The sequence below is a fragment of the Bacillus rossius genome, chromosome 1 (assembly GCF_032445375.1).
Source record: "Bacillus rossius redtenbacheri isolate Brsri chromosome 1, Brsri_v3, whole genome shotgun sequence".
In the NCBI taxonomy this organism is placed as follows: domain Eukaryota; kingdom Metazoa; phylum Arthropoda; class Insecta; order Phasmatodea; family Bacillidae; genus Bacillus; species Bacillus rossius.
Genome location: NC_086330.1, coordinates 279,786,466 through 280,010,197, shown reverse-complemented (window position 1 = coordinate 280,010,197; position 223,732 = coordinate 279,786,466). Strand labels below are relative to the sequence as shown.

Genomic DNA, 223,732 nt, shown 5'->3' with positions numbered 1-223,732 from the left:
TTAATGGTTTGTATTAAACAGAACCTTTCAAATGTTTTTTTTGAGGTTTGTATAACACCGAAATATGTATGCTATATTCTCCCCTAATATCATGCTTACTAACCAACGTTAGTTTTCTCTAGTTGCTGGGACAGTATTGTAGCCTCACTTCAATGTAAGAAATTTTTTAATACAACATTAACGTAACTTTCATTTGTAAATGTAAGTTTTTAGATTTTCAGTGTCCACAAGCAGCCATGGCGCTATGTTGATACCGATAATTCAAAGCAGATTAACGAACAATTTTTTTTTTCAAACCTTTTTCCTTTAAAACCAATTTTATTTATTATTTATTATTATTAACCATTTTTAGTCAACTTACTCTATACGAGGCCTGCTGTTTTTACAGATTTTATCCGTTTTCACAGATATTTGAAGCTTAAAACGGACTATCAGATAAATGGCGACATTCACGGATATTTACAACGCTTCACCGATATTTTCATATTTGAATTTCGTTCGTGTAAATATTTACATTCAACTAGCTATTTGAAGTTGTCAAACCATACAAGCATCCAACAGTAAAGCAAACACTCACATTAGGTGTAGCGCCATTGCACTTCCAATCGTTAAACCACAAACCAAAAACATACACTCCCACATTTGGTTTCATGAAGTACAATATCTATGGTTTCGGGGGAAATGATTTTTGTTTGTTGAATTAAATGCTAAGAAGTGTCATGGCGTCAGTAAACATTGGAATTTTTTCATTTTTTGCCATTTCAATGTTTTAGGTGCGGCATTTGTTTACAAACTTCTTACGTGTTTTAAGTAGTATTTTTGGGCTTAGCTCATTGTGATTGAGAAAAAACGAAAGGCTTTGCTGGACAGGTCACTTTATAAACAGCGTTATCGTAAAGAATGGGAGCCAGAATTGAAATGGCTGAGGCGTGGCAAAACGGAATTTTCTGCCGTTTGTTCGACTTGCAACTCGGAACTGAACATGACAAAGGGCAGCTTGAAGGATCTTCGGCGGCACGAAAATACAAAAGTTCATGCGAAAAACCAAAGAGCTGCTGATCAGAGTTGTTCTTTGACGAGTTTTGTAACCAAACCAAACAAAATAATTGATGCGGAACTGTTATGAGCGTATTTCGTGTGTGAAAACAATTTTTCTGTGAAACTCAGTGATGATTTCACGAAACTTGTCCTGCAAATATTTTTGGATAGTGAAATTGCAAGAAACTTTCATTGTTCTCGCACTAAAACTAGCCAGATAATAATTCAATCTTTGGGTAAATCAGCTGCAGATTATGTTTCCTATGCAATGAAAATACAATTTTTCACACTGATGATTGATGAATCAAAGGATGTTACAGTCACTAGGCAGGTTGTAGTGTTAGCAAGGTTCTTTCCATCAGAGATTGTTGAAACTCATCTGTACAAAGTAATGGCTTTGAGTGATGCTGCAACTGGAGCAAATCTCTTTGCTTTGGTGAGTTCCTCAATTGAAGAGGATGTTATTCCCTGGAAAAATTATTTAAGTATGTCAGCTGATGGAGCAAAGGCGATGGTTGGAGAATTCAATTCAATGCTATCTAGGGTGAAACAACAAGGCAATGTATGGTTCTTACATTGCACATGCCATGTGGCTCACCTAGCAGCATCTCATGCCTGCAGTGAGCTGCTAGACGTGAGTGAACAGTTATCTAAAGATGTCTATGTGCACTTCAAAACCTCAGGAAAGCGGAAAGATGAATTCAAGGATATTCAGGAAATGTTTGAAATGGAGACCCACAGCATTCTTCGACCTTGTTTCACAAGATGGCTGGCTCTCTTAACAGTCTAAGCGCTTGTTAGAGCAGTGGCCTGCACTGATAAAGTATTTTGATAATTTGGATGGGAAAGAAAGCAAATCATATTCTGTTTATCGCATTGTCAGTACTTTACACTCAGATTTCGATAAACTTTACTTTTTCTTTATCCTGAAATGTGTGTGCTGCTCAAGCAATTTGTTGCAAGCTACGTGAAATTTCCAATAATTCAGGAATGTGGTATCACTAAAGTAGATGATAAGTGTGAAAACCAACATCCAGATGAAGGCATTTTTATTGGTCACAAAACCAGAGATTTCTTGGAAACCTGTAATCAACCCACCGAACAGAAAAAAAGATTTTTTTTGGGAATATCAGTTAATTTTATCAGACAGGAACTAAAGAGCTGTATCGTCTCCTGCCTCTTAAGGATGATGTTCATTATGGGAACCTGTACCAGCCTTACCAAAACAGGAAATAGATTCCTACTGGCATAGTGTCTCTCAGCACAGGCAAAATGATGTGGTGGTTTACCCTGTGCTCTCAAAATTTGCAAAAACCATGTTAATTCTTCCCCACAGCAATGCTGCTGTGGAAAGGGTTTCCAGCGATCTCAAGATGGTTAAAACTGCTCACAGGTCAGCAATGGAATCACCAATGTTAAATGCGCTGTTGCATTGCAGAATGATAACATCTGCAGGTACTTGTAAATAACTTCAATTGTATGGATGCATTTATAGTTTGTAAATAAGAAAAGCACCAAACCTATACTGAACAGAAACTTTTAAAATTACTTTTCATTTTATGGTGATACCAACTATTAGTTTTGTAACGTAAGTGGCAAATCTTAACAATTTTTTACATTCATTTAATTTTTTTAAATTATGTTTTGGAATGCAAAGTATATTTAAAATTACCGCGAAAATTAAATTATGTCAATTAAGGCTATAAATTTTACAAGATTTTACAGGATTTTTAAATGCTGTAAGGAGGATTTAGGTACCTAATTTAGTGGCAGGCCTTCTCTATACCACTTATTGAAACAAACTAATTAGATGCTATCAAATTTTTAATTCAAAATTCTAATGTGGGTGGCCAACTTAAGTACTGGATCTCATCTGGAAAACAGTTGATTTTTTTTTTTTAACTGAAATAGGTCCCCACCAAAAGTTTTATTTCATTAGTAGAATTAAGACACCAATATTTTGGTTGTAAACTTCTGGTTGAACTGTTTCAAAAATTACTGGCAATCCTGAAATTTTTTGTTGATGAAATGTCTAAAAGCAAGGAAGTTTTATTCTAGCATTCAGTAGCAATTATTGAAGGAGGGCTTAAAGCTGCATTATTGATGAAGTAGGTAGAGCCAGTTACAGAGGCGGTCACACAGGAGTAGCGATGGGAAAGATGTGTATTCCAGTTCGCACTTGACTTTCAAAGGTGGTATGGTATTTTTTTTTTGTAAAATTAGTATTGTTTTACATTTTTAGTGCTACAGTAATGTGTAATATTTTTTAAACTTTAGTAATGTAAAAACAATCAGAAAAACCGAAATTTCCATGACTGGATAATGCTAGAAATTCATTTAAATGGCTAATAAAGAAATATTTTTCAGAATCACGGTCACCTCATTAACCGTACCATCCAAAACCCTTTAATTACACAGGCCAATAATAGTTTGGTGCCGGGGTATGTAGACCTGATTTCATATGAATTTGGTGCCCTGAATTTAAATATGGCATTAGTTTTTGCCTAGGTCAAATTTCTAATATATAACGTTTTAGTTATATGTACGTTTTACATTATTTTAGGTTAAATCCATGAATCAAATCTAAAAATTAAACATGAAATTCTCATTATTAAATTACACAAATATTATTATACATAAACACAGTACTAAGTCATCGATGGAACCAACTAGTTACTCAACACTTTGGAAGGATTTTTTTTTTCGTGAACTCCTTGAATATGTCTTGGAATAGTCCCTTTTTAAACTGCAGCAATAATTTGCCATCATGTGTGTATCCCATCTTCCTTGACAGCTGTCCATAATTGTAATGTCTTGATGAAATCTGTCACCTTGCTCATCACTGCTATCTCCTAAATTTTCAGGAAAATGGTCCAGGTGGTTGTGTTAATAGTGCAGCTTAATAATCATGTTGCACCCATAGCCCCCACATTCGATTACGGGCCCTGGACCCAGTATCGGAGACGGGGCCCCCCAATTTTACAGTTACGTGCTACGTTATAATTGCATGGTTATTTCTTACCTACACTCTTTTTAGTATTTTATTTAACCTGAAAATACAGGGTATAATTATGGTTACTATTTTATAAGTCCAAACTAAGCTTTGTTTATAAAAATTTTATACTTTAAATTTACCACAGCAAGTATTTATATTTATTTCACACACTAAGATAAAAATGAAAATAGTTACAGAAAAATAAAATTAGCTGTAGGTGTGTAAAATCTTATAAAATTTCATTGGATAATAAAATATTCAATTTTATTTTAGTTTGTAAAAAATTATAATAGTTAAACCTTTAAAAATAAACAGGGCTGGGTCCGGGCCTGGAGGGGGTCCACCCAGCCTCACCCTTATGGTTGCACCATATCGTTTACCATTTCAACATGGTTTTCTGCTTTTCGTTGGCCCAGAAAATTTCTGACAACTGCAACAAATAAAGTCCAGGATTTTGCTCAGCCTCATTCATGGAATTTACAAGGGCTTGGTCCATAATTAATTTCCTTATTTCTAGGCTGTTAAATATTCCTGCTTTAATTTTTTCCTTACTCAAGTAAGGCATTTTTTTACCCCTGTAAATTTAAAGTATGATCCGTCCGTATCAAGAGCCTTTACAAACTGCTTCATAAGGCCCAGCTTGATATGCAATGGAGGAAAGATGATTTTCTCTTGTTCGACTAGGGTTCGTTAAAATTTTTTACTCCAATGACCATGTCTTCTCTCTTAGGCCACTCTTGTCTAACCCAGTGGTGTGTTTTGTCTTTGCTATCCCAGAGGCACAAGAATCAAGGATATTTAGTGTGGCCACTTTGCTGTCTGAGGAGAGTTTACCATTTTTAAGTCCACACAAATCACCCATAGATGTTCACGATACCTTATCTTCTCAAAGACTAAAGCTATGGTGCTATATGTTTCTTTCATTTTTATTGAGTGACCAATTGGTATTGAACCATATTTGTTCCCATTGTGTAGAACACATTTCAAGCTTTGCTTTGAGCTATCAATAAATAGGTGCCAATCATCAGAAAATATTCAGAAAGACTCATTTTTTCCAGTAGTGTTCTAATATCATGACAAAGTGGCTTATCTTTTTTTCACAGACATCCACACATAAACTCAGTGGCGGCACTCCACAGTCTTGGAACTCTTCGCGGGCCCTTGGTTCGATGCTCGGGAGTCAAGCAGGAGGTTTTATATCTTTTTTCATACTTAACTCAAAAAGTAGAGCTGATAGAAAATAACTATGTATTTTATATTTATATTCAGCACCAAAATATAGATAAAATCAGTTCCAAAATCCTAGGCACCAAATTATTTTTTTTCATGTTGGCCTGTGCCAACTAATACGCTTCCCTCCCATTCACACAATAAAAACTGAAGCTGAGTGGGGCTACTTTTTCAAGACGAGAGGGTGATGCAGATTTGTCAAATTTAAAACAATTTTTTTTAGGGATTCAGAGTCTACTTGAAGTTGTTATCAGAAGAGGACGTCTCAATAATCTGCAGTTGACAAGAACTTACAAATTCTGAGGTTTAGCTCTTGTTAGAGCTATCCAGCCTGCAAGACAGTGTATTAAGGTCCAGTGTCAACCTACACCTCTGTGATAAAGTAAGCAACTAAAACGCACGAAAGCACTCCTTGTTCAGTGGATGGGTCGTGTGTTTTCAGGAGTGAGATAGCCAATATAACTCGTCAACAATGGCGCCAATGCAGAGCTTGCCGACCTTGAGGAGCAGGAAGTTAATGTTAGAAAGTGGAAAATTGAAACGTGAATGTGAACTATAAATGTGAACACATCAACATCTGCCCCAGTGGTTGCATCTGCTCTATTGGTCATGCCTAAAAATACTCAGAAAAAGCAGCCACTGTAGGTCTTCACAGACCAGGGCCACTGTTTAACCCGATGTGCAGGCAATGGCGGATACAGAAAAATTCAAGGGGGGGGGGTTGATAAAAGACATCATGAACTATGGATGTTATAACAATTCATCAAGTAATTTTGAGCAAAATGTTTAGTTTTTAACAATAACAATGAAGTCGTTCTGGGTAAGTGAACGCGTTTGAATGTGCATTGTATAACATGGGCGGTGGGGGAGCACCCTTCCCTTGCAGTGAACTGCGCTTGGTGCTGGGCCACCCGTGTCAATGGGGGAGGGGTGGTGGAGAATCCCCCCCCCCCCCTCTGTATGTATTCGCCACTGGCTGCAGGTAACCAGTGCCCCGTCAGTGGTGTACCATGGCAAAAAAAAACTCGTGATGTATTGAGTTCACCACAGTACAAAAGATGGTTGTCTCTTGCAGAAATTAAAAAGTATACTGCTGCCAGTTCAAAACTTAAGGTTCCAGGCCAGCAGGTAAAAAAGAAACGAAAAACTGAACTAGTCATTGTGCACCATAAGGTTGACTCAGACCGTGTGTATGCGCTGCACTCATGTGCAGGTGTATACATTTACGGAGCGTTTGCGTGAGTCTGGCCCCAAAATGGACTACCTGTGCGAGACCGCGGCCCGCGCCGAGCCCAACACCTGCCTGGTCAGGCTACCGCAAGGGAAAACAGCTAAGGTACTCTCAGCCTCGCAGCCCGACATCCCAACCCCCCTGCGCCGGACCGTCGCCTTCAGCTGGTCCCGAAACACCCAGATGTCGGACCCGAGGATGCCTGAGGGGGACGACCCCTAAACAGCCCGGGCTCCTTTCTGGGACCCTGACCAGGGGCTCTCGGGTTGGACCCCACACGCGCGGGGCAAACCCTTCGCGAGCTAGAACAAGTCATAGACAGGCTGTGCCCCAGGGGCCAATTACCCGAGCCGACGAATCGGACGGTCCAACCCCCCCCCCCCCCTCGAGGTCAGTCTACCCCTCAGAACACTCGTAGACCGAAGCCCCGGAAATCGACGAGCCCGAACCAAACATGGTCGAGTCACCACACAAACAACGCCCCCGCAGGTAACATCGTGCGCCAGCGCGGCAGTGTTGCCAGGACGTCCGGGGACAGCGGGGATACGAGTGCACGCCCCACAGGTCAACCCGAGAACCCTGACCTTCGGCCCACACCCACGGCCCCCGGTGCAGTTCAGGGACCTTGAGTGGCAACACCCACGCCCAGAGGTGGACAACCGTCACCCCAAACAGCCAGCCAGACCCCCCCCCCCCCCCCCAAACCCTTCTAGGCGTACAATCATTGTCACGCACACTGCACTGCAACGTCATGCGGCTCCTCCCCTACTCCGCCCAACCCCTTGTCCACTCTGAGGACTGCACACCCAGGATCCGTCAGTGCACAAGCGGTACGATCCAACTGTGTGTGACATGAGCATCAATGGGCATAATGGCCTCGGGAAAGTGGATTGGAGGAGGGTGGATTTGACGTCACGTCGGTGCTCCCTCGGCTCGCTCAGTCTGTTATGTCCCATTGCAGTTCCTCCCGGGGCGTGTGCGGAGTGTAGTGCGGTGCAGTTAGTTAGTGCGACGTCTCGAACGAGCGCCGCCACTGGCGTTTCGATAGTCGTCCTGCATGACTATCAATCAGGGCTATGTGCTTTTACTATGCTTAAATACAATGGAACTAATATAGGACACTTTATATCCACTTATAGTTATAAATAATTTAATAAAATTGATCAATGTGTGATTAGTTTTCAAACATGGCCTAGCTTGACTTCCATTCTGTACATACTCTGCATGCGAAGACGACCCCTATAGAGGTCCGTGGCCAATAATGGCTGGACCAGTTGATCATCACCCTGCACCGGGGCCGGACGCATTCGCGCTCTGCGGAGTCTTCATCTTTGTCTTCACTGAAGTAGCTGCGATAGTGTAAGTTTTCCTGAATCGTTTTGCATCTCTGTGTGACTGACCCCAATCAAACCTAGCTTAATTTTCAACAAATAAACATAAATTTACAAATAAACATAAATTTAATTATTAAAAATAATTAATTCATAACAATATTCTTAAAAAAAATTTTGCGGTCCGCAAAACTAATCAAAAACTAATGGTTAAAAGCAGCGTCCTTTTATAATAAAAAAAATTAATAGATTTTAAAAATTATTATTAAACTATTTTTTTTTAATTAATTGAAACCTATATGTTAATTTGTTAAAGGAAATAAATTTATTTTAAGAATTTATTATTTTTAATTAATTTAAATCTATGTTGATTTGTTGATTTATTATCAAAAACTTATGGTTATACGTGGATTCATTTTATAGTAAAAATTAATATATTTATTTAACATTATTTTAATGTTTTATCTCACATTATTTCACTACCATCGGCCGACAAATACTACGTTTTTTTTTTTGTTTTCATCGTTTACTTTGAGATTTTTTTTCCTTTAGGGTTCTTTATAAAAGATGTTGTAAAATATTGCCGCCGCTACGTAATGATTTTCCAGAGTTGACACACAGAATTGAAGAGCGAATTGCTTCCATTACTCTAAAAACGTTTTTAACCAATGTGTTTGCTCGCGTTAGCACTATTGTTCTATATTTAGATCACTTGTTATTGTGTTTAAGCGGAGGTATTTGCCTTTTGCTCGGGGTTCGTATCCCATCCGGTGGGTACGAGTGGTTAGTTCTGTGTGTAAATGTGGCGGACGTTGCTGTGAGCCTGCGAGTGTTCTCGAGTTGCTCTCGTTTCCCTCTCAAAAGCGGAATGTAGTTGACGTTACAATGCATCGGTGTGGGGGTTATCTCTAAGTTAATTGTATCAATCGTGGAATTTCGCAACCAGTATATAGAGCGAATAAGAGAGATAAAGAGAGAGAGAGAAAGAGAGAGAGATATGAAGAGAGAGGTTTTGTAGGTTTTTCATTAATGGTTTTACAATTGTGAGTTAGCGCACATACTTTTTAATAGTTGTAATTAGATTTCTTTTTTAAATACATTGTAATTTTATCCTCCTAATTTTGCTACACAACGATTATACACTAAAAGATTCCTGTGAGGTTAATAAAAGTATATATATATATATATATATATATATATATATTTTTTCTTAATGCATGTGGCTGTAGAGATGAAATTGATGGTACTATCTTCTTTCCACCCAATGGTGCTATGATGAATATTTGTCTGTGTGTTCGCTAGCTTTTTTTTATATTTATTTTTTCTAGTTCAATTGTGATATGTGCTTACTTTCATATACAATGCTTGGGGTGTAATAGAATTTTCTGTTTCATTGGGGTTAGTATTGAAAGGGTACTTTGATAAATATGTTTTGAAATTTGGGGGGGGGGGGGGTTGTATAGTACTTATATATCATTCATGCATATATTCGTGTGTCATTGTATCTCGGTGAACTTATGTTTTGTGGAATATGAGTGTTAAGTTGGCTGGTGCGATTTCTTACATTGTATGAATTTAAGGTTTAGCAATAGCTAATATTATGTTACCATGTTGTGTTCCGGCCTGTTTTCACTTAAACTATGAGACTGCTAGCCTGGTTTAACGTACATGTTTGATTTTTTTTTAGATGCGTCTTTTACAATAATTACATATTGGTTGCGCACTGGCAACCCCTTCCGTCTGTGAAGGACACGTCTGGCAACTCATGCTGGGTTGCGGTGGATGGCAGAGTTTAAGGTCTTTATATCGATACTTTTTTTCTTGGCTGCTTCATTTTTTATTTCACGGATGGGTTTGTGAAAGTGATGGAGAATATTCTATTAAGTGTGCTTGTGTTTAGCTACTATCAGTGTTATTGTTTATATATTACAGTTCTCGTTGTTAATCCATGTAAATTTACATTTAAAATAATTATAAAGGTTCCAAACATGATGGTGGAAACATCCTGGAAGTCGTGTGTGTGTTACGATCTAACCTTGTGTTTCGATATATATGTGGGACAATGTGTGCTACTGCAATGATTATCATCCTTTATCCGCGAGGGAACTGGTCTTTGAAGCTTCATCTTACTGATCTATTTGCGTTTTTTCACCTTTCTGTGTTTGTAATGTCTGAACTTTGTTTACTTTTTTGAAGTGATTCCATATTATTGGTACTTTCGTTTGCTTTTTAATTGTATATTTATAACTATATGCTTCTGGATAACATATGTCATTGTTAAGTGCATATTTTTGTAATATTTCTGTTTGTAACCACTGGATGTTTTATTATTACTTCATTATGTGTACAGGCAACTAGTGGTGACAGTATGCTTCTAGATATACGACATACCCGAGGATTTTTTTAAAATATGTTTCGTATTTAAATTGTTATAATTGTATGGTTGGTATCTAAATATACATAGGCCTAATTCCGTAATTATCGTTTCTTGTCACTACATAGCACTTGAGCAAACATCAAATTTCTTACACTAATCCATTTTTTCTCGACTTGTGTGCGAACATATATAATTAAAATGATTTGTGCGAAGACCATGGGTCTCTAGAGTTCGCAATTCCTTTCAATATACTTAATTATAATGCGGAATCTCTCTTCCATATGTGTTTTTGAACTTAGGTTTCGTTTAGGTGAACAAAAAACCTTTTTCTTTTAGATGATGAATTTAATTTATTTGGGATGTGATATGTAGTATAGGAAACGTGTTTTGTCGCAAACGTATATGTGGCTTCATTATATTCATTTAGCTTAGTCCTTTAACTTTAACGCGTCTTTAACGAATGGTTGTCTCTTTAAAGTCGGTGTCTAACTCTTTCTATTTCACATGTATGTTATTAGGGATTGTGACTATTGCCATTGAACATTTTTGCGAGGGGAAGCGATGTCTGGTCTTTCTGAATGCGTTTTTCTTACGCTAGGTAATGTAATTTTTTTTAATATATATTTCTACTTAATTGTACTCGCATGTGTATACGTCAATATTAACCTAATTTTCTGTTTAGTTTAGGCTTTTGACATTGCTCTTTTAGTTCATTCTCCTGTTTTTTTTTTTTTTTTTGAGGCTGTGTTATTAATGTATTGTTTCTTTTATATAATACTTTCAGTTATGGCGGTTACACCTGTTCTCGTTGGCATATTCGTGTCTTTTTAGTACAGCATCTGTAGTATGTGGAATGTAATTTCTCCTAGCCATCTCTGTGGGTTTATGAAGTGTCCGGGTTTGCGTCTTGTGCTCGTTTCGATGTAGGTTGCAATATGCCTGTAGGCGTTGTTTGGTTTTTTCGAGTTGACTTGTTATTTCTGGTAACTATATTATGATAATATTAAAGAATTATATATGTTGGGGTACAAATTCAAGGAATGTTTATGATGAGAAATATGCAGAAAACGCTTCAGTTACTTCAATACTTATTCTTAGTATTATCCTGATACTATATTTAATTTAATGTAATGTTATTTTATATATAAAAAAATGGTTATTTTATGTCTGGCAATAACTGGATTAGCACTAGTAGGTAGTACATAGTTGGTGGGCAAATGAGTGTTCGTGCACCACATGTATATATTATTTCCTTCTTTACTCCTTGTCACTATAAAGTCGTTGTCGGGCTTCGTCGTTCACGATATATGTTTTAAAGGCATGAGTGGCGTAATTACTCGTTTGTAAGGCGTCCTTGTTGTTTTACATATTTTAATATATTATTTATCCTGCTGGAGGCTTGTGTTTGGAGGGCGCTGCGTGTTTGTTCTTACCGTCTGCCCTCCAGGCAAGTGAATGTTACTAGTGGTTCGCCGAGGCGACTGACCATCGTCGAAGCGGTGTTTGCTATGTCTGTAAACGAATTTTGGCTAAGTGGTTATTAATATGAATATCATCGTGTGTTCTTTCACAAACATTACTGGTGTGTTCTATTCAGGTTTCGTCGGAATGGGATTATAGTGCTTCCTATGCTTAATGGAATGTATAGTAGTAGTAGAATATAGATTCTTAACTGAACCAGTCAACTTTTATTTTACGTCTTGTTATTAACGCCAGAGCTTCCTATGCTTATTGGGTGTAGTTATATAGGTTCTTATATGTACCCCGATATGTCCTTAATTATTATTTACTAGTATGAAGTTTATAGTTGGTCTCTGATTATTCATCTACCATATATAGAGATTGTTTTTTATCTAGCCTTGATGGGAAGTGAACAATAATCTTATAAGCATTTACAACATGACTCATATAATATTCTTTCACTCCATATTTAGAACACCACACACTATGGCATGAGCGAAAGGGAAGGATGGGTAGCTGTTAATGTTTGTTTGTATGATTATTTAGTAATGATGGTATGACTATTTCAAATTAGTTAGCGGTATATTGGGGTATTTATACTTGCAATGATACATAGTTTATTAGAATAACATGCTATGTTTACTTATATGAAAGATAAATTAGTCAGAGCTGATGATAAGCATATGTATTACAAAGACCGTTAAAACGACTTATCTTTATATTCCTACAAAGTTTGACTGTATAAACCTGCAGGTATTTAGTTTAGGGTATAACGCGCATATATTCCATTATATATATTATTTAATGGCTATACATACACTTTATTACTATATTTAATTTCGTCTTGTGGCTATATCGCTTTGTACTTCCTATTTATTGCCTACACAAATACTATAACCGATTTTATTTATTCATTAATGTATACTAGCTGGGCTAGCACTAAAGACTAGTATGTGCGTCTTTTTAACAAATGGGAATAGCATGTTTTGTCTCTGGTGTTGTGCCGTTCGTTCGCGAGGTCTTATGTGGGCTGTGGTGTATTTTTCGGTTGCTTAATAACATATTTTGATTATGTAGGTATTTATGGTTATTGATATTTATTTGTGTTGTCATTTATCTGGCCATGCCATTTGGTGTGTTGGAGAGTGTGGTATTTTTTATGATATTGTTCTCGTAGATAGATTTTTTTAAATTCTGGTTTTGGTTTATTGTGATTTAATTATGGGTTGTGTTTAGCCTAGTGGTATTTGGGGGTCCGTCCTTATTTATTTCCTCAATGTGTAACTGAATTAGTATTTTTATAACCTTTCTTGCTGTCGATTGTTTATTTTATTATGTCATATCTTTGTTTTCGCGTTTGTTTTATTTTACGTATAGGGATTTTTACTCTTTGCATCATGCTGTCTCAATAGTTTTTGTTATGTTTTAAATGTTTTTTTTGTTATTTATGGTAATTTTTTTGTCACATGCATTCGGCGGTTTCATGTATTACTGGGCTGTACGTTTTTTAATTGTGTTCCACGCTTAGGTGTGTTCCGTGAACTCTGCTGCAAGCTACTATAGCACACAGCGGGCCAGGGTCGACAAACAAAACTTTCCCCCTTCTCGCTGGCTTTCGTCGCACCGGGAATCGTCATCAGTTTTCAGAGTGCTTGTACGGAGTACAGACGTGTGGTCCCGCTTTGTAATATATTTTATATATTTACTTATCGTTAAACGCTGTCGGTTGTGCGGGTTGCTTTCCACACGGCGTACATAGGTGTTACTATTTTTAATATATCTTTTCGTCTGCGTTTTTATTTTTAATTACACGTCGCCGTGTTGGAGTGGGTGCATTCCGGTGAGTTTTTCCTTTATGTATGCTTATTTGCGGTGCGCGAACAGGCTTACAGCTCCCCTACACGGTCGTTTGTACAATGTTTATTTATATTTATTTGTTACATATCGGCGGGGTGGGCGGGATGCGTTCCGGTGAGTTTTTTTATGTATGCTTATTTGCTATTTTTTTTATTACCTAGGTAACATACGTAATTTGTTTCTGACGATCGTGCCGCAGCTACATTTTATTTTTAATTACTTAACGCTACGTGTTGACTGTAGGGGTCCTAACTATGCTTATTCATGCTATCGCTATGGCATATGTTATCTGGTCCAGTACTATTAAATGGTGATCTATGGTTTTTTTTAACTATGCTTATTTTTATGTATTTACAATATTATAACTTTAACTATGCTTATTACTTCAAGCATATTTTACGTTACGTTTCTCGCTCTCCTCTGTGACATTAAAGATGGCGGTGTGTATATGTGGCACTCCATTTAGTCTTAGCCAGTATGGCGGGGGTTTTTAAGCATGGCTGCAAATGGTTTAGGCATAGCTAGTATGGTGGGGGTTTCTTATAGGCATACTTGGGGGTGGGTGTTTTAAGCATACTAGGAGTGTGGGTGGCACCTATAGTTTATTTTTTTATTACCTCGGTAACATACGTCATTTGTTTCTGACGATATTGCCGCAGCTACATTTTATTTTTTAATTACTGAACGCTTCGTGTTAACTGCAGGGGTCCTAACTATGCTTATTTTCTGTTTTCCTAATATTATAAAATTTAATTATGCTTATTACTTAAAGCATTTTTTTAAAGACATTATTATGCTTATAATATGATGTGTGGGGTTATAATTGCGCAGTTTATGAGTGACGCTCCAGCGGACAACATCTCGCTCTCTCTGCGCGGGATTTTTGAGGTTATGTTTCTTTAGTCATAGCTGGTATGGCGGGGCTTTACGCATACTGGTGGTGGGAGTGGGGTAGACATAGTTAGTATGGTGCCATTTTTGAGGTTATGTTGCTCCAGGTATTTAGTCATAGCTAGTATTGTGGTGTTTGTTTTAAGCATACTGGTGGTGGGGGTGTGGTAGACGTAGCTAGTATGGCGCCTTTTTGAGGTTATGTTTCTCTCAGGTATGACTAGACAGTGTTTGAGAAGGCTTTCAAACCGAGGTGGTCGCACGAAGTTTTCAGAGTGGTCAGGGTTATGAATGTTTTTCCACGTGTGTTTCATTTGAGTGATTTGGATGGTAATGAAATTAAAGGCGGATTTTATGGTCCTGAGATTCAAGTAACTGCGTACCCCGATACTTATTTAGTGAATAAAATTCATAAAAAGTGTGGCGAACGTTTCCTAGTGTCGTGGAAAGGTTTTCCCGTTTCCGTAAAGACTTGGATTAATTACCGTGATGTTATCCGGTAGGTTTCCCCCTCCGGCTTTGTTTTTCGGCCTCGCCACCGGTGTCCGGCATAACACCTTGCCCCCTGGGGCGTTCGCGGGCGAGATCTGTGGTGGAGATTTCATTTCCCCCCTCCGGCCATGCGCCTCATCGGTCAACACTTTTTTGTCAACAAGTCATCTGCAGTCACCTTCCCCCTCCGGCCACGCGCCTCATCGGTCAACACTTTTTTGTCAACAAGTCATCTGCAGTCACCTTCCCCCCTCCGGCCACGCGCCGCATCGGTAAACATTTTCCCTAGCGGCGTTTTGTCAACAAGTCATCAGCAGACGCATCGCGGTCACCGGTGAGAGGATGTGCTTCCCTACACGACATTTATTTTGTTACATGTCGCCGGGGTAGGCGGGGTGCGTTCCGGTGTTGTTTTTTCTGGGTCTTCGCCCCTTATTTTAAGTATGTTTATTACTTAACGCTAAGGCGCTAACTCATTGGCCTGTAAAAATATTATTAAATTTAAATATGCTTAACACATTGTTTACGCAATATTATATATTTTACTCGACGTAATAGTAACTATGCTTATTACTTGGCGTGTTGCACACACACTGTTGTTTTTAAAGACATTATTATGCTTATAATTGCGCAGTTTACGAGTGACGCTCCAGCAGGCAACATCTCGCTCTCTCTGCGCGGGATTTTTGAGGTTATGTTTGTTTTAGTCATAGCTAATATGGTGGGGTCTTTAAGCATGGCGGCTTGTTTTCGAAAGTTAACTGTTTAGGCATAGCTAGTATGGCGGTATTTTTTTTTAAATATATCAGTATTTTATTTGTTTTCATAATTTAAATATGGCGATTAAGCATACTCGGAGTGGAGGGTTTTAGTCATAGCTAATATGGCGGTAATTGATTTTAGCATAATTTTTTTGTAATTTGAAAAACCTTGTTCCTTTGGACATAGCTAGTATGGGGTTGGTTTTTTTTTCTTCGATATTTAACTGTTTAGGCATAGCTGGTATGGCGGGGCCTTTAAGCATTTTTTAAAGACATGACGGTTGTGGAGTGGTTTAGTCATAGCTAATATGGCGGTGGTTGCTTTTTGTAATTTAAACATGGCGGCGATTGTGGAGTGGTGGGGTCTATAGGCATAGCTAGTATGGTTGCATTTTTTAAGGCATGGCGGTTTGGCATAATGGCGGTTAGGCATACTTGGGGTTATAGACGTATATTTTTTTTCGGATTTTAAAGACATAGCTTCTTTTAAGCATAGCTTCTTTAAAGCATATGTTCGTTATTTAATTCCCCATACTTCATATGGTCCCGTGGTCTAGTGGTCAAGGCGTCCGTCTCCTAACCACGATGTTGGTGCGTCCCCGGGATCGAATCCACCCAGCACCCAGGTTTTTTTGTATACAATTCCCACATTCGGAGCGACGGTGGCGCGCTCTGGTAACTAAAGGCTGAACTAAGATGGCGGCCTACCGGCGCGCCCTGGTAACCTCTGTCAACAACAATGGCGGCCTCCACGTGACAAGATGGCGGCGCCCATGAAACAAGATGGCGGCGCCCATGGGGGTACTGGCACTGTGTTTACATTTCTATGTTTACATTGAGCCAGTACTCCTTCGATACTCCTACTATCTTCCTGTATGTGGAGTGTCTCGTCCATCCAATTGTGTAGATCCATGCCCAGTGGCTTTGTTTGACACTTCACACAAAGCGTGTTGAAGCGTTTTTTTTAGGTGTATACAAGTTCATATTAACAGGTTGATATGGCGGTGTTTTTTGTGTAAGTAGCTGTATATAGGCAGTCTTTTAACCGCGCGGCACGAACGTACTCACGTACCTATGTCGAAACGTACTCAAACTCACAGGTGTACACACGTCCGCGCACCTCGAACTGTGTCTGAAGTAAAGACATTTTTTTCCAGAATTAAGTCCAATATAACATTTAATTTGTAATAAATGTGTTAATTTACTGAAAATAATAAAAGGATACGCCTATGTGTATTAAACAACCTACATGTTATCTTAAGCTTAGGCTGATGAATATAGACTCACTATTTTAATTTTGTGTTAATCTAATATATTGTCTGAACCTACATGTTATCTTGAGCTTAGGCTGATGAATATAAATTCACTATTTTAATTTTGTGTTAATCTAATATATTGTAGTCATGAAGAAATGCAAAAATATGTAGCTAACATAGAGTTTTTACATTTGATATGTGGGTGTTTTATTGAATTATAATGTAAAATGTACATCAAGCACAAATATAAAAAGCCATTCATATCCCAAGGCACCGGAGGGATTCGAACCCTCGATCTCCTGTTTACTAGACAGGCGCTTTAACCAACTAAGCCACGGCGCCGATGGATGCCTCGTCACTCAAATTTTGTATCTATAGTTTCATACGATGGTAAAAAATGTTTAATATAATAATTATTTAGTTCTTTAATATCTTAATTCCAAAAGTTTTTAAAGCAATTTTTAATAACAAAAATTTTCCTATTATAAACAATATTCTCTGTTGCTTTTAGGGAAAGTTAACGTCATTGTCAACATTGCTTTCAATACTCATAGTGATGGCTGGTAGTGTACGTACAGTACAATCAAAGATAATTGTTTTCTAACCTAACTTAAAATTAAAGTGTTATATGCTTAGGGGGTTCGGGTTAGAGAGGGACCTAAGCCCATCCCAAGTCTACCTATAGGTACTTACCTGCCTATCAAATTTTCATCTCCAACTGTATCTGGCAATAGAATTGGAGGGTTGGAGGGGTAAGATATATATATATATATATATATATATAGAGAGAGAGAGAGAGAGAGAGAGAGAGAAAGGGAAAGAATATGGCAATAGCGTATAAATGTTTTTTTCCGAGCCCAGGATTCTGGGTTGAGTTGTGAGGTGGGGTCAATGACCGACTGCCATCTGATGTCACGGCTGCCAACTTTGACCTAGACCTTTTGACTGTGACATTTGTTTTTGACCTTTGACTTTGACCTGTACATTAAACCTCAGTTGCCATCTTGTTTTCCGCCATTTTAAATACCGCCTTCTTGAGATCGAGTACCTCATTCCACTAATGTTCTTTATGGTAGAACCTTGAGACATTTGGATTGTGTTGACATGTCCGCCATCTTGGATCTGACATCACAGACACGTATTTAGATTCTGACATAATGCCAGCCATCTTGTTTTCGTCTGCTAGAGGCCGCCAAATTGGATGATGTCATGGCCACCACCATGTTTTGTTGTTCTGCTGGAGGTTATAATCTTGGATACTGCCATCTTTGTTTCTGCGTTTTGTTCTTAGAGAGTACTAGAATCGCTCTGTCTCATTAACGTAAGATCGATTTTCCATTATGTACTAATGTTGTTATGGCCCTTACCAACACATCAAATAAATTTTTTCATGCAAAATGCATTGGAAGAGAGATGATTCGAACCATTACAGCTCGAACCTCTGGGTTGGAAAGCATACATCTTTGACTGCATGGCCCTCAAGCTGTTTACCAGACAGAGAATTAAATAAAGTATGTATATAAAATAATAACACACATTCAAACTTGTACAGTCAATAAAGAAGGCTTGTCCAGTCAATGGATACGCAAAACCAATTTTTTGCCATGCATGTCCAGTTGGTGGCCAGGTATGTCTAATCAGTGGTCAGTCATGTAATCGGTGGCCGAGCTCAATCATTTTGTGGCCAGACATGTTCAAATTTTGGCCATGCACGTCCAATCGGCTGGTCAGGCTCGTGCAGTCGGTTGGCCAGGCGATTTATATATTGGTATAATGAATAATACATCACCAATATGCTTAGCAGACAAATATCTGTTACAAGTATGTATATAAACTTTAGAGTTGATTGTTTTGGGTTTTATGGACCATAAAACAAAAACAAAAAACTATATAAAAATTTTTCTGAAGTTGCACCATAGAAACGGCTACAATAGATAGTATTTCCTTGAAATATACCTAAAACGTTCCCGTCCCCATATTACATATGCACTATACATACCTCAGTCATCAATGTTTAATTTTTTTCTTTAAAGCGACCTTAGTAGTATAGGATAGCCGGAACTAGATCAGGATGCAGGTAGTGGAGCCGGAGCCGGTGTCCGCCATCTTGGATTTGTGACGTCACGGCGGCAAAAATTCCTCAAAATTCCTCAAAATTGACTCAAAATGACTCAAAATTTCCCATTTTAAGAAAAAAATTCCCGTTTTCGAGGGAAAAATTCCCGTTTCGAGGGGAAATTTCCCATTTTATTCCTCAAAAATCCCAGCGGCTAGAAATGTCCTGATAGAGGCTTAAGCATCCTTAACTCAAGCCTCAGTTAAGCCTCTATCAGGACTTGACCTTGACCTTTGACCTTGACCTTGACCCCAACAGCCATTTTGAATCCGCCATTTTGGATGACGTCATTATGTTCTCGAACATTCCGGCGTTGTTTTATCCGCCATTTTGAATGATGACGTCACCGCTGCAATTTTCGTTACGTCCGCCATCTTGTAAATCCGCAATTTTTGTTAGAAAATCGGGAAAAATTTTAAAAATCATTAAAAAAAATTATTTAATCGAATAAATAATAAAAATCTTAAAAACCACTGTTGCAGTTATCGTTACGGTCGCCATCTTGGATTATATAAATGTTGCATATTTCGTTACACCCACCATCTTGGTTGAGTACTATACCATCGTTACACTTTATGTTACGACCACCATATTGGATCCTATTAATGTTCCAATTATCGTTATGGTCGCCATCTTAAAAAATTTAGACGCCATCTTGAAAATCCATAATTTCAATGCTAGAGATTCGGGAAAAAATTTAAAAATCATTAAAAAAATTAACTAATCGAATTAAATAATAAAAAATCCCTAAAACCACCGTTGCACTTTTTCGTGATGGCCGCCATCTTGAAATCACCCGCTGGAGGTCACCATCTTGATTTCGTCCACTAGAGTGTGCTGATACCATGTTGGTATAATTATCTGGTCACCATACCTTTGTCCTCAACTGTTGACCTTGAAATTTGACCTTGACCTTGAAATTTGACCTTGACCTTGAAATTTGACCTTGACCTTGAACTTTTACCTTGACCTTAAACTTTGACCTTGACCTTGAAATTTGACCTTGACCTTGACCTTGAACTTTAGCATTGACCTTGAACTTTGACCTTGACCTTGAACTTTGACCTCGACCTTGAAATTAGACCTTGACTTTGAAATTTGACCTTGACCTTGAAATTTGACCTTGACTTTGAAATTTGACTTTGTCCTTGTCGACCATCATGGATCCGTCATTTTATGTTTAGTACAGGCTACCAGGAGCGACCACCTGCTGGAGTACACCATCTTGTGTGTGTACTTGTATTATAGAGTACATTTACATCTGGATAATTTTATTCTAACCCGCTACAGTGCAGTAATCATTTATTACCGAGGTGCCCCCCGCCATCTTGAAATTCGGCCGCCATCTTGAAATCATGTAATAATGTAGCTAGAAAAGCGAGAAAAAATCCAAAATTCATTAAATAAATCACTCATTAACTTACATATTGATTCGACCCGCTCCAGTCCTTGGTTCGATCCCTGAATGATGCAAAACATTTAATTTTATATAAAAAATAATAATTTCAATAAACCATGTTCAACATTCTTAAAGAGACTTTAAATCATCTACTACCATCATCCTATCAGACATCAAGACCACCATATTGGAAATTCGTAATTGTAATGCTAGAGATTCGGGAAAAAGTTCAAAATTCATTAAATAAATTTGTAATCTATATACTGATTGATTAGATCGACTAAGGTCCTTGGTTCGATCCCTGGCCGATACAAATCAACTTTAATTTTAAAAAAGTACCAGAAAAGTGTAAGGTTCGAGAAATAAAACACCTCAAAGTCTTTTACAAACATAATATTTATTACACAATTTCTATCCTACTACAGAATCACTTGCGAAAGCCAGCAATCTTATAAACATTTAGCCCTGCATAGACGTGCAACGACTACTTCTTAGCTCCAAATGGCTCCAAATGCTCCAAACGGCCTTCAAATGGCTCCAACAGCTCCAACAACCTCCAAATGCTTGACAGCTCCAAATGGCTTCAAATGCTCCAACAGCTCAAAAAAAAAGGCTCCAAATGCTCCAACAGCTCCAAAAAAGGCTCCAAATGCTTAACACAGCTCCAAATGGCTCCAAATGCTCCAAACGAGCTCCAAATGGCTCCAACTGCCTCCAAATTCTTAACACAGCTCCAAATGGCTCCAAATGCTCCAAACGGCCTCCAAATTCTTGACAGCCTCCAAATGCTTGACAGCTCCAAATGGCTCCAAATGGCTCCAAATGCTCCAAACGGCTCCAAATGTCTCCAAAAGGCTCCAAATGCTCCAAACGGCCTCCAAATGGCTCCAACAGCCTCCAAATGCTTAACACAGCCTCCAAATGCTTGACAGCTCCAAATGGCTCCAAATGCTTAAAGGACTCCAAATGCTCCAAATGTCTCCAAAAGGCTCCAAATGCTTGACAGCTACAAATGCTTCAAAGGGTTCCATCAGCCTTTTGGCTCCAACAGTCTTTTGGCTCCGATAGTCATTGGCTCCAATAGTCATTGGCTACAATATTCATTGGCTCCAATAATCATTGACTGCAATATTCATTGGTTCCAATATTCATTGGCTCCAATATTCATTGGCTCCAATATTCAATGGCTCCAATATTCATTGACTCCAATATTCATTGGCTCCATCAGTCATTGACAACTACAGTCTTTTGGTCCCAAAAGTCTTTTGGCTCCAAATATATTAGGCTAGAATTCTTCGAGTCTAAGAGACTATGAGACCACATGGCTACGAGTCTAAAATAATCTAGCTGGTTACGAGTTATACATGGCTTGCAAGGCTACAGAGCTACGAAGTTTCTAGTACACAGGTTTACATGACTGCGAGGATACAGGACTACAAGTCTGCAAGAGTACTTGACTACGAAGGTACTCGTCTACACGACTCCAGTTACCGCATCTGTCTTCGACAGAATTTTCTCTTTTGCTCCAACTGCTCCATCAACATTATGTTATAAGATTACAAGGCCTCTTGCTTACGTAGCTTCAAGTCTACTGCTAGCTTGTGAACTTCTCATTGTTTAACAAAGATATAGTTCTAGTACAAGCTAGCAGAATCTGTTTATGTATATATTTATTTTATTTTTTTTAAATTTTTTATTAATTTATTTTTACTTTTTATTATTATTTTTTCCTGAAATTTTATGATATCAAAGAAAACTTGTGGCGGTTTTCTCCGTGTGCTTCCGATTATTCTTGTCAATATTATGGTGGTTTTCTCCGTGTGCTCCTGATTATTCTTATCAATATTTTGATGGTTAATCCGTGTGCTTGCGATCATTCCTGCGGTTTCGGTCAAAGGTCAAAGTCACACCCATCCAAGATGACAGCCGTGACGTCGCAATACAAGATGGCGGACCGTGAGAAATCTGAGAAGCACTAGCAGGAAGGACGAACTTCCTTCTCCTTGAAGACTATTGATGCCATTCTTCTTATGCGATCGATAGTGAACAACCCGCATCCCGCATAAAATAAATATTATTTTACCTGCAAGCAAAACGTGATGTCATCTGATGTTGAAAAGCGGAACTGCTTGCAGCAAGTACCTTTGCATGAAATAAATTAACTCTCACCACTGAATAGTGCTATTGTAGTCAGTTAGAGACATAAAGTTTCGTAGCCATGCGGCCAATTAGTCATGCATTCTCGTAACCATGCGTTCTGGAAGCTTCGTAGTCCTATAGCCTCGCGACGACGTAACCTTGAAGACTTGCAATCGCATAGTCTCGTAACCTCATGGCTCGTAGTCTCGTAGTCATGATGTATTGGAGCCTCGTAGACTTGAAGCTATGTAAGCAAGTAGCTTTGTAATCTTATAACATAATGCTGATGGTGTATATGTAGCAAAAGAGAAAATTCCATCGAAGACAGATGTGTCAATTGGAGCCTTGTAGACGAGTAGCTTCGTAGTCAAGAACTCATGCAGACTTGTATTCCTGTATCCATGCAGTCACGTAAACTCGTTTTCTAGAGGCTTCGTAGCTCTGTAGCCTCGCAGTCTCGTAAACATGAAGATTCGTAGTCACGTAATCTCGTAACCTCATGGCTCGAAGTCGCGTAGTCATGAAGTCTTAGGACCTCGTAGAATTGAAGCTACGTATCCAAGTATCCTCGTAGACTTGAAGCTACGTAAGCAAGCGGCCTTGTAATCTTATAACATAATGCTGGTGGTGCAGTTGGAGCAAAAGAGAAAATTCTGACGAAAACAGATGCTGTAATTGTAGCCTTGTAGACGAGTAGCTTCGTAGTCAAGTACTCATGCAGACTGGTAGTCCTGTATCCTCGCAGTCACGTAAACCTGTGTACTAGAGGCTTCGTAGCTCTGTAGCCTCGCAGTCTCGTAAACTTGAAGATTCGTAGTCACGTAGTCTCGTAACCTCATGGCTCGTAGTCGCGTAGCCAGGATGTCTTGGGACCTCGTAGAATTGTAGCCTCGCAGTCTCGTAACCATGCGTTCTGGAAGCTTCGTAGTCCTATAGCCTCGCGATCACGTAACCTAGAAGACTCGCAATCGCATAGACTCGTAACCTCATGGCTCGTAGTCTCGTAGTCATGATGCATTGGAGGCTCGTAGACTTGAAGCTACGTGAGCAAGAGCTCTTGGAATCTTATAACATAATGCAGATGGAGCAGTTGGAGCAAAAGAGAAAATTCCGTCGAAGACAGATGCGGTAACTGGAGTCATGTAGACGAGTACCTTCGTAGTCAAGTACTCTTGCAGACTTGTAGTCCTGTATCCTCGCAGTCATGTAAACCTGTGTACTAGAAACTTCGTAGCTCTGTAGCCTTGCAAGCCATGTATAACTCGTAACCAGCTAGATCATTTTAGACTCGTAGCCATGTGGTCTCATAGTCTCTTAGACTCGAAGAATTCTAGCCTAGTATATTTGTAGCCAAAAGACTTTTGGGACCAAAAGACTGTAGTTGTCAATGACTGATGGAGCCAATGAATATTGGAGTCAATGAATATTGGAGCCATTGAATATTGGAGCCAATGAATATTGGAGCCAATGAATATTGCAGTCAATGATTATTGGAGCCAATGAATATTGTAGCCAATGACTATTGGAGCCAATGACTATCGGAGCCAAAAGACTGTTGGAGCCAAAAGGCTGATGGAACCTTTTGAAGCATTTGTAGCTGTCAAGCATTTGGAGCCTTTTGGAGACATTTGGAGCATTTGGAATCCTTTAAGCATTTGGAGCCATTTGGAGCTGTCAAGTATTTGGAGGCTGTGTTAAGCATTTGGAGGCTGTTGGAGCCATTTGGAGGCCGTTTGGAGCATTTGGAGCCGTTTGGAGCATTTGGAGCCATTTTGAGCTGTCAAGCATTTGGAGCCTTTTTTTGGAGCTGTTGGAGCATTTGGAGCCTTTTGGAGACATTTGGAGCCGTTTGGAGCATTTGGAGCCATTTGGAGCCATTTGGAGCTGTCAAGCATTTGGAGGCTGTCAAGAATTTGGAGGCCGTTTGGAGCATTTGGAGCCATTTGGAGCTGTGTTAAGAATTTGGAGGCAGTTGGAGCCATTTGGAGCTCGTTTGGAGCATTTGGAGCCATTTGGAGCTGTGTTAAGCATTTGGAGCCTTTTTTTGGAGCTGTTGGAGCATTTGGAGCCTTTTTTTTGAGCTGTTGGAGCATTTGAAGCCATTTGGAGCTGTCAAGCATTTGGAGGTTGTTGGAGCTGTTGGAGCCATTTGAAGGCCGTTTGGAGCATTTGGAGCCATTTGGAGCTAAGAAGTAGTCGTTGCACGTCTATGCAGGGCTAAATGTTTATAAGATTGCTGGCTTTCGCAAGTGATTCTGTAGTAGGATAGAAATTGTGTAATAAATATTATGTTTGTAAAAGACTTTGAGGTGTTTTATTTCTCGAACCTTACACTTTTCTGGTACTTTTTTAAAATTAAAGTTGATTTGTATCGGCCAGGGATCGAACCAAGGACCTTAGTCGATCTAATCAATCAGTATATAGATTACAAATTTATTTAATGAATTTTGAACTTTTTCCCGAATCTCTAGCATTACAATTACGAATTTCCAATATGGTGGTCTTGATGTCTGATAGGATGATGGTAGTAGATGATTTAAAGTCTCTTTAAGAATGTTGAACATGGTTTATTGAAATTATTATTTTTTATATAAAATTAAATGTTTTGCATCATTCAGGGATCGAACCAAGGACTGGAGCGGGTCGAATCAATATGTAAGTTAATGAGTGATTTATTTAATGAATTTTGGATTTTTTCTCGCTTTTCTAGCTACATTATTACATGATTTCAAGATGGCGGCCGAATTTCAAGATGGCGGGGGGCACCTCGGTAATAAATGATTACTGCACTGTAGCGGGTTAGAATAAAATTATCCAGATGTAAATGTACTCTATAATACAAGTACACACACAAGATGGTGTACTCCAGCAGGTGGTCGCTCCTGGTAGCCTGTACTAAACATAAAATGACGGATCCATGATGGTCGACAAGGACAAAGTCAAATTTCAAAGTCAAGGTCAAATTTCAAGGTCAAGGTCAAATTTCAAAGTCAAGGTCTAATTTCAAGGTCGAGGTCAAAGTTCAAGGTCAAGGTCAAAGTTCAAGGTCAAGGTCAAATTTCAAGGTCAAGGTCAAAGTTTAAGGTCAAGGTAAAAGTTCAAGGTCAAGGTCAAATTTCAAGGTCAAGGTCAAATTTCAAGGTCAAGGTCAAATTTCAACGTCAAGGTCAAAGTTCAAGGTCAACAGTTGAGGACAAAGGTATGGTGACCAGATAATTATACCAACATGGTATCAGCACACTCTAGTGGACGAAATCAAGATGGTGACCTCCAGCGGGTGATTTCAAGATGGCGGCCGTCACGAAAAAGTGCAACGGTGGTTTTAGGGATTTTTTATTATTTAATTCGATTAGTTAATTTTTTTAATGATTTTTAAATTTTTTCCCGAATCTCTAGCATTGAAATTATGGATTTTCAAGATGGCGTCTAAATTTTTTAAGATGGCGACCATAACGATAATTGGAACATTAATAGGATCCAATATGGTGGTCGTAACATAAAGTGTAACGATGGTATAGTACTCAACCAAGATGGCGGGTGTAACGAAATATGCAACATTTATATAATCCAAGATGGCGACCGTAACGATAACTGCAACAGTGGTTTTTAAGATTTTTATTATTTATTCGATTAAATAATTTTTTTTAATGATTTTTAAAATTTTTCCCGATTTTCTAACAAAAATTGCGGATTTACAAGATGGCGGACGTAACGAAAATTGCAGCGGTGACGTCATCATTCAAAATGGCGGATAAAACAACGCCGGAATGTTCGAGAACACAATGACGTCATCCAAAATGGCGGATTCAAAATGGCTGTTGGGGTCAAGGTCAAGGTCAAAGGTCAAGGTCAAGTCCTGATAGAGGCTTAACTGAGGCTTGAGTTAAGGATGCTTAAGCCTCTATCAGGACATTTCTAGCCGCTGGGATTTTTGAGGAATAAAATGGGAAATTTCCCCTCGAAACGGGAATTTTTCCCTCGAAAACGGGAATTTTTTTCTTAAAACGGGAAATTTTGAGTCATTTTGAGTCAATTTTGAGGAATTTTTGCCGCCGTGACGTCACAAATCCAAGATGGCGGACACCGGCTCCGGCTCCACTACCTGCATCCTGATCTAGTTCCGGCTATCCTATACTACTGACCTTGTTTGAGACAGGTGTGGTTCCAGAGGGGTTGCGGTAGGAACGACAGCATCTCCCAAGCCAGAATTTGTGCATCAAGTATAGTAAAGTATTTCCTAACCCTGGTTCCTGTGCGAGGATCGAGGATCCGGTCCGCTATCTTTGATGTGACGTCACGGCGGCCATATTGGATGACCTTGACCTTGATATATGACCTAGACCTTCAAAATAAGCTAAAAAAAAAAGGGGGGGGGGCAAACAATGACTCAACATTTCCAAAACATTTCGCCAAAATTAGCCAAAATTTTCAGTTTTGAGGAAAAATTTCGCTAAAAAATCTAGAATAATATGAAATTAAAAATGTAATTTTTGGGGAAAAAACAAAAAAAAAATAATCAGAAATTCGAAATGTTTCAAAATAGTTTTGTCTTTACAGCAGTGAAAATGCCCCAAAGCAGCTTAAATTCCCCGTCTTCTAGCCACCATAAGCCAACGAGGTCATGTCCACCATCTTGTCGTCTGCTAGAGACCACCATTTTGAATTGTGATGACATAGTTGCAGTTTTCGTTAGGCCATCATCTTGAAAATCTGTAATTATTATCGGGGAAAATAAGAAAATAAATTAAAATAAGTAAATAAAATTTTGATAAAAAAGTTTTTCCCTTTTTAAATTATGACATCACGTAGACCATCTTGAAAATCCGTAATTAATAAAAAAATTAATTTAATAAAAAACATTCAAAATATAATTTTAATAACATTTTAATTTTAAAAACGCACTTACGTCACGGAGTCCACATTCGAACTCGGCGAGAGCAAAAACAAATGGCGACGAACCTTTCTCCATGGAAGCCACGGACAGACTGACCTCTCATCACTTATACCAAGGTATATATATATATATATATATACAAATTACAAAACAACTTCCGTCAGCTTGTGAACTTCTCCTTTGTTCAGCAAGGATAGAGTTCTAGCACAAGCCAGATTATTTTTTTTATTTGTTGAGTTTGATTCAGGAAACGTGCTTTAGTTTTATCCGTGTGCTCCTAATTATTCCTGCCAATATATTTTTTTCTCTGTGTGCTTCTGATTATTCCTGTCAATATTTTGTTAGTTTTCTCCATGTGCCTCTGGCGAGACTTCTGCTGATATTCTCCCTGCATGTAAATTTTTTTCGTTATGAGACCAGCAATTTTATTCAGAGTTTTGTTTACTTAGAGAGTTCCTGTTACCAAATCAGCCCTTACAATAATTTTTTTAAAGTAGACTTCAGACAAAAAAAGAATTACTCAGACGATTACTATGCCTTGAGACAGCTGACAAACGCTGTCATGCAAGACTAACTTCCTTCTCCTTGAAGTCTAGCGAAGCACTCCTTCTCTTGCGCTCGTGAGTGAGCATCCCGCATCCCACATGAAAGAGAGGCCACTTCAGCAAGTGGCGACAACTGTTGGCTAGATTCGGAATTACTTGCTACCAGTTTTTTTTTTTTCGTGAGAAATTAACTCTCGTTGCTGAATTGTACCTAGTTGGAGCCTGGTTGACTCGTAGCCTTGTAGCCTCGTAGCCATATAGCTTCGTAGCAGAGTAGCCGTGTAGTCATGCCGCCCCGTAGCCATGTAGACTCGAAGCCAGTTGGATCCTTGAAGACTCGTAGCTTTGTAGACATGTAGTCTCGTAATCTCGTAACCATGTTGGCTCGTAGCCTCGTAGTCTTGTAGTCCTGTAGCCTCGCAGTCTATTAGCCTTGTAACATTGTAAGCTTGTAGCCTCGTAGCCTCGTAGCCTCGTAGCTACGTAACCTTGTAGTCTCGTAGTCCTGTAGCCTCGTAGTCTCGTAGTAATGTTGACCCGTAGCCAATTGGAGCCTTGTAGCCTTGTAGCCATGTAGTCAAGTATCGTTGGAGCAGTTGGAGTCAAAGACTGTTGGAGCAGTTGAGGCCTACCGTAAATTGGCGATCGTATCCTACTGATGAAATCTTATCATAGTGAGTTGAATGCCTGTGTAAATGTACGCCCTTTACGTTAAATACGCGTAGACAAGACTGTAGTATCGTATCCCACTGATGGGATCGTATTACACTGATGAGATCGTATCCGTCTGATGAGAACGTATCCTACTGAGTTGAATGTTCGTACAAAATATGCTTCCTTTTTGTGAGTGTGCTACCAGATGTTCTTCCTTCTTTGAGTGTGCTTCGAAATATACTTCCTTTTTGGCGAGGGTGTGTGTGTCCAATTGTGTGTCCTTTTTTACGAGTGTGTGTACAGTGTGTTTTTTTATGTGTGTGTGTCCATTGTGTGTCTTTTTGACGAGTGTGTGTCCAGTGTGAGTCATTTTAGTCGCATGTGTGTCTAGTGTGTGTCCTTTTTGATAGAGTATGTCCAATTTTGTGTCCATTTTAACAAACGTGTGTCCTTTTCGTTGATGATGCATCGTTAAGTCTGTAGTCAGGTCATGATTGGCCTCGTGGTTAGGAGAAGCCTGGTATATATGCCTGACATTTTATATGAGATGTTTAAAATGTTTGCCGAATATCGAAAAATTAGACCTCTTGGCTACTGACGGTATGTGCCGAACCACCAAATGAACATGTCTAACCAATCTACTTGTTGTGCCTGGCCAACTTGCTAGATGTGTCTGTTCAACCAATCTGACGTGCCTGGCCACCGACTGGATGTGCCTGGAACAGACTGGATGTGCCTGGCCAACAACTGGATGTGTCTGACCACCAACTGGTCGTGTTAGCCTGACCAAACTGGAATACCTAACTACCAACTGTACATGCCTGGTGAAACGACTGTCATGTGGAAATGCGCTGAAGACACTTGTCAAGGCATGCACAGGGGACTCGCTTCGCCTTTTAAGAAGACTGTAGGTATTGATAACCGCTTGTAATTTGCTGTTTTTTTTGTACCTGTAGTATTTATGTAATAATTTTTATTTGTAAATTTCTTTTTTTTCTCGAATCTATACTTTTTTGGCAAATTGATGTGATATTTAATAAAATTACTTTTTTGTATTGTATGAGGATCGAACTAAGCACTGCAATCGATAGAATTAATTATTGTTTTAATAAGCGATTTTTTTTGTTGAATATTGTATTTTTCCCGAATTTCTAGCTTTTCAAGATGGAGGTCAAGACGGATGACAATATAGTAGCTGGTGAACGAGGAATTTAAACTGTTTTTAGATTTTCACCATTTTTATTAAATAAGTGATTTTAACCTAAAATTACCTTTTTTGTATCGAGTAAGGATCGAATGAAGAACAGGAGTCAAGCGAATCAATCAAATAATTTATTAGCGTTTTTTGATTAATTTTAGAATTTTTTAAATTTCTAGCTAAATAATAACGAATTTCCAAGATGGCGACCAAGACGACCGACAAGATGGCGGGCGCCTCGGCAATACATATTGATGCACTCTAGCGGGTAAAACTTAAACCAATATTGTGGTGGTGCACTCTCGCAGACGACATGACACTAGCAAGTATTGAAAATAAAGATAGTAGCCTCAAGAAGACGAAAACAAGATGGCTGCTGTGATATCATAATCCAAGATGTCATCTTCCAGCAGACGAAAACAAGATATCGGACGTGACATACCAGCTCGCGATATATCTACCTAAGCATTAATGGTGGAGGTCAGTCTCTGGGTGGCTCCTGTGGAGGAAGGTTCCATCGCCATTTTTTTTTTTGCTCTCGCAGAGCTTGAACGAGAATTCCATGACATAAGTGCGTTTTTAATCAAAAATCTATTAAAATTGTATTTAAATAATTTTTTATTAAATTAATTATTTCCTAAATATTTTAGATAATAATTACGGATATTCAAGATGGTCGACGTGACATAATTTTTAAATTTCAAAACATTTTTTATTAAAATTTTATTGATTAATTTTTTTATTTAAAATTTTTTTCCCCCATTTTTCCCGATAGTAATTACATATTATCAAGACGGCGGCAGTAACGAAAATTGCCACGATGTTCTCACAATTCAAAATTGTGTTCACCAGTAGACGAAAAGTTGGCGGACATGACCTCGGCGGCTTAGGACGCTAGACGACTGGGAATTTAAGCCGCTTTGGGGGATTTTCGCTATTTTAAAGATAAAACTATTTTGAGGCATTAAGAATTTTAAATTTTTTATTTTTTTTTACCTTGAAAATCAAATTTTTATTCTTCATATAATTTTAGGTTTTTTTTGGCGGAATTTTCTCTAAAAAATGGAAAATCTTGGTTAATTTTAGCGAATGTTTTGGAAATTTTGAATCATTGTTTGGCAGTTTTAGCAAATTTTAAGGTGTAGGTCATGTTAAAGTTTAAGGTAATCCAAGATGGACGCTGAGATGTCACAATTCAAGATGGCGGACCATCACTTCGCTCCTCGCACCGGAACTAGGGCTCGGAAAAACTTTACTATAATACTTTCTATTTTATTTGCGAGGGTAATTTTATGTCTACTTAAATACTTGCATTCATGTGTAAAACGTTTAGGCCACTATCTGACTTATTTAATGTCATGTTTTAACATGACATTAAATAAGTCAGATATTGTACATCTTTGTGCGGTAGGCTCTCCCAAAAAGTATTCCTGGAGCCGCCCCTGGTTTGAGAGAAATATGTTTAATCCATTTTTAATTTTCATTCGGTAAAATAACTAACTGTGATGAACACATTTAAAAGATTTCAAAGATCAATCCATAAAAAAAAAACTTTAAACGTAGGTCCTATAAAAACTATCAAAATTAATCAATGCTACAAGTTAACTTCATTAGAAAACAAAATGTTGCACTCATTTCAGTTACAGTTGGGGACACAAGAGCGTACGGGACGTAACTCAAAAATGGTGGACCAGGGGAAGGGGAGGGTGATACTAATGTATGCAGCGGAGAAACGACTTTGCTGCATAGTAGACTCGGGAAAAGTATGCTTGTTGGAGTTCTAGATTTTGCTTTGTGAAAATGAGTCCTCGATTCAAGCTCCTAACCTTAGGTCCCTGCAAATGTGAGCGTAAAAACTCTTTACTGCTAACCTGTAAGTGCACCTTGGTTGTAGGTTGCAATATCCATATCAGCAATTTGTTACAACATTAGAGCGACCACCCGTGATGGCGATAACGCTGTTATCGCTGAAGTGGAACGATATTGATTTAAGTTTCCTCTGATTCAATTTGGAGCTGTTGGAGCTGTTGGAGCTATGAACCTTTGGAGCATTTGGAGCATTTGGAGCTGTTGGAGCTTTTGAAGCTTTGGAGATATGGAGCTTTGGAGCATTTGGAGCCTCGTAGACTTGTAGCTACGTAACCAAGTAGTCTTGTAATCTTATAATAAAATGCTGTGGGAGCATTGAAGCTTTTTGGAGCATTTGGAGTTGTTGGAGCTTTGGAGTTCTTGGAGCCTAGTGTATATTGGTGAGATCGAATTAATGAGACGAGAAAGTATCTCTCTGCATCTAATTTTTTTCGATCATATGTGCTTATTTTTTAAATGTTGTTTTGACTCGTGAATTATAGTAAATGGTTCTTGATTTGACTAGCATATTATTCTATCGGGTGCATCTATATAAGTGAGTCCTAGACAGCAGGTCGCTCAGTTCGTTACTGACGTTGACGGACCATCAAAATATTGTCAAGAATAATAAGGAGCCCACGGAGAAAACCACCATAACTTTGACAAGAATAATTCGAAAGCACACGGAGAAACCACCAAAAGTTTTCTTAGATATCATAAAATTACAAAAAAAAATATTAAAATAAAAAACTAAAAATACAAAAACAAAATCGGCTAGCTTGTGAACATCTCATTGTAGTGCAAAGTTAGAGTTCCAGTACAAGCCAAATTTTGTTTTTGTATTTTTAGTTTTTTATTTTAAATTTTTTATTATTTTTTTTTGTAATTTTATGATATCTAAGAAAACTTTTGGTGGTTTCTCGGTGTGCTTTCGAATTATTCTTGTCAAAGTTATGGTGGTTTTCTCCGTGTGCTCCTTATTATTCTTGACAATATTTTGATGGTTTTCTGCGAGTGCTTCTGATTATTCCTGACTAGACATCTGATGGTTTTCTCCGAGTGCTTCTGATTATTCCTGACTCGACATCTTATGGTTTTCTCCGAGTGCTTCTGGTTACAGATGAGAAATTGATCTCTGCATGAAGGATTTTTTTACTTAATGAGGCATGTCATTTTATTCAAGGTTACATGTAATTAGTGAATTTCTGCTACTTAATCAACACTTGTAATATTTTTATCATGTGGAAATTAAAAAAAATATATCATTACTCAGTCAAATAATAATAATCTCTCAGAAATCTAAGAAGCACTAACAGGAAGGACGAACTTCCTTCTCCTTGGAGTCTAGCGAAGCCATCCTTCTTTTGCGATCGTTAGTGAGCATCCCGCATCCCGCATATAAGAACTAAATATTATTTACCTGCAAGTAACATGTGGTGACATCTGTTGTTGAAAAGCAGAACTACTTGCAACAAGTGCCTTTGAATGAGATAAAATAATTCTCGCTGATGAAATATGAAAAAAATTCTATTTAAGTAATATATCTAATTTAAAACTCTTAGTTTGCAACTGACATTAGTCTCAGTAACTAATATGAATCCTGATTCGGGATTTGTTGCTGTATCAAAACGTCATCACTGTAAATACTGTAGCAAGGTGTTTACCTTGAGAAAGAATGCTAAACGACATGAGAGAAGCGAGTGTAATTTGGGTCCTTGTCAAAAACCATTTCATTGCAGTCAGTGTCAGAAATCTTTTGATAGAAGATATTACAAGACCTGTACAATTAAGATGAATAAAGATAACGAAGACTGGGCTACAACATCGCGGAAGAGGAACGAAGGCGAAAAACCTAAATCTAAAATTACTGATCTAGATCAAGATAATAATTTAAAATTTAAAACAAACGAAGGAAGTTGTAACCACATTAGAAATGAAAATATATTTACTCCAATATCTAGTCGTCTCCATGAAAATGTGAAAGATGGATAACCACCTGAAGCTTACAAGGTCGAAGACTTTGATGAATCATCTGAAGCTGGCATGATTGAAGATTGTGGTGACACATCTGAGGCTGACATTATTGAGTACTGTACTGAAGCACCTAAAGCAGGCAAGATCGAAGACTGTGATGGCGGTCTGAGACCAAAACGATGGAAACAACGTAATAAAATAAATTATCCTGATCAAGTTTGTGATGCTGACATGACTGAAGACTGTGGTGACATATCAGAAGCTGGCATGAACGAAGACTGTGCTGACACATCTAAGGCTGACATGATTGAGTACTGTGCTGAAGCACCAAAAGCATGCAAGAACGAAGACTGTGATGGTGGCTTGAGACCAAAACGATGGAAACGTCGTAATAAAATAAATTATCCTGATCAAGCTTGTGATAATCACTGGCAAGATGACGAAAGTGACCTTGTGGTTGGTGTTAAAACGATATATTTATTATAAACATGCAAGGATGATGAACGCAGCAGAAGAGATTGATTATACCTCATGGGAAGATCCTAACATATTGGTTGACAGGCTACGACTACTACATGGATCGCTTTGTGCAGGAAACTATTCGAACATTAAAGAAATATCCTTCATACTCAAAGAACTGAGGGAAGCTGGCTACATACAATAATGGCTTAAATTAAATGTATGTGTATAAACTTGAAGATAAATTAATATATTTTCTTTCCAGATGGTATCTACCATTTATCGAAATCTGATTTCTAAATAAAACTTATAACTTAAAGGTGTAAAAAACGTTACCACTGCCAGTCAAAATGTATACTAATAAAGTCATGTCAGTAATCATGCCAAGTTCGATAAGAAAAGTAATTGGAATCAGTTGGAACCAATTGAAGATGGAGCATTTGGAGCCATTTGGAGCTGTTGGAGCCATTTGGAGCATTTGGAGCTGTGTTAAGCATTTGGAGGCTGTTGGAGCATTTGGAGCCTTTTTGGAGCTGTTGGAGCCATTTGGAGCTGTTGGAGCATTTGGAGCCTTTTGAAGCATTTGGAGCCTTTTGGAACATTTGGAGGCTGTTGTAGCATTTGGAGCCTTTTGGAGCATTTGGAGCTGTTGGAGCCATTTGGAGCATTTGTAGCTGTCTTAAGCATTTGGAGGCCGTTTGGAGCATTTGGAGGCTGTTGGAGCTGTTGGAACCATTTGGAACATTTGGACCTGTTGGAGCATTTGGAGTCGATTGATCATTTGGAGCTAAAGACATTTTTATTTTTCTTGAGGATATCAGGTAGAACATAATCAATCAGCTTACTTATGAAGTAACAACGTACGGAAATTAAATTATAACTTGTGACTGAACTGTTTATATGGTAAATCGTATCCATTCCGAAGACCTAGAGAAGAAATTCTCTCAAGACATCGGCTGTTACAATTTACAGTTCTGACGATGAGAAGCAAACTGTTAAACACGGTGTCCAGAAACTCTGTCAACAAGAGGAGGACTATGTTAGTAACGGTTCTGGTTGGTCTCTGTCTAGTATAAACCGATTGGAGCTAAGAATTAGTCATTTCACTTCTATGCAGGGCTGAATGATTATAAGATTGCTGGCTTTCGCAAGTGATCCTGTAGTAGAATAGAAATTATTTAATAAATATTATGTTTGTAAAAGAACTTGTGTTTTATTTTCGAACCTGTCATTTTTGAGGCATTTTTACCTAAAAATTAAGATTATTTTTAACTTCTTCCAGGATCGTTCCAAGGACCTTAGTCGATCTAATTAATTAATCAGTATATTGTTTGCAAATTTATTTAATGAATTTTGACCTTTTTCCTGAATTTCTAGGTTAATTATTACGAGTTTCCAAGATTACGGATTTAATGGATTATAGAATGATGATATTAGAGGATTTAAAGTCTCTATAAGAATTGTGAACATGGTTTATTAAAATTATTATTTTTTATATAAAATTAAATGTTTTGCATAATCCAGGGATCTAACCACGGACATGAATCGATCGATTCATTATGTGAATTAATAAGTTAATTTTTAAATTAATTTTGGAATTTTTCCCGCATTTCTAGCATTAAAATTACGAATTTCCAAGATGGCGCCCAAATTTCAAGATGGCGGATGTCACGGTAATAAATGATTACTGCACTCTAGCGGGTAAGAATTAAACTAACATGGCATCAGCGCACTCTAGCAGACGATACAATGATGATGGCTTCCAGCAAACGAAGACAAGATGGCGGACATGACGTCATACTAGGTGACGATATATACTTTGACATAAGTGGTGGGGGCCAGTCTGCCAGCACCCACTGTGAGGGAAGGATCGGTCGCCATTTTTTTTGCCCTTGTCGGGTTCGAACCGAGGACTCCAAGCTCCGTGCCGTAAATGATTGTTTTTTAAATATTTTTTATTTAAATTTTATTAATTGATTTTTTTTATAATTTTTAATTTTTTTCCCATTAAAATCGGATAATAAATAAAGTTAAAGGTTGCAGGCGTAACGGAAATTGCAACGGTGACGCCATAATCCAAGATGACATATTCCATGATGACGTCAGAGGCTTATCGGAGGCTGTAGGCATGGATGCTTAAGCCTCTATATGGACATTTCTAGCCGCTGGGATTTTTAAGGACTAAAAACTGGAAATTTTCCCTCGAAACGGGAATTTTTCCCTCGAAAAGTGAAATTTTTGAATTGTGGAATTTATTGAGAATTTTTGGCGGAATTTTTTTCCATAAAAAAATGAAATTTTGGCGATTTTTGAGGAATTTTGGGCAAATTTTTCCCAATTTTGGCAACTTTTGGAGGTCAAATTCAAGGTCAAGGTCACGACCATCCAAGATGGCCGCCGTGACGTCACAATCCAAGATGGCGGTCGGCTCCTCTGGCTCCTCAGCCTTAAAGCCTGCGCTCGGAGCACCTATTTCATACTACTTTACTGCGACAAGATTTTCTCAAACAACAGCAATGCTCGTCGACACGAGAAGAGAGAATGTGCTAAGAACCCTCCTCGCAAAATGTTTGTCTGTGAGAAATGTCACAAGCAATTTGCAAGACTAGATAATATGAAAACGCAAATGAAGATATTAAAGGTCCTGCTGTTCGGCAGAAAGTAAAGGTTTCTATACAATAAAGATGCATTGATGTTCATAAGAGTATGCCTGGAGATGGTACAACTGCGGCAACGTCAGTATCTGGATCGGGTCTGAAAGGCTCGTCTTCATCATCCCGGTATCCTTGCAGCTACTGTGATATGTCGTTCGCATTTGCTCATGATGTACGGAGACATGAGAGGAGTAAATGTACGAAGAATCCTTCTCGCATGAAGTTTCACTGTGATGAGTGTCTGAATGGTTTACTCGAATTGATAATTTGCGTCGACATATGAAAAACTGTAAAGGTGAAGACCGTGCGCCTACTGCTGAACTACCTACACAAATTTCGACTCCCCGCTTTAGATCGGAGACTCGAAAGCGTAAGTACAAGAAAAAAAACAGATGCGCAGAAACCGATTGCTATGGCATCTGGACATGGAACTAAACCAAAGACTGATCTGTGCTATACATGTGAATGATAATGGCTTCTACTTGGCGCAGTCTGCATTTCGTGGAACATTGAAAGACTACTATTATCTAAATACGCTTAGTGAGTCGAAAGACATTTGTAATTTTCTTGACGATATCAGACAGAACATAATCAATCAGCTTACTGATGATGTAACAACAAACGGACCTTTGAAATATAATTTGTGGTTGGAATGTATATATGGAATGCCATATCCGTTCGATGACAAAGTGAAGAAGTGTGCATTCAAGACATCGGCTGCAGTAATTTACAGTTCTAACGATGTGAAGCAAACTGTTAAACACGGTATCCAGAAACTATGTCAAGAAGAGGAGGACTATGTCAGTAAAGGTTCTGGTTAGTTTCTGTCTAGTATAAACCGATTGGAGCTAAGAATTAGTAATTTCGCGCCTATGCAGGGCTAAATGTTTATAAGATCGCTGGCTTTCGCAAGTGATCCGGTAGTAGAATATAAATTATGTAATAAATATTATGTTTGTAAAAGAACTTGCGGTGTTTTATTTCTCGAACCTGACACTTTTCTTGTATTTAAATTAAATTTATTTTTAGCTTCTTCCATAGAGCGAACCAAGTATCGATTCAATATGTAAAGTAATGTGTAATTTTTTCGGTCAATTTTGGAATCTTTCCCGAATTTCTAGGTCAATAAATACAAATATCCAATATGGTGGTCGTAATGGCTTATAGGATGATGGTTGATTTGGAAACTATGTTTCTTTTAGGACACTCATCATTATTTATTGAAATTGATATTTTTTACATAAAATTAAGATGTTTTGCATCGTCCAGGGATCGAACCAAGGACGGGAATCGATCGAATCAATCAGTATATTTTTTGCCAATTGATTTGATGAACTTTGGATTTTTTTCCCGAATCCCTAGCTAAATAATTACACAATTTCAAGATGGTGTCCAAATTTAAAGATGGCGGGCGCCTCAGTAATAATAATTGATTATTGAACTCTAGCATGTAAAAATTACTCTAATATGATGGTGGCACACTCTTAGTAGCTGAAAACAAGATGGTGGCATCCAGCAGACTAAAACAATATGGCGGACATGACGCCATACCAGTTGACGATATATACCTTGGTACTGGTGGAGAGAGGTCAGTCTGTAGGTTGCTTCCGTGGAGGAAGGATCTGTTGTTGTTTTTTTATTTTTTGGCTCTTACCGGTTTCGGACCAAGGACGAGAATCGATCTAATCAATCAGTATTCTGATAAGTTAATTTTTTGATGAATTTTGAACTTTTTTCATTAAAATCGTATTTTTATTCGAGGGCCCGATATCATTTCTAAAAATAATCTGAGGGTGAGACGTAATTATTTATAAGATTGCAATTTTACAAAAATAAATAAATAACGCGAGCGATTCTTTCAGTACTCTAATCTCGGTATCGAACAAATTCATGTGTTCTCATGTTGCAAATACACTTATGATACGAAACTGAGGCACGAAATTTAAGGTATAATTCCTTAAAATAATAGTGCAGAATACATAGTATGTATGTCCTGCACCAGTTTGGTGGAGCCTGGAGTCAACCGCCATCTTGTATTGTGACATCACGACGGCCATCTTGGACTCAAAACTAACTTAAAAATGACTCAAAATGACTTGACATTTCTAAAAATATCCCTATTTCGAGGGAAGAATTCCCGTTTTGAGGGAAAATTTCCCGTTTTAGACCACAAAAATGCCAACGGCTTCAAAATTCCTAAAAATGGCTTAGACTCCTTAGCGACAAGCCGCTCTAAGCCGCACCTTGACAATTAGGATACCAAGGACGCCATCTTGTATTAAGACGTAACTTTTGCAATAATTTTCGTTACGCCAGCCATATTTTGGATAACATTAAAAGTAACGGATTATTGTAACAACATCAAAAAGATACTATCGTAGAAATCTTAAAAAAATATATTGTCTCTTAATGCTTGGGAAAGTGATCATGGTGGATAATCTTGCATTTAACTATGGATCAAGTTCATTACACGAAACGGGATTCCTATTGGTTGGAAATAAATTAGGAGAAAAGTATGACTTCGTGGAAATTGCAATGCGAGTTAATTGCGGAATGAAGAAAAATATACTATGCAATATTGGCTACAGTGTAAGTCAAAACAGCGCAGTGGAAATAAAAAAAAGACGATTGATAGTGTGCTTTAACTACCTTGGAGAGAGTGAGTTTTGGAGCGATCATGGTACAGGAGTACTGAAATAAGTAAGCAAGTAAGTTAGTACCCAAATAAATTCTATTTTAGGAATTTTTTTTAATGAGCAATGCCTTTTACCATTTACCCTCTTACTGCTCCATAAAAAAAACTAAGCCAATCAAATGAGCTCATTCACTGAGACTTTCCATATTTTGGACTGGATTGTGCATGACAGAGTCACTGCAAAAAATTATAGCAATGTATTATGGTAGCTAGTCAGATTGAAATACATAAAATAAACTGTTATGTAAAATACAATTCTGTAGCAGTAAAATGCTAATACTGATGGGTCCGGAGCCTTAAAATTATTATATTAAGTTTACTCACCTCTATAATTTAGGTCTGGCAAAAATTACTTTTAAATATTCTCGCTTGAATGCAGTCAACTGGTACAAAACCAGGAAAAACGTGTGCACGCTCTTGAAAATATTTGAATCCCCACGAACAACCTGAAACAGAATAACCCTCATTATTAATAGGTAGTAATTTTTACAGACAATGAAGTTACATAACTAGAGTTGAAACATAAGCATGTTTGACAATGTGTAATGGACTAACATAGTATTGTAACCAATCAACATAAATTTGACCAGAAATATCTAATTCTCTTACCTGTAAGTTGCGTAAAATTTTAGGAAAAACAAAATCTTCCAACATTTTGTGAGTATTCTAACGTACTGTATAGAATACAAACCCTCCACGTGAGTTCAGGCTTGAAGTGTATTTAACTATTTACTGTTTATATTCCAATGTGATTTTTTTTTAGAATATAAAAAATTCCGTAAATTCACGAACATGCCCGAACGGGAGTGTCGATCATGTCCTGTGAATCTCAGGCTACCCCAGTATTTTAACTGCAAGTAGTGGGTGCGCCGTGCTGTTTCACGGTAAGCATCCCGCAACACATTATTATATTCCGTTTATGTGGGTTGCCCTCTTCACCAGACGCTCGAAATGTATACAAATAGAACACTTTTTTTAAAAGTATTAACAATTTTAAAATTGCTTTTAACTTCTCTAAATCGGGCTTTCAGTTTCTCCAGAAAATAAAATTTGACGTTCAAACAGATTTTAAACCCTGCACATTATCAAAGTTTATTTTTGGACTGAGGTAAATCAACTATTTTAGTCTTTATCTTAGTTTACAAATAAAATAATGCACCATGAAAGGATTATTTATCTTTTAAGAATTTTGTTCATTTGTTAACTTTTAAAATTCTGTCATTTTAAATCACATTCATACTCGTTGCATTATAACATAAATGTTCTTCAATCTTTCAAAGTCGTAGGCACAATATTTATTTTTTACAAATAAATTAATTTATACATGAGTAGTATACGAATGGGGCTCCGGGCACAGGCTTTAAGGCTGAGGAGCCCGAGGAGCCGACCGCCATCTTGAATCGTGACGTCACGGCGGCCATCTTGGATGACCGTGACCTTGACATTTGACCTTGACCTTGAATTTGGTCCTCAAAATGTGCCAAAATCGTCCAAAATTGGGCAAAATTTGCCCAAAATTCCTCAAAATCCGCCAAAATATCAATTTTTTTTAGAAAAAAATTCCGCCATAAAATCTCAAAAAATTCCACAATTCGTATACTACTTACATGATATTAATGCTTACTTTAATTTAGTTATTTCATCTACATATAATTTTAAATCTCCAACGTGTATTTCACCATTTTATAGATTCGTTGAGGCTACGTATTTCCGTTTCCGCTGTGCACGATTCTGATTGGTTGATTTCGTCAAACATCCAACGAAATAAACGATATTTACTATTAAGCAACTTAGTTAAGAACTATAAATACATCAAAATATTTAATGGCAACCACGGCTTCACTTGTGCCGTTTTCGGTGTCGTCATAAGAACCTCAACCTTATCTGACAAACTTTATTGGTAGGCGTTGGAAATGAGGGTGTTAAAAATAAAAGTGGAAAAGGGGGTATTTAGGTAATACGTCTCATTTAAAAGGACCTCAAACATTCAATCCATAACTTCAGAATGCGTCAATGTATGCAATAAGAGGATTCCACCCCCTAATATTTTGATGAAGGCGAGGGTGTATTTTAAAAGTTTGATGGCGCAAATAAATTCATCCCATAAACCACCATACCCAGAATCATAGTTTCGATAGTATTGAAATACCTATATATATATAAATAAATATATATATATATATATATATATATATATATATACATATAATTTTAAGGTTGAAAACCACAGGAAATAGTTTAAGACCAAGCCATATTTACAACTTTTTCTCTAAATATGTTATTAAACTAGTTGTAAACTTGCTTTTTTATTTTTCAAAAAAACTACTGGCATTTAAGCAACGAATCAGCGAATAATGGTTTTTACAACTGGTTCTTACACCTTAACTTGGCCGAGAATCTTTAAGAATATGGAGTGGTTTGGAGCTATAAAATTACATACAAAATAAAGTTTGGCCAGCCGTATTTTATTAATGAAGGGGAATCACGTTCACCACCGTGTTTTCACAGGTGTGAGATCTCTATTGTAAGAAACATTATGCGCTTATTTGTTACTTGGATGCTTATGATTTTGATATTTAATCAAAAATAAGTTTTAGGATTATATTTGTAGTGGCGCATAGTTCCCTTCATAATAATTTTAAGGGAAAAGTTGTAAATATGTTTCAATCTTATTTTATTATAAGGAATCACATGCCGGGCTTTTTTTACCTTCGGAAACATATTGTATATACTTATTGTAGATGAATTTCCACAAGTAATCATCTTTCGAAATATTTCCCAATAACCTGTTATTGCTTTAAGTAATTTGTCAATTATCTGAATTATTTTGAAATAAACCTTTAAAAATTATGTCTGTAACCTGGGAATGAAATAATGTCTTACAATGACACGGGAGCAATGACGGATCACGTACACGGCGTCGAAGCTCACGGAACGCAGTATCTACAATGGCACGCATGCGGTCACGACCTGTACCGGTATCATTTATATTCAAGCCCACGTGGATTAGCTCGGCAACGCTCAACTCTTCCGTTTACGTCACTCCGTGCGCCCAACATTAGCCGAGTGTTTGGCCGCGGTAGAGGCCATGTTTGTTTACGTAAGAATATTTAGCGTTCTAACATATGTGAGTAGTATGTAAATGGGCGTCCTGCGCCAGGCGCTGGCGCGTGGATTGTGATTGTCGGTCCACCAGATTGTGACGTCACGGCGGCCATCTTGGACTCAAAAATTCCTCAAAATTCCTCAAAAATGACTCAAAATGACTAAAAAATTCCTGTTTTGAGGAAAAATTTCTCGTTTTCTTCCACAAAAATTCGAAAATTAGGATTTCAAAAAAACTCAAAATTCGTTTTGCCTTAGAAACCACGAAAATTCCTAAAAGAGGCTTAAGCATCCATGTCTACAGCCTCCGATAAGCCATTTATAGGAATAAGGATACCATGACCGCCATTTTGGACTATGACATCATCGTTGCAATTTCCGTTACGCCCGCCATCTTGAAAATCTTTATTTATTATCTGATTTTAATAAAAAAATTTTTAAAATTTATAAAAAAATTCAATTAATAAAATTTTAATAAAGATTTATAAAAATTGTATACTTACGTCATGGAGCTCGAAGTACTCGGTTCGAACCCGGTGAGGGCAAAATAAATGGCGAACGATCCTTCTTCCAAGGAAGCCGCAGGCAGACTGACCCCCACCACTTTTTTGAAAATATATATTTTGTCACCTAGTATGATGTCATTTCCGAAATTTTGTAAATCCGTAATTTTTATGTTAGAAAATCGGGAAAAATTAAAAAAATCATTAAAATTTTTTTAATCAATATACTGATTGATTAGATGGATTCATGTGTTTGGTTAAAAACTGGTAAGAGCAAAAAAATAAAAAATACAACAGATCCTTCCTCCACGGAAGCTACCTAGAAAGACCTCACACCACCAATACCAAGATATATATATCGTCAGCTGGTATGACGTCATGTCCGCCACCTTGTATTCGTCCAATGGAGGCCGCCATGTTCTTTTCGTCTGCTAGAGTGTGCTGGCAACATGTTAGTATAATGTTCTATTAACCATACCTTTGTCCTCAACTGTTGGCATTGACCTTTTACCTTTACCTTTGACCTTAACCTTTGACCTTGACCTATGACCTTGAACTTTGACCTTGACCTTGAAATTTGACTTTCTGATTTGACCTTGACCTTTATCTTTGACTTTAACCTTGACGAGCATCATGGATCCGACATTTTATGTTCTGTACATGCTACCAGGAGATACCGCCTGCTAGTGGTCATTGCCACCATCTTGTTTTCGTCTGCTGGAGGACACCATCTTGTGTGTGTACTCGTCTTACTATCATTACCATCATGCTAGTTTTATGCTAACATGCTAGAGTATAGTAATCATTTATTATTACTGAGGTGCCCCGCCATCTCGAAATTTGGGTGCCATCTTGAAATCATGTAATTATTTCGCTAGAAATGCGGAAAAAAAATCCAAAATTCATTAAATAAATCGATTATTAAATTGAACAGCTGAGTGGAAAAAGGTTAATATTCCATATATACATGTTTTGAGAAAAATAGTAAAAACTGATTTGTACGAAAACTACAGTTTGGATCAAAAACTTCACAATTGAGCAACTGTAGGTGTAGTAGTATACAGCAAAAGTACACAATTTCCGAGTCCATAGTCAAAGTAATTAAAGAAATACGAATAATTGAAAGTGCCGGAATGTTATCCTTTTTCCACTAATCAGCAAACAGTAAAAAAAAGTAATAATAAATAATGTTTGCAACCCAAAAGCATAATAATTAATGCATTAAAGACAAGATATTAATGCATTAAACATAATAAATTTATTTTTGCACACATTTGAGGCAATTAATAGTCATATATAATATTTTGACAGCTGTGATGCATCAAGAAAAACTTTCTTCAAGGCAAAATAATATTTTATTATAATGTATTACAATTAACAAAATACTGGCACACATAATAAAGAGAAATGAACACTATTTGACAAAGATAATGCACCTGGAAACTATTTAAGGCAAAATAGCATTGCACGAAACGATATACTTTGATATTTTGTACACACTATGGCTGAAAAGTAATACTTTTAAAACAAACATGCACACTTCTTTATTACATTCAAAAAGGTATTGCACTGAACAGAACTTACGTATACACACTTTAGCCAAAAAGTAATAATAATATTAAACAGAACACAATATGAAACAGCATACTATACGTATTAAACAGCACACATGCAAAACTCTAACAGAAAGTATTACTGCACAGAACAAAAAGGTTTGGAATTTGTACACAGTCTTCCAATAACCAGTTTGCAACTGTATCACTCATCATCACTATTTCCTGAGTTTGAAGTCGGCCACTGAAGAATCTCATCATAAAACTGCCTATAGGTGTCAGGTACATAATGCGTGACTTTGGAGATATCCTGCAGCTTCTTCAGATTGATAGGAAGTTTCCCAACATAGGCTTTTTCATTGGGCAGTAGCACATTGTCTTGTTTCTTCAGTTTGAATGTGTTCTAAACCAGTCCATCAATGTATTCAGAAGCTGTCACATGGCCATTTAACTCGCTTTTGTACACAATATGTCTGCATGTACTTATGTTGAAGGTAAGACCATGCTTGTGGATGTCCTTTGGAGTTTTCTTAAAGTACTGTGGCCACCAGTCTTTGAAGTTCAGTATGTGGTTTCTTTCAACAGTTTTCACTAAAAAAGGAGGATTACGCTTTCTTGCACCTAGACTAATCTGTTCATACTGGTTTGGTGAATAAATACGATCCTCTTTGCGAACAGCTCGTTTGATGACTGAAAAGTTTCTGTCACATGGCAAGAAACTATGTCCTCGAATAGGATAGTACTGGTTGATGACTTTGAATCTTCCAGTCATGGCCAGTACCAATAACAGCCGGGTTAGTGTGTGATTACGATTTTGTCCGGCGCATGCATCACTAAATATGTGAAGTTCTTTCACTTCCTCAGGAATTCCGTCTACGAAGTCGAGGACACAGCTGCATACCTCATTAGGGCCTCTTTTTTGCTACCCCTTCTGTGTATGTGTAGAATACTGATGATTCATTTCCGATATCATGAACATTGAAGACAAAGAACCACAGTTTGCGCAAATAAAACATTTCCTGAACAGGCATAAAAGGAAGCGGAAGATTCTGCATAAAGTCGAAAACAATACCCATGACATAATTTCTGTTTTTACAGATCTTGGTGACATCCTGAAGTTTCTTGTAAAACTTACTAGAACGTCGTTTGTGAATAAGTAGCTCAGCGACTGCAACTCGTTTTGCTACTTCGTTGAGAGTTGAAGATTTAATCTTTGAATTTAAATCTTCACAGGTCGAGCATACATCAACTTGAGGCGTACCAAACCTAAAACCATAGTTTTCTTTGAAATGTTTTAAATAATACTCATATTTTACAGTTCCTTTTAGTGAAGGATGATGCTCTATGAAAATATCATGCATTTTTTGAACAGTCAAACCCGATTACAAACATGTGACAGGAACGGAAGTGTAGTGAGACTCATGTTTAGGAAAAGAGGAAATATGCTCATCTATCATGACTATAGTGGTTGTTTCCAGTGTATTACCACGGTTTTGGTGCTGTCCTCTTAAGTCAATAGGTAGCTGATTTCTCTCGAGAAGCTTGTTTAGACGTTGTACGACCTTATTTGAGACGACATGCAAACTTAGGTAGGCCTTACGACAAACGTCAACCCATGTAGTTCCTTTCATTGCAAAGTACTTAAAGGATGATGTGTTTTGTTTAGAGTTTTCTGACAATGGACGATGTCTACCAACATCGTATCTCTTCATCAATCCTAAAAGGTACGTGTCTTGTTCATTTTTGGGATGTCCGCTATAAACAGTCGCTATTATGTTGTTTTTTTCTTCAACACTGAAGCCAACCATACATTGCTTACGGCAACCACAGTCTGGGCCTGTCATTTTAGCCTCCACTAACAAACCTTCACTCGTTACAAACTCTTCACCCTTTCTTCTTGCTATTTTCTGTTTTTCTTTTGAATGCATTTCTTTGTTTACCTTACCTCGTTTTCTTTTAGGCTCGAGACATTCTTCCTCTGAATCTGACATTTCGCACAGTATCCACAAAATATTACTGTATTAACTTACGAACTGTATCAAAGCTGGCAATAAAGGTCACAACACTAACCTAACCTCTAAACAAAACAACATACCTCCATGTACACAACACACAAAACAATAGAATAACCGATGTAGTTACAGACATAGAGGTCATAAAATTCATGGATGAAATGTATACAGCAGCATTGCAAGTAGCATAAAGCAGTGCAATTAATTTTTTACAAATTGTTAAAACCTTTTATATTGTAACATTGTTTTCTGTACACAATCAAACACAACCTGTATTTTGAAAGCAGATTGCCATATTTTACCAGTTTATCATTAAACATGCACTGAAGTTGCATATATGTATATTCTAATTTCCAGCACAATATTGGGTGGAAGAAAGATAACATTCATATTGGGTGGAAGAAGGATAACATTCCTGGAATTTTATCCTTCTTCCTCTCAATGAAATATTCAACATCATTTTCAACAATGGCCTACCACTTCAATATTATCCTTCTTACACTAAATGGATAGAGTATAAGAAATACTACAAAATGGCTATCTCAGGTTCATTTCGCTATTTTGTGGAATGTTATCCTTTTTCCACTCAGCTGTTCAATTACATATTGAAACGATGAATTCCTGTCCTCAGTTCGATTCTAGACCAGTGACAGGTGTAACTAAATATTAAATATATTTAATTTTATGTTTTCCATTACCTTTCGTGGAATTTATTAATCAATCACTCTACGAAAAACAACTCAAGACAATATACCTGACCAACGAATTAAATACAGTGCCGCTATGCCTTACATGAAAGTCTAATTTTTCGATAATCTGAATAACCTATAAATCGTTCATGTAGGTACAAAGCCACACATACAGGCCAAGTGTCTCCAGACCATGAGACCGAGTCATGACAATATCAGACGTATAGGCTAGTCATTTCAGGACCGCAGGACCTTCTTCGTCTTAAGCTAATTACAGTCAATTTGACCATCGTGAAATTTGTATACACACTAAAGGACCAAGTGACTTTGAAAAATATTTTAGTAACACCAAGAGGTTTTGAACTAGTAAATATTTTGTCACTACATATTTTACTACGCGCAAACAACAAAAAGGAAACACCATCAACGAAAAGGCAGCACAGTTTGGAAGCACATTCAAAAAAGGCAGCACATTTTTGAAGCACCATCAACAAAAAGGAAGCACATTTGGAAGCACCATCAACAAAAAGGCAGCACATTTGGAAGCACAATAAAAAAAGGCAGCACATTTGGAAGCACCATAAAAAAGGCAGCACATTTGGAAGCACAATCAACAAATAGGCAGCACATTTGGAAGCACCATCAACAAAAAGTCAGCACATTTGGAAGCACCATAAAAAACAGCAGCACATTTGGAACACAATCAAAAAAGGCAGCACATCTGGAAGCACCATCACCCAAAAGGGCGCACATTTGGAAGCACAAGTCACGAGAACCAAGTCTTAGTTAGAAATCAGAATACAAGAAATAAAAACATTACATTTTTACTTTCAATATTTAATTTATTTCTCATCATTATACAAATGCAAGTAAAAGAAGCCATTATTGTATGTAGCCAGCTTTCCTCAGTTCTTTGAGTATGAAGGATATTTCTTTGATGCACGAATAGTTTCCTGCACAAAGCGAGCCATGTAGAAGTCTTAGCCGGTCAACCAATCCACCATCTTACTTGCTTGTTTATTATAAATATTTTTAATATCACAATCGTCCCAGTGATCAGAATAAGCTTTATCTGATTTATTTATTATAACACGTCGTTTCCATCGTTTCGGTCTCAGGACACCACCACATTCTTCGATCTTGTCAGCTTTAGGTGCTTCATCACAGTCTTTGCCTTTGTCATTAGCCTCAGAGTTACTGTAGCAATCACCGTAGAAGGCATCGTCTTCACCCAGATTACCGTAAGAATTCGATATCGATGATGTCGAAGTGTCTTCAGCATCTTCATGCTTCCTTTTTAGGAGTCCATCATTTTTACAAAGTAGGAAAGATCTACTTGAATTTTGCTGGAATGTATTCTCACTTTTCACGTTAAGGATTCTTCCATTGTCTTCATTCTTCCATAAATCATCAACGTCCTTCAATTGAAGTTCTTTGTCGAGATCGGAAGAGCCACGAATATTATAAACTTCTGGCTTGTACTAGAACTCTATCTTTGCTCAACAATGAGAAGTTCACAAGCTAGCAGAATCGGTTTATGTATTTTTTGTAATTTTTTTTTTCATTTTAAATATTTTATTAATATATTTTTATTTATTAAATAATTTTTCTGTATTTATCTATCAAAGAAAAGTGTAAAGGTTTTATCCGTGTGCTCCCGATTATTTTTGTCAATACATTTGCTCATGATTATTCTTGTCATTATGTTGATGGTTTTCTCCGTGTGCTCCTGATTATTCCTGTGGTTTCTTCAATTGTTTCTGTCTATTCTGAGAAACAGCTCTCTGCATGAAGGATTTTTTTACCTAATATGTCATGACATTTTGTTTGGAGTTACATTTAATTCGTTAGTTTCAGCGAATAAATACGCACTTGCAATTTTTATTTACCAGGTGGAATTAAAAAAAAACAACCATTACTCAGTAAAATAATATACCATGAGACATCTGTGAAGCTTTAACGTACTAGACGAACTTCCTTATCCTTGGTGTCTAGCGAAGCCACCCTTATTTTGCGATCGTTAGTGAGAATCCCGCATCCCACATAAAAGAACTTAGGCCCCTAATAAATTATGACTCAATACAACACGTGGCGACATCTCGTGCTAATAATCGTGTTACGTGTGCTCCCGCACTACGTACATGATGACGTCTACGCGGCCTAAGAGCGCGCCCGATGCTACCCGGTGAACAGGGATTGCCGCGCGCTGTGCATCAAACATCGTAGCCGCTCGGAAGTGCTCGGCGGACTTCGTGTGGCGGGCTTTGAACCGGACATCGCCAAATACCAAAATGTGAATAGGTCTTTACTTAATTCACCTGTAACTTTATACGCCGGCAGTTCCTCTATATTTAACTAGTAGTATAGTAGTAGATATTAGAGATTTGTAAATTAGTAATAAGTCCTAGCTACTAAGTAATAGCCATCAAAAATATATATTTCTAAAATAATAATAAAAAATAAAAACAAAATCAAAACAAAATAAAAAAAATAATATTTATAGTTATTATTTTAGTTTTATCTTAAGCACTGCACGTCCATCCCTGAGTTGGGTGTTTGCATATTTCGTAACGAAATGCCAAGTTTGTAAGTCATTTATCTTTTTTCTGTCTTAGTCTCTTAGTTTTTTAGGTGCTGACTGGCGGTGGAGTGAGTGGTCAGTGTAACCACTCACCACCAGGGGCGCTTGCGTCCCTGGTCACTAAATCCAGTCCTGTATAAAAAGCAAAGCGGACCACGAGTTCAAGTGCCCAACCCCCACATGGTAGATTCTTTTCTACTCTGACCAACACTTCATTCCAGACCATCCTCTGTCTCCTGTAAATTCCTACACGTAATGCATGCCAAATTGCATCCCGCATGGATGTGCCCAGGGTTTTCCCTGTGTCTATGCAGGTTTTACCTGGGCCCAACCTATCTCTAGTTATAGTCTATATTTAAGAGTGAGGGGAGTTAGTCATGACGCCAATCGTTGCCATGGCTGGCCAATCCCTTCCTAGCACATGATGCATGCGACTCTCTTCCTGCATGGCTAATCCCAGCATGGCTAATCCCAGCATGACTAGGCGTATAGGCTTCGGCAGACGCACCTAGGTCCCTCCCTCCCTCCCTAACCCGGACCCCTCCAAAATACACTTAGTTTTAGTTAGGTTAAGAAAATTTTAAAAAGAAAACCGGACATCGCCTGTGCGGCGTTTCCGGTTATGTAGGCCCAGAACAGTCTCCTATGTTTTATTCCTCAAGTTTCAGCGTATATAAGGTCCCCAATTTGCCGAGGGGAAGAGAGACAGCTCCGAGTCGACCACCGAGGCGGGGACAGACAACTCCGAGTCGAGCACCGTGGCGGGGAGTTGCTGCCGCCCGAAGCTACACCGTCAGAACCTCGCCTGCCTGCCGTCACGCTGCCCGAAGAAACTCCGACTAGCTTGGTAAGACGCTTCATCATAAAACACAGCTAAGGAAGCTTTACCAGTCGGAGTAAGAAGAGGGGCTAGCGGTGACGGAGGCAGGTTTGTAGCTGACGGTGTTTGAACATTAAAAACCCACCGAGAGGAGACTTTTTTTTTTTTTATATTGCTTCGACAGTAAATCCCAACAGCATTTTGAAGAAACATGTAAAGTTCAAAATTGCCAATAAGATCAATACTTGGTTAAGTTGTTCCTGTTCTCAAACCAAGATTTATAGACACTCTTTCTTGCCAAACAAAGACTTAACATCAATAGTCACGCCACTACAGCATCTGAACTACGTGTTTTGAATTACGTGTTAAGACGTAACTTGAACTTGAAACATAAACGAAACCTATGCCAATTGAGGGGATTAACTGATTGTTAACGTATATATTACTAGTTTAGGTGTTGAATAATTTGTAATAATTAAGTTGTTAAGAGTAAATGGATTAATGTAATGTTCATATGTGTGAGTCTTAACCGAATCGCAAGTCAGACAACGTATGTAATTTTTTTTTTGTGAAATAGCATTACAGCTAATATCTTTGCAGTATACGTATGTTCTTAATATATTCTAAAGTGCTGCTTGGAGCATTTCAGTATGATTTATTTTTGCTTTGACAGTGTAACTCGACACTTGTTCGTCGCGGTAGTTGGCGAGCCGCAAGGCCAGTGCTTTTTGTTCAGGCAGTGTCACTAAACCAAAGGTATCTGCTAATAATTTGTTTTGTCTGTTCGCAGTTTACTGTCCAATTCTGTTAAGAGCGAAGGCTCCGAAAACGAATGTACCTCGATATATTGTCCTATGTTGAATATTTGTATGCCATTAAGGGTACGAGTTTGTTATGAATAAAAGTGTAACACATTGCACACCTCTGTATTACATTTCACCTCTTGTGTCCCTCGTGTTTAACATGAAAGGTTACAATCGGAAACAAGTACTTTTATATGAGGTAACTTAATTCTCGCTAATGAAATATGGAAAAAAAATCTATTTAAGTAATGGATCTAATTTAATCCAGTCAGTTTTGCATCTGGCATTCGTCTCAGTAAGTAATATGAATCCTGATTCGGTGTCTGACGTTGTATCGAAAGGACACAGGTGTAAGTTTTGCAGCAAAGAATTCATCTTGAGAAAGAATGGAAGACAACACGAGAAGATTGACTGTGTTAAAAATCCACTACGCAATATGATAAGTTGTGTTCGATGTAGCAAGTATTTACGCGGAGAGAGAGCTTAAAAAGACATAACAGAACTTGTAACGCCAAGCCTGCGTACAAGCTAGAGGGCGACGATGGATATACTAGACTAAGGAAGAGTGATCTGCATTACGACAATATTTCTCCTTGTCTTGGGAGAGATTATGTTCGTGGCTCTTCCGATCTCGACAAAGAACTTCAATTAAAGGACGTTGATGATTTATGGAAGAATGAAGACAATGGAAGAATCCTTAACGTGTAAAATGAGAATATATTCCAGCCGAATTCAAGTAGATCTTTCCTACTTTGTAAAAATGATGGACTCCTAAAAAGGAAGCATGAAGATTATGAAGACACTTCGACATCATCGATATCGAATTCTTACGGTAATCTGGGTGAAGACGATGCCTTCTACGGTGATTGCTACAGTATCTCTGAGGCTGATGACAAAGGCAAAGACTGTGATGATGCACCTAAAGCTGACAAGATCGAAGAATGTGGTGGTGTCCTGAGACCGAAACGAAAGAAACGACATGTTATAATAAATAAATAAGATAAAGCTTATTCTGATCACTGGGACGATTGTGATATTAAAAGTATTTATAATAAACAAGCAAGTAAGATGGTGGTAGAAGTGATTGATTAAACCTCATGGAAAGATCCAAACATATTGGTTGACCGGCTAAGTCTTCTACATGGCTCGCTTTGTGCAGGAAACTATTCGTGCATCAAAGAAATATCCTTCATACTCAAAGAACTGAGGAAAGCTGGCTACATACAATAATGGCTTCTTTTACTTGCATTTGTATAATGATGAGAAATAAATTAAATATTGAAAGTAAAAATGTAATGTTTTTATTTCTTGTATTCTGATTTCTAACTAAGACTTGGTTCTCGTGACTTGTGCTTCCAAATGTGCGCCCTTTTGGGTGATGGTGCTTCCAAATGTGCTGCCTTTTTTGATTGTGTTCCAAATGTGCTGCTGTTTTGTTTATGGTGCTTCCAAATGTGCTGACTTTTTGTTAATGGTGCTTCCAAATGTGCTGCCTATTTGTTGATTGTGCTTCCAAATGTGCTGCCTTTTTTATGGTGCTTCCAAATGTGCTGCCTTTTTTATGGTGCTTCCAAATGTGCTGCCTATTTTAATTGTGCTTCCAAATGTGCTGCCTTTTTGTTGATGATGCTTCCAAATGTGCTTCCTTTTTGTTGATGGTGCTTCAAAAATGTGCTGCCTTTTTTGAATGTGCTTCCAAAATGTGCTGCCTTTTCGTTGATGGTGCTTCCTTTTTGTTGTTTGCGCGTAGTCAAATATGTAGTGACAAAATATTTACTAGTTCAAAACCTCTTGGTGTTACTAAAATATTTTTCAAGGTCACTTGGTCCTATAGTATGTATACAAATTTCACGATGGTCAAATTGACTGTAATTAGCTTAAGACGAAGAAGGTCACGCGATCCTGAAATGACTAGCCTATACGTCTGATATTGTCATGACTCGGTCTCGTGGTCCGGAGACACTTGGCTTGTATGTGTGGCTTTGTACATGAACGATTTGTAGGTTATTCAGATTATCGAAAAATTAGACTTTCATGTAAGGCATAGCGGCACTGTATTTAATTCGTTGGTCAGGTATATTGTCTTGAGTTGTTTTTCGTAGAGTGATTGATTAATAAATTCCACGAAAGGTAATGGAAAACATAAAATTAATTATATTTAATATTTAGTTACACCTGTCACTGGTCTAGAATCGAACCGAGGACAGGAATTCATCGTTTCAATATGTAATTTAATAATTGATTTATTTAATGAATTTTGGATTTTTTTCCGCATTTCTAGCGAAATAATTACATGATTTCAAGATGGCACCCAAATTTCGAGATGGCGGGGCACCTCAGTAATAATAAATGATTACTATACTCTAGCATGTTAGCATAAAACTAGCATGATGGTAATGATAGTAAGACGAGTACACACACAAGATGGTGTCCTCCAGCAGACGAAAACAAGATGGTGGCGATGACCACTAGCAGGCGGTATCTCCTGGTAGCATGTACAGAACATAAAATGTGGGATCAATGATGGTCGTCAAGGTCAAATTCAAAGATAAAGGCCAAGGTCAAATTTTAAGGTCAAGGTCAAAGTCAAATTTCAATGTCAAATCACAAAGTCAAATTTCAATGTCAAGGTCAAAGTTCAAGGTCATAGTTGAAGGTGGTTAAGGTCAAATTAAAGGTCAAAGTTCAATGCCAACGGTTGAGGACAAAGGTATGGTGAATAAAAAATTATACTAACATGTTGCCAGCACACTCTAGCAGACGAAAAGAACATGGCGGCCTCCATTGGACGAATACAAGGTGGCGGACATGACGTCATACCAGCTGACGATATATATATATCTTGGTATTGGTGGTGTGAGGTCTTCCTAGGTAGCTTCCGTGGAGGAAGGATCTGTTGTATTTTTTATTTTTCTGCTCTTACCAGTTTTTAACCAAACACATGAATCGATCTAATCAATCAGTATATTGATTACAATTTTTTTTAATTTTTTTTTTAAATTTTTCCCGATTTTCTAACATAAAAATTACGGATTTCCAAAATTGCGGACCTGACGTCATACTAGGTGACAAAATATATATTTTCAAAAAAGGGGTGGGGGTCAGTCTGCCTGCAGCTTCCTTGGAAGAAGGATCGTTCACCATTTTTATTTTTTTTTGCCCTTACCGGGTTCGAACCGAGGACCCCTAGCTCCATGACGTAAGTGTACATGTTTTATAAATCTTTATAAAAATTTTATTAATTGATTTTTTTATAAATTTTATAATTTTTTTCATTAAAATCAGATAATAAATAAAGATTTTCAAGATGGCGGGCGTAACGGAAATTGCAACAGTGACGTCATAATCCAAAATGGTGGTCATGGTATCCTTATTCCTATAAATGGCTTATCGGAGGCTGTAGACATGGATGCTTAAGCTTCTTTTAGGAATTTTCGTGGTTTCTATGGCAAAACGACTTTTGAGGTTTTTCGAAATCCTAATTTTCGAATTTTTGTGGAAGAAAACGAGAAATTTTTCCTCAAAACAGGTATTTTTGAGTCATTTTGAGTCATTTTTGAGGAATTTTGAGGAATTTTTGAGTCCAAGATGGCCGCCGTGAAGTCACAATCCAAGGTGGTGGACCGACAATTACAATCCACGCGCCAGCGCCTGGCGCAGGACGCCCATTTACATACTACATATGTGGTTTTATTTTGATGTCTAACACCTATTCTCTCAGTATACGGCTTTGGCGGGAGTAGTTTTGTGAATGCGATGGAAGTCAAGGAACTGTTACGTGTAACAGGAAATAAGGAGAAAGGAGCTAAAGGGGCACCATTCAATTTTTCTGTGCGGTCTACAGTTGGCGCTTGTGTTGCGTGTCAGCGAGAGATAACTTTTCTAGGGCGTTCGAAAAGAGAGAGAGAGAGAGAGAGAGAGAGAGAGAGAGAGAGAGAGAGAGAGAGAGAGAGAGAGAGAGAGAGAGAGAGAGAGAGAGGTGAGGGAAAGAAGAGACAGTTGTTTACCGTTTGTTCCGCTAACAGGAGTCTTGAACAGCGAGACCTGTTGCCATGTGGCTTTACTAATATGTTATTAATACGGTGTGAAATAATAAATTCAGTAATTTTATAAATGTATGAAAATACGTGTTGTGTTAATACATAGTTTGTGATACGATAAGTTAGATGTTACACATCAATGACGAGTACCTTTTTGTATTATTATAGATGTAAATCCTGTCCGTGTTACGTTCTCGGAGATACAATTTTTTTTCTTCAATAAATATTATATTTGTAACTGAGAAATTCAGTCTTATTTGTTATGATTTATTATGGTTCCATACATTGTGGAAGCGGCAGACGGATAGTGAAACGTAAATATCTTGCGGGTCCGTAATGCGTTTCCGTTCATACGTTTTCTCGTCATTGTGGAACGGACCTTTTAGGTGGACAAAACTTCAAGAAAAGTAGTTTCACGAAAAACAGTTTTTTTGTTGTTTGTTTGAGAATGGAGTATTATAATATGGGTTTTTAGGTAGATTTCAAATAAATATTACAAACTGTAGCCGTTAACCATGGTGCGACTGTCGGAACATTTTTACGTTTCATAATCCATAGATCTTAAAACCAGTGGCGTAGCCAGGATTTGTGTATGGGGGGTGTTAAGAAGCATCCCCCCCCCCCCCTGTATTAAAGCGGGGGGTCCGGGGCTCCTCCACCGGGAAAATTTGGATTTTAAGGTGTAAAATAGTGCTATTTTAGCAGTTTTCGGTACTTAAATTTAAATATTGTAATGGTAAAATTTTTATTAATTTTAATATGAAATTTGTTTGAGTGATGAATAAGAAATTAATTAAAGATTTGGTGCTAAGGAGGGGGAGGGTGTTGAACCCCTAACCACCCCCCCCCCCCCCTGGTTACACCACGCTTAAAACCATATATATCACAATATTGTGGACATGATAACTGTCGCAATTTTTCACAAATCACTTCCAAACGCATACATAAAATCCAGTAGTGGAAAATCTTGGACGAGTTCGTAAGAAATATATCCGAAAAAAGTTTGCTATAGGAATTTGAGAGTTTATTGCTGTAACTCCCATAATATCTATGGAAAATATCACATTCGTTTGAAAATATTATGACATGTAGGAGTAATACCAGAATCTTTTGTAGTTTTTGATACGACCAACCATAACTGCAAGGGGTTGAAAAAACAATGGTTGGAGAATAAAAAGTCATAATTTTCTTCGTAGGCACAACATCGAATTCATACAAAGTATGTTTTAATCTTATAATTTTTAAACTATGTTTGATAAGACGAACCAAATTTGCAGGGGGTTGAAAATATAAGAAGTATAATTTTAAAAAATTCATAATTTACGTATCGTGTACACAGTTAATCCGTTCTGTTGTAATGTAAAACAGAAGTATAGGATAGCCGGTCCGGAAACAGGCCTCAGGCGGTGGAGCCGAGAGCCGACTCCGCCATCTTGGATTTGTGACGTCACGGCGGCAAAAATTCCTCAAAAGTCCTCAAAAATGACTCAAAATGACTCAAAATTTCCCGTTTTAAGAAAAAATTTCCCGTTTTCGAGGGAAAAATTCCCGTTTCGAGGGAAAATTTCCCGTTTTAGTCCTTAAAAATCCCAGCGGCTAGAAATGTCCTGATAGAGGCTTAAGCATCCTTAACTCAAGCCTCAGTTAAGCCTCTATCAGGATGTGACATTGACCTTTGACCTTGATCCCGACGGCCATCTTGGATCCACCATCTTGGATGACATCAGTTCGTTTTCTCGAACATTCCGGCATTGTGTTATCCGCCATTTTGAATTATGACGTCACCGTTGCAATTTCCGTTACGGCCGCCATCTTTAAATTTACTATCCGATTTTAATGAAAAAAATTTAAAATTTATAAAAAAATTTAAATAAAAATTTTTTAGTAAATTATTAATAAAAATCATACATTTACGACACTGAGCTCGGAGTCCTCGGTTCGAACCCGACGAGTGCAAAAAAAATAAAAATGACGACCGATCCTTCCCCCGCGGTGGCTGCAGGCATACTGACTCCCTCCACTTTTTTTTTCAAAGCATATATATATCGTCAGGTAGTATGACGTCATGTCCGCCATCTTATTTTCATCTGCTGGATGCCACCATTTTAGTTTCGTCGGCGAGAGTGCGCTACCGTCATGTTAGTTTAATTCTTATCCGCTAGAGTGCAGTAATCATTTATTATTGCTGTGACACCCGACATATTGTCATTCGGCCGCCATCTTGAAAATCCATAATTATTTAGCTAGAAATTCGGGAAAAATTCCAAAATTCATTATATATTTGTAATCTATATACTGATCGATTAGGTCGACTAAGGTCCTTGGTACGATCTAGGACGATGCAAAAAAAAATTAAATATAACATCAATTTAACATAATAGTAACAGGTTCGAGGAATTAAACACCACAAGTTCTTTTACAAACATAATATTTATTACATAATTTCTATTCTACTACAGGATCATTTGCGAAAGCCAGCAATCTTATAATCATTTAGTTCCGCAGCGGTGTGAAATGACTAATTCTTAGCTCCAATCGGTTTATACTAGACAGAGTCCAGCCAGAACCTTTACAGACATAGTCCACCTCTTCTTGACAGAGTTTCTGGATACCGTTTTTAACAGTTTGCTTCACATCGTTAGAACTGTAAATTACTGCAGCCGATGTCTTGAATGCACACTTCTTCACTTTGTCATCGAACGGATATGGCTTTCCATATATACAGTCCAACCACAAGTTATATTTCAAAGGTCCGTTTGTTGCTACATCATCAGTAAGCTGATTGATTATGTACTCTCTAATATCATCAAGAAAATTACAAATGTCTTTCGACTCACCTAACGTATTTAAATAATAGTAGTCCTTCAATGTTCCACGAAATGCAGACTGCGCCAAGTAGAAGCCATTATCGTTCACTTGTAATGCGCCGAACACAGTCTTAGGTTTATTTTCCTGTTCAGACGTCATACCAATCGGTTGCTGCACATCGGTTTTCTTGCTTGTACGCTCACGAGCCTTCAACCTAAAGCGAGGAGTCGAAATTTCTGCAGGTAGTTCAGCAGTAGGCACACGGACTTCACCTTTACAGTTTTTCGCATGTCGTCGCAAATTATCAATTCGAGTAAACCATTCATGACACTCATCACATCGAAACTTCATGCAAGATGGATTCTTCGTGCATTTGCTCCGCTCATGTCTTCGTGCATCATGAGCAAATGCCAACGACGTATCACAGTAGCTGCAAGGATACCGTGGTGATGAAGACGAACCTTTCAGACCCGATCCAGATACTGACGTTGCCGCAGTTGCAACATCTCCAGGCATACTCTTATGAACATCAATGCATCGTTGTTGCGCTGAAACCTTTACTTTCTACCGAACAGAAGGACCTTTGCATACCTTCATGTGCGTTTTCATATTATATTTTCTGGCAAACTGCTTATGACATTTCTCACAATCAAACATTTTACGATATAGGTTCTTGGCACATTCTCTATTCTCATGTCGTCGAGCATTGCTGTTGTTTAAGAAAATCTTGTCGCAGTAACAGCACCGATGTTCGTTAGTTGTTGTCGATTCGGCATCCATTGAAGTCTCCATTGATGACGAACCAGCGTTCGTCGAGTTTCCCTGTGCAGCCAGCACTAGCAGCATTAAAGTCTCTTCTGCTGGCGGTACCACGTCTGTTGAAGTCTCCTCCAGTGTTGACATCGACGTTGCCAACGGAATCTGCTCCACCATTGTCAACGCTGACGTCATGGTTCCCGCAGTCGATGGTACAACCTCCATCGAGTTCGTCGTTAAAGTCGGTAAAGAGGCCATCGAGTTCGCAAGAACAGGTAATTACGTGATCAATGCACCAGATGAAACAAACTAGGTGATCCTTACACCGACGACGTCAGTAACAAACTGAGCGTCCTGTTGTCTAGGACTCGCTTATATACATGCACCGTATGGAATAATACGCTAGTCAAATCAAGAACCATTTACAATAATACTAGAGTCAAAACAACATTAAAAATAGAAGAACCATCAACGAAAAGACAGCACATTTGGAAGCACCAGCAACGAAAAGGCAGCACATTTGGAAGCACCGACAAAGAAAAGGCAGCACCGCCAACGAAAAGGAAGCACATTTGGAAGCACCGACAAAGAAAAGGCAGCACATTTGGAAGCACCGACAACGAAAAGGCAGCACATTTGGAAGCACCGACAACGAAACGGCAGCACATTTGGAAGCACCGACAACGAAAAGGCAGCACATTTGGAAGCACCGACAACGAAAAGGCAGCACATTTGGAAGCACCGACAACGTTAAGGCAGCACATTTGGAAGCACCGACAACGAAAAGGCAGCACATTTTGGACGCACCGACAACGAAAAGGCAGCACATTTGGAAGCACCGACAACAAAAAGGCAGCACATTTGGAAGCACCGACTACGAAAAGGCAGCACATTTGGAAGCACCGACAACGAAAAGGCAGCACATTTGGAAGCACCGACAACGAAAAGGCAGCACATTTGGCAGCACCGACTACGAAAAGGCAGCACATTTGGAAGCACGGACAACGAAACGGCAGCACATTTGGAAGCACCGACAACGAAAAGGCAGCACATTTGGAAGCACCGACTACGAAAAGGCAGCACATTTGGAAGCACCGACAACGAAAAGGCAGCACATTTGGAAGCACCGACAACGAAAAGGCAGCACATTTGGCAGCACCGACTACGAAGGCAGCACATTTGGAAGCACCGACAACGAAACGGCAGCACATTTGGAAGCACCGACAACGAAAAGGCAGCACATTTGGAAGCACCGACAACGAAAAGGCAGCACATTTGGAAGCACCGACAACGAAAAGGCAGCACATTTTGGACGCACCGACAACGAAAAGGCAGCACATTTGGAAGCACCGACAACGAAAAGGCAGCACATTTGGAAGCACCGACTACGAAAAGGCAGCACATTTGGAAGCACCGACAACGAAAAGGCAGCACATTTGGAAGCACCGACAACGAAAAGGCAGCACATTTGGCAGCACCGACTACGAAAAGGCAGCACATTTGGCAGCACCGACTACGAAAAGGCAGCACATTTGGAAGCACCGACAACGAAAAGGCAGCACATTTGGAAGCACCGACAACGAAAAGGCAGCACATTTGGAAGCACCGACAACGAAAAGGCAGCACATTTGGAAGCACCATCATCGAAAAGGCAGCACATTTGGAAGCTCCATCAACAAAAAAAGGCTAAAAGGAAGCACAAGTTACGAGATTTAAGTCTTAGTTAGAAATCAGAATACAAAAATAAAAACATTAAATTCTTATAATTTAAATTATTTATTTTATTGCTTTACATTATACAAATGCAAGTAAAAAAAGCCATTATTGTATGTAGCCAGCATTCCTCAGTTCCTTGAGTATGAAGGATATTTCTTTGATGCACGAATAGTTTCCTGCACAAAGCGAACCATGTAGAAGTCTTAGCCGGTCAACCAATATGTTTGGATCTTTCCATGAAGTGTTATCATTCTCTTCTACCACCATCTTCCTTGCACCTTTATAATAAATATTATGATCTCTGGTGTCTTCCGTTTTACCACCAACCTCAGGGTAACTTTCATGTTTGAGATGGTGATCATCACAAGCTTGATCAGATTTATTTAATATATCACGTCGTTTCCATTGTTTCGGTCTCAGGACACCGCCACATTCTTTGATCTTGGCAGCTTTAGGTGCTTCATCATAGTCTATGTCTTTGTCAACAGCCTCAGAGTCACTGTAACAATCACCGTAGAAGGAATCGTCTTCACCCAATTTACCGTAATAATTCGATGTTGATGATGTTGAAGTGTCTTCATCGTCTTCATGCTTCCTTTTTAGGAGTCCATCAATTTTTACAAAGTAGGAAAGATCTACTAGAATTCGGCTGGAATATATTCTCACTTTTCACGTTAAGGATTCTTCCATTGTCTTCATTCTTCCGTAAATCATCAACCTTCTTCAATTTAAGTTCTTTGTCGACATCGGAAGAGCCAAGAAAATTATTGTCGTAATGTAGATCACTCTTCCTTAGGCTAGTAGATTCATCGTTGTCCTCTAGCTTGTACGCAGGCTTGACGCTACAAGTTCTGCCATGTCTTTTTAGGCTCTCTCTCCGCGTAAACGACTTGCTACATCGAACACAACTTATCATATTGCGCAGTGGATTTTTAACACAGTCATTCTTCTCGTGTTGTCTTTTATTCTTTCTCAAGATAAACTCTTTACTGCAAAACTTACACCTATGTTCTTTCGATACAGCGTCAGATTCTAAATCGGAATTTATATTAGTTACTGAGACTAATGCCAGATACCAATTGAGTGTTTTAAATTAGATTCAATACTTAAATAGAAATTTTTTCATATTTCATCAGCGAGAATTAATATATCTCATGCAAAAGTACTTTATGCATATAGTTCTGCTTTTCAACAACAGATGTCGCCACATGTTGCTTGCAGGTAAATAATATTTATTTCTTTTATGCGGGATGCGGGATGCTCACTAACGATCGCAAAAGAAGGATGGCTTCGCTAGACTCCAAGGAAAAGGAAGTTCGTCTTGCATGTTGGTGCTCCACAGATGTCTGATGGCGTAATATTAATTTGACTGAGTAATGATATTTGTTAATTCCACCTGATAAAAATATTGCAAGTTTTGATTTAGTAGCAGAAATTATCGAATTAAATGTAACTCCAAATAAAATGACATGTCTCATTAGACCAAAAAAAATCCATGCAGAGAGCGGTTTCTCAGAATAGTCAGAAACACTTGAAGAAACCACAGGAATGATTGCAAGAACACGGGAAAAACCATCAAAATATTGTCAAGAATAATCAGGAGCACACTGAGAAAACCACCATAATATTAACAATAATAATCGGAAGCACACGGAGAAAACCATCATAATATTGACCAGATTAATCGGAAGCACACAAAGAAAACCACCACATGTTTTCTTTGATATCATAAAATTACAAGAAAAAATATTTAAAAATAAAAATAAATTAATAAAAAAATAAAAAAAATGCATAAATAGTTTCTGCTAGCTTGTAAACTTATCATTGTTGAGCAAAGATAGAGTTCTTGTACAAGCCAGAAATTTATGCATTATTTTATTTTTTTATTTTTTTATTAATTTATTTTTATTTTTAAATATTTTTTCTTGTAATTTTATGATATCAAAGAAAACATGTGGTGGTTTTCTCTGTGTGCTTCCGATTAATCTGGTCAATATTATGATGGTTTTCTCCGTGTGCTTCCGATTATTATTGTTAATATTATGGTGGTTTTCTCAGTGTGCTTCTGATTATTCTTGACAATATTTTGATGGTTTTTTCCGTGTTCTTGCAATCATTCCTGTGGTTTCTTCAAGTGTTTCTGACTATTCTGAGAAACCGCTCTCTGCATGGATTTTTTTTTTGGTCTAATGAGACATGTCATTTTATTTGGAGTTACATTTAATTCGATAATTTCTGCTACTAAATCAAAACTTGCAATATTTTTATCAGGTGGAATTAACAAATATCATTACTCAGTCAAATTAATATTACGCCATGAGACATCTGTGGAGCACCAACATGCAAGACGAACTTCCTTTTCCTTAAAGTCTAGCGAAGCCATCCTTCTTTTGCGATCGTTAGTGAGCATCCCGCATCCCGCATAAAAGAAATAAATATTATTTACCTGCAAGCAACATGTGGCGACATCTGTTGTTGAAAAGCAGAACTATATGCATAAAGTACTTTTGCATGAGATATATTAATTCTCGCTGATGAAATATGAAAAAATTTCTATTTAAGTATTGAATCTAATTTAAAACACTCAATTGGTATCTGGCATTAGTCTCAGTAACTAATATAAATTCCGATTTAGAATCTGACGCTGTATCGAAAGAACATAGGTGTAAGTTTTGCAGTAAAGAGTTTATCTTGAGAAAGAATAAAAGACAACACGAGAAGAATGACTGTGTTAAAAATCCACTGCGCAATATGATAAGTTGTGTTCGATGTAGCAAGTCGTTTACGCGGAGAGAGAGCCTAAAAAGACATGGCAGAACTTGTAGCGTCAAGCCTGCGTACAAGCTAGAGGACAACGATGAATCTACTAGCCTAAGGAAGAGTGATCTGCATTACGACAATAATTTTCTTGGCTCTTCCGATGTCGACAAAGAACTTAAATTGAAGAAGGTTGATGATTTACGGAAGAATGAAGACAATGGAAGAATCCTTAACGTGAAAAGTGAGAATATATTCCAGCCGAATTCAAGTAGATCTTTCCTACTTTGTAAAAATGATGGACTCCTAAAAAGGAAGCATGAAGACGATGAAGACACTTCAACATCATCAACATCGAATTATTACGGTAAATTGGGTGAAGACGATTCCTTCTACGGTGATTGTTACAGTGACTCTGAGGCTGTTGACAAAGACATAGACTATGATGAAGCACCTAAAGCTGCCAAGATCAAAGAATGTGGCGGTGTCCTGAGACCGAAACAATGGAAACGACGTGATATATTAAATAAATCTGATCAAGCTTGTGATGATCACCATCTCAAACATGAAAGTTACCCTGAGGTTGGTGGTAAAACGGAAGACACCAGAGATCATAATATTTATTATAAAGGTGCAAGGAAGATGGTGGTAGAAGAGAATGATAACACTTCATGGAAAGATCCAAACATATTGGTTGACCGGCTAAGACTTCTACATGGTTCGCTTTGTGCAGGAAACTATTCGTGCATCAAAGAAATATCCTTCATACTCAAGGAACTGAGGAATGCTGGCTACATACAATAATGGCTTTTTTTACTTGCATTTGTATAATGTAAAGCAATAAAATAAATAATTTAAATTATAAGAATTTAATGTTTTTATTTTTGTATTCTGATTTCTAACTAAGACTTAAATCTCGTAACTTGTGCTTCCTTTTAGCCTTTTTTTGTTGATGGAGCTTCCAAATGTGCTGCCTTTTCGATGATGGTGCTTCCAAATGTGCTGCCTTTTCGTTGTCGGTGCTTCCAAATGTGCTGCCTTTTCGTTGTCGGTGCTTCCAAATGTGCTGCCTTTTCGTTGTCGGTGCTTCCAAATGTGCTGCCTTTTCGTAGTCGGTGCTGCCAAATGTGCTGCCTTTTCGTAGTCGGTGCTGCCAAATGTGCTGCCTTTTCGCTGTCGGTGCTTCCAAATGTGCTGCCTTTTCGTTGTCGGTGCTTCCAAATGTGCTGCCTTTTCGTAGTCGGTGCTTCCAAATGTGCTGCCTTTTCGTTGTCGGTGCTTCCAAATGTGCTGCCTTTTCGTTGTCGGTGCGTCCAAAATGTGCTGCCTTTTCGTTGTCGGTGCTTCCAAATGTGCTGCCTTTTCGTTGTCGGTGCTTCCAAATGTGCTGCCTTTTCGTTGTCGGTGCTTCCAAATGTGCTGCCTTTTCGTTGTCGGTGCTTCCAAATGTGCTGCCGTTTCGTTGTCGGTGCTTCCAAATGTGCTGCCTTCGTAGTCGGTGCTGCCAAATGTGCTGCCTTTTCGTTGTCGGTGCTTCCAAATGTGCTGCCTTTTCGTTGTCGGTGCTTCCAAATGTGCTGCCTTTTCGTAGTCGGTGCTTCCAAATGTGCTGCCTTTTCGTTGTCGGTGCTTCCAAATGTGCTGCCTTTTCGTTGTCGGTGCGTCCAAAATGTGCTGCCTTTTCGTTGTCGGTGCTTCCAAATGTGCTGCCTTTTCGTTGTCGGTGCTTCCAAATGTGCTGCCTTTTCGTTGTCGGTGCTTCCAAATGTGCTGCCTTTTCGTTGTCGGTGCTTCCAAATGTGCTGCCGTTTCGTTGTCGGTGCTTCCAAATGTGCTGCCTTCGTAGTCGGTGCTGCCAAATGTGCTGCCTTTTCGTTGTCGGTGCTTCCAAATGTGCTGCCTTTTCGTTGTCGGTGCTTCCAAATGTGCTGCCTTTTCGTAGTCGGTGCTTCCAAATGTGCTGCCTTTTCGTTGTCGGTGCTTCCAAATGTGCTGCCGTTTCGTTGTCCGTGCTTCCAAATGTGCTGCCTTTTCGTAGTCGGTGCTGCCAAATGTGCTGCCTTTTCGTTGTCGGTGCTTCCAAATGTGCTGCCTTTTCGTTGTCGGTGCTTCCAAATGTGCTGCCTTTTCGTAGTCGGTGCTTCCAAATGTGCTGCCTTTTTGTTGTCGGTGCTTCCAAATGTGCTGCCTTTTCGTTGTCGGTGCGTCCAAAATGTGCTGCCTTTTCGTTGTCGGTGCTTCCAAATGTGCTGCCTTAACGTTGTCGGTGCTTCCAAATGTGCTGCCTTTTCGTTGTCGGTGCTTCCAAATGTGCTGCCTTTTCGTTGTCGGTGCTTCCAAATGTGCTGCCGTTTCGTTGTCGGTGCTTCCAAATGTGCTGCCTTTTCGTTGTCGGTGCTTCCAAATGTGCTGCCTTTTCTTTGTCGGTGCTTCCAAATGTGCTTCCTTTTCGTTGGCGGTGCTGCCTTTTCTTTGTCGGTGCTTCCAAATGTGCTGCCTTTTCGTTGCTGGTGCTTCCAAATGTGCTGTCTTTTCGTTGATGGTTCTTCTATTTTTAATGTTGTTTTGACTCTAGTATTATTGCAAATGGTTCTTGATTTGACTAGCGTATTATTCCATACGGTGCATGTATATAAGCGAGTCCTAGACAACAGGACGCTCAGTTTGTTACTGACGTCGTCGGTGTAAGGATCACCTAGTTTGTTTCATCTGGTGCATTGATCACGTAATTACCTGTTCTTGCGAACTCGATGGCCTCTTTACCGACTTTAACGACGAACTCGATGGAGGTTGTACCATCGACTGCGGGAACCATGACGTCAGCGTCGACAATGGTGGAGCAGATTCCGTTGGCAACGTCGATGTCAACACTGGAGGAGACTTCAACAGACGTGGTACCGCCAGCAGAAGAGACTTTAATGCTGCTAGTGCTGGCTGCACAGGGAAACTCGACGAACGCTGGTTCGTCATCAATGGAGACTTCAATGGATGCCGAATCGACAACAACTAACGAACATTGGTGCTGTTACTGCGACAAGATTTTCTCAAAAAACAGCAATGCTCGACGACATGAGAATAGAGAATGTGCCAAGAACCTATATCGTAAAATGTTTGATTATGTGAAATGTCATAAGCAGTTTGCCAGAAAATATAATATGAAAACGCACATGAAGGTATGCAAAGGTCCTTCTGTTCGGTAGAAAGTAAAGGTTTCAGCGCAACAACGATGCATTGATGTTCATAAGAGTATGCCTGGAGATGTTGCAACTGCGGCAACGTCAGTATCTGGATCGGGTCTGAAAGGTTCGTCTTCATCACCACGGTATCCTTGCAGCTACTGTGATACGTCGTTGGCATTTGCTCATGATGCACGAAGACATGAGCGGAGCAAATGCACGAAGAATCCATCTTGCATGAAGTTTCGATGTGATGAGTGTCATGAATGGTTTACTCGAATTGATAATTTGCGACGACATGCGAAAAACTGTAAAGGTGAAGTCCGTGTGCCTACTGCTGAACTACCTGCAGAAATTTCGACTCCTCGCTTTAGGTTGAAGGCTCGTGAGCGTACAAGCAAGAAAACCGATGTGCAGCAACCGATTGGTATGACGTCTGAACAGGAAAATAAACCTAAGACTGTGTTCGGCGCATTACAAGTGAACGATAATGGCTTCTACTTGGCGCAGTCTGCATTTCGTGGAACATTGAAGGACTACTATTATTTAAATACGTTAGGTGAGTCGAAAGACATTTGTAATTTTCTTGATGATATTAGAGAGTACATAATCAATCAGCTTACTGATGATGTAGCAACAAACGGACCTTTGAAATATAACTTGTGGTTGGACTGTATATATGGAAAGCCATATCCGTTCGATGACAAAGTGAAGAAGTGTGCATTCAAGACATCGGCTGCAGTAATTTACAGTTCTAACGATGTGAAGCAAACTGTTAAAAACGGTATCCAGAAACTCTGTCAAGAAGAGGTGGACTATGTCTGTAAAGGTTCTGGCTGGACTCTGTCTAGTATAAACCGATTGGAGCTAAGAATTAGTCATTTCACACCGCTGCGGAACTAAATGATTATAAGATTGCTGGCTTTCGCAAATGATCCTGTAGTAGAATAGAAATTATGTAATAAATATTATGTTTGTAAAAGAACTTGTGGTGTTTAATTCCTCGAACCTGTTACTATTATGTTAAATTGATGTTATATTTAATTTTTTTTTGCATCGTCCTAGATCGTACCAAGGACCTTAGTCGACCTAATCGATCAGTATATAGATTACAAATATATAATGAATTTTGGAATTTTTCCCGAATTTCTAGCTAAATAATTATGGATTTTCAAGATGGCGGCCGAATGACAATATGTCGGGTGTCACAGCAATAATAAATGATTACTGCACTCTAGCGGATAAGAATTAAACTAACATGACGGTAGCGCACTCTCGCCGACGAAACTAAAATGGTGGCATCCAGCAGATGAAAATAAGATGGCGGACATGACGTCATACTACCTGACGATATATATATGCTTTGAAAAAAAAAGTGGAGGGAGTCAGTATGCCTGCAGCCATCGCGGGGGAAGGATCGGTCGTCATTTTTATTTTTTTTGCACTCGTCGGTTTCGAACCGAGGACTCCGAGCTCCGTGTCGTAAATGTATGATTTTTATTAATAATTTACTAAAAATTTTTTATTTAAATTTTTTTATAAATTTTAAATTTTTTTCATTAAAATCGGATAATAAATTTAAAGATGGCGGCCGTAACGGAAATTGCAACGGTGACGTCATAATTCAAAATGGCGGATAACACAATGCCGGAATGTTCGAGAAAACGAAATGATGTCATCCAAGATGGTGGATCCAAGATGGCCGTCGGGATCAAGGTCAAAGGTCAATGTCACATCCTGATAGAGGCTTAACTGAGGCTTGAGTTAAGGATGCTTAAGCCTCTATCAGGACATTTCTAGCCGCTGGGATTTTTAAGGACTAAAACGGGAAATTTTCCCTCGAAACGGGAATTTTTCCCTCGAAAACGGGAAATTTTTTCTTAAAACGGGAAATTTTGAGTCATTTTGAGTCATTTTTGAGGACTTTTGAGGAATTTTTGCCACCGTGACGTCACAAATCCAAGATGGCGGAGTCGGCTCTCGGCTCCACCGCCTGAGGCCTGTTTCCGGACCGGCTATCCTATACTACTTAAAACATTAAATTATTATCTATAACTTTTGTCTGAATGTTTTATACGACTAACCATTCCGTTATGGGGTTGGAGAAAAAAAATATCATAACTCCCTTCGTAGGCACAAACATCGAAATCGTTCGATAAATTTGTAAACCTTATAATTTTTATCCAAAACTTTTGCTTGAAACAGTTTTTGATTAGGCGACCATTGCTGCAAGAGGCTGAATAAAACTAGAGTAGAATTTTAACAAAATTCATAACTTCTTTAATATGCACATTATCAAATTCGTTATAATTTATTGTAAAACCTTTAATTATTATCTAAAACTTTTGTCTGAATTTATTTTTATACGACCTATAATGACTACAAGGGGTGGAATAAACAGAAGTTGAATAGCAAAAAAAATTATTCATTCTCTTAGGAAGCCCACTATCAAATACGTTCAATTTGTTTGTAAATCTTATAATTATTTTTATCTAAAACGTTTGTCTGATACAATTTTATATAATGCAAACCATTATTGCAAGGGGTTGAAAAATTTAGGGTTGGAATGAGAAAATATATAAAACTTCCTTATCCGGTACACTATCGAATTCATTCTTGTGTTTGTTTAACTGTCTAAATATTGATTAAAACTATTGTTAAAGTATTTTTTGTTTACCCAACCATTGCTGCAAGGGGTGGAAATAACACGGTTTGAAAATAAAAAAATAACCATTACATTTTTTTTTAAATAGCTATACTATCATATCATTTATAATTTATTGTATGAATCCTAAACTTTATCTAAAAATTTTGCCAAAAAAATTCAAATATTTCCTAATATCAAATACGTTTTAATTTATTTTAAACCATCTTAATATTATATTAAACCTTGGTGCAGAACAAATTTTCATACGACCACATTATTAGTGCAAAGGGACGAAAAATTATGTTTGAAGGTCAAAAAATTAAACAATTACCTTAGTTCGCATATAATATGAAATTCGTTCTAAGCTATTAAATGCTACGTTCCAAACTATTCAATGCTGCGTACTTAACTATTCAATGCTGGATACACTGAGTTAAAAATATTCGTAATATTTTTGCTGCGTGGAAAATGAGCAAATATTTACCATTCATTTTGTAATATTGGATAAAATAAATATGTTATGTATATTAATTTATTAAAATATTACAGACGTTTATAGATTTTCCAAAATATTTCCAGGATAAATTGGTACTTCTAAATATACATACGCCTGTAGGCTGTGCCGAAAGGGATTTATTTGACGTATATTCGTAAATTGGATTAAGACTTTGCGCAAATGCAACAGCTGATAGTTCCAACAAAGTACAAATGTTGCCTCTCATGACACATGCCTATGAAGGCCGGGCTACATTTGCAACAGCACGCGCATTGTATAGACGCACGGAAGTTGAATGCACACAAACATATAAGTAGCAGCTGCTGCATTGAAAAATAGCTTGCGCACAGAAAAACAGCACACAACGGCGCTCAGAAATTTATCGAACTATTAACTTTTGTCCACACTCAGTAGCGGATCCAGAGGGGGGGCTAAGGGGCTCAAGCCCCCTCCAAAAGCATCTGGGTCCACTATTGTTTTAGTGTTTGCCTTGATAAAGCCTAGCCTCAGCTGGGTCAAGCCCCTCCCAAACCAAAATCCTGTGCGCTGAAATTCTGTGCGCGACCAATCAGCATACAATATGTGATAGATAAAAACTACATCAGCGGCATATAGTAGCTAGCAATTGTTTTAATATGTACATTTCAAAGATAACTGGTGAAATTAATTTAAGGGCGCCGTCTGCCCGGGCGCAGAGCTTCAGGAAAAAAACGCGATTTGTAAAATACTCATGATATCCAAGTGGGATGTGTTTACAAAAATCATTTAAGAATTCGCTGAAGGTTGAAAAGTACTTTTGATTTTGGATTAATTTTTAAACTGTATTTTTAGAAGAGTGAAAATGGCTAAAAGACGTGTTTTCGGAGTAATTTTTTGGCGTAAAACAACCGGTATAGATTCTTAAAAGTACTTAAGGGACTTGCATTACACCTTTATCTTCATTTCTCTGCTATATAATGTTACGTTCACTGCCCAAATTTCACAGTTGTCCTATGGACGACGAGAAGACTGCGCACCAGTTCAGAGCCTTGCGCTTAGAGGCTATACCACGCTAGAAATACCAGCGAGCGTCGCGCTTATCATCCCGCCTCACTAACACACATGTACCCCAACCAGCAATGCATTATAGTTAATCATTACTAGTCGTTCAAACACTATCGTATCCTTGTCCCGGTTGAGGGGGGGGGGGGGGGGACATAGCGGCATGGCCCTCCCAGAACCCTGAATAATTTTCGTATTTTCTCCTAATTCCTAATCATAGTTTTTTCAAACATACTAACGAATTATTTATGTGCAGTGTTATAGATAATAAGACGTTTTCGAGCCACAAATAAAATGCACTAATTATTTCTATTCTAAATTAATGTAGTAATATTTGAATTAGAATATTAAATTTGGTCCTCCTCTGACCGTCATTCTGGATCCGCCCTTGCGTTCAAAACTAGATGGCAAATTCAAATGCTTGAATTGACGTAATCAACTACTCTATATAATAAATGCAAAATGCAAACATTTGAAAATAAAAATTCCACATAAATAAAAGAGTGAAAGAACGTTGAAATTTTTCGAACCGCTGTGTTATGTGCTAAAGTAGCTTCGAATGGCTTCGAATTCTGTGCTGCGCGTGTGTGACCGTGCAATTTTCATGCTGTTTGCGTGCTATCGCGAATGTAGCCTAAGCTCGTAAAAATGTTGTGGCGGAAGGATACTGCAAGTCAATTTTGTACAGGGTAATATTTTTGCTATGATCCGTCGCGTCCGTCCGCCAACCGTTCATATTCTTGCGTGAAAGGATTTGAGTCCAGATCGTCCCTAATGCAAATTCATTGTGCACTGAGAAATTAAAATGTATCCTAAAATGCCTACTATATCACACACATGCATGTAGCTATATTGTGTTCAGTGCAGGTTGATAAAATGAATACCTACATTATTTATTCGCTTAGTGGCGGCGGTGCAAACCGAACTGAATGTTTAGGGTTTTTAAATTACACCAAGATAAATTATGTAAGTTACATAAATTCGTGAACCACCTAATATACTGGAACCTACCTCTCCAGTAGGAAAAACAAGTTGCGTTACTATTTATTTTCTCTTTATCCTCTAATTGAAGACTGTTATACGAGTAAAATAGTTTTAACTTTTAGTATAAAATGGTTTTCAAAATTATATATATTTATAAATTAATAATAACAGTTAATAATGTATTATTAGTATATAAATATGTATAACCATTGCGACATTCATCTGACGAGGTGGCCGAGTGGTTAAGGCGTTGGACTGCTAATCCAATGTGCTCTGCACGCGTGGGTTCGAATCCCATCCTCGTCGAATTTATTTTTATAAGACAAAATTTGTGACTACAACAAGAGTGTGATTAATTTATTTTTCGATTGCTTCCTAACTTTTATGACAAAAAAGTGGATTAATAATTAATGAAAATAACTAACTTAGAACTTGAGGCCACATGATTTGACCTCCATGTTTACGAACTTATTGATTCACAGCTACCAACGAACGAGTTGGTGAGGAAAGAGGTCGTGCGCATAGGAGGGAAATTAATATATGTCATTTATATTACGGACACATTGAATAACAACCAATAAGACCAGAGTAGGGCAGCATTTTAGCGGGAGTTGGGAAATTTTTATATTTATCTATCATATGGTGGTAAAGATAGATTACTTTGGTAATAACTGTTTTAAAATAACTCATGGCAAATATCTGCCAAATTTAACTAAAAAAAATAATAATAATGGGTGCGTGTACTTTTTGTACGTGCGTTAGAAGTTATACTTACGTAATATAAAAACTATTTTTTCATGCAAATAATTCATAGAAGTTAAATAATTAAAGGACTGGTGTGATATTTAAATATATACAATTAAATTAAAAAAATATCAATATTCAATACTAATACAATAACATGTGTAAAATGAATTAATTTAGTAAAATAATCAAGATGAGTTTTAATGAATAATGATGATTAGTAAATATTTTGAATCTTTTAGCTGATATATTAATTTTAATTAAGTTTTAAATAATAGTGTAATAATATATAATGCAAATAAATTATACGTACGGGAACATAAACTAACTTATATAAATACACTTGAAGATACACTTGAAAAAGTTTATTGACATATTTCTATCACTAATATTCACACAATTTATATCACTAATATTCATACAATTTATATCACTAATATTAACATTAAATATGGACCGGTGTTCAATATATATTCCTTAAATATAATATACGCATATAATTTAAATTTGTATGTAACCTTTTTTCATCTTATGAAAGTTTAGTTTAATGGTGCGAGCGTACACTAAAAATTCATTAACATAATTTTTTCATAACTAAAAAAAAATTCTTTGAGATTAAAATTATTTAATAAAAATTTTAAGTATCCTATATTATATGTTGAAAAACCTTTTATCAGGCTGTTTGTCAGCTGTCACTGAATAATTCAAACCACGTGATGAAAATATTTATTTACGAACACTACAACAAATATTGGAAAATAACGAAATTTTATTGGCCAGAATAAATTACACATAGGAACTCAATTGTTAACCTTTTTTTTATATTTTATAATTGTAAATCCAGCTTAACTTCATGGTGTAAACATTAAAACCAAAATAATATAATTGGCACCATTTAGCCAGCTAATGATGTGTTAATTATGTTCTCAAATTACTATATGGCACCCTACAGCGACGTTTGGTGCAAATAATTGGCTGACCATGTAACGGGTGGATAATCATTACACGTAGTAACTCAATATAATAACACGAGCGGCTTTTTTTTTTAAATTTAAATTTTGGTTAACAGGGAGGAAGGGGGTTGTGTCTCTTTCGGGATCCCCGTCCAAAAACGTCAATTTAATATAAAATTACACAAGGTGAACACGCATGGATATACACTGGTTACAACGGCACAAGGCCGAAATGTTGACAGTGAGTGGCAAATGTTGATGAAACGGAGACCCTCCGACGTTACCGTCCTAGAAGTCCATCTGCTTATTGGGCGGCGTCTTCTTGGGGCTGCTGGGGGCGGCTCTGGGCACTGATATTGTCGTGCTGCTGATGTGGTCAGCACGGAAGAGCGGTGAAGATGGTCTCGATGAGGAGCGTGAGGATGATGATGATGATGATGATGATGATGATGATGATGATGATGATGATGATGATGGATCCCACATTGGGGTCCCGGAGACTCATCGATGTGGGGGCCACCAAGGTCATCCGTCTGGCCCACTGGCCGCAGGGACTTCGTCTTCGTGCTCGTGATCGTTGTTGCGTAGGTCTTCGGTGGTCGTGGGTGGGTCGTGTCTGGCATTGACTCTGCGAGTTGTTGGCTGAGGGTGTTGTCACTGCGTCGACACTGTCGTAAGAACTTCGCAGTCGTATTGCCAGTGGCCGTTCATGTTATCGCTGTCACACGCCTCCAGTCGAGCATATGAAGAAACGGCGGAGGCGGATAAATTGGTTGTTAAAATTCAGTTGAATTGAATTAACTATTACGCTTGCAAGTGGGCTCTCACCCAGTGGCAAGGAGTCCTCCCCTTACAATTCCCCCCCCTGTCACCCTCCTCCTTTTCAGCGATCACCACCCTGATAAATTAACTTACCAGATAAAAGAGAATTAAAATTTAATACAGTTGTAAAAAAAAAAGGGGCAAATTCCAACTTTGAGATCATTTAGCCTATTTGTTTCGTAAATAATTTGATATGAAGTAATTTTAGTTATTCTTACACAGTGAGGACACGGCGGCGATTTGGTGGCGGAAGCTCTGAATGGACTTCCATTTATGATTATATTTGTGAAATTGTAAAAATTAAGATTCTTCATTTGAAAAGAAAATTAAAAAGCTTATTAATCATTATAAAATTACCAGGTCCCACCGAGATTTGAACTCGGATCGCTGGATTCAGAGTCCAGAGTGCTAACCATTACACCATGGGACCTTCATACTTAACAATGAAATTATATGAGTAATAAATTGATTCAATTGGATATATAATAAAAATCAGTTTTTAACGATATGGAATTGCAACATACAATGCCCATAAAATTTTTATCACAAATACACTTAAATAAATTACAAATTACATTGATTAGTGGCTGGTGTGTTTTAACATTTTTTAAATAGTGTATGGTTGGGTTGTTGAAGGTTAGAAGGCACGTTGATTGAATCAGAGGTCTTAAATATTTTATTTCACTGTAGAATATTAAACATAGTAATGCAAGTAGTAAGTTTTATATGTTTGGTCACTACTGAAATTTTTTTTGCATAAAAAAAATTTGTAGAAATTCGGTGGACGGCTGCGTGGAAGGGATGTGTGTGCTTTCTATTGCAATATTATTGCAACAACATAAGTAGTACTACATTGTACAAAATGTATTTTCTTTGGTAAAGTTTACTTTTTTATGCATAATAATTTTTTTCTCCTGTTTTACAGCGTTTGTCTACATTTTCGTCCCCAATTTAGTTGTGTTGAGGTTATGACAACAAGTTTACCCTAAGTACTGTGGGCTTCAGCCTGCGAAAATGTCGAATTCAGTGGAGATTCCGCTGAGAGATACAGACGAGGTAAGAACCAAACATGAAAATTAAAGCTAAAGTTTGTAGTTGAACTGAAATTAGTAAGCAAATCAATTTCAGTTTAGCTATCAATGCATGTGTGTTTGGAAACAGAAGCATTATTTTAATCTAATGTTATTCAGAGATAAACTTTCAGCATTGTTTTTAACATAGGCCTACTAGGTTCACCAATACTATGTTCATGTTAATAATAGTGTAAAATGGGTAGTGAATCACTTCAGTATCTTTTGTGAACTTTCCAGCTTGCTTCCCTTATAGAATATTGACTGAAACAGATTTTTTATAACAACCCCATTATCATGTTATTAGCCTGCTTAATCATAAAAGTTTTTAAATATCTCTTTCATGAGTAGAATCAAATCCATTTTACCTTCAATTATACTGCCCTTTTGCTTCCCGAAGTGTTAACAAAACCAGTAGGCTATATTAATGATTTGTTTGGTTACATTAGGCTAACAGTGGTTCATTTTAATTTACTGATCCTTGTTGAGTTAATTCAATGTGTGATAAAATGAAGCAGATATGCTGATGTGTCCTTTGCATTTGCGCTTGGTTCATGCTTTGGATGCTTCCCAGTTATTTCATTTTATCTTATCTGCCAATGGACCAAGTCGAAAATATATAACACATTAGAACTTTTACTGTTTACAATCAGGATAAATATTTTATATAAACTTAATGCCTATTAACTACAGAACACAACAATGTTATTTACATGAAACAAAAAACTATCAGTTATACATAGCATTCGAATACAAAACTAATTTAAACTAAAGCAATGCTGAAAATAGATATAATTTTATTACAATGAGACAAGAAATTGCTCTAGGCACAACTAGCATTACATGTTTATTTATAATGTACTAAGTATTCATCTACTGTCTAAAAACATTTACTAGAAGTAGTGTTCTTATATGTACCTATTTGAATGTAATTTTGTTTTCAATTTGTTTTATATAATTTTGAAAGCTATTATAATGTATTACTCCATTGCAGAAAACACTTGCTCTAGTAGTATTATCTTGTGGTGCTGTGCACATGTATTTTGTGGCTTAATCTAGTTTGAGAGCGATGGCAAACTGAATTTAAAGTTAATTTTGTTGGTTGTTTCTATGTCTAAATAAGATGATCTAAAAATAAAAATACAAGGAACAGGAAGAATCTTTAATGATTTAAACAGTTATAAATGGCATCTTGAATAACTATTTGCGATTGATACATAACCAATTATTTCAGTCGCTTTGATGACAAGGAGTTATCCCCTCTACTTACTCTCCCTTTTCCTCTTTTCCTGAAGTTTCTTCCATAAGTCCTTCCCTCCTCTCATACTCAATATCTCCCCCTCAAGCCGATTCAACTCCCGCCCCGTCTTCACCAGGAATAATTGCGTCCCTCTTTTTGTTTGTCTCCACTCCCTTTGGATCTCCCACTCATTATCTCTCCTCCCTCTATGTGTACCTCTGTGCAATATCTCTCCCAGAATCTCACAACCCCTCCCTTCATTGATCACTTTAAACAGTTTTACCAGTCTTTTCCCTTCCTCCTCCCCGGCAGTGTACCCCACCCCAGCTCCTTCATCATCACTGATTGTCTTCCCCTTCCGTTATTCTCTACATACTCATCCCTCATTTCATTGCCCTGAGTTGTACCTTTTCTAACTCTTTTCATATCTGTCACCAGGTATGGCTCCCAAATTGCTGCTGCATTCCTAATCATAGGCCTCACCAATGTGGAATACAATTTTTCCTTTACTTTCCTTCCTATCCTTCAGACCCAGTCCCCTCTTCCCCTTCCATACGACCTGCTGTACCTTCTTTTGGTCATGTTTATATTTGTGCCATCCCATTTGCTCTCGCCCAGCACTTCAACTTATCCACATCACCCTGCAGGTGTGCCCCTTCCCGCATGCAACACGCAGTCAACCGGGAACATTCTCAGTCTATTTCTCATTCCCTCCTTTATATCTGTCATCATGATAATGAATTGGTGTGGACCATAACACTCCCCGTTGGTACCCCTGATGTCACTTCCCTCTCTTCCGACCTTTCTTTTCCCATCCTCACCCGCTGTTTCATATTCCGAAGGAAGTTGCCTGTCCAGTTTACCACCCTGTTGTCCCTTACCAACCTATTCCACTTCTCTATCACCCTGACAAACTCATTTTCAAAATCAATAAACACTGCGTCCACCTGTTTACCATCATCCACTGCCTCCACCAGGTCCTCCGGCAGCCCAGCTGTCTGTCTCGCAGGAAAACCCCTCCTCAAACCACGTTGCCTCTCATTGTCCGACCCAACTCCTTTATCATGTCCACCATCTACCTGTCTGTCAGTCTTTCCATCACCTTCCCTGCACTAGTCATGCTGTCAGGCTGTGCCTTGTCCCCTCTTCCAGCGACTGCGAAATAGCAACTGTAAATGTAGCGTGTCCCATCCTTAGTTTGCAGTAGGCCTATGCATTTAAAATGGGCATTTAGGGTGATATTCCGAGACATTTGGATAAGGTAGTGAATAAGTACTACTTAACTTGTTGAGATACAACCGTAACCTAATTCATAGACTGTATTCCAGAACTTGTCCAAACCCAGTCCTTGTTTGGTAACGAAAAAGCAACCGTTATAATAAATTGTGCCCTGCACGAGGCAAGAATCTGATTTTAATGCATTTTGGTGGACGTTTGGCAACCATCGATACATCTGCTACACCAAATATCGTACAGATAGCAGTACTATTGTGCAAATTAATTGGTGTACTTTTAAAGTTGCGATTATTTGTTTTTATGACCATTAAAGTGTACAAAAAGTATTCCAGGATATTTTCACTATCTTAAAGTTTCATTTGGCACACCAACATGGTAGGTACGTCCCCCGATGATAACAAAATGCCTGTATACAAGTTAATGTGGTTCAGCCATCTGGATGAAATCAACCAAAAAATTGAGCTGTGCGCATGCGCGGAATTGGGGCAACAGAACAGATAGGAAATCAAAATCCGTTGCCTAAAAATAGACTGTCTGTGTCCTGTAGTGCACTAGGAATATGGTTACGGTCCAGGTGTAGCATATTCAACACCTAAATCCTTATTTCCGTGTCCTGGAATACCATCCTTACTCTCTCTTTCCACTGTATGATATCTGCCATTAGCGCCGTCCTTGTTTCAGTATGTTCTGTCATCTGTCAAAAGATATCCCCAAAGAGCACAAAAGTTTTAGACACAGCTTTATATTGTAAAAAAAATTTATCAAAATTTATTTAAAAAAATTATTTTGTAGTGTATAATCTGGAATAGGAATTTAGGATATTAATTTTATTGCTGTAGTTCACCAAGAGCATCATATGATAATATTCAATTCTTACTTGTAAGGATCTGTAAACTGAAAGCCACCATCTTGTTTTCAACCAGTTTCTGATAATATTTTTTTAAAAATCATTTACAAAAACTATTAAAATGTTTGGCTCTGTTTGACCATAGGACATAATTAATTGAATACCTTGTTATCAATATAGTGATACGACAGCTACAAATAATTTCCCCCAATGAAATAATGAATGGGTGTTTGGAATTGGTATTTTTTTTTCTTTCAGAATGTTTACAACTGAAATAATACTATCAAAAGACACTATCTTATGGTCCTAGAAAAATAAACACACAGTAAAATAAAAAAAAAATAATTAAACTTGTTATAATTATCAATAGTAATAAACAAACAGAATTTGAATGTTAACAAGATGGGTAGTTGCAATCTGGCAACAGTTGGTGCCATTTACTCTGACTTTGATCCGAGCATGACCTTGCCTCGTGCTTGGGCAGGCTACCCCTAGCTTGAGGTGGCAGTTCCCTATACCATCAGGCCCAGCCCCTTTCATCCCATCCAGCCTCCTCACCTCCAGTGTCGGATCCAGGATTTTGGTTTGGGAGGGGCTTGACCCAGCTGAGGCTAGGCTTTATCAAGGCAAACACTAAAACAATTGTGGACCCAGATGCTTTTTGGAGGGGGCTTGAGCCCCTTAGCCCCCCCTCTGGATCCGCTACTGCTCACCTCCATCCTTGTTTCCAGTGCTGGCCCTGCCTTTGGCTTCTCTCCTTCAGTCTCGTGCCACACTTTGCCAGCACTGCTCCTGCAGCAACTTTGCCTTCCCCAGGTCCCTCACACACTCCTGCCCCTCAGTTGTGATTGTCTCTCTTTCCCCTGCTCTCTGAGTTGGTATTTTCCTTATATACAGTTATTTTCTTGCTGGATAAAAATTGTGTTTATTAGGATTTGTTTATACTGGTGATGGGTCAGATCCCAATTTTCCCAAATCCAAATCCCAGAGAGTACCCCGAACATGTCCCTGGAATCAAAATTTAGGTGTATCGAACAGAAATAATGTACAATAAATGACAAATATAAACTCTGGTGTTGAAGCAGTCTTCCCTTTAAATGGTGGTTTCTCAAACTAAGTTAGTGGAATCAAAATATATTGTAATTTTATTTATATAATTACATGTTAAAAGTACAATAACTAGGAATGTAATAGTATAGCTATGAAAAAAAAATTGCATTTGTAAACTTAAGAGGTTATCAGTGCTGAATTTTTAAATTTACTTTATTTGTTTTAATATTTTTCCTCAAATAGTGAATCAGAATACTAAGGATTTGATGGTATTTGCAGATTTCATTGGCCCATCCCCAGTTTATGTCCAAAAAAATTATGCCACAACTAATAAAGTGAAATAAAAGTCAAACATGATGTTAGTAAATAATTGTAATTCCAAATTTTTTCTACCCTTCTAATAATGTAAATACTGGTATTAAAATTATTCTTTAGTTTTTTGATGTGAGGCTTCCATTAGTTGGCTGCCATAGTGGCACATAATGCCTGCTGTTGTGAGAAACTCATCATCAAGACTTAATTGAATGGTATCATTTTTGTTCTTTTTTTTCTAAATTTAGGCATTTAGTGTTAGTTTAAGATTTAATGTGAGCATATATAAGCCAAACCAATCTTCCAGCTATTTAGATTGTTTTAAGCAGAATTTCATACAATTGAGAAATTTTAAATTTGCAAAGCTAATGAAATCATCATTATTTTTTATTGCTTCTTCCAGTTCATTAACATAGGTTAGGGCCTAAAATGCTTTCTTTGGAAACCCCAGTAGGCTAATTACTTTTTGAATGTCAGAATTGACAGTGTGGACCCAGTCATTCAGGCTATGCTGAATGTAAACAGGTTGCTTCCTGTCACTAAGATAGGACTGCAACAATTTGTTTGCATTATGTACTATTCCCAGTTTAGTTAAATTATTCAACAATTTCTTGTGATTAACCATGTCAGGGAAGTTGAAATTGGTCAGGGAAAGTTAGGGAAATTACTTGAAATCCTGGAAAAGTCATGGGAGTATTCCAATGATAGTAATTAGAGAGAAAATATCATGCTCCTTTTTGCCATAACAAACTGTGGAAGGTTTTTTTTTTCCGATTGGTTTTTTAATGGCTAGTCATACACACAATTAAATGGTGTTTGCAAGGTTCTGTTTGAACTAGCCCAGCTATGGAGTTGGTAGAGGATTTCCTTTATCTTTCAGAAAATTGCAAAATATGTAAATTATTAAAAAATAGATTTATTAGTCAGGGTAGTTTTTAATTTTGGTTTATGGAAAATCATGATAATTTTATTAAAGATATGTGTGGACACTCTGAATATTGTTTAGATGGGTGAAAAATATTATGTGGGACAGGAGAAATAATATTTACTGTAAACAGAATGGGAATTATGTAAAACAAAAACATAATTAATGGAATATGCAATTTCATATTTGTGGATTGCCCTGTGTTGCAGGTGATAGAGTTGGACTTTGACCAACTTCCTGACGGCGGAGAAGTCCTCAGCATTCTGCGCCATGAGCACGCTGAGCTTCATTTCTGGGTCACCCTGGCCGTGAGTTGAAACTTAATTTTTGTTTTTTCTCCTGGGCAGTGTGAATAATGGCTGGTCCAGATACACTGGACACAAACCCTGGACCACTGTATGCTGTCAACACGAGCCGTAGTGAGGAAAACAACTCAGCTGCAAGAGGCATTTCTGCAATAATATTTTTTAAATAAACAGGGTATCTTCAAGTCACGAAAGTCCAAAAATTAACATTAACTGTGGTGGAAGTCTAAAATAATTGCTAACTTGCAATTTGTTTTTTGATGCCTCACTTTGTTCTGTAGCAACACTTTAAAAATAAGCCAAACACTTTAAAATACTTTAAAAATAAGTCAAACACTTTAAAATACTTTAAAAATAAGTCAAATACTTTAAAATACTAAAAAAATAAGTCAAACACTTTAAAACACTTTAAAAATAAGTCAAATACTTTAAAACACTTTAAAAATAAACTAGGAGACTTTCCACTTAAAACATGTGGAAATAAATTGTCTCTGAAAAAGTCTTAACTTTCTGACTTAAAATCTGCATGTTCCTGAAACAGTAGTTCTATCTCATTTTGTTATATTGCTTAATATAAGAATATAAATATTACTTTGATGTTAAAAAGCTGTAAGAAAAAAATTGGAAAATGTCCTTAAAAAGTCTTGCTCTCAAGTGCTTACAAGTTTTAATTTTTCCGGGGTGTGGGGATTGACCATGCCATTCGCCACATGAGTGTGATGCATTAGCAATCATGACTATCTAGGACCTTAAATAAATAAATAAACAAACAAACAAACTAACTAACAAATAAACAAAAAACTAATAAACAAATAAATTACAGAATGAATAATTGATGGAATGAATGATTGTTAGAATTAATGATTGACAGAATTAATAATTGAAATAATGAACTATGAAACATGGCCGCCACAAGGGTGGGGCTGGGTGGACCCCTGGGTCCAGGGCGCGGGCCCAGCCCTGTTTATTTGTTAATTTTTTAACTATTATAATTTTTTTACAAACTAGAAAAAAACATATGTAATATTTTATAAATAAAGCTTAGTTTGGACTTATAAAATAGTAACCATAATTATACCCTGTATTTTCAGGTTAAATAACATTCTTAAAAGAGTGTAGGTAAGAAATAACCATGCAATTATAATGTAGCACGGGAGGGGGGGGACCTTTTTTCCGATCCTGAGTCCAGGGCCCGTAATGGAATGTGGGGGGCCATGCTATGGAATGAATGATTGATAGAATTCATGATATAATGAATAATGAAATGGATGATTGAATGATAGGTTAAATGAATCAATATAGTTAAACTACAAACTGTGTTATATGGTGGCAAACATTTGTTATTTTTTACCTATCCTATATTAGAAAATTAGAATCACTGCAGTTTTTTTTTGCATAAATTGTATAGCGACAAATGCTTATAGTTTTCATAAGAGAAAATAGAGGTGTTGTCATTATCTTTATATTGGTATCATAAGTTTTAAACAAATAGTAAAGTGTAGATACTGGACCCAAATTCCGCCATCTATTGGAGTAGTATGGCAAGACCAGTTTTTTTTTTCACAAAAATCTTGGCTTGATCCTGTATTATTCCGCATTTACCCGTCACAGTTGAGAGTGCATCTGTACTTATGATGCTTCAAATATTGGCAATGTTTTAATCACATTGTACCTAGGGACCATTTCACACAATCAAATTTTGTTTCAATACATGTTCAATATTAATTGAATTCAGTCCCTTGAACTCAACATCTGAAAAAAAAATTTACTTGACATACATAACATGTACCTATACTAAAGTTCAAGTTCTTGACTAGTGTATAAAATCTTCAAAAGAAGCACTTTTCAAGTTTTATTGAATTGTATCTTTGAAGTTTATTCAAATATATTAATTATTTTAATTCCATGGCTGGAATGCAGTAGATATTTTACTGTGTGAAAAGGCCTTAATACAAGGCACAAAGATTGTACAAAACAAAAAAAAAAATAGTTGGTGATTTTGGTTTATGCCATTTTTTTCCCCGACCTCAGTGCAATGTAACACAAATGTGTTGCGAAGCTGCAGTAAGTGTGCTGCAAGATTTATGTTGATAAGAAAACTCTGTGATAAAAAGAGCACATTTAATAATTTATAAAATTATACTTACAGACAGTAAAATAAATTTAGTTTATTTATTTTATCATAAATGTTTGAAAAACATAAGGGCGCGGTCTGCCGGGCACTCACACGGTGCGCAGAGCTTCAGGAAAAACAACGGAATTTCAAAACTGCTCATTATATCCAGGCGGGGTCTGCTTAAGAAAAGCATTTAGGAATTCGCTGAGGGCCGAAAAGTACTTTTGATTTTGGATTAAGTTTTAAACTGTATTTTTAGAAGAGTTAAAATGGCTCAAAGGTGTGTTTTCAGAGTAATTTTTAGGTGTAAACCAACCAGTACAGATTCTTGAAAGCACTTAAGAGACCTGCATTATACCTTTATTGTTATTTCTATGCCGTTTGATGTTACTGTCACCGCTCAAATGTCACAGTTCTGTGCACGGCGAGAAGACTGTGCGCCAGTCAAGAACCTTGTGTTTAGAGGCGATACTGTGCTAGAAATCATCTGCCATACTCCTTTGGTTATGTTAAGATAACCTTACAAAGATATATATTGGGGAAGCCCGATGGACAAGTGGCTTAGTGGCAACCCATCTTGCAGTGAAGGATAAAACAAGGCAAGAGAAAAATGTATGTGCCGACTGGACTACTAAATCACTGATAAAAAAAATTCAATAATATACAAGTAGGTATTATTTGAGGTGCACAGAATTTAAATTGAGAAAACAGAACTTAAGTTTGCAAAGAAAACAAATATCAATACTGGGATTCTGAGTCAGAACATGTAATATTGAAAACAAACACAAAAAAAGGTATGTATGCTTATGTACGTGCATTAGAAGTTATAATTCTTTTAAGTATAAGACACTGATCTGTTTTGAAATGAATTGTAACAAAAATTAATTAAATAAATACTTAGTATTCAATATGTATATAAACATGTGTATAAAATCAATTATTTAATTTAGTAAAATAATCTATATAAATTTTAATTAATAATGAAAGTCAATAAATATCCAGAATGTTTATTATAATTTAATAATTTTTGTTATTTATTAAATAATAATGTAATAATGTATATTTAATAATGCAAATAAATTACACATATGGGAACATAACGCCACTTATATTAATACACTTGAAAATGTTTATAAACATAATTTCTGTCACTAATATTCACAATAATTAGATGTTTAATTATGTGGACCCGTATTCAATAAATTTCTGAATGCGACTCACATGTAGTTCCGCACCTGCTGCTAGAATTTGCTATCGGAGCTGCTACGTCAACTAACAAATCTTTTGATTTGCAGAGCAAAAACATCTCCAGTAAAAACGAAAAAGACTTGTAAATATACTAAACCTTGGCTTGGACCTTATTTTTGACAAGGAATTTAATTAAAATACTCCCTCATTAAATTCATTGAAGAGTTTACCTATATTATATAGTTTCGGCACACTATAATCGATTAAATATTAAAGGATAGCTGTACTAGCAGTATTATAAAGTTATATTTTTTATTACCTATGCAAATTCATGGAAATACATTACATAACAAATGTAATTAAGTTAATATTACTTTAAGTAAAAATTAAGTAAAGGCCTACCTAGTATGAAATAATCAATCCAATGGACTGAGCTATGTATTTAATAATATTATAGGAATACAATAAATAAATAAAATGTATTAATATATATATTTGCCTAGAGTATAATTTATATAATTCAGTAATCTTGAATTAAAAAAAAAGTTAAAACAATTTCAGCTGTCAAGTTTAGAACCACATACCTTTAGCTTATTAGCTGCGCTACGAAGACGAGAACGAGAATACATTGTTACGAATGTTAGCAAGGCCACGTCACGTGCAGGTGCAGAGCTAGCTGGGCTGCATCACATGCCGCCGTAACATGAGATGTGCCGTGCGCACCTGGGTCGCCGCTTTATCTCCCTCCAGCCCTCCGCTCCCCCCGTGCGGCACTGTTAGTTTTACTTCCGAAACCTGCCAGCTGCGGAGTTACGCGAGCCGCCGGCACGTGTTTTCGATAGATTTCTGCCGTCGGGACGGCTCGCGATGACGCGACTGGCCCCGGCCGCTCTCGTGAGTTCTGGAATTGTGCCGGGGCCTATATATATGCCCGAGGACGTCAGGGCAGACAGTCAGTTTGGAGTGTTTAGTCGGGAGTTCTCCCGCGGCGGAGTTTCCGGGCGATAGTGCCGCGGGTGCGGCAGAGTGGTGAAGTCCTTGGACGAAGGTTCCAGGGCAGGGAGTGAGTGAGTTCAGTGGAGTCAGGAGTTTTCCCGCGGCGGAGTTTCCGGGCAATAGAGTCGCGGGCGCGGCGCAGTCCCGAGCGAAGTTGTGAGCGAGGAGTTGAGCGGATCCTCGGTGAAGGGGAAGTGCATCGGCGGCGGCGGAGTGTGGCGACGGAGTCCCGCGGCGGGGACCCACGAGGGGCGCTGCAGCAAGAGTTGCGCGAGAGGTGCGGCCCAGCGAGGTGTGTGGAACGAGTGACTGGGGAATAGAACTTTCTTTAAGTGTAATTAATTATTTGCCATTTTAGAAGATTTTTGTAAGTGACATAAGTAGTGGCAGTAAATAAAACTGTGTAGTGTAATAAAATCTTTAATTGAGCTATCCTTTACGAACCCGCAGTAAATCGTAACAATATTTTATGATTGTTATACTACCAGTATCCTTCCTTTTTTTAAAACTTTACTAAATTAATCTATACCATGACTATTTTAGTTTTCCAAATATATTCCTGTATAGTTTCACTACCATAAAATTTCATTTGGCACACTATAAGGTTGGTATGTCCTCTTATTTTTATGAAAGTGTCTATGTACGGATTTATGTTCATACACCTGGGTCCATCATCTTATTGTGAAAATTTCATTACATGGTGTGCGTGCAACATAATTCACTCATCATTTTTCCATAACTCACCTAAAGAAGTATAACTTCAAAAATAAATTTATATGAAGTTGTTAACATTACATAACAGTAACATTATTACAAAATATTAAACAAGTAATGAAACTATATTATATGTAAATGTAAAAAATCATCCAGGAAAATGATTAACAGCACTGAAGACATTATGGTATCCAGTTTGCCTTAAAATAAATAAAAAAAACAAAAATTTCATTGAATGATGAATGCGCATCTTAAAAATTCACTCATCATTTTTCCATAATGCACCTAAGGAAGTTCAAATTTAGAAATAAATTTATATGAAGTAGATAACATTACATAATAGAAGATTATTAAAAAATATCAAACAATTAATGAAAATTGTTTATCTTAATTATTATTTCTCTAGCCTGTTTTTCTGTCGGTCCACGAGATTTTCCTTATTCCTTTATCAAATTCCATGATTTACCCTTCATTTTAAAACTTATTGTGCCAGCTAATGAAGAAAAATAGACCCACCGTCTAAAAATGTACCGCTTCTCTTAAATTTGAGATTTAAAATCATCTAAGAAGAGGTCCTTTAATGGATGTGTCAATTTTTCGATAGATGTAAAACCGGATTCGATAAATATCAAATCGGATATCCACTTGAAACATCAGCGTTTACGTATTTATTTTTTTAAACAGAACTATTGGCATGTTTGGATATAATACTTTGTAAAAAAATGTGAAACAGATATTTGTACTGATGTGTTCAATTACATGTCTTCTTTTGTACCAACACCCGTTTACTTTTTTCTATTCTTCTTCAAAATGTTGTTTTTCCCAAATTTTTTAAAAATGGAATGCCTCACAAAACGGTTTCGTGCGCACTGCATAATTCCGCAGGGGTTGACTAGTATGTATATATTGTTACGATTGATAATGTGGGGAGAACTGGCTTCGTAAGGGATAGCCCAATTAAGTTTTATTACAGTTTTATTGATTTCTAATATTTACACTAATAATAAATAATTGTACTTATAAATGTTTATCCTCAAGTCACTCAATGTCTGTCAAGTTCTGCAGTTCGCATTCCTCACAGGAGCTAGGCTCAACAATGGTTAACCCCTTACCTCGCGCCTGTCCACACACGCAGTCTCGTGCCACTCAGTCGCTGCACTCTCACAATTCAGTCGAACTCCGCGTCGCGCCACTCTCAAGGGGGTCTCTCGCCCTCTTTGTCGATGTCTCACTTCCCATCGCTCGGAATCTGCTCGTAACGTGGCACTCATGTGGCACTCCGCGAAACCCTCACCGCACTCTTCGCGGCACCTGTCATTGCACTCATTCGTGGGACTCACGCAGAACTCTCACCGCAGTCGCCGCACTCACGGCACTCACCGGGACTCTTGTCGCCAAAACTTCCTTGCAGAGGCCGGCGTCGCTGCTTAAGTAGTCTGTGGCGCCCTTCTCAAACCGACGAGAGCAGCCGTGACGAGTCGCGTCGTCCCTGGCCGGCCTGACGTTCGAACAGTTGAGAAGGGTGGCGTCCATTATCACCACTCTGCAGGGCGGCCCGCGGATTTTCCAAGGCTGCTCAGCGATAGATAACATCACTGAGGCAGGACGATGCACGGGAAGTGGAGGGGGGTAGTGACTACCCTTGTAATCCGACCAGGCACGTGTGGAATGCCTTACGTCAGTGGACCACATGTGACCGTGCAGGGCCGCCAGCCAGCTACCGAACCTGGTATCACGGTCTGGTCTCTCGCGTTCGTAACAATATAAAGAAACTACCCAGAAAATTTATGAACAGCACTGAAGACAGTATGGTGTCTAGTTTGCCATAAAAGAAATAAAAACAAAAATGTTGAAGCGAAATCAAGCACATGCTCAATAACAGCGCTGCACAGTGGAACAAATGGACTTGTGGTCCAAAAGACCTGGCTTCCAGCCTCGGACTGGCCAGCCCGTCCCAAGCCCCTACTCCCCTCCCCTTTACATCCGGTAAATGATGGAATGGTATCTTAAAATTCCTTCAAAAATATCTCTGTTCTGAGTAATTGTGCATGTTAACTAACATCTAGAATGACCTGGTCAAAAAGACATTTAAAAATCCCAGAAGAAAAAATTTAATACCACTGTAAAAACCAAATGTTCAGGTATTCCCTACTTCATATAACAAAGTTCTTGTATTGCTTGTGTGCTGATGAGTCCTCGATGCTTGTGTCAGATCACAAAGACCAAGGGGAACACCGCTGTGGTGGAAGCCGTGGCGCACCCGGAAGGGTTGTTCTGCATTGGTGTTCCATTACGTTCCACGGTATGGACGTGAAGGACAACAGAGCACCGGTCCGGGACCCAGCCGGGAGCTCTAGACATGGAGCCAGCAGGTTGCTCGGAGGCAAACAGTTGCGAGGGACCGTGGTTGTGTCGACAGCTGGAGTACTACAAGCAGGGAAAGGTGGACGACTTCATCCGGATCCTGGAGGCGTCGCGCTCCGACGCCAACGTGGACTACCGGGACTATGAGAAGGACCAGATGCGGGCCCTGGACATGCTGGCGGCGCACTACGTGCAGCAGGCGAACCGCGAGAAGAACAAGGACCGCAAGCGGGAGCTGTTCGCCAAGGCCACCCTGCTCTACACCACCGCAGACAAGATCATCATGTACGACCAGGTGAGAGCCTCTGAGTTCCGTTTCCAGTGGTGGGCCTGTGCGAAGCTTTCACTGAGCAAATCTATCAAAGATCTTTTTAGTATTAGATTTGACTTAACCAGGCAATTTGCTATACGTTGTATTTGAAGTTTCCCATTTGCTGCAAAGCCTTAAAACATTGGAAGCATTGGATTTGCTTATTAAAATAATTATTTTTTTTTGTTTGTATATGTTTTGTTTGATAAAGTTGTTAACTTAAAAAAATCAAAAGTTAGCAATTCCATTTGCTTTCATGAATGCTTAATATTAATAATATGCATGGTTATTTTGTATTTTTTATTGAACATAGAGCCAATTGGTTAATCACTAAATCAGTTCAAACATTACAAGTGTTAAAGTATTATTATTTTTTTACTTCGATCCTATATTTTATAAAATAAGTGGAATACAGCTTCATCTAGAACACATTTTGATTCAACTTTGTTGATATTTTAAACATTCAATTTGATTTTTGCTTTGCATAAAAAAACCAGTATTTGCACAGACTTATCCAGCGTTTGAGTAACCGTGGTTTCTCGCAAGTTGAAAAGCTTAATGAAATCATGTGAAACTTGGAAATGTCAAGACAACCGGTAAAGTTAGGGAAAACTATCACTTAAATTAGTAAATTTTTAAATGTAAAAAAAAGGATTTAATTATGAACTAATTTCCATAAATTATGAGTTTTTTAAATTGCAGTTATTATACCCATTATGACTTTAAAATAATTTAAAATTTAAGAGCAATTTGTATTAAATTAAATAAAATGAGTCATGAAAAATTTTAAAGCATTTTTAATTATTTTTATTTAAAACAGCTGGACATTTTGTATTTTTGTTGAAATGGTTGAAATAGCGACTATTTAGCTTTGAAATTTACTGTAAAGTTTTTTTTTTCCATCTGGGAAACCTGAAAGTTGTTTAAGTATAATACTGATATTCTGTGGCAACCATGCAGACGTTGCAGTGCATCGGTTTGCTTACTGTGGGTGCTACTGTTTACCCTTTTATTCATTTCATCAGTGCTTTACTCTCATCTCATCACCACATTATCTCTAATCATGTTGATGTCGATGAGGACGTTAAGTCCATTATGTATTCATTCCAAAATTAATTTTGTAAAATAACAAAGAAGTTTTTTATGTGATCATATAAATCAGGTGGAGTTTCTTAAGCATTATCTTAAGGAGAATGTAACGTGAAGGAGTCAGATTTGAACTTGATTCAATCCAAACGTTGAAATCAAAATGATTCAATGCAAACGTTGAGTTCAAAATTGGAATTGTCATGTTTTAGGAATCAACCTAAAACTCATTTCTAGATGAGATGACCAGGCTGGTAAAAGTGGTAGGCCAAGCGAAGCGTTGCACGCGTTCTCTGTCGCAGAACCACCTGCTGGGACGGGCGTACTTCTGCCTGCTGGAAGGGGACAAGATGGAGCAGGCGGATGCACAGTTCAACTTTGTGCTGAACCAGTCGCCCAGCAACATCCCCTCGCTGCTGGGCAAGGCCTGCATCGCCTTCAACAAGAAGGACTACCGTGGGGCGCTGGCGTTCTACAAGAAGGCGCTGCGCACCAGCCCCGGCTGTCCGGCCGCCGTGCGCCTCGGCATGGGACACTGCTTCATGAAGCTGGGCAACCAGGAGAAGGCCCGGTGGGTGCCTCCCTCGGGGGGAAGCGGTAGCGGTCAGGAAGATACTGTTCATGTCAGGGGTAAACCTAACATTATAGGTTCAACTAGAAAACATTAAGGAAAACCCAGATGATTCGGGAAAAAAACTCAGAAATGTCAGGGAAAACCGGAAGTTTCGTGTAAATTTCGGAAGTGACATGTAAAAGTCAAAAGGGAAAACTCCAGAAATGTCACGCAGAACACGGAACTGTGAGGGAAAACAAGGAAAGGTTAGGTTATACCCACAAATATAAAATAGATTAAATAAATTTTGCACTAAAGAAGTATAAATGTGTATCTGCTCGCATTTTGGTGTTTTAAAACATTTTTGCTGAAAAATAGCTGAACATTTTTTATTTTGGCATGCTTATTTGTTTGAAATGGTAAATCATAATGGTGAAATTTGGTGAATAAAATTGATTATTTTAGTGCAAAATTTTGGTGAAAAAATATTTTTTTTGTAAAAAAAAATATAAAATTTTTATTATAATTTTACACATTTATATTTATTTGTGGAAAATTATTGTTTTATTAGGTCAAAATTATCAATAACAATGGTTTTAAGTACAACTTAGACACCTACTATTAAATTTGGCATACCGAGTTTGCGTTGCTACAGATTAAAATTGTTAAGATTAAATACATTTATAACGCTAGTCAGAAACTGATCTGAAACACATGCTTATGTAGGTGAAGATTAGTAACTCAAGTTAATTTCAACCACTATCTCAGAAAATCAGTTTTTGTGTACCTGCTGCCAACTATTCCCCCCCAAAACACATTGCTAGCATTAACTACATGTTTTCCATCCCCAAATATGTGCATTTGGTCACTCATTATATTGCTGTAGTTGAGAAGGCATGTTCACTGTCAATGTTGGACACAGGCAGCCAGATACACGAGACTACACTGTTGGAGGATTCTGGAAAGTAATTCTTCAATGACAGCAAAACTCATAGCAAGTCAACTTTCCCAATCTCAGACTTCAGAACTGCTTGTTTTGTTGCTGTGTGCTCTCCAAAAACTGTTAAAAGTCAGATCTCAGAGTAAAGGCACAGCTTGGACTCTATTCTGTTATTTAACTGAATCAATTTCTAAACCTATTGAAATGATTTCTCGTTGATGGAACAAGAAGTCATTGTTTTCCAGGAATGATTTTCCAGGATCCCCTCCCATCAAATATGACGGTTTCAGAAAAGATTTCTAGCCAGTCACAGCAAGTTTCACTCCTTTGGAGCTTTTAGACATGCAGCAAAATTCCTGTCACTGACAAGGTTGAACCTGTGTCTTTAAATCAAATAGTTTTGCACACAATATGTGGGCGTAAGGATATGACGACTCTTCCACACATTCCAACAAATGAACAGTTTTTTTTGCAATAATCTTCCACAAATTTAACCTCGTATTGCAAAACTAAAACCTCGTAGTTGCTCAATTTGATAAAGTACTCTGTAGCATCACCACCATCAAAATCTTGCTGTCTAAAAAATTCAACAAGATGAACGAAGTTCTCAAGGTAGTACACTGAAGTGAACCACTAGTTCCATCAGGAACAGCTTTGGTTCTACAGAAGATTTTTTGAGGAAATCCAAATAGTGATGTTTCCTCTTCCCATCTTTGCCTTCACTACACATTTGTTTAGCATGGTTGGTTCGTTAGACCAGACATTCCCAAATAAATTTAGTTTGTGTGCCCAGCACTGAATGTACAATATGTTCTCACACACTATCACTTTCAACAATTCTGTGCACTTGTTCATATATTTTTCAGAATCTGATGCAAACTCGCAAACATTTTCATACTTTACGTCATATTTCATTAATGTCTCAACTATTGTTCGTGAACATTTTGTCGAATTAGCATTACTGATCACTTTCACTCCAGCAACCAGCAAATTGCGTCACCACTAGCCAAGAGAACTTTAAACAAAACAACAAAGACAAAATCTCCTCTTATATAAACAAAACAACAAAGACACTATTTCCTCTTTGATTAGTAGTCTCGTCAAACTACAACTACTTGTTAGTTCTTAACTGCCTGTTTTACTTTCTCTTCCTCTTCCATCTTCAAAGGCTGCAGGTAAGAAGTGCGTAATGTGTGTGCATGAGGAAGATCTTCCAAACTTGCAGTGAAATGTCACAATTCCATGTACTGGAATCCAAAACCATATATATCTATTCTAAACATGTTACATGTTTTTACAAACTTTTAGTTTCACCTAACTTTCACATATTCATTCAGCTTTTTCCTTATGGCTGAATGGTTAAGTTTTTGAAGTGGTATTTTTGCTTTGAAAAAAGCACGAACTGTGTCCTCAGCTAGTTTAGTTTTCTCATCCTTAGTTTTCTTGCGAAGAGAGATGTTTACTTTTAAAGTAACTTGATACTTAGTTCCAGAACCCTGTGTTTTGCACCTATCTTTGTTAACCTTATTCGATGCTTCAAATTTACAGTGTTTTTCACACGTGTCTTTTCTTTTCCAATCTACACACATTACAGAACTTGCACATCATAATGCCTTTTTCTTTACTGAACACGTAAAATCCTTCGTCTTCGTACTCTTTAGCTCTTTCGGAAACACAACTTTCGGCATTTTATACGCTTATTAACACGCCACAAAGCATTAACAGAAAACAATCATAGAATGCCAAAGAGATAAACATTACATCCACTTGGAAATGTTAAAGAACTTAATGTTGACAGATACACACTCGTCTAAATAAACTCGTAGAACATTTGGGTACCATTAATTTAATATTTGATATTTCATAACTACCACCACTATCTGCAATTTGTCCATGAGTGGTGGAGGTATGATGTTTATCGCCTCTCTTTACTCTATGGGTGTTGCAGAAAAACAAAATAGCCAAGGTAGTGTCCCACGTATAACCGGTTTGTATGGCAAACAACATTTCATGTATGTTTTAGAATGATTCAACCTATTTTTTTTCATAGAAAAAAGTTAATTTCGCACAATTATCACGATTCCGTCGTATTTCGTAAAAAAATTACAAAATTTCGTGCATCACAGCAAATTTTGTTAAAACAAATTGCAGTATATTAACTTCTTATCGCTACTAAGTAAGGTAATTTGTATTACACATCATTTGCAAGTGATTTTTTAAAATTTATTAATTTGTCATTAACAAAATTTGACCACCCCTAGCAATGCACATGAAGAGAGCCGAATTGAGCTTATATTACTAACTTGCAAAATACAAACCGTAGAGTGGATACTGGGCTTAGAAGTAGAGCACGAGCAATGTTATGCAGTACCAAAAATTCATGGCCAACATCTGCTGTGTCCACAAACTTGTTACACAGCTGTTGTCTTATCAGTGATCAAGATCAATTATTTCTGATGAAAAAGAAAATGGTGGGAAACTGACATTTTAATTTACACTTAAACTTATTAACAGCAACAAAAATCAATAAAACAAGCTGTATGAACCTAGGAAACACCCTAAACTCTCAAACTTTGACTCTGAATTCACCACACTTGTATGCGGGGGAAAAATATGTTTTGTAGTCACAAATGTTAAGATTTTCATGGTGTGGTACACAATAAAACAAATATTGTTCGTTATCTATTTTCACTCTATAGTACCACCTGGCACTGGCAAGTGTTTATTCCTTGTCGTGTTTGGCAGCCTGGCATTTGAGCGGGCCTTGCAGCTGGACCCCCAGTGCGTTGGTGCCCTCGTCGGGTTGGCGATCTTGAAGCTGAACCAGCACGAGCCAGACTCAATCCGCTCCGGGGTGCAGATGCTGTCCAAGGCGTACTCCATCGACTCCACCAACCCTATGGTCTTGAACCATCTCGCCAACCACTTCTTCTTCAAGAAGGTGACTTATTACTAGGGACAAGATTACCGTGTTTTCTCGTATAATCGTTGCACATTTTATTCTAAAATCAAGTTTGAAAAGAAGGGGTGCGACGATTATGCGTAAAAAAAATTTTTGTTAGGTAAAGTTATTCATAAAAACAAAACCCGTTCATGGAAAGTACGTTTATTTAAAAAAAAGGTGGAGTATACAAGAGCACGCCAAACAATCTATATTAATAATTCCTTAAACAAAAACCTTTCTTCAAATTTAAATAGAAAAACCAAAACTCTAACGCGAACGCAAGACACTTGAATCTGACGTGAACAAACGTGTCGTAGTACACACTTGCCACGAAAGAATGTGGGCTATCAAATGTAGTTAACTCGCCACCTGACAGAGAGTGCGCGTTGCATCCAATCGGCAAGATATCGATATTCGACTACGTGCGCGCGCTCTATACGGGAAGCTACATAACCAAACATGAATGATGCGCTGGCTACATTTTTATAAGCGGTACACCGACAATCAGATAAAGGTAATACCGTTTAAAAACGTCTTTAAAAGAAAATTTACACGTCAGACAACTTTGTATTTCCGTTAATTAAATAAATAAGTGGTAATGACCGAAATTAAATTTTAGATTATACCTACACTGCGGCGACGCAGACGATTAGATAAAGGAAAAAAAGTTTTTAAAACGTCTTTATAAGAAAATTTACACGTCAAACAACTTTGTATTTTTCCGTTAATTTATTAAGTGGTAATGACTGAATAAATATTTGATTTCTACTTTAAAATACATCGTTTTATATGGAAAATATACCTACACAAAGCGCTCGGCATCTAATAGCGAGACCAAAAACATCATGCGACGTTTACGCGAGAAGTATTTTTATCCCAATTTTGATAGCCTAAAATATGGTAGCGACGATTACGCGTATGCGACGATTATGCGATAAAACACGGTATATGGTGAATTGTGATTAAACCGAAATAACACCTAAAAGCATGTCAATGCACCATATAACACCAGAAGTAAAGTTACTACACCACAAAGCACTGAAACTCATTTAAAAACATGTAAATAATCAGCATTTTCAACCAAAACTTAAGTGTAATGACAAATATGTTATCTTTTAAATATTAAATTCAATGAAAGTAATTATATTTAGCATGAAAGTTGTACCACATTAAAAAAAAATTCAAAAAAGTTTACTTCTTTTTAATCTTGCAACTGTAATAGTTACTCTTTTTTACATTACAATATTAGTAAATTTTTCAAACACAAAAATACTTAACAAATTAATTTTATTTGTTTTGAAATGCTAGACATGCTTATGAGTTATGACTAGAGATGGTGATTTATAGCATTTAAAATAATAACATTTAGCATTTTGAATTTGAAATTTAGCATTTTGTAGCATTTTTAAAAACAAGATTTAGCCAATTCTCTCATTTTACATTACTGATAGGGGTGTGCGAATATTCGTAAACACGAATAGTTGCGAATAGTAACTGACGAACTATTCGCATTCGTATGTCGAATAGCAAAATTTAAAATTGCGAATACCGTATGCCCGAATATAAGGCGACCTGCAGTTTCAGGAGGCCAAACAAATGTAAAAATAATTTTGGTAGAAATCAATGTGAAAATTCATTAGACATACATTTTGTGTTGATAAATCCTTTTTGCATTTATGTATACCGCATTTAACTTTCCGTTTCACAGCTACGTATTACTAGTATTTAGTAGTGTGTTAAACGTAACAAAGCAAACAAAGAATGCAGCTTGCCGGAACTAAACAAGTGGCTAGCTGCCATGGTGAAGCATACGGCCATGAATAACTTCGGTGACGTGACCGCGAATATTTTTCCATATTACTCTCTGACAAAGAGTCTCTGTCCTATGAATTTTAAAGAATAATCTAAGATAATTATGTTGTTTGAGAGGTTTTTACATAAATAAAGAGTGGATTACTGTGAAATTATTAAAATAGCTTTTGAAGCAACGTACCAAATTCCTGTAAATATGACGTCTTCGTGCGTGTTCGGCAATGTTCGTTTTACAACAAAGAAATATTGTGGAAAGACAGTTGGCAGCCATGAATTTCCAAACATTACTTCCGAAATGTTTTGTAAACGTAAACAATCGTTCTGAAAATAGCTGTGATATTTTAGTACAAATTTTCCGTTAAAAATCTGAAATTAAATTAACGTAAATGTTAACACGCGATTGTACACAAAGTACAAATATGATATGTGTAATAAAATGTTTCCATTTTTAGATGCTTCAACATTCACATTTTTACTTAAGAACAAATATTTTAATTTTCAACGTTAAACAATTGTGAATTACTGCAATATTGGGTGGATTTATCGTTTTCCCCGTGTGAGCTAACGAAGTTTTTGTTAATATAAAAATCGTTAACAATTTGTTTAAAAATGTTTCTACTGTAGCTTTCAGCTTGGAACTAATGTTTGCGGTGCTGACGTCTTGTGGGCGAAAATAAGGCGACTTCCAATTTTCTCATTTCTAGTTTATGTAAAAATGGTCGCCTTATATTCGGACCAATATTTGCATCAAATATAAAATAGATAACAATTATTAAATATTATTATATATGAAATATAAATTCATGACCTCAATAACTCTTAAAAATACTAAGTGAACTTTTTTTTGTGGTTTCATTCACAGAAAATATCTTCTATAAACTAAATATATAAAAACCCGCCATTGTTCAGTGTAGTAACATTATATATATATATATTACAACTATTCGACTTCGAAACTATTCGCATTCTATTCGAAAATTTTACTATTCGATTCGAAATTATTCGACCATCAAAATCCACTATTCGCACACCCCTAATTACTGAAGAAAAGTATATTTTTAAAAAGCATTAAATAATACACATATTAATTATTAACAACCACAGAAATAAAGATCTAGCACAAATACAAAGATAGCATATCTTGGTAGGTTTCCAAACAACTTTTGAGCACTTATGAGTGCAATAAATTGAATACTTAAAATTACAATAAATATTTTTTAGCCGTGTTCATGGCCAAAGTTGATGTAGAGTGCACAAATAATGTTTTTGAAACTCGTTTCAATTTTTTTTCTTCGTTTTTTCAATTTTTGCCTTTTGGTTTTCGATTATGCCAGAAATCGTTGCTTGCCGTTTTACCGATTTTATTCCTTCATCCGATTTCTTGGTGAATCTTTTTTATTTGCAGCCTGATGTCCCTCAGATTTAATTTGCTTTTCAAGTACATCTTTTTTTTTCCACTCCAGACGGCGATTACATATATTGCACATTAAAATATTCGTATCACTTTCGTAGAACTGTTCACTTTATTATTCATTTATGCGATCGCGAATGGAAATTACGTTTCGTCCCATTTTTACCACGAGAAATAACAGTACACAACACATTCGCAAGTATACACGTATTTTTTAAACACACCACCTTCCACAGACTACACAAGAACGCGGCTTTCACGTGAAACACAGCCAGAAAATGGGCGCGGCGAAGCAGAGATGTCGCAATATGGTGGCCTAAAAACTTGTTCTCTGCAAGATGACGGACACTCTTCCAGCTAGTTGTTCTTTGCATTGTTTACAATCTTGAGGCACGGACGGCCATTCTTCATTCTATATTTACGAACAATAGTGTTGTGAATGACGTGACAATAAGATACTTGTGCTGAATACACCATAAAATGATGGTTTCTTTTGATACTGAACTGAAACGAAATACAATCGTTAAATAAATTGTGTAGAGTGAAGACTAATCTACGTTTTTTACCTTGATTTTGCATTTATCTCGGAATAGTCTAGATTTCACATTTTATAGCGGAAAAAATATAATTTAGCATATTTTCGCATCTATTTCGCGAAAACGAAAAATCACCATCCCTAGTTATGACATATCATTATATAGTAAAACTCTGTTAAGACATTTTTCAAGGGACTGGATGCTAAAATCTTCTTAACAGGGATACCTTATTAAAAGGGAAATACATAATTCAAATTCAGTTGCTACATAAAAACAAATTTTACTCAAATGAAGTACTGTATTAACTCAACAATTACACTTACCTATTATTATTGTCTGCGTGCTGGAAATACTATATAAGTATATCAGTAAATTGGATTATTTAAACTGTATTTAATTCAATAACCACAATAAAATTTTTTTTTATCAAAACAACACTAATAAAATTAGCATTTACTGTTTTGAAAAATACTGGGCCAGGTTGTTTGTTTTAACACATTTTCAGACTGACGCATAACAAAATTGTAAACTGTAGTTCCCACAAGCTCTTCCTCACACTAATTAGAACATTTTGTGTATATACTAACCTTCATAATTTTACACTTTGACGAAACACATGTAGCCAAAAGTTGGTCCCGCTTCGTATGATTCCGTTCAAAGTAAACGGCGGCATCCCAGTATTTTTTTTTGTTATACTCTTGGTATCAAAGGATTCGCATCAACTTCTGATTTTATCTTCAGTTTTTCTTCAAACGATAACAACTTCTGTTTAATGGGTCCTCCACTACTGGTAGATGCCATTGAGTACTGTTTTTCACAACACTAAAAAGATCACAAACTAAAACCTCTTATTTACAGGATATGAATTATTGTTTACTGAGCATGATACAAAGTGTGTGCACTGCTTGCAAAAATTTTAAAAAATGCAAAAAGGTCAACAAATATTGGCTGGTAGTAATCTGGTTTGCTGTGTATTCACTATGAGGTGTAACTCGAATAAGGAAAATTAAACAGTCTCAGTCTATACAAATGCAAGCAATTGATTGGTCGAAAAATTCACTTGTAACAGCGTGCGCCATGTGGTACAGGTTTCAAGGGTCTTGTGGGTTTATCATTCATCAGATGTTATGCCCTGAATGGGGGAAATGGCATGCAGATGAAAAGGACTTTAGTCAATATGAATACAAGCAGATGATTGGTCAACAACTTCACTTGTAACAGTGTGTGGCGTGTGGCACAGGTTTTGGCGGTCATGTATGTTTATCATTCGTCAGATTTATGGCTCGAATGGGGGAAATGGTGTGCAGATGAAACAGTCTCTCATTTAGCCAGATGCAAGCACATGATTGGTCAAAAAATACACTTGTAATAGCGTGTGTAATGCGGTAAAGGTTTCGACGGTCATGTAGAATACAAATTATTTCGGTATCGTTTGGAAAAATGTTATTTTTCAATAATTAACTATAAATAGAGTTTAAAAGTTAAAAGATAAACATTATTATTTTTATTTTCCCCACAAATGCTGAACGTTATATGTTTCTATATGGAAGAGGTCAAGGGAATAATTTTGTGAACTTAATAAGTGGAAAACATATTATGCGGGAAAATCTTAAGCGAGTTTTACTGTATTGTAAAAATGCATCTTGCATCAGTCAAAATTACAAGAAATTACATGGTATCATGGAACATAATTGTCGTATTTATTCAGTAATATGCTATATTATTGAAGTGAAAACTTCTTTAGCTTTATTTTTGGTAGGGGCAAAACTTACGGGTTCGCGCCACCGACATGCTAGTGACGTGTTGCGCCAGACTGGACTCTTGTGGAGGGTAGAAAAAATTTTCACTGTATCTTAAAATTTTATTAGAAAAGTATTTGATATTCGTGAATATTGTGATATTTAATTCAAATTAAAAAAGAAAACTGCATTCCCAGAAGCCTAGTTTCTAGTCCCACGAGAAGTTTTATAATGTAGTTTTTATTTATGTTGTACCATGTCCAAATGTTTGTGCGTCCGCAGGACTATCAAAAAGTGGGGCATCTCGCCCTGCATGCCTTCCACAACACGGAGAACGAGGCCATGCGCGCGGAGAGCTGCTACCAGCTGGCACGCTCCTATCACGTGCAGGTCAGTGCAACATTGCGCAAGTGTGCTTGCCCGTGTGAATAACTTCCAACATGATTGTGTGTGTATTTACAATATGTACAACTAGTTTTAACTTGTTTGCTTGGGGATAGGCCTGTTGCATTTAAGCTAATTTAAAAATGCCAACAACTGTGCAAAATTCATTACTTAAATTTAATCTTTCTCTTTCGTACCCTTTTTTCAACTGTCAACATGTTACAGTATGACTACTAGTCACATGAGTCATGAAAGTCACAAAATAGTAATGGAATTGAAGGATTGGTCACAAAACATCCCAAAATAAACAGTCACAGTGCTGGAAGTCCCAAATTTTTAGTTTACAGCAGTCTTTTCCTTTTGATAACTTGCATTTTACTTTTTGATGCCTCAGTTAAATTCTTAGTTGCATGTTAAATATAAATAGTAGGAGATTGGCCACTTAATTGTGTGGAAATCATTTTCTAAAAGGTGGCACAGTTTGTTATCCAACACAGTTTGAGCTGCTTGCATTCAGGTTTTCTGAGGGTAGATTTGGGTGTTTGTTGACCTTGACTGCCAGGCCTTTTTTAAGCAATAACACTTAGGTGTATTTTCTTTTTGCCATAGAATAGCTTATTACAATTTTTTTTTTAAATATAAATGAACTGTGTATTATTTTTCCTCAGTATTCCCAATTTTTCAGTTTAAATATATTTTACTGTACTTTGTTAGTAGGCCTGCAAGTGTAAGTTATTTTGGTCCAAATGGAATTTGAATACAAATATTAAAATTGTTTTCAAATATGATTATAAGATTTGATTAATAATGAGGATTTTTCTCATTTTATTTTTTATTTTTTCTTATATGTGGCAAAGTCTTCCACTTAACCACACTAACCTTTTACTAGGTACATGCAAATCTCTACATAGTATAAAATAAAGTTGCTTCCCGCTGTCTGTCTCTCCCTATGTATGCTTAGATCTTTAAAAATACGCAACGGATTTTGATGCGTTTTTTTTTTTATTGGATAGAGTGATTCAAGAGGAAGGTTTATATGTATAATACATGCATAATATAATAGAGAAATACTGATAATTTTAGAGGTTTCTAATGTGATGTAAATAAACACATTTTTTGCGCTTACATTGCAAACGCTGGCTGAACCCTATGAGATAGATCAAAATAATGTACTGCATTGTTGTACACCTTAAAAAGGTCTACAAAAAAGTCAGCGATGGTATATGTCTATCTCTTAGGGATAACCCACAATAACCATTTTTTTACTTTTTACGAGAAATAATGGCCTATTTACGAAGCTATTTTAAGCAATCAATACAGCATTAATCCTTATCCATTTAAGTACCTTAAATACACTATATATATATACTTTTATATACGTTGTATATAAAGACATTCTCTAGTATATTTAATATCAGCATTGCACCCGTGCTAAGTTGGGGCGGGTCGCTAGTTGATAATGAAACAAAATTACAAATTAAATTAACCTAAAGAAAAGCAAAAACCAAGAATTTAAATAGAAATTTACATATACAATACAAACTAAATAAAGAAATTACTTGCAAGTATAAATAATTATAAAAATTAAAACATTTATGAAATTAAAAGTTATTAAATGACAAACGTAGCTTTTAAGTCACTAAAAATTAAATTGAATTTTTACAGAATTTTTTACAGAAAGATTTATTAAGAAAAAATTGTAAGATTCTACCTAATTATATAATTTTAATTGTAGTTTACCATTTTTAAATGTTATAACATTTTATAAAACTATTGGAATTTAGAAACTATCCTTTAAATAATAAACCATTTTCAAATTACAATTCACACATATTCATACACATTCAACCACAGCCATTGCTGATACCACAGCTAAACCTGAGTATGTGAGTTTAGGAAATTTCTTAATAATATTTTCTTAAACATTGAAAGTGAATTTTGAAGTCTGATTGACTTTTAGTTTATTCCATTAATGTTATATTTTAACAAATGCTTGTAATTGCATTTCTCTTTACCCAATTGTCAAAATATTTAAACTCACTTATAAAAGATGTTTGTTTTGAATTTTGAGTTTTATTTTGCAGAGCAATTTCTTTTTTTACTGTTTAACTTGCTTTGTTTTCATCTTATCAAACAATTTCCATATTACAGATTGTCTCAGAGTTTGCTGATTGCTATGCTCTGAACAAAAATGGAGTAAGGAGTTGTTTTGAATTTGATGGTTTCGAGTTGAAATGGGTGGAAACCTTAAAGTATCTAGGAAGTGTATTGGTGGAGAAAATATTAAGGATAGGATGACAAGGAAATACATTCTACAGGTTTGTGAGGGATTTGGTATGGAAGAGGGAGGTACCATTAAAGTGCAAACAAGTGTTGTAAATACCTATTATGTGCCCGTAGTCACTTATGGAGCAGACTTGGGACTGTAGATAAGAGAGATGTTGGGAAGATCAGAGAAATAAGAATGAAGCTTATGAGGAGTATTTTGGCAGTTACGAGGTGAGACAGAATCAGGAATGAGATGCTGCAAGCAAGAGCAGGAGTACAGGACTTGAATGAGATCATGGAAATAGCAAGAATGAGATGGTATGGACATGAGGCTGCCTAGGAAAATGATTAGTTGAAGTACACTGGAATAAGTCCCCAAGGAAGACCAAGGAGGAGGTGGGAAGAGCAGATAGTAAAGGAGTGTAGGAGAGAGAAGAAGAATGGAACAGAGTGAAGAAGGGAATGGTGGAGTGGTAAAGGAAGATGGATTCATTTTACTTTGCTGACACATCCGTGTAGGCTGGAAGCAGTTGAAGATGATGATGACGATGATGATGAGGATGAGCTATATCTGGCACTTTAATATATTGAATCTGAGATGTACACATTTATATTGTACATTGTCTCATTACTTTAATGTTAGCTTTGCAAGATAATATGAAAAAAGTTTCTCTACACTTTAAATACGAACAAATATTCATTATTTTGAACTTTACGTTTTTGAAATTGAATTGAATGCAGATAATAAATTGTTTAATTTGTAATTTGAATTTTTAAATATTCGAATAAACCACTGTATTTTCATCTTTGTTCATTTGATTATTTCATTGGACAGTGCATGCAGTCCCGTAGCTGCATGGCGCTGGATACTAATTGATGAAATTGTTGTATTCTCTTGTTCAGGGAGACTACGACCAAGCGTTCCAGTACTACTACCAGGCGACGCAGTTCGCTCCGGCGTCGTTTGTACTTCCCCACTTCGGTCTGGGGCAGATGTACATCTACCGTGAGGACACGGAGAATGTGAGTCATTTTCGAGTCTGCCTACATCGTTGAGGACTTAAGACATATGCAGGATAGGATGTTTCAATTTTTGTGGTTAATACATTAGACATAAGAGAGTGGTAGAACACAACTAGACAAGCAGATGTCACTGTACAATGTATGTTGAGAACTCAACCAGTGAAGCTCTAGGGGTTGGTAAGTGCTGTGTTATGAAATGATGAGAAATAAGACAGAAATAGATGGAATGACAGAACTCAATCTTTGCACCCCGGCATTCTTCCTATATTTCACAGATGAGACCCTTTTGCACTTGTGTGTTGGTGTAATTGCTTAGGAAGTCTCACATTTGGCATGCATCTTGTTGAAACACTTTCCCGGTACAATCTTTATGCTTGCTGTCCGCAAACCAGTGTGTGTGATGCATGTCTACCTTCTCTTAATCCGCGTATGCATCTATCTTGTTGTAGATCTACTGCACAAATGATAATGCCTGAAGTGAACTGCATGTTTGTGTAGTTTGGAAAGTACCCTCTAGCGCTTCACCGGTTGAGCTCCAAGCATTCAATGTATGGTGACTTGTGCTTGTCTAGTTGCATTCTGTTACCCTCACAAGTTGAACCACAAAATTTTAAACATTCTATATATTATAGACACAACTTTCTCGATGTTCCCAACACTGTCGCTTGAGGTCAAGAAGGGACAGCTGTGAATGGTTTGTTCCCATAATAATTACATAATTATTTGTAGTAGATCTTGAAATATTATTCAATGATGTGTTTTGTGAAGCTGAGGTTCAATGGTAAAATAAATTTTTTTTTTTTTTATGTTTTCAGGAAGATAGTTTAACAATCATGGGCCATCAATTCTTCATTGCTGAGTAATGTAAAAATCAAACAGTTGTTTGAGGAATAGATTAAAAAGTGTTTAACTTTGGTCATGAGTGTTGCTGTAAAATATGTTTAGTCAAATAAAATTCATTGTCATTACCACGAGAATATTTTTATTTTATTTTTTGCAGATCTTTATGTAACTTAAAAACTTAAAAGTACTTAAAAGCTAATATTACCCTTGTTCATGTAGGCTGTACCTTTTGCAACAGCTGCACCCTGAGGTGCATCCCAAAGTGTAATAGGAGTATAAAGTACAAAGAGAGTAAATATTATATCCCAAACATTCAAGAACTAACAGCAATAAAAACCAATCAAAATGTAATATTGAAGCTGTTATTCATTTTATGTAAAAATTATAATTTTAAAATATGCATAATTATGTTTAATCTTTTTTTCAGTGCTGTTTGTTCTTAAAACTAAAAATTTGCTTTAAAGTGTATCATAGTTTTTTCTCCTCCCCCCCCCCCCCCCCCGCGTTTTTATATTTTTGTATTTAAATTTATCATGTATGTTGTATTCCCCTAAAAAGTTTATCATAATTCAATTATTTACACTCCATATTTTGTGATGCATAACGTAGTCAAAACGCTAGAGTACGTTACGCAGTACTCAAGATTCATAATTCCTGCCTGCCCGTGCCATCTGCACCAGTTATGCAGCCTCCCAGGTGGATGCATGAATGCAGACTGAGAGACTGGAAAACTGCATGTGTATCATGCACAGGAATTGTCCTATGAGTGTTAAAAGTAGATTGGGTCATTGATTTTCTCAAATAACATCAAATATTTAGTATTCTTAAGGGAAAAGTTTTTAAGAAAAATATTTGAGGAAGGAAAATTCATAAATTAAAACATTAGCACTTATATATGTAGTTAACAAGGACTACATTATTTATCTCTATAGAAGCTATCAAGCAATGTTTGTATCTGCCACCAGATACTATTTTTTAATCCTTCATGAAACATTTTTGACACAAAAATAAATTTTTTCATGTTCTTAACAGGTTAATGTGAAATTTTTATATTAAAAATTAAATTTGTTGAATGTTTTTCCAAAACTTAAAATTTCTGTCTTTTTTGCTCATGTATTATTTTATCCCGACTTGAGATTTAGATCTGGATTCAAAAACCTTTTTTTAAGAATTGGATATATAATTTGAATTTGAGAAAAAAAATGGATTTGACTCATTACTAGTCGAAACGAGTACTCGAGGGCCACAATTGCTAACACATCAGCCCGATACAAACATTTCAGCTTGAATCAAATTTGTGAGCAATGAGCGGATACCCAGTGCGATCCTGTGTGGCGTGAAACACTCTCAGATGTGAAGGCGAAGGGCGTGTGCCCCGCAGGCGGCCATATGCTTCGAGAAGGTCCTGAAGTCGCAGCCGGGCAACTATGAGACGATGAAAATCCTGGGGTCGCTGTACGCCAGCTCGTCCAGCCAGTCGAAGCGGGACATAGCCCGCAGCCACCTGCGCAAGGTGACGGAGCAGTTCCCGGACGACGTGGAGGCGTGGATCGAGCTGGCGCAGATCCTGGAGCAGTCGGACCCGGCGGCCGCTCTGGCCGCCTACGGCACGGCCACTCGCATCCTGCGCGACAAGGTGCGCGCCGACGTCCCCCCGGAGATCCTCAACAACGTGGGCGCCCTGCACTACCGGTGCGCACTCTCCGTCTGGGCCCTGGACCTTCCACGTGTGTGATCCCGGCAAGGATGAACCTGAATTATTTACCAGTGGGACACCGGGTGGATGTTCTCGTTGTACTTCCAGCAGACAAGGAAAATCTGGAAATTAGGATAAAATGCAGGGAATTTAAAAAAAAAAAAACATCTTTGAACGTGGAAAACACAGGGAAATTTTCAATATCTACGTACGAAACAGTATAACATCTTTTTCAGACTATGAAGTATCTCAATTTTTTAAAACTGAATGTATTTCAATCATAAATTAATTGGTTATAGTAGGGATGGTGATTTTTAGTTTTTGCTAAATAGATGCTAAAATATGCTAAATTATATTTTTTCCGCTATAAAATGCTAAATCTAGACTATTCCGAGATAAATGCAAAATCAAGGTAAAAAACGTAGATTCGTCTTCACTCTACACAATTTATTTACTGATTGTATTTTGTTTCAGTTCAGTATCAAAAGAAACCATCATTTTATGGCGTATTCAGCACAAGTATCTTATTGTCACGTTATTCACAACTACTATTGTTCGTAAATATTGAATGTAGAATGGCCATCCGTGCCTCGCGATTGTAAACAAAGCAAAGAACAACTCCGTCATCTTTCAGAGTACAAGTTTTTAGGCCACCATATTGCGACATGTCTGCTTCGTTGCGCTAACAATTGTAAGTCCCATTATCTGGCTGTGTTTCACGTGAAAGCCGCGTTCCTGTGTAGTCTGTGGAATGTTGCGTGTTTACAAATATGTACGTGCATACTCGTGAATGTGTTGTATACTGTTATTTCTCGTGGTAAAAATGGGACGAAACGTCATTTCCATTCGCAACCGCATAAATGAATACAAAAGTGAACAGTTATAGGAAAGTGATACAAATATTTTAATGCGCAATGTATGTAATCGCCATCTGGAATGGAAAAAAAAGATTTACTTGAAAAGCACATTAAATCTGAGGGACATCAGGCTGCAAAAAAAAAAAGATTCACCGAGAAGTCGGTAAAACGGCAAGCAACAGTTTCTTTTTTAAAAATATACTTTTCTTCAGTAATGTAAAATGAGAGAATTGGCTAAATTGTGTTTTTTAAATGCTACAAAATGCTAAATTTCAAATTCAAAATGCTAAATGTCATTATTTTAAATGCTATAAATCACCATCTCTAGTTATTAGTAATCTTTATCCACTTTTCATTAACATTAATTAAGTGTAAGGGATAAAAACGTCTTAGCGTGTATTAATTAGAAACATAATGAAGTATAAATACTAGTCTTTAGTTAAAACATAATTGATAATGTTTAATTTCAAAGTTTCATCAAAAAAATGTATTTTTATCTGTTTTAGACTCTCAATGTTGGTTACATAATTTTGATAAAAATTATAACATTGCAAACTGTATTTTCAACAGAAAAACTATAGTGCGTGTGTGTGTGTGTGCATGTGCGTGTGTGTGCATGTGCAAGTGCGTGTGCATTTGTATGTGTGTGCGTGCATGCATGCACGTGTGCGTGTATGTGATTTTTGTTTTGTATGAGACGGAAAATATTGACATGGGGCAGGGAAAACAGGGAACGCTCAAGGAAATGAGCTGAAGTAAGAGAGTGTGAAACTGGCCTGGCCCTCCCCCCAATTGCATTACATCAATTTTCTTAATTCTCATCACTATTATCATCTCCAATGAACTGTATGAATCCAGACGTAGAGCCTCCCTGGTGTGTCGTCGGAGCTGATGGGGATGGGGGCTGTGTGTTCCGCCAGGCTGGGCAACCTGGAGGAGGCGAAGCGCAGCATGGAGGCATCGCTGGCCCGCTGCAAGCTGGAGGCTGAGCACGACCCACAGTACTACAACTCCATCGCTGTGACGACCACTTACAACCTGGCGCGCCTAAACGAGTCACTGTGCCAGTTCGACCGTGCAGAGAAGCTCTACAAGGACATCCTGAAGGAGCACCCCAACTATGTTGACTGTAAGCCCGCCATCGCTATTCAGTAGGGGTGTGCCACAGTTGTTGCATGACACTATGTATACTGTTCTGTCTATGCACCTTATGCTCGTCAATTAATCAAAAATGTCTGCCTGCTGGGTTTGATGGGTTTGTGCACAGGCACCTGGCTCGGACTGAGGGGGATTCTTCCTACCCTGCCTCTGTATGTTTATAGTATCTGCCAATGTCTTTACTCACGGACGTCTGGGTACTGTGGAGGCTGCTGGGCTGCTGGTTCTTTCTGGAGAGTGTGCAGGCTGGGCTGAACAAAAGAGCTGTTGAGTCTTCCTCTTGGGTTCCCTTTTTTCCCAAAATATACACGTAAATCGGTATATCAGTTTATATGCGAAGGATACACAAGTGAGGGTGACAGCCTCCCCTTACAACCTGGCCTAGAACTGGTTGACTTACTCTACTCTGAGGCCTGTAGATAGGCAGGTCCTGGACTTTACTGTTGTTCCACTAAGATGTCTGCTACGCAACTCTCACCAATTCAACATGTGCAAGCGTGGGTCGGACACTCGGGTCACGACTCGGGGCGGGCGGCACTCTTGTCATCCGCACGACCAGCACATTAACTCTTAAGGGTGGAGAGAGAGTGAGAGAGAGAGCCGGGGGAGGGGCAGCGGCAGCGTGGTGAGCAAACTCGGCTGCTGAGGAGGTGCAGTGAGCTAGGCTTGGCTGCCAGGTAGTGCCTCTCGGGCACCGACTGGCCTTCTGGGCTAAGGGCTCGGGAGTGACGTAGGTAAGGGAGGGGATTCCGGGAATCGCCGGCCGTTTCCAGGATCTTCAGCCGGCAGTAGTGCCGTGCGCACTCGGCTGGCGTGGTGGGATAAGGGGCAGGCGGGGGGTAGTGGTCAGTCAGTGAGGGTCAGCCAGCTTCGCCGGTGCTGGGCATGGTTGTCTCAGGCAACTGGAGAGGTGGGAGTGGTCACGGTCGCCCTGGCAATGGGCGACGATAGAGTGGCTGGGCGGCAACAGCTATCTTGGCCGTCTGCTGTGACCCGCATGATGTTTTATCAAAAGAACGGAATATCTGTAATGAAATGGTATAGCAGACTTAACTATTTTAATATTTGTAAGGAGAAATATTTCCCTGGAATACCACAGGATGCACTCGGAAATCTTCTGGCGTGCCCTAGTGCACCATGGTGCACACATTCAGAACCACTGGGCTAGAGCATCAGGCTGGGTTTGATGTTCCCAGCCGAGTCTGGATTTTTGACTTGTAGTTGTAGGAAAATTGCGTCCGCAGGTTCAAGGCTGGATGTTGTGTTGTGCTTCACCTCCACACTGCTGCAAAAGGTAATTATAAACCACTGCAGAATCACCTGCGACATGAACCCTATGTGTACCGTGACTTCCACCACCGCGATGCTATCTGAGGTCAAAGTACTTGGACACAAGTTGTCATTGTCATTTGCAATCAGTAATTTTTTAATTTTATTTTGAATATAAGTTGAATACAAAAAAATAAAAATGTTTTGATAAACATTTTTATAGAGATTTGTGGAAATTAAATTTTTATTAATTTTTGAATGTAATCTCAAAACTAAACCGTATTATGACAAAGACTGCATACAAATGGCTACATTACTTCCCCATCACCAACATTGATGAAGGGTGACTTGTACAGTCATCTGAAAAGGATTTGGGCGAGGGGGGGAATGGGGGAGGGGATTAGACTGAAAACCATCACCCCGTTACTCTTAAATATTTTTGCTACCAATTCTATTCAACAAGAAAGTTGAAAGACATGTTAATCCTGTCACACTTACCAGTTTTTATTAGACCCATCCAGCACAAAATTTGCAATCTTAACTTTATGTTACAATAAATTTAATGCCTCTCGGTGGTGGAGGAAAAAATTTCAACATATAAGTAATGAGTTTATTTTTTTGCATTTCTCAACATTTAATACAACTGTAATTTAAAATAACATAAATATTGTATCATAAAATTAGTTATTTCCGAATATGGAAAGTTATTGATACATTATTCACTTTTTACAAATAATTAAATTACAGACAAATTTTTTTATGAACATTGTTTTGCCTTCATAACCTCTTTATCCTCTCATTTGCCCTTCACCATTTATTTATAATAGTTTTTTGAGAAGAAATGTCCACTATTTCTGTTTTTGCACGGCATTGTTCTGATTAGCTTTATTTGAGAACTTTACTATAAGGTATCGGTAGCACTAGTTTTAACAGTGTGGTTAAGTATGGGGTGTGCGTGTGGCAGGCTACCTGCGGCTGGGCTGCATGGCGCGCGACAAGGGCCAGATCTACGAGGCGTCCGACTGGTTCAAGGAGGCCATCAACATCAACAACGAGCACCCCGACGCGTGGTCCCTGCTGGGGAACCTCCACCTCGCCAAGATGGAGTGGGGGCCGGGCCAGAAGAAGTTTGAGCGCGTCCTCAAGAACCCAGTGACGTCGGCCGACGCCTACGCCCTGGTCGCCCTCGGCAACGTGTGGCTGCAGACGCTGCACCAGCCGACACGCGACCGCGAGCGCGAGAAGCGTCACCAGGACCGCGCGCTCGCGCTGTACAAGCAGGTGTTGCGCAATGACCCCCGCAACATCTGGGCTGCCAATGGCATAGGTCTGTGCACCCCCCTGACTATGGTCCTTACACTTTCCAATCTTTGCTATTTGTCTTTCTCTATTCAAAATATGTTATCAATCGGAAAACACGCAAGACAGACCATGATTAACACTTTTACCGAAACCCCGGTCTCACAGACCGCTAGGAAATTGTACATCTTAATGTTGGCAACACTAGTGGGACGTCTCGGGTCCACCTCCCTAGTACCTTTTCCCCACCCTCCCCTCCTACTGCTGACACATCCTTTGTTCAGTTTGAGTGCGGCACTTGACCATGACTGAGCCCTAATCGTAAACAAACCGGTCTCCCTGACCGACGGTTTCTGTAAGTGTAGTGGTGACGTGCGGTCACACAGACCGAGGGTTTCTGTTTATGTTTGAACTGATTTCTTTTTTTAGTTTTTAGTTACGTTGTAAGATTTAAAGTAGTGTGTATAACATTTTTAGGCTGAATCTGTGTGCAAGATATTGTTTTGTACTATGGATGAGGATCAGGGTAGTAGTAATCAAAACCGACCCCGAAGACGTTTGGACCTAGTGATCCACGGTTTGGTGATATTATACGAGATTTGTTGCATAATGCTGTCCCTGATGATGAAACAAGCAGTGTAAGTGAAGTGGACGACTCCGACGAAGATCCCGACTTCATTTTACCAGGGCGCGAAGGACAAGTTATAGATGCCAGTTCTGAGGAAGAAGATGAAATTATGTTAGAAGAGGATGCTTCGAACGAACCAATAGTGGATCAAGCTAATCAAGCTGTAAGAGAAGTCTTTTTCATTGAAAGAACTAAGAAGACTGAGCTGGTAGTGCCAAACGCAGGGACCAACAAGCCACCACCCCGAAACGTGAGAACACCCGCTAGGAACATTATTAGGGGCTTACCTGGATTACAAGCACGAGGTAGAACACTCGGAAACCAACCAAGCAAAAAAGAGGTATGGCAGCTATTGTTTGATGACGTAATTATGAACATGATCCTGGTAAACACCAACATAAAACTTGAAGCCGTGAGAGCTGGTTTGTCAGTTACGACTAAAAAAAACAACTATAGAGATACAGACATTGAGGAGCTCAATGCTCTAATTGGATTATTGCTGGCATCATCAGTTTTATCTTCAAATGAAGAGAAAATAACTTCTGTATTTACAAAAGATCCTTACTGTAGACCGATTTATTCAGCGACTATGTCCATCAAACTATTCGAGATACTTCTAATGTGTCTACGCTTCGATGATTTTAGAACACGTAATCAAAGAAGAGTAACAGACAAAGCTGCTCCTATATCTGAAATATTTGGAAATTTAATTGAAAACTGCAAAAGATCGTACTCAGTATCTTCTGAGGTAACAATTGATGAGATGCTCGTACCTTTTCGAGGGCGGTGCGGGTTTAAGGTGTTTATGCAAAAAAAACCTAAGAAATATGGAATCTAAGTCATGTGTCTATGTGATGCTAAAACCTCCTATCTTCTAAATGCTTACATCTACACTGGAAAGAGTTCTGATTCCGTGGGACTGAGTGAGACAGAAAAACCCTTGCCATACCAACTCAATCTGTAGTAAGACTTTGTAAACCGATCGTAAACAGTAACAAAAACGTTACTGCAGATAATTGGTTTAGCTCACTTGAAGTTGTAGATGAGTTACTGAAAAGAAAACTCACTTACGTCGGCACAGTACGAAAAAACAAGAAGGCTATCCCAGAAGTATTTCTACAAGATCCTGTACGTCCAGTTGGCTCATCATTGTATGGATTTAGAGACAGAATTACTTTACTGAGCTATGTGCCAAAGAAAAACCGAGCTGTTATCCTCATTTCATCGATGCATCATTCAACTGAAACAAACGAGAATAAACGCAAGCCTGAGATAATAGCACATTATAATGCAACTAAATGTGGAGTTGACATCATGGACATGAAGTGTGCTATCTATTCTTCGAGCCGGCGAACAAGAAGATGGCCAGTAGCAATGTTCTACAGAATGCTGAATATTGGTTCCGTGAATTCGTTCATCCTGTACATAAGCTACAAGAACTCTTCTCTTCTGACACGATTCGAGTTCATAAAACAGTTGAGTTTTGAGCTCATCAAACCCCATCTTCAAAAAAGGTTCTCTCTTCCAAGTCTTCAACGAACCCTGAAAGAAGACATCAGAAGAGTGCTTGGAAATGACGTGCCAGCCGAAGAACGTAGAGGCAAGGGAGAAGGAGACGAAGCTGACGCTGGACCGAGTGACAAAATGGAGAAGAGGAAAACCTGCAGTACGTGCCCAAGTGCAAAGAAAAGGAAGACAGCCTACAAGTGCATACTTTTTTCAAAGGCTATCTGTCTGGAGTGCAGTAGAAAACTTTGCTTGGAATGTGCAAAGGAAGTCATCTCCTAATCAGGTGATGTTTTTATTTTCTTTGAACATTTGAAAAACATTTGAAAATTCATTGAACATTCTAAAACATAATATTTTGATCTTATAATGATTTTTTTCATACGAAATAAATGTAGTTTTTGGCTCAATTGGTTTTATTCTTTCAATAAACACAATTTTTCATACTATATAGGGTAATTACCATTAAAACCTAATGGAATCATGGGTTATATTATATTGAGGTCTGACAGACCGGGGGTTTCGGTTAGTGGTGTGAGGCCTAGGGTTTCGGTAAAAGTGTTAAAGCTCGGTCTTACATACAATGTGATTTTTTTTTGCATTTACTTTTTTTAAGGGCTATTTCTAAAATGTTTACTCAATACCGCTTTTGCATTGGTAGTTCTGCCACAGATATTTTCAACACATAGTCTTTGTAATTGTCATCACTTTTGTGGCTTTGTAGTTTTTACACCCATTGTATTACACTTAGTAAATATCGGTTGTAAATATTTTTGGCAGAAGAAATGGAAGGGAAATATTGAGTTAAAATTTTAGAAATTGCCTTTAAATAAAAAATATGGTGGGGAAAAAAAAATTCTGGAATGTGATATCGAGCCTGTTGAATTTAATTGTCAGAAATGACTGCCAGAATGTTGAGACTAGATGGAACGCACTTTAGTTTCTTTTTTCTTTACTTGGGCTTATGTATGTCTTGTGGGCAGCTAGGTCATTGAAGATGGTTGACACTCAGCCTCACAATTAAAGTGAACTGATCAAAGAATTGGTCATAGCCATGGGTGATTGTTAGGGACAAGATTATATGGTTTATTGCGATTAAACTGAAATAACCCCATTGAAAGCATGTTAAAATGTATAACATCAAAATGCACGTAAATACACTATTTATTACCGAATTGCAAGTTAATAAACCATTTAGCTCTAAAATCATGTACTCAGTCAGCAATTTGACAAAACTTAACTCAAAATATAAAATTTTTATCTTTTATTATAATAAATTCATTCAATGTAATTTATTTAGCTTGAATTTGTACCAATATCTATCTATAAACAAAATACTTTGGAAAAAATAATATTTAAGTATTTGATCTTGTATCAACACATTTAACACAAGTAACAAATTCACATTTATGACTAGCCTGAATCTTTGTGTACCAGTTGTTGGCACATGTGCCTTATGCTCAACAATTGACAAAAGTTCTGCCTATTTGGTTCATTGTCCTGGCTCACCCTAGTGTAAGTTACTGGGTGGGGTGGGGGAGAATAGTCTGATAAGCTCGGGAGGGTTTCCCCAGTGGGGAATTCCCTGTAAATGGCTATCCCTGATTCCCAACAGATCTTGAGAGGATGAGAGTCCAGTAGCTGGTTCCCTCTTATTCCGACTTTGGTTGAAAGTACTGGGGTCGGCTGAAACCTGTTGGGCGCTGAGAAGAATACAGCGTATTGAACTCGAGAGTGTTTCGAATGAGGGAAGTGTGTAGGTTCCTGGCTTTGATTGAGGGGTCATCATGCCCCTGCCTTGATAGGAGAACGGCATCTGTTGATTTTGGCTATTTACAGCTTTTCCACTTGTTGTTGGTAGTGGCTGGGCTGTATCTTTGTCTTTTTTGTGATGCAGGCTGGGTCAGAAAACCGATAAGGTTTAACAGTTTATAAAATGTTGTTTGTCTGAAATTAGGAAGTTCAGGGTCGTCGTTAACACACCGTAGCACTTTGTTCAGCGTAGGTGGTTCATTTGCGAAGAAATAACTATGCACTTTACGCCTAATAGCCGTCTTCACAAAATCATCACAAGTTTTGATAACAGGATACTCACGTTTCCTTTTCTTCCCGGGAGTTTTTAATGTCCCAGTGTCCTGTAATTCTTTCCTTGCATGAAGCACACTGCTCTTCGAAACACCCGTAAATTCCGCAGTTAAACTCACAATATCGTTCACACGACAATCCGGATATTAGTCTGAAAATGTTTTAAAAACATTCAACACAATAGTTTTCTGTGCATTTTTCAAAGGCTTTCCCATTCTGTGCTTTTTAAAACTTGGTCCGGCGTCAGCCATAACAAACAGTGCGCGCGCGAATCTGAAATACAACTGTTGCGCTGGGCATCAACTGTACACTGTACACACGGCGTCTGCTAACATAATTGTAAGTAAATACTTGCTGACACATTAAACTGTATTGGATATTAATAGTGAAATGCTATAATGGTATATAACAACAATTGTTATAAAAAAGGCAGTGTAAAAATACTTACAAATGGTATGTAACCAAGGGACTATTTCTTGCGCACGAATAATATGCGCGGCGGCCAATAGCCAATGAAAATGTTTGTTTACAAGAGGCTTTGTTTTTTCCAAAACTCAGGTAATAGTGAACGGAGAATAGAATATCTTATATTTATATTTATTTGCAAAACTCATCAACATTTGTAACAAGTATGAATAGTGCTGGTTATTTACTAAGATGATAATCAGGATGTGTCACAAGAAACTGTCAGGGTAAGAAACATTTTAAGAATCGCAGGTGCACCACTGGTTAAGCAAGGCTCCAGTTTGTTCCACAAAGACACTGAGCACTTACATATAGGTATTTCAAAGAATTGTTTCTTTTTGTTTAGGGTTTAAGCAGGAAAAATGCAAGGTTGACCAGTACAGTCTATGCGCAAAATCTGCCAGGCACTGGTGTGGGTTTAGTAAACTATATAAATAAAGCTGCAGCATATTTAACATTCACCTTTTACAAAAAATTATGAAATTGAAATGTTCTTATATTTTTTGGTAAACATTAGGCTTAAGCGAATACTATTTTTTTCATGGAAATCATATTTGGAATTGAATATCACAATATTAACGAAGGTCTAATATATTTCTAAACAAATTTTAACATACAGGGAAATTTTTGTTTTCACACTTCACACAGGTGTCCAAGAAAAATTGATCCAAAATACAGTAAAATAGAAAAGAGAGGAATATGCATGGAACCATAAAAAAAGATATAAAATGTAGGAAAAGTACAAAAACCCTGCATACAGTAAAATTTGAATTTTGAAAGTAGTTTTGTTAATATTTATAATTTTAAATCACAGATTTGTTAAATATAAAAACAATGTATATGAATAATATTACAGAAAACAAATCTAATTTCCCAGTAAATCATCTTAGCCTCAAAAGTTATAATTTTTTTTTGTGATGAGTCCCACTTGGTGTAAGGATATCTAATGGTAACAAATAATTAAAAAAATATATATTTACTAGTTGCAGTACCCGGCGGGGCCCGGGCTGAACGTAGGGTAATATATTGTCCGTGAGTTAGAGCAAAATGGATAGCGCTGTATGACAGTGTGGTGGACATAGAGAAATGACACAAATGCTTGTTTGTATGTCTATGACCTATGATTTTCTGTTTAACCATGGGGTTCGGGTGGACGGTTTAGACGTTAATGCTCTGCAGCGCCACCTAGTGGCAAGTTATAACAAAATGGATATCGCAAAAATATTCTGTGTTCAAATATCTACGTATGCCAATATAATGGTGACCGGTTGAACGGTTCAGAAGTTGATGCACTGGAGCACCATCTAGCAGGGAGTTACCAAAAAAGGATAGCAATCTTAGAATCGAAAGGCATCTCAGGATCGTTGACATCTTATGTTCAATGGCATCTTTGATTCTAGTAAAAACTGTAAATTTTTGTGTTGTGTGTTTCATGAGTTTCATGAACCTGTTGTTGAGAACAGTGGTGACGACTCGTGGTATGTGTCTCTTCACGGCTGCATGCGTTGCTGCTGCGCAGGGGCCGTGCTCGCTCACAAGGGCTGTGTGAACGAGGCCCGGGACATCTTTGCTCAGGTGCGCGAGGCCACCGCAGAGTTTTGCGATGTGTGGCTCAACATTGCGCACATATACGTCGAGCAGAAGCAGTACGTCAGCGCAATACAGATGGTACGTCCTGTTTAGTTGATAGATATGCTGTTAACTTACGATGTGAATTCTGAGTTAAAACTACCGATAGCTCCAAATGAAATAGGTATGGTTATTGCTATTAAGGTAAACCAATTAATTAAAATTTTTGTTTGACCTTTGTGTTGGGAAAAGTTACTATTAATTGCTGAGTAACTGAGGTAAATTTAGTTTCTGAAAATATTTGGTGATAAAATGTAATTGACTAATGCAAGTATTTTCTGATTAAAATTTTGTTCAAGAAATATGAACATTTTATAGTTCTTTTATAGGAAGGCTATTCGGGTAGCCTATATTTGGTTGTGAATGGAATACAAACAAAATAATTATAAAAAAATATTAAGTATTTCTTTTTGTAATATTTAATTATTATTTAAATTTGAAACTTGCTATCCATCTTAAATATGTGATCAGTAAACATTCATTAAATAAAACTTCATTTTGAAATGTATAGGAAAATTTTTTCCAACAGCCTTTCCTTTCATTTGGGCTGTGCGGGGTCCTTAAATTGGGGCATATTTTCAGGCTAACTATGATTTTCTTCTCATCGAGTGATTTCCTATAAGTTTTGAGATTTTTTAGGGTTACTTACGTAAAGAGTTTTGAAGTGAAACTTCTTTGCTGAGGGGGCAACAGTTTTCTAGCGTTACAAAAATTCTGATTGCATGAGGGGTAATAGCTAGGTATGTGGTGGGGGAACCGGTAGAGGAGGGGAAAATTAGATACGTGGTGGGGGAACCAGTAGGGAAGATGACAGGAAAAGATATAAGTGACGCAGCATACTTGAACACTTGCACACTTGCACTCTTGCCATCTTACTCACTCGTGCACTTTCGCACTTGCCCACTCACGCTTTCAAGCATTCGCACCCTAGTCCACTCACACCCTCGTGCACTTGCATACTTGCATGTGCATGGTTGTTTCTGGGGCGTGGTGCGTCGAGCTATCCCCACTTCGGTGCTGTTGGTACAGTCGGTGATCACTGAAGCAGCCTTGGGTGGGCTTCATGTGGTGGCGTGCGGCTCAGGTTGAACCCTGCCATGCTGCAGGGATAGGCGGGTCACGGTGGTAGGCTCCCGCCAGAGCCTGATGCCACGCCGACTTGCTGCATCTAGTAAGGGAGTATTTGGGAATAGGACAACACAACGGGGTTTGAGCTTATTGTTGTGCACCGTGCCATGGGCCATATTCACAAGAAAATATTGTTGTTTCATGAACATTTTATTATTTTATTTACCTGTATAAATCAGTATTACTAAACAGTGTTATGTAAGTGTTGTTTTAGCTGTGTAACTAAATATTTTTGCTGGTATAGTGCTTCTTACACTTTAGTTAAACATGGGTAGTTATTTCTTACAAATTATTATTTGATTGACTAAATCACACACCGTATTATAGTTACGAGCCCATGCGCATGTAAATATGTTAAGTCCAACTAAGATGTATGAATATTTCTTGATCGGAATGCAGCTTTGGGTGACTGTGGCTCAACAAAGTATCATTGAGCTAGGTCGTATGCCATGCTGTCACTTTCACACGCCAGATACCTACCTCAGACTACACACGTCCATATGGACAATTATGTAGTTAAGTTCTATAAATTACTTATTATTGGCAAGCTTCTAGTTTCAGAATGATTTAAAATCAAATTTAATTGTACTTCGCACAAGTTGGTTTTAAAATTACTAGAAAGAACTTTTACTCCTTGTTTTATTTAAAGAATACACAATTTATTTGTGTGAGAAAGAATTATTTCAATTGAGATCATACTTGCATCCTTACTATTCTCAATTATTATCTCTTGTTCTATAAAAAAATACAAATAATTTTTCTCCATCTATACCTAATAAGAAAGAAGTTTCAGTACTGTCGCACGTGAAGTCCATGCACACATTTTTAAAATTTTTTTCTATACATTCAACATTGTAAATTTAAAGAAGTTAATACATAAAAAAACAGATATTAACACATATTTTCAGAGATATAACTAACAGTCACATGACTAGCTTACCATTTTTTCTCAAAAAGATAATCAGTTAAATAGTTACAACTATATTAGAACTGTCAACGAACTGATAAAAGCTCTATACTGTGGCCTAGACCAAGGCCACAACCTATTCTGGGTCATATTTTTTATAGTTTAGTTTATGTTACACTATGTATTTAGTCTGTAATTGGTTTTATTGTAAGTTTTAATATTTATTTATGGCAGAAGTCTTTTAAGATTGTAGATATTTAAATCTTTATTTTTTAAATTTTTTGTGGTTAGTAAGTTGCGATCAATCGAATTGCCGTGGTGAGCGCATGAGAAACTATTTGTGTGAGCTTGGGTCAGTGCCGATAGTGCTGCAATATTTTCAGAGGCCTGACATATGGCAATAGTGTGGCCGAAGATTAAAAAAAAAAAAAAAAAAAAAAGAAAAGGCATGTGACATGAACGAGGTGTCTGCTTGGAGCGGAGAGGGAGTTGAATTAGGGCCGGGGAGCTGTGAACATGCGGGCGAAAAGGCCTGTTCACGCGAGCAAGTAGTCGCCGGTAGTGTGCGGTGACGTCTTCAGCCATGGCAGTAGCGTAGATGGTTAAGGTGTTTGTTGCCTTTCAACATCTTGGCAATGCATGCTGGGGGCATATGCATTTTGGAAGAGAAACTGTAAGTTACAATATTTTAATTTTATATTGCTCTTTTTAACTTTACCCGGGAGCTGATGGACAGCAGTGCAACAGGTGGGATGTTTTAACTTTTCCCGATTGAAACTCATTGTCAAAAGCAGGAGAAACGCCACGATGAGAATCACATCAATGTTTCAATTTCAAATTGCTGTGGAATTTTAGGCAATTATGATTTATAACAGACTTGTGTCATTTTGGTACCTGCACGAGCCCCTTTTGATTGGAGAACTTTTAGCTCCCATTTTCTGCGTGTTTAAAAGTTTTGAAATGGGTTAAGCTGTCTGAAGATTTATTATTTAAAAAATAAAAACAAAAATTTTTTGTACCAAAGTCAATGCAATATACGTAGAACTGAAGGCAAATAGTTTGTATAAAACTTTTGATATTTTGCATTTAAGTATTATGTTGTTTGTATTTGCTTTTTATTTTGGTTATTGATATAGCTTTATTGTATATTTATTGTTATTATTGTATATGGTCTTATTTCTGTATATCTGTGTATATATTTGTGTTTTATGTTGTTATAAACTTTTTTGTTTGTTTCTGTATTTTGTATTTTAGTTTTTTTTCCGTGCCCTCCATAAAAGCGTCATAGCTGTTGGTAGGCATGTTATAAATGAAAATAAATAAATAAATTAATAAATAAATAAATAGATAAAAGATTTATACTGATAAGAGTTCTGGCTGATTTTTAGGAAATCAATTTTATATATGCAAAATATTTATTTATTGTTTTTATGAGGTGCTGCTTTCTTTTTGCCTTTTAGTATTAAAGAAAGTTTTGTAATATGTATGTATTTGTATTTCAGAGATACATAATTTAAAAAAAAAATATTATGAATCATCATTTTAATGACCTTGTTATTGACTTTTTTGCTATGTAGATGACTTATGGTAGCAGCCATTTGGAGTTTAGGTATTTGTATATCATCATGAGTTATTTTGAATAAACCTGTGCATGATATAAATGAACTGAAAATTGGTGTAATTGGTAAAAGTTTAGTGTGTACTTGGTACCTCGCAGTTATCTTTAATATTATTTATTTCAATCTTTGTATTTAGGACTGTCAGGGAAGTTGTGATGTTTTGGAATCGTACTTAGCTCGAGAGTTTAGCAACTTGTTTTATGTATGCGCAACTCCTGACAGAGAGCGACGAAGTTGTGCACCACTGCGGGTCAGCAGGTCAAAGGTAATTTGACCAGCAGCGAAAGCCACATACGTGACTGTAAATTAAGGCACAATGCTGTGCCTCCAACAAATTACCTGAAGGAAATTTGAATTGATCTAGTAGATAACTTTTGGATAAATTTAAGAAATATGGATTCTTGTTATTTTGACATGCTATGACATAAATTTAAGGTAGATAATACAAAGCTACAGTTTGATGCATTCACTAAACCCCCCTCCCCCCTTCTGCATTCCTGCTTCCCTTAGCAAAGTAACTGCCATTTGTGATGTTTCTTGACAGCTTAATCAATTATCTTCCCCCCTCCTTCCTGTGGTTTAAAAAGGAGGGGTAAGGAGGGAAGGGCCACTTCGCAGTGAAAGAAAACATTTCCCCTTTTACCCTAGCATGCATACAATGGATAGATAAAGAAAGTATCATGTTAAGCTTCTCATATTTTCCTACACCTTAGTTTAAAACAAACCAAAAAATAAAAGCCATAAGTGTTTGACAAAAAATAATATTTAAGAAAATAAATAAAATAAATTATCTCAATAATTAAACAAATAAAGAAGATTTGATAATCTTAGAAATACGTACATCTACTTAAACTACAGCTTCAAGTTTCTCATGGTATATTATTTACCAACCGACTATCCAAAAAATGTATGTTTCTGAAGTAACAGACAGTAATGAAATGCTGCCATCTGCTTATCTCTACATTATTTGCTTCACATATTCTGCCTCTAAAGTTTGACTTGAAGACATAGCCTTAATTTTCACATCAAAACTTGAACTTTGTTTAAAAAATTAGAATTTGACCTCAACAGTGTGAACTAACTTATCAATGTTAAGTAAATAATCCGGGAAATAACACTTTGGAAATATATGGGTCTTATTTTTACTTCTTTTAATTAGTCCACATTTCTATGGGGGGGAAGGGGGGGGGGGGGGCAAATAATAAAGGTTTTTAGCACCGTGTAGCGTGTACCTCTTACCCTTGCCACGCCATTGACGGGAGCCGATGTTTTGTCACAGTACGAGAACTGCTTCCGCAAGTTCTACAAGTACCACCACGTGGAGGTGCTGCAGTACCTGGCCCGGGCCTACTTCAAGGCCGGCAAGCTGAAGGAGGCCAAGATGACGCTGCTCAAGGTCAGTGCTGGCTGCCACAAGGTCCGCCCTCCTCCTCCTTCTCTGCCCGTCCCAGCACAACGCTTCATCTGCCCGGGGATGTAGTAGGCTCCTGCGAGTACTGGTTTTCTTTCTTTCCAATTTAATTTATAATCGAATATCACAGTATTCACAAATATAGAAAATTTTTCTGATAAAATTTATATGTACAGTGAAATTTTCTTTGACTTATTTCACAGGAGTCAAATAAAAATTAATCAAAAATACAGTAAAATAAAAAAAAACACAGCTCCATAATAAAGAGATGTAGAATGAAGGAAATAAAAAAAAATAAAACATGGCAATGCATTTTCTTAAACCAATAACTTTGAAATTTGAAAGTGATGTTTGTTAAATATAAAAACAGTGTAATGATATTGCTGCAGAAAATTTCTCAATTAATTTCTCAATAAATCATAACCTTATACATGTTATATGTATTTATTAAATAATTTTTTCTATGAATGAGTTTTAGATGGTTAAGGCCCATCTATTTTTAACAAATAATTATATATATAATATATAAAATTTTAAATGTCAAATCAAATATCAAACTATTAGGCCTGTGCGAATATCATTATTTTTTATTTCAAATCAAATATGAATATGAATATCAAATTATTCGTGAATACAAATATTGTACTCAAATAGTATGATAGAGAATTAGAATCCCATTAAAAATTTTATTTTCTTGTCACATAACAACTTCTGGAGAATTAGGCAAATAATACTAAAGTGAAAGGCTGTTTAAGTTAGTGAGATACAATAATTATATGCAAAATGTATGTTCAAATATTTAAATTATGAAATAATTGTTTTCATTTTAATTATGCAGTTAACCTAACCTACCTAACTTTCAGTTCTGTTCCTATTCACCTTATTTTCCACAAATTGCTACTCTACATATTGATCCAGAAAATTTTTGTTAACCACAAAGTACCGTGAAATCTATTGCAATATATTTTACAAAAAACTTCAATATTTTTTTAAATTGCTGTATTTCCAAATTAGTGATTGAATGAGCTCATATTTACACATTTAAGTCCTAGTTATTTACAAATTTTTGTTGTTAACGGCAGCCAGATAAATTGTATTTTAGTTCAGCAATATTATGAACAAAATTTTGCCAATTTCACCTGGAATCTTAAACCATTATTTACGTTTTTTAAATATTTTTTTGTCATAACATCTGATTTGTTAGATATATGTACAGCAAATAAGCTGCTACTGTATCACATGATGTTAAATTTAAATTTTTACTCCATGGTTGATGATGTTTGTTTATTTTTGCCTTTCTGGTGCGTGTGACAAAAATAATACAAATAATATATTGTTTTCAAGTTTGAAATGACAAATAATCCATGTTTTGAATTGTTTACACAATTTTTCCATTACTGTTTAGCGAGACAGTAGCGAAAAAAAACAAAAAAAACTTCCAATCCTTGTTACATGTTTAAAAAATTTCTTATTGTTTATGTTTTTGATTATGAAGTGCCATTAAATCAAAAAGGGGTACTTATATTGCACTAATGTCTTGATCTCAGCAGTGAACGTAAGCAAACAAATATTCGTTATTTCAAAGTGTGAATAGTCAAGATCGAATTGAATACAAGTAGTTTAGTATTAGTATTCAAAAATTCAAATATTTGCACATGCCTACAAATGATTCATGAATATTAAATATCAAATTATTCTCGAATATTGAATATTTTTTGAATACTCGCAGACTCCTAGATATTAGTTATAGCTTGGAATTTAGGGCAGTTCTGATGCCTTTTCCAATACAAATTCCTGAAACCCCGATACCTCTACCTATAGCCCTATGCTACCACCAGTACCTTATACTATAATCAACATTTGTAATTTCTGGACAACACACCATATGAATACATAAACATTAAACATAATTTTTATTAAATATGTTGGAGCATTTCATTTTTTTTTATAAATCTAAATGAAGCAAGTTCGTTGAAAATAGTGAATCTTTTATTTAGTTTGTAAACATAATCATTTCCTTTTAATTAAAGTTAATCAGTGCTTAAGTTGATAATTTTTAAGTTTTTCTTTTAAAAATGTAATTAAAATAATTCAGTTGAAATAAAAATAAATATTATGAAAACTATGATGAATAAATATAATCAGTATTTAATATAAAATCAAAGATTTGAAATTATTTTTCTCAATATCTCGTTACCTCTGCCATAGTACATTACCATAGCGTTTAATATCGGCCGATATTCAATACCATTATTGGGTATCAGAACAGCCCTATTGCTATTGGTAATATATTGTGTAAATATAACCTTAAAGAAGTTAAGGCCTATTACGTATTACAAATGTTAAAGAAAACGTATCACACAAACATATATCTTATATTTAGGGGCAAGTGTTGGATAGCAATGAAACCATAATAATATTGAAGTACACCACATAAAACCAAAATGCAAAGAAAAATATTATGTACAAAAATTATTTTTTCTATATATACTTGAAATAAAAAAAAATTTAATAAATCTTAACTATCAGAAAATAAAATAAAAGCACAAATGTCATTAAAGGCCACCAGAGAATCTTTACACAGAAATGTGTAAGGAACTTGGGTTTTTTAATATTTCATGTAGATATTTTTTTCCATATAAATAGTATTGTAATTATGAGACAGTTACAAATGTTAAAATTATAATTTGAAATTATGTCGGCACCAGAAAGAAATTAAAATGATGCAATCCATGAAATCATTTTTTTTGCTGCTAATAAAGTTATGTAGGTTTAGTAGTTCTAATAACATAGCCTCTTGTTTTGGTACAGAAATTGTGATATACACCACAAGTTCAGTAATTTGATACATGTTTGCGCAATATTAGTGACATGTTAACGTTCATAAAAATAAAAACAAAAATAACGAAACCTGAAATTTTACTCAATGAAATTGGTAAAAATATAGCATTCAATCAAAATATTATAATACGTACTTATATCATTGTTTCAAAAATATAATTTTCGAATTTATATGTGTCATCTTGTTTGATTTTAATATTTTTATCACTTTAGTACACAGTGATTTTTTTGTATGCTAGAAAGTTATTAAAGAATGCCCAAGTCTTGGCATGCCAATAATGGCCCACTGGCTGTGGGTGGGGGCCGGAAATATTAGAATCTTGCTATAGATGCTATTTTTTTGCTAATTTACATTTTAAATGCTACTTTTTTTTTCTGATTTCCAACATAATTTCTATTTTAGCTAATTTTCTAAATAAATGCTTTTTTTCAGCTAAATTAGTTTAAAATGTACAATGTTTGTAAAAAAAAATCCTATATAAAATGTCATGTAACTGCTATATATTTTAATTTTTAATATTAACTGGCTTTGTAATATGAACAATAAAATTAAGCAAAACCCTAAAAAACTTTGGAATTATGTTGAAATAATGAGAAAGGGTTATAGTCAGCATCCCTCATTTAAAATTAATGACTGAATTACGGATAATAATAATTTAATTGCAAATTGCTTTGCTGAATATTTTTCAAGTGTCTATGTAACTACAAAAAACATAAATAACCAATATATTTCCCCTTGTAGTTCATACAATATCCCTATGTCTAATATCTCTATTAGTCTAGTCCTATGGAGTATAAAAACCTTAAAATCTACATTGTCCACAGGACCTGATAACATACCAAATTTTATTATCAAAGGTTGCTCCTTAATACTTGCTCCTCTCTTACAGCATATATATAATTTCAGTATTGTAAATAGCATCTACCCCGACAAATGGAAAATTACCAAGGTTATTCCTGTACACAAAAAGGGCCTATATCCCTTTTAAATGGATTTGCCAAAATATTTGATAAAATAATATTTAAACACTTAGCGTTTAATGTAAATAATAGATTGTCCGATTCATAGCATGGGTTCAGAACAGGTAAATCAACCATGACAAACTTAGTCTCTTTTCTTAATCCCATTTATTCTGAAGTCATCACAGGTGGTCAAGTAGATGTTTGTTACTTTGATTTAGCTAAAGCATTCGACACGGTTAATCATCAAATACTACTAAGCAAATGTTCCAAAATTGGGCTAAGTGATAAATATATATCATGGTTAACAAGCTATTTAAATAACAGAAACTTTTATGTTTCAGTACAGAATATAAATTCAGATCTCCACCCAACTCCTTCTGGAGTCCCTCAAGGTGGCACACCATCTCCTTTACTGTTCAATATTTACATTGATGATATCTGGATTAAAGAACTCAGTTGGCACTCTTTTTGCTGATGACTTAAAGATATATAGAAAAATCACTTCATATCATGACAGATATCTACTACAATGTGATATTACAGAAATTGCTAAATGGTGCACAAATTATTTGGTCAATCTAAACATGGAAAAAACTGCTATCATTACCTTCTCTAGAAAAATCTACCAGTTGCAGTATGAATACAAACTTGATAACTCACCTATTACAAAATCTCAACATGTCAAAGACCTAGGAATTTTACTTGATCAAAAACTATTTTTTCATCTTCACATTGAAAACGTTATCTCGGTATCTAAAAAAATACTTGGTCTAATTAAATTTATCACCTTCAACACCTCAAATATCAACTCTATTCTCTCTCTCTATATAGCTGTAATACGATCGAAACTTGAATATGGTTCTATTATATGGAATATCATCAATAACACTGACATTGAAAAGCTTGATAGGATTTAATCTAAAGTATCTGACTATATTAACAAAAAATTAAATACCATCAACAACATAGATTTAAATTCCTTCCTTGGTTCATTATCAACGAGAAGAAAGATCTTAGATGCCATTTTTATTTTCAATTGTTATTATGGTAATCTTATAATGTCCTCATATATTTGATGTTACTGGCATTAAAATTCCTTCATTTAATAACCGTAACCCACCTTATTTGTGCACACTCTTAAATACAAATGATATTATATATAGACTTGTTAACAATTTCTATATGTATGTTAATCACTTACAACCTACCAGAGAGAAAAAACTTGTTAAAAAAATTATTTTTTCGGCATCCAAAGATTAATCATTTTTATGATCTAATATGTTGTATGTGTCAGTGTTTTAATTCATTTTGTTTTGTATTTGTTAATTGTCATTTTTTGTGTTTGTTTGTTTTTATGTATGGTGGCTACCATCCTGGCTCATCGCTGTTGGTAGTCATCTCACAATATTAATAAATAAAAATAAATAAAACAGTTTTCAAAATTGTTGTAAAACATAAATCTTTTCACACTTAGAAAGAACCCACCCATTGATGTAGACTTTGTGACCTGACTCACCTTATATTCGTACTTTGCAGTTTGTTTAGGACACATGTGCATGTATAATTAATTTAATTTATATCTGACACGTAAGACTTACCAGCACTCCAGTTAATACAAAAAAATAACACGTCCATCATCTTTGCTGTAGATTTTCTCATCTCGCAGATGAAAGGTGTATGTTTGGCAAATAAGATGAAAACAACCGGCTCCACTCTCTTGCATTTTGATTAAACAGGAGTGTGAAGTAGACCACAGCAGTACTTCATTTACTTGTGGATGATATTACAGTAGCCGAATGCTGGGATACAGCATAGTCTCAATTAATCTCGGATTTGTAAAATCACGGTTAACATGGGTGAAATAACACCATCTGATTTTCAGTTGGCCGAGTGGTAATGTTTTTTCAGCTCTTCTTCAGAGTAGATGCTTTCACATCACTCCATAATTTTCCCAGTCAGTAAGTGACATTTTTGATGTTAATTGTTAAAATTTTTTGCAAAGGATAGATTATTTCCTGTGTACTTTAGCAAATGTTTCAACAGTCTTTGCCAGTGATGACGATTTAGGTTGGCTCAGATAATATGGAACCTTGGTTAATTGAAGCTCGGTTAAACAAGACCTAATATATGTTCCTTTCCTTTATACCATACGTGTATTAAAGTCCCAATATCTCTGGTCATTGGCCACGGATGCGGGGGCAGGCATGGCTTGACGCTACACGTCTCTATCCATTGCAGGCACGCCGCGTTGCACCCCAGGACACAGTAATCCTGTACAACATCGCGCTGGTGCTGCAGCGGCTGGCCACACACATCCTGAAGGATGAGAAGTCTACGCTCTCGACCGTGCTTCAAGCAGTGCATGAGCTCGCCCTGTCCCAGAAGTGAGTATGTGGTAAATTTCCAGATCTAGATAATTTCCCATTGAACGATGTGCCTGCCGTCCAAGCACTTGGCAGAGTGGTACGGCGATGCTCTGCGATGACGCACGCCTGCTGCAGGTACTTCCAGTACCTGTCGGTGCACGGGGACCGCATGAAGTACGACACGACGCTGGCCGGGCTGGAGGCGCGGCAGTGCCAGGACCTGCTGTCCCAGGCCCAGTACCACGTGGCACGAGCACGGCGCGTTGACGAGGAGGAGAAGCTGCAGCGGCGCAAGCAAGAGGAGGAGCGCGAGGCTCTGCGTCTCAAGCAGAAGGAGGAGCAGGTGGGTCTCTTTCCTCTCTTGGCTCTCCTCGGTGGCACCTTTCCTTTTTGTGTCACCCTCCCTCCCCTCTCTGCTCATTTCTCCCCTCACTTCTTCTCTTTGGTCTCTTCCATCCATCTCCTTACCTCTAGTTCATGTTCCGTGTTTCTAACAGCTGGGGGGGGGGTGCATAAAATTTAAATTCAATGGTTTTAACTTTCAAAAAAACATTATTCTTCACGAATGCCTCCGCATTTAACAGAAAAATATAAATCGAGCATTGTGGTTATCAAGTATCAAGTTCGTGTTGCGTGTTGAAATCCTGGTTATCGTCCAAACTCTTACCATAAAATGTCAGTGGTGAGGCTGGTAGCAGGATTTCCATGACAACAGGGAACATTTGAAAAAATGGGAAAACTCAGGAAATTGAAGGAATCTTGGAATACCTAGAAAACACAGGAAAATTGCAAAAAAAAAAAATGTTATATACAGTGAAACCTCATTAATACAAACCTGAGGGGACAGAAATTTACCCACTTTGTAATAACGTGTGTAATAACCATACTTCCCCACATTGCACATACATAATTTGTACACAATGTCAAAAAAAAGAAATATATGTGCATTCTTATAGTACTATGTAGTACAAACCTGCACAAGAGCATTCTCTTACGTAACAACATGGTTGGCCTGCATAAAAGTTGATACAAAATTATTTAAAATTTTGAATTGTATGTTGCTACAACTTATTACATATCTAATAGATCACTGAGAATATTTAGGTAAAAAAAATTTATCTATTTGGTTTGCTTCTCATTTTTTTAAAACACACTTTGGACTAAGCACCACAACTGGTCAAAGGTTTTGATTGTTTCAGTGTCAGTATTGCAGGAAAATGTAAATTGAGGGAAAATTCTTAAACTCCTCTAATACATAAGTGCCTCATTTCCTATGTGTAGAGTCCCGATTTTATGGTGTTATTTTTTGATCAATTTTGTTTTAAAAATATGAGATTTCGGTGTTATCGGTTTTATTTTTAGTAAAAGTTAAAAACCATCGTTTATTTACAAAACTAAATAAAACCAGCATTTTATAACTTACAAGAAACAGCAATATACAACAATACTCAATACAAAAACAGCAACTCAAAAAGATGTATTTTAAAATGTGTGAAAACTCTATGGCTAGACGCTAGAGTACTGTTTCAGTGTCGCAAAGTACTAGCATTCTTATTGGAACATGCTCCGAGATTTTTTCCGCCTAATCTAGGTTTCACGTCTTTGCATTGTATGTATCTATGGACTCTATAAAGTGAAGAATCAAAACAAAGCAGGACATTGTACATATAACCTGTATTTCATTTTCTAGTGGTCTAGAATGGAATTCAAATCATGCCGAGTTGATTCCAGCCATAATTATGCTACGGAAACCAGAAGTTTATGTTAAATAAATAATAATAGCTACTGAAAGTTGCCTATTTTCGTGTTTTGTCGTGTGTTGACATGTTTTTCGGTGTTTTGTCGCACGTTAATGTGTTTTTCGATGTTATTTCGTTTTATCACGATTCACCATATAATCGGGACTCTACCTATGTGTATTATTTCTTCAATATATACTTTCACTTCGCATAAAAAAAAAATTTAATGTATAATATACCATCAGTACACAAGCCATGCCCAAAATACATAACATAAAAAAACCACAAAATGTTTAAATTTTTTCTTGATTAAATTAATTAACCTTATTTGTATTTTATGATTAAATAAGTATGTACAAAAAATTGAGGTGTTTAAAAAGTTTTTGAATGAGAATTTACACATCAAACAAATACTACTTTGCATTTAATCTCAATTTTAGTGAACCCTCTATAACTAGTAAATAAATAATACGAAACAAAAATATTATGTATCAACTTAAAACAAAATGACAACATAAAACTGTGACCCAAATGAGACACAGAACTAATGTAGCGTACCGATAACTATCGTTGTATTACACATTAACCACAAAAGAGTGCGGGCCTTTAAATTAGTCCACTTGGCAAGAGTTAGAGTCCGTGCATAGAATGCAATCGGCGAGCTATCAATATCAATACACAACTATGTGTGCTCACTCTATACAGGCATCAACCTAACCAAAAACGGTGCAGATAATTGAAAACATGTATGAAAGAGAATTTTCACACTAGACAGCTTCATATTCCTGTTATTAAATAAGTAAATGGTAATTTCCTAACGAATTATGTATTTCAACTAAAAAATAGTTTTATATGAGAAAAAACATTTTGGGCAACTTCAACATCAGGAATAATAATGTACATTGTACATCTTATGGAGAAAAAGGCGGTATTGAAGCATTTGATCATATTTGATGGGAAATTGTATTGTGTGAGAAAGTCTTAAATGAGTTTTACATGAATAAAAACCAGGTTTTTACATTGTAAACTAGATGTGAATAGCGGGAAGAAAGTAATTTTTGCGGTGTATTTTGAGGGAAAGTATTGCATTGTATTTAATGATACATAAATGAGACCTAAAATATTGTTAATTGCAGGAAACCTAAATACCAAGAATACAAATACGGGGTTTTACTTTAACGCTTCATATTATCAGATCTTAAATATATGGGAAACTAGTTTTGGGCCACAATGGAATTTAGAATTTAATATTATCTGGTATTTCGTAATATACAAACAAATTAATACTTAAAATTTTATCATATTGCCAGGGATTTAAACAGGTTTAAATAACTAGGATTTAGGATTAATTGATATCGTATTAACGAGGTTTCACTGTACCTAACTCAATTAGTAATGTTTAATACTAGTATATTTTTTTATGTATTAAAACCAATCTGTTTTAATCACAAATTCATGTTTAGTTAAAAACTCATCTATTTTCACAACTAATGAAACGTAAGAGAAACAAGGATTCAACTGTGAATTGATCAAATAGTTTGTAATACTATTAAAAATTTTAGTCATTCACCTAATATTATAAATTATGGTTTTTTTTTTCAAAACTGAATCAAATTTTGTGGATTTTTTTTTTTTTTTTTTTAAATATTATGGACTGGAAACATTGGTTGCATAGCATGGATGGTAAAGATAACTTATTTTGAACAGGAATATATTGTATGGTATTTTGTTGAGGCAAGTTTTTATGGTGTTTAACAAAGGAATATTTGTAATAAAAAAATGGATTTAGTATTTTATAGTCATTAAAGAATTAAACCTGTGTAATAAAATGTACATACCAAGCACAGTTTCATTGAGCGACTGCTTTCAGACACTAAACTGTATAAATAAACAATAATGTGAGCCAAGATTTTATGGTTTTATGTTTTGATTTTGACCAATATCATTATAAAAAATTGAGAGTTCGTTAGTGTTTAATTTTTATGAATATTTTGCAAATGTCACTAGTATTGAGCATTAATGTATAAAATAATTAAAGTTGTGGGATACATAAGATTTTATGTACCAAAACAAGAAACAATTTCATTGGAAAAACTAAACTTACGTTAATTTATTAGCAGAAGTAAAAAATTAATTTTTTGCGTGGTTTGAATTTCTTTCTGGCACTGATGTTTAAAATTTAAGTTTTACCTTTTGTCACTGTTTTATATTATTATAATTCTATTAATATTAATCAAGAAATAAATTCTCACTGTTCATAGCCCACAATACTTACAATTAAAAATTTCTTTATGAGGTTTTTTTGTATGCTCTTAGCCTTGTCCATGTGGTACCAGATATTGACTGCTTTTATTAACTTAACAGTTAAGTTTTTTCAATAAAACCTTTTTTACTGTCTTTACTTTTCCAGTATATTTATAAAAAAAACTGGGTATACTAGAAACAAAATAAATGGTTGTACATTGTAAAATTTTATTTAAGGTTTTTTCTATAATTAAAGCTTAAACTAAAGAGGTAGAATTAAATTTAATATTTTAAAAAACAAAACTAGATGATTCAGGTCAATTATGTTGTATTTTATGTTTTGGTTTTTATTTAAGTGTAATCATGGTTTATCATTATTTACCATGTAATCTTGTCTTTCATTTTGATGTTATGTGTGGTTGAAAACTGATTGATGAGACAGGGAGAACCGAGGGCAGTTTTCTGCAGTACGAGCATGGTAACCCTGAACGTGCGTGTGTGCTTGTGCCCGAGCAGACGAAGCAGGAGGAGAGGAGGCGACAGGAGTATGAGGAGATGATGAAGAAGAGGCAGGAGTACCGGGAGAAGACGAAGGGTGCGCTGCTGTTCGGGGACATGCCGAGCGAGAAGCCCGGGAAGAAGGGCGCCAAGCGCAAGACGGAGCAGTACGTGTCGGACTCGGGGGGCAGCGACGGCCCCGTGGACCGCGAGGGCGGTGGCGGAGGGGGGGAGCGCGGCGAGAAGCCCGGACGCAAGCGGCGACGCAAGAGGTCAGTGGGTCCCGTTTGTAGAATATAGATCTAACAGGATGTCTAAAAGATTTCGGAAGCCAAAAAAGTAGCAGAACTGAAAGACTGGTCACGAAAATTGTAAGCAAATTTCTGAAATAACAGCAATGCTTCTTGAATGCACAAAACTTTAATTCCTAGATGCTATTTTCTATATTACATTTTGTTTAGTGATACATCATTTATAATTTATAGTTGCTGGTTGAATCAATAGTACAATTAAACTTGTGAATCTCTGAAAAGGTTTTTGCTCTATAAGTGGTTGATATAGGTAGTTGGTGGTCTCCCAGGTGACTACCAACTACAGTCAAACCTCTATCTATCGTTTTTCAGGGGACCAACAAAAAAATTCAGTAGATGCGGACATTCAATAGATGTGGACTTCACTCTTAGATTTTGAAAAAAAATATTTCAACCTCAAAATTAGTGTCAGAAATATATCAGTTACTTGTCATTAAAGTTTAATCATTTGAAAAAAAAATAAAAATGGAAGCATTTTACTTAATTCAATTTACACTTGCAAAAAAAAAACATACGCACAATAAACCTACGTGGAAATTAAAGTCTTTTTCAATATCCTGAAGTCTGAAATGTTTACTCATGTCATCAAATATAGAGGTGTACTGAAGAAGCCGATTTTGCCAATATTTAGTTGAATCGGCATTTCTGCCGACTTCCGATACGCTTGTTAATTTTTGGCCGATATTACTGAAAAAACGACTGCCATAACCTAAAAATCCACGAGTACCCTTTTCACTTTTCGTAGTAGTACTGCATTCTTTCAGATCGCATTATTTCTTCGCAAAATGTGCTAACCGTACATACAAAAATTTAACATGTTTTTTTTTTCAGTAATGTTCTTTAATTTTAATATGTCTTAAATAAATACGTACATTACCATCACGGTAAATATACATCTCGGTTGTTACGGTAACTATAGTGCAAATGTGGTAGCTATCGTGCTTCTGTAGTATTATGGTATCAACAAAGAATCTTTAGTTTTTTTTATGGTAATTATCTTAGGATAACAATTGGGTTTGTACTGTAGTTATGGTACATCATCCATATTCTTCGTAAGTTGTTGTTCATTTGTCTTTTCTTCATGTTTACGTGCTCCATTACTCGGCTGCAGATTTTAAGGTGATTTTTACTTATACAATCGTTACTGTTTTTATGACGGTTTCTGTCTAAGAAATTGTTATTTCTGCAAAATATGTATGGTTAAACGATCATCTATTATAATTTATAGTGACGGGACCACATATTTTGTACGATCAATGCGGACAAAACGATAATTCGAACATCGGTACAAGCGGACTTTTTTAATCTTAGTTGTATGACAATTTTGGCGGGACTGTAGAAAGTATACGATAAACACGGACAATCGATACATGCGAGTTCGATAGATAGAGGTTTGACTGTACCTATATCACCACATTCTTTGCTTTCTGAACAACTGCTTTTTACTGCAGTCATAAAAGAGGTCCGTGTAAATCGCTGTACTGACGAAAGGGGCACAAGTAAAAGTCTAGTAAATATGGAATAAATTTACTAATGTACGTAAATAATTTTTAAATGCTTCATACTTAAATTACAATTCCCATACCATAAAGTACAATATTTCATAAACTCATAATCTATATTCAGTGACTCATTATTTTCGGGTATATACGGTATTCATTCTGGGTGGTTGCTTCACTGCCTAAGAGAGATGGACTTCATTATTAGTGGCCTTATCGCTCCGCGGTGTCTTCGACTGTCAGACTAGACTCTACAGTTCTACTCATACACAAGGGATAACAAACCGTGCATTGGATGCCGCTTGTGTGGGATGTCATCTCCGTTTTTCAATGATCTGAATGGAATTTTAGGACTGCTGGCAAATTGATTACCATCGGCTCAAGTTCAGCTGACATGTTTTTTTTTTAATTATAGTCCTATCATATCAGAAGTAGAAACACACTGATGTTTGGAAGGCAGCATGGTGGTTAAGGGGAATCAAACCCCAAGATATTGGATTTTCATATATTTTTTTTCATTAATTAATTTCATTTTATAATCATGTTTTTAAAATAAGGCTCATTTAGGCACACACAGGATTGTAACCGTGCTTGTGAAATTTATCATATTTTGCTGCAATAAGTTTTATCGCATCTGTAAACCTATTAAAAAAATACAGTAGTTGATTATTAATTTTTTTTAGTTCACACTCTAGAAATGATAGATAGCTGTCATGTTGGTCAGTCTATTAGATACCTTACAATCTGGTTGGGGATTCTGTAGGCTATAAGCTTTGATTTTTACTATTTTACTTGTAACTAATTTTACAAAAGGAAATTAAACATAGTTTTCAAAAATATAAAGGGGATTTCAATTTTGAAATATATCACAAAGTTTTTTTTTTATGTGTAATGTCTTAACTCACGGTATACAACATTTGGTAGGAGTACCTAATTTCATGAATGGATTGGAAGGCCCATGGAATGGAAATGTGTAACCATGGTGCTGCCATTTGTGGTGGATGGCACGAACCATAGTTCATAGAACCAAAGGTAAACTTTAGACTGCAGGGTTGCCGTTTTTACGGATTTTATCCATTTTCACTGATATTTTGGAGTTACACTGGATTAACAGATAAGCACTTCGAATCACGAATATTTTAATTGATGAACGCACAAATATTAATATTTACTTACTGCTCCCGCTCCACTTCATAGATAACATGTCATCAAGAGACACTTCACTTTGCTACGTCGGTTCAGTTTTTCTAAGATGATAACAATTCACGCTTTACCTTTTATGTCTGGAAGCATTTTTTTATTTCACGGATGAAAGTATACTATGCATCGTAATATCTATGACAGTTATTTTAGACATTGTGTTCTGTTTCTCTCTTCTGCGCGACGGTGCATTCGTGCATGTAACAGAACACGCCCAGTAATATTTGTGCGTAGTGATATCTGTGACGGTGTGTTTACAGTCTGTGTTGTTATACCGTGCAATCACGATTTCTATGATGGATTAACGGAGTGTTTACAGTTTGTTGTTAATTTTAAAGTATTTGTTATTTACAAAAAATTCGGCTTGCATCTTTGTGGAGATTGTAATTGAAAGAAATGGAAAGAAAACGCATGGCATCTCCAGATTGAACGCTGTATAAAAAACGATATAAACGTGAGTGGGAAGTAGAATTAAAGTGGCTGAAACCCAGTAAAACGTTCGCTGTTTAGAAATGCCAATGTTGAATGCATTGTTGCACTGCCACAATAGGACCAAATATTTGGGGCTAGAATTCAAACCCACTGATGAGCTGAGAAAAAAAGCTAGGAACCTGAAGAAGTGAAGCAGTTGGAGTGTTCAGGCAAGAAATGCCTGCAAATACGGCATAGTCTGTGTGTATATTTTTAAAGTGATTTTTGTGAGAACCTCAAACTGGTAGTACTTAACTCTTTACATGTAAACTTATAAGTTTTTTTATCTACATTCATTATTATTATTTTAAAGTAGGCCTATGCAACTGGAATAAAGTAAAAGCTGATTTTTGAAGAACAATGCTTATAAATAATACTTTGTTTTCTCCTGTGTCTTAGCTATAAAAAAAAATGTTGGCACAAATGAAAAACCTGTTCACAGAAATTTTTTTCTTACAGGATTTTACAGGATTTTTTATGGTCTAATACAGGATTTTATAACCATTCTTGGTGGCATCCCTGCTTTAGAGTACCGTATTTACTCGCATAATGTCAGCAATCATTTGGCTACATTTTTGACAAAAAAAAATTGGGGTGCGGACATTATGAGGTGAAGTCCGAAAAAAAAAATTTTTCCTCAAAATGTTACATGTTTTGTGTAGAGTAAAAAAATTGTTCTCTCATAATTAGTTTACTAGTACCCTGATTTTACGTATGCTCATGGTTCCGCGGATTGCATTAGTAAAATCGCTGCTTCGTAAAATTGGCACCCTTCCCTCGGCCCATTTGAAAAATATTAATGGCGGCACACTACTTCGCAGAGCTCAGGTGACTGGCGACCCTCCGCAGCGGACGTGAGAAATGTGACAGATGTCGAGATAATTGGGTGCCGGCGATTAGTGAAAGACGCCACTCAGTTTTTTTCTTCTCTCACTCGCGTGTGCGCTCTTACGTTCAGAAGCCGCAACCAGCCTACACAAAATATACGCTTTGCGTGAAAAGATATTTTTTTAATCTTTCATTGAGATGGCCACTAATGGCACGGGGCAGATGTCTAATGTCTGCATTAACCGACGCCGGCGAGCCTCCTCCCTGTCCCTTGCCCACTGTTTGTATAAAAAAAGTTACCGGCAGACGTCTGTGCATGCGAGTCCCCTCCTGCCCTGCTTGACTGAAGCGGGGGAAGGAGTGCAGAGCGTGGAAAAGACTGAGCAGGAATTTTTAACAAAAACAAACAGAGCCTTGTCGACGTTTTCTTTACGTTGCGTATCATATCTTACGCTCCAAAGAAATGAACAACTCAAGGTCAAAGCATTGTTGACAGCGTCGGTAAATTTCCATCCCGTTACTATGCCTTTCAAGGGTGGCCAAGGTTCTTTGTCTGGTGCGGACTTTATGCGGATTTTTAAAAATTCCATTTCAAGTATTTAAAAAGAAATGTGCGGACATTATGCGATGGCGGACATTATGCGATTAAATACGGTATTAACAGTTGAATTAATTTTAACAAGATGGGCAGTATTTTAATAAAATTCCTTGTCGAAAATCAGGTCTGAAGACGGGGTTTAGTGTTTATTAAAGTCTTTTTCACTTTTATCAAAGCCGTTTCATTACCATGTTTTATTGTATAATTGTCTCACTATACATTATCTGTACACAGTTATTTTAGGGTGTCAAAATTTGGGGAAAAAAAAATTCTTGCATAAAAATCATATAATGTATTTGGTTCCGCTTTTAGATTCCGAGCACTTTGTTTATGTAGTAAATATGACCTTGCCAAAGATCACAGTGCAATTGCAATCAGTTTTCAATTTGCTGTCCGGCTGTGTAGTAGTTATACGTAATGGGAAATAGAGTAATTAAAAACTCATCTAAGATGTACTCGAACAATATGATTTCCTATTCAATACTGTCAGATGTTTCGGTTCCATCATTTTCTCCATAAGATGTATGTTTTTTTTCTCATGTAAGATGTTGTCCATAAACTACTTTTCCCTTATAAAATTATGTATTTTAAAGTTGAAATTTGTTTTTCATTAGGATATTTCAGCTTACTTATTTAATCAACAGAAAAACAATCGTCGCTACTTTGCAGTACATATAAAATGTAGTCAGCGGTAGTTAGCACCATTCATGTTTGGTATCGTTAATGCTTGAATAAAGTATGTGCGCGTCATCGAATATCAATATTAATAGCTTTCTGATTGCATGCAACACGTGCACGTTGTCTCAGTCTGAGTAGATTACATTGACTAGCCCAAAATCTTTTGTAGTTTGTGTATTATTACGATAGTTATGGGTATGGTACACTACGTTAGTTCCAACTCATGTTCAGGTCATGGTTTTCAGGTTTATATTTTAAGTTGAATGTAATATGTACTATTTGTTGCATGACTAATTAATTTAAATTAAATTGTTTGGTGTGCTTTTGTATACTCTGCTTTTTAATTTTATGTACTTTCCATACAACATGTTTTGTTTTTATGAAAAACGTAACTCCAAAAAAATTATTTTCTTGCACAAAAATCACACCCCTACTTTTCAAACTGGATTTGAGCATAAAATGTGTGATGATTAGGCGATTAAACATGGTATATAGTTTAAAATTTTGGTCTGCAAATTGAATGATTATATAGTTGCAGTACCTGTTCCGGCAACAAATTATAGCGGCTGGTGCGTAAACTACGCGTGATTCGCGTCCAGAAATGTTAAAACACAATTTGCATGTATTTATCATGCTCAGAATTATTTTAAAGAAATCTAAGTTAAATTTTATGTCCTATATTTGTATTGTATTTGCAACATGAGAACACATGAATGTGCTCATTATCGAGGTTAGATTTTACACATCTGTGGCAAGTACTAAAAGACCTTTTCAGTTTTCATATATATATATATATATATATATATATATATATATATATATATATATATATATATATATATTAGTGATGGTTCAAATACCATTTTTCTCGAATCCGAATCTCGAATCCGAATCCCAAACAGTACCTCGAATCCACCCCTCGAATCCGAATCCAGTTCTCAAGGGTTAATTATAAAATAATTTATAAGTTAAGAGAAAAAAATTAAACATTATGCAGAATTATTTAACCCTTTAAATTTTTATTTATAAAAACAAGGATTTTGACACGGTCTGGATCAAGACGATTCCGTTTTTGGTCACATATATTTCCTGCAGTGCTGAACAAACGTTCAGAGAACACTGTCGCAGGTGGTGAACACAAATATTTTTTGGACAGTTTATGTAGCCTGGGTGAACACGCAGACTGAGTTTTCCAGTATTCGAGAATGTTTATTTCTGGGTTAACTGTAGGATCACGTAATAATCTGGTCACTTCATCAATTGCTGTAGAATCCGACTTGGTGGATTTAAGGCATTCAGGCATTATCTGTGAGTACAGTGATTCATGTATCCACGGAAATCGGAAAACGAAATTCAACATCCGACGGAACAATATTTTGTAGTTACCAACTTGACATTTGTTTAAAGTCCCAAATGTAGGTAAAAGCTTTCCTGAAATATTTAATGGAAACTGGAAGGCGCCATCTTGTTTTCAATGGTTTTAGGCCATAAGAAATATTGTTGTGCATCTTTTAAAATTAAGCCTCACTAAAGCATAGTGATTAATATGCCCGAAGTTAAAAGTGACGGGGTGTTTTCTCTAGTTTACCCATTAAAATTTTTTATATTAATATTAGTTATTTTTTATGTTGCTCATAATTATTGGCTAACAAATTCATTGGTTGGCCATCATGGAATTCTCAGATAATACATATTTTAACGTTGGTAGTCTACACAAACCAAACTTGGTCCTAAAAAAATTCATAATTAGAATGTGTATCAGAATATTTAAAATTGAATTGCGATTAAAATACATGTATACAAATACAAATGCATCCATGTTCATGAATATAAAGTAAGTTTCCCAAATCAGCACATGCTTCATAATTTTTTTTTATATAATAATGAATTAAAAGTACAATACAGTAGAACCTCGTTAATCCGTGATGCGCTAATTCGGGAATCGGATAAACTGGGACGATTTAAAAGAGAAGAAAAAAAAGAGAAGTAAAAATTTTCAGCGCTTAAAATTAACGTCACACGGGCTGGCGGCCGGCAAACACTACAAGCCATCGCGTGGGCCGCCAAACTCTGTAACGCTGTTTGTACCGACCCTTTGTGTCGCCCCCCTTTCAGCTGTCACATTTGTCACTCTTTAAACTTGAGGGGGATGTCCTGACTTCTGCTTCCCGTCTCCCTTTGTTTGTTTCCACCCGCCAACGCACGGCAGGCGCCTGGCGAGTGACGTGTCTGGCTGGCATTCGGTTGCACGAGGGGAAGGGGGGAGGGTGAAAGGTCAGCACGATCTTATCTTTCTCTCTTCGGCTGTTGTAAATGACCGTGAACTAATGGCTAGGCAGTGCTGTATTTCTTTAAGCCGAGACACTAATTCGAAGACGGCCGGCCCATACCGTGAACGGCCTTAACCCAGCTGCACGCCGGTGTCTGAGAAGCTTGACAAGACCTTCCGGGCCTTTAATCGCTAGTCCGTGAAATTCGGTAATCCGTGATTATCTCGGTCCTGACCATCACGTATTAACGAGGTGCTACTGTACCTCAATAGGATGTGTTCCAAGGAAAACGTAAACAGTTTTTAAAGTACTACATTTACATCAATATTTTTCCTCGAATCCCGAATCTTTTCCCTCGAATTTCGAATCTTTCGAATACTAGAGATTCGGTGGGATTCGAGGATTCGAGGATTCGACCGGCCCATCCCTAATATATATATATATATATTTTTTTATTTATTTATTTATTCTTGTCGACATCAAGATCATTAGACACACATGAGTCAACAGCACATTTCGATGAAACTGGGAGACGGTGTAATTTTGGAAAACCATAATCAGAATGGCCAGTCTGGGTCCTCTGGCATGTGAGTGCGGTGTCCCACCACTGCGACACCTCGCGAGGTAATGGTAAATCTGTGGATTGTGTGATTGTGTTGCTCGTGCCTTTCACGACATGCACGGGGATGGTTTTCACTGGCAGCCCCGACGGAGAGAAGAAGAAGCGTGGAGGAGGTGGGGCCCGCAAGCGGAGGGAGAAGAACCAGGGACAGGGCTCCGACTCAGACGACGACCGCCCCAAAGCCAGGCAGGGCCGCAAGCCCACCAAGGTGAGAACTATTTTTCTTCCCGTCTGGGAACGTTTTGTTTCACTTGCGATGACAGCATGTATAGTTAAATCATCAAACTTTCAGTTAACATGAAATATTTATTGCAGGGTGTCATTCACCAGGAAAAACTGGAAAACTGGAAATCGGTTGGGGGGAGGGGGGGGGGAAACACTTTAATTGTCATAGAATTTTGAATATCTGAAAAAATCAATGAACAGTCAGAGAAATATATGCTGGGCCAGGGTATTTAAAAGAAATATTTAGACAAATGTTAATTGTGTATCCCTAACGTATAAATAGTGTATTTGTGTGTTTGTTTGTGCCAATTATTTTTTAACAGTGTTGTATTTTTTGGCACATTATGCTGAATTTCATCTGTGATTGTTATGACTTTGCAAATATCAGTTTTTAATTTGAATAGAATACAAATATCAATACCAAATTATTTTCGGATAAATATATTGAATTTGATTAGTAAGAATGATAATTAGAAACCTATTCAATAAATTTTTATTACATGATACAAATACTTGGGGTAAGAAAATAGGAAATGTGTAGAGTAGTAGCTTACAAATAATAACTGAAGTGAAATGTTGGTTTGATAAGACTTATTAATAACAGCCTTATTTGTGAAATGATGATATGAGCTCATATTTACATTTTAAATCCATATATATCACTTGTTTTTGTTTTTAACAGCTGTCAGGTAAATTTTATTTTAGTTCAGCAATATTATGAACACAGTTTCTGCAAGAAAGTATTATTTAAGTTAGTTTAAATTGTTTTTTTAGTTTTTGAGTCACGTCTTTTAGTCATAGATTGATAAATCAGGTGAGCTGCTACTGTGTTGATGATGTTATATTGATTGTGACCATTGATTTACACACTGTTTGCTACTCTCGCGTTCACTTATTTTAATGGCCATCACAAAGGAGTGTCCATGTTATGTGTTGGAAATCCATGGTTGTTGTGTTGTAGATGTTATTTATTTATTTATTTTTTTCCACAACTGGTACCTGTGATGAAACTGCCAACACAAATACTGAAATAATAGTTTGTTTTCAAGTTTGTAATGTCACAAATATCCTGTTTTCAATTGTCTATGCTATTTTATTCTGTTACGAGACAATTGTGAAAAAACTTTAAATACTTTTTGAGTTTTGAAAATGCTGAATGTACCGAAAGTTCAAGTTTTGATATTGTGTTCCAGTTAAAATATCTAAAACAGGTATTTGTATCACACTTTTAATTGTCAACAGCCACTTTTTAAATTCCATTTTGTTTTTTTAGACGCCTCACCTCGGTCCATAGTCGCATGTTAAATTTAGTTAATAGCAGGAGACTGACCACTTAAATCATGTAAATTTTCTCTGAAAATGGTTTAGTTTTCTAACATATAAATTGTCACTTTCCTGAGGACAGTACAGTAGAACCCTGTTATAATGTTTTCAAAGGGGGCATAAGGAAGTAACATAATCAGGAATTATCAATTAAGCACTTTTCAGTGTTTGAACTATTTACCGAATGACTCATCAAGCTATGTAAACAAATTTAAATGTAAAACCACTGATGGATATACTTGATGCTCAAATTTGCTTAACCAAGCTAACAATTTTTCATCTTAATTGTGCTTCCAGCTTCTATTTTATTTGTCTCTAAAGTCACACTGCAACATTTCTATAAAACAAAATCGTGATTCGTGACGATGATGATGAAATAAATTAAACGTATCAGAAATAGAAAACTCTTTGTTTTTTATTCTTTTCATTGCAGGAATAGTTGGAGAACTAAAATATTGTATAACTACGTGCGTACATCTGAAAACACACTAGAATGGCAAGGAAAAGAAGGAATTTTTTCCCCCCTTCATGACAAGGGTGCCAACAGACATGTAACTGTGAATGTTATGTACCTTCGATATATTGAATACACAGTTTTAGCCAGCACTAACATGTAGTGCTAGTATTCTGGCACATTTATACGTATTTTGTTTTTTCCATACAGTCCTATTGAAAAATCTGCATCTATGATATAGCAGTGATAGTAAACAAAAATGCACGTAAATTATAAAGTTAACCTTTTAACGGCATGGGGTTTGCTGGACTGTTGGAGAATTCTGCATGTCTGCGCTAGTGGTACTGTTCAGGTAGCAAGAAGCGCTCGTATCTCTGTCTCTCTCGCGCGTGGGACCTCTCTTGATTTTATCTCTATTGATTTTATCTGTGCGAGTTTTTCTACTGAACTGAATATTTCCATGTAACATGTGGTTTATCTTTAGTTGTGAATGGTGATTTAAAGTCATTAACGTGACGTAAATCACAATCAGAGATGTCGGACGTATGGGAACATTTTGTTCTGGACAAATCAGACACCACCAAAGCTGCATGTCTGTTTTGTGGTGCAAAAATATCCCGCGGAAAGTCATGTACAACAAGTGCGTTACGTAAACATCTTAAACTCCACTCGGCCCAAATCGCTGTTGATAAACGGGAGAATAGTGAATCTTCCGGTTCAGGAGAAATTGCAGGGCCTAGTAGAATCTTATCTGAACCTCAAAACAATGAACCATCACTCACACAGCCCACACTAGCACAATTCATGACAAAAAAATGTAAGTATTCAAGTAAAGATGGCAAAGGAAAACACATCGGTAGGCTAATTGCAGAAATGATATGTGTAGACAATCAGCCACTGTCTGTTGTAGAAAACAAAGGCTTCAGAAAGATTATTGCATTTCTAGAACCTCATTATTCAATGGTTTCGAGAAAATTTCTGGCAAATACACTTATACCAGAAATGTACCAAACTACATGTGAGAAAGTCAAGGGACTTTTAGTGCAAGCAGAATACATCTCACGCACATTAGATATGTGGACATCATCTGTTAAAAGATTCGGGTTTGGGTTCGAGATTCGGCAATTCCAGTCGAGGATTTAAGTTAGGATTTGGATTCGAGGAAATCAGGATTCGCCCCATCCCTAGTTTTTTTTAAAAGTGTTTAGCTAAGCCATAGCCCATAACACACAATTTTAAACTTATTACTAAGTAGCCACTACAAAATACACAGAATGACACACTAAGAAAATATTTTGTGGTGACAAAATAACTCTTGTTACATTGTGTTTTTTTAATCCAAATAAGTTATGGATATCCTATGTACATTTGTACATATTTGTAGGAAAGAAACATGTTACAAAAGATTTTTAGTTCTTAAAGTATTTTCCAGTTTTTACATTTATTTTACCAATTCTGAGGACCATAATCTATAGCCAAAACACCTAAAACCAATAGCAAAACCAAAAATTATACTTGTAGTTTATAATGCGTAGTTGCTGTAAAAACAAGCGATGCTTATTCTTTTTGGTAACTAAAAAAAAGTATGTTTATTTTCGTGTTTGACTACCAATGTTAATTTTATACTAAATAATATATATTTTTTTTAATTTTTAGTAAAAGGCAGATTTAATGGCTTATAAGTCACTATAAGCGCCAACATGGAAAAATAATATGCTGAAAAAGACATCTTGTATTTGTTGCAAACTGTATTTTAATTCCACAAAATAATTTTTGTTGTGAAATTCTGAGGCAAAGAATAGCCTCCGAGACTTATTTGAATACCTTGTAATCTTATCAATAGCCTAGAGGATAGAATGAACTTTCACAATCGCCAGAAGTAATTTCTAACAAAATTATGAGTGATATTCCAAACATATGTTGTTTTAATGTGGTTCACCATCAATTGCATTTAGTGTGTCATTAAAACCTCTAAGCTTTGTTGGGTGACCAAAAATGAATGTAATTGTTCTGCGTGTGAATAGTCACTCCAAAATTTTTTTTTACTATGTATTGTTATTTTATGGTTATGTGAAGAATCGCCAGTTTCGTAAAGAATGAACGAAATTCCAGAAATGAAAAATGTAAGGTTTTCGTCGTTGACTTGTAGATTAAAATGGCGTGAATATTTCCCCTATTTGTTTCCATGCAAGGATTTAAATTGTTTTGGGAAATAAGTTTTGGAATAACATTTACCCTAAGCAATTTTCTTGTATCCTTGTATCTTAAAAAAAAAAAAAACACTTCATATCAGACACTGCTTACACATGAATTATTCATTTAGTAAGTCTCCATCATTGAGTTTAAAGGTTTGGAAATAAATCTTTATGAATATGAAAATTCATTTCACATTACCCCACAACAAAAGCAGAAATGCACGGGGTCTCGTACTCGCACATTTTTAAAATCTCTATTGGGCAATTGCAGGGGTCACGTCTGGCCGGTATTAAAACCTTATGAATGCCAAAAAAAAAAAAAAAAAATCTAAAATATTATTTACTCAGGGCATAAAACCCGCTTTTAAACTCATTATTAGGGGCAAGAATTTTACGCAAAAATTTTGGAATGCCGATCAGACAGCTACAAGGTATACCTGCTCCAGCGGTTTCTTCCTCGTGATTGGCGGCCGTCTGCAAGAGAAGACTGAGCTACTGAGGACAAGTTTGCTTCCCCATTAGATTACTGTGATTGGTATTGCAACAGATATGTACCATATGCATGCCCCTACTATTTTTTAACAAACAATTAACTACAAAGCAGAGGTTAGCTGTTCTTAATTATGTCAAGATAGAGGTTAATTTGTACGAGATTCCACTTTGCAACATTCGGCAACCTAAGGTGCACAATAGACATAGAAATATATTGCCCCAACAAAAAGATTTTAACATAACTGAAGTGTTTATTTAGTTAGAATAAAGTCGTGCCAACAATAATTAATAGACACGTAAAACAAATCCTTTCAGATTGTCAGAGTAATAGTTCGAGTAAATTTATTTTGTAGGAACTTCAGAAGTAATCAAACCAATTATTTTGTGGAAGAAAGCATGTATTTTTGTAATAAATGCAAATCATTTCAATATCTTAGGTTCCCCTTTTGTCCACGACAGTATAAAGCAGAAAGATCATCAAGTACATTAACCCGAAACGTATCTGGTAATTGGTAATGTTATTGGTACTGCTTAATTGTATTTTATGATAAATCAATTGCATTTAAATATCAATACTGGTTAGCAATGAACACCGTGAAAATTGTTGGTTAACCACAAGAACAGCACAACACAAAAACTAATATGCTATGAACTAACTTTTTGTTCTCTGAAATGTTCGTGAGCACTCAATATACATAATATCCAGCCCATAAGCCGTGAAGAATAAACCGCGCTTTTTTGAGCTTACTTCCAAGATAAAGGTAACGAGAAAATTTCTTTCAGCTGGTCCTTGCAAGTATAGGTCTATGAGCAGAATTTAATTCTATAAACTTGATGTACTAATGTTTTGAAACACATTTTTGTAAAATATTTATTTTAATCACTTCCACTTAAACTAATTTAAGAAAATCTTTTACTCTACCCTTTATGAAAAAGATAATATTTGGTAAATACAGGTTGGAAAACTAGCATTTAACTTGAGACCTAGATAACATTATATCTTTCTTTTGTTATACATTACATTAAAATAATATTACAACATAATTAAGTTTTTGCTCTATTTATGTTTTATGAAGGATTTATTAACAGATTTAAATATATATTTATTTAAAAAAACCTCATATCTTTTCCATTTGATATTGATAAATATGGAAAAATATTTTTAACATTTACAGTTACGTGTCCACCTGTTATGTAATATCTCTACTAATTCTATTATTACTAATCTCTATTATTTAGTACCTTATAAAGCTTAGAATATAATCATTTTGTGAGTATTTTAAAATAATTTTTATAATGGTAAATATTTGTTGTTTACAACTATCTCTATACATCCACGGAGAGTAAAATATAAATTTAAATAAGCCAATGAACTAACTTTGATAAAATTCAAATTCAGCGAACCAGAAAACTGAAAATTTCAGTTACATTACTTTATTATGTTAATTGTCACAAAGAAGTAAAGCCTAATATATGTCCATAATTGTTTTCTTTCGTCCTTAGGTGTAACACATGATCATGTTTTCTGATACTCATAATCAAATCCAGCAAGGGTGAATCTATATGAAGTAACCAAAATTATCAGCTTCCATAATGTTTTTATTGTTTCTAGACACATTATTTCTACCCCAAGTATAGAATGCTACATTTTAAAATACTCATAGGTTACTTATACGTATTAATTAACATCACTCGAGTAGCAAATTCTTAAAATACTGGTCAAGGTTTTTGCATGTGGTAGTTGTGACAACAGAGTAATAAGCATGTGCTAGATAAACTGTTTAGCCAAGATTTTCAATGTTTTCTTTAGAAATCATCTACTAAATTACTATATTTCGTTTCTGTGGTGAATGCTGGTTGAGCACGTGGTGGTTGATTTTGAATGGAATTGTTTGAAAATTAATACATATGCTGGCCCCTTAGCAAATTTTCAATAGTCAGTTAAAATCTATGCATGCTTTTAGAATAACAATGTCACTTAAAGTAGCTGACATAGTAAACAAAAATTTTGACGTTGGTTCGCTGAAACCCTATAATTCACTGTGCGTCACAGCCACAGATACGTGGTTAGTTTCTTGTCTTTCTCATTGTGCCACTACTAATTACTACAACTCAAATCTAAATGTTTTAATGTGAATATTTAAAACTTAGTCATCATTATTGCTCCTAACGATTTTAAAAACATTTATGTAAACCACCAATGTATTATAATTATATACAAACTTTCATGTTCTTATAACAAAATTATTTTTGCCAAATTATATAATTAAAATATTTGCATCTATTAAAAAAATAGTTTTAAAAAGATTTTTTGATTGGTTGTATAATAGAACACCCGCGGTTTTTAAATACGGCGGGAAGAACCAAGTACCGCTTGTAAATTTATAATTTTAAGTTAGGTGTTCTTTGTGTTGGAAGTATGACTTAATTTTTTTTTTATTTAAAAGGTTTGCATTTGTTTGAAGTTTTTGTGTTAACGTCACTTAAACTTTGTGTTCGGTGTTTGAACCGGACAAGTACATTACGCTATATGCCGAAGAAACAACACCAATAAGTGTTTCCGTCTAACCACCGACATTTCATCGTTCATTAGAACCAAGCAGTAGCAAATTTTTCCTAGGCCCTTTATAATCATGGAGGTCTCGTCATCACAAATATTTCTGTAAGAAACTCTGCTAATTGATAAACTTAATTAATCTCCCATGTTTTTGTTGCAACCCTTCGTTTCAACATACAAAATAATATATTTGTTTCCTATAATGTATACATTTACCAGATAACAAAGTTTAGCCTAATTAATTACTTTTCAAACACATTTGGAAGTAATACTTCATTCAATAATTCTTGCCCGACACATACACAAACATTCATATGTACATGCATACACATAAACAAACATACATACCCCTATGTGTACAAAATTCCACTCTTCAACATATTTGAATGAAGGCCTACTTGTAACCTATACACATTTTTATAAATATTAACGTACTACAGGTATATAAATAACATACTATAAATATTGATGTACACTCATATCCTATATGAATACAAACATGAGTTCATGAGAACGTTTTACTTTCAGAGGACTATTAAATTAATGATGATGAATATCATGAAGATGATGATGATGATGATGATGATGATGATGATGATGATGATGATGATGATGATATCCTTAGCTAAATTGTGAGCTTGGTAACATCAGTTAAGGGCGTGGTTGGAAACAGCAAAAACACCTAAGGTTATCTTGACAAGTTGTTCCTGCGATTGCCTCAGGTGACACGTGAATGAAAGGATATAACACCAAATCTCAATCGAAAACATTTTCAACTCAGTCAGTATGCAAGCTGGGATGTTCTAACCACAGACCAAACGACTGGACAAACAAACATACACATACGTACTCACGCCTACATTACACACAAAATATATGCATGAGAACATATTTTTAAACAAATATACACATTGAAATATACCTACATATATATACTTCTGCATTTTTCATTAAGTTGTTGTAAAATTGTACTAAAATGCAAGCAAAAATTTATTTCACCCATACTGTAAATAAAATACACTTTCTGAAATTCTTCCCGTACTTAATGGCCAGATTCTGCCGAACTAATTGATGAATCTGGCTGGATTTCTTCCAAACCACCTGAATTTTCACGCAACAATCGCTGAGCAGCTTGGTATTGTTTTATTGCTTATGACATGTTTCTTTTAGTTTTTAAATATCGTTTGCCATTCCTTAATTTCTGGGGAGCCATTGTCGCAAGAAAAATCAGTGAATTAAAAATGGTACGATTTATTTCACAAAACTGACAAAGCCTGCATCTAAAACAAGCACTTGTTTGTATTAAACTAGCGACTCATGTATTGGCATTCGTACACTATGCGAACGCGACAGTCAGGCGAAGCCAGCTCGGGGTGGAGGGCAGCTGAGGTCCGGCAACCCTGCGGCTGGCAGCCAGGCTGTTTACCTGCTCGCTCGGGGGGGCGGGGTAGGGTGGTGGGGTTGGAAATCTAATGCTCAGCCAGGCTTCACGGCGCCAAGTGAGTAGCGGGTTGCATCTGATATATTTTGGAATTCCAGGCGCCAAGAAAACATGCATTCACCTCTTGATTTGGATCTGTGTTACTATTAAGAATATAATTCTTTTTACTGTTTTTTATAAAAGTATATGGTTGTATGTATTTAAAGTTTATATTGATTTTTACTTTAAGTGAATTTTTGCAGTTTTTATATTAAAGTGAAATTAGCTGATTTTATGATTGTGCACAAATACTACTGGTCAATTATTAAAATTTTTTAATTATGTCATTATATATGTCACGTATATGACTTGCACTATATCAAAACTTAGCAAATTTCATCAAGTATTTTTTGAGATCCGTTTTGCAAGAAATGCTACAAAACTAAACTTTGAGCTCGTGTAGCTCACAAACTACCAGTTTTAGAGACAATTCTTCACATATGGAAACTCGTTTATATGTAAATATTATTTAAACACTAAAATCAGGAATAAAATTTTTTGGGTCATACAGCCTTAAGGGCTCGGTTCACTCCCATGCTAGCCGAATGGCGGGATAGGGATTTACAGGTTAAACTTAAATGCACGCGATTCCGTCAGTTATTGTAATAGAAAACTAAAACAAACACCAAATTGTAGATATTATAAGCATACAGGTTTCTACGAAAACAATTTTAATTTATTTTAAGTTTTTAAGTTTGATATTGTAAAATTAAGTTTTAATTTTGTCACAATTATCAGTCAGTATGTTCTACCCCCTTAATCATCTCGTAACAACGTTGGTCATATCTCAATCTCACGAAAAGTCCTTGGCTTTGGCAATGTATCTGGTTAAATATACAAGCAACACTAATTTTTTTAAATGAATATTGTGGAAGTGCCTGATGTATAGGCTGCAATGCACGCTGGTAATATGACGTGCCCCGCCGGCGGCGGACAAGAGATAAGGCCGCGTGGAATGAGAGAAGGAACGGCGTAGTTGCCACTTCGCCTATCTCCCCCTCATCCACCCCTTACCATCAGCTGTCACGAGACAGTAAACCCGCACTTCAAGTGATTTTGTTCCTCGGTTCAATTCTCCAGTTGCTACGCTACAGCCATGGGAAGAAATTGGCGTAAGTGTTACAAGATCTCGCGACCTTTATCTCACAGTAGAAAGTCCATGAAAAATCGAATGAAGCTTCTTCTAGCATCTAAACGTCAAAGTAAATGGTATATATTTATATGATGCAACAATTATTTTAAGAAAATTTGTAACCTTTTTACAGCTGGTAAAGTAAGATGAGGCGATGTTGTAATCAGCATAACAAAAGCGTAACGCTTACAGGATAACTAAATATCAGCAGTGTCGTATTCGAAGGAGGATAGGGGAACGGGGCTCAGGAGTGAGGTGCTCAATGAAATTTTTGCATTATAGCACACTCGCTTAATTGAATACTTGCGCATTTGTCTACTTGCTCACTTGCATACTTGCACACAATCCACACATTCGTAGACATTATTATTCCCCTATCACTTACATATATTGATACATCACTTCTAACGCGCATAGCGGCCACTCGTCCATATGATTTTTATGGGTTTTACGGCTAGAGTATGCTTTTGAAATCAACACAGTCAGTACAGTATATAATTCTGTAGTGAACAACCGGCTTAGGGCTAAAGGTTTCCAGCGGGAAATGAATATATATTTCATTCGTAAAATGTTTTTATTGGCCTTATAGGTTGTGTATGGTACATGCAGCCTTACAAGAAAAACAATACACATTTTAAAGTTTTATTATTTTGCCTGCCTATAAATTCAGCAAGCCTTTTTAAAAGATTGCAAGCAATACAGTTTAAATGTGCAACATGAAATGACCACTCTATGCGATATTCCCCAGTATTATTTCAGGTGACCGTAGCTGAAGTCGCTATGTACCTTTGGAAGGAATTTGGATCAGAATTTCGGGTGTGCCATGAATTTAGTTAAAATTGTATAATTTTTTTATGTAATTTATTTGTCCATCCGCCCCGGACTGGCAGACGTAAAGAGCGAGCGTTGAAAAGCAACAATTTCACAAGAAACTATCTAAGCTTAATTACTGCATAAAAATGTGATGAAACTATTTAAACTATCAAAAAACATATGGACGTCTAAATCTGGATCAGAGATTTTGAAATAAATTTTAGGCATTAGTAATAAAGATTCCGCCGGCTTTCGCGGCCATTGTCTTGCATTTATTGGCCAATAAATTTAGGCATTAGTGTTCCTAAGATTAGGTAGTTGATACGCCGAGCCCTAACAAACCCGCCGGCACACGGGAACTTGTAAAATAAAATAAGGTATCAAAGTTTTTAAAACTAGTCGGTGCTGCAATTAATGGAGTTGAAATATTGGATGTTTTAAAATGAATATTACTAAGTAGGATATGAATACATTGTTATCAGTTAAACAATTTCTTACTTACAAGAGAATGTAATACTATCATCATGCCAATGACTACAATTATAATACGCACAATGTTATTATGTTGCTCTTTTTATAACATGGTTGTATTTGATTAGAATAACAGGAAAAAATAATTTTTCTTTACAAACTATATTTACGAAATTGTAGTAATTCGACAGGCCCTTGAAAATAATTTTGATATGGTAGCCATTGATTAGGCCTATGTTAAACAAATTTAATTGTGGTTCATGAGGCTGGAACATATATATATATATATAAATTACATTTAGGTTTATGTAGTAAAGTGGTCACTTAGTAACTGCAATTACGTTTATTTTCTCCCATAATCTTCAGTATAATTTGCGCCAAACTTCTTAGCGGGCGAATTTTCGCGATGTTGTGCATTACCACATCAAAGAACTTCTGACTCCATGTCCAGTCGTTATCTTGGTAATAGTCTGCTTACAGCCGAGCTGTTAGCAATTTTAGCTACGGTGAACAGTGCTTTTCTGAGGACCATTGAGTGAGCAACTAGATGGATGAGTCGTTGTGACATTGCTTGGACAGTTATTGTAGCAGCGATTTTTTTTTACCTCTTAATTTATGAATATATATATTCAAAATACTGAACATTTAAATGACATGTAAAGCAAGTTAAATAGAACAACTCATTTAATATTGTAAATAGATAGGTAAACTGAATATTTCCATCTTTTATTTCAGACTGTTAAATAAAATAATAAATGTTGTTTATTACATCCACAGCGCACGCTGTTCACCATGTATTTGCAAAAGATAAACATGAACGAACTATTTAACTGATAGAATTAGTTTATGAACATTTTATAATGTGCCTGAGCATTTAAAATCTACATATATTCTAAATTTTATTCTTCAGGTCAGATCAGTGCAAATAACTATTTACCCCAATAAAGAACATACAAGCCAGCTCATACAAAATACAACTGCAATACATTTTAGAGCTGAAAGAGTTGAGGAAATTAGCTAAAAAGCTAAAATAGAATTAAATAGAGCTGGAAAAAAGTGTGAATTAAGAATTCGTGTGAAGCTATTTCATTTTTATCTGGGAACCACAACTTCTTAATTATTTTTTTATACACAGGAAAAAAAACACTACAAAATAGTTACTTTTATTTTTAAGAAGTAGAGAAATGTTCGTTATAGCTTTAGGTTTTCACTGTGATTTTTAAGGTCTTGTGTGTTTCGGCATAGTAGTGGGAAAACCTCGACAGAAAAGTAATAATATAAAGATACGCGAGGACTGATAGCCACAGCATTATTATCGTTCCACTATTCGTCTTGCTATTTTTAATACATGAAATAATTAAACAATTATAAATATTTAACTAAGGCTATTTAGATGTACATCTCAGTAAGTTTTTTAAAGGAAACCTGCTACGGAAAATTTTAACATAATAGGGCTTGTTTACATCTTACATTATTACGATGCGGAAATTAAGATTTACTTTAAATGCACTTAAATGAATCATTCTTGTCTCCAGTGATAATTACGATGTGAACAAACATTTTATGAATAATTTTAGTTTTCATACAGAATATTCTCCATTGTCATTCTCAACATACGAACAAAATATAGCATGTTATCCTGAGCATTCATTAATAATAAAGTCTTTAAGTAAAATCAGAACTAATAATCATTTTAAAAAAAAAGTTTGTTTTTTTATGCCCTAAAAACGTTTAATAAGATGATAGGATTATACAATATCGAGGTTTTGTAGCGATACATTTCATTAACATATGACCATTTTGCATCATTACACGTCTTTGTCTGAAAACAATATTTCCGAATCAAATGCCAAATCATAACTGTGTAATAAGCATGCGTTCTTAACAATAGTCATGAATTTAACATTAAGTTAAAATATGTATTGAACTAATTTCTTATTTTATTATTGTTAAGCACATTTTATTCTTACTTTTATTTTACAGTTCTGCTGTTTGTGAAGATTTTAATGAGCATTTACCAAACCTCATTGTTGAAAACAGCCAAATTGAGAGTTCTTCATGGATAAATTTACAAGGAAACAGGATATTCAGACCCTCATATGTAATACCATATTTATTAAACCTACAAGAAAAGCACACAAGACAGTCCACTGCAGGAACCATTCAGTTCAAAAAATTAATTCGTCATGGTCTTTAGAATATTTATTTCCTATTACTTTTAACTGATAATAATGCATTCTTTATGGGACTTCTTCAAGTTAAACATGGATATTGATTATTTACTACGTAGCTTCACAAAATTAGTGGGTAACGTTTATTAATTGAGTTGCTACCATATAGGTAGTACGATTTTGAAATGAACTCAAAACTAGAGAGTAAAGTAAGGAAGACTGCAGTACTTGTGCAATTAATTAATCACAGTTGTGGCCTTATTTGTATCACTGTGCATTGTGTTCACGAATTTTCCAGTATTTCTTATACTGACCCCACTTCCAGCCTCCTGATCCCGAAGTAACTACAGCGACACAGTTAGAAGATTCATCTTGACTTTGAAGTGCAGACCGATTCAGGCCTCTTACAATTCCTAGAAAACAACTTAAAACTATTACCACAATTATTCTATTTTGACGTTACAACGTCTAATAAATCGATGAACGCCGGCTGCACGCACGAAAAAGTGTCCCACTACGGATGTGTCCTGTTTGCTCATTGTACGCATGCGTAGCATCTCTCTTCATGCTCATTGTACGCATGCATGGCATCTCTCTTCCACTCGATTGGAACAACCATCGATTTGACTTTTCAATCATATTTTCGTAGTTTGAATTTTTAATATTATGTAATTTAACGATTGTCCACCGATTTTCAGCACAATCGGTACGGTTATTTAAAAGTAATGTTGAATATTCAAATACGTTTTGAACCAAAAATGGTGTTTTACAGTTACACATAATAATTCAAATTACACCCGGGATCTTTTGCACAATGTTTTAAAAAATATTGTAACACATTATAAATAAGTTTGGTGTGTTTGGGATGCGTATTTGTTATAAAATCGTGTTATAAAAACGAAATAATATTATTCCCCTACCGTGAACAAAATTTTTATAAATATGTATATAACAACTGAAACTATCGTTATGAAGTATGGCCTCGTGACCGTGCGGTCAGCAAGGCTAACTACCAATCTAAAGGAAGCCGGTTCGAACTCGGCAACTGCGAATTTTTTTTGTACTTGTAAAAATAAATACGGCGCACGCAACATTTCAAAAGTAATAAATATATTTGAATTAATGAATGCAAATTAAAATAATTTATTAATTAAATTGTACTTTTCATTTCACTCCTTTGTATCCATACAAAATAGTGATAATTCAATAAAAATGATTCAATTTTATTCATAAATGTATGCAGAGGTAGATTTTATCATACAAAAGACAGAAAAATAAAAAAAAAATTCTTCCTCAAAGAATATAATATTTTTAATGCCTAAATGGTTTGGTTGCAAAAACCTATTACGGCTCAGTCTCAGGCCGAATATGATATTTACTTTTCTTCTGGATCAATAATTTCATCAATGTTTTGTTATGACGTTGTCACGTTAAACTATCGTACGTAAACCGACTTTACAGACAACCAATTTTTCGTTCTGCTTTTTTTAAGGAAGCTGTAACTGGATTTATTGTAATATGAGACTAAATCAAATTCTTTGATTGAATTTAGGTTTTGTAATCAGTGAAATGTATGATGTTTGAAAAATTGAAATATTTATCACGGTAAATCTTTATATTTACTTACCTAAATTTGTGTAACATTACAACACTGACGAGAGTTTATATGTTTGGAATGCCAATTTTTTACTTAGCATAAAGCTAAGTGTAATTAATACATCATATTTGATATAAATAGTAGACAAATCAATTGTGATACTTCAAATAATCGCAAACCAAAATCGCACCATGGAGAAATATTTTTTTTTTTTTTTACGATCTACATTGTAACTCTACAAGTTTACCTGGGAAACTAAATATTGCTTGAGTTTCATCGAATACCTATTACAAAATCATTATACATCTTTGGTGTGGTCGTTCATAGACCTTTCAGGGGTTTCCCCCCTTTTCTTTGTTGACCCGGCGCTCTTAGCCATAAGGCCCTGCCGCCCCGGGCCCCCACGGGCGTGGATATGGATACAACATATACGCAATCGGAAAAGCCGCTAGAGCTCTGGCTATGCACAGAGGCTGAGGCATGTCCACCACCTCGGCCCCCTGCTCGCTCAGCTCACCTTAGCCCCTAGAGCAGCACTGCTGGCGCCCACATCACACTGGGACCCCTCAGTCACCCAGTGGAGGCCGTCCCGGTGTTGTCGTACAGTAGTGTCTCGCTTATCCGACATAAACGGGTCAGCAGAAAGTCGGATAGTTAAAATGTCGGATTAATAGGGAATTGCTAATAAAACATTATAAAAGTAAAATTTTGCTAATGTTTTAAACATTTCAAACCTAATAAACATTTTTACAACCAAAAAATAACAAAAATATCTGGCTGAATAATAAGTTGCAGTACCTAGAGTCGGGATCAACAAAAATTATTATGACACAAATTGTCATTTATGTTTCCGATAGAATAGTTTTTATTTTTGAGATGTCGGATAATACGAAATGTTGGATAAGAAAAGGTCGGATGAATGTGACATTTCGGTTTTTGATTATTTGTGCTTAATTCAGTCGTATTCATTTAGTAAGAAAATGAAAGTAGGTAATGAAAATAAATCATAACATTGCGTGGTTAAGTTTATATCAATCATTAATTGGAATTAAATAAAACCTACATGTGTAGTTCCGATGCGAGTGGTAAAGTCTCCGTTTTCAATGAGTAGAATTAGTGATTTTCCGGAGGTTAAAAGTACAGGAGGTGCGTTTGGACGTTATTTATTTAATGCCTAAATTATTTCTATAAACACTAAATTGTTTACATGGAATTATGTTAATATAAAACAGTGTTTACGTTTACAGTAGTCAAATGTCAAGTTTCCTTTCGAATGACTGTGAAAAACGGGGAGGTTCATCGCAAAAATGAAGGAAATATTTTTGTGTCCAATATAAGTTATAAGCCGAGGCTCCAGATTGTAAGGATCTCAAGGCAATCGCGGGATAAATATATATTGGGTGAAAAATATTGGGTGAAGTAAAGTATTGCATTAAATGTTCTGGACATTTATAACCCGGAACCACGAGATGAAATAAACTGTAGAAAAAATGCTAAAATGTTGTTTATTTATTACTAACTCTGCTTGCGTTTTGTAACATATTGTCCCAGCCTAATCAAAACGCGAGTCAATAGGCCTCAAATATATAAAAAAAAATTATTGTTAATAAAGTATTAGCCTGGATTAGTATAAATTGCACTGAAGAATTTCTGTTTGTCACACAGCATATTCTTTTCAATACAGTGTTAATTTAATACGGTACAATTTCAAATTTATATAAATATAGTAACATTTGAAACAAACAAACGGTACGTATTTTGCTGAATGTATCAAATATTTATTGTACTTAAAACCGATTGGATGATGATATCAGGAAACTAAAAAAAGTTACGTTAACTTATTAAAATATTGTTTGCCAAAATCGAAACCATTGAAATAAATATGTCTCCTTTATGGAAATAACTTTAAACTGAGAATACACAAAAATATAATTCTGTTTTAATTCTTGAATCACTATATTAGGATTTTGCCCTTATTTCTGTGTTTTTTTTTTATTTGAATATAATTTTGTAGGTAATATTCTATTTAACTTTTCCTTAATCGTACCAGACTGCCTTTCCCACCAGCCGGCCAAATGGTCCACGGACTGCTATTCAATATATCCATGGTTAAACCAGCAAGCAAATAGCACACGCCGCCAATTGGGGCCCATTCGGAAGCAGATGGCACTGTCTAGCTGCCCTCGGATAGCTAGCAGAGCGACCGCGGAACCGCCTGTCTTCGGTAGCCCATAGCCCTTGGTGCGAGCGTCACGTGTCAGATAACACTTGGCAACACCGCGTTGTAATTATCGTGTCCCCCCCGCTTCTACCCGGATGACAGTGGCGCCCGGGAAGAATATGTGTCTGTGATAACGAGTGTTCAACTGATCGTGACTACTAGCGCTCTCCAGCGGGACAGAATCACAACCGTGACCTTGAACCGAGCCCTTAACATGTTAATCTTCACAGATGGGATAAGTGTTGGAATACGTAGTTAGATTTTATATGCAGGAAAACATTATAAGCAGGATTCAATTGTAGATCTATTTTGTTTTATGTGTATTTTGTATAATATATATTAAAATAATTAAGTTGTGATATAAAATAGCTGTAAAAAAATTTCACTTAAAGGTTATGAACATTTCTGAAATTGATTCACCAGGCATTTGTAGACTCTGTGTGTAGCACACTGTGGGCTGAAAATGTTGCAGGAGCCCCGGGGCAGGAAGAAGCCGACGGCAGTGGACGACGGGCTGTCGTCGAAGCAGAAGAGTCGCATCGTGTCAAAGGCGACCATCTCCACCAGCGAGTCGGACAGCGACAGCAACCAGCTCAAGATCGCGAGCGAGTGAGTCGGGCAGTTAAAGCCTGGGGCTAGGCGATGGATGAATTATACATCACACAGCTATGCACAGAGGCTCTGGGATGATGTGACCTTCAACCTTATAGCAGGCTCCGAACCACTTGGGTACAGATTAAATGTTCTCATAAATTTGAGTAATGCTGGTTGTTGGAATCGTAACCATGACCTGTGTCACGTGAGTGTGACGTGCTAAGGGGAAGAGATAAGAATCAAGAGACACATAATTTTTTTCAACAGTTTTATGCCATATCAATTTCGCATGGTTTTAATATTTAAAATTTTCCTTCATCAAGGGGATAGTTGCAGATTACAAAACAAACTGAATATTGGCTTTTGTGTTTCATAAATGTTTGCTTCGTAGGGATGGGTCGATTCCACAATTTCACTAAATTCCAGGTTTGATTCCGATTCTAATTCCCAATTTTTTAAATCCTTGAAAGTTCTATTTGTTGTGTTTCACTTGCTTTACATCCGTGAACATTTACATTGACACTAACGGATCATAAAATAAATTACTGTTTATCATGATTCAAATTCACAATATATTTAACAATGCAAGCTGTCGGTGTCACAGCAAATGAAATAGCAACATGAAAGTCATTCAGTGCATTATATACAAAAGTTTGCTTACACACGGGCAGCAACATGTTATGCACAAACAATGTTAAACTATTTTGTTTTAAGCAAAAAATATTTACCTTAATGTATCTAAAATATAACGAGAAATTAGCTCTAGTATACGAAAGCCTATTTAGATAATAATAACAACAATAATAATCAATACGGTTGGCCAGCCTGTATTAAATTATTTCCTTCAATGTGTTATCATGATTGCTTGCCGACGTTGGAGGTGAAAGATATTATGTTACAGAATTAAGAAAAAAGTTACGTTAATGCTATATTATGAAATGAATTTATTATATTGAAATGAGATTACAGTGTTTTTCCCGCTAGTACATAAATCTAAATTTTGTTGGTACAGTGTTACGGATTGTAGGGGATTTCTATTGTAATGTAACCTTTGTATGATGTACCATGTGTCCATGTCTTTTGTATGTTAGTGCTAGGTTAGTTGCGGAAACATTGTCAGCTTACTGGCCATAAAATTTGGCAATTGTGGCAAGAACTTAATTTTTGTGAATCTATTTTACATCCAAATTATTGATTGTTCTTACAGGTGTACCGTACTGCATAGTGCTACAATCACTCAGGCTGCAGCAAGCCTTCATACCATTTGTCACATGCGACCTTGATGGCCAAATTTTAATAATTTTAGAGTTTAATTTGTTAAGAATTTCTGCAAATAAGTTTAGTTATCTGATAGAATACATTTGAGTATTTTTCATGCATATAAGATTTTTTAAAATTATTTTCCTTTAGTGAAGAAATTTTGATAGATGACCGTCAAGACTAGTACATTGAACATTGACTCGCTACTGTGACAGGAAGTTACATTTATGCTAAATAACAAACTAAATAAATAGGGAAATCCTGCTAAATAAGTTTGAGTAACTAACTTAATAGAACTGTTTTAAAAAAATTTTACCAGGCAAATAAACATAAATTTTTAAGTTTAATGAAAAAATTCTTTACTAAGTTTTACTCTAGTTGATGATAGCTTTGATTTTTCTTTTATCATTTGATTGCTTGTACTTGTGTTTCTTTCTAAAACCAAAATAGCATAAATGGTGGTTGTAAAAAAAAGGAGGCGGGGGGGGGGTGAATTTGGATAGTGTTGTTATTGCTTAAAGATCATACAAGATAAAAGTGGCTTTTTCGATTTTGAAATTTTTGATTTTTGTATTTGACTAGAAGTAGGTAAAAAAAATTCTGATTTTCTAGTATGTACAATCTACAACTAGAGACTAGATTTATGGTTCTTTTTTTTTACATTTTATTGTTTTTTTCTTATAAATTGGTTTTATATTTAAAGATAATGTATTAATTCACTCATATTATGTTTAAATGTTTCTTAATAGTTATACTTATTTTACCAAAACAGTGTGCTTTTCACTTTGGCGTATGTGCTTTCTTATTTATACTAAAATAATAATTTTCAATAAGCATGTCTACAACAGAATTAATCAGAACAATAAAAGTAAATCATCAAGAGTTTTAATGTTAGAAAAATGCAGCAATGTAATATAAAAATAAGTTATTAATATTGATGCAAGACCAATCAAAGTAAAATAAATAATTTCCTATGAAATTAGTCTATTCATTCTGATAAAAACTTCATGATAAATATATTACATTTATTAATTAAAAAATTGCAGTTAAGTTTGGTTAGAATGCTAATTTATGTTAATATTTTAGAACTACAGTGGAACCTGGATAATTCGAACTTATTTAATCCGAAATCTTCTTTAATTCGAATTTTCCTCTTGGTCCCTAGCATTTTGTATCTAAACAATGCTGAAATTCGTGGATAATTCGAATTTTATTTTGGATAATTCGAATTTTTGGTGCGTCTAATTTAGTGAATAAATTATAAACTACGGCTCAAAAAATTGTAAATTTATCGGGAAATACGTTTTACAAACAATACTCGGCAAAAGTTAAGCGTTTGACCAAATGCGCGGTAGCTTGTAGTGTGATGACTCACCCTTCCCCTCCCGCACACTTGTGCCGAGTGCCGACCGCCTGCGCGTAGCAACAACATGCAGCAGTAGTGTCTCCAAGGTCACCCCTCCCCACACTCACCCCTCTCCACTCCGTACTGTACAACTGTGCATCGTTCTGTGTATCGTCTGTTTTGTAACATACAGTGTACTGTAGCTTATTTAAAATTGTCTTTTGATGTGTGATTACGTGTAGTTTTTACGTACAGTGACGTTTAGTGAGTGAACTGTGAGAGTAGCAACCATGGCGTCGACCTCGTCTACAAAATCCCGTGCTTATAAAACTTTGACTCTAGCTGAAAAAGTAGCGGCGATTAGGGAAGTGGACAAAGGCGTGAAAAAGAAATTGGAAATCGCGAAGGACTTTGGGATTCCACCCAACACTCTATCCACTTTCTTGAAGAATAGAGATAAAATTCTCAGCAGTGCAGAGGAATTTGATAAAGACCGAAAACGACTACGAGAACCAGATAACCCAGACGTCGACAATTGTGTTCTTAAGTGGTTCAAGCAAGCCAGAGACAAAAAAATTCCGTTGAGTGGTCCCCTAATAAGGGTAAAGGCCGAGCAATTCGCTAAAGAATTGGGCAAACAAAATTTCAAAGCTAGCACTGGATGGCTGGATGGTTTCAAAGAACGTAATAAAATTACGTTCAAAGCAGTCTGTGGCGAAAGTGGGGCAGTGAACCAGCAAGAAGCCGGCCAGTGGAAGCGAGATTTAGAAGAGATGATCCAAGATAGAGACCCAAACAATATTTTCAATGTTGATGAGACTGGCCTTTTTTTTAAATGCACACCGGACAAAACATTGGCATTTAAAAGCGAAAAATGTCATGGTGGAAAACTAAGCAAAGAAAGAGTGACGCTTTTAGTCGGAGCAAACATGGACGGCTCAGAAAAGCTGCCCTTGTTGATGATTGGAAAATCGGCTAATCCCCGTTGTTTTAAGAATGTCAAGTCGAAACCGGTGGATTACGTTAACAGCTCAAACGCTTGGATGACAGGCGACCTGTTTTCAAAGTGGCTAATAAAGTTGGACAAGAAGTTTATTAAAGAAAAGCGTCAGGTGGTCCTCTTCATCGACAACTGTACTGCGCATAACACCATACCAGTGTTGAAATGTGTTAAAGTGGTTTTTTTCCCAGCCAATATGACATCTGTTGTCCAGCCAATGGACCAAGGGATTATAAAAAATTTGAAACATTTCTACAGAACCTTGCTGGTAGAAAACATACTGTCCGGAGATGGAAACGCCCTGAAAATAAAGCTCGATATTCTGCAAGCTTCCAGAATGTGTAAGCAAGCGTGGGACAGAGTGAAGCCAGAAACAATCAAAAACTGTTTTAAAAAGGCAGGTTTTGTTAAAACCGAGGACGAAACTGTGGAAGCCACTGAAGCGGAAGCCATTCCAGCAGCAGTCGACGGCTGGGAGAATGTGGGAGCCGACCCGACCATCTCGTACGAAGACTTTCTCAATGTCGATGAAGATGTTGCGGTGTGCGGTGACGTCGCTGACACCGAAATCATCGCAGAGGTGCTCGGCAGTGAGAAGCAAGACGATGACGGGGAAGGTTCGGAAGACGAGATCGCTGGAGTAGAAGAAGAACCGGTGCCGAGTGCAGCTGACGCCATGAATCACATAAAAGAACTTAGACGTTTTTTTGAGAGCCGAATTAATGTAAGTGATTCATACTTCATCTCTTTGAATAAGTTAGAATCTTTTGTAATGGCCGAGAGCCTTAATTCGAGAAAACAGGCCAAAATATCATCTTTTTTTCAAAAACAATAGGTTGTTTTTATGTTTCAGTTCAATAGTTTTAAGGTCATTTTAATATGTATGTATCGTTTAGGCATTAATCGATGTATTTATTCAAAAAATGTCAACCAATAAAGAGTTTTAATAGAAAATATGATTTTTTATTGTTTTGGCCCTATTTATATTACGAACTTCCTTAATTCGAATTTTTGGATGATTCGAAGTTTTTGACTGGTCCCTTGAGGTTCGAATTATCCAAGTTCTACTGTATATAGTGTTTCAGTATTATTTGGTGTATTGGGAGGCTTTTTGTTGTTATTTTGTCACAATTCACCATAAAATATTGTCCCTTGGCTGTAACTAATCACATTGCTTCCTGGTGCTTGTTTCACAGCGACAGCGGGAAGGAGAAGCCTCGGCAAAAGAAGAAACGTGTCACGTCTGGATCGAGCCGCTCTCGCTCCCACTCCAAGTCGGGCAGCCGATCGCGGTCCGGCAGTGGCTCGCGGTCACGGTCCCGCTCGAACAGCGGATCACGGAGTGGTTCCGCAAAGTCCGGCTCGCGGTCCCGCTCCCGGAGCGGCTCAGCAAAGTCTGGCTCGCGTTCTCGCTCCCGGAGCGGCTCAGCAAAGTCCGGATCCCGGTCTCGTTCCCGCAGCGGCTCAGCGAAGTCTGGCTCACGATCTCGTTCCAGAAGTGGATCCCGGAGTGGCTCAGCCAAGTCACGATCAAGGTGCGTTGCTGCTCACACTAGTCTTCGAGGTTTGATGTTATCACTACTAGTATGTGTTAAAATTATCCTTGTTCGAATAATAAATATTTAAAACACCAAGTTAAATAATATATGTAGAGATGGTGATTTATAGCATTTAAAATAATAACATTTAGCATTTTGAATTTGAAATTTAGCATTTTGTAGCATTTTTAAAAACAAGATTTAGCGAATTCTCTCATTTTACATTACTGAAGAAAAGTATATTTTTAAAAAGCATTAAATAATACACATATTTATTAATAACAACCACAGAAATAAAGATCTAGCACAACTACAAAAATAGCCTATCTTGGCAGGTTTCCAAACAACTTTTTAACACTTATGAGTAAGCCTGTGCGAATATCAGTTTTTTATTTTGAATCGAATTCGAATACGAATACCAAATTATTCTCGAATACGAATATTGAGTTCGAATAATTGGAATGAGAATTGAAATCCCATAAAACATGTTATATCACATCACACAATATGATAACAGGTACATATTTACTGATACAATGTATGTAGAATCAAAAAACTGACAGTACTTAAAATTTTAAGGTTCTCCAATTTTATAATTAGTTCGTATTAAAAAATGTCTTGTCACATCACTACATATTAGCTAATTTAAATTTTTGTGGAGAAACACAAGCTGCTCTACATTTTCGGGGAGTAGACTCTTTTCTACACGTCACAATGTTGCCAGCTGTTGAGAAAAGTCTCTCACTGCACACTCGTGTGGCAGGTATAGACAAGTACTTCCTTGCTACCACAGCTATGTTTCGGAAACAAGTGCACCCCTTCTCTGACCAGAAACTGAAAGGATTTTCATTCTTTGGGATTAAGGGTGCTGCCAGATATTCGTTTACTTCTCCTTGGATAGTTTCTTTGTAGCTTGCAAGCGTAGACTGAGCTGCTGTTGAAGGTTTCACGTAGGCCCACAGAGATGACTTCTTAATAGGCATTTCACTTGTAGCCTCACTTGTCTGTTATAGTTTCAGCTACTGTGTTCAGCTTACACAGCTTACATACCTCCCTGAACAAATTTTCAACCCATTTTTTTTTTTTTTTCCATCCTCAATTAGTGAATCTTTGAACCGTGGATCTACCATCATAGAAAACACATTTACTTCACAATCTTGGTACACCATGTAACGTGATTGCAAGCTAAGTAAGTTCTTGGCAAGAGTTTTTTTTGATGCGCGGGACAGGATAATTGCCTGAGCTGTCACTACGCGAGGAATTTGGGAAGGGTGGGAATGGTATGAAGAGTGGAGGGGGGGGGGAGGGGGGGGGTTGCCGCCTGCATCCGGTCGTTTACTGTGTATTATCCTATTGAAAAACATTGACGTAGCATGTTAGGCTTTTGGAGTCTTTGCTGTGAGTATGCGGCCAGATGTTTTCCACATGGTCTGTACAATTTTCTTTCTCTTCGCCGTCACGTTCGGAACGAAATTACAGTGCTGACGAACCATGTTTCACCCTCTAATCTGAAAACTGTCACCTATAACGTCCCGGATGTGTGGATTTTACAGACACGTATTTATCTTTATCAGTATGCTGACAGTTCAAATCTATTTTAAACGACCTGACGACATTCTTCTATATAAAATACGTTAGTTATCGCTCCGAATTACTGTGTTCAAACGGGCTTTACGTGGCCAGATGTAGTGGAATAACTCCACATACATAACTCTAAAATATTACGAAAATACCGCGGAACTTTTGCCCCCGCCCAACGAGCGAAACCTCCGTGATACCGAAATGTTTCCCAGTTTCAGTGATCCCGCTCAGCCTTTTTCGTAAATGACTGAATATTCGTTTTTTCAAAGTGTTAGTATTCGAAATCGAATCGAATACGAATAATTAACTATTCGTTTTGATATTCGAAAATTCGAATATTCGCACAGGCCTACTTATGAGTGCAATAAATTGAATACTTAAAATTACAATAAATATTTTTTAGCCATGTTCATGGCCATAGTTGATGTAGAGTGCATAAATAATTTTATTGAAACTCGTTTTTTCAATTTTTTTTTCTTCGTTTTTTTAATTTTTGCTTTCTTTTATTTTTGATCATGCCAGAAACCGTTGCTTGCCGTTTTACCGACTTTTTTTCTTCATCCGATTTCTTGGTGAATATATTTTTTTTGCAGCCTGATGTCCCTCAGTTTTAATGTGCTTTTCAAGTACATCTTTTTTTTTCCACTCCAGTCAGCGATTACATAAATTGCACATTAAAATATTCGTATCACTTTCGTAGAACTGTTCACTTTTGTATTCATTTAAGCGATCGCGAATGGAAATTACGTTTCGTCCCATTTTTACCACGAGAAATAACAGTATACAACATATTCACTAGTATCCATGTATTTGTAAACACACCACCTTCCACAGAATACACAAGAACGCGGCTTTCACGTGAAACACAGCCAGAAAATGGGACTTACAATTGTTAGCGCGGCGAAGCAGAGATGTCGCAATATGGTGGCCTAAAAACTTGTACTCTGCAAGATGACAGACAATCTTCCAGCTAGTTGTTCTTTGCTTTGTTTACAATCGCGAGGCACGAATGGCCATTAGAGGTGTAAAAGTAACGAAAAAAAACATACCCGTATGTATTTGTTACTATAACAATTAGTACTCGTTACTATCGTATCGTTACGTTACTCGTTACTTCTGATACCGCATAACATGCTATGTTATGTTGCAGCAACGAATCGAGTCGTATTGCGTATGCGTACAGTATGACGTCGCGTAAATAATAATAAATAGAATATAAACAATTAACAATATTTGATAATTAACTTTTTTTGTTAATCAAGAAACAATTAAATCTCTTTTAGAGCGGTTTTATTATATTATCTCTTTTAAGATAAAAACAAAAAAAAGTGAAAATATGCAACAAAAAAAAAACATACATATTTCTAATTTGTAAAAAATACTTTCTTATAAACAGTAAAAAAAACTTGGACGACGAATTTCCAAATTATACTTTACTTAATAAACAAACATCGTCCTTTGTAACGTAAATTCATCGAATATGCGCGCGCATGCGTAAAACATACGAAAAATGTGAGTAACGAAATCCAGCCGTGTGTAAAGTTTCGTTACTCGTTACTAGATGTCGCACCTGTTACTCAGTACCGAATACATACGGTTTGCTACAGCTCTAATGGCCATTCTTCATTCAATATTTACGAACAATAGTTGTTGTGAATGACGTGACAATAAGATACTTGTGCTGAATACGCCATAAAATGATGGTTTCTTTTGATACTGAACCGAAACAAAATACAATTGGTAAATAAATTGTGTAGAGTGAAGACGAATCTACGTTTTTTTACCTTGATTTCGCATTTATCTCGGAATAGTCTAGATTTCGCATTTTATAGCGGAAAAAATATAATTTAGCATATTTTCGCATCTATTTCACGAAAACGAAAAATCACCATCCCTAAATATATGCAATTCAATTCAATTTTATACTGATACTGATACTTCAAAATAAGGAATACTATATATACATATTGATGCTATTCATTGACCACTGAATGACTCTGTAATGCTGTAAGATAGTGTCTCTCTGCAGAATGCCAGCGTGCGTCAGAAAGTCTCCAACCAGGATCCTGAGGCTGGCATCCTGCATGTAGCCGTAATTGCTGTTTTACTCACATGTACACTAGATATATTTTTTATTTGTGTTAAGAAGTGGATTTGAATTTTTCACCAAAGATGGCACTAAATGTTAAAGAACTTTTTTTTTTTAAATTTGTAAATTTTTACTCATTCTTTTACTGTTCAAATTTGATTAATTAACTTCGCAAAGTAAGTAAATATTCAGTGTATCACTTAAAATCAATTTTGATTTTGTGAATATGTCTTTCAATTCATTAAAGATTATTGAATGTGACAAATTCACACACATTATAGTTTTTCAATTTTTTTTACATTTAATAAATATATATATATATATATATATATATATATATATATATATATATATATATATATATATATATATATATATATATATATATATATATAAAGTTTTTTTGAAGTGGTTTGAGTATCATCTCATGTGGATATTGACATTACAGTTAAGAGCCATTTTTGTACAGTATATATTTTATTTGGGAGATCATATCTTTGACAGTGATGGGGTGATGTCATTAGAGGCACTATTACATATATTAGCAATATTGGTGTAAAGAATAAAGGAATCGTTCCGGTATTTGCCTAAAGTGATTTAGGATAAATGAAATGGTAGACAACCAGAATCATCATTATCGGACCAGGATTTGAACGCAGGTCCTCTGGGATGTGAGTCCAATGTCTTACAGCTGTGCCACTTTGCTTTAAACATTACAAATGTGTACATACCCAGATTCCATACACTGCATTTACTCAAATAAGCTTCACACCCCAAATATTTTGACCATGACCAAAAATGGCAAAAATATTAGTTGTTTATGAAAAACCTTGCATCAAACTTTTAAAAACAGATTTTGTGATAATATTTCAATTTTTTATTAAATGTTTATTATGGAAATAGGGGATTATTCAAAATTATAACTGCCTTTGATGTTTTCTGTTCTAGTACCGGTGTTGACATCTGCCAGTTATTTTTAAATACACTGTGAAAGATTTTAGGCAATAAATATTTTATTCATGGATTAACTGCAGATGATAACATGTTTACCATGTGCATGGATATATGTACATTTAAAATGGCTACTGACCGCAGCTTTTTTGTTTACTGCAGTGAAGCACTAATTAAATTTACGCCACATACCGTATTTACTCGCATATAGGTGGCGGCAATTTTACCAGATTTGATGGGGGAAAAATGAAGTGCGACCTATATTTGAAGAAAAATTTTTTTTATAATTTTTGAGGAATTTTTTTTTGCAATATTTTGCTTTAAAATGCGAAAAAGAAGTTTACAGCAAAACCCCTTATTTGCACTTTTCATGGGGACAAAGTAAAAAAGCGTAAAAAGCGGGAAAGTGTAAATAAAGGGAAAAGTAAGAAATACGTTAAAGTTAATTAAAATACAGTCGCAACCTGAAGCGTTCAGAACAAATTCACATACACACAAATACACGGGCTACATTACACATACGCATTGCACCACAGTAAAAAAATTTAAAAAAAGGGCCGCAAATTGATGGAAATTTACCGTCAATAGCGCGCCGTGCGCAGAGAAAGGCAATTGTACTCGATCAGCTGTTTTTTCGGCGCGGCGTAGTCGCCGGCTGGCTTTCTCTGTTCTCTGAGCTGCGCATGCACAGTATAACTCACTCACAGAACAGTAATCAACTCTCCGCCCAGACTCGTGACCTTCCATCAGCAGCCAGCCAATAGATGCGAGCTTAGCGGAAAAACATATAAGCTCCACCTCCCGTGTACCAGTTTAGTCCAGTTCTAATACCAGTTTATTGGTATATGCACCAGTTTTCTCGCTGCCGTGACGTGTTCAAGTTTACGTTCATCTTGATGTCTTGATACCAATAATTAATTATTTACGATCCCCAGATATAAATGGTTAGTTTTAAAAATATGCGTCAACTGTACAATACTTCCGAAATTATAAAATACGTATAAAACAGTTACTAAGACTCCGCTCATTTTATCTTGTGAAGTTTATGTCTCGTACCAGTTGTTTCAGCTAAGTTGTGACATAAATACAGTATCAGCAGCCACGTAATATTCCCGACAATTTCGTTACATTTATACATTCGTGATTTTACGTTTTTCCCTAGTACATTTTAGATTGTCTCCTGCTATAATTACTCTTACTTTTACACTCCTAGGCTTAAATACATGTTTAGAAATAAAAGCAACTTTTCATGTTATAAAATATGTATATTTTGCGATTTAAAATGTTCATTGCTGACTATAAACGTTACGTTTTTCACGATGTTTTTAGGCCTACTAGCTAATCTTATCTACACTTAAAGTACCCACTGTATTTTTTTATTTGAGCAAATATATTGTTTGTTTAAAACGAAAACTGCTGTAGATATAAAAAATCATAACAGGCCTTTTAATTAAATTTACTACAACTTTTATTCTGTGCATTTTTTCAATACAAAGCACTGTTTTCAAGTTATAGTCTACAATTAAGACATTTTAAGAAGTCAGGAATCTAACTTGTCTTCAATTTTCTATATTCCATTATTACTAGTACTTGTTGTTACAACAATTTATAATGCCATTATCAGCTCTCGTAGTAGCGGAGTTTTACAGTACCCGTTAACTCTTTCTTGCACGGCGCGCCGGCCGTTTTCGTCATTAAATTACCGGTGCGATCTATATGGGGGGAATCTTAAATACCAAATTCAAGACTTCAAATTATGGGTGCGATCTATATGTGATGGTGACCTATATGCGAGTAAATATGGTATAACCAATATCAATGCCATGTTACAAGAATTATAAACAAAATAATTTGAAAAATTGTTAAAGAAGCACACACAACAAATTATCACTTTTGAAATAAATGGTTATTTCAATACCACTGTCACTCTACAAACAATTCTTATTTTTTCCCTTCCAGACACATATTTGGCTTCCCACGACAGCGTACTTTCTTCCAACATTTAGGGGTGTGAAAATATTCAAAATTGCAAATATTCGTGCGAATCAAATATTTGATTCGATTCACATTTGAAACCAAATTAGGTATTTGAAAATTTCAAATATTCAAAAGTTTTCGAATGTATTCAAATATTACTTTTGTTTGACAAAACATGTGATACAATAATATGTCGAACCTCGAGAAATCATTTTCCCGAGAGAATAATGGAAGAAGAAAAAACTGTAAGCGACCTTTACTTACATCAAATTTTAGGTTAGGTAAATGGGCATGCTGAGAACAGTTAAAGCCAATGTAGCGTGAAAATTATCATAAATGCTTACTATTTAAATACAAACTTTACATGATGTGTAGCATTATTAATTTGTTATATCGAGTTGTCCTTAGCACAATTTTTGGGCAAGCCATGTGTCATATAAAAGTATAAAATTATTTAAAACAATGCCAGCGCATCAGCTTTCAATAATAACCTTTAAAACCTAATGCACACATACTCTTTGGTCACCATTCTATTAATTTTACTAATACAAATCTAGAGAATTTTTTTTAACGATAGAAAAGTAAACACAGCTGCCATCATGGCTACAGCAAAACAGAAAACGTGTTCGTTTGTGGTTATGGCCAGCAGAACGGCCCATGCCCAGAGAATTGTGTTGCTAGAATTGCTCCAGCGCAATCACTTTTTAAACTACCAAAAATGTTACGTAAATAATTAGATAAAATTAAAAAGACACGATAAACAAAATTCACTAAAAGTTATTTTGCCTTGACACGTTTGATTCCAAAAGACTCTGAGAACGGAATATTGACAATGCTTACGAGCAGTTGTAATAAACAACTCTTCGATATATCGATTGGTAATCGCTTGACACTGCGGAAAATAAAACTGATACATCGAAGCTCTGTTTACTTTCATAAATATTTTTTGCCGTTTTTAATTTTCAGAAGAAGAAGTGAAGTTCAGAACATTGTTTTTTTGCTTCTGGGAACATTGTCACTTCCAAGAGGCAATGCCTGGATCCAGAACATGTAAAGGAATTTGTCTTTTTGCACTTCAATTTACGTAATGTTGATGGCAAGGTGTAGGCTTGGCTTATGATGAAGACATTTTTCTATATCACTGATTGTGTTTTATTACTTAACCATTAGAAGAGACATAAAAATGTACATGTTACTTGAGTAATAAAAATGTATATAAAGCTAAAGAACATAACTCTTTTAAACAACAATTTATAATATGCCAAATTTTGACTGTAATTATTCAGATTTATACTTAGAACTTAATTAGAAAATATTCGCAAATTATTTGCTATTCACAAATATTTGCAATTATTTGATTCACATTTGATTTGCATTGAAAAAGTCACATTCGCACAGCCGTGGCAACATTATGATATCCCATTTCCTGATTATGTTTAATCATTTTAGGGATTTGTCAGCAACCGTAGGTGATCGCAACTGCATCTTTTAGTAATTATTTCAACGTCTTTCTCACATAAACAAACTCTGATAAACCACATGCAAGATGTCCGTCATCCACTGAGCAACAGCATGTTAACCAAACTTTGAGCTATGCACCATGCTTTTTCGACACACACATCCACAAAAATTTGTGTGTGGTTTATCATGGTAAATACTGGTTTGTTGGACTTGATGTAGCATTTTTTAGCTATAGTTTTTCTAAACTTGTGCACAGTTAGGAGCTATATCGACTTAAGTGTTTCAACAATTTTCCATCATTTTGTTGAAAAATCACAAAACATTGAAATCAGAATAATATTGGTACATTACTCGACTTTTTAAGCAATTCTGTGTAAAACTTCACGAACAGGGATGATCTATTGCAGCTGCATTTGTTACATCTCTACTAGTGAGAGTCAGTCCTGGTACTCTGTTCTTGATTCCACCAGTTCTGAGCAATATAATAGTACAGAGAACTGAAGAATAATTCAGATGCATACTGCAAAAGCTTAACAGCCAAACCTTTCTGGGTGAAAATACAGTAGACTTCCAGTAAAATGCCATAAAACGCTGTTGTAGGAGGATGTATTTCAGGCGATTCATGCAATCATCTTTTTAACTTCCCTTTAATGTCCTTTATGCCACGTAAAAAATGTTTTGTAAATCTTGCAGCGGCCCTGCACACCAGGTGTAAACAAAAGATTTCTTTCTGTCGAGATCTCTGAACTTTTTTGTCTTTCTTTTGGCGTAGAGACACGGATTACCATATAAACTAAAAGTAGACCTGTGTAAAAATAACACAGACACAATATACTTTTAAAACTTAACTTAAAATAAGGTACATGATTTATAATTGTCTACTACTCATGATCTGGAGGTGATTTTTCTTAAAGCTCTACATCACTTTTAACTCAAAAATAAATCATATATGTATGTGTATCCTATATTAACAAACTCTTGTTAAATTCCCATTATAATACTTAATTTGCAATTGCTTTGGTGTACTGTTACTGCTAATAATAGTTTTTATTATTTATTGTTTATAATTTACTTAATCTCTTGTGTACAGATATTTACATTTTTCTCAAGAAATATTTTTGTGTCTAAATTAAATTTTGAATATATTGTGATCATGGTCGTCTGCAGGTCGAAGTCTGGATCCAGGTCCCGGAGCGGGTCGGCTGCAGCTTCGCGGTCCAGATCCGCCAGCAAGTCGCCGTCCCGATCTCGCAGCGGCTCAAGGTCAGTGAGCTCTAGTGGCTGTATATTTCGAAAACTCTGTTGGTACGTCATTTTTCAAAAATATTGTACAATAAATTTTTCTGTGTGTGTACCAGTATCAAAATACCAGACTATTGACTGTAGCTACGGATTATCTAACTTTACCAGATGCAACATTACTTGGGTTTGATTTGCAGCTGGCTCAAACTCTGAAATTTTGATAAGCGTGAAACATGGCTGTCTCATCAGTGAGTTGGTGGGTTTTCTCAATGTACTGCCGCTTCTCTCAACCCGCTCATTCCGTCAATGCTTTGTTCTCATCTCATCAACTTTCGTTCTATCCAATGACTGACTTAAGCCAGACATAAAGCCTTTTCAGTCATTCATGTTCAGTTCTGAACCTGTTGGATGATCAGTGTACTGCCAGTGAATGCAGTTTGGTATTTTCTGTTCTTTTTTTGTGAAGTATCTGAATTAATGAAAGTCCTAAATAGTTTATTACAGCCATCGTAATTTCTGTTTTTTATCAATGTGTATTTTCTTGTGAAAATATTTAAAGACTAGCTGTGTGTTAAAAGACTGTAGCATTGCTGTATTTGGTGATTGGTTGAGTTTCATTCATTTCATCCAAAAGAAGAGGACTTTACAAGTACTGAGTTTATGCACAAGAAAAAAATTACAGAAACATGGACACCAAGTTGATGCAAATCTTTCATGAGTCAGAATAATGACACAACCTATGGAGTGTACAGAAAACATAAAAAGTGGTTCCTCAATGCTAAAGAGTCACAGCAATTTTGTGTGGAAGTAGATGCTCCCTGAATGGCCTGGCTATAGAGGGAGCGTTCCATATGTAATGCAACCAATTTTTTCCTGTTGCGACATTGCACCGCAGCATGTTCTAACCTGCTGGGATAGGTGGGGAGGGGTGTTATCCTCTGAGCTGCCGGAGGGTCAGGACGTGCATTGGGAAGTCCGCCACCGAAGCGTTGATTCAGCAGGCCTTTGGGAGTGATTGTTTGTTTAAATCACAAGTTTTTTGATGGCATAAGTTGTTTAAGGAGGGCTGAGAGGAGATCACTGGCAAACCCTGTAGTGGACATCCATCAACCTCACGAATCGACAAAATAGTGACACGTTTGTGTAATTGTTTGAATTCTGACTGACGGTTGAACTTTCAATTGATAGCACAAACTCTAAACATTTTTAAAACAACAGTTTATTGCATTGTAACCGAAAATTTTTTACATGAAAAAGGTATGTACCAAACTTGTTCCAAAAGTGTGGACAGACGAATAAAAGGACATGCGAGTGCTCCGGAGCCAACGACTCATGGAAATGTGTGAAAATGTTCCTAATTTTTTAAAATCAGTTATCACTGGTGATGAGTCATAGATTTCTAAATATAACCTGAAGACAAAATGGCAGAGTTCAGAGTGGCACACCCCAGCGTTGCCCCACACAAAGAAGGCGCTCATGAGCAAGTCCAGATTAAAAACCAAGCTCATTGTATTCTTTGATATCAGAGGCATTGTCGACTTCTAACTCTTACATACCGGTACCACTGTGAATGCAACTTTCTACCTGGAAGTGCTAAAAACACTGAAAGGAGGGTCATGCGCTGCCAGAGCTACATCAATAACGCGTGGAAACTTCATTACGACAATGTGCCAAGCCATAGCACCTTCGTTGTCAACAATTTCTTGGCCAGGCCCCACACTTTATTGGTGCTCCAGCCTCCCTGCAGTCCTGACTCGTCTCCCTCAGACTTTTTTTTGTTGCTTCGCTCAAAAGAAGCTCTGAAAAGAAAACATTGGGATTGGGATACAATTGAAAACATCCAGGCTCATGTTACGTCGGCTCTAAAGAACATTCCGTAGAAGGCCTGGAAACACCACTTCAAGAAGTGTGTTGATGCAGGAGGATGGTATTTTGATGATTTTTTTTACTTACAGTGTGAATATGTTCAATAATAATTGATATCTTATTAATTTGGTTGCATTACTTGTGGAACATATCCTGTAGAAGGCAATAGCTTCTCTTGCTGACTGCTGTCAGTTACAAGGACGAAAATACTGGCACGCCATTTCTTGTAACAGTCTAATGAGCAGCCAGAATGTTTTGGAAAAATTACCTGCCCCAAGTTTTTATCAGTTGAAATCAGCACTTGCTTGTAAATACATCACTGGTTGCAGGAGTGGCTCTGGAAGTCGCAGTGGATCTGGCAGCAGGAGCGCGTCTGGAAGCAGAAGCAGGTACGTAAAGTTATTTCCTCTTGCTAGACATTTGAAAAAGGGTAGGTAATTTTTTTTTCTTAAAAGGTGGTGTTATTTTTTTACAAAATTCATATTATAATATTATAAAGCAAGGTTGCTTTATTTTTAATGTGTTTTTCTCGATAACTTTAAATCCAAAGAAGAATTTTTTAAATATAACCTATATTTCTTATTGTGTTTAAATACCTTCACAAAAATTATATTTCATAAATTTCTTATGTTTCTGCATTTAATACTTAAGATGCAGAAAAAATTGTAAATTTAGTTATCAAAAGACAGCACATCACTGCCTTCTTTCTGGTTTATCAGTATTTACAAGAGCTTTCTGGAGCCACTTTAGTTAGTATGAGTGATTTCCACTGCTTTTAAAATAGGGAGCTGCATATACAATTTTAAAAAAATTGAGTTTTGCCACTGCAGGAGAAAAGCCATTGTTTATAAATCAAGTGTGTTAAAGTATAAGTAAAGAATGCGATGGTAGACAGCAGATGTAGTCGTGAGAATGAAAAGGGGGGAGGGGGTGACCTTTGATGACAGAGGAAAAGAGGAAGGTAGTGAGAGGGGGGCCTCTCAAAGTGTATCTTGTCTCATCTTTCACACCCATGCCGGTTCAGGAGGCAGTCAAAAGTGGCGTAAGTGATGCAGTTTAGAAACAGAGCATGAATTTTTTCAAATACATAAGTTCATCCCATAGCTGACATTGGTCTGTAGGTCTTGAAGTTACAGGAAAAGTAAAAAACAGCCGCGCAGCTGTAGAGATATTTTTTGTTTAGAATTAAATTGTGACAAGTTTTATTCCACGCAATTTTTGGTCCAACCAAAACAATTTCGGTTTTCCCTGAAATCACACACCAATGAAGTCTGAGATGGTTCCTTTTTATTGGCTGTGGCCAATTGCTGTCTGTTGATATCCCTGACTTTTGTCTCAACATAAATCAAGAGTCTATCAATATTAAGCTTACTTTAAAAGAAGGATAAGAGATGGGTGTGCTTTCTTTTTTAATAGCTGTGCCAAGTTTTTCACCAACTTTATAGCTGAGCCAAACTTGTGCAACTAAAATTTTTTAAGCCATATTAATATTAACACAAAAAATTATAAAATAATGATTAAATTAAAATTAATTTTCATCAGATCGTAAGAGATTGGCTAAACATATGATTTTTGTTTTCCGGTAGCCAAATATAAAACCTTGCACACATTAAGTGTTATTTTCTTGTGCCTTTTCTTCACTATGCTTTTGTTCACCACTTTTTTTGAACTAATGAATGAACATTCACAATCTATGGCCACAGAAGTAGCAATATCGTGGAACAAACATAGATCTTCATGTGTACAGCACACAAGTTTTATATTTCTTACATAATTTTTATAAACTACTATTGAAAGACAAAAAAAAATGCATTTATAAAAGAATATAACTTATTTATTCCTACCCAGCTAATGTTAATGCAGTTTATATGTATTTGTTTATATCCTTTTTATAAATTACTACTGTAAGGTTATCTAAACCAAGTATGCTTGTTTGAAACATATTGCAATACATTATGATAATAATAAGGGTCACAGGCTTCACTGCCATTGCCTGAAGTTCCTGGATTTTAACCGCATCAAAGAAAATTTCACCAATGTTTCGGTTGACCTTCCAGTCACCACCTTCAGGGCAACAGTTACTTCATTATAATCATAAATCTGTTCTTCAGATATTAATTACTCCTGTACGTACAGTGCTGCTGTGTTGGAGGGGGGTGTTGAAAGGGTCAAATGCCCAGGGGCCCAGGTGTAGGAAGGATCCAGCAGAGCAGTTTAATAAGTTGATTAAATTCTTAAAAAAGTAGGGTTAATGATATTTTCTGTGCTCTGTGCCTTAGCCAAATGAAATATTACTCTGGGAAAAAAATTCCATGAACTTCCAGGGTTTACTAAAGCATATCTGTGGTAATAGGTCTTCAAAAATGTTGTGTGTGTTTGTTTGTGTGGGGGGGAGGGGGATGGGGTGAAAACTGTTTCTACCATTCACGGGTGTATAAATTTGCTTGAAGGCTCTGTTAATTTAAATTGATACTTAGACAAAAAATTATAGTATACCACTTGTCATTAAAAATGGTCAATAACTGTCAGCACATTTCTAGGATAAATAATACACTTAGGCTGCCCAGTGATGTTTATCTTTTGACAGATTAGGCAGCTATTTCTTCTGCTTAGTTAACAAAAAAAAAGGTTGATTCATATCCCACAAAGTCAAAAATAAAAAAAAAAAACACATTGTTGCCTTTTACACACAAAGGCAATTGAAAACAAAACTCACCAAACTTTTGCTACACTCTGTTCAAATTGAGTTGAAACATTTTTAGGAGGTGTTTAGTGAATATTTAAACTTTGACAGGAGGATATTTGTTTAAACAGGGTGGCCACCAAACCGGGAAAACGGGAAAAACCGGGAATATGTCGGGAATTTGAAAGGGCCCGGGTAAAACCGGGAAACTGTCTGGAATTTTATTTCTTTCCTGGGCAAATGCTGCGGTGTAAATGCGCACAACTTATATAATACGTACATCGCGGCGTCTGATAATCACGCGGCAAATCTGTACAGTGTCATGTTGGCAGCGACTGTAGTGTTCCCAGACGTGTCATGTTTCTTCTTTCCTCATAGACGCAATACGTCACTAAGAGGCGGAGGGGGAGGGGGAATATGAACCGCACTACGGCGTGCAACACGGGGTGTTGTTCTAATTTGTTCTGTTCAGTACAAGTCTTCGAGCGGTTTTAGTCTTACGCTGTGCAGTTTGTTAGGAAGCTATTGCGGCAATGTCTACTAGGTATTCCTGTCGTTATGAGTCTTGAGATTCCATGGGCTACTGAGGATGCGAAAGACAGAACTTGTGCGAGATGCAAGATATGCAATAAAAGTTTCAAGATCGATACGATGGGTAGGGGAGCATTTACAAGCCATGCCAAATCTAAGAATTACAATAGAGTTATAAATAAGTTAACCAATCAAGAAACCTGCAAGTTACAGAATTTTGCTTCCACTCAACCTGCTCAGGATGAAGCCCACACTTCCTGTAACAAAGTTTTATTAGTACTTTAATTTATACTAGTAGCTTCCAACGGTTTAGCGGTGTTATAAACTACGACGTCTTGTAATCCATCGCTTATCAATAAACTGTCAAATATGTCCAGTAACTAACGACACAACACGTTTTTTTATAAATATTCTCAGCGTGTTGAGGCCGGCCGATAAACCTTCCGCATTAACTTACCTTTAACGTCGGTAATGCTATGTTCACTTACAATTTGTAAAATAATAATACCAAAGATATAATTATTATGTACACCAGAACCCCGATTTCACGAACACCGGATTTAACGAAGCAGTGATTTTACGAGTACATTCTCGGGAACCATAAAAAAATTGGAAATTTTGACCAAATGTGAAAAACAGAAAAAAATATTTTAAAAAAAACGCAATGAAAGATCATATATACCGAATAAAAGCATGTTGGACCTCCTGCGGTCACCAGCAAAGCATAAACACGACCCAATGCGTGGTGCAACTGCTACATCGCTTCGTTATTGCTCGCGCGAGAGGCGGGACGTGGAATGTTAGAAGAAATGAAGGGGGAAATGCGGGGGATGACAGACAGCAGCCAGTGTGTTTCCTGCGTGGGGAATAAGTGGCGTAGCTCCTTTTTTTATGCTGTGTGAAGCTACCTTTTTCTATCAACTCACGGGGAAAAGATAATTGCTTGAGCTGTCAAAATAAACATCGCTGCGACAGTTAAAACAAGACGCGGGCGAGCATCCGGTAGGTCGATGTGTATATCTACTCGAAAAACATATCTCAATTCATGACACTAATAAGATTCCTTATAACTTACACGTGTAGCCTGATGTTTTCAGCTTGATCCATGCAAGTTCTTTAGCCACGTTTTGAATGAAAACAACCACCAGCCGGCCAGTGTTGTGCCCTGTTTAATATGCACAAAATATACCAAATATATTTGGTTAAAAAAAAAAAAACAGAAAAGAACCAAGGCAAAAAGAGTCAAAATAATGAGTGATGCCTTAAAACAGACCGCTCTCATAGACGAAGAAATTTTAAACACAAAAAAGGTTAAAGTTATGTGGCAAATATATATTTAGTAAATTGCCACCTGTTTTTTTAGTTGGGTATGTATCACATTTTGTGCATTTTTGTTTTATATTTAGTACTATACAGTTCCGTGTTTTAAAATGTGTGCTTTGTATAATGTATTACATAAATAAAAACATGTCATTTTGTATATATATTGCAAAACCTGGAAAATCTTGAAAATACCTGGAAAAACCTGGAAAAAACCTGGAATTTTTTATCACAAATGTAGTGGCCACCCTGTTAAATTAAAAAAAATAAATATTTTTACATAATAAGCCTGGTGACAATAATTTATTTATTTATTTCAAGTTTTGACATACCTTACCGACAGCTGACAAGTCATAGGCTGTAGGAACCATACATTAAAAAAAAAAAAATTAAAGAAAGGAAAAAAAAAGCAAACTATTGTAACATATTCATACATAGACATAATGCATTAAATTTTAACATGGACAATTATTTAGATTAAGGACAACTGTATACAATAAAACAATATTAATCATTAGAAAACAAACAAAATAAGACTTTACTGGATACATAAAATTTTGAATATAATCTGGTCATAATATGTAACTGGTGTCAGTAAAAAAATTTTCTTAAAATTTAGTGAAATTTTTATAATCGTCTAAGTAATGAAACTAGATTATTTGTTTATCAAACAAAGGAAAACAAATGATCAAGTTTGTTAAAATTATTAATAGTAGACCTGTGCAAATATCAGTTTTTTAGTTTGAATCAAATACAAATACAGATATCAAATTATTCGCCAGTATGAATATGGAATTGGAATAGTAAAGAAGAGAAGTAATCCCAATAAAATTTTTTTTCACAATATATAACAACTGGAGAATTAGGCAAATAATACTGAAAGGAAAGGCTGTGCATATTTGGTTTGTTTACGTTTTCCTTCACCACCATCTAGCGACATAACGTCATAGAGTTAGTTCTTTGTAGACAGTCGCCGAATGTTTGTTTACAAACTGTGTTTTGTTTTTAAACATAATTTAATGCATTTAAGAGGCATTGCCACTATAATACTTGTTTAAATTATTATTTTATTGACATTTCTATTCGTTAAATTCCTTCTTCGTTTGATTTCTTGGATGGTGCTTCGTGATTGGCTGAGGCTTGCTGGCACCTCTAACGAAGCACCTGGCACAATGAATCATAGGAAATAGGAATGTTTTCGGACCGATTGGCCTGGTACAGCTGCCTGTCAAGAGGTCCTGGCGGCAGTTGAATTTTCTGTATAAATTGCGTATGGGAGCGCGACAGTGGGTTTGTGTTGGTCCGCGAAATCACCATGGACAATTTGTGATATAAACTATTGTGCAGCTCACCCACAATTGCCTGCTGTGAGCATATTTGTGAATAGTCCAGAGACAACATCAGGTAGGCCATATTGAAAAGGTTCGTTGGTCACGAATTTTTTTAATGCCATCATGATTTAAGCCCAATTATACTACAGGGATAGTGTAATTTCTGGTTTATTGTGCAGCCAAAAGCAGAAACTAATATTTGTAAACATTTTTTTTTGTGTCCCGAGGCCTATATTTAATAACTATATACATATAAACAAGCATGAACATCCACAGTCTAGGGGTGGTATTTATATTCACGTCTTGAGCAATTCCTTCGTCAAGAAATTCTTATATGCATTCTTATTTAACATTTGTGTGCCATAGAGGTTGCTTGAGATGATCTCAAGTGATTGCAAACAAGACAATCTTGATGAAGACCATCTTATGATAGTTACATATTTCTTATTTATGAGAGGGCATTCTCCTGTCTCATAGTCGTTGCTTGAGAACACCATCGTAGAAGCATGTTTCATAGTCGCTGAGACCGTGCTTAAGAACACGAATAAGATCGTCTTTGCCAAGACCACTTCAGGCATGTCTCAAGCAATTGCTTGTTCTGATCGCAATGTATAAAATGGCGGATTCTCGTGAACCTCGTATTTTTAAACTTAAATAAATCCTGTATGAAGTGCTGAAGCAATTTTATATGTATTTTAAATGAGTTTAGTGTTTGTTTGTGACCAGTGGTTACATTTTCAAGTGCTAAACAGACACGTTTATTTACGTATCGATCACAGAACGAGTACAATGGATGTGGAAAACGATGCATTTAATGATGGTTGATGGTACATATCACAATCAGAAAATTTAATTCTACATTCGTGACACCCAAAATACATTAAAAATAATTTAATAAAAAGTGGCATTACACTGTTGATATACCATCATTTTCCACAAAACTTTGTTTAAGGTTTCGTAGTGTAATGGTTAGGGAGATGGGTTTCAAGCCCGGAGATTGAGTAAACAATGCGAATGTGGTTCAAATCCTGGCACTGACAATAATTTTTTTATAGTTACAGTAAATGAAAAATGCAAATACAGCTTTAAGAGAAATGTTATTAGATTAATTTTTTAAAATCTAATTGTTATAATATATTTAAATACATATCTCAATTTAATGATTTGGTTATTTCATACGCAGTAGGCTTTGAGACATACTGTAGTCTATATATTTTACTTATATTACGATTAAATTATAGAATCACAAGTAACTTGAACAAGAAAAATTAACCTATTATATGAGGAAATTAATGTCTTATATTATTGATGAACAAACACTTTATAAAGGGGTTTACAAAATTTTAAGTTCCTAACTATGTACCCTTATCAGATTCGTTCAAACTTATTGTTATAATTCTAAACATATATTTTTCTTACTTAAATTAAGAATTTTATTTTACTGTGTAGTTAAATCTGATATTTTTATTAAACTAACATTTACTGTACCTTATCCTGAAGCTGAAGCAGAGTGACATTTTCTCAAAAAAAATGTTTTTCACTACCTGAAATATTTTTTGATAATTCTGTAAAGACAGGTAGCTTTTAAACAAGTAGTAATTCAGTATTAACAGTTCTGAAGATGCTAACTTAATTTTATTATTTTTTAAAAGGGTATTATTAAATCGTTAGATACATAATTTCTTAATGTTAAACTTGCACTGGAAAGACAAAAGTCTATAAAGTTCTTAATTTTATTCATCTCAAGTGACACAAGCTGAGATGTACTAGAAGGTATGCATATTTGTGGTCGCAAAACATCAATTTTTTCCATGTGTGATTCAAGAGTATTAAAACAATAAACAAATTCCTCACATCAACGTACAAACGCACTTCGTATGTAGTGATATATACTCACTAAATCTTGTTACTATAAATAGCCTCAAATTCTGGGGTTTCAGTGCTTGGTGTGAATAGTACCAGAATATTTAACGAAAACAGTTCAATCGCCAAAGTTCGTGTATGCTCGTTTCTTTTCGGCTGTCTTAAGTAAGTGCTTCGTCAAGCCATAAGTACGGCAAACAAGCTCTTGCTTGAGCATGCAGTCTTCATGAAGCTCGTCTTGTTCGCGGACTATGAAACATGGAGATTGAAATCGCTGCCTTGAGAAACAAGACCGTCTTCGTCAAGACGGTCTCAAGACATTGCTCAAGATGCGACTATAAATACCAGCCTAGAAGTACTGAGTGTAATGTCTTCTGAACTACCAATTTTTTTATTAGCCAGAAACTTTTAAAATATAACCCTGAGATACTTAATTTTCCATAAACTGTGAGATTTATTAAAGTGAAAAAAATAAACTTTTTTCTTAGACTGTGCCCAACGTATTTTGAGAACTTGGATAATTTGCACTTTTAAAATCTGTCTTGAACTAGTTTATTTTCATAAAAGAGTATTGTATTGGTCTTTGGTAAATAAATCTTTTAAAATATTACATATTAAAAAGGTAATTATGTTTCAATTTAATCATGGTTTTTTTGTGTTTCTCCACCCCGTTACACAGTCACATCATAGGTATTTTTCATGTTCACAGTTTATTTTATTTTATTTAGTATTTATTTTGTGTGTGGCATCACAGTCGGTACGTAATTAGAAACATTCAGTTTGGTTCATTTTTTGTGAATCGGGATCACCTTGGCTATTTTCCATTTGCTAGGATAAACTTGCTATTTCAAACTAGAATTAAATATATGTTGTAATAGTGGTGCTAATATATGGGAGTAACCTTTTAAAATGAAATTACATATTCCATCAGGACCAGTTGATTTTGAGACTTAAGAGACTTGGACATTAGAAATATACTGGGCAAATACATTCGATAACACAGTGAATTCATTAGATGTAACACCATTAACTTTAAGAGAGTGTTGTTCCTAATAGCCTTTTTCCATAATTTTAACAGATCTCCAAAACTTTTTAGGGTGTTGTGTGATAATGTTATTAATCCACCAGAGTCCAATGAATTTTATCACGCTTGATTACAATTTTCACTTGTTTATGATGATGAGAAAATTGAGCCTAGGAAAACATGTTGGTTCTTCTGTATAATTTATGAAAATATTTCTTCAATTTCAGGACATGAATTAACTTTTTTGAAAACCAACGAGAATATTTGGTGACCTTTTTTGTTGAAGTTGGTACAAAGATATTAATTTTATTTTCATATACAATTTTTTTTATGGTTCAGCAAGATCATTAACATCAGAAGATTTGTAAAAGTTAGACCAATCATGATTTTTAATAGAATTGTAGAGGCCAAGAAAATTACAGTAGTTGTAATTTTGAAATACAGAATATGATTTATTGTATAAAAAACTTTCTATTATAATATTAATGTTAAAAGCAAGATGATTTAGGACCTTTTGGGTATGCACAGTGTTTGTATGAGTTACTGTACATTGAGAAATATTGGAAAAACAAAGATATAGGAGATTTTTAGATGGTTGAGTTTTATTGCAATGGATTAGCTCGAGGCTAGAGGTAAAATTAAGTAGATGATGAGCTTTGGTTTTGATGTGAGCATGTAAGATGTTATCAGCAAGATTGTCAGCACAATCAACTCCAGGAACATTGAAATCACCAAGTATCAATAAGTAATCTAGGCAGGAAACGAGTTTATTTTGTAAGGTCTCAAAATATTCTTAGTCAGCATTGTGTTTGGAATTTCGGCAGGTCACCTTCTCCGGAGACGAGGAAGTCGATATCGGCCAGCGAGGCTGGGTCGCCCCGGTCCAGTCCTGGGAAAGGCTCAGGTCAGTCAGAGAAAACATATATATAGTTATATATTTATATATATATTTATAATAGCTGGTTGTATCATTAAGTAATAGACATATCAAAGACTAACAGTATTTTCTAGCATATAAGACAAGAACTTATGCAAGTTGAAAGTTTAGAGCTGATAATTGTTATATCATTAAATGACTTGTTATTGTATGTGATGCTACTTATCTCGCATTTGCATGGAGTCTGCACGCCTGGAGGTTTTTATGCTGCATTTCCATGGAGGAGTATTGGAAAAAAGTTATTATGAATTGATTAGCTTAAACCAGCCTTTTACCCTTGTATGAGTGCATCCACACTTATAAACTTAACCTGTTATTCTGTCTGCCAAGCTTTACTTTGTAATATGCTCTGTATTCCTGTCCTGTAAAAATTAAAAGCAAGTTAGTTAAATCTGATTTCTCCCCTCTTGTTTATAAAACTGCTGATGGACAAGATCCAAGCACAGATCCTTCCAGTCACAGCAGTCAAGTCCTAGATTGTTATCTAAGACAGTGCAAAATGAAAGCAGTCTGATAGTGGGCAGTATGGGTTCCTCGTTGCATCGGCCTACACACCGGTTTTGGTTTTGTTGCAGTACGTCTTCATGTGCTATGTCCGCCTGTTGTCACGTGCTATGATAAAGACCAATGAACCATTGTTATGTATGCTGTAAAACTGTCAGAAATAATGTGTTAAGATATGTGTAATACTAAATAATAATTAATTAAAAAAGTCCATAATTTAAAATTATACTGCACCAATTTTAGAATAAAAATATGGTGTGTAATATTACATCATATGCTACTAAATATTAATATTAGATCCAAATCAAATACTACTTTTTGAAACAGGTTGTTCTAAGTTATGTTGAAAAATAACACTGAAATTCTTTTATTTTGTACTCATGTGATTTGAAATATGTGTACACTTTGCCAATTTTACAGTGTTTTTTGGAATGTTTTTATGAATCAAAACATAGAATTAATGGTAATAAATTGCTCCAACTATGCCAAGTGTGTCTGTAAAGCCATGGGGCATTTTCAACCGGTCACAGGAAAAAATGAAACAAGACATAAATGTGAAATCTTCGCCAAAAAATTCATGCAAACCGTTGCACATCATACCACAGAAACTCTGTGCGATACTGTCCAGTGTAGCACAAGTTCCAAGCTTTCATTTCATTTCTGTTAGCAACGACAAGCGTTCATAACTGCATCTTGACTTTATGGCCATACTGTATTTATCATTGAATTATAAGTTGCCCATACATTTAGTCTTGTTGTAAAAATTGTTCAAACAGATATCTAATATGCAGAGGACAGTATGGTGGGGAAAAAGTGCAGAATGTCTTGAGTATCTGTCCTGGTGGTTATTCCCATCTGTTGTCATGTGCCAAGTGTCATGTTCTAAAATACATCCATGGCTTCTCTTTTGTGCAGGTAAATCTGTGTCAGAAAACGACAGCAAGAACTCCGGTAGTGACAGTGATTAGCTGCCTCATGGCCCAGGCAGCTTCCGACTCCTTCACTGGTTGCATTTCCGTCAGAGGGAGTGTTGCTGTGTTTTTGTTCTTTGGAGTGAGCGAAACGTGGAAAAAGATGTGGAACTGATGAATTTGAACGATCAACCAGTATGTAATTTGTTTGGAGCTGTTTGTCAATTTTGGAGTCGGATAATTGATAGCATTGCCGTCTTGTTTACAGTTTGATCCCTTCTTGTTACCTTTGTAATAGTTGTGCTAAAGTGATCTAGTGTTTTTTTTTAATCAATTTTTTTCTCACTGTGTCAATTTATGACTGTAAGTTTTGAAAATAATTTTAGAAGTTTTTTATTTCTGTTGCTTTTCATGCTCTTTGTTTAGCAAAATTAGAAATATTATAATTGTAATGAACCCCTCATTATGTAGGATCCTGTCTGCAGTATATTTATTCAAAATTTTCCTCTTCAATTAGCTCAGTTCAAAATACTATTAAGCACAAAGTTCATAGTATTGAAATAAATAAAAGAATATTCTCTTTTATGTCACCTGCCATGAAATAGGCATGGGCTACTAATGGTACCACTCTACTTGATCTTTTAACATAACACAATGGAATATTAGAGCTGTATTACTCAATCAACGCTACTGCATCCATTATCAAATTAATTTGGCTCTTGCTCACGGATCAAAGCAGATGTAATGTGTCTGTTCATTGTTAAAAAAAATCACTGTGATAATTCTCATAGTCCAGTTGCACAGGTAGTCATGCAGACGAGACGCTTTGCTTCTGCACCCCTCAACACTCTGAAAAGTGTGTGATTTTCCTGCAGAAACAGCCAGTGAGGGCTCAGCTTACTTCAGCAGCATTCTCTTTTATCCAAACTCTTAACAACTTTTTTTTTTACAAGGAAGTCTTTTTAGTTTCTTTTAATTTTCTTGACACTTCAGCTATCTATTCTACAGTGAAAGTCATATTATTCACCAATGTCTGATTACCAATTTTTGTAATAATTAGGCCTTTGGGGATTTATAAAACTAATTATTTATTGTTCGTATTCATTTCACTATCACAGTTCACAATTTTTAATTTTTTTTTTCTGGACAGAGTCCTTTCTTCATAATTACCAAATATTCGTAACAATCAATTCATAGAGTAGAGAATTCAAATTTTAAGGGAATAAAAAGCAAAAACAAACCTTGCAACATATTTTAGAACTAACATAAAAATTTTACGTCGTTTTTGGTAAATTTTATTTACTGTTTTCTTCTGTTCCTATAAATTACATTCAAAGTGTAGTGAAGTTGTTGCATATTACCTGGTGAAACTATGGAAATTTAGGTTGAGTCAAAATAGTCATTGCCATTGCGCTAAACCATTTACAATTCTTTGTTAGAATTTGATGTTCCAACTGTTATAAAAAACTTTTTTTTCACCTACTCATGATATTTGAATTTGATGTTCGTAAACAAGAATATTTTGCTTTTTGTATTCAAATTCAGTTCAAACTGATACATATACAGCTTATTAATAATAAAACACTCAAATTTAGAATATAAACCAAAGTAACACTAACACTATTGACTTAATTATAAATTTCTATAAATGCATCTAAAAAGATGCTCGTGGCTATTTCGCCTAGTGTCCTATTCGTAAAAATGCCTCAATGTTGTTGATGCACAAGAACCATAAGTACATATATTTATTCTGGGTGACGTTATGTCAAAGTTTGTTAGGTTTTGGGCTGTGTAGCTGTTGTTCTGTATTTAGGTGGATCATACCTTGCCATCTTATATTTTGACATTTTTGCTATAATTCCTTAAGTTAAATATATATGTATATATACATATACACACAGATATATATATATATATATATATATATATATATATATATATATATATATATATATATATATATATATTAGTTATTTACTTGACTAGTAGAACTGAAGGATTACTGTGTTTTGGATGCTGCAAAGTGAATATACCATATTTACTCACAAAAGGGTTGCCCCTGCGTATGGGTCACACCCTTACTTTTGGGCAAAAAATTCTAACATTTTCACCATTATGGTTGCTCTCGAATATGGGTTGCGCCATATAAATGTCTCCAATAGGATACAAGTGAAAACATTTTTGTCCGTGTCTCAGCTTATTGCCACATAAGAAACACAACACTGATCTATTTTCCTTGTCAATTTTTTTTGACAGTTTCTTCAATAAAAACAAGTACGCCCTTTACAGCAGTTTTGTCATGAATGAAATGTTGCAGTAGAAATCGTAGGAAATCTCACACAAAAACAGTGTTTGCTTCACAAAAACCTATAGAGATATAAACGTGATGATTGAGTACAGTGCCAGTTCACAGACATTTACAACGATAATGAGGGAGGGAGAACCATAAACACTCCTGCATGGCCACACGTACTCTCTCTCACACACACACACACACAAACACATATGCATGCACGCACACAGGCACGCCTGCACCCCCACTCCCCTCTTTCTCTCTGTGGCTGGTTTATTTTTAGATTCCCCCTCTTGCAGAGCCCCAGCCACGTCACTTACCGGCGCTAGCTGGGTAGCCGCCCAACAGGCGGCAGACGTAGCTTAATGCCTTACACACACTGCTGAGCTATTTAAATTAAATAATTCATATTTACTTGTGACATATTTATTAAATACCAACACAGACTAGTTATTTAAGAAAATAGTCAACCACAACAGTGCAATGTTAACAATGTTAATTTTATTTTTACCCAAAATGGAAAATATGCATAAGGGTAGCAGTTCATTTTACTAAACAAAAAATCAGCATAAAATTTGTGACCCATATGCGGGTAAATACGGTAGAATTGAATGCTAAAAAAATTTAAACAATCTAATACAATTGTGAATATTTTTCTTAGCAAGACTCTATTAAACTTAATTTATAAAAAAAAATGAAATGAGTGATGTAAACAAATAACATTATTGGTTAATGGTGGTACATATTGGCTCAACGAAGTATTCTTAAGATATTATTAAAACAAAATCCTACATAAACAACAATCTATCCACTATTGTAAATATCCTTGTATTGATACACTTTCTATGCACTTAAAATAAAACTGCATGTAACTGAAGATGCATGAAGCTAAGGCTTTTCGTTTTTCAAGTTTCGCAACTTACTGAAATCTTTGCATTATGTTTGAAGCTTGGGATGAAACAAATTGCTAAATTCCTGGAAAAAGTTAAATCAATTATCTAAAACAGCTTTGATTTGATTTGCTAAGTCGAAGCATTGCACAGGCCTAACTATATAAATATGTAATGACCTTTGAAGAATTATTTATGCTGTTACTGTCTGGTATTAAAATTAATCCTTGCAACTATGTTTCTGTGAATATTGTTTTTTACATTTAAATTGAATTGTGAATCAAATATTACAAAGTTCAGGAATATCTGTTATTTTTCCAGTCTAATTTTTACATATATTATTTTTCTCACTCCACAGGAGTTCAAGAAAAATTGATCCACATAAAGTAAAATATAAAATAAAGGTATATACGTACATAGAACCATAATGAAGAGGTGTAAAGTAAAGAGAGAAAAAACCTGGCAATGCAATTTCGTAAACCAGTAAATTTTAAGTTTGAAAGTTGTGTTGTTGGTCTGAATATATGCACAAAGTAGAGTATTATTAATTATTTTAAACTATAGACACTGATTATTTGTTAAATATAAAAACAATGTGTTCAAGTTGCAGAAAACAAATCTAAATTTCTAAATAAATCATCTTAGCACTATACATGTTACATTTTTTTTTCTCAGTAATAATTTTTTGTGAATAAGGCCCACGTGTGAAACCAATAATTTTAAAATATATATTAAATTTGAAATGTTGAATCAATATCAAGTTATTCATGAATATAAAATATTTTTCAAATAATTGCAGACTCCTACTTGCAACCGCTTATTTTCCTTGAGCATCTTCAGTTGAAGAAGTACAACTTAGTTACACAGCTAGCAAGTGTTGGTTTCAATAAAGCTAAAGATAAAATGTGGTTGTTCAAGCCTATAAAACTAAACAACACATCTGTATTAGAAAATGTGGTCAGTTTATGAAAAAAGAAATCCTATATGGTGGTTCTGATCCACTTTAGCTGTGTGGAATGCAACAGTTATACATCTACTCCATTGTTATAGCTATGTATGATCTGTATCAGGTTTCTTAATTTACCTGCCTTTTGTCAGTATGACCTTCATAACAGTTTCCTCACCACTGCTTCATACATATTCTCTTTATACAGTTTTTTTCTTATAAAGACTGACACCCCGTGGTTGTTACGTAATTTTAAAAAATTTATAATCACTTGTTGAGACATGTGTTATACTTAAATAAAAAATTTTCAACTGTGTAATTGTAGTTAGTTAAAAATATATGTAAGTGTATTTTATACGGCACCATTTTTAAAATATAAATATTGTCTTAATATTATATCATATCCCATGTATCGAAACTTATGTAACCGTAGAACTTTTTTTTTTTTACCTTTTTTTACAGTGACCAAGGTAATGTCGTGTAAATAAAGAAAAACCTGAAACATCATCTCATAAACAGTTAATCGAAGTTGTATTGTACATGAAACCAAATGTAAGTTAGTGGAAGTTTGGTGGTCTTTTGATATTGGAAAATTATAGTTCAACCTCTTGAATTTATTTAGTGTAATTTAATTTTAATGTGTGAAACTCAAACAAGTTTATATGTCAAATATTTGTTCTCTCTTACAGTTTTTTTTAGTTGGGAAAAAGAAAAACAGAGTTTACTTGTAACATTTAGAAGTGAACAGAAATAATAACCTTAGTCTAGCTATGCCTAGTGTGGGTTATCATTGTGTGCTGTCATGCGTTTAGTGAATGGCATTTTTAATTATTATTTTTCGAACAAAAAACATACACGGGAACTAGGAAAAAAATGTTTAGAAGTAGGGTGTTTACACATAACTAAGTCATGAAAAAGTAACAAACTAGACTGGTTATAAATCTTTTGTTTCTAGCAGCCATTAGTTAAATCACATTTTGTCGCTCATGGAGAATGTCAACGTGGTTATGTAAAGAGTCATCTCGGAAAAAAGTTTTAGCTATCCAACGTAAAAAAGTCTGTAAGTTCCTGTTTTGCATATGTATTTATATAAAAAATGACCCAATGATTTAAAAAATAGTGGTAAGAAAATTTTATTGAAGCTCCTGAAAAAGTCCTGAAACTAGTTCTCCAGTTATTAATAGAGCATTATTCTACTCATGTCGATGTAGCAATGAAAGTGCTCATCATTGGCCCTACCGCACGCCAGGATATATTTTTACATTTTAGCTGATGTAATGGTCTTTGGAAGTCCTTGCTTTCCCAGTTTGTAGTCCTTGAATTTTTAGTGTTTGCATGATTAGAATGGTTGTGAATAATAGTGAGTGGCTAGTGGTGATGTTATGCATTTTTGCAATCAAATTGGTACAATGTTCTTATTGCCTACATATTTGTTTGTTTATTCCTAAGAAGAAAGTTCATAGCAAATACTAAAGGTTTATGAGCATTCACAAACATTCCTAGTATTTTCTTTTATGTATTTGCTCTATAATAGTGTTAAAAAAAATAATTTGTAAAAAAAGAAAATTTACTTATGTATGTAGCTTACTGATTTAAACTGAAAAAGAAAAATGTCTTAACTTATATCAATATTATCAGTTAGGTCCTTAAAATGTACTTATGAACTCTTGAATAGGACATGAAATTATCTACAAGAACCCTGTAATACTTGGTGCAATTCAACCTTTTTTCACAATATCGTATTCAAACTAAAACTGTCCTGTGCAAGAGAATAACATATAACATGATTTTTAAAGAAAAAGTACCAACAATTTTACAGTAAAGTGTTTATGGATGTTTTTTCTGTGTTTAAATGTTTCAGAATTTAAAAACTAGTGATGGGTCAAATCCAAAATTTCTTCAATTTGAATTACAAAAACCATTTCGAATCTATCCCATAAATCCCACAAGAAATAAAAAATATTCAATAATTAATTGAAACAGTCAACTTTTAAAGTGTTTGTTTCAAGAACTAAGTTTTCTGAATTACCTAATAAGTATGTGTCGTAATTTTATTTATATAGTTGCATTTTTAAAATAAAATATCTTAGGGAATGGCAATGAGAGAGATATGAAGAAAATCACAGTTCTTCTAAACTTCAGAGTTGTCACTTGTCAGTGTTGAATTTTTGAATTTACTATAGTTCTTACAGCATTTTTCTTGATATCTTTTAAACGCTAGAGATTCAATGGTATTTGAAGGTTCGAGAATTCAACCAGCCCATCATCATTAAAACATAAACCTACAATAACATTGTCGTACTTTTTCTTCTATAGCCATGTTCTTGTTGCAGTGCACAATACGGTTTTCATTAAAAAGTAGTGATATTGATAAAATTTATGGAAAATAGCCTAGTAGTAGTTTACATGTAAAATCCTATCCCGGTGTACAGCTATGTCTGTAGGCAGGCATGCCCTTTTAGTGGTTCTAGAAATTCACACATTACACTGAGCTTCAAATTGGTAGTGTGGGAACTACTTCAAAAATAATTTTCTGTTGTAAACACCTAACTCTGTGGCTGTGTATATTTACTTGTGTATGTGTGTTCTTGAATCACAAAAGCAAATTGTATTTAGAGTGAATGATTTCGGTGAGTAAATATGTTTTATGTATACATTTTGTCTTGAGTGAGTGTGACACAAATAAAAAAACAAAAAAGTATTTAAAATATAGTTTTATTTTGTAACCTTTTGCCTTTCACTAGAAATGCGGAATTAGTACACTAACCTACTGCAGTAGGTCAAAAAGGTGGAAGGGTAGGGGTTAAATTCTCAGAAGCAACAATAAAACCCACATTGGTAATTCTATACTTAACATGATTTGTCATTTGTTTATTAACTAATTTATTTTAGATCATGAGATTTTATTAAATATTTCAATAAAATACACAAAAATGTTTTTTCTCCTAACTTTTGCCAGATCACTTATCTTCAACCATGTCAATTTGGGTTTGATTCCTGGTGGGGTGGAATGTTAATTTTTCACAAGCGAGAAACGTGGCAGACGTTACAGTGAGCCGGTGGGTTTTTCCGGATTAAAGTAAACTTTACGACAAAAATCTGCAAAAAGTAGACAAAAGCTTTGTGAAAAAACTGCAATAAGACTAACAATGCCACCTTAAAAGCACACACAGTTGAGTGCAGTAAACCACTTCAGATTCAATGTTGTGCAAGTTTCTGCTCATTTTACAGGCAAGGATAGAGTTCTAGCACAAGACACAATTTGTTTTGTAATTTTTTAAAATTATTTTTATTGGTCTTAGAAAAACTGCTCTTAAACTTATTATTTTATCTTTTTATATTTCTCCGTAATTTTAAAAAGAATCATCATAGTAAATTATTACATCAGATTTTTTATCAAAATGGATTCATGTATTTATTTTGTACTCTTTAGGAGGCATTGGTTAGATTTAATTGTCTTCGGTGAGCTACTGATTGTAAGCATGGAGTTGGGAATTATTATAGGTCATATTTTTTTCAGTTAGGTCAGCTACGTAAAATAATAGTGTGGGCTACGGCAATATAAAAGCCATGCATTAACATTTTATTTATCACTTAAATGTTTCTAGGAGATTATAGAAGATTTATATACTCTCCGTTTTAGTTATGCTGGACTGTTACTGTAATTGTATTTTGGAGTTTATTCCCGTTTGTGCAATGAGTAACATAATAGCAGTCTCCAGCATTCTTTTACATGCATCTAAACTTACTTGCAAAAGATAACAGTGAAAGGAGCATATAAGTACTTTGAAGCTTCTGTCATGTCAACAAATTTGACCTCAAAAACTTTATAGGTGGATTTTTTTTTTAAATTTCAGTTGCAGCAAATTATTTTATTATAGTCACTGTGTTTGTGGTGGCAGAAAACAAGATAAAATGAAACCAACGACCACGAGGCAAAAGTACTTCTTGGAGTCAAATGTGAGACATAAAAGTGCTCGCCTCGCTGTAAAACAGATCAGCCATAATATTGTCACGATTTATAATGTGGGGAGAACTGGGTTCATAAAGGATAGCCTAACTAAGTTTTTTGTACTTAAATGTGTCGGGTTACAAATCACTGGCAATGTCTCAAGTTTCGTAGTTCACACACTGCACTGGAACTAGGCTCAACAGTGGTTCACCACTTACTTTGCGCCTGTCCACACACAGTCTCGGGCCACTCAGTCGCAGCACTCTCACGATCAGTCGGAACTCTGCGTTGCGTCACTCTGGTGGGAAGGGGGGGGGGGTGCCTCTCACCCTCTTCACCAATGTCGCACTTCCCTTAGCTCGCGGAACTCTTGGAACTCCGGAAGTGTTGTAGAACTCGCTTGGAATCCGCTCGGAACTGCCACAGAGGCCGGCGTCTCTTAAGTACTATGGCGCCCTTCTCGAACCGAAGAGAGTAGCAGTGACGAGTCGCGTCATCCCGGCTGACCCGACACCCGAACAGACCAGAAGGGCAGCGTCAATTCACGCGGTGGCCCGCGGAATTCACAAGGCCGCTCAGCGATAGATATTAGCACTGCGCAGGATGATGAGATGCCGGGGGGGGGGGGGGTTTAGCGACGACCCTTGAATCCGGCCAGGCATGCGTGACATGTCTTACGTCAATGGATGGCGCGTGAAGCCAGTGGCCATGCGGGACCGCCAGCCAGCTCCGAACCTGGCATCGCATTTCAATTAATAGGTAAATAATCTTATTATTAAAACTTACATACCTGTTTACTTTACAGTCTAAATTGTATTCTTCTATGGAGTGGAAGAAAAGAAAATTCAAAGATATCGGCTCCAAAAAACAGATGGTGAAAATAAATGTTGAACGAAAACAACTACAAATGAAAAAAAAGGGGCTGTATCCAGAGAACCACCGCTCAGCGGACGAGACTGACTTCGGCAAGAGATTCTCAGGGAAGGAGAGCTTATATCGCTGGAACAAAATGTTTTTGACCCCACAGCAACCACGAACTAAAACCACTACGAAAATGTAATTTCCAGCCAAATTATGTGTTTAACGCACCTTTTACCAAAATAGATTTTGTTCTTAGAATCCTTCGTTTATCGGGGAGAAAAATGTTCAAAACCTTGAATATTGTAAATTGTTGGGGGAAAAAAAAAAAAAAAAAAAACCTGGTTTTTTGCCTTAGAATCCTTTGCTCTATCGGAAAAGATGGTCGAACATCGAAATTTTATGATTCGGAAAAAAATAATCACAAAAATGCAATTTCCAGCTAAACTAGACATTTTACACACTTTTTACCAAGACAGATTTTCGCCTTAGAAATCTTTGCTCTATCGTAAAAATGGTTGAAACTTTGAAGACGAATATCCTACGTGATGAGAAGTGCAAAAACTGCATAGCTTGGCAGGAAATTGCTGATTTTGGTAATTTTTTTCAACTTGTAAAAAGTAACCTTTTACTACTGGATGGTGGAGGGGGTGTTCTATACACGTCCCACTCTAGTGGAAACCGGATAATACGAATATTCTGGCCGGAAATTGCTTTTAAGGGAAATTTTGAAGTTGTAAAAATTTAGGTTTTTACTGCTGGTGGGTGTAGTGTGCGGTCTGAACACAAGTCGTGCCCTAGCATAAACTCGATATAACGCACAGTTTGTTCGAAAAAAAACATTGCTTATAGTTAGGTACACGTTCGTCTTAGTAACATGCATCACTTACTTAAGAATAACTGGATTGAGACAAAACAACATAGGCTCCTAACATCCCTGAAAAAAGTGAATTAAATCCAGACTTCATTTAAAATTTTTACGAGAATGTAAGTGACAAAGCATAATCTGTCGGAAATCTCACAATGTGTTTGAGCCATAATTAAATCAAGCAAAATTAGCAATTATTCATCAGTACACTCCATGAATTCAACATCACTTTCACACTTAAATTGGGAAAATTTGCAGGCTGCCATTGGATGCATTTTTTGTACTAATTGATGCACATGATGTGTGTGACAAAATGTAGGTTCGCAAAAGAAAAATAAATAACATTTCATCTTAACTTAAGTGTATGCATATAGATGAAACAAACTCTAAATAAGTCTTCCAAAATGGTTATTAATATTTTAAAAAAAATACAAGAAAATTGCAAAGAAAACCATATATTTTTGACACTTTGTTAAACTGCACTTCATTGAGTTGACATTTATTAGTTTTATCGTCTTTTAAATATAATATAGATAGTAAAATGTTTTAGTCCCAAACATCTAGGTACTATTTGTGTTATGGCCAAACACGTATGTAAGCAAGCATGAACTGTTACACAAAGATTGCAAGTAATAAAAGTGTTTAAAAACAATTTTAATTATTTGTTGTACTTAAATCTTAAAACATTAACTTTTCTTAAATTATAGTTTGTGTCCTTATTGACTAGTTATAGTTCATAAACTGTGCATAGACTTACCCTTAGAAATTTTATAATGAAAAAATATTTAAAAAAATTAACATTCCTTATATTTTTACCGTACAAGACGCGATGGTCCATCAGCATCACCGCCGACGACAATAAGATGCGATCCGTAGAACTCTGAGAACATTAGAGCAATAAGACCTCTTAGATTGGGAACTCTGAGCACAGTAGAGTAACAAGAACACTACATTGGGAACACATGAATTGTTGCATTCCTAAGGGGGGGGGGGGGGTGGGGGGGGTAGAGGCAAAAAAACTATCAAGAAAAGTATCATGGATCGAAAAAATTTACAAATTAATATTAAGAGGGTTAATTTTAGATGTAGATTTCCATTTACCACTGTGGGAGCAGTACTTCAAAAGATAGCAGACAGTGCGAAAATAGCCGTGATGGAAGTATTTTTTTTAAAATATGCCCAACAGAGTTCGCAGGGTGCCCTAGCGGAGAACCGATGTACAAACTAAGGCGTCTCAGCGGAAGGTAGGAGGTGCCTGAGTGGTGTGCAAAGTTTTTGCCAGGGGAAGGGGGTAGAAACTTAGCTGGCCACACTCGGGGAACTTGAGAGGAAGGAAACAGGTAATATTCTAAAGCTGTGGGAACTATATAGGGCGTACAGGAGCGCTGTGCACTAGACAATGGAACATGCTTTCAGCAGCATGCAACTGAGCTGCAGGACGTGTCAAGCTGTGTCTCCAGGATGTCTGGTAGATAGCGCTGTTTTTAACATCACCTTAGATGAAGACCTCAGGAGGTACAGCGTAGGATGAGTTACACTTTTTTTAATACATGGTGAGTTACCATGAGTTACCACTTGATGCCCGTCCAGCCATTTTCAAATTAAAAAGACATTGTTGAGAAAACTTTGTCTGGACTAGTTTTAAGGTACCTCATCAATATATTCTCTCAGGAGGCATATGTACAACAATAGCATCTCCTCCACCAGCCACACTACTTGTAGTTCTTCAGCTCGCCTCTCCTGGCTAGGTGCCTCTGAAAATCTGCACTATCAAAGATTTTAAAAATGTGATCATTTCTGTCCTTTAATTTTTTACCTCATAAAATTTAATGGTTGCTCAAAACTCCCTAAGCTTCATGGTGCACTTAATAGTCTGGAGATAAAATCGTTTTAATTATTGATTAAAAGGTTTCATAAAAGGTTTTTTAAAATTTCCTTTATTAGTTTTTTTTGAAACAGCATATTAAAAATTTTATAATTTGTTTTAACTTCTGACAAACATATTTATTTAGAATTCCGTTATTTTTTTTTTATCTAGCACAATCATATATTGTTAAAGTAACCACGATTTAAGTGCTTCTAATTGTTTAATTACTCCTAAGATGATGTCCAAAATAATACTGTTTCAATTAAGGCTCTTGATATTTTAAAACAGTTGAGTTTATGTTTTAATTTGTGATTTTAGTTTGATAAAACTCTAGAGAAACAATTATTTCACCTTTTTTTTTTCTCTAGGTTGGATTAATTTTTCTACTCATAATACAAACATATAATTTTACAACTAAACCGATACCATTGTCGATGGATTTACATCGTTTGGACTGGGTGACAAATGTATGGCTCAATTTTTTATATAAGTACAGGTATATTATCTTAGTATCGTTCAAGGCATGTGCAGAAAATTAAAGTCCAGGCAGTGAAACGAAAGCAGATACGTTCATATAGGCCTACAATTATTTTTACAATTTTGAGTCAGCTCTGGAATAGTTCTTAACACTAAAATTATATATGTCACAAGAGTAGTATGTGAATGTTCCTCCTGAAACTGGCGTCTGGCGGTGGATTGTGATTGTCAGTCCGCCATATTGGATTGTGACGTCACGGCGGCCATCTTGGACTCAAAAATTCCTCAAAATTCCTCAAAAATTCCTGTTTTGAGGAAAAATTTCTCGTTTTCTTCCACAAAAATTCGAAAATTAGGATTTCTAAAAACCTCAAAAGTGGTTTTGCCTTAGAAACCACGAAATTCCTAAATACGGCTTAAGCATCCATGTCTACTGCCTCCGATAAGCAATTTTTAGGAATAAGGACACCATGACCGCCATCTTGGATTATGACGTCAACGTTGCAAATACCGTTACGGCCGCCATATTTAAAATCTTAATTTATTATCCAATTTTAATGAAAACAAATTTAAATTTATAAAAAATTCAATTAATAAAATTTTAATAAAAATATTAACAAAACAAACATTTACGACACGGAGCTCGGAGTCCACGGTTCGAACCCGGTGAGGGCAATAAAAATGGCAACCAATCCTTCCCTCACTGTGGCTGCTGGCAGACTGAACCCCGCCACTTGTTTCATAGCATATATATCATCACCTAGTATGATGTCATGTCCGCCATCTTGAAATTTAGATGCCATCTTGAAAATCTTTATTTATTATCCGATTTTAATGAAAAAAATTCCAAAATTCATCGAAAAATTAACTTATTAGAATTCTGATTGATTAGATCGATTTCCGTCCTTGGTTCGAAACCGTTAAGAGCAAATGAAAACATCAGATCCTTCCTCCACAGAAGCCACCTACAGACTGACCTACCACCACCAATACCAAGGTATATATCGTCAGCTGGTATGACGTCATGTCCGCCATCTTGTCTTCGTCCGCTGGAGACCGTCATCTTGTTTTCGTCTGCTAGAGTGTGCTGGCCAGGGCCGAAACTAAGGGGTGGGGGGCAATGGGGGGCATGTGCCCCGGGCGGCAAATATCAGGGGGCGGCAAAATATGAAAAGTGGTTCACTAAAACAAAATGAAACTAGTCATTAAAAAAAGTTTTGAAAGTGTACATATCGCAACCAATAAGTTAGCCAAGAAATTAAGAAATTCTATTTAACTTGATTATGCATAATTTGTAAATATATTCGTACTTTGACGTCGTCTGGCCGACGACCACCCCAGAGCCCGACCTGCACCCGCCAGTATACGCTCCCGCTAACGGAACACACCCCTGGCCATGGCCCACCCGAGTCAGGCGACCCGAACAGCAATCAAAGACAAAGCCGCGGAAACCTGAGTAGACAAGAGAAGAACCGTACCCATTCCTCCTAAAACATTAAATTAGGATTTTAGCGACAATAAAATCTCTTCCAGACACACCCGTTTGGAGTCTAGCGTAATGAGGTCACGCCTGGCGCGAGAGAGGCCGAGCCTCCCTCGGACGCCATGCCAGTTCGGCAGTTCAGCGCAGCTCACGGACCGGGGCGGACCTACGTCCCACGGAGAGGCAACATCCTTTGTCTACATCGAAAGTAACGTCCGGTAAATATAGTCACTAATTAACAGAACCCCTTTTATTACTTAACCTCTCCGTGAGTACCCGGTCCCTTTTTTCGGTCCAGGACCTAATCCGGCCGCATCAATTTAAAGACACCCCGCACCACACTTGGTCAGCGGGGCTGCTCTTCAGTATACGGCACGGGCCGCCTCCCGCAACTTACAGAACTTTATTTAAGGTCACGCGCACGGCGCTGACCACAAACCCGCAAGGGAACTTGGACAAACTTAATTGCGGTGCGTGTTTTACCACAGTGGGCACAACACCCGCGCCGAGACATTTGCATACGGGATTGGCCGTCTCCAATCGTCCACCCCCTTAATTCAGTGTATTTTTGTATCCCGTATTTTGTATTGCTAACTTACGTTACCCGAGTAACGAGTGCCACGTAATTTGTGCGCGCCCCCTTAATTCAGTGTATTTTTGTGTCCCGTACTTTGTATTGCTAACTTACGTTACCCGAGTAACGAGTGCAACGTAACTTGTGCGCACCCCCTTAATTCAGTGTATTTTGTGTCCCGCCTTTGTGTTACGAAATTACGTTACCTGTGTAACCAGTGAGACGTATGAGACGTAACAGCGTCCGAGGCCACGTAACGCGGAACACAAACCATACGGCGCCACGGAATAACGAGTAAACCCCCCCCCGGGGACCTCTGTAGAGTGTTGTATTGTGTACGACTCGTTCCTATGAATAAAAGGTACGACACCACCACCTCAACTCCACGCCTCTTATTTAAAATCATCTCACGCAACACCGCCGCCGGCCCTAGTGGGCCACGCAGGGGCACATACATCCACGACCCCCAAACTCACGACTAGAACCGAGCTAGTCTGGCGCCCACCCGGACAATACGTAGCAAGAACCGCCTTTTCCCACTAGGAGCCACACCGGGACTCGAGCCCGAGACCCCGGACGACGGCATTTGGCGCCCGCTGCGTGGGGCAGAAAATAACGTGAAAATTTTTTTTTCTCCACCTCCTGGACATTTTCGAGATAAATTCACCAACAGGCGACAGCGGAGACACGAAACGGCCATTTTGGACACAGGAAGGGTCGAAGGCCAGACAGACCGGCGCGACGAGGCGAGCGGACAAAGGACACTCCAACCACCCCCACTTCCACACGTCATCACGGCGAGGCGAGCAACGGAGCGACGTCACCACCCCCACCCCGCGCGGACCGTTTTCGCCTCCTCTTTGTGCGGCTGTCCGGGCGCTCTCGGCCATCGCCTCACACGCCCATCCGCACCCCCGCCCATGCCGCGGCCATTCTCGGCCTCTGTTTTGTGCGGCTGTCCGGGCACCTGCCTAGCCGGCGAGCGCGACCCCGCGCGCAGACCTGCACAGCGCGCACAGAGCCACGAGTGAAAAACACGACTCGACACAGCTGAACACGCACGATAACAAGAGATGGATGCAGACGAATGCAGTGGGTGTTACCACCTCTACCCGAGATGGTACTTAAACGGCAGGATCGCCGCGGGGTACGAGTGTGGCTATTGTCAAGAGTATCGCACATACGGGATGACGATGTGTGGAAGCCGGTCGTGTCCTGGAGGAAGTAGCATGGGCTACCACTGCGACGAGTGTACCGACCTATGGCATCGTGACTGCACCAACGAGCGTGAAGGTACTTTGAGGCGCGAGTCCTTCACGTTCACGTGCGCGCGATGTACCGCAGGACGAGCCACCCAAGTGCAGTATTCGGGAGCAGCGCTACTAATTCCTCCCCTACGATACGCCGCGACAATTCACGACATCGAGACGCCACTCACGCAGACGCAAGACGTATCACGAACTCACGCCCCGACGACATCCGCACCGTCACGTACAACCGTCCCGACACCGACACTCACGCAGACGCAAGACGTATCACGAACTCATGCCCCGACGACATCCGCACCGTCACGTACAACCGTCCCGACGCCGACGACCTTCATCATGCCGCCAACAATCCCGCTCCCGTCGCCTCCTGTCCCGGAGCCACCAACCTCGGCATCCCTCGTAGACCTGACGCCTCCCGACCCAAGTCCGGAAACACCGTCACCAGCGAGACCACGCTACATCAACCTGACGCCACTCACGCCGACGCACTACGCCTCACCAAGGACGCCTTCCGTCCCGACGCCGACGCTCGTCACCCTCTCGCCGCCAATCCTGCTCCCTCCGCCTCCGGGCCCAACGCCACCAGCCTCAACACCCCTCGCAGACCTGACGCCACTCAACATGACTGCGACGACGCTTGACCCGCCAAAGCCGACCGAACGACGCACGACGCCGACCGTCCCACCGCAGTCTGCCACGACGACCCGAATCCGCAGCGTGTCGGAGACACCTCACGACGCCGGGATGGCCTCGCCACCGCACCTGACCACTGTCACAGTGCCGCGAAGGACCGTTCCGACGCAACCCGCGTCGTCTACGACACACGCCTCATCCGGGACGCCACCAGACTCGGCACCGACACGTCGCGCCACACCGTCGCCACCGCCTAGCTTCAATTACATGCAGCCGTCGTCACTGCCACATGAGCGCGCGGTCTCAAAAGGGACGCTGGAAAACGGAATGCCCAGGGCCACGACGCCGAGACGCCTGTGCGAGGCCCCGCCACCGGGACTCGCCCCGCGGTGCCCGCCTGGCTTCGAGGCACAGGGGATGGAGCCCACCAAAACGAGACAGACGCGCACGACATCGACGTCGACGCCGTCTTCGGCACCGCCTGAAACATCAAAAACGCTAGAGGCGCCACGACGCCGCCCCTCGGACAGCCTGCCACAGCAGCCACCGAGGCGACGCGCACTCTGCCCTCAAGAGGCGCCACGACGCCGCCCCTCGGACAGCCTGCCACAGCAGCCACCGAGGCGACGCGCACTCTGCCCTCAAGAGGCGCCACGACGCCGCCCCTCGGACAGCCTGCCACAGCAGCCACCGAGGCGACGCGCACTCTGCCCTCAAGAGGCGCCACGACGCCGCTACTCGGACAGCCTGCCACAGCAGCCACCGAGGCGACGCGCACTCTGCCCTCAAGAGGCGCCAGGACACCGCCCCTCGGACAGTCTGCCACAGCAGCCACCGAGGCGACGCGCACTCTGCCCTCAAGAGGCGCCACGACGCCGCCCCTCGGACAGACTGCCACAGCAGCCACCGAGGCGACGCGCACTCTGCCCTCAAGAGGCGCCACGACGCCGCCCCTCGGACAGCCTGCCACAGCAGCCACCGAGGCGACGCGCACTCTGCCCTCAAGAGGCGCCACGACGCCGCCCCTCGGACAGCCTGCCACAGCAGCCACCGAGGCGACGCGCACTCTGCCCTCAAGAGGCGCCACGACGCCGCCCCTCGGACAGCCTGCCACAGCAGCCACCGAGGCGACGCGCACTCTGCCCTCAAGAGGCGCCACGACGCCGCCCCTCGGACAGCCTGCCACAGCAGCCACCGAGGCGACGCGCACTCTGCCCTCAAGAGGCGCCAGGACACCGCCCCTCGGACAGTCTGCCACAGCAGCCACCGAGGCGACGCGCACTCTGCCCTCAAGAGGCGCCACGACGCCGCCCCTCGGCCGGCCTGCCACAGCAGCTGCCGAGGCGACGCGCGCTCCGCCCTCAAGAGGCGCCACGACGCCACACCGTGACGTCACCGCGGCTACCGGGTCGCCTGAGCTCCCTGCATCTGCCTGACGCAATGCAGGTCGACGCCACGGCACCTGGACGCCCGACCGCCCCCCCACCGCACGTGACCGCCACTCGGCCGATGACACCTGTCATCCGTCTGGCACGACGGGCCGCGAAACGCCCGCATGTCGGCAAGGCTGAGCCGGGCCGTGCCGAGCGCCGCCCGCGCTTGCAGCCCGCCTACCGAGAGCCACCTGACCTTGGTCGCCGCCGCCCCTGCCGGCCGGCACCCTGGCCACCACCGCACCGCTGCACGCTGCGAGACACCGCAGCCACACTCGGAACCACTGTCACCCCCCGAGAACGAGTCCGGGGAGGTGCTTAGGGCACAACCGCACAACGACCACGCCGACACCACCCTCATGATGATGGAACTGGACGACGGGGACGAGGAGGCCTCTACTCCAAACCCGCCCGGTACACCGGAACGGGAGAGGAGGCTGTACCCATCCACGCCGTACCAGACGCTGAGGGCCAACGTCAACAGGCCAGCCCCCGGATGTTCGGCGTGGGACGACCCGGGACAGGTGCTCGGGCCCTACCAACTGCGGCCACCGAGAGCGCCACCCGGGTGGAGCTGTTGCCGGAGCTAGGAGGCGCCACGACGCCGCCCCCGGCACGCCTGCCACGACGGCAACCGGGGCGGCGCGCACGCTGGCCCAGTCGGCCACGTTCACCAGGTCCAGTGCGCTGACCCTATCAGCCGCTGACCCCGCCCAGGCGCCACGACGCCGCCCCCGGCATGCCTGCCACGACGGCAACCGGGGCGGCGCGCACGTTGGCCCAGTCGGCCACAATCACCAGGTCCAGTGCGCTGACCCTATCAGCCGCTGACCCCGCCCAGGCGCCACGACGCCGCCCCCGGCACGCCTGCCACGACGGCAACCGGAGCGGCGCGCACGTTGGCCCAGGCGGCCACGTTCACCAGGTCCAGTGCGCTGACCCTATCAGCCGCTGACCCCGCCCAGGCGCCACGACGCCGCCCCCGGCACGCCTGCCACGACGGCAACCGGGGCGGCGCGCACGTTGGCCCAGTCGGCCACAATCACCAGGTCCAGTGCGCTGACCCTATCAGCCGCTGACCCCGCCCAGGCGCCACGACGCCGCCCCCGGCACGCCTGCCACGACGGCAACCGGGGCGGCGCGCACGCTGGCCCAGTCGGCCTTGATCACCAGGTCCAGTACGCGGAGCCAACCAGCTGCTGAGCCGCGAACCACGCCGGGATGGAGTGGCCGGAGCTAGGGGTGGCCCCATGTTAGCGGGACCATAAGCGGCGCAAGGTCGGGCTTCACAGGGGGGGGGCGTTTGACGTCGTCTGGCCGACGACCACCCCAGAGCCCGACCTGCACCCGCCAGTATACGCTCCCGCTAACGGAACACACCCCTGGCCATGGCCCACCCGAGTCAGGCGACCCGAACAGCAATCAAAGACAAAGCCGCGGAAACCTGAGTAGACAAGAGAAGAACCGTACCCATTCCTCCTAAAACATTAAATTAGGATTTTAGCGACAATAAAATCTCTTCCAGACACACCCGTTTGGAGTCTAGCGTAATGAGGTCACGCCTGGCGCGAGAGAGGCCGAGCCTCCCTCGGACGCCATGCCAGTTCGGCAGTTCAGCGCAGCTCACGGACCGGGGCGGACCTACGTCCCACGGAGAGGCAACATCCTTTGTCTACATCGAAAGTAACGTCCGGTAAATATAGTCACTAATTAACAGAACCCCTTTTATTACTTAACCTCTCCGTGAGTACCCGGTCCCTTTTTTCGGTCCAGGACCTAATCCGGCCGCATCAATTTAAAGACACCCCGCACCACACTTGGTCAGCGGGGCTGCTCTTCAGTATACGGCACGGGCCGCCTCCCGCAACTTACAGAACTTTATTTAAGGTCACGCGCACGGCGCTGACCACAAACCCGCAAGGGAACTTGGACAAACTTAATTGCGGTGCGTGTTTTACCACAGTGGGCACAACACCCGCGCCGAGACATTTGCATACGGGATTGGCCGTCTCCAATCGTCCACCCCCTTAATTCAGTGTATTTTTGTATCCCGTATTTTGTATTGCTAACTTACGTTACCCGAGTAACGAGTGCCACGTAATTTGTGCGCGCCCCCTTAATTCAGTGTATTTTTGTGTCCCGTACTTTGTATTGCTAACTTACGTTACCCGAGTAACGAGTGCAACGTAACTTGTGCGCACCCCCTTAATTCAGTGTATTTTGTGTCCCGCCTTTGTGTTACGAAATTACGTTACCTGTGTAACCAGTGAGACGTATGAGACGTAACAGCGTCCGAGGCCACGTAACGCGGAACACAAACCATACGGCGCCACGGAATAACGAGTAAACCCCCCCCCGGGGACCTCTGTAGAGTGTTGTATTGTGTACGACTCGTTCCTATGAATAAAAGGTACGACACCACCACCTCAACTCCACGCCTCTTATTTAAAATCATCTCACGCAACACCGCCGCCGGCCCTAGTGGGCCACGCAGGGGCACATACATCCACGACCCCCAAACTCACGACTAGAACCGAGCTAGTCTGGCGCCCACCCGGACAATACGTAGCAAGAACCGCCTTTTCCCACTAGGAGCCACACCGGGACTCGAGCCCGAGACCCCGGACGACGGCAACTTCAAATGCGTTACTTCACTCTAAGAAACAAGTATTACCATAATTCGTAGTCTGGAGTGAGTAAAACCACAGCGATGAGAGCTGGCATCTCAAGGACCCGTTGCACGGGTGATCTTTTGGCTGAGCAAGATGTAGCCCTTTCTCTGATAAATACCCTCATTATTCCAGCCCCTACTCAGTCGCACCTGTGTTTTCGTACCATGTGCGTCTCTGCCTGAGGACGGGAGCAGATAGCAGTTCCCGAAACGTCGCTTGTTTCTGTTTTGGAAAAACTATTGTGTTTGTTTCGTCTTTTCGTTTTGTCGTGTTTTTGTCTCGTTTAAACCATTGTGCTGAATTTTTTTGGGTTCAATATTTTTGTGTCGTCATCATTTGTGGTTTTTTTTTTCGTTCTCTTAGTACATTTTTCTTTGTTTTTCTTTGTTTGTTGACGATATTCCTGTTACGGAATATTTTGTGGTGTTTATATCCTGTTGACAACAGCAATTTTTTGCTTAATTTGTGCTTTTTGTCTTTTGGTTATTTTTACTTATTTATTTTATTTTTTAGTTTTCTTCTACAGAAAAAGTGCTTAGCAATGGCGTATGTCAAAAAAACTTACATCATATAATGTTGGAAGTCACTGACAGATTAATTATGAAACTGAGTAAGGTGCTCCGGGGTAAGTGTAAATTCGGGGTAAGTGCAACTCTTGGGGGTGATGTAAATATGATTATTTTTAAATGCGCGGCAAACAGCTGTATTTCGTTCTTAGTAGTCTTGGGAATCCACCCAGTGAATAACAGACACTTACTACACCATAGGTTTTACATACACTATGTGTGCAATATCTATGACATTTCATCTTGTTGCCATACATAAACAGTGCATATTTAAAGTTCAGGTGAGTGAAATATTAAATTATTTTGTATATCACTAATTATTATTGTGGCGCGAACGTGTCTCTGTCTATGACTATTACATCTGCGTTTGACACAGTTAACACGTCACAGTTACTTGTGTTTGAGTAATTACAGATGATAGTATGGTGTAGTTGATGTTAAGGGTAATGTATGTTAAATGGCTGGCAAAGTATGGTGGTTGGCTGTACTCGTGTACGATTAATACCAAAACTGATAAAATTTAATAATTAAAGCAATATCAAATGGTATTAATTGTATTGTAATATTATAATTGATATAATTTCAACACATAGATATGTACAACACTGAAACTGAAAATTATTGATCTGAATAAATTTGACTAGGAAGATTAGGTTCAGATTATCCTAACGTTGTACCAGCTTTTAAATAACCTACCAAATACAGATAGCCAGACATGAATGGATTTGGATCCAGTTTCGATACTACACCGTCATTACTGAATTATCAAGGTTTGCAACTACCGGTATCTACTAGCTCAATTTGGGGTAGGGCAGGTTCTTCGGCCATTCAGGACTGCTGGGTAGATCGGTGTATGGTCGCAGGAACTTGTAGAAAGGGGCGCTGCAATAGAGTTCTAATCCACTACGACTGCCGTAGGCTACGACTCATTGACTGGATCGGCGACACCAAAATGGTCCTGAAAAACGTGGTACAAGGAAAGTTCTCACCACGAGATGGCAGGAATCAGATGTAGAAGTCGCGATGCTGGAAGCACTCGCGAAACGCCTAGTATGTCGTGTTAAGGCGTATACCCTGTATTCTGAGGTAGATGAACTCAGAATTCTCCTATCTGAATACTCCGTTTACACTATAGTATCTAACTATCGTAGCGGACACGATCTTCTTGTTTCCTTTGCGGGCACCAGGTTTTTGGTGACACATCGCAAGGGAAACGTCTTCTCTCGAACATGGCGTCTTAGAATCCTCCTCTATTCCTTCTTTTTCAACCTCAACTTCCCAGGAATTGTTGTAGCAACCAGCGAGCTCGCAACTAGCAGGAAGAAATACTCAGCAGTTGTAGTAAAATCCAATGTACGGTAATTAAACCTGTGTTTAACTCATGTAAAGCTTGCAGAAAAAGGAATAGGCGTCCAAAGAATAATTAAATGAAGACAATAAATTATTAAACTGCTGCGATTTCCAAAGACTAAACATACTGGCTGGCCTTAGCTATCCATATTAGTGTGATTGCTGGTACAACTTATAATACAAATACATATTTAAATATAATAATTAATTTACAATAGACATGAGATAATGAAATCAACCTGTAAACAGTTGACTGTTTACATTATTTTCATAATTTACATATTTTGAAATGTTTATAGTAATATTTAAAAATAACATAACTGCTATGTTTGTAAACAAAAGTGTTTGGGTTACTCTTGCCCCTTTGATATTGATACTAAGGGGGAAGTGTAACCCCACAAACATTTTCACTGTGATGTCAAAAATTGTTTAGTTCACATTCTTAAATAAGTAAAAATATATCAAGTAAACACGTTTTGCCAACAAAATGGCCCAACTATAAAACTAATTTTAGGTTACGCTTGCCCCAAACTTAAATTAAAATAGGTTACACTAGCCCCATACTTAATGCAAATAGGTTAGACCAAATTGCACAATGATTCTACAGTTCTATAATAATAAGTTTCATGACATCTGTAGGCATTACGTTTATTGTGTTATAACTGGCTAGAAGATCAAATTTAGATAAATAATCATATTACAGTAGTTGCAGTAAAATTCAGGCTTACACTTCCCCCAGCATAATTTTACGTTTAGAGATAAATTACCCTTCCACTTCAATAATTGTTCCTTTTATGTTGCAGATATGGTGCGCAATTACATACGGAAAAAGAAACCTCCAGGATATTCAAAAGATGACTTAATTATTGCTATAAGGCAAGTTCAGTCTGGTGAACTGACAGTGTATAAGGCAGCTAAGGTATATGGAATTCCCAAACCAACATTGTACATGCATGTTCATGGGAGAAGAGGGGTCAAGAGCAAATCCATGGGGCGCCCAACAGCATTGTCTGAAGAAGATGAAAGAAAAATAGCAGAAGCTGTAAAGATTATGGAAAAATGGGGATTCGGCCTATCAAAAAAAGAATTTTTGGAAACGATTGGGAGATATGTAAATGTGAATAATATATCCACACCATTTAAGAATGGTGTACCAGGTGATGACTTTTTTATTAGATTCAAGAAGACATGGAGGTTGAGTTTGAAGAAACCACAAGGTGTTGAAGCATCCAGAAAGAAAAATATCGACCCATTTACAATCAGCAACTATTTTGACATGTTGCAGACTGTGACTGGTAATGTTCCGCCAACTCAGATCTGGAATCTAGATGAAACTAGTTTCTGCCTAGACCCCAGTAGGATGAAAGTAGTTGGTGAAACTAATACTCCATCTCACTGTGTAACTAGTGGTTCAGGGAAAGACAACATCACTGTCTTAATGTCAGCAAATGCCATGGGTGAGAAATTACCACCTCTGATAGTATTCAAGGGGAAGAATGTGTGGGATTCATGGATGGCACCACCTGGGGAAGAGTTCCCTGGATTATCTTATGCTGCTACCAAAAATGGCTGGATGGAAGGGGAAACATTTGGGAACTATTTCACTAACAACTTTGTTAGAAATATTCGTGCTTACAGCCCTGCTGTACTGATTTATGATGGTCGCAGCTCTCACATTTCTCTTGAACTTGTTCTGAAAGCTAGACAAGAAAACATTGTGATCTTGAAGTTACCACCACATAGCAGCCATGTCTTACAGCCTTTAGATATTAGTGTCTTTAGGCCTCTGAAACTCAAATGGGATGAGGAACTCATCAAATGGCAAAGAACACACTATGGGGAAAAACTTCCAAAGGCCACATTCTCATCTATTTTTTCCAAGATATGGACAGAATTGGATCCAAAAGTGATTAGAAGCGGATTCCAGAAAGGGGGAATATATCCCTTTTGTTCCAATCTGATTCCGAAGGAATTGTATCCACCAGAAGCATATATGAGATGGTTAAATTCTCTACAAAACCCTCAAATTCCATGTGATTTGGGGTAAGCTCGTTCAGATGTATCTACTGCACCAGTGTCTGGCGATGGAGTGGAAGCTGCAGAAATGACACCACCATTTTCTAGAGCAGATATAGGTACAGAGCCTGTTCTATCAACATTTCAAGAAAATGCTGCTTCACCTTCAACTTCAACATGTCATGTAGAAAAAGCATCAACAGTTACGCAGCCATCAATTTCTCAAAACAACGAACCCATAGCAACATCACATACTATTCCAAAGAAAAAGACATTTGAGGAGATTTTATTAGAACAAATTAAACAAGTTCCAAGAAAGACTACCACAAGAAAACGGATCTGCAAGGGTGCTGAAGTTATTACTTCAGAGGAAGCTTTTAAAAGAATGAAAGAAGCTGAATTAAAAAGAAAGACAGCGAAAATCAGAGAAAGAGAAAACAGATGACACTACAAAATGAAGAAAGTGAGTCTGAAGATGATCCTCTAGACATAACCTACAGTTCTGAAGAGTGTGATCTAGACCAGGAGAGAAGAGAAACAGAAGAAGAAACTCATTTTATTAAAGAAATTAGCAAAGACTTAAAAAGTTTGTGTGTTGATGATTGCTGGGTAATTGTTAAGTTTTCAGGTAAGAAAACATGGAAAATGTATGTTGGTCAGATAACCATTCGAGAACCATGCCTGGAGGCAAAATTCGCAAGACGAATTAGATCCACATCTTCATTTTCGTGGCCAGATGTGGAAGACAGAAGCACAATATTGTTTGAAGACATTATTAAGTTTTTGCCTTCTCCAGTTATTGACAAGCGGGGCAAACTTAAGTTTGACGTGTCTTTCGATTCATACAATATGTGTTGAGTGGAAAAGTTGATGTGTTTTTGCCTTCCCCAGTTACTGACAAGAGAGTGTCAAGTTTAAGTTTTTTTTTTGTCTTACAATATGTGTTGAGTTGTTGATCTGTGTATAAACATGGTAAATTAAAGCTCTTTGATGTATAAAATACATAGTGTAGTGATACATGAACTTTTCACTTCCCCCAGCCATATCGCATGCTTTACAAATTGAAAAACCATTTACAGTTACACTTGCCCCATACATAACATACACTTACCCCATAATATGGGGTAAGTGTAACACATAAAATTTTTTTATATTAAAAACTTCCTGAGCACAAACACTAACACTTACGATGTTGTATTTTCAACCATGCTTACTTAACACATGAATTGTAGTCTTCAGGGAATCTGATCAAAATCTGGATAATATTAAGTAAACTAAAACAGGTTTAGCATGCAGTAATAAATTTATAGGTTGCACTTACCCCGGAGCACCTTAACAGGTTTAAGGCTTTGGAGAACATTAACAATATGTTTGGATTTTTAAGTGGTGTTCAAATTCATAAAATGGAAGTAGAAGATTTAAAAGTCAAAGCAGCAGAATTAGGAAACACTTACAGTGCCGATCTTAACAAAGAAGAATTCGTATTTGAAATTGAAAGTTTTAAGCACCATGCATTAACAGTAGACTATGAATTAAAAGATGCTACAGCATCAACAATTTTGAGCCTTATCTGCAAAAATAAACTGGAGGAGGCACATCCTGCTCTGAGAATGTTTATCACCCTTCCAGTTACAATTGCGTTAGGTGAAAGAAGTTTTAATAAACTTATACTTATTAAAAGCTATTTGAGAAGCACGATGGGCCAGCAGAGATTAACAAATCTAAGTTTTATATCTATTGAACACAAACGAGCTGCTTTGATCAATTTTGATGATATTATTTGCAGCTAATCATGCTCGAAAAATTAAATTTTGAATAGAATTTCTTTGTATGGTTATCAATACATTATTATACTTAATTCAGAATCACATATGTTCCTTATGTAATTTTAGTAATTAATAAACTTATTGGTAACACATTAATTTTCACTGTTGTGCAAACAATAAACAATAGTTTGATAACAGTCTATTTCATTATAATAAAAACTGTAATTGTATTAGTTTTCCCATTAGTGTACTTGATAAACAAAAGTTCTCAATTATGTATACGTGAATGGTATCATTTCAACCACCACTTCTAACGAAAAAGGGTATTTTATAATGTTGCAAATGGGGGGGGGGGGAAATTAAGCTTTGCCCCCCTAACGAATCTCCTAGTTCCGGCCCTGGTGCTGGCGACATGTTAGTATAATTTTCTGTTCACCATACCTTTAACCTCGACTGTTGGCATTGAACTTTGACATTGACCTTGAAATTTGACATTGACCTGGAACTTTGTCCTTGAACTTTGACCTTGAAATTTGACTTTGACCTTGAAATTTGACCTTGGCTTTGATCTTTGACTTTGTCCTTGACGACCATCATGGATCCGTAATTTTGTGTTCAGTACATGCTACCAGGAGCTACCATCTGCTAGTGGTCATTGCCACCATCTTGTTTTCTTCTGCTGGAGGACACCATCTTGTATGTGTACTCGTCTTACTATCATTACCATCATGCTAGTTTTATTCTAACCCGCTAGAGTACAGTAATCCTTTATTACTGAGGTCCCCCGACATCTTGAAATTTGGTCACCATATTTAAATAATGTCTTTATTTAGCTAAATATTTGGGAAAAATTCCAAAAGTACCGAAAAAATCACTTATTAATTTATATATTGAATCGATGGATTCCTGTCCTCGGTACGATTCTTGACCATTGACAGGTGTAACTAAATATTAAACATATTTAATTTATGTTTTACATTACCTTTCGTGGAATTTATTAATCATTCACTCTACGAAAAACAACTCAAGTCAATATACCTGACTATCTAAATAAATACAGTGCCGCTATGCATTACATGAAAGTCTAGTTTTTTGATACTTAGATTAACCTTTAAAATGTTCATGTACAAAACCATCCATACATATACACCAAGCGTCTTCGGACCACAAGACCGGGTCATGATCAATGTCAGACATAGACCATGAACACAGTACACACAGGAAAACGGAATGTACACAGTACACACAGGAAAACGAAATTTACACACAGGAAAACAGAATGTACACACAGTACACACGGGAAAACGGATTGTACACAGTACACACAGGAAAACGGAATGTACACACGGTACACACAGGAAAAAACGGAATCATCACACATACAGTAGCGGAAACACATGCTTAGTTGGAAATCAGAATACAAGAAATAAAACATACTTTTTTTAAAATATAAATAATTCATTTATTTTTCAATAGTACACATATGACAGTTAAACAAATGATTATTGTATGTAGCCAGCTTTCCGCAGTTCTCTAAGTATGGACGATACTTCCTCGATATGCGAGTAGTTTCCTCTACGAACAGATACCACAAACAGTCTTAGCCGGTCAACCAATATGTTTGGATCCTTCCATGATGTGTAATCAATCTCTTCTGCCACCATCTTTCTTGCACGTTTATAATAAATATTATGATCTCTGGTGTCTTCCGTTTTAACATCAACCTCAGAGTAACTTTCATCATCGAGCCAGTGATCATCACAAGCTTGATCACTCCAATATTCATTGGCTCCAATATTCATTGGCTCCAATAGTCATTGACTCCATCAGTCATTGACTCCAACAGTCTTTTGGCTCCAAAAGTCATTGACTCCTACAGTCATTGGCTCCAACTGCATTTTGTCTCAACAGCTCCAATGTTATTTGGCTTGAATGCTACGAGTCTAAGAGACTATGAGACCACAAGGCTACGAGTCTAAAAGGATCTAGCTGGTTACGAGTTATACATGGCTGCGAGACTGCATGGCTAAAAGACCGCGTGGCTACGAAACTACATGTCTTTGAAGCTACAAGGATACAAGCCTACTCGGCTCCAAATGACTGCAAGGCGACATTGCTACAAGACCACTTGGATACAAAGCTTCAATTCTACGAGTCTACAAGACTCCACCAACTACCTTCGAGTGTATAAAGCTCCGACTACTCCAGCAGCATTATGTTATAAGATTGCATGACTACTTGTTTACGTAGCTACAAGTCTACGAGGCTACTTGGCTACGTAGCTTCAATTCTACGAGGTCCCAAGACATCATGACTACGCGACTACGAGCCACGAGGTTACGAGACTACGTGACTACGAATCTTCAAGTTTACGAGACTGCGAGGCTACAGAGCTACGAAGCTTCTAGAACACAAGTTTACGTGATTGCGAGGATACAGGACTACAAGTCTGCATGAGTATTTGACTACGAAGCTACACGTCTACAAGGCTCTGTGCCGAATCAGTGCTACTTTAGGCACGATTTTTTTTATTTTCTTAGTTTTACAAAATTTTAAATTTTTTTACAACTTCAATTTTCCTCCGCCCGCTGCTTTCGCCGCACGTCCCGACGTCTGGCCGGCGAATTCTCCCAGGGCAGGTCATTCACCGGACATACCCCCCACCCCATCCTGGTCCACAGCGGTCATCGGCCAGCCGCAGCAACGACCCCTCTCAAGGCCAAAATCCCCCCCCCCCCCACTTGCAAAATGGCGGCCATCAAGTGCCGCGATGGTCTCTGCGAGACTCCGACCTGCATGCCCACACCATCTATCGGCGAAAGGACGAACCAGCTGAGAGCGAGAGCACACTACTGACCACCCTATCCCCTCCAGGAGAAACAGTCGACCTCACACTCAGTCGATAGGTCGCTGGAGCCCTTTTTTTTTTTTTTTCGGAGCCCTTCGGAGCACTTCGGGTTTCCCGATCCCCTCCTCCAGAGGAACAGACGACCGGACTAAAGTTTAAGTTAGCGTCCCGGCGCCATTTTCAGGGATTTTGAGGGCAGCTCTCGTCCAGCGCGCATCTTTGCAACAGGTCGCAGTAACGACCAGCAGCTATCGTGATCCGCTTTCGGCAATAATGTAGTTGCTTCTGAGCCAGGCCATGTCGCCTAGATTTTTTCAGTTTTTCTTAGTAGCTGCCCAAATAGTTAAGTTTAACTTTAGTTTTTTTTGGTTTTCGCCATAACTATTTCTTCTATGGCTACCGCGAGCTCCCGTGCCGCGCATCCCCGGATCACCCCCAGGGACAGCCACTATCTACTTCACCCTGCCAGCTAAGGTAAGCTGCACTTCGCCCCACACAAACCTGTTAGGTTGCCTTTTTTTTTGGGCTTAACTTCGCCCGTCATAAACTGCCTGCTAACCAAGCTAATCCAGGTGGATTATTGGTTACAGGCAGGGTTCCAGAATCCCAGAGGGTTCCAGAATCCCAGAGTACTTCAAGGACCCCAGACCAGTTCAAGATGGCGGCCCAGTTCCGGCGCCACATTTTGCACCTCAACATGTAACTCGTGAGCCTCTATAACGGAGTCTCCCTCCATCTTTCGGCACCCCTCAAAAAGAAGTGAAGAACAGTATATAACTCTGCCAGTTTTAGGATGTTTTCCATATTATTATAAAATATTGTATTTTAAACACATATATTTGTTTTATGAGCCTGCGAGCTCAATGTTCCTAAACAGTTGAACTTAGCATAGTATGAAATGGTGTCCCCCCCCGGCCCCTCTTTCTTCTTTTTTTATTCGTTAGTTACTCAATGTAATGTATCAAAAATAAGAATCTGACATTGTTAGCAGTTTTGTTTGTAATGGCTGTAATGCCGTAAGATATTTTATAATGTAAGAAACCTATCAATGAAAAGATACTAAACTACTAATCAACAGTAAAAGCCTCTAATAAAACCAAACCATACGAGTGTTTTCATTTGCTGCTACTTGAAACCACAATCCACGTAACCTTTCCTACTGTCAGGGAGGTTAATTTTAAATTGTGTTTGTAAGTGGGCTGTGCCCCTCTGGCAAGTTCTTTTAGATAATTAGCCTGACGCTTCCACCGGACATTTATTATCAATAATTATGGTTTTGTTTTGAGCACAGCACCACGGTTACAAATTGGTAGCAGAGCATGGTTACGGTTACAATGTGGTAGCAGTTTGTGTGATATGGTTACTCTTAAATTGTTAACTGTATTTTGGTTTGATTTATGAGAATGCTTTAAATTTATTTGGTATAAATATTTTTTTTGTTTGTCACTAAGATTTTCTATATATAGTATTATTGTAAGTCCTAAAACTGGCACCCAATCTGATTCAGCCAAAGTGAGTTAAATTAAAATTCTCTCGTATTTTACGTCCCGCTGTGACTTTGTTTGCGCGCGGTGAGACACCGCGCGGTCCCGTCCTTCAGGCAGCGTGCTTTATCAGCGCGCGTGTCATTCTCCCTGTCATTCTCTTCACCCCTCCCCCTCACGCCTCACCGGCTGGAGGAGACAAGGTCATGTCGTTGCCCCCGTGTCCGGCAGCGAAACAATGCTTTGCAATCTAGTTTGTTCCTCACGGCCGACAGTGCCCTGAGTTTGTCTAAATTCCTCCTTTTATCTGTGTTTTTTTTTATAACACATCCGCCTGTAAACCAGGCCATCTTTGTGAAAAACTCATCATAGAAGTCCTTTCGGACATCGTGGTATTTTTTGTTTTTGTCTCTCGGCGCCTTGCGCGCGCCGACATGTTATCTCTTCACCACATGTCAGGGCCGCCAACCGCGCGGAACTCTTCTCTACTCCACCCACGTAACACTTATTTTGTAAACAAACTATCCATGCTTGGTATGTCCTAATAATAATATAATTTTTATGTCACAAAACAAGCACTATAAATAATCTATACTGCATTAAATATAGCAGCAAATTATTTTCTTAATCTAGGGAAACGTAAATTATAACATAATATGTTTATATAACTTAAAATAATATTAACAATACAAATAATATGATAATATAAACCTTTCGTTTTAGCTAATGTTAAGAAACTTCCATTGTTTACTATTTCTAAGTATCTTAAAATTAACGATTAAGTATTTTAATAGTACATAAAATAAATCTAATAAAGGGTCCATTCATTAAGCTATATAAAATAAGAATATGCTCATAAGTAATTTTAACAAGAACTCTAATCCTATTGCATCGTTCACAAGCAAAGTGAATATACTTCGACGTACCATTTCATTGTGTCACCATACACACCCATGTGCCTAGCTTTTGTTTAGATTTATTTCGTGATCACCCAACGAGAGGTGCAATCACTCATGCCTTTAAGAAAAGTCCTGAATTAAATTGTTTTATATACACGGGTTGAATCCCCAATACTTTTTACGCTAGCCATGAGGTGAGGAATTTATTGTAAGATAGAGTACTATACCTTTTTTAACGTCGAGTTTTCTATGAGAAATTTACCAATTAATCTAAGAATGCAAGGTAAAGGATAAATAATATTTTTGTAATTATGAATTTTGAGTAAACAATTTATTAACTTTTATATTTTTTTGGATCGGTGTTCATTTCCTTTATAAGGTGGTGTACAGCTATGTAATTTTAAACATCTAAATTTTTTTCATTATCCATTTTTCATCCAAATTTGTTGATCTTTCGGGTTTCAAACCCGAACTAACTCAGGGGTGAAATTCCCTCGTAGGTCTCTCTGCTTCAGCCTGATGGTCTGATCAACCGTCAGAGCTTGAACATATTGAGCCTGTGTGAGTTAAGAAATGTAGGTATCCGGGACCGAGGTGTACTTCGCCTTTTAAGCAAGTCATAAATTCATATCATTCGTCTGATCCATCGTCAGATTGTGCAGAGCTATGACTCAATGCCTTCGACTTCTTATGGACAGCGAAACAATTATGTACAGGGGTTATATTCCCAAATTTAGTTTGTAAGTTACGGGTTACCATACCCATTTACAGGGGTTACAATCCCCATTAGTCACTGAGTGCTCAAGGACGCATTTCCCTTGTTTCGGCCTCAGTGCTTTTCGGCCTCCCTCACAGAGCCCATTTTGTGTTCCTACACGATATCCAATATCTGAGATCAACAGGATGAATTTCATTTCATTAATATAGCAAAGACATAAATAGTTGTAAGCATACAGGTACTTTAAATTTAAGCTTTGAATTTAATATTTTTTTATTTATTAAATGATTTTAAGGATTTATTTTAAATAATTCAAATCAAGTTTAAATGGACTCTATTTAATTATTAATCTTGTCTTGGACTTATAAAGTGTTACAGTCAAAGGTCATGGAATTAATTCTGCTTTATTACAAGTAGTAGGGCAACAGGCATTTTTTTCTTTTTTTCTTTTTGCTCAATAATAATAATATAATCAATCATATTAAAATACGTATTCCCCAGAAATTAAGCAGCTACGAGGTGACTAGTCTCATTTTAATATTTAAGGTAATCACCAAGAAGGGTGAAATACTTTCAACCCCCGAGAGGTCCACTTAATTAATTTGGGTATGTTTGAGCATCCCATTTCTAGGCTAGCACAAGCTAGGTAACTTAAGATATTTTAATTTTTAATTTTTACATACGTAAGTTCAGTCTTTAATAAGCTACTTGACGTAAATAGTTTTAATTTTTTTTACTCAGAAATACCTCTCTGATATTTTTTGAATCTTCATGAATCTTGTTCCACGATTTCATATATTTAATTTCTGATTACGTTCCTTTTTTTAATAACCATAATTCGTAAAGTAAGCAAGAATAATGTTTGTAGTGTTTTTTGTACTGATTTAGCGTTAATACTTGTACATGTTTATTTCTTTATTTTCACTTGCACGTAAATGTGATGTACAGTGACGTACATAGAGTCTGAGCACTGAAGCTGTCACATCTAGCCATTTTTCTTTTTTCTTTTGCATTCTACCCCAAAGTTGGATTTCTTTTACATCGTTATCGATGAGATTGTTTATTTAAGTAAGAGCGACGTGACTTCCAGACGGCAAACTGGTTTCTTTTATGTGTTTTTCTAAAATAGGAGCTAGGTCAAGCTAGCCAACGAGCGGCGCAAAAGTTAGGGTCCTCTGAGCCAACGAGCCATGACCAAGGTCCTCTGAGTGAAATATCTCATGACCATTTTCGAGTGTTCTTTGGGTTACATTCCCACCACTCACCTTTGGACGGCCTATGTTCAAACCCCCTCTCAGGCAGTGCGAAGCCTATAAGCAGTCATGGAAGATCTAACCGCTCCATTATAATTTATCCCTTTTTGATTTATAATTGTTGGTTTATTGCATTTTACATTTTTTTAAATAATTTAAATTTGAGTGCGAAGAGTCGTTAATTTATCGTTTTGTTTCCAGAAGACTTTAAATAATAAATATTAGTTAATAATAATAAACATCAGAGTGGTATGCGCTGAAATTTCTTAATTTATCGAATATTTAATATTTTTAAATTCATTCTTTCCTACGGATGGTTGATCTGTTGGGGTTTTCATCCTCAATAATTTAAAATTCCGCCAAGGGAAATCCACCCTTAGGCCCTGTGTCACTCCGGGACTGAGGTTCTGTTTCGCCTTCGGGCAAGCAGCAAATTCGACCATCTTCTCCATCGCCTGACTGTGCAGGGCTGAGTCCCAATGCCTTCGGCTTCTTATGGAAAGACTATTATCAGGGGTACACAAATCCCCACCTTTTATAACTGGCGACCGACGGACCAAGTTCCGGTTCCGGCCCAGTGTTTTAGGCCCGCCTCACAGAGCCCATATTTAGAGTTTTTGTCACGTGACACCATTCCCAACATCTGATATCAACTTTCCTCATGACATAATTCACCGTTAAGGGTGATTTAGACAATTATATACACCTTCGATTATATCAAAATATTTTTTTTATAAGTAGTAGGATACAGGCGAACCTGGTACTAGTTTTACTAAGAAGTGTAAGTTTATTTTTTTTCCCCTATATGCTCCGCATTCAAGCGGGGGAGTATGTGCCGAATCAGTGCTACTTTAGGCACGATTTTTTTTATTTTCTTAGTTTTACAAAATTTTAAATTTTTTTACAACTTCAATTTTCCTCCTTCGCCCGCTGCTTTCGCCCCATCCAAACTTGTTCGGTCGAGTGTACCGGCAGGTTAGCTTGTTGAGCAGCATAGTGCTCTCACCGCCGTTTCCCACCAAATTTGCTGGGTCTAGCCGACTACAGGGCTATCATCAGCAACGGTATCCACTGGCCGTCGCGTTTCATCACGAGTTTAGCGCTACGCGTGACGAAAGTAGCCGCCCTAAGCTTCCCATGGTCACCTCCACCCCTTCTCGGAGGTGTGCTGAAGTTTGCGGTATCTAACACGTTTTGGTGTCCTTTTTTCAAGCTCCGCCGCACGTCCCGACGTCTGGCCGGCGAATTCTCCCAGGGCAGGTCATTCACCGGACATACCCCCCACCCCATCCTGGTCCACAGCGGTAATCGGCCAGCCGCAGCAACGACCCCTCTCAAGGCCAAAATCCCCCCCCCCCCCACTTGCAAAATGGCGGCCATCAAGTGCCGCGATGGTCTCTGCGAGTTTCCGACCTGCATGCCCACACCATCTATCGGCGAAAGGACGAACCAGCTGAGAGCGAGAGCACACTACTGACCACCCTATCCCCTCCAGGAGAAACAGTCGACCTCACACTCAGTCGATAGGTCGCTGGAGCCCTTTTTTTTTTTTTTTTTTCGGAGCCCTTCGGAGCACTTCGGGTTTCCCGATCCCCTCCTCCAGAGGAACAGACGACCGGACTAAAGTTTAAGTTAGCGTCCCGGCGCCATTTTCAGGGATTTTGAGGGCAGCTCTCGTCCAGCGCGCATCTTTGCAACAGGTCGCAGTAACGACCAGCAGCTATCGTGATCCGCTTTCGGCAATAATGTAGTTGCTTCTGAGCCAGGCCATGTCGCCTAGATTTTTTCAGTTTTTCTTAGTAGCTGCCCAAATAGTTAAGTTTAACTTTAGTTTTTTTTTGGTTTTCGCCATAACTATTTCTTCTATGGCTACCGCGAGCTCCCATGCCGCGCATCCCCGGATCATCCCCAGGGACAGCCACTATCTACTTCACCCTGCCAGCTAAGGTAAGCTGCACTTCGCCCCACACAAACCTGTTAGGTTGCCTTTTTTTTTGGGCTTAACTTCGCCCGTCATAAACTGCCTGATAACCAAGCTAATCCAGGTGGATTATTGGTTACAGGCAGGGTTCCAGAATCCCAGAGGGTTCCAGAATCCCAGAGTACTTCAAGGACCCCAGACCAGTTCAAGATGGCGGCCCAGTTCCGGCGCCACATTTTGCACCTCAACATGTAACTCGTGAGCCTCTATAACGGAGTCTCCCTCCATCTTTCGGCACCCCTCAAAAAGAAGTGAAGAACAGTTTATAACTCCGCCAGTTTTAGGACGTTTTCCATATTATTGTAAAATATTGTATTTTAAACACATATATTTGTTTTATGAGCCTGCGAGCTCAATGTTCCTAAACAGTTGAACTTAGCATAGTATGAAATGGTGTCCCCCCCCCCCCGGCCCCTCTTTCTTCTTTTTTTATTCGTTAGTTACTCAATGTAATGTATCAAAAATAAGAATCTGACATTGTTAGCAGTTTTGTTTGTAATGGCTGTAATGCCGTAAGATATTTTCTAATGTAAGAAACCTATCAATGAAAAGATACTAAACTACTAATCAACAGTAAAAGCCTCTAATGAAACCAAACCATACGAGTGTTTTCATTTGCTGCTACTTGAAACCACAATCCACGTAACCTTTCCTACTGTCAGGGAGGTTAATTTTAAATTGTGTTTGTAAGTGGGCTGTGCCCCTCTGGCAAGTTCTTTTAGATAATTAGCCTGACGCTTCCACCGGACATTTATTATCAATAATTATGGTTTTGTTTTGAGCACAGCACCACGGTTACAGCTCCAATTGACGAATCTGTCTTCGACGGAATTATCTCTTTTGCTCCAACTGCTCCAACAGCATTATGTTATAATATTACAATGCTACTTGGATACGTAGCTTCAAGTCTACGAGGTCCCAAGACATCATGACTACGCGACTACGAGCCATGAGGTTACGAGACTATGCGATTGCGAGTCTTCAAGGTTACGTGATCGCGAGGCTATAGGACTACGAAGCTTCCAGAACACATGGTTACGAGACTGCATTGCTAAAAGGCCGCGTGCCTACGAAACTACATGACTCTAACTGACTATAATAGCACCATTCAGTGGTGAGCAGTGGTGTAGTTCCAAATTTTACAGTGCCGGAGCTCTTTGTATTTAAGACTCTTTGGTTCACCCATCCTGCTAATAAAAGCGGGGGGTCCGGGGGTCCTCCCCCGGGTAATTTTTAATTTCCAGGTGCTAATTGAAGCTAAATTAGCAATTTTACTGGCAGAAATAACAAAAAGATTTTAACATAAACTTATATGGAGGTATTAATTTAACAAATATCGGCGAGTTTCATGACTATTAATTTCACTTTTTGGAAAATACAAATAATACCCTTACATGTTTTTACAATACATAGACACAAAAAGGACACAATTGGTACATTAAGAGACATTGTCATACATTATATTACAAAACTGTAACCTTGCTACATGGCATTGTACAAATGTCTGCAATTCAAGTTAAGTATTCAAAACTGTTTACAATAAATCAGCAAAAACATTTTTTTCAGTATCTTGGTGTTGCCCTTTTACTACGCGGGTTCTCGTATCATCTGCTGAACGGTGCGATCTTAGCCACTTTGAAATGTAAGGCTCAGGGTTCCAGTCTTTGAGGGAGGGTCCATGCAGTTTGATGAACATTAGTGATGATACATTTGGTATTAAAAGTCTGTTTCTGGTAGGAGATACAATGATGTTCATCAAACTGAACCCCCTTTCGCACTCAGCTGAACTACACGCAATCAGTTTTGTGCAGTTCATTAACACATTTAGTTCTCTGGAAATACAGCGACTATTGTCAAGATAATCCCGGTAAGCATTTTTTATCTTGGCTGAATTAAGTTGGAATCGTGTACAAAGATTCTGTATATCCTCTTCGCCAGACCCTACAGGCAAATCGGCTGGCCATTGATCACAGTCAAGAACTTTTATTTGATTCAACAGA

The 223,732-nt window shown here is 37.2% G+C and overlaps 1 protein-coding gene and 3 non-coding genes across 6 annotated transcripts; 2 read left to right on the top strand and 2 right to left on the bottom strand.

Annotated features, from left to right (window-relative positions):
• Window positions 1–17,188: 17,188 nt before the first annotated feature.
• Window positions 17,189–17,262, bottom strand: Trnat-agu (transfer RNA threonine (anticodon AGU)). Its single transcript has one exon. It is a non-coding gene; the product is annotated as a tRNA-Thr (tRNA).
• Window positions 17,263–72,206: 54,944 nt separating this feature from the next.
• Window positions 72,207–72,288, top strand: Trnas-gcu (transfer RNA serine (anticodon GCU)). The gene has a single exon. It is a non-coding gene; the product is annotated as a tRNA-Ser (tRNA).
• A 2,571-nt stretch (window positions 72,289–74,859) lies between these two features.
• Trnaq-cug (transfer RNA glutamine (anticodon CUG)) lies at window positions 74,860–74,931 on the bottom strand. The gene has a single exon. It is a non-coding gene; the product is annotated as a tRNA-Gln (tRNA).
• A 183-nt stretch (window positions 74,932–75,114) lies between these two features.
• LOC134527641 (RNA polymerase-associated protein CTR9 homolog) lies at window positions 75,115–193,480 on the top strand. 3 transcript variants are annotated; one of them, XM_063360502.1, is made up of 23 exons: window positions 75,115–75,165; window positions 75,427–75,557; window positions 81,391–81,489; window positions 88,920–89,159; window positions 90,563–90,831; window positions 94,499–94,694; window positions 100,478–100,585; window positions 103,751–103,870; window positions 106,095–106,405; window positions 108,187–108,395; window positions 110,658–111,020; window positions 117,196–117,344; window positions 122,239–122,355; window positions 128,413–128,558; window positions 128,676–128,883; window positions 133,040–133,293; window positions 141,580–141,706; window positions 159,102–159,238; window positions 164,025–164,363; window positions 173,593–173,688; window positions 175,863–175,922; window positions 185,110–185,189; window positions 186,642–193,480. In XM_063360502.1, exons 2-23 carry the CDS (start codon window positions 75,516–75,518, stop codon window positions 186,692–186,694), a joined length of 3,723 nt encoding a protein of 1,240 aa, XP_063216572.1. In that variant the 5' UTR covers window positions 75,115–75,165; window positions 75,427–75,515; the 3' UTR covers window positions 186,695–193,480. The 3 variants fall into 3 exon arrangements, with proteins under 3 accessions (XP_063216572.1, XP_063216573.1, XP_063216574.1); XM_063360503.1 differs by having other exon boundaries at window positions 75,138–75,216; XM_063360504.1 differs by lacking the exon at window positions 75,115–75,165 and adding an exon at window positions 75,271–75,304.
• Window positions 193,481–223,732: the final 30,252 nt, after the last annotated feature.

What these genes read in the sequence shown, in the direction of transcription:
- LOC134527641 (XM_063360502.1), top strand. Translation starts at nt 75,516, where the DNA reads ATGTCGAATTCAGTGGAGATTCCGCTGAGAGATACAGACGAG. An exon ending in TCAGCCAAGTCACGATCAAG is followed by an intron (nt 164,364 to 173,592) that starts GTGCGTTGCTGC and finishes GGTCGTCTGCAG; the next exon opens with GTCGAAGTCTGGATCCAGGT. An exon ending in GCGTCTGGAAGCAGAAGCAG is followed by an intron (nt 175,923 to 185,109) that starts GTACGTAAAGTT and finishes GAATTTCGGCAG; the next exon opens with GTCACCTTCTCCGGAGACGA.